The sequence below is a fragment of the Panthera onca genome, chromosome A3 (genome assembly GCF_046562875.1).
Source record: "Panthera onca isolate mPanOnc1 chromosome A3, mPanOnc1 haplotype 2, whole genome shotgun sequence".
In the NCBI taxonomy this organism is placed as follows: domain Eukaryota; kingdom Metazoa; phylum Chordata; class Mammalia; order Carnivora; family Felidae; genus Panthera; species Panthera onca.
Window position 1 is genome coordinate 138864491 of NC_138341.1, and position 275369 is coordinate 139139859.

Genomic DNA, 275369 nt, shown 5'->3' on the forward strand with positions numbered 1-275369 from the left:
GAGACAGTGGCCCCCTTGGCTGGGACTCTTATGTCCAGGGGCCAGCGGGCCCACATCTGTTCATCCCCTCATTCGTTTGTTCACCGGGCGTTTTCTGACTCGGGGGACAACCCTCCACTGGGGCCCTCTGACCAAAACCGCGTGGGCTCTGGTGGCGCCTCCCAAAGGCTGGGGGCACTGGGGGCCGGGATCCCCCAGCTCGGGTCCTGCTGCCACCAGAGCAAGGAACAGCAGCAGCAGGAGGAGCTTGGGCAGAAGACCCCATAAGCCACGGGGCCGCCTCGAGGCCTGGAGTCGGGGAGACCTGGGTCCACCTGGGGGTGCGGCCAGCACGCTGCCCTCCGTGTGTCCGTTTTCCTCGTCAGCGGGCTGAGCACAGAGGCGGCCTCGTGACGGGGGTGCAGGGTCTGTGCGTGTCGGACTCGGGTCTCCGCGGCCCCTGGGGCCGGCCTAGAAAACGGGGAAGCCAGTGAGCTTCTCCCCAGGGGTCGGCAGGTGGGGGACGCCTGGGGACGGGGACGAGCACTGACCCTGACCTCTGGCACAGCCCACCCCTCGTCGTCTTTCGGCTTCTCCTGCTACACCTTCGTCCCTCACGGGCGGCGTCCCCGAGGTGTCCAGCCTGGGGGCGGGAGGGAGACCGTCTTTCCCGGCTGCAGGGAAACACCACAAGCCCATAGATGCCAGCCTCCCAGGCCCCAGCCTGCCCCGTGTGCTTGAGCGGAAGCTCCTGGAAAGGTGGGGGCGCGGGGAGGGGGACCTGCCCCTTCAACAGCCTGTGCAGAAGCGCCAGAACCTGGGCCACGTGCCCTCCCCCTTCTGTTCCTGCAGTCCTTCCTTCACCTGCTGCCTCCAGCTGACTCGCGCCTCCCTTCTGATTGGCACAGGGGTGAGGGGTGAGGCTCCAAACGCTCCCTTGCCTCTCCTCGTGAGTGTCCCGCCCTCCCGGCAGGGATGGCTCGGGACACCCCTTGACTCCCAGATGTGAGAGACTCACTGGTAAGCTCCAATAGGTGCACTGACATTTTACAAGAATATCCAAAGGAATAAAACTCTAATGGTGGAATTTCAGGCCAGTCAAGGAGACAAAACTTTGGGGTCAGTGGGAAGGCAGTCTGGAACCCTAACCACACTTCAGTGCCACTGCCCTGGGAGGCCAGCGCTCTGGACAAGCCCCTCCTGCAAGTTCCTGAGCCTGGATCCCTATTCCAGCACATGCATAGGGAGGAATCCTCCCTCCCGGTTCTAGAGGCATCTCTGGTCGCACCGCCAGGCAACAGGAGGAGGGCTTGGAGAGAATTCCATACATTTTCAAATACCCTTGAAGGAAGGAGGAAAAAAAACCACGGGCCCAGGCCTGCCCCTGGATCCCGATTGCAGGGAAAGCTCCCGGCCCCGCCCTCCCCCTCCTGCTGCCCGTGAGGACGACGATTTGAATCCCGGTTTTTGTCAGAACTCCATGGAAACCACGTCCAGGCTGAACGTCTAAAAGAAATGGCCGTGTGGAGAGACGAGGACAAGGGGAGGCCAGCCCCAACGCGTGCACGCTCATGTGCACACACGTGCAAACACACACGCGAGGGCACCAGCCCCTGGCCCCACTGGGGCTCCTCCTGCAGCTCAGAGAGGTCACGGTCTCAGCCCAGCTCAGGAGGCACAGACCACTGGCCGCCTGGGCCTCCGGGCCCCTACCTTCCCCGCACCCTTGGGGATGAAGAGATATGGGGGGGGGGGCCTTGTCCTGCTCTCTGCAGCCCCCCAGGGCATGGCCAGCCACGCCCAGGGCCAGAGCCTCCGCTCAGCCCCTGCCCACCCTGGTGGGGCCCCTTGGGGAGCTGCGGTGGGACAGGGCCCGGGCCTCACTCTCCCTGCTGGCTCAGGGTTGGGGGGGGTGGAGTCTGGGGCTCATCCCCCGGCAGGGTTCTTGCCCTCTTGTTCCCGGTGGGTGTTGAACCAGAGACCCCGGGGCTGTCGCTTGTGATGGAATGACAAATTCCAACTCCAGCTACTGGATTTGAGAGCCATTCGGCCAGCCAGCCCTCTGCCGTAATTCGCTCATCTTTGCCCACGGACGCTGGGACTTATCACCCAGAAAATCTATGGGCACCCGGGGGCTCAGTCGGTTAAGCATCGACTTCGGCTCAGGTCATGATCTCACGGTTCATGGGTTTGAGCCCCGCATCGGGCTCTGTGCTGACAGCTCGGAGCCTGGAGCCTGCATCAGATTCTCTGTTTCCGTCTCTCTCTCTGCCCCTCCCCTGCTCATGCTCTGTCTCTCTCAAAAATGAACATTAAAGAAAATCTAACGAATGAATAAGCAAACGTCCGCCTTCCTCACCAGGTGTGGGGGCAGGGCCCCTGTGGAGAGGAGACAAGGGCCAGGGGCAGAAACTTCACAGACCCACAAGGTGGACCCCCAGAACGACAGACACATCCTCAGATCTGTGCCACCCCCACCCCCACACGGCTCAGCAAACCCCTGCTGAGCAGAAGGGGGAGCAGACGGAACACACACACACACACACACACACACACACACGGCAAGCCTGGAACCAGGTGAACGCACCCAGGACGTTCTGCGAGCCTTCCTGTGACGACACGATCCTGCAGCGTTTGATGGGGGGGTACGCACCGGGGAGGCAGGTGTGGGTGCTCCTCGGAACGAGCGCTCAGGGCGGGGCATGAGGGCACAAGTCCCCCACCCCCGGTGTCCCCTCGGGGAGCCCAGGGGCCCCTGCAAGCTGGCTGGAGACCTGCCCCTTCCAAGCGCCCCCCGCCCCCTGCCTCCCAGGCAGCGATTCCCTTTCTTGGACCCTACACGCTCCCCAGGAGGGGCCTTGGGAGACCTCGCTGCTCCCCTCTGAGCGTTCGAGCCTCGTCTACACGGGATGTGCCGGCTCTAAAATGCAAACCGCGGGCCGAATCCTGAACCGCTGGAGTCGCCAGAGACCTGGCGCCCCAAGGGCAGCAGTGGGCATCGCGGGAGCCCCCGGCCGGCGCCCCGGCCCGCGCCTGCCTTCCAGCTGGGCAGGCGACTCCCGTCACTTCGCTGCTTGGGTGACAAAGAGCTTCTTGCCAGGCGCCGCCCCACACGCCCACCTGTCTGCCTCTTTACTGTCCGAGGAGCGTGGGCTCAGGCTCTTGTCGGGACAAGACTCGACACGAGCGAGCGGAACGGGGGAGAGAGGCCCGAGGTGTGGAAGGCGCTCCTGGATCGGGCCCCAGCCTCCCCGCCTGCCTGGCTGGCCGTGTGCGCGTTGGTAGAAAGTGGTCCACTCTCCGAGGGAAAATTTGAAAAGAGCATACGGTACCGAGTGAAGTCCCCACTTAGTCCCCCCGGGGGGTGGCCGCCGCTGGCAGGGGGGGAGCGCGCTGCCCCGCGCTGTGGCAGGGCCGGCGGTGGCGGGACACGGACACCAGCCCCCGGACGCGTGCACGCGCTCTCTCTCTCATGCACGCGCACGCGCACACGCACACGCACGGCGCAGCCACGCCGGCCCGAACCGTGCTCGGCCCTTCGTGAGCACACTTGCACACGAAGTTAAAATAAATCTTTGACATTCAGATGTTCCCGAAGGTAAAACGAGGGGCTGTCTTGTGCAGAAGTGAGGTCCCTGTCCCCAGAGCGCCCAAGCAGAGGACTTGCTGTGTCTCCACAGGCCTCCGCTGACCCTGTGGGAGCTCAGGCGTCAGAAGGGCCCTGCAGGTGTCCTGGGGGGTGGGACGGGGGGCTCGGCCTACATACCCACCCTTCCTCGTGCAGCCACCTCTGAGGCAGTGCAGGTGAGGCCAGTGACCATCAGGGAAGGGACAGGCACAATGAGGAGGGGACAGTGAGGAGGGGGCAGCAGAAGGGGGCCGGGACAGCAGAGAAGGGACACGGAAACCCCTGCTATGCTCAGTCAGTTGTGGGACCTCGCAGTGGTCACTAAGCAGGAAGGGGACAGTTCCTTTTACTGATGAGGGTGTGGGTCTGAGAGGGAGACCTTGTGGGACCCCTCAGGGCCAGCAGCAAAACAGAGGACGCTCTGGTCCCCCAACACCAGCCCAAGGACTGGGCTTCCTTCCCCTAGGGACCCTCCCCTGCCCCCACTCCAGCCGCACTCAGCCAGGGGTCTCTTTACTGTCCTTTCTCCTTCCCACGGTCCTTCTCCTCGATGGCCAACAAGCACGCAGCTTATGGCCTCTCCGGCCCCAAGTCATCTGAGGAGCCTGATGGAGACATGAAAACCCCATTTCAAATCATCTGTGTCACTTTGGGTGACTCAGCGGCACCCAAGAAAACATCAAATTCCCACCCAAACCCCAGCCTCCCGGGGTCCTCCAAGGACTCCTGCCCAGCCTGGGCCACCCATGGGGGATAGAACCTCCGGCTCAGCAAGGAAGCAGAGTCCCCTCCCCCAGGCAGGCTGGTGGCTCTAATCCAGGGAGGCTGTGTGGAGGGGGCAGTGGAGGGGGCAGCCTGGGCCGTGCTCCCCCGGCGTCCACGTGAAGATTCCCATGGACGGATTTACCAGAGCCCCCCTTGGCTGCCAGCCCAGGCTGTGTGGGGACACTGCGTTGAGCAGCGTGGGCCGTGGGGCTCCCATGGGGTGGGGGGCAGATGGGAGCCCGGAAAACAGAAAGGAGGTGGTTGGGGTGAGCAGTCAGGAGCAGACAGAGAGGGTGGCTGGGAGGGGCACACTCCCCCGGTGGGGACAGTGACCGGCTATCGCGAGGAGGACGGCCGAGGGCAGCAGGGGGGACGGGTGGGCAGGGCGGCACTGTGCGGCTGTGAGGCTCGTGTTGAGCTTCCTGGCGACGTGTGGTGGGCTCATTACAGCCCCCCAGGAGCGACCCCCCCCCCCCACCGCGGGAGCTGGCCCAGCCCTGCAGATGGGGCCCTGGCTTCTGATGGTGTGTTGGCCCCGCTGGCCCTGTCTGTCCACATCAGTCACTTCTCTTGGGCCCAAATTACTCTAATCATGTTCCCCCTCGGCAGGCAGTCTCCTCTGAGCATCCCTGTCATTCGTTTACATTAGAAAGTGACACTTCAGCGGGGCACGGGGAGGGAGAGGCTCTGACCGGCACGGCCACACCCGGCCTCCCCAGCAGAGCAGAGCCCCGCTCCCGCTCCCGGCTATGGCCCTGCCGTCCCCTGAGGTGGACCCACCCTGGTCTGACCCCGGCCCCCTGAGGGCAGGCCCCTCGGGCCCCGGGCACCGCGGGCTCCCCCACACCCGCCGCGGTCCCCCTGCGGCCTCCACCTGCCCCCTTAGCCCAGTCTGGGCTTCTTCGTTTCCACCACCCAGCACACTTAATGAGCGCCTACTGTATGTACCAAGCCAGGCAAGGAGCAGAAAGTCAGGGGTCTGTGGTGGGAGGCCTTGGCAGCCCAGAACACCAGGCTGTGCCTGTTTGCCGTTCCCGTGTCAGGGCTCCAGGAGGGAGCCGGCAAGTCTTGTGTGGACCGGCCCCCTCTGAGGCTCCCCACGGCCCCAGGACACTTGCCCCTCCTCAGTGTCCAGTTTACAGAGGGGGAGGGGCCGAGAGGGAGCCCTAGGCAGTCTGTCGCCCCGTCCCCTGCTGCCGTGGGATCCAGCCTGGGTGGGGGTGGGCGGGAAATGAACTTTAAGGGCCTCTTTCCGCCCTGGGTCTTGACCCCTTGCCCCCTACCCCACCCCCAACCTGGCCTCACCCAATCGGAGCACTAAGAAGCTTGAGATTCTTGCATGATGAGGCGGTGTCTGTGATCAGGAGGTCTCTGTCCCTCACAACGGTGACCATGAAGGTCCCTGAATCCTGGGGGGGGGGGGGGGGGGTCCTAGCTGGGCCTAGGATGCCCTGTCCCTGCTGCTCCCCATCTCCCATCCCCTCCTCCTCAGAGGGCGCTCTCTGGCCCCCCCCCACCGCCGCACTGCCCCATAAGCATGTGCTAGCTTTTGGCCCCCCCATCCGGCCACCAACCGTGGGCACAGTGACAACAGCAGCATTTCTCCCGCGGGACCTCTGTGCGTACCAACCGCCTGCAATTTTGTCCTTGCCGCAGCCCCCAAGAAGGAGCCGTTAGCACAGCGGCATCACGGGGCCACTGAGGCTCCCGGGTGCCGGGCGGTCTGCACGGGACCCTGTGCCACCGGCACCCGCCGCCCGCCGGCCCCCGTGCTCAGCCCCAGCTCCTCCCCCCAGGTCCTCCGTGCTGCAGGCTCCACAGGTAGAAACTGAGAAATCACCACCCCCCCCCCCCAGTGCTAACAGGAGAGACTCCCTCCGTTTCCTTCCAGCGTCGACTCTAGAAAACTGGGAGTTGCAAATTCTCTCTCAAAGGAGGTGTGCATTCCTTTGAGAGGTATATAAATCTTTTTAAAAGCTAAATAAACCTCCCTCCAGCTTACAACCCAGGACTGTCTTTCTCAAGGACCTGGGAGCCGTCTCTCTGAAATTAATCCCCAGGGAAGGGAGCACCCCTTGCCCCAGCCCCCGAGAGGCAGGAGCCCGGCGTCCGCGGGCGCCTCACCCCCAAACTCCGTCCTGTCGTGAGGGTGCGGGAGTTTATTTTTCCTCCGATAAAGCCGGCGAGCTAACACAGGTGGTCACCGCAGTTAGAGGTGGAGGGGGACGGGCCGTACGTGACGGCAGGTGCTGTCAGGCCCTACCTGAGAAGTGTCTACGCGAGCTGAAGAACGTGGTGATGGGGGTGTTTCCTCGGCTCCGGAAAAGGGTGCATTTTCTTCGGTCTTTGGCAGCCCTTGGCGGATGGCCCGTGACGCAAGCTGCACGCTCATTTGATAATAAAACTGTTCTCTTTCTCTTCCACCTTCGTGGAGAGGTGTGCCCGGCTAGCAGATCGTGTTTCTGGTTGTATTTCGCCAACACGCCGTGAGTGACACCGGCTCCGCGTGCCTGGCGCCCCGTCCCTCCCCACGGTCCCTGGCCCGTTTCCGGTTGAAGCTACTGAGTGGTTGATTCTCGACTTCCTCCCACACCCGCGATGCGGCATCTTCTCAGCGAAGAGCCCACGTGCCACTGCGGGGGGGGGGGGTGATATGTGCTGCACCCCAAGATGCGGACGCCCCCAAAATTAACGGGGAGCCAGGCACAGCCCCCCTGCCCCAGGCACGCCCCGGCACACCTCCCAGGCGGCAGGAGAGGCGAGCCGGCACGTAATAAAGCCACACCGTGCGGAACCGGAGGGACGGTGTCGATGGCCTCACGGCTGGCCGCCCCGAACACCAGGCTGAATTCCCGTTCTTCAAAGGCAAGTGGCTGTAGGTGACTTTAAGTGACTTTCCGTTAATGACATGCCAGGGAGCCCAGCGTAGCTTCCCAATCGGCGGGTCTGCGTGTGAGCCCTAACCCATACTGACGGCACCAGAGATGCCCTTGCTGCCCCTCAGGGTCTCCCCCAAAGGGCCCCGGGGCGGGGGCGCCTCAGCTCTGTGGGCGGGATAAGCCAGGAGCACGGGAACTCGGGCCAGCGGGTCCCCCTTCTGTCCGCACTCGGTCCTCCTCCGCATCCACCCGCAGCAGCGGGCCCTCTGTCATCACACCGCAGACGTGCTCATTCTGGGGAGGGCTGCTTGGTGCCTGTGGGAGGCGGCACGTCCACTCCCCTACCTCCAGAACCTGTGAGCGCGTGTCCGCGGCCTGTGGCAGGGCGCGGGACTTTGCCGATGTGTTTAAGGCCGTAAACGTCAAGGTGGGGAGACTATCCTGGATTTCCAGGGAGGCCCCAAATAGTCACACGACCTTTTAAAAGCACAGCGCTTTCTGCTTTCTGCTCTCTTGGGCATTTCCAGAGGCAGGCTGGGAAGTCATAGAGACTCGTGTGTGGGAAAGACCCAGCCGCTTTTGCTGGCTTCCAAGATGGAAACAGAGGCCCCCAGCCAGCGATGCTGGGGGCAACCCCCGACCACGGCTGGCCAGGAAAGGACACTCGGCCCTACGGCCGCAAGGACCTGGACCCTGAGCACAGCCTGGACGAGCAGGCAGCGCCTGCTTCCCGGAACCTCCGGGGACAAGCCCAGCTGGGGACACCGCAGCTTCAGCACGTGGGAGCCCGAGCGGAGGACCCGGCCGGGCCCCCAGAACACGGGGTGCGAGTGGGTGCTAGCGGACGATGTGCTGAGGCAGGAAAGCGTGGAGTGCCTGCTGTGCGGCTTTGCGGTACGTCCTCAGTGCCCCGGCCATACAGATGCAAGTTCTTGTCAGTCTTTCGCTTTGTCCCAGCACGTCTGTCGGTGTGCACGTGTGGTAGAGGGTAGCCCTGCTCAGGGACCCTGAGTCAAGCACCCCCTGCCCCGGCCGGGCACAGAGGCTGTGTCTGCACGCGGTCCTCTCCCACGGTGCTGCAGGACCTGGCTCGGCCAGGAATGCCCGGGGCCCTCCCGGCAGGCGCACTCCAGTCCCGGGAGTTCTGCAGCCGTCACCGGCCTGGTCCCGAGCAACTACATCCTGGACCTGAGCTGCGGGCCGTGGGTCACATGGGGCAGGGGTCTTGGATCCCTGTCGCCAAGGCATGGACAGGTCTGAGCTCCCAAACCAAAAGGCCTTGCTCTCCATGGCATTCTGAGCACTGCTCTTAGGAAGAAGGCCATAGGGCAAGATGGGCCAGCATAGCGTGGTCACTGGTGAGTGGACAGAGAAGGCACGGGGCACATATGGGAGGACATGCACTCTAGCCTGGCTGAGACCCCAGCGGGGGCCCCTGCCTTGCCATCCCCTTCCTTCTGCTGCTTCATACTGTGGCTGCTGGCTCACCAGTGCCCACCTGTTCTGGTGGCCGCCCCCGTGGAACCTTCGGCTTCCCTGGAAGGGACCACTGTGACCCCAGGGTCCGGCTCTGACACAGGCTCGGGCCTGGGGTCACCGGAAGGATTGTGTATAGATGAGTTGAACGTCCTGCGTCTTTCTTAATCAAGTCCAGGAGGAAGGGTTTGCTTTGCGGAAAAACACTCCAGGTGATTTCTCATCAACACGGAGGGAGACTCCTCTGGTGAATACGCCAGGTCTCCGAGTCTTGGAACTGAGAGGTTATGTCAAAAACGTTAAGGAAACCATTCAGTCCAATGTCCTGGTGTGGCCTGTGCCCACCACGCCGTGAGGTTGGATTCCTTCCCTCCTTTGCTCAGGGTTTCCTGGACGCAGCATATGAAGACTGCTGGGCTGTCTGATTTAGACAAGGGTATGGCCCCAGACTCCACAGAGGAACAATCCCCAACTCTGCAAGCAGGCGGAAGAAAGAGAAGGCTTCGGGAGACGTCAAGCGTCGATTTCTATGGGAAACAGAATTCTCAGCGGCTGAGAGGGTGGTTGGGAAACAACGGCACACAGAAAAATATTAACGTCACTCACCATGCTGCTGCACTGAGACAGGCGAGCTGGGTCGTCCTGGACAGTACAGTCCCGACCAGGAGAAATAGCTGGCAGAGGTGCAGAACGGTGACACTGAAGAAGGACCCCACGGGAGTCCTGTATGGCCTCAGGGCAATGGGGCCTCCTACTGTTGCTAACACACCTGCCTCAACAAGAAAAGTCTCGTTACGCTTTTCTTCATTACCAATGTATTATGTTCTCTGATCACCTGTCTCTCTTCTCTCTGGTGTGAGTTGTGTTCACTCCTCAGGGCCTGGTACATAGAGAGCAGGCACCCCGTAAATGTTCATGGGATGGATGATGGATGGGTGGATGGTGGGTCAATGGATGGATGGGTGAATGGATGGATGGGGGGATGGATGAATCGATGGGTGGCTGGGTGGGTGGGTGGATGTGTGAATGGATGGGTGAGTTGATGGGCAGGTGGGTGGGTGGATGGATGATGGATGGTGGATGGATGGATGGATGGACGAATGGAGGGATGGATGGATGAATGGAGGGATGGATGGTGGATGGACAGATGGATGGATGGATGGATGAACGGTGGATGGATGGATGGATGGATGGTGGATGGATGGATGGATGGTGGATGGACAGATGGATGGACAGATGGATGGATGGATGGATGAACGGTGGATGGATGGATGGATGGTGGATGGACAGATGGATGGATGGATGGGTGGATGGATGGATGGATGGTGGATGGACAGATGGATGGACAGATGGATGGTGGATGGATGGTGGATGGATAGATGGATGGTGGATGGACAGATGGATGGTGAATGGATGGATGGATGGATGAATGGAGGGATGGATAGATGGATGGTGGATGGACAGATGGATGGTGAATGGATGGATGGATGGACGAATGGAGGGATGGATGGATGAATGGAGGGATGGATGGATGGATGGTGGATGGATGGATGGACAGATGGATGGATGGATGGATGAACGGTGGATGGATGGATGGTGGATGGATGGATGGATGGACAGATGGATGGATGGATGGATGAACGGTGGATGGATGGATGGATGGTGGATGGACAGATGGATGGATGGATGGGTGGATGGATGGATGGATGGATGGTGGATGGACAGATGGATGGACAGATGGATGGTGGATGGATGGTGGATGGACAGATGGATGGTGAATGGATGGATGGATGGACGAATGGAGGGATGGATGGATGAATGGAGGGATGGATGGATGGATGGTGGATGGATGGATGGACAGATGGATGGATGGATGGATGAACGGTGGATGGATGGATGGTGGATGGATGGATGGATGGATGGGTGGATGGATGGATGGTGGATGGATGGATGGATGGACAGATGGATGGTGAATGGATGGATGGATGGATGAATGGAGGGATGGATGGATGAATGGAGGGATGGATGGATGAATGGAGGGATGGATAGATGGATGGTGGATGGACAGATGGATGGTGAATGGATGGATGGATGGACGAATGGAGGGATGGATGGATGAATGGAGGGATGGATGGATGGATGGTGGATGGATGGATGGACAGATGGATGGATGGATGGATGAACGGTGGATGGATGGATGGTGGATGGATGGATGGATGGATGGGTGGATGGACAGATGGATGGTGAATGGATGGATGGATGGATGAATGGAGGGATGGATGGATGAATGGAGGGATGGATGGATGGATGGTGGATGGATGGATGGACAGATGGATGGACGGTGGATGGATGGATGGATGGATGAACGGTGGATGGATGGACAGATGGATGGATGGATGGACAGGTGGATGGACGGTGGATGGATGGATGGTGGATGGATGGATGGATGGATGGATGGATGGGTGGATGGATGGATGGGTGGATGGATGGATGGATGGATGGTGGATGGATGGATGGACAGGTGGATGGACGGTGGATGGGTGGATGGCGGATGGATGGCGAAGGAGACGTGCAGCACACTTCAGAAAGAAAACGATGCTCTTCTCATTGATCATCCTGTCCCTCTATCTGCAGAGAGGCAACCCGAGGAAACTTCCTGCCTGTAGAACCACAAAAGCAGCTGATAGCAAGCTCAGTGCCTGCCAAACTGCCAAGGAAATTTCCATTTGGAAATGAGGCTGCTGCTCAGTTTGGCGGCTGCATCGTGGAAATGGATTGAACAGCTGTGCCACGGAGCACACTGACAGGATGCGGTACCTGAGTGCACACACCACAACCAGACTTCCTGCCGGCAGCCTCAAGTGAGGGTGGGACCGTGATATGGCCACAGAACGCGAGGGTGGAAAGTCAGCCACGGGCCAAGCCCCAGACTCCACGCGGCCCGCCATGACAGGGAGCCCCGAACGGGCCCAGCCCAGAGGCTGGAGGTCCAAGCCCTTCCCAGCACCCCATCTGCCTGCCGCTTCTACATGGTTCCTCCCCCACTCAGAGGCTTCGCACGGGAGGGACCTCCCTCCCACGGGCCACCCGAGTGTGGAGAGAGTACGCACCTCAGGACCATGACGGGCAGGGAACGGGCACGAGCTCAGAGGACAAGCACATACCCCTCAGCACTTGCGGAAGGAGGGGGTCGCGGGGAAGGGGAGAGGTGGGGGGGGGGGGGAGGTTGGCAGCAGCCCCGGCACCCCAACCGGGACCAGGCGAGGAAGCAAGCAGCCCGCGCCCAGCTCTGGGCAGCACTGTCCTCGCTTCCTCTGGGGAAGCTCCTGAACTAGAAAATGAGGGACGCCGCCCCCCCCAGCTGAAGCCCAGGGGTGACCATGTGTCTGGCGATGACTTCATGGGGCCGCGTGATGTGTCAAGGTCATGTGCTTATAATCTCTCCCTGACACCGAGGAGGGAAAGGGCCCCGTGTCCCACACCGGGAATTCCGGGATCGGGAGACCCTGCGAGTAACCAAGCGAAGCCCGTGAGGGCAGCGGCCGGGAGTGGGCTACCCCGAATCCTCCCCTCTGGCCCAGACAGAGGCCCAGAGGCCCAGCACGCTGCAGGGGGGTTATCGGCAATCAAGTTCTGGCCCAGGGACGTCCGCCACGCTCAGACCGCGGAGGCTCCATGGGAGAGGCCGGCGCCGAGCCCCAGAGGAAGCACTTTCCAGACTTCCTGTTCACCTGCCCGGCCCCGTAGAGCAAAGCCAGGCCGCTTTACCAAAGCCAGAGGCATCAGCAACGCCGGCGAGGCTCCCCAGGCTGAATTACCGGGAAAGGGACCCTGCTCAGGTACCTGGCCGTGGACACGCAGTGCCTTCCCGCAGCTCCGCAGAGAGCAGATTGGCGCGGGGCTCGCGGGGCCTGTGCACCGCAGCTCGCGGCCCCAGGACAGCCGCGGGGCTCTGGGAATCAGCTCGCCGGGCAGCGGCGGGCCGGGCCCCGACTGGCATTTCTGGGCTTGGGGTCGAACAGCCTGCTGTTCTGCTCCGGCTCGCAGCCCTCCACCCTGCCTGGAGCTCTGCTGGCTGAGGACAGCTCTTGGCTCTGGCCACCGGCTCCTCAGAGCCACAAGAGGCTCTGGGCTCGGAGCCCCGCTTGCCTCGCTCGCTGCACGGCTGGATTTGTCTCGGGAAGGGCCAGCGTGAGCATGAGCCCCACTGGCCCCGGGGACCCAGCCAGACCCACCGGCCTCAGCGATTAGCTAACCAGGGGCACTTGGCCCGGGCCCATGTGGGCGCCTTCCAACCCGGGACCCGGTGCACAGACTTCAGGACAGGGAGCCCAGGTGGGAGGGCTCTCAGAGACGCCTGCTTCACGTGGGGACTATAGGGCCCTCCTGGGCTCCCCGGAGTGGTCCTGTTTCCCCTGCCCTTCAAGCCCACGTGAGGGTGGTGGGGAGACTCCTTCTCACGTGACCCGGAGTCATGTGGGTGCAGCGGGGCCCTCGGCCTCTCTCCCAACACCTCAGTTTTCCTTGAGGAAAGAGCTTCTTCCCACCAAGACCCAAGCAGCTGGGTGCTCATTCGCCCCCTTCTGAGCCCAGACCAGAGGGACAGAGTCAGAGAACGGGGACCTCACCTGTCCCAGGGTACCCCCGCTTGCCATCAGCATTGTGGGCGCCAGGGCCCTCCAGTCATTCTCCACCCCCTAAGCCAGCCAGGGTCCCCTCTGCTGCTTGCCCCCCAGACCCTGCCCGTACGGAAACCAAGGGAGAACGATTGGAAAGGGGGGCACATCCTTCCAGCCAGCGACAGGACAGGAGCCTGGTGCACACACGGGGCATTTTCAGAGCAGTGACAGCCATCGAAGAGGACTCTGGTCAGAACCTGTCCTGCCGGGGCCGTCCTTCGTCATCGCCTCCCCTGCCTCTCCCGGCCCGTCTTGGGCAAGAGCGGCCCCACGGATGCCAGTGGGGGCTGAGTGCCCAGAGCTGGACAAGAGTGACGGCCAGGTCTCCTGACGCGGCGGAAAGCGTGTCACCGTTGGGGGACAGCTCTCTGCAAATACTCCCTCCTGGGACAGACCGCAGTAGCGGCCAGGACTGAGGTGGCCCCAGGGGAGGACCTTCTGCCACTGCCAGAAGCTGTAGGGGGTCCTCAGCTGCCCCTGTCACGGGGCGACGGGGTCTTTCCCCTCCTGCTGGCTCTCTGTGAGTGCCTTCCTTCCGACCAGGGCGGAGCTTTTCTCTACACCAGTCCCCAGGAAGCCAGAGCCACGCCCTGCCCCCAAAGGCCCCCAAGCCCCATCTCTGGGTCTATGTGGTCCCGGCAGAGACACCACGTCGCTCGGAGAAGAGCACGGAGGCGCGCGCACACCCTGACCACCACCTCCGTCTACCGGCTCTGCGGACCTCAAGTGAGATGAGGCTGACTTCATTTTCAGAAGAAGGTTTGGGAATTCGTTTAATCGGAAATGCTTGCTCTGGAGCAGCGAGAGAGGCCGGGACCCGGGAATTAATCCTATATGAAATTACGCAAGTGCTGCCGGGAAAAAGCCACCGCTGTGGTGGGTTCCCTGACGCACCTGTCTTCCTCTGCAGTCTTTATGTATATCTTTACGTTTTTACTTTTAAATAATTTGTGGTAGGACTTACACAGGAGCCCCGCGTACCATCAGGCTTATCTCTCGCTCACCTTACTTGCTTTCCAATCCCTCCCTCCACGAATACTTTCTCTGGATCCCTGGAGATAATCCCCTTTCTGTATTTTCAGGGAGTTTTTTGTTTTGTTTTTTCTTTTAATGTTTATTTATTTTTGAGAGAGAGAGAGGGAGAAAGCATGAGCAAGGGAGGGGCAGAGAGAGAGGGAGACACAGAACCCGAAGCAGCTCCAGGGTCCAAGCCGTCAGCACAGGGCCCGAAGCGGGGCTCGAACCCACGGGCCGTGAGATCATGACCTGAGCCGAAGTCAGATGCTTCACCGACTGAGCTACCCAGGTGCCCCTGTATTTTCCTCCTCTTCTTTTTTTTTTTTTTTTAATAAAAGTAAAAGCGTCGGGAAGGGTTAGAGGGGGAGAAGGCACAGGGTAATGGTCTCCTGGCCGTGCACCGGGCTGCATCCTGAACCTCGTGTTCCATTCATGCCGGTGCCCTCGCAGCACCTGGTCCCCACACTGGATGAGGCCGTGGCCTGGCCGGGGGCTCTGGGCCCAGCACCGCTTTCCTCGTGACCTTTGCTGGTCCGAGCCCTTTGCCGGTCCGAGCCCGCCATCATTCTGGCCCTGAGTTGTCCTGGGGCCACTCCACTGTTTCTCCCGGAAGTTCGTGCCTTTTCTCCTTATCTCCGGGGCCTGAGACATCACCCGCAGGTGCACCCTCCCGCTTCAGTGCTGCTAGGTACACGGAGAGCCCAGGGGCTCACTTCCTGGTCCCCTCTCTGGTTCGTCCCCCCCAGGCTTCCAGCTGACAAGCCCCGCGTCTAACCTCCCCATGGGGGACAGAAACACACCGAGGCCAGAATGCGGCAGAGCCTGGCTCAGGGGAAGTGTGGGCCGTGGGGGGTTTCTTTCAGGATGACTTTTCCCATGAGCGCCCGGGGGGCTCAGTCGGTGAAGCATCCGACTGTTGATTTCGGCTCAGGTCGTGATCTCACGAATCATGAGCTTGATCCCCACGTCGGGCTCTGTGCTGGCAGCGTGGAGCCTGCTTGGGATTCTCTCTCTCTCTCTCTCTCTCTCTCTCTCTGCCCTTCCCCCACTCGTGCTCTCTCTCTGTCTCTCACACACACACACACACACACACGCGCGCGCGATAAGTAAATAAACTTTTTTTAAAAAAGAATTGTTCCCTTTTACAAAGAGAACATTCTCCACATTGACCCGATGAATCATTTCCTTCTGTTGTTGCCCAAGGAAGCCATGCTGGCCACTGGGAGCTGAACTGATGGGGAAAGATTCTATGTTTTAAAAATAAACTCAGCCCCTCATTGGTCCCCTTGAAACTGGCTCGAGGGCTGCCACGACCAGCAGCCCAGGCGCAGCCTTCGTGGCACTCGGCGACTGCCACGGCACGGTCCTCCGTCTTGAAAAGTACGGGGGTTGGGGCTGCAGGGGGCAGGGGCCGTGCTGGGTCGGCCCAGAGCCTTCTCGGGGGTGGGAGTCTGCTACCAGCCTCGGGAGCCAAGGGTCTGCTCCTTGTCCCCTTGGGGCTGGGCCACGTCTAGCCAAGAAGCTGAGAATAAACCCAGAACGTCCTGCCTGCGGTAGGGCCCCCTTCCCTGCGCCCCTGCCCACACTCCCCACTGCCCTCAGTGGTGACGCCTGTCCTGGGCGGGGGGAGGTTCCTGCAAACTGGTCCTCAGGCTCCCTCGGGGCCGTGGGAAGAGGAGGAGGGGCAGACTGGTCAGTCCCCAAAGGGGGAGAAAGAAATGAGTGTCCTCCCCCGGGACCCCCGCTCTCGGGGAAGGCGAGGACACAGGGTCAAAGCCAGCTTCCCAGCTGCTATAGCAGATCACTTACCCGGCGCTCCTGTGCCTCAGTTTCCGCGCCCACAAGGGGGATGATGATAGCCAGGGTACTTCCTGACTGCTTGGTCCCTGCAGTCACAGGTGAAGCCATCGGTTGTCACAGCCATGCTCAGGGCCTGGCTCTGATGCCCAAGGGCTGGGAAGGCCTCTTGTCCCCTGACAGGCAGTAAACTTGAGGCTCCTCTCCCCCAGGAAATCAGAACAAGAAAACACAATAGAGAGCAGCTCAGCCTGACCCCACCCCTCGTCAAGGCCACTTGAGAACTTGGAGAGAGGCTGCTGGGCGGAACCCCTCTGTGGTCCTCACGTGAACACCCTGGAGGGCTGCCCCCCACCCCTGGCTGACTCGGCAGAGCTAGCTGGGTGTCATGGACGTGTGCGTGGGCCCACCCTGCGGATTCTGCCGTTCTGACGAGCCCCCGTGTGACAGGAGCTGCTGGGAGGGGCCACGCCCTGACAAGGCCAGGCCGCCAGAGCTGACCCCTCCTCTTTGTGGCCCAGCGCCGAGCGCAGGGACATGAAGTGCACACACACACAAGGGGCCTATCCCTCAAGGCAGAGGTGGTGAAATCGATTGTCGTGTGCTCTTACCTGGGGGCCCTCTGCACCCACAAAATCAGCGCCTGGGAAGCCAGGGCCTGGGGTCTGCCCTTGGCCATCACAGCCCAAATGGCTCACTCTGCCTACAAATCCTAATGAGCTCCCAGCGGTGACAGGACCTCCCTGTCTCGAATTCACAAGGCTCACTCCAGGGAGAGACGGACAGAACACTATGGCCCCAGCAGTCCCCATATTTCAAGACCAATCAAGCTGCTGACCAGGGGCGCCTGGGTGGCTCAGTCGGTTAAACATCCGACTTCGGCTCAGGTCATGATCTCGTGGTTTGTGGGTTCGAGCCCCGTATCGGGCTCTGTGCTGACAGCTCAGAGCCTGGAGCCTACTTCGGATTCTGTGTCTCCCTCTCTCTCTGTCCCTCCCCTGAACACACTCTCTCCTCCTTAAAAATAAACAAACACTAAAAAAAAAAAAAAATCTGCAGACCAGAAAGTAATTCAGGCAAAAGGAGCGCGATCATCAGATACAATACAGAACATCCAGTTAAATTTGTGCTTTAAATAAACAAAAAGTAACTTTGAATGTAGGTACATCCCACACAATATTTGACACATACCTTCACTGCAAAATTACTCATTATTTATCTGAAATTCAAATGTAACTGAGCATCATCCTTTATTTTTTTATTTTAGGGAGAAAGCACGTGCGAGTAGGGGGGAGGGGCAGAGAGAATCTTCTTTTTTTAAGTTTATTTATTTATTTTGAGAGACAGGGAGGGAGAGTGGGAGAGGGGCAGAGAGAGGGGGGAGAGAGAATCCTAAGCAGGCTCCTGACTGTCAGCGCAGCCCCGATGTGGGGCTCGATCACAAACCATGAGATCATGACCTGAGCCGAAACCAAGAGGCAGACACTCAACCGACTGAGCCACCCAGGTGCCCCTAGTTTTATATGTCAAATCTGGCAACCCGACAGAGAAGGCAACACCCCCCTGACCAATCAGGAGTGACTGGCAGCTGAGCCTGGCACCCCACGGCTCCCCTCCTCCCCTGGACCAGGCTTAGCCCTGCAGGTGACATGATGGGGGCGGTAATGGTACCAGGACAGGATCTGTGAGGATCCACGGAGCTGACCACAGAGCCATGCGCCGTGGGCAGGATAAACATCCTTGGGGTCATCACGGCGATGATGCCCATCAGAAGAATTAGACTTTCTTTTCAAAAGGCCATGACTGGCCCTCTGGGCCAGCTGCCAAGGGAAGACAAGTGCTTCCGTGTGGTTCCTGCCTGCAGGGTTCTGAGACAGGAGCCCTGGTCTGAGTCCAAACAATGGGTGGGAGACGCCCTCTAGAGGTGTGATGTGTGGGCTGCAAGCCACAGCTGACCCTGAAGGAGAAGTCTCAGCCGCCCTGGCTGGCAGCCACTGGGTCCCTTGGGCACCTCACACCTCGGAGGTCCCTCAGCCCAGGAACAGGGATGATGTTGCTGTCCTTGATGTCCAGAGGTCAGGACGAGGCGCGAGGAGGCCCATGGTAGAGCAGGTACATATGAGCGAGTGGGGGCTGCGCTTCCTTCATGAGCGTATCCCTCCACTGTCTCGGGTGTGAGCTCCAGTGTGAGAGCACCAGAGGGGGGCCAGTGCCAGCCATGCTGGGGTGGAATTCTATTTCTGTCCCAGAGACTCAGTCGGAGGGGAGGACAGTGCGCCCAAGGGAAGGTGGACACACAAGGGGATGTTTGACCAAAGCCTTCCAAACACTCCTTCCTCTGAACCCAGCTCTCACAACTAAGAGCCAGGTGTCCCCTTAGGAGTGAAAGATAGGTACCCTTTTATAAGTGATGGTCACTGCTTTCCAGAGAGGACATCGGTTCCCGGGCAAGAAACTCCACTTGGGCAGAACCCAGACCTGGTCTTGGGAATAACTCACAGTAGCCAAACTCATACAAGACTGATGTATAAACCAGATGGCTCATGTATAAACCAGATGGCTCATGGAGAAATCCCTTTCCAGGGCCTAGATGTTTCCCATCTGGGGGTCCAAGCCCCCCCCCCCCATTGCTGGGACTAAGAGGCTTGGGAGGCCAAATGCATCTTTTTAAGATGTGGACATCACAAGTGGCAGTGGGCAGTAGGGGGGGATCATTTAGCCCTAGTGATCAAGAAAGTGAGTTGGTCAGTTGGTCATTGGGTCCACAAACGGTCACTGTCCACCTGCTCTGTGCCAGGTCAGCCCTGGTCCCCTGGGTCTGACTGATAATCTGGCAGGGAAGACCGACGCTGTCACCAATGGTTTGCAATGACAAGTAGGCAGGGAGCACGGCAGAACACCTGCTGAGGGGTATGAACATGAAGGAACAAGTGGGATCCTCTCGTCTGGGGGTCAGGGTGAGACACCTCGCCACGGTCCCTGGTCAAGGACTGAGTGAGGAGGAACTGACCTCCAGAAGCCACCACCCATGACCCACCCTAGCCTGCCAGGCCAGGCCCGCTCTGTTTCCAGCCCAGGGCCACACATGCCTCTCCTTCCGTCCCTTTGCCTGTCCCCCATGTCCAAGGTTGCCACCCCAGGGGCCTCTCCCGACCCCCGGACAAGAGGGCCACAGCTCCCATGTGCCACTGAGGGGACCGGTATCATCAGCAGCCCCCTTCACAGGCAGGACTCAGGCCCCAGGCAACTGAGCCTGGACTCCTCCGGGCTGTCCCCGTGGGTGTGGCTGACCGGAGCCTGCGCCGGCCAAGGGGCAGCGCTCAGCAGTGTGACACCAGCAGTTAACTGTGAAGCCTGGGCGTGCGTCCGCGTCAGGCTCAGGTCTGGGGCACCAGAGCAGACAGCGGGAAGGGCCCCCAGTCTTCATCAGGACCCCTGAGGAATGCGCCGTTGTTGCTTCCATTGCACGGAGGGGGAAACTGAGGCCTAGAGACGCTTGGCGCCTTGCCCGGAAGGGGTCCCGGCAGCGGGACCGAGAGCCCACAACCCGGCGGGAGGGGAGGAGCGCAGGCCGCAGCGGGTCCGGCGCCTTGACAGCGCGGTGGGCGGGGCCTGGGGAGGGGCGGGGCGCGGTCCGCGGGACGGGGCGGAGTCGGCGGCCCTGATTGGGTGATGTCGGCTGCCCCGCCTTGGCCCTGCCCCCTCCGTGGCCGGCGGTGGGGGGGGGGGGGGTGGCCCCCACCGAAGCCCGCGGTCAAGGCCAGGTCTGGCCGGGGCAGCGGCGGTCGCAGGGAGCCCCCGCCGGCAGGCGCTGTCAGTGGCCCGTTCTTCTTCCTAAGCTCCTCAGACGGGGACGTGCTGCTGGCAGCCCCGCCTCGAAGAGCGCACAGCTCAGAGGAGCCTCACCCGGAGCCGCGCCGCAGGCGCCGCAACCTCTCCCCCGCGCTTCCGCAGCCCGCCCGCGCCGACCGCGCTGCGCCGCGGGGCCGGGCCGCCAGGGGGAGCCGCGGGGCCCAACCCTCCGCTGCGCCTGCGCCGGCGCCGCGCGCGAACCCGAGCGCGAGCCCGCCGCGCGCGCGCGCCCGCCCGCCCCGCAAGTGCGCCTGCGCCGAGGCCGTGGCCGCGCCCGCTCCCGCCGGGGGCTCGTCGCTGGGCGGCCGGGCCATGGGGGAGGCTGAGGTGGGCGGCGGCGGCGCGCCGGGCGACAAGGGGCCGGGGGAGGCGGCCACCAGCCCGGCCGAGGAGACGGTGGTGTGGAGCCCCGAGGTGGAGGTGTGCCTCTTCCACGCCATGCTGGGCCACAAGCCCGTCGGTGAGCGGAGCGCCGCCGAGGCCGCGGACCCGCGTGGGGGCGGGGCGGGCCGGGCAACCGCCGGGGCGCGGGGCGGGGCCTCCCACGTCCGCCCACCCACCTGCGCCTCCTCCGACCCCTGCGCCCACCCACCCCACCTCCGCTGACGCTACCCCCTCCTGCACCCCTGCCTCCCCTGCGCCCCTCCGCCTTCCCGTACCCTCCCTATGGCCCTTCCTGCACCCCTCTGCCCTCCCTCTGGCCCCTTCTGCCCGTCCTGGACCCTCCCTCTGGCCCCTGCTGCGCCCCTGCACCCTGCCCCTGGCCCCTGATGCTCCCCCTGCACCCTGCCTCTGGCCCCTGCTGCGCCCCTGCACCCTCCCTCTGGCCCCTGCTGCCCCCCTGCACCTTCCCTCTGGCCCCTGATGCTCCCCCTACACCCTCCCCCTGGCCCCTGCTGTGCTCCTCCTGCACCCACTCTCCCTCCTCCACCCTGCCCCCCAGTACCCTCCCTTTGCACCTCCTACACCCGCCCTCCTGCCCCCATCTTTACTTCTCCCCTGCTGACCCCTGCTTCCAGCTCCCTCACTGCCTCCCGCCTCCCCCCTCCTCACAGGTGACTCCCTCTTCCCACAGGTGTCAATCGGCACTTCCACATGATCTGTATCCGGGACAAGTTCAGCCAGAACATTGGTCGGCAGGTCCCATCCAAGGTCATCTGGGACCACCTGAGCACCATGTATGACATGCAGGCACTGGTGAGCTGGATCCCACCCTCCCTGCTCCTCAGGCCAGGGCCCCCCAGCCCCAGACCGAGCTGCTCCTCAGGGAGCCCTGTGGCCTGTGGCCCTCCCCGGGGGGGGGGGGGGCACCAGTAACCAAACGAGGCACCTCAAGCAGCTCACAAACGCAGTGGGGGTAGCTGGTTGCCCTCGAGGAGCCTTCCTTATGTGGGGTGCTTAGCAAAAGTCTCCCCGGGGAGACAAGTGCGGAGCTGAGGCCCGTGGAGGAGGTGTGAGGCCCCGGCAGTCACACGGGAGGCCCCACGGCGCGCCAGGCAGGAAGGTGACTGGATCTAAGTCACATTCAGGTGAATATGGTGGCCTCTGTGGGCACCAGGCAGGCCGGGGCCCTGTCGCCACAGAACCCCCGGCCAGTTTCATCGAAAGGCAGGCAGGTCAACTGGGAAGCCAGGATGGCCAGAGGAGACAGTGGACATTCCCCGCAGAGGAACAGCAGGCGTCACGGCTCTGTGGCAGCAGGAGATGGGGGGTCGAGGAGCTCAGAGGAGGTGTGGACCCCTGGGGCTGGGGGGCAGCGGGAGCTCCAGGCAAGCAAAGGGGTAGGCACTTGTGCCGGGGCAGGGGTGAGTCTCTGCCCCCCCTGGCTGACTTAGGGCCACGCCAGCCCACCCAGCTGAGGCCTTGCCCGAACGTGGTGCCAACTTTGCTTCCTGTGGGTTTGGGCAGGTGGTTCGCTGCTCCTTGTCTTACTCTTGGAAGGAGATAGCGGTGACAGCCGTGCTCTGGGGACTGAATGCCCGGCCTGTAGAAAGCACCCTGGAAAGTGAAGTCCCTGTTGCTGGGACCAGCTCATCACGGACAAGCTGTCATCCTGAAGGGGCCTCACCCCACACCTGTCACCTTGTGGGGTCACCTGGTCCCCAGACTTCCATGCCGTGACTCTAGGCCAGTGGGGACCCCAAGCAAGACACAGACATTAGGGTGGCAGGGTCCCTGGCCTAGTGCAGCCAGGGACACAGACACAGCTGGCACCAGGCCCTCGCTGCACTTGGGAGCTGCAGGGCGCCTCTCAGAGGCTGTAGTCCAGGGCAAGCAGCCGGTCCCCCCTCTCTGCCGGAACTTCAGTCTGGCCTATTACTTGTGCGGGACCAGGCAAGACCTCGAGGCTGTCGCTCCGGACCCCAGTGCCCCTCTGGAGCTGATGCCAGAGTCACCCGGGACCCTGGCAGTGTGCATCTGTGGCCCCCACCACGGAGATACCAGCAGCCCCAAGGGCCACAGGGTTTCCAAAGCTCCAAGAGACGCAAGCACGTCTGCGGGCTGAGCACCGAGCTTTACCACGGCCTGCGAGCTGCGGAGAGGAGGCCCTTCCCGCTGAGCCCCTCCCTGTCTAGACCCCTTCCGCCAGCTCACCTTCCTTTCCTCTGGTGGTCCCGTGCCTCCAGGGTCTCGTCCCTTCTGGCACATGGGGCCTGTGTGACGTGTAGGGCAAGCGGGACTCTGATAAGCGGTGTCCCTGGCACCACTGTGTAGTCCTCACCTGGTGTCCGAGGCAGTAGCTTTCCTGTCCGGCACCTCCGTGTCTGCGGGCTCCACTGTCACTGCATCTCGTGGGGAGGGAGCGGGACAGGTCAGCAGGACAGCCGAAGCCTGCTTTGGCCCTGGGGGCAGGGACGGCATGCTGGGAAGTGGGGCTGCCCCAGCCTCAGGTCAGGTGACGACTCCTGGTGGCTGGACTCCTGGTGGCTAGAGCCATAGCCTTGCCTTCTGCGGCCTGTTGGAGAAGCCCAGCTCCCGGTAGACTGCCGGCAGAAAGAAGGAAGTGTCCTCACCCCGCTGGTGCCCTCCCCCTCGGCTCTCGGGGACCGGCCGTGTGCTTGCTCCTCAGGTGCTCCTAAGTTGGTTCTTACACGTTTTTGGTGACTTACTAAAATCACATTTTTTTCTTTGTTTCTTTAAAAAATCGCCCTACTTGCCGTCAGCACGAATCTGAGATTCTTCCATTCCCAAATCCAGAGAGGAACTTCGTCCTTCCGGAAGAAATCATTCACGAAGTCCGAGAAGGTGAGACTCAGGCGGGTCAGGTTCGGGAATTAAGGAGGACGTGGGCCGAGGGCGGTGGCGTCGGGTGAAGGGCACGAGCCTCGGGGAGGAGTGAGGGCTGCCGGCGGGGTGCTTCTTGGCCCAGGTGGACTGGGAGGTCTGGGGAGTCTTGGGGACTGGCGGGAACTTGTTCAAGAACAATGGGCTCTCTTTAAAAGCGGCCTGGCGGCAGCTGAGAAGCACACACACAGCCGTCCCCGGCCTGAGCCGTCCGCAGCGCTGGGCAGGGCCGCGTCTCCCACCGTTTTGGTAAACGTCAGCTGTCGCCCCACAGGAAAAGTGGTCATTGAAGAAGAGATGAAGGAGGAAATGAAGGAAGATGTGGACCCCCACAACGGGGCGGACGATGGTGAGTGGGCAGCGCCCCCCGACCCCGCCCTGGGCCCCAGGAGCAAGCCAGGCGGCTCCGCACCCCCAGCCCGCGCGTTGAGTCCGCCCGGGGCCGGAGCTGCGCTGTCTGGTTCCACCCGCCTGGGCGCGAGCTGCTGGGCAAACCTGGCCTGGTGCACGGCCCACACTGCGAGCGAGCCCCGCGGCGGCCCGGGGCACTGGCACCCGGGCCGCTGGACGTAAAGTGCGTGGTGCAGGGGGTGCGGGTGCAGGGGACACGCTCCACGCGGCAGGGACGGCGGGTCCTCAGGAGGACCCAGCCGCCCGCGGGCCACACGGCAGCCCAGCTCGGAGCGTCGTGTGTGTAGATGCAGCTTTTTATGACCGAGCGGGAAGAGGAAGTAAAATTCTGGATATTCTGTTTTCAGCCAAATGATTTTGTCTCCCAGTTTTTTCGTCTTCAGGAAGCTTGGGCAAAGCAACGGAAAAGGCCAGCAAAGACAAGAACCCCTCGGACTTGGGCTCCAAGGAGGGGGTGGACAAGCGGAAGCGCAGCCGCGTCACCGACAAAGTCCTGACGGCAAACAGCAACCCCTCCAGCCCCAGCGCCGCCAAGCGGCGCCGAACGTAGACGCCGCTCGGCCCGGGCACAGGGCAGGGGGACAGCGGCCACCGGGCGGGACGCGCCGCCCCCCCAGCCCGCCGCCCCTGTGGCTCCCACAGGGCCCGACCGCGACCGCCTCCCGCGGGGGCGTGTCCTCCCGCTCCCCGTCCTCCCGTGACGCCGGGTCAGCTCCAGCCGTGCTAGTTCGCCGGCCGGGCTGCGGTCCAGGCCCCGCGGAGCAGGGCGAGGGGCACCGACAAGGAGACCTGGACCAGCGAGCAGGAAGTCCGTTCTTGCTGTGTCCTTGGGGAGCGCTGGTCTTGCCGGGCAGCTCAGTGCTGCCCGTTTGTCCGTCTGTCCATCTGTTGGCCGTTCTTCCTAACCGGCTGCCCCGTCGGGAGAGAGACTCAGGCCAGCCCGTGGCGGACCGTCGCCCCACCTGAGAAACTGAGAACTGGACGTTTTGCCTCATTCGCTTGTACTGTAACGATGTATATAATTTGGCGGTATTTCACTATTTAATTTTTAAGAAGCCTATTTTACTAGTGTTTTATATGAAAACAACACTGCAGAAGTGAAACCTGTGTTGTATTTTTCCCGAGATGTTTTGTGCTAAGGTCATGACTGCTGAGACACTTTTCGCTCAGTTTTTATATGCCAGAAACAGAGGATTTGTAGCGGCTATTTTTGTATCCTCCGGTAACTTGCAAACAGACCAAATGAGTGAGTGGAGGGAAGGGGCGCGGGGGCCCAGGGTTGCCTGAAATACTTTCGTTTGAGTGCGGAATATTAAAGCACAAAAGCAGCAGCCTGGAGTCTCGTGATTTTGATACCAAAGTAAGTTCCCTTTTCTTACGGTAGGAAGTGTTTATTTTTCCAAGGATTATAAGCACAGCCTACACTCAGTGGGCTTCGTAGCATTCCCTCGATACAATGTATTGACGACCAACAGGAAATCGGGCCAGAGTGGAAATGTGGTCGAGTGTGACAAGTCCTTCAGATACGAAATGCCCGGACGGCAGACAAGGCAGAGCCGGTGGCTGGCTGAGCCCGGACGTCCGGGAGCTCATCCTCTGGCAACGCGAGTCTCGGGGCCCAGTCTGTTCTCCGCACAGGAGCGTCCGGGCAGAGCAGGAAGGGTGCGCCCTCAGTCCCGGCTGACCTCTGCGCCCCGGGTCCTTCATCTGGACAAGTCACCAGGAAGCTGAATCCCCCCACCGTCTCGGAGCAGGAGGCCGGGCCTCGGCCCACCAGGCAAGGGCAGGAACCCGGTGCCCCACGCCCCATGCAGGCTGGCCTGCTCTACCCGGCCCGCCGTCTCTCGCGGGGCCTGGAGCACATCGCCGGCAGCCCTCCTTCAAGGCCCACTCTGCGCCGGCTTCTGTCGCTGGGACCCTGCTGCCCGAGAGGAGCCTGGTCCCTGGGGAGTCAGAACCGTCAGGGCCACGGGGCAAACGTTGTCTATGAAGACGGGGGTCTTTCCCTTACAGACGTAGACCCTGGTCTGGAGCAGGATCTTCAGGGACCTCAGAACATGCTGGAAAAGCCTAGTCAATAAGTCAAACCTGTTTCCTAATGACTGAACATTCGCTGCCCTTCCAGGAGATGTGGGGGGAGGGGCGCACAAGGCCAGCCCAGCAAGGTAGATGGCCCCCCACCCCAGGTGCCGGTTTGGGGCCACTCCCCACGCCCTTAGGCCTGCGGAGGCCGGAGTCCTCAGCCGGGGTGAGGCTCACACAGGGGGTCCGGTTCATGTGCTGCGTGTGGCCTGTGCAGGTCAAGTTCACATCCCCGCACTACCCTCTCCTGGCCTAGGGGTCCACTCTGTGACATGGGGAACAGCTGTGCCCCCACCACGTAGGTAGACGGAGTGTGACAGAGGAGAGGCGCTGGGGAGGAGCCAGTGTGAGCGGCTGCAGGACCCTGGGAGACACAGGCGCCACTGACCCGGGACCAGAAACCTCCGGGAGGTGCTTCGCGCTGAGGACGCCGGGTCGTCGACAACGGGACGGCGCAGCCTCCCTGGGCGGGGACAGGTGGGTGCGGCCTCAGCCCTCCCTGCTCTGGCCCAGCCCAGGGCCCCCAGGGCTGATGCAGGAGAGTGTGCTCCCAAGTGCGTACCGATAGGGCAGCAACGGGACGCAGCGGGGCTCCCTCGGGGCGGGGCGGGAGGGCGTGGGGCTTTGGCCAAACAACGAGGCTGCAACTGGTTTTGCCTGAGGAAAACGTTAAGGCAGGTCTAACCTGAACCTGCCCCCGCCCAGCTCCTGCAAGACTCCTCCACCGGGGGCAGGGCCACCCTGGGGCGCGCCACCTACTGCCGGTGCTCGGAGGAGGAACCGAGCGAGCGCGCCGCCGTCGCTCCTCTGGGCCCCGCCCCGGCCCCCCTGGCCCGCCCCCCAGTCCTGCCCCCCACCCCTGCTCAGCCCCGCCCCAGCCTGGGCGGCCAGCTGTCCAGAGCCCTGAGCCCACAGCGGGCGTCCCCAGGCTGCAGAGGGGAGGACACAGCACAAGACTTCTTCTGCAGCAGAAATCTGGGCTCCCGGGTTAACGCGCCCTGCGGGGCCCCAGGCAAACTGCACAAAAGCAGCCAGAGGTGCGGTTCAGGGTGACTCTTCCTGGTCGAGCGGAAGTCGGGCAGCGTCTGGGAGGGTCCGTCTCCCGGCCCTGGTGGGAGGCAGTGGCGGGGAGGCTTGCCGCTCGGCCCGTGGAAAGGCACAGCCTCCCCACCGCAGTGCCCCTCAGAGCAGCCAAACCCCTGCATTCCGCCCCCGGAATGCAGACACCTGCGTCAGGGCCTCCCGGTGTCATCTGCCCGATGTCCTGGCCGGGCCTCGCGGGGCCACCTGCAAGTCAGGCAAGCGGGAGGTGAGGCCCAGGGGGTGGGGGAGGCCATCCGCCCCCGCGGCCCCCGCCAGAGGCGCGGCGGCTGCCCGCTGCCCAGGAAACCTAGCCTGCCCACGGGTGGCAGACCTTTTACAGAAATGCCCAGATGTCCGTTCCGGAGGGGGCGGGGGGCACCTCCGTCCTCTTAGAGAGTGAGGTCGTGTGTACACAGGCTCCAGCCAGGTGAGACTGTACCCGGAGAATGGATGAGGACGGCCCGCATCAAGAAGGGCCCTCAGCTGTGCCCACAGCCAAGGTCGGAAGGTTGTGCTCCCTCTCAGCTGTCACAGGCAGCCCTGAGGCCCAGGGGCCGCTGGCAGAGCTGGGAGAGGTCAGCGACCCCAGGGGGCTGGGTTTGGCCTTCACCTTCTACCCCGTTGACCCCGGGAGTTACCCTCCTGGCTAGATCTGTCAGAAGGCCAGACTTTGGTTTTAGCTAAAATGCTGTGAAACACCGAAGGTGCACGGTCGTCACAGAGTCCAAATACTACCTGGGCGGGCCACTCCCAAGTTGCATGTTGAGGGGCGGGTCTCCAACTTTGCTGGAACTCCCGCGGCCACCAGCAGATGTGAGGGCACAGATTAAGGGAATCTGTGGGAGGTCACTGGGGAATTTGCAACTGCAGGTGATTTTCAGCTGTCTGACACACGCCAATGTGTGCGAAGAGGGCGGCCACCGCCGGCTGCCCCCAGCGCCCAGAGAGGCCCCCGAAGGGATGTTTAACCAGGGCCACCTGTGTTGAGCAGCCTCAGGATGACCCCAGTCACCCAGTCATTCATGCGTCCCCTCCCTCTAGGCAGCACCTTACCTTACCGCTGATAGGTTGTGGCAAAGGGGCAGAGGCCAGGCCCACGGTGACGGTGCAGACGACTCCCGGCACACTGTAAAGAGACCCTCCTGCTGGCCTTTGTGAACCGTCTGTGAAGGGACACGCGGATCCGTGTCCTACTGCCCGAGAATGACTTCTGCCCACAGTCTGGGGGACCGTGGAAGCAGACTGCTCTCCAAAGGAGCCTCTCATGAGACCACAGCCCCAGCCTACACCTGGAGGGCATCCCGCGTGGGAGCATCCTGGGGGGGCCTCCCTTCTGGGGAGGACAGCTCCCAGGGGTTATGCTCCTGGGGTCAGCCCTGTGGAGGGACATCCTCCTGTGGGCATCCTCCAGGGGGTGGGTAGACTTCCTCCAGGAGAACGTCCTCTGGGAAGAGGGATATTCTGGAGGAGGGGGTTTCCAGCAGGTAGGCGTCTTCCTCTGGGGGGAGGTTGTCCTCAGGGGCATTCTGGGGTGATTCTCTGGGATGAGCATCCTCCAGGGACATACCTGTAGAGCCGGTATACTCCAGAGGGCATCCTGGGGGAGGTGTCTTCTCCCAAAGGGAAGGGATATCGTGTAGGAGGGTCCTGGGGGGACACCCTGGGGGCAATCCCAGCGAGGAAGGGGGCGGGCGTCCTCCGGAGTGACGTTCTCGGGGAGGGGCTGTCCTCGGAGCGTGGGGGGCCTTCTCGGGGCGGACGGCGTCGGCGGCCCCGCCCCCGGCCCCGCCCCGATCCCGCCCCGGCCCCGCCCCCGGCCCTCCCCCGCGCTTCCTCCTTCGCTCACTTTCGTTTCCGCCGGAGCGCGGGTCCCGCCGCCGCCCGAGCATGGACGACCCGGACTGCGACTCGACCTGGGAGGAGGACGAGGACGAGGACGGCGAGGGCGCGAGCGCTGGGGGCGACGAGGACGGCGAGGCCGGCGCCCCAGGGGACGCGGACGCGGAGGACGAGGACGAGGACGAAGAGGACGCGCCGGCGGCGCGGCCCGGCGCGCTCCAGGTGCAGCCTCGACGCGCGCCGGGGACCCAGCGCCCAGCCCCGGGTGGCGCCCGCCCGGCCGCCGCGAGGTGGGGGTGAGGCCCCGCTCCGGGAAGGCCGCCCCCCCTCCCGGTCCCCGGACACCCGGCTTGGGGCCTGGCTCTCCCTCTCCAGCTGTTGCCCTCTCCCCGACCCAGGCCCCCTGGTGCCCCCCTCAGGATCGCTGGACACCCTGAGGCCCGCCCCGTCCCGCGCCTCCCAGCTCCGGCCCAGCCCGTGGGGGGACCTTGCAGGGAGATCCAGGGCCACCCTCAGATCCGTGCGGTGTGATGATACTTCCTCAAGCGGATGCCCTGGGCACATTCTGGACTCGCCTCTGTCACTTCCCGCCTCCGGGCCCTTGGCTCTGTCCTCTGAATAGATCCCAGCTCTCCGTGCTGGCCGCCTGCTTCTGCCTGCCTTTCTGCCTCTGGGTGCCCCCTGCTTCTGCCCCGCCCTGCTCCCTCCCACCCCCGGCCCGCCTCACCCCCACCGCTCCTCGCTGGGTGCAGCGCCCACCCGCTGGGACCTCCCACCCTCTCGAGAGTGGCCTTGGAGGCCACATTTATGTGACCTGCCTGAGCCAGAGCTGCTCGCCCCAGCTACTGGCAGTTATGGCTGCTGATTTGTCATTATCAGCTGTTACTTTTGTTACTACTGATTACCTAGGTGACCAGCAGTTACTTTTGTCTTCACTGGTGATACTCCTTGTTACGATCCGTTACTTTTGTTGCCACGGATTTATTTTCTTCTCATTACCACTGGTTACTTTTGTTACTAGGGTCACTCAATACCAGGGGCCGGTACTCCCTGAGCCTCACATTCTGTCCCAGTGCAGGGTGGTCCCAGCTGGGGTTCTAGGTGTTATCGGGACTTAGGTGACAGCTGTCACTTTTGGAGGATGATGTATTGGCATCGTGTCTGTGGGGCCTTGAATTCCATCCCGTGTGATCTCTGGGTTGCATTCTCCCCCAGACAGATGAGAGCTCTGGTTTGGGGTTTAGCTGGCTGTGTGGTGAAGTCTTGGTCAGGGAGAGGGACCCAGACGGGCTCCTGGGCCTGCCAGGGAGGCCAGAAGGCGGAGCACATCTATGGTGTTTGGGGCAGGCATGAGTTTCTGGAGGCAGCAGGCTGGGCAGTGGCCAGGGGTCACCGGGCAGGGATCTGGCTCTTCTGTGGCAGATGCCCGCCGGCTGGGGCACGTATTGAGAGAGGATGCTGTCCTTGCTGTAGCTCTGTGAGCCCCACTCCTACAGCAGTGCGCTGGCCCCTCAGCCACTGAGAGGCGCCACAGTCGTTGACTTCTACACGGGGCCCAGCTGTCTGGTATTTGTCCTGGGCTGTGTCTTCTGTGCACCCGTGGGGCTGACCTGGGGATGGTGAGTGGGGCCAGCTCCTGCTGAGTTTCGGTGTCTCCTCGGGCCCTTGGCTGGTAGGCAAGAACATCACCAGCAGGCCCTGGTCTATAAATTGGGCAGAGAGGCACCCCCAGGCCCCTGCTGGAGCTCAGAACCATTTGGAGCATCTTGGGGAGTGGGGAGGGGGTCAGAGCCAAGGGACACAGTGACAGGCCTGGCCTCCTGACTCCCCTTGCAGTGCTCCTTCCAGGATCCTGGACCCAGGTGTTTCCCTGGGACGAGCGGTCGGTCTCCTGTGGAGTCATGCCCAGGAGCCATACCTGCCTGGGCCCTCTCTCCTGCCCCGGCTTCTGTCGGACCTCAGGCCAGGCTCAACCTCGCTCACGCCTCCCACCCTATAAGAGGGTGGGTGAAGCCACCTTTACCCAGCATCCTAGCCGTGAAGTTACCTTCTATCCCTCCCAGGACCCGGGGAGCTTGGCCTGCAGAGATAGGGGCTGCAGGTGTTGGGGGGCAGCGAGGAGCCCCTGTGTCTCCCTGCGCAGGCTCTCGCATAGGGCCGGAGGCCCGGAGACACGGGGTCTGGTCTACGGCGTTGGGCGGGGGCCAGGCTGGTTCCCTGGGCCTTGGTCATTCATCTCTTCGTCAGGCAAGTGTTTGGGGCCCCTCCTGGGGCTGTAGGCCGGGAGGCCACGGCCCTTCGAGACACAAGCCTTGTGACAACTTAGAGCACCGTACACAGAGAAAGCACCGGTGAAGGCAGGGGGACCAGGGGCAAGTCCTGGGGCTGCGGTCCAAATGGACTTAGCCAGCAAGTACCGGAGGAGGCAGTGAGGCCAGGGCCTGGGGACGGTGCTGCACCCCAAGAACGTGCCGGTCAGCCTGGGATCCTGGGAGCGGGGGCGGGCCGCGGGGGCTGAGCAGGGGGCAGGACTTGTTCCTCCCATTCTGGTCCCTTCCGGTTTTGTTGCTAGCTGACCCTGTGCGTGCTGCCCTTCCTGGGACAGGGGCTGGCTTGGGGTGGGCCTCCCCTAGGGGTCTCACTCATCTCCTCTCTCCCCAGGCCAGGACGACGGGGTCCCGAAACTGGCGAGCGGCGCGCGACACACGCAGGTACCGGCACCACTACCCGGTACGTAGCCACCTCGGCGCCCGCACACCTCGGCAGCCCGGCCGGGACGGAGTCTCCCGCCCTCCGCCGGGAGAAGGCCATCGGGACAAGACGTCCCGTCACGCCCCTCCTCAGACGAGGTCCCAGGGCCCACCTGGGACTGCGGCTCCTTCCCCCCGGGGGAGGGGGGTGATGAGGACCGCCTCTGTCCCGGAGCCTTTAGAGCAGGGGAGCAGCGCCAGCTAGTGGCGCAGCCACACGTGGCCCCGTGTGTCGGTCCGCGGGTCGGGGCCCATGTCGGTGGCGTTCCGTGGCCCTCGCCCCTGCCCTCTGCACTGTGAGTGTCAGCCAACCCCTAGGCTACTTTAGGGGTACAGATGGAGGGGACCTGCCGCCCGGCCCGCGCTGGTGAGGAGGGAAGGTGGCGGTCAGAGGGAGCTGCTGTCCTCCCAGTGCGGAGGCTGGTCCTCGCCTGCGGGGCGAGGGGCCCCGGCCGGGGACTCGGGTCTTCGCCAGCCTTCAGGATGTCGAGGCTCACGGGCCCAGGAGCGGACGCCCGCTCCCCGAACGTTCTAGTGTGAGGGGCCCTCGGAGGCAGCCTATTTCTGGAGATGTCTCCACCGCAACTTTCTCTGGCTCTTCAGGATTTGATAGAACGGGATGGCAACGGTGACATGCCAAACCTGAGTTTCTACAGAAACGAGATCCGGTTCCTGCCCAACGGTGCGCGTCTGCTGGGCCGCCTGCGCCCTGTCCCGGGGGGCGTCTGTGGCCCCACTGGGACCCTGTTGGGGACGGCTTCCTGTTGGGCCCACGGTTTTCGGCTTGCCCCGCAGCGCCCCCTGCAGGCTGCTGCGGGGACGCCCTGGGAAGGGCCGTGTCGCTCACTACTGCTGCCTTGGTGGGAAAGCCGCACGTGTAAACTGGCGAGTAAGAGTGATTGTTCCATTTCCAAGTGGTTGGAAACAACTCAAGGTGGAAAATGTTCTGTGCTGTGAAAGTGACACGAAATTCAACTGTGAGTGTCCATAAGGGAGAGTCCGTGGGAAGCCACCCACGCGCATTCGTTCAGGCGTGGCCGCCTTCCCACTACAACGCAGCACAATTGCAGCAGAGGACACGTGGCCTCAGAGAGTCACTGGCCCTTGGAAACAGTGGCCGCCCTACAGGAGGCCAGGCCATGGGGGGTGGGGCTCCGCTGGAGGTTCTGTCTGAGGTCGGGTTCCAGCTAACCAGCTGTGGTTTGGAGGGGGCGGTGAGGCCCCCTTTCTGCAAAGGCAGGTGGGGGTCTGGGACCCCATGTCCTCCTGGGCCCTCCGGCCCAACGAGCCCAGCGTGGCCCTTCTCACTCGGGTCCGTGCTCAGGCAGCAACGGAGAGCCCGTGTCGGACTGCAAAGAAACCGAGGGCTTCGGTTGGGGGGGGTTACGGTCACATGACACAGACACAAGCTTCAGAGCCCCGAGGTCCTCAACAGAGGAGGGGAGGGAAAGTGGGGGGACTTCTAGCAGCTTCTCACTGACTTATCCCCGTGGGGCCCCCAGGCTGTTTCATTGAAGACATTCTTCAGAACTGGAGGGAGGACTACGATGTCCTGGAAGAGAATCACTCCTACATCCAGTGGTGAGTGGGCGGGGCTTACCGAGCAGGCACTGTCGGCGGGGCGGGGCTTACTGAGCAGGTGCCCTCGGCGGGGCGGGGCTTACTGAGCAGGTGCCCTCGGCAGGGCGGGGCTTACTGAGCAGGCACCGTCGGTGGGGCGGGGCTTACTGAGCAGGCGCCCTCGGTGGGGCGGGGTTTACTGGGCAGGCACTGTCGGCGGGGCAGGGCAGCAGTGGTGCGCAGCCTCTGAGGCTGTAGGTGGGCGTGGGGCGCAGGAAGAGCCTCAGACAGGCCGGCTTGCTGGGACGGGACGGCCCCGGTGCCAACAGGCCTCGTGGGCCCGCAGAGTCCCTTGGACACTGACAGTGACAGGCCTCGAACAGTGGCCTGAGGTGATCCTTGCCGGCATGGCTACCTTGGAGAGCCTTGACACTGCCCCACAAACACAGTGTGCGTTTGAAAATGGCACGTCGGGGGCCTTTTCCTGGGCACAGCGCATCGTGGGGGATAGTTGTGCAGCACTGACGGCTAGACGCAAGGAGAACCTAAGAATTAGGAGGACTGCCTGGAACGCCCTGGGCAGCACTGGCAGACCGGCTCGCTGCCGAGCACGCGCACGACTCTTCTAGTCGTGTGTGCACCCATCGGGTGCCCTGGCCCGTAACAGGTTCCCTGCAGCCTTCCCCCCCCTCACGCCTCGGCTTTGCCTTGTGAGAGCGCACACACATGTTCATCCAGCCAGGCCCTCCTAGAGTTGAGCCGTGAGCCCAGAGAGGCTGGTGAGCCTCCCGGGACCGCGGGTGTGCGCCGTGGCTGGGAGCCCGTGCCTGCCGCCGACGGACCTGTAACCGTGCCTCCCACAGGCTGTTTCCTCTGCGTGAACCTGGAGTGAACTGGCATGCCAAGCCCCTCACGCTCCGGGAGGTTGAGGTGAGTTCTGATCGCTGGGAAGCCTTCCCGGGGAGCCCCTCCCCTCCGCGCTGGCCCTTGCCTCTGCCCCCTGGTGCTCTCACAGGCTTCTAGAGAAATTTGCCTCCAATCGGGGAGCCCAGAGCCAGGGCTGTGAGCAGAATCATGGTGACTGGAGTTTCATCACACCTGGTTGGGGCTGGAGCAGACGCTCCTGGAGGGACAAGAGGGTCTGGGGAGGGGGGGGGACAGGACGTGTTTCCTGCCACGTGCTCAGCCCTGGGGTGTGGGGTGGGGGCGCATGATTCCCAGGAGCTAGATTCCCCTGGGGGTGAAGCCGGGGCCTCAGGCCCCAGTGAGACTCTGAGGCAGCTTAGAGAGGTTCATCATTCACTCCTATCCGGGCTCCTGCGCCCTGGCGTTTTACCCTGAAAGTCTGAGTCCAGCCCTTTAGAAGAATCAGGGCCCGAGGGGGCGTTGGCCGGCCGGATGTATGGGTGACGACCCCTGGGCTCCCCACCGGCCTCGGGGGTGTGTTCCAGGCATTTAAAAGCTGCAAGGAGGTCAGGGAGCGGTTTGTGCAGGCCTACGAGCTCATGCTGGGGTTCTACGGGATCCAGCTAGAAGACAGGAGCTCGGGTCAGGTGCGCCGAGCACAGAACTACCAGAAGCGCTTCCAGAACCTCAACTGGTGAGGACCGCCCCTCCCCCACCACGGCCGAGGAGGATGGGCAGCTAGGTTTCAGACAGGTGTGGGGGGAGCGCTTCGGCGGAGGAGGGACTCCAGGGCCACTCGGGCAAGTGACTAAAGGCTCTCTGAACACCCTCCGTGTTTGCAGGGTGGGGGTGGTGCCACTGATAGGGGCGTGAGAGCCGGTCAGTTTCACTCTTAGCCGCGCTGGGTCCGCCTGGGTGTGGGCCAGGATGCCCATAGCACCCTCACCTTGGCAGGCACGGCCCTCCTCCTCCCTGGTGAGAGGCACCGGATGGGGAGGAGGTAAACGGGGTGGGTCTGCTGTCTGCTGATGACACCAGTGCCCCTGCACGTGGGTAACAGGTCCCGTGCTGGGGGGGGGGGGGGTCCCCCCTCCGGCTCTTCTCCAGCCATGCGGGGGGGTGGGGGGAGACCTTCGGGGCCCAGGGGGCAGCCCCCTTCTAAAAGATGCATCAGGATCCCCACCTGCAGGGTCCAGCACACCGGCCATTTTCTCCAGGACTGGGGTGGGGCACAGGGAGGGGGAGGGCGCCAGGGGGATGAGAGGGTGGGACGGAGCCTGGCGGAGGGAGGAGGAGGGGAGGGGGGGAGGGGGGAGGGAAGTGAGGAGGAGGGGAGGAGGAGGAGGGAGGGCCCTGGCGGGGCGCCCCGCCCCCCCCCCCCCCCCCGCGCCAGCGCCCCTCCGCTTCCCGGCCCCAGGCACAGCCACAACAACCTCCGCATCACGCGCATCCTCAAGTCCCTGGGCGAGCTGGGCCTGGAGCGCTACCAGGCGCCGCTGGCGCGCTTCTTCCTGGAGGAGACGCTGGTGCGCCAGGAGCTGCCGGCCGTGCGCCAGAGCGCCCTGGACTACTTCGTGTTCACCGTGCGCTGCCCGCGCCAGCGCCGCAAGCTGCTGCGCTTCGCCTGGGAGCACTTCCGGCCGCGCCGCAAGTTCGTGTGGGGGCCGCACGACAAGCTGCGGAGGCTGCGGCCACCCCTGCCCGCGGGGGAGGGGGAGGGGAGCCCCGGGGCCCCGGACCCCCTCCCCGGGGCCGGCGCCGCGGGGGGCCAGACCGGCGCGCCGGGGCGGGCCGGGGGCCAGGAAGGGGAGGCGGGGGGCCGCGGGGAGGGGGGCCCGGAGCCCCCGAGCCCCAAGGAGAACAAGAAGAGGAAGCTGGACGCCAGCCGGCGGGAGCAGGCCCCGGGGGAACGGGGCGGCCAGAGCGCCTCGGACGTGGAGAAGATCGCCCTGAACCTGGAGGGCTGCGCCCTCAGCCAGGGCGGCCTGAGCGGGGGGACCCAGGAATCGGGCAGCCGGGCCCCGGGGGAGGCCGAGCAGTCCTGCCCCCAGCCTCCCCCGGGGGCCAAGGTGGTGGAGGAGGTGAGGAAGAGAAGGAAGGTGGACCAGGGCCCCGGGAGCGGCGACTCGGTGGGTGCCGGTGGTGGGGCCGAGCCCCCAGCCCCCGCCCGGCGCTGCGCCCTGCCAGGGTGCCCCGAGCCCAGAGAGAAGGATAACGGGGTGGAGGAGGCCGGTGGCCTGGCAGAGCTAGAGCAGGGTGCCCCTGGGAGCTCAGCCCCCGCGGGACCCTCGGTAGATAGGGAAGCAGAGGCGGGGCCTGAGGCCAAACCCAGAAAGCCTTAAGGGAACGGGCCGCCTGGGCATCCTGCCCTCCGTCCTGCCACTGCCACGGGTCTGGGGAGCCACGTGGTCAGCTGTTGTCAGCACGGAGCAGTACTGGTCTGTCCCTCCTGGTCACCGCAGCCGTGGAAGGAGCAGATCCCCCCTCTGGGAAGGCCAGGGACTTGGGGATCCTTACCTCCAGCTCACTTCCTGCCTCCCTCCTCCAAGCCACCACCCCCCCCCCCCAATCTTTGTAAATTGGCCCTCAAGGGTCTGAGGGGTGGGAATGGGGGCTCATTTTCTTAGTCTGGTGCCGAAACCTTTTCTGAATAAACTCATTTGACTTTGAGTGTTTGGACATGGGCAGCAGTCCCGTGAGTGGGCAGGGGAGGAGCACTGCTCTTCGGGAGTCCGGGGGTGGTGTCCCCTGGGCGCCCCCCAACACAGGAGCACCCTGACCATGCAGCTTCCCGGGGCCTCTGGAGCCGGGCGCTCTGTCCCTTGGCTGCCCTTTGTCACTAGTTTAAGTCTGGGGACCCACGTGCAGCCCCCTTGGGTGGGTTGAGCGGGAGGAGCAGGGGCGTGGCGTGGCCCGGGTCCGGACAGGACCTGTGCCCACGCTGATATGGGGCACAGTGTCGTGCCTTGGGGAGCAAGGTCGGCGGCGTTCTCTGGCTCCGTGCCCTCTGTCCCTACCCTGGTAGCCCTTTGCATCAAGACACAGCCTCCCCGGGGCCTCCGGACCCTCTGCCCTGGCGTGGGCACAGCACACCTCCCGCTCCTCGAGTCGCGGCTGGCTCAGGCCAGGATCCCCCTTCCTGACACGCTGGCTCCTCTGCGCCGACACCAGTGGGGTGAGGAGACTGCCGAGGGCCACGCGCTTGCCTTTGAACAAGCGAAGTGACAAAGGTCACAGTTCTCCTGGGGACGGGAGAAGGGAGCACGGTTCACCCCGAGAGTTACCAGCTGCGACTTGGGCTCCATTCTCACAAAAAGCGCTGACGGTCCGCTCCCGTCCTGGGGAGGGGGCTGCACAAACTGGAAGTCATTGGGAGGGAGGGCCCCTGAGTTGATGTTCCCCAGAGCTGGAGTTGGGGAGGCGTACGTCCTGGGCTGCTGGCTCCCCTCCCCGCCCCCCCCCCCACCCCTGATCTGCTGGGAGGGGTAGGACCCCAGGTGCCTGAACTCCGGTTTGGTCGGTGATGCCGTTTCCACCACAGAGGGGAGAAACTAAGGCACCAAGATGAGTGTGAGCCCATAGCGGTCAGAGTCCTCAGTGTAGACCAGTACGGAGCAAGGTTCGGCGGGGCAGCTGGAACCCCAGAGAGGAAGGAAAATCCCATTGGAGCAACTCTGGGGGGACGGGTCCGCGCTTGGCTCTGACCCACCAAGCATCACGGAGAGTGATGGTCCGAAACACGGGTAATGCTTTGGTTCTGCCTGGTGGTACCAGATGTGAGGCACCCCCTGCCCGGCCTCCTCCAGCCCTAGCCCACTGCGGCTGTTCAAGCTTCAAGGCAGGAACAGTGGGCGGGGGGGGGGGGGGGGGTGTCGCTGAGTGGAGCTAAGGATGGGTTGGGGGTGAAGGGTGGAGCAGGGTTTCATTCCCTTGCCCCGGGTGAAGGCCAGCTGGGCTGCCTCTGAGTCTGGTCCAGCAGGGGCCGGGGTGGGGGGTGGGGGGGACTGGCCCCAAGCCCCACCCTGCTGTCTGAGGGGGTCCTAGGATGACCCAGAATCTGCTGGGGGGGGGGGGCAAGAACTCTTGTGAGCGTCTCTCGGCCCTTCTGGATGGAATTCACACACACCCTCGCACCTGAGGGGCGGCCGGTCCACCCCAGCGGTGAGCAGTCATCTTGCCTCGCTGCTCTATCCTTTTCGCTTCCCACCTGCTGCTCCCGGGTAAACCGACAGCCCCCTGCAAGCCCTGAGCTCCCACCCACAGAAATGAAGCTCCTACAGGCTGGGCCGGAGGTTGTGAGTTTTCCACATTGTCCACGGTCAGTTACAGACGGAATTCTGCATGCCACTCTTTCCCCACCGCTCGCATTGACTAGGAAAGAAAGGAAGGGAGGGAGGAAGAAGGAGAGGGATGGCACAAGAACAGACACTCAGATCAATGGAACAGAACAGAGAACCCAGAAACGGACCCACAAACGTATGGCCAACTGATCTTTGGCAAAGCAGGAAAGAATATCCCACGGAATAAAGACAGTCTCTTCAGCAAGTGGTGCTGGGAAAACTGGACAGCGACATGCAGAAGAACGAACCTGGACCACTTTCTTACGGCAGACACAAAAATAAACTCAAAATGGATGAAGGACCGAAACGTAAGACAGGCAGCCATCAGAATCCTCGAGGACAAAGCAGGAAAAAGCCTCTTTGATCTTGGCCGCAGCAACTTCTTACTCAACACGTCTCCGGAGTGAAGGGAAACAAAAGCAAAAATGAACTACTGGGACCTCATTAAAATAAAAAGCTTCTGCACAGCGAAGGAAACAATCAGCAAAGCTAAAAGGCAACCGACAGAATGGGAGAAGATATTTGCAAGCGACATATCAGATAAAGGGCTGGTATCCAAAATCCATAAAGAACTCCTCAAACTCAACACCCAGAAAACAAATAATCCATTGGAGAAATGGGCCAAGACATGAATAGACGCTTCTCCAAAGAAGACATCCAGGTGGCCAACAGACACACGAAAAGATGCTCAACATATTCATCACCAGGGAAATACAAATCAAAACCGCCATGAGATACCCCCTCACCCGTCAGAATGACTAACGTTAACAACTCAGGCAACAACAGATGTTGGTGAGGATGCAGACAGAGAGAGGATCTCTTTTGCATTGTTGGTGGCAATGCAAGCTCGTGCAGCCACTCTGGAAAACAGGATGGAGGGTCCTCAAAAAACGAAAAATAGAACTACCCTACGACCCAGCAATTGCACCAGTAGGCATTTATCCAAGGGATACAGGTGTGCCGTTTCGAAGGGACACATGCACCCCCATGTTTATAGCAGCACGATCGACAATAGCCAAAGTATGGAAAGAGCCCAAATGTCCATCAATGGATGAATGGATAAAGAAGAGGTGGTATATATATATATACAACGGAGTATTACTCGGCAATCAAAAAGAATGAAATCTTGCCATTTGCAACTACGTGGGTGGAACTGGAGGGTATTATGCTAAGCAAAATCAGAGAAAGACAAAAATCATATGACTTCACTCACATGAGGACTTTAAGAGAAAAAACAGATGAACATAAGGGAGGGAAACAAAAATAATATAGAAACAGGGATGGGGACAGAACAGAAGAGACTCACAAATATGGAGAACAAACTGAGGGTTACTGGGGGGGGGGGTGTGGGAGGGGGGATGGGCTAAATGGGCAAGGGGCACTAAGGAATCGACTCCTGAAATCATTGTTGCACTAGATGCTAACTAATTTGGATGTAAATTAAAAAATAAAATAAAATAAAATAAAAAGGAAAGGGAACAGGAGGAGAAGGGAGGGGAGAGGAGGGAAAAGGAGGGAAGGGAAAAAGAAAAGAGAAAGAGAAGCCGAGCTCATACAGCACACCCTAATCCTAAAGCAACATTTCCTAGGGGATTCTAAACATTCAGACACCTGGGGGGGGTGGGGGGGGGGTGTGAGATCCTGCAAATTCAATGGGCCTGTAGGTGACCTGGAGTTCTGAGAGTCCCCTAGGGTGGCCATGGAGGCCCCTGGCCCCAGGTGCTGCCCCCTACCTTGCTGTTCCTGTGCCTTCCCAGGGGGAAGCAGAGTTTGCCTAAATCTGGCGAGCCCTGAGCTGCCCAAATCTTGTGAAAAACGGGAACAGCCAACACCAGCCTCAGGGTCCCGTCCACCACTCGTGCTCAGGCCCGGGCTCATGGTGGGGCTTCCTTCTCGGCCGAGGCCGCCACTTTGCCCTCTCTTGGGGTGCGGAGCGCTGGGTAAGAGTCTGCCCTTTGCCAGTGATGGGCAACATGGATGGGCCACTCAGGATTGCTCAAGTTTGGGGTGAGGCCCCTGGGCATGGGCGGTGCCCCCGGCCGAGCAGGCATGGCCCTAGACTTCTGCCCATGGCAGGACACGGCGCGGGAGCCAGAGGCGTGGCTTGGTCTGGCCCCCGGCACAGGGACGCTCGCCCTCGCTGGGGGTCTTGCTGGGCCTTGGGCAGCCTCGGTCGCACTCAGGATCCCGAGGAGGTCGCCCTGCGCTGGGGCTGGGGCTGGGGCTGGGGCTGCCCCTTCTCGGAAGGAGCCCTTCAATGCGGGACTGTTCCCTCTCTACGCCCTGCTCCGGGCTCAAGTGGTGAAAAGAACTTCTTTCTTTTTTGCTAAAAGGTGTATGTGTGTAACTCATCGGTCTCGGGGATAATTTTAACTCCGAGGCTGGCCAAAAAATGCCACTGGGTCTCTTTTCTTCCCCCTGGCCGGCTCGGCGGGAGGCGTGGGGCGGCGCGGAAGCCCCAGGTGGGCCCTGCTGAATGGGGGGCTTGTGCTCAGCCGGCGGGGCGGGAACTGGCGTCCAGCCCGCCGCCCGCCCCGCCCGCCGTCCGCCCCGAGCCCAGGCCGCCGGCGCTGCCGCTGCTCAGAGCGCGAGTGCAGCCATGGCCGGAGCCCCCACCCTGGCCCTGCTCCTGCTCGGGCAGCTCCTGGCCGCGACCGTGACCGAGGCGCAGGTGAGCACGGGCCGGAGAGCGGCGGCCAGGGTGGGAGTCCGGGGGCTCCGAGACGGGGCGTCGAGCAGCACAGCCGGGGGACCGACCTGCCCCCTCCCCGGCCACCCTGGGCCAGTGAGTGAGCCCGGAACCCGGGACGCTTGGGGACCGCCTGCGCAGCCTCGAGGCCCATCGCCCACCTCGCCGTGGAGCACGGAGACTGGTCGCCCCACGGAGCCCTCGTGGATGGTGCGACCCTTCGTGGATGAGCCCAGGAGTCGCCCTGTCCTCGCCTGGCCTGGTCGGCTGCTGCTGCCACCAGACGGGCACAATGTCGCCTTTGTTCCCCGAGGCTCCCTGCGGTGCAGCCCCTCCTGGAGGATCCAGGCAGCAGACGCTGCCAGCCCCGGGCTTTGGGGGATCTCTGAGGCAGGCCTGGGGGGGGGGGGGCCGGGGCCAGGCCCCCGGTGCCGTTCCCGACCCAGGAACAGGGGACGCTCTGTTGGGCTGACCCGCGGGAGAGGGTGGGAGGGGTCAACTGCATGATGACACTTCTCCGTTTCAGAAAGTGGGACCCCAAGGCCCCCCGGGCCCCCAAGGGCCACCTGGGAAACCGGGCAAGGACGGCATTGATGTGAGTTTGCGGGCGGGGAGGGCTCCGTGGGGTTCTAGTCTGGCTGCAGCCTCCCTGAGCCTCTAGACCTGATGGAGACAAAACTAAGTCCCACTCGTCGGGGCTGGGGCGAAGCGGGGTGTGGGGTGTGAAAAGGGACAAAGACGGTCCTTGTTCCTGTTCAGGGTTCAGCCCGCAGGGATCCCATCCCCAGAGCAGGTGGGGGGTGCACGGTAGTCTTTGGCCTGGGAATGTGGGCACTGATGTGCGTGTCTCCAGGTCCCCAGGGGCCCTTGCTCCTGTGTCCTGAGGCCCTGGGGGTGGAGGTGCAGGGCTGTCCCCTGAGGGTCTTGGGCTGGAGCCAGCTTTGGGGGGCTCTGGAGCTGGCTCTGCCCCAGAGATGCTGTGTCCAGGGGTGCCCCAGGTCAAGTGTGGCCCAATCCAAGCAGCTGAAATCCCGCGGCCAGCCTCCCCCAGGACCGTCTTGGGTGAACCCCCCCCCCCCCGATCCAGCCACCTCCATGTAAAGCAGAGACCTGCCCCAGGACCTCCTCACCCGCGAGAGCCCCCCTTGACCAGTCCTCAGTCTCTCTCTGGGCCCCCAAGGCCCTAGATGGCCCTGAGTCTCATATCCACACCAACCCTGGTTGATCTCGACCCGCAGGGTGCTCGGCGACAGCCCCGCAGGGTGGGGGCAGGGCGGGTCATGGTGGCCACATTGGGCCCTGGACCCAGGGCCCCCACACCCCTCCCGCTGGGGCTGGGCGCCTGGCCCCCCAGGAGCCCCAGGCTGACGGGAGTCATGCCGTTCCTTCTGGGGAGGGTTCCACTTAAAAGCCTGGAAGCCTCACGCCAAGGGTCTCAGGCCTAGTGGTCACGGGGGTGGCGTTCCCCCTGGGCCTCTGCAAGTCTGAGGGGCTGTGGCCCACCTTCCGAGGCTTCTCAGGCTGGTGGAGGGGTGGGGGTATGTCCCTGTGCCTGGCCCCAGAGAGGAGGGGGCCCCTTAGATGTGGATGAGGTCGCCTGTGGGAGGGGGGTCCCGTGTCGCCTCTTGGGTCTCTGCTCCCCTGGGCCGGGATCTTCAGGGGACCCTTGGTCACATGTGGGTGTCTTCCCCTCTACAGGGAGAAGTTGGGCCTCCGGGTCTGCCAGGGTCCCCGGTGAGTGTCCAGCTACGGCGAGGGGAGGGGTGGACCTAGAACCGAGGGGTCAGGACGTCCCCTTCCCACCACACTGGGCCCTGGGTTGCCCGCCAGGCAGGAGGCCTCAGAGGCGGGAAGGGGGCGGGAGGGGAGCGTGTGGGATTCAGCGTGTCCCTGGGTGGCGGCTGGCTTTGAGACGGTCTTTGGGCCGGTGCCAGCCAGGCCAGGTGGCTACAGCCGGCGAGGGGGCCCTGGGCTTTCACAGAGCTGTTCAGGCCCAGGAATTGAGGGTTCTAGGGCACACCGGGGGTCCCACAGAGGGACGCACAGGCCCTTAGCCCGGGCGGCTGACGAAGCATCCAGGTGAACTTCCTACAGAGGTGACTAAGCGGGGGGAGGCGGCTGGAGAGGGCGGCCAGCTGGGGCCAGTGAGGGTGGGCGCCGGGCCCAGCTGGGTGGGGGTCCGCAGGAAAGCCGGCAGCTGGGCCTCCGGTGGAGAAGAGCCAATCTCTAATTGCTGGGCGGTGCCACAGCTGGAAAACACAAGCCTTATTGGTGAAGGCCAAGGCTCTGGGCTGGACCTGCCCTCACGCCTCTGCCCTCCCCCTCCTCCCTCCAGGGACCAAAAGGGGCCCCAGGGAAGCCAGGGAAACCAGGGGAGGCTGGACTCCCAGGACTGCCCGGCGTGGACGTGAGTGTGCCCGCCCCTTCCTCCCCCTCCCCCCTTCCCCTCCCGAGAGCCCCCTCTCGTGAGCCCCCTCCCTTCTCCTCCCCTGAGCCGGGACTGGAGGGGTTGTATCCCAGGAGTCAAGTTTAATTGCAGCTCTCCCGCTGGGGCTGGGCCTGCGCTGGGCCTGCTCGGTCCCAAGAGTCTCCGGATGTCCCCCAGCGGGGGTCCCTTGGCCTGCATCCCAGACCCCTCAGCCCAGGCAGAGGACGCAGCCAGCTCCCGGCAGGGGTGAAAATGCTCCTAGCTCTCGTTTCTCTGGCTACCTGGGCCCCTCTGAGCCCCAGGCTGGCTGCGTTTGTCCTCGGGGCTCGAGGCCTTGGCCCCAGGACGCTGGGGGCCGCGGCAGGGCTCTGAGAAGGGATTTCTCCCACCTGCTGGGCTTATCAGCTCCTCACCTCCCCCAGAGGCCCTGGGAGAGGAAGGGGCCGCATGCAAGGTTCTTCCCAGTGTCCGGACCCATTTTAGTTAGGAGAGTGCCCTCTGGGGGGAGGCGGGCCGTCCTCCCAGCGTGACCCCTCCAGCCCCCCCTCCCCTGCCTCTCTCCCCAGGGTCTGACAGGACAGGACGGACCACCGGGCCCCAAGGGCGCACCTGGAGAACGGGTCAGTGCCTGCCCCGAGTTGAATGGGTTCCGCTTGGGAGTGAGGTCCCCACCCCACCCCCAGTGCTGAGCACTGTCCACAAGGCTGGTGGCCCTGAGGGCAGCTGGGACGTCCTACCGCGTGTGCGGTGAGGTGGAGGCCACAGAAGGGCAGATGGGCTCAGGGGGACGACACACGGGCCCCTGCTTGCAGCCGTCCTAGCGTTCAGACCCGGCAGGGGCGACCGGCCTTACGCGCCAGGGCGGCTGTCTCCGGGTTTCTGTAGGGAGTCTCTTGTCGGGGGCCCCCCGGGCCAGGCCTGCGTCTTCGGGGTACAGGGGAGCTGCAGAAAGGGCAGGGGCCAAAGCTCTCGTGACCTTTGGGGGAGGGGGCTACCTGGAAGGCTTCTTGGAGAGATGGGCACAGGGCCCTTCTGTGTGGCTCGGGTCAGCCCTAGCACCGGGCCTTCCTGGGGGCGTGTCCTGCCTGCTCTTGGCTGCTTCCTGCGTCGTTTCCAACAGTCTGGATGGATTTTCCTCAGCGGGATTATTGGCAAAGACCTGTCCGGGCCGCTGGGCCTCAGAGGTCCCCCCGGGGCCTCGATCTTCTGTAAAACGGAGAGCTCCCACTTCAGAGGGGGGGGCGGGTGGGACAGGTTGGCTCACAGAGTCCTGGGCGCCTGGGCTCAGCTCACTCCTGACCCTCTTTCCTTCTGCAGGGAAGTCTGGGCCCCCCGGGGCCCCCCGGGCTGGGGGTGAGTGTCATTTCCCCCTCTCAGTGGGACTTTGAGGAGCGAGAGGGTCTGACCGGGGCGGGGTGCCCTCGGGAGCCCTGAGAGGCAGCGTCCAGCCCTCTTGCCTGCTGTCCCTCCGGGGCCGAGCCAGCCTGGGCCGGGGTCCTGGGACACCATCTGGGCTGTGTCCTCTCTCCCCCAGGGAGGGCCCCCTGCCCCAGGAGTCTGGGAGTCCCCCTCGTACAGCCCGCCTGTCTCGGGGGTGGGGGACGGGGGTAGGGGAGTGGGCTGTCCCCAGCGCCTTCTGACCCCGTGCTTGTCACTGCAGGGCAAAGGCCTCCCCGGACCCCCGGTGAGTACTGACCACCCTCGCGGCCCCACCCAAGCACGCCCACCACACTCCGGGCCAGGCGGGCTGCCAGGTCCCAAACCGGGGCTGGGGCCAGCCGCCCCCCACCAGACTTCCTGTCCCTCCAGAGGGGGCAGACGAGCCCTGTGTGGGTCTGTGGGTGCAGACCCCTGTTTCTCACGTCCTCACCCCCCCCAGGGAGAGGCAGGAGTGAGCGGCATCCCTGGTGGAGCTGGCCTCCGGGGCCCCCCGGTGAGTGGCTGGCCCTGACCCTCCCCCCCTGCTCAGAGCAAGGGCCCTGCCCACCGGGACACCCCCAATTCAACCCCCAGGGCTTCCTCCCACCTCTGCTCCTTCCCTTCCCTTCCCTCCCTCTTCCCCTCACCTCTTCCACCCTCCTCCTCCCCCATTTCCTTTCTCATGGCCCTTGATGGAAACCCCAAGTGACATTCAGGGACAAGGACAGGCTAGGCCTTGAGATGCTCTGTGGGCACATGCACAGGCCAGGCTGGGGGAGGCGGGCAGGTGGCAACGTCCCCGTGAGGGCACAGGGAGGGAGACCGCTGGTCACCCTCACCGAATGTCATAACCCACCCCCCAGGGACCCTCTGGACTACCGGGCCTCCCTGGCCCCCCGGGACCTCCTGGACCCCCTGTAAGTACCAGGCAGGGGACCCCAGGGCTTCGCTGGGGTAGTGCCAGGCAGCGATGACGTGGCTCTCCTGTCCCCGGGGCCCCCAGCCTCACCCACGTGGACTCCTATCCCCTTTTCAGACACGGGCGGAGTCCGGGGCCAAAGTGGCAGCCGGGTCGGCTGACCTGGGGACAGGCAGGGCTCAGGCCCAGTGGCTCAGGACAGGTGGTTTCTGTCCTTGTTAATGCCCAGCACTGGCCACATGAGGGATGAAGGGACTGAGTCCGGAGTGGTGGGTGACAGGGAGGGCGGGGGACGGCAGCATCCAAGTCAGCTGTCTTTGTGTCCCAGGGTCACCCAGGGGTCCTCCCTGAAGGCGCCACTGACCTGCAGGTAGGCACTTACAGCCATTTGTGAAGGTTGCCCGTCTTGGGGGGAGGGGGCACGAGCCCAGCCCACTGCCTCGGGGACCCCGTGGCTCGTTCCCTACCCCCCGGGTCCGCGTGGGTGGCACCAGCTCTGGGCGCGGCCTCGCCACGCCAACTCTGCCCACTGGCTATGAGCTGCTCCCTCTCGCGCTCCTGCCCCCGGGTCCCCTCACCCCCACCCCCACCCCCACCCCCACCCCCACCCCCTGCTCACAGGAGCGTGAATGTGAATCGAAGTGAAACAGAATCCAATTGTAGCCTGGCGCAGCCGGGCGCTGACCGCTCAGCCACACTCGGCGGGTGTCGGCTACAACGGGTGGCACAGAGGGTTTCCCCAGCAGAGAAGGCTCTGGACTAGCGTCTGGGACTCACTCTTACCTGTGAGCTTTGTCGCTCCCGTGAAAACAAAGACCGCGTCTGGGGCGGCCCCAGGTCCTTCTCCGCTGTGTGCGCGGAGGGGTCGGCGTCCGGTGCTCCTGAAGGATGTGACCTGCCCGCTGCCGGCGCCCTTGGCTCCACCCCTGTGTCCGGAGTGTTTGACCAGGGCATGTCCCAGAGGGAGGGTTTAGGGACCTTCCAGAACCTTCCAGAATCGGGAGGATGGCTGGGCCCCTGGCGATGGGCCAGGCAGGGGCAGAGATGAGCTGCGGAATGATCTAGGAAACCCAGCGCCATCCCTTGGCGTTACGGTGCCCTGGGCGCGGAGTGCCCCATCCGTGTCTGCAGGACGCCTGTCCGTTCCTAGAGAGCATTTGTGCACTGACAGGAGCCCCGGCCCGAGGTTTGCTGCGGGAACACGGGATGAGGGCCCCTTTGTGAAGCCGCTGCGCTGAGTACGGAGAAAGGGGAGCTTGGCTCCCAGCGCGAGCCCGCGAGGGGCCAGGCAGCCGCCATCCTGCTCCGGGCAGGGCCTTTCTGCACCCCCCACCCCACCCCGGGCAGCCACACTGAGCGAGGGCCCGTCCGGGCTCCCCGGGAGGCCCTGGTGTGGCCTGAGGTCCCTTCACTAGTCTGGAATGGCCCATCTCAGGGCCCCTGGGTGTTGACCTGAGAGGCAGGTCCCGCTCTGACCACTCTGCTTTCCAACAGTGCCCGGCCATCTGCCCCCCAGGCCCTCCCGGGCCCCCAGGAATGCCAGGGTTCAAGGTGAGCGGCGGCCACAGGGTGACTCAGACCCGAGCCTCAAGGTCCGGAGGGGACTCGGGGGGAGGCGGGCTTCCAGAAAGCCCGCCCTGGTTGTTCCAGGAAGAAGGGAGAGCTGGCCTCCGACCCAGCCTGGGGGCCTTGCTCTGTCCCCACCCCCCTGTTCAGCACTGTTAACGGGCTGGGCACCGGTGTGGCCCCCGGGACCGGGCGGCATGGCGACAGCTGCAGCCAGGGAAGCTGGCGTCAGGCCACCAACTCCCTTCCCTGGCCCGGCCTTGCCCCCTCTTGACCGGACCTCAGTTTCCCCACCTGATCTGGCGGCCACGCGGGCCTCTGTTCAGGGCTGCTGGGGGTGGGCTGTGACTCCTCGCCCCCACTGGCTTTCAGGGGCCCACCGGCTACAAAGGGGAGCAAGGAGAGGTCGGCAAGGATGGCGAGAAGGTGAATATGGGCCGCGGCAGGGCCGTCGGCCCGGGCGGAGGGGGGAGGGAGGGAGGGGCGCCTGGTGGGGGGGGCCAGGGCCCCGCTGGCGGTGGGTCAGGGAGGGGGTGCCGGCCCCCTCTGGGGCGTGCTATGCACGCCTCCTCTGTGGGGCCCGGCCAGTCGGAGCCAAGTGCTTTGGGGCAGGGTCCCTGGACGAACCCCCCACCTGCCTGGTCTCACGTGGAAGTTCCCTGAGCTCAGGCGGCCCCGCTGGTGGCCGGAGAGGTCTCCTGGAGGCCCCTGCCACCCCCCCACCCCCCGTGGCCCCTGGCCGCGGAAGATTTTGGTTTGCCCTTACCCACAGGCACCAGGTGAGGCTGGGTACATGTCCGGCACGGTGAGGTCGCCGCTCGGGCAGTAGACGTGCCCACGCCAGCCAGGCAGAGGCGTCTGGGAAAGGCTGGGGGCCTTGCAGGAGCAGAAGCCACGGGGACCTTGCCCTCCAGAGGAAGGCCAGAAGCCCCCAACCTCAGAGGCTCAGCTGTGAACAGGGCCACGGCCCCCGCTGCACGGGCTCATCTGGGGGGACCAGTGGGCTTGGACAGGTGCTGGGAGGGCTCAGGCCTGACCCAGCTCACGGCACCTCATCTCCATTGCAGGGTGATCCTGGGCCCCCCGGGCCGGCTGGCATCCCAGGCACTGTAGGGCTGCAGGTGAGCGGGGGAAGGGGCCAGACGTGGGTGGGGATGTGGGGCCAGAGCCCCTCGACTGCTTAGGACTGCAGGGGACGGTCCACCGACACTCGTAAGAGGGACCGGGCCAGGGTCCTGCCTCTGCCAGGCTGCAGATCCTAGGAATTGTGGTCCTGCCCCCTCCAGGGCCTGGCCCGAGGTCAGGTGCTTCTAGGGAAGACCCTAGGGCCCTCCGTGGCTCCCGGGGGGCGTGCGGTCCTGGGGGTGCTGCTGGCCCAGGCCCTGCCTTTCCAGCTTTCCTCTTACAGGGGCCTCGGGGACTTCGAGGTCTGCCGGGGCCGGCCGGGCCCCCCGGGGATCGGGTAAGTCAGCCCCGCATCAGGTGGAGAGGGGCCCTAGGCGAGCGGAGTGGAGGCCTTGGAAAAGGGGGGTGGGGGACGGTTTGGGACCCCTGGGCAGCTGACTGGGGAGGGGGTGTCTGTTGGGGGTGCTGGAGGCAGGGTCTCTCTGGCTGGAGCCACGTCCTCCAAGGGATGCTGGCCAGGCTCCAGATGAGAGGCCCCAGATGGCCCCCCGCCTCCTTACAGGGTCCCATCGGATTCCGAGGGCCGCTGGGGATCCCAGGAGCCCCTGGGAAAGTGGTATGTGTGTGTCTGGGGGTGGAGGGTGACCCCCCGCAGGCCTGGGCTCTCTGTACCCTTCCTCTTCCTCACTCAGACGCCTCCCTCAGTCCCCTGGGCTGCGCCAGGCTGGCCCTTCCGGGAGCAGAATCCTTTTGTGGGCACGCACCCCTGGGCACACCTGGGCAGGTGCCAGTGGGCACACCTGGGGGCAGGAGTGGGTACACCTGGGGGGGTTGAGTTCACCGCGAGGGCCTGTTCTCGCTGGGACTTTGGTGTTCTTCCCTCTGGACGTGTGTGAGGTGTGGTCAACGTCCCTCTGGCCCCTGTGACCCTCCATCCAGCCCTCCCACCTTCTGCAGTTGACTTTTTGTTTCCATACCTCCACCCCCCGTCATTTTAGGGTGACAGAGGCGAGAGGGGCCCAGACGGGTTCCGTGGCCCCAAGGGTGACCTTGTAAGTAAAGTGACCTTGATTTTCTGGGTCCTTCCTCCAGACACGCCGACCCCTGGGGAGGGAGGGTGGGGTGGCCCCTGGCCAGCAGCTGGGTCACCGGCAGTTCTGGTGGCTCTGACGAGCTCGTGCCGTGCCGGGAGCAGCGGGGCGGAGGCTGTAGGACCAGACTCCTGGGGGCGCATTCCGGCCGCTACACTCATCCCGCCAGAGGCCCTGGGCCCTGCGCCGTTGCCCAACTGTGAAATGGAATAACAGAGAAAATGACTCTCAGGTTGAGCGAGCAACCGTGAGTAAAGCTGAGAGATGATCGAGCAACGAGGGGACAGCCCCAAGCTGGCGTCTGCCTGCGGACGCCTTCAACCTCGTCGTCCCCCCGACTGAGTCCCGTGGCCAGAGGCCCGGGAGGTGGCCGCGTGATGCTGAGACAGGTCCCGAGTCCACAAGCCCTTCCGCCCGTGGTTGGGCATCCCCCAGCCCTGAGCACAGCCCCTGGTGCCCGGGAGTCATGGGCACGGGGCGCGTGCAGGGCTCCTGGCCTGAGCCTGCCTGGGGACCAGGGACACAGTCTGGGGGGGGAGCATTCCTCTTCCTCAAGGTCCCAAATGCAGTGGCTTATGTGTCTTTTAGGGCAGACCTGGTCCCAAAGGAGCCCCTGGAGTGGCCGGGCCGGGCGGAGAGCCGGTGAGTGCCCGCGGCTGCCGCGGTGTCAGACAACGGCCGGTGTCCCTGGTGTCCCTGCACAGAGCAGGCCCCTGCTGCCCCTGCTGGCCTCCCGTCTTCTGCAAGTGTCTCCCCCCCCGGGAGAACCCTTCTTCAGCCGCCTGGGGCTGTCCGCGGCCGGCGTGTGGCCCTCACTTGGCCGAACGCTGCTGTCGCCGTCCGGAGCCTCCTACCAGTGGCTGAGCAGGGCACCGGGCCACGTGTTCCGGACAGCCCCGACCGTGCGGAGGAGGCAGAGCGTCTGCCGCAGGGGACAGAAGGGTGGGCTGGGTAGACCGGTGGGCACAGGTGTGGGGCATTCTGAGGGTCCTGGGGCACCCGCACCGCCCGGTCCCCTGCTCAGCCCCTCCCAGCCCCCACCCACGCGGACGAGGACAGGCCCCTGGGGGCCTCCTCTGAAAGCTTGCCCTCCTGCTGGTTTCCCAACACTGGGCCGTGCTCTCTGTTCCCACATCAGTCCAGAGCGTGGGATCGGGAAGGCCCACATCCCAGCCCCCAAGCCTCTGTCTTCTCATCTGCAAAACGGGCCGCAACAGAACTTGGCTGTGGGCGTGGTGAAAACCCCGGGCAGACGTGGAGGGCGGCGTCTTCCGCCCCCCCCCCCCCCCCCCCGCAGGGACTGACACACCGGCCTGGGGAGGGAGGGTGGGGTGACGGGACACGCGCCGCGCCCCAGGCCTCATGCCACCCCCCATCCCCAGGGTATGCCGGGCAAGGACGGGCGGGACGGCGTGCCCGGACTCGATGGCGAGAAGGTTGGTATCTGGCCTACAGGGGAGAAGGGGTCTGCGGGGGTTGGGCCTCCCGGGCCTCAGCACCCTGTCCCCTGACCTCCCGCAGGGAGAGGCCGGTCGCAACGGTGCCCCAGGAGAGAAGGGTCCCAACGGGCTGCCGGTGAGCGTGTGGGCTTCCCTCGGTGGTGCCGGGGCTACGCCGGTGGGGGCTCGGGGACGGGGGTCTTCTCCTGCGTGTCCCCGAGTGGGAGTTTGTGCAGGGGGAGCCCCGCTTTGGGGGTGCTCTGCCACGGGCTCACAGCCCGGACCTCTGACGTGCGCAGGGCCTCCCCGGACGAGCAGGGTCCAAGGGCGAGAAGGGAGAACTGGTACGTGGCTTCTCCGTCTTGCTGGGGGTGGGGGTGGGGGTGGTGTCCGGGCCCCGGAGGGAGGGACGAGCGCACACTCGGGGGGCTCCCTCTCGTGCAGGGCCGAGCCGGGGAGCTGGGTGAGGCCGGACCCTCGGGAGAGCCTGGCATCCCGGTAAGTGTCCCCCCTCCCCCTCCCCCCCCCCCCCCCCCCCGCCCTAAGTCCACGGACCCTGCTGACCCCTGTCCCCCTCCCCCTGACCTCGTGCAGGGAGACGTTGGCGTGCCTGGGGAGCGCGGTGAGGCTGGCCACAGGGGCTCGGCGGTGAGTGAGGCGGGTGTAGCCTGGCAAGGCGGGGGAAGGGCAGGGAGGCACCTCCATGTCGCCGTGCGGGCTGGGGAGGCATCTGGGACACGTCGGTGAGCTGAGCCCGCGAAAGCCGAAAGACACCGAGGGCCAGGCCCAGCCGTCCCATCCTTGCCGAGGGAGGAAGTCACGGCGCCCGTCGCAGGCTCCGTGAGGTGCAGTGGGGGCTTCCCACCCCTCACGTCCGAGTAGGTGTATAGATGGGATCGTGGGGACACTGGCCACAGGGCCCCAGGCAGCCGTGGGTGTGGGTGCCTGGCTCCCAGGGCTGACGGGCACGTGGGGTCTGAGGGCATGCCTCACCCCCACAACCCCCAGCCGCCCCCCATCTCTGTCCCCGGCGAGTGGCCAGCTCCCGTGTCTGCCCGGCGTCCCTGGGGGCAGGCGAGCTGGACCCACACCTTCCTTTTGTCTTTTAGGGGGCTCTGGGCCCGCAAGGCCCTCCTGGAGCCCCTGGCGTCCGAGGCTTCCAGGTGGGTGAGACCTGGGGCGGGGTTTACGCCCAGAGGGGCCAGCTGAGCAGGGGAGGGGTCCCCGCTGGGCTCCTTTGTGGGTGCTGACGAGCTGGGTCCTTGTCTGCAGGGCCGGAAGGGCGACACAGGAGACCCCGGCCTGCCGGGCCCCCAGGGCCTCCGAGGTGTCACGGGTGACCGGGTAAGTGGCTGTCCCAGCAGGGGGTGCCCTACCCCGCCCCGCCCTTGCTCACAGTCCCTGGGACCCACGGGGGAGGACCACATGCTGCCGGTGGCCCGGCCGGTGCTCCTGGCTCCGTGGGGGCCCGTCGGGTTTCAGCTGAGGGTCGGACAAAGGGTTACGTTGCTTTAAGACAAGCGTGAAAACCACAACTGCTGTTAACCGTCACTGCTTCTAACTTTCCTAGCGGTCTTGTGACGGTGGGTTCAGTGTGGGTCCCTGTGGTCCCGGGACGGTCGGGCCAGAGCGCCCAGGCGCCCGGCGGGGCAGGACCAGGCCCCACTTGGACGCGTGCCCCAGGCCCTGCCAAGGCCGCGCTTGCCTCTGCCATCACCCCTGCAGACGGGAAGGCCCAGGAGCTGCCGTCCAGACCTCGCTTCATTCCGGGGAGGCGGGCAGGGCGGGGGCCACAGAAACCACTGGCCGAGAAAGCGGCCCTTCGTTAGCCTCCAGGGAGGCGGGAAACCCCAGGGGCCGGGGCCTCTGCGGGGAGGGGGGGGGGCCGGGGGGCTGTGCTCACAGAGGGTCCTCGCCTTCCCCCCCCACCTTGCCCACCCCGGCCTCCTCCATCCCCTCCCAGGGCAGCTCTGGCTCCTGCTTCTGTTTGAGCAGACGGACAATTGTTGTTTTAATGTTCTCTGTTCTCGGGGCGACCCCAGCCTGCACCTCCCCAGACACGTCCGGTCCCACTCGGGACGCCACCCGAGGGTTACAGGTGCCAGCTGCCCGCACGGTCACTGGTGGTACAAGCAACACCCAACCCAAAGAGGCCCATTAAACACCCACGGCACCCCGCGTGCTGCGATGCTCTGGCGTCCCTGAGACACTTGGGGGACGCGCCCGGGCCCCTGGGCTCCACCCCCCCGGGGGCCCTGGGCTTCCTCTAAGGCCGAGCCTTCTCTCTGCCAGGGCCCCGGAGGAGCCGCAGGCCCGAAGGGAGACCAGGTGAGTGGGTGCCCGCTGGTCCCGTCGATGCAGGCTGGAGCTCCTCTCTCCCTCCCGCTGTCTTCATGACCGGCTTCTCCTTGCTCCCTCTGAGTGGAGGTGACCGCTCTGGACACCCAGCCCAACTCCCCGGCTCGGCTCCTGGGGCCCCCGGGGGAGGGGGTGTTCCTGCGGACCTTCTGGGAATGTGAGCTCGTCAAGGGCGGCATCTGGGCTCCAGGCCTGTTTGTAGGTCAAAAATTTGTCCTCTCTGGAAAGGCTAGGGAGCTGGGCCTGTGACCTCCAGGTGGCCCCAGGTCCTTTTTATATTGGTTGAGGATTCTGCTTGGCAAGAAAGCCTCGTGTCAGGTCAATAAGGGACGTCAGCCTGCGTCCCCCTGGCCCGGGGTCTCGCGAACCAGCTCCCGAGGCTTGAGAACGTGGTTTAACGTTGGGGCGTGTCGTTCCCAGGGCATTGCAGGTTCTGACGGCCTTCCTGGGGACAAAGGAGAGCTGGTGAGTGTGACCTAGTCGGCCTCACTTGTGTTAACAGCTGAGTGTGAACGAGCCGCGTCCGGGGGAGGCCAGTCTCTGCTGGTCCTGGGAGTGGGGGAAGCCGCGTGGAGGCCAGGGGCTGGGCCCATGTGTCCCTGTGGGTCCTGTGGGCTCCTGTCCACGTGATGCTGCCTGCAGTCACGTCACCGGTGACTTTCGGCGGGAACTGGGGCACGGTTCAGATAAAACTCCAGAAAACTCTGCCTCCACAGAGCTAAAAATCAAGTTATGTTTAGAGTAAAATCCTTGACTGAGCTCATGGACAAGTGGACCTTTTCCTGGAGGCTGGGGCACGACGGTCGTGGGGTTTCGGGGGGAGGGTCTTTGCCCCGTGGCCAGGGTTTCAGTTCGGTGACTAAGGCTGTCGAGGTGTCTGGGGGAGATGGCAACGACCCGGCCCCGGGGACCCTCGTCTCTGGCACAGCCCACAGCCCTGTGACCGTAGCCAGGACGTGGTCAGGGCTCTGTGTGTGTGTGTGTATATGTGTGTGTGCGTGCGCACTCGAGGTTTATTTTGGGGGATTCCCGGATGACCTTGACCCAGCAGGACCCTGGAAACCCGTCCCTGATAATCTGATGGGGGTGGCAGTTCCTGCCGGCTGCGGAGCCCAGAGGCGTCTGCTCTCGCCGACGGCGGCATGGCAGAATGGGTCCTGGGCCATCTGCTGTCTGGTTGGGACCACGTGCCTGTTCACAGGCAGCCAGGAAGCTTCCTGAGGAGGACACAGCTGGGGAAAGGGAACCTTAGGGACAGACTGTCAGCTTAGCGTCATTTATTATAATGATAATAACGGCCAGGAGCAAAGTCAACACATGTGAGAAAAAGTACAAAGCAGCTACTGAAAACACCCTTTAGGAAAACTAAGTCACAAAAACATCAGTGGTCATAACACAACCCCAGCGAGATAAAAACGTACTTACGAGATATCCTGAAGCGGTCAAGTTGTAGTTTCCCGGCTGTTCGAGGCCATCCCTGACCAGTAACACGCTGGCCTGGTTCTCTGGAAGCAAATGCCCGCCTGCCTAGCAGCACACGCAACGGCTCCTCTCTCGCAGGGTCCCGGTGGTCCCGTCGGTCCCAAAGGAGAGGTAAGTGGCTGGCAGCCGTCCCGACAGCAAAGCCCAGAGGAGACACAGGCCTGCAGGTCGCGAAGCTGGCTCTGCCCAGAAGCGGGGCAAGAGGGAGGAGCGTGCGTGGCGGGGCTTCTGGGCACTGGTCCCGTTCTCCCCTAGTCCGGCAGTCGAGGGGAGCTGGGCCCGAAGGGCATCCCGGGCCCCAACGGCACCAGCGGCGTGGATGGTGTCCCAGGCCCGCCCGGCCCCGTGGGTTTCCAGGGCGTCCAAGGCGTGCCTGGCATCACTGGGAAGCCCGGAGTCCCGGTACGTGCTTCTTTCCCTGTGTTGAGGTCGGCGTCCGGGGGCGGGGGTCACCTTCCCGAGAGTGATGGCGGGGTGCCCCTGGAGGTGCCGGCCTGCCCCCCTGTCCGCTGACCAGCTTACGGGGTGCGTTTCAGGGGCGAGAGGCCAGCGAGCAGCACATCCGGGAGCTGTGTGGGGCGATGCTCAGCGGTGAGTGCCCTCCCACCCCCTTCCCTGCCCAGCTGCCTGGGGTCCTTGGGGGTCCGCTCTGTCCATCTGCACCAGGTGGGGGCTCCCTCCCCCGGGATTTCATACCGGGCCAGGCGCTCTAAACGTCTGCTCAAAGAATCAGTCACGAGGGACGGGGACTGGGCCCTTTCAGCCCTTCCGAACTAAGTGGCATCTTTTGGCCACTTTGATTCACAGGGCTTTTAAGGAGCTCGCGCAAAGGGAGCGCCTCCTTCTGGGCCTTGACTCACTGCTCGGTACTCTGGCAGCACTAGAGTTTCGTGCCCTGACACCAAGCTCGGGCCACTTTCAATCTGTGAAACTTCCTTCTGGAAGGCGGGCAGCCCTGACGTGTTAGCCGCGGCATAGAACACTTCCGCTAATCCGCTTTGAATAAACGTGTGCCCCTTTGTTTTTCAAAAGAACAAATTGCCCAGTTAGCAGCTCACCTGAGGAAGCCTTTAGCGCCGGGATCCGCGGGCCGGCCTGGTCCAGCCGGACCCCCAGGTCCCCCGGGGCCCCCCGGCTCCATCGGCCACCCCGGTGCGCGAGGGCCCCCTGGATATCGTGGTCCCACCGGAGAGCTGGGAGACCCTGGGCCCAGAGGTGAGTGGCCCCCGCACTCCTTCTCTCTCCCACGAGCACTGCCACGTTTTTGTAATGTGATGTTTTTCTCAAATACCGTCAGAACATCTGGGGGGAAGGACAGACAAACGTGAGAAGCACACAGAAGCCCCTTTATACACCATAGGATGTGCCTTCGTAAAAACCGACACACGTGAACGTTTCTGTGGCAAAAGGCAAAAGCTGTACGGAGCTCCCTTTTAAAGGTCGACGATGCACTAGATGTAATTTAGGAACCAGCTCAAGTCACAGACGCGCCCCCCACGGGCCCCGGGGCCGGCCTGTGCTGGCGGCGGGGTGCTCGGTGCCCGTGATGGGAGCCTCACGTGTGTGAGTGGGCGGGCACTAACCTTTTCCAAAACGGCCTCGAACACTCACCCCATTTCCAACCTCTAAGCTGCGCCACCGTGGCCGGCTGGCCCCGCCAGCGAGCCTCACGGCCCAAACGAGGGAGATCACGCTCACGATTCCAGTCCATTCCAACTTACTGATCCAATAATTTTGTTTCTGAAAAGTAGCCTAAGAAAAATACTTCCAAGGGAAACTTAAATCTGTAAATCCCTTTCTTCATCTGTGAAGCGTAAAGTATTCCAAAGTTAGCAGCGCCATTTCCCATATCCTCACGCCCGAACCACCTGAGCCCCGGAGACGGACGCACACACCTCCTCCCCCCCTCCCAGACGCCGTGCCGTCCATCCGCACCGATGGAACCCCTGAGGTTCCCTGCGGGCGGCCCGGAGTCCTGCCCCGCCCCGTGCCGGTGCCCTTGGTCCCCAAACCGAGATGCATTCAAGCGTCAACCACCTTGACTGGTTGTGATGCTTGGGCTGTTTTCCTGAGCGTGTCGCTTTGGGGAAAAGCCCGCAAAGTGGGCGTCAGAAGGTGGGTCGCGCACCTGGGGCTCACGTCCGCTGCTTTCCCACAGGGACCCAGGGAGACCGAGGAGACAAAGGCTCGGCGGGCGCGGGTCTGGACGGGCCTGACGGAGACCAGGGGCTCCAAGGTACGTGTGCCGGCCGCTGTCGGCTTTGCTTCCAACTCTGCGCGGGGCGTGCTTGGGCGACGAACGGCCTTCTAAAGGAACGAGTTCTCTCTTGGCAAACTCTCTTAGAAGGTCAGGAACTGTTTGGATCACTTTGTAGAACAGCTTACTCGAGAACCCATTCAGGACAATCTAGTGCAGGCCACCCGCCATCTATTTCAGCTGAATTCTAACACAATCCCTTCACTGGCCCGTGTGTATCCTGGACGTTTGAATTGACATCAATATACACGTTTTGTGGAGAGACGGGGGCTTCCCAGGCGGCTTTCCGGGCCTGGTCTCACCTGCACCCACGCCCTAGGGGCCGGGGGCCCGAGGCCCGCCGGCCCCCACACCTGGGGCTGCCCGCGAGGCAGCGGCCACCCTGCCTCCACCTGCTCGGGGGCCCGGTCACCTCCGTCCTTGCTCACCAGACAACTCCGCACACCCCCCTGGCTCACCACAGACCGAGCTCAGCTCCAGTCCGAGCCGCCACCCCCGGGACAGATCCCGGACCTCCACGCACCTCTCGCGGCACCTCACCTCCTTCCCGCACCCCCTCCCCTCCCCTGGGCCCTTCCAGAGTGGGGAATAAGCTCTAAGACCAAAGTGGGGGGGCAGGTGGAATGGCTGTCCATTCCCACCGTCCACACTCACCTTCCTGCTCCGACTCATCTCCAGGACCGCAGGGCGTACCCGGCGTGAGCAAGGACGGCCGAGACGGGGCCCAAGGCGAGCCCGGGCCTCCGGGAGATCCCGGCCTCCCTGGTGCTGTTGGTGCTCAGGGGACCCCCGGCATCTGTGACACCTCTGCCTGCCAAGGAGCCGTGATGGCAGGGGGCGGGGAAAAATCCGGTTCTAGAAGCTCCTGAAACGCAACTGAAGGAAGTGAGGGAGAAGATGAGGCCGTGCTGCAAGCAGGGAGCTCCGGAAGGTCCCAGAAGAGACCTCGGGCCGCGCTGTGACGTCCCCCGAGGCCCTCCCGGCCTGGCCCTCGTGTCCTCGACAGCAGCGACTGGACACTGGGTCCCTGAGAGCGTCCTCCAATGCCCTGTCCTCGTGTTCTGTCTCCCATGTATTTACAGCTGAAACGTCGTACCTCAGCCCAGCCCTACGTGACGTGGCATCTGGGGGTACAGGCCGCACACGCAGTTCTGTACGATTCCACAGATAGAAAATATTCAGCTTGTTTACACAGCATTTGTGGAAGGACAAAGACATGGTCCCAGCGAGACGATCTATGAAATCTAACGACCACAGTGTAACAAATAAAGAAGTTCACGTACGGCATCTCGACTACACATGGTCTAGTCTGATTTTCCCGCTTTTCTTGTGTACAAACTTTTACCGTCTCCAATTAACAGTATTTATTGAAGGTGACTTTGTACTGCACGAAAGTCTACTGCTATTACCTGTTGTGATAAATAAAGCCACTCATTTGAAAAACTCAGTTCCAAACACTAGAGTTTATTACACAGAAAGTAGGGACTCTCAATATGGAAATCAGGGTGTGAAGTAACCCACTGTGACGATATTTCATTTACGGACAAAAATGGCTTCAAAGGGAGTCTGGAAAATGTCCAGCAGGAAGGCTGGAAATGGACCACATCTCACAACATGGTCCTGTGTGAATGGAGTCGGTACAAGGGGAGGGAGAAACAAAAGAGTGAAATTTCCAAACTACTTCTAATTAAGAAAAATTTAACTTGTTCCAGTTGCTAAGCGGGCACATTTAAAATGCAGATAAAATAAGTAAAAAGCAATATACCTTTTAAGACTAAGGAAATTACAAAGGATGGTAATTTTCAAAGTTATCATGTTAAGAAACATGATGGAATCAGGCAGGTAATTGAGAAGTTTCTTGTCAATTGGCAACGTCTTCATCCCCAAATGGTCTAAGAGGACACGAATGACTAGTAAGTATTTTGTTCTAGACAAACATCTTTACACAACGTGCTTTAACGTCCCCACTGGAGGCCCATCAACTTGACCTGCGTCCCCCTAGAGTCAAACCGCCGGGGCTCCTGGGTTGCACAGACGCTTGGGGGCCCCGGGCGGCAGCCGCCACTGCCGGGAACTCGCGGTCGGTGCCGGTCACTTGACGTCCATGGCTGGGCTGCTCTGTAGGCTCTCCTGTGCGGGACGCGTCACCAAGGAGTCCGGTCTGGTCAACTTGAGCCTTCTGCCAGTTTTACCGCAAAACACACTCTCAAATTCCTGAAGTTGAGAAATGACCGTTAATGCACTGAATTTACAGACACGGAAACTATCTCCACAACACAAAGGTTGTGTGTTGGGGGGAGCATTTGGCCGGCTCAGTCGGTGCAATGTGCACGGCTCTTGATCTCGGGGTCGTGAGTTCGAGCCCCGTGGTGGGGCGGAGAGAGTACTTACAATGAAAAAAACCTTTAAAAAATTAAACAAAGAAGGTTGAAATTATGAGCTAAATTACTTCAAGATATGTAGGCGTCATCTACAAATTCATGTCCCATCTCGTAAGGGGGTGTACAAGATAAAAAGGATTCAAACATTCTTCTCCGTTACATTTACATGTATTTTAACTTTCCAATAGAGTCTCATGATGCCTGAATATAATATAAAGCCTTCTTTATTTAAAAGCAGCAGCCATACTTACAGATTTTCTGTCGTAGCATAATATACCACTTTACCCCTTTAGTGTCAGTGTTCCATCAGCCGCATTAAGGACATCAGTGTTTCAGAGCCATCACTACCATCCATCTCCAGAACTTTCCATCACCCCACACAGACACCGTACCCATGACCTACCCCACACACACCAGCAAGTGTTCCGGGGCAGGCCTGGGGTCAGGGGTTACCTCCGCACCCGTAAGACTAAAATCTGGCTCCCGTGGTACCGTCGGCACGGCCCTTGCTCACGCTGTCCTGCCTCCAGGAACTTTTCAAGGCCTCAGCTCTCGTGGCTGGGCAGGCTGGCTGTCCCGAGCACAGGGTCAACCCCAAGCTCACAAAAGAAGGCAAGTGCAGACAGCCAGATCTTTGTCAGCCTCTGGGAAACGGGATCGTGGGTCTGCACAACGCAGAAGGCAGACGTCCTATGGACAAAGTGTTCCGTCTCTTCAAGAAATAAAGAGCAAGGAGCAAATGTCCATCGAGGGATGAATGGCTAAAGATGTGGTATACATACAATGGAGCATTACACGGCAATCACAAAGAAGGAAATCTTGCCATCTGCAACTACGTGGATGGAACCAGAGAGTATTATGCTAAGCGAAATTAGTCAGAGAAAGACAAAAATCATAGGACTTCACTCATATGAGGACTTTAAGAGACAAAGCAGATGAACATAAGGGAAGGGAAACAAAAATAATATAAAAACAGGGAGGGGGACAAAATGTTAAGAGACTCTTAAATATGGAGAACAAACAGGGTTACTGGAGGGGGTGTGGGAGGGGGGATGGGCTAAATGGGGAAGGGGCACTAAGGAACCTACTCCTGAAATCCTGGTTGCGCTACAAGCTAACTAACTTGAATGTAAATTGAAAAATTAAATTAAAATGTTAGGTCTGCAACTGCTTTAAAATAAAATAGTCCCGCAAGGGAGGCAGGACAGGAGTACAGACGAGGCGATCTTGGCCCTGAAGCAGAGTCACAGGAACACAGGAGCTCGGTATTCTGTTCTCTCCATGTTTGTGCACGGACACATTTCCACGAGTTTTTTAAGCATAGCATTCTTATGCCGCTGAGTCTAGGCTTAAAGGTTTTGTGACAGTAAAAAATACATAACGTGACATTTTGTTTTAACCGCTGTATGCGGTTTTATCCGGCGCACGAACTGCCTTCACAGTGTCGCGTGATCACCACCACTTTTCATCTTTCCACACGGACGCTCTGTCCCCCGTCAAACATGACTCTCGTCCTCCCGCAGCCCCTGCCCACCATCCCGCTTTCCGTCCCTACGAATGGAACAGCTCCAGGGGCCACACAGAAGTGGACCCAGGGGGCGTGTGTCCTCCTGTGACTGGTTCACGTCACTCAGAGCGGCGACGAGCCGCGCCCGTGCTGCGGCAACCCTCTCTGCCTACGGCTCTCTCTGGCTACGGCTGAGCAAGCGCCCTCCGCACGCACGCTGCCAGGCAGCGGGCCCGCCTCCAACATCCTGGCCTCTGAGACCAGAGCTGCTGTGAACGCTGACATACAGGCGTCCATCCGGGTCCCTGCTTTTAAGTCTCTCGGGTGCATAACCCCCAAGAGGGATTGCCGGATCGCGCGGTAATTCTAGGGCTGCCTTCTTGAGACGCCGTCAGACAACTGTCTACGGCAGCCACACCATCTGACATTCCCGCCAGCAGCCCCGAGTTCCAACTCTGCACCTCCTGCGAGCACCTATTTTGTCTGTAACAGCCACACGTGACGGCGAGAAGTGGTACTTGCACGTGGTTTTGACCCGCGTTTCCCTGATGGTCAGAGATGGCGAGCATCTTCTCATGCGCTTGCTGGCCATTTGTTCACCTTCTTTGGAAAAAGGTGCTCGAATCCTTTGTTTTTGTATTGTGTTGCTTTTGTTGCTGGGCTGTAGTGGGTTTATATTTAGTTCACGTCCTGAAAGGGAAGAAGTACTCTGCTGAACGAGTTTAACTTCGGAACCATCTGGAATGGCCGGGGCACGCCACCTGTCCACCTTCAAAGTGGCATCTGACCAAGGCCACCTGTCATTTCTAACGACTATCCCACTCAGCCGCTACATCTGCACATATCTCTAATTTTCTTCCCGAACTTTAACAGGTTTTAGGGTCTCCATGCAATTTAAGATGAACCGTATTTTGACACTTTCCTATATCCTGACACCCAAAGCCCAAATAGAAAATATCTGCCTGTACTGAAAAGGCAGAATTTCCCTTGGGAATAATTAAAGCCACAAAGAAGGAAACAATCATTTCCGATGTAAGAAAGCACTCCAGAGATTTCCTGACCAGTGTCCACGCTGCGAGACTGGTGCCGGGCCTCCGCCTTTGTGCTGGGCATCTGTGCGGGCGGCGGGTAAGCTGGTGTGGCCTGGATGCCCACGGGGTCCCAGCTCTCAATCACGAGGCACCGGGGTGGCTGCGATCGCCAGGCCTCCTTGTAGGCCAGAAGTTAGTGGGCGACTGCCACTCTCCCCTCTCAGTCGGCATCTACTTCAACAAAACCTAAGTGAAACGGCAGGAGTTTCAAGGGAGTCTTACAGCTCATCAAGACACCTTGATGATATCTGGCCAGAGTGTGCAAATACAAGAGAAGCCAAACACAAGAAGTGCATTTCTCAGGGCGCCCGGCTGGCTCAGTAAGGAACAGCCAGTGACTCCTGACCTTGGGGTTGTGAGTTCGAGCCCCATGTTGGGTGTAGAGATTACAGAAACAAAAATAACCTTACAAAAACAAAGCGTATTTCTTAACAGGAAGGAGGGCGATGGTTCCCAGCACCCGTCAGGAAGCTGCACCAGGAAGTCGGGAAGGGAAAGTACCGGCCGCCTGTCTGGGGCAGGGATAGGCGTGCCACACAGCAGAGCAGGAGGGGAAAGTCTGAATCGCCACGAATAGTCTCAACCTAACAAACACAGAATTCACCGAATGGAGTATACACATTCTTTCCAAATAAATACAAAACTTTAAAAAACTGACAACAGAAGAGGTCACGATGGAAGTCTCAACAAACTTTCAAAAATGGTTTCTTTGTACAGACCATCTTCATTGATGACAACGTAATATGAAAACGTGAAAAACAGGGGCGCCTGGGTGGCTCAGTTGGTTGAGCATTTGACTCTTGGTTTCGGCTGAGGTCACGATCTCACATTTTGTGGGTTCAAGCCCTGAGTCAGGCTCTGTGCTGGAAGCATGGAGTCTGCTTGGGATTCTCTGTCTCCTTCTCTCTCTGCCCCCCGCCCCCACTCTGCCTCTCTCAAAATAAAGAAAACTTATAAAAAATTAAAAAAAATAAAATAAAGGGGCGCCTGGGTGGCTCAGTCGGTTGAGCGGCCGACTTCGGCTCAGGTCACGATCTCGCGGTCCGTGAGTTCGAGCCCCGCGTCGGGCTCTGTGCTGACAGCTCGGAGCCTGGAGCCTGTTTCGGATTCTGTGTCTCCCTCTCTCTGACCCTCCCCCGTTCATGCTCTGTCTCTCTCTGTCTCAAAAATAAACGTTAAAAAAAAAAAAAATTAAAAAAAAATAAAAAAAATAAAAAAAATAAAAAAATAAAATAAAATAAAATAAAATGAAATACAAAGTAGCCAGAGACCTCTGCTTTAAAAACAGAAAAAGTAAAAAGCCAAATGCTTTTACCTCAGTGTGACAGAAAAAAATAAAACCTTAAAAAAACGACAGAATAGGTAATGCTTTGAAATAACGGACATAAAAGCAAATTATGATAGAAGAAAACATGATCAGGTGCCTGGGTGGCTCAGTCGGTTGTGTCTGACTTTGGCTCAGGTCATGATCTCGCGGTTTGTGAGTTAGGGTCCCGAACTGGGTGAGCCCCGCTTCTCTCTTGCTCACTTGCGCCCCCTTTCTCAAAAAAGAAAAAACGAGAAAACACTGCCACTGACTCTGCCCGCCCCCCAAATGCTGACAGAGCAGCAAGGCTCACGGAGACTCGGGCACAGGCACCCAGGTTCAGAGTGACAAAGGAGCAGAGGGGGGACAGAGCTGCAACGGGGCCACCAGGGCCCACCCACCAGGCCAGGTGATTGTCCTCGCCTTCAGAGCCAAAGAGGGGGTATGTTCTTGTCTGGAAGGTTGAAGGAGGGGTCTGTGTGCTGGGGGGGGGGGACACCAGTCAATAGGGGACCGGGGGATGCTGCGCACCAACTGGGGAGACCGTCAGCCTGTCAGCCGTCACCCCCAGGGCCACGGACTAACTCAGGGTGCCCGTCACTGGTGAAACAGGAACCAACCAGTCAGAGGCTGGCGGATGTGGGGGCAGGAATTCCCGCAGCACCAAGTGCTGGTGCTGCCGGGAGAGTGGGCAGTGGGGGGGGGGGGGGGGGGGTGTTGTGAGGGGGCGGGAGGTGCAGAGGGAGGGGCCGCCCGCGGCTGGGCTGAGATTCCCGGTCCTCTCTCTCGACGGCTCCTCATAACCAGCGGGGAAGCTGCAGAGGACATTATCGGGAGAACAGGCAAATCCAGGCAAATCCAGAGGTTACCCCTGAGCCGGACAACAGTTTTGGACGGAAGTGACATTTCCTGAGTCTGAGCACCGTATCCCGGTTCCGTAAGACGAGGCTTTTGTTCTTCAAAAATACACAAGTCCTGAGGTATCTACGAGTCGTTATTAAACGGTTCAGGAAAGTATATAACGAGAGATCAAGCACGACAGAGCGAATGGGCTATGACGTTAGCAACTGGTGACTCTGAGTGAGGCTGGTGGGCACCCGCCGAGTTCGGTACAAATCTTGGAACTTTTCTCAAAGTTTGAAATTCTATCAAAATTCCCCATATAAAGTGAATCATCTAAATTCAGAGTTCTACAGACACCCGACCTCATCTCCCCCAAACCTCAACGTCATCGTAAGCAAACGTGAGGTGGGGCAGAGTGGGTGCAACTTAAGGAGACTTAAAAGCGTAATTAAACGCAATACATAATCCATGGGTGGGTGCGGGTTTGGAGGAAAAAAGGAAAACCGCTACGAAAGTCATTTGAAACATTCCGGGGAAACGCCAATATGGACTATTTGATGCCAGCATGGCGATCAGCCTCGTGAGGCACAGTAACGGCACGGGGGGTGCGCGGGAGAATTTTCCAGGAGACGCGTCCAGAAATACCTAGAGGTGAAGAGATGCGACGCCTGGAAGCGTCTCTGAAACCGCGCGGCCAACACGCGAGTGCGTGACGTAAACACGGTAAACGCTGACCCCGGGTGACGGGTGCGGAGGTGTTCGTTGTACTGTGTGTATGTTCGTTAGAAAAACAACACAAACTGGCCTGAAACCAACACAACGCCGTATGGTAACTACGCCGGAAGTGAAATAAATTAACGAAGAAACAAGAAAGGGCGCCGAGGGAACCAGGTGTCTGCTGACGGAGCCCCAGACTCATCTCCCCGTCGCCCTCTGGACACGGCTTGGTGCCTCCTGGGCGCCGAAAGCCTCGCACGTCTGCGCCAGATGCCGGAGGCCGCCCCGGCCGCCCCCCCCCCCCCCCCGCCCCCACCGGCCCACGGCGGGCCCCGCGCGAAACATCGATCAGATGGCGCCCGTGGGGACGGGCACAGGAGGCCCCCCCCCCCCCCGAGACGGAGCCGGGCGCCTTGGAGGGGGCTCGGGCGCCACAGCCGGCCGGCGAGACCAGCCTCGGCGCGGGAGGCCTCGGTGCCCCCGCCCCCCTGCCCCGGCAACACCGCCCCGGCCACTGCCTGCCGGAGCCAGAAACCGCCCCAAACCCTGACTCCCCCTCCTCTCCGGCACACTGCCGCCCCAAACGACCCGCCCCGATCTCCCCCTAAAACCTAAGAGAGCGGGCCTTCCCTGTGTTCCCCGCAGCTTGCGTGTCCTGCGTGGCGGTTCCTCGTTCCCCCGAGACTCACTTTGCCAGTGAAACCACCGGCTGTTTTGCTTTTAAGGCTGACATGCCACTGCTGCCTACGACCCTCCAGACCCCCCGCCACCCCTGCTGCAGGCAGGGCCCACAGAGCAGCTCTCCTCTTGACAGGACCGACACGCCCCTGCATCGTCCGCTCGGCCAGCAGGCTCTTGGTCTCATTCGAAGGGTGACCCCCCGGCACCCTGAACAAGCCTGGGTGCAGTGACCTGCGGAACGAAACGTGTACTAAAACAACTCAGGAAGGGGCGCCTGGGTGGCTCAGTCGGTTAAGCGTCTGACTTCAGCTCAGGTCACGATCTCGCGGTCCGCGAGTTCGAGCCCGTGTCGGGCTCTGGGCTGATGGCTCAGAGCCTGGAGCTTGCTTCCGATTCTGTGTCTCCCTCTCTCTCTGCCCCTCCCCCGTTCATGCTGTGTCTCTCTCTGTCTCAAAAATAGATAAACGTTAAAAAATTAAAAAAATAATAATAAAAAATAAATAAATAAAACAACTCAGGAAAATCACTTAAGACTCTCGTGTATTTTACCTGTCAGAACAGAAATAGGTGAATAAGAGAGACCGGTTACCGAGGAAACAGCCATAGACCCTGCTTGGCGAGCTGTGTGCTAACCCAACAAAGTGCTCCCCGACGTCCCTGCAGCCCCTTTCCTGACCGGCCCTAGAATCTGACCCAGAAGCAAGCCACACATTCAACGTAACTAAGTTCAGAAACACCAGGAAGCATAATGTATATGAAATGTGAAATATAACACCTGTAAGTTTCAACCTATTTAATCTTTGGGTATATACAAAGACAGTTAACGAATTTTTATCGTTGTTGTAAGCACCTTCAATACGTTTGAATAAATTACATGAGTAATTCATTACTAATAGGTACCCAGAGGCAAACATTAAAATCATTTTCAAACATGTAAAAGCTTGGGGCGCATGGGTGGCACAGCAGGCTAAATGTCTGACTCTTGATTTTGGCTCAGGCCACGACCTCGTGCTTCATGAGATCGAGCCCCACATCAGGCTCTGCAGTGAGTGTGGAGCCTGCTTGGGATTCTCCCTTCCTCAGTCTCTCCCTCTCCCTCTCCCTCTATCCCTCCCTCCCTCCCTCCCTCCCCCCCCCCCCGGCTTGTAAATGTGCGTGGGCTCTCTAAATAAACGAATATCAATTTTTAAACACACATATATACACATATGTATATATGAACGTACGTAAGCTTTTTCCAAAAACGACACACAAGTGGCCAACAGACACGTGAGGCCCGACATCATTCCTCATCAGATCAAAACGACACTGAGATACCACCACCTCACACCTGTCCGAGCGGCTCAGACTCACAACTCAGGAAACAACAGGTGCCGGTGAAGATGCGGAGAAAGAGGAACCGTTTTGCACTGCAAACCGGTGGAATGCAAACCGGTGTAGCCGCTCTGGAAAGCAGTGCGGAGGTTCCTCAAGAAGTTAAAAACAGAAGTACCCTACGACCCAGCCGTCACACTTCCCTGTATCTGCCCAAAGGCTACAAGAATGCTGATTCGAAGAGGCAAATTCACCCCGATGTTTACAGCAACACTATCGACAATAGCCAAACTATGGAAAGAGCCCAAACGTCCGTTGACTGACAAATGGATAAAGATGTGGTGGATATACACACACACACACACACACACACACACACACACACACACACACAGTGGAACAGTACTCAGCCATCAAAGAGAGTAAGAGCTTGCCATTGGCAACGACGTGGATAGAACTAAAGTATGATAGTGAAACATGTCATTCAGAGAAAAACACATACTGTATGATATCACTCATCTGTGGAATTGAAGAAACAAAACAAATGGGCAAAGGAATAAAGAGACTAACCAAGAACCAGACCCTCAACTACAGAGATCACATCACACCAACGGTCGCCAGAGGGGAGAGGGGTCGGAGGACGGGGGAAATAAGTGAGGGGATGAAGGAGCGCACCTGTCGTGACGAGCACCGGGGGACGTGTGGGAGTGCCGAATCCCTACGTTGTACACCTGAAACTGGTATCACGCTGTGTGTTCACTAACTGGAATTAAATAATAACAAAAATACATAAAAGCTTCATTTTATCAAAGTTAACAGTCGATCTCCAACACGTAATGTCAAAGAGTAAGTGCATCATAAACAACCGTAAGTGATCCAGTTAGAAGAGACGGGACGTAAACGCTGCTCTACAACGCGGCCAACGTACAACGGAAGGACGGAGCCTTGCCGTGCGGAGACACGAGGGAAACGGAAAACCGCCTGCGGTTCCGGGCCCTTCCGGGATCTAGACACGAGAGGCTCTTTCTAAAAGGCTTCCACGTTTCTGCGCCAACCTCAGCTCAGCACCTAACGGGTGCTGAGCCCACAGCGGCAACCACACGACGGCTTCGACAAGGAGCGGGGCCGGGGCGCTGGGCTTGCCTCGTTGAGGCCTCGCCACCACTCCCCCTGGCCACCAGCATTCTGAGGCCAGTACCTGCAGCCGCGGTCCCCCCCGAGGCAGAGCACTGAAGCCAAAGCTGCGAACGCCTCCGTTCTTCCATCTGAACCACCAGGGAAGGGGCGGCCGGACTCCCATTCACACCATGCGTTCGGTCCTACCTGGAGCCACGCTCGCTCGCTACGATTGCCCCTGGGACTGGACAGACAGGGTCAAGGCAGCGCTGGCTGCAACAAGGAGCCAGATGCTTGGGCTCCGAAGCCCCCAAGTCGTCCCCGGTCACGCGGCCCACCGAAGAGTCTCGCTTCTCCGCCTTCTGAGCGCACGTGAATTCCAGACTATTTAACACGTATCTGTCTCCCCCTTAACTATTCTTGCTTCATCCCATCATAAAGTTTTCAGAGGGTAACGAAAGACCACATCTCCCAGGTCTCTGACACCCCTTCAAGCCCCACAATCCACTGCACAGAGCAGGCGCTCGATCTATGACCTGACAACCAATACTCAGTCACTTACACCGTGCGTCAGTGAACGGACCCCGGCCGTGATTCTTATTTCGATACACGAAGAGCTACATCATTAATGAGCGGAGTTCTGTTCTCAGTGAACTCAGTACCTGACACTGGATTCCAGCAAGAACAGTCTGGGATATCTCAGGGAAAGAAGGATAAGGAAGATCTCTGGTAAGTTTATAAAATTCGAAAAATCTACCTGCTCCGAATACTGACCTTCTTAAGAGAATCTCCGTGTCTCTCCTGAATGTACTTCAGGAACGCTGTGGTCCACTGGAGCGTGGTTGCCTTATCTGTCTCGGCATTGCAGAAGGGGACTAGAAGATTCAACTCATCGCAACAAATGCGGATTCTGCGCCTACGGTCAAAATCCAAAGTGATCACCCAGAGAAGCAGAAGCAATACCAAGCAGTAAAGCAAATGTCTGAATGTGTTGCTTGTGGCCCGGCCACCGAGTGCGTGCTCAGGACCACGCTCCGCCACGACCGTGCGGCCCTCCTCCACAAGGCCGACCTGCTGCAGGGGTTTCCACGGACTTCTCATGGGTCAGGAGCAAGGGCCAGTTTCCAGTCTCCAGACCAAGCATGGACCCAAGCCCCGGAAACGCGAAGCAAAATTTTGTGGGGGGTTTTCTGGGTGGACAGCTCTCCTTGGGCCAAGGAGCTCACCCACAGCTCAGGGTTGCAGCTATGATCGGCAAGGGACCCCGGGTCAAAAGGATCACACACGACCAGTCTGATAATGCCCCAAAACCCAGTCATTTGAGAGATCATTCATTTTTTGGAGATCGTTTACATCCCAAGTGGTCTCATGATTTACACCATTTTTAGCTCTTCCCGATTACCAGCTTATACAACCCTCGTTGCCCATCTTCCCAAGCATACACTCAGAATCTGTCGTAGCGATCTCATGAGGTCAATGTGACAGCTGGCATTTACGAGATGCTAACTTCTACACAGAGGCAGACACGTGTGACGTACACACGTGTTTCATCCTGTCTCCAATCCGTGTGGTAGCCAGCTCTGCTTTGTAGATAAGAAACTCAGATGAGAGGTGATCCCTCTGCAGGCTGTTAAACTACGAAAGGCAGAGTAAAAATCTAAGCTCTCGCTGTCAGCATATGGTAGAAGGGTTTTCACATAGTAGGTGTTAAATAAACGTTTATGTGATAAATATCAGAATAGGAAAAATGTCCTTTCTGGTTCGAAAGTCCTTGCTGACACAGCGCTTCAAGTAGAGTGTGTGAGTGTGTGTGTGTGCCAGTGGGTGTGAGCGCACCTGTGTATGAAGGAGATCTAGCTGGGCAGCTAGCTCTAATATATCCTTTTAAAAGGAAAGAAGTCGCCTTGGGTCAACATTCGCCCTTCATAGTTGAACGTCTGCCTTGCTGCATGCTATAAAAAGGAAACTGGTACAAAGTTCTCAATGAATGACTATGTTAATTATGTTAGGGAAACATCAGGTAAAAATCCAGCTGTAATAGAGAAAAACTAGCCACCTTTTGATTCTACATAAAATTGCAGATTCAGGGCGCCTGGGTGGCTCAGTCACTTAAGCATCTGACTTCAGCTCAGGTCATGATCTCATGGTTCGTGGGTTTGAGCCCCGCATCGGGCTCTGTGCTGACAGCTCGGAGCCTGGAATCTGCTTCGGATTCTGTGTCTCCCTCTTTCTGCCCGTCCCCTGCTCATGCCCTGTCAATCTCTCTCTCTCTCTCTCTCAAAAATAAATATTCAAAAAAATATTGCAGATTCTAAATAAAACCTGCAGATAGAACGACAGTTGTAACCCCTTTCTTTCCCAACATTCTTAAAAGAACCAGGCAAAGCGAAGTGCCCCATTGTGCACCCTGGCCATCTCCCAGCAGCCTACTCACAAGGCGGGCCCCTGACGGCATCTGGACACTCAGATTCCAGGGGTTCCCAGCACCGTTAGTTAGGAGGGGCTCCCTGCACCCACAACATGTGCGTAAACATGGCTTATGCTGTGCATCGGCTCTTCTCCTGGGGTCCTGGGATTGGCTGCTTGGCAGGTAGGAATGCCTCCATGACATGCCCGCCAAGAAAATCTCGGGGCCCTGAGTCCCTCAGGAGCTTTCCCAGCTGGCCACAGCTGGTGCTGGGGTTGCTGAGTGCATCTGGGAGTCCCCTGGGAGGGGACACCTGGGAGCCTACAACTAGCTCACTGGACGCCCATCCCCCACCCAGCACCTTTGGTAATTTTGCAGGTTCCTTTCTCTGTAATAAATCAAAGCCCTAAGTCCTAAAGAATCATCAAACCTGGGAGGTGGTCCTGGGGACCCCGATCCCCCCAGCAAAACAAAGTCAATATTCACTCTGGCCAACCTCTCTCCACTTTGAACACATTGTGAACCGACTAAACTGCTGTCTCATCAATAACTTGCCTATTACCGCTAATAACTGGAATAAAGTTGCGTGCTGATGAACAACCACACGAGTTACCTTCTATCTCTTTCCATGCGGTTATGCCTCTCCCTGCGCTGCGACCTTCCTCCCTGGGGCCCGCTCTGGCTCTGCTCCCCGAGGTTTGCCTGCGAGGACTCCGCGGGTGGCCAAGCGCCCTGTGCGGCGGTGGAAGCTTCACCCACGTTCTGAATCTCTCCAAGGGCTCTTCGTTCTACGTTTGTGTCCAGCTGACGAATTCTACTCCGGTTCCTCTTATTTATTGCTTGCTTACATAGCGCTTCTTCTTTGCAAAAGAAGAAAAAAGTGTATTTTAATTTTTTATTTTACTTAACTTCTTCCCATTAGTGCTGAATACCTTTGGTGCCATTTTCAACTCCAGACATACGCATTCACGAGCAAGGGACACACAGAACTCAACAGGAAAAGCTGCACCTACTCCAGGAACTTGTACACAAAGCTCCAAGGTTCAAACCACAAACCTGAACATGAATCTGTAACCAAACGAGAACACTCCGAGTATTATGTAATCAATACAACCTTGCCAAAGGTCCCCTGTTAATCAGCAGATGTTAACTACCACCTACGAACGGAGAAACCAAGAAGTTATTGAACTTCTCTGACGTTCAGAATGAAAAAAGATTTTTTTTCTCCAGAAGATTTTCTTTTATGCAATTATTCTAACGTGACAAGCGGATACTCTAACCGCAGTGCCCAGAAGACAAAACGTAGGTGGCCTACGGTTAAACATGCCCTCACCTCACACGTGATTCTGCCCACACGAGGAGTGACCACCTCCTAGCTTTGACTTCTGCTGGAGGAACGCGGCAAATTTCGTCACACGCAGAGCGGGAGGCCCCCAGCTAACACGTGCGGGGTGTGCGTTCTCAGGATGCCAAACAAAAGCCAAATAAATCTGTGGCACAGGAGTCACCACCACATCTTTCAGAGCGGGGGACCCGGTGGGGAGCTCAGTGCTGGGAACGCTTTGTTCCTGAAGCTGAGAACTTAGCACACGGTCTGACTAGCAACCTTTAACTCTGCAAACGGTAACACGCGCTTCTGCACGGAGACGCCGAACCACGAGAACTGCCCGCTGCCTCGGCGGCTCCGTCGCTCCTGCCCTCGCCGGCTCTGGAAAACCTTGGGGTTATCTCGTCCAGTGAGTCAAAAAATAGTTGGCTCCCAGGGAGAAAGGGACTGCGAGCTCACTCTCAAGATGAGCAAGGTTTGCCTTCAGCAGTTTATTTCTAAACCCTTCTGAATCACCTTATGGCCTCTTGTCCCCAACTCAATCCTCTGCCCATCTGCAGATTGTCTCCTAAAGCTTTTAGCAGGTTTCAGACTCCTGGCTCACTCGTGAAATATAAAATAAGAAAAAAACAAAAACAACGCTATTAAGTGCTTTCGGCAACTTGCAGGAAACGGTAAGTTTAGGGAAGCCCGTCATTCTTCCGTTCACGGAGATCGCTAGCAAGAGGAGCCTCCAAACTCAATGTTTCCACACTAAGTACAAATATGTTTGGAATTCGAAAGAAAGTTCAAAGTGAAGAAAAGTCCCCCACGTGGAAATTCACTTCCAAGACCATGTCATGTTTACAAACCTCCCCCCCACCAGAATGACATCAGGGCAGCGCCCGCTCCCCTTTGTGGCTTACCTCCTACTTTAATCCAAACCTGCTCAGGCAAAGCTTTGTTTCTACCGCCCAAAGTCTGTTTAGTGGATTCAACTTCCTGCTGGTAACAGAAAGAAAATGCTCTAGGCAATCCAATATCCTGATGCTTGGCAGCTTCGAGTATAGAACATGGGTTACTAGAGCTCTGGAAAAACGAAGCCACAGGAACTTTATCAGCATGAGACCCAGTCGGTCCCCTCGATTCCACACAAAGCACATGCACTTCCACAGAAATCACGCCAAAGACATCATGCGCTACACAGAGGATTTTAAGACATTCCCCGACCACATAAACACTCTCGACGTTAAGGATTATTAAGCTCGGCGAAAGAGAAATCCCTCAGATCGAATGAACTCAACTCAGATCCATTCGCTACAAAAGAGCAAAGCGGGACCAACTGTCCCCTTACCTGCACCTGCGACGGGTTCGAGCCGGCGTTGGCCGAGCAGGCGTTGGCCGTGAACACGGGGTACGTGAACTGCAGGGCCGTGGCCGCGGTGGCAGTTTTATTTTTCACTAACGTCGTGCATTTGTTTTGTTGCTGATGAAGAGGGACGTTCATTAATTCGGAAGGATGTCGGATAAGAGTGACCAAACTGCCGAGACAAAAAAAAAACATGTGACGAGTGTGTTGCGGGAAATGTCCCGAAGCGGTACAATCACCTTTTCTAGAACACGCAAGTCTGTTAGGGTGAACGAATGCCCCTCATCACGGAAACCTCTGGCGAACAATCACCGACTGGTGCCGCGGCGCACAAGCTCAAGCTTCTTCCTCACGGAGGAACGGGAGGCTGTGTGTCACTGACAATCTCTCTTGCTCTGTTGTTTTGGCCATTCTCCAAACTCTGATGACTGAGGGCGAAATGGGGACCACCACTGGCTAGGGACGGACAGAAAGCCGAGGAGCCGCCGCAGCACACGGGCCGCTCCTCTCCAGGAGTCGCCCCTGGGGCAGGACTGGCGGGCTGGCGGCCTGGCTGCAGGAGAAGCTACGCTCTGTGGTCAAAGCCTCAGGACAAGACGCTTTCCTTCCACAAGGCTGCGTCCGTGCGCGCAGTGAAGACACCGCTAACCTGAGTCAACATGGGGGAAACACACCTCTCCTGACACGCAGGCGGGTAATTCGGTGCTCAGAAGCATTGGCACACCGATCTCAACTGGAACTTAGCCCTTCCGCGTGCAGACAGCGCTGACCACAGAAGCCCACGCTCTGGGGTGTGTACTCAGTACTCCCAAGTGCTTGCTCACCGGCACCTGCACAGGGCACAGAACCTTGCAAGTCGGCCCCCTGTTAAGATGCCAGCCGGGAGGAGGCTGGGGGCTTTCTAGCGGCTGACTTGACCTGCGCCCAGACCCAGCTGGGCCCAATCCCTATTAAAACGCAAGCTGCGGTGGCGCTGGCTTTGCACCAGATCACCTGGTCTCTACCCAGACCCGGCCACGCAGATACCAGTCACAGCCAGGCCGGCGGCCTCCTCACCAGGGGTCCGCATGTGCACCCAGACTGAGACTTCGGCCTCTGCACGGGACCTTCCGGTCCGCACCCCGACGGAGGCTGGCGGCCTCCTGTGCGCGCAGACCCGGCGCGGCCCGCCCCCCCCCCCCCCCCCCCGGGCCCGGCCGCCCCGGGGTGGACACCCACTTGTTGAGCGCCACGCCGGGCTCGGGGGGCTCGGCGCCGCGCGGGGCGGAAGGCGGCTCAGCGGGGATGCTGTTGAAGCGGTCCTCCAGGCGGACGCGCACGGCCGACTTGGCCCGCGCCTCGGGCGCGCCCTCCGCGTTCTCCTTGCCGCCGCCGCCGCCGTCGGGCGCCTTGGGCCGCGGCGCGCCCGGGCCGGGGCCGTCGGCGCCCGGCGTCTTCTCGGCGGCGGCGGGGGCGCCCGCCTCGCTGAGCAGCATCATGCGCAGCTCCTGGAAGTCGACGTGGCCCAGGCAGGGCGCGGCGCCCGCGAAGCCGCCGTCGGCCAGCGCGGGCGGGCACAACACCGGGTACACGGACGCCGCGCCCCCGGCCGCCGCCGCCGCCGCCGCGCCCCCCGCCGCCGCGAAGCCGCCCGCCGCCGTCGCCGCGCCCGGCGCCGTGGCCGCCAGAAAGGCCGAGCTGAGGCGCGCGTCGAGCTCGCCGTCGGCCGCCGCCGCCTCCATGTGCGAGTAGAGGATGTGCTGCAGCTGCGTGTACTCCACCTCCGTCATCTCCACCAGGCTCAGGTCGGTGGTCGTGAAGCTCAGCCCCGCCTCGCCCGGCGCCGCGTCCGCGCCCTCGGGGCCCGCCGGCCCGCCCGCCTGCGGCGGCTCCCGCGGCCCGGGGCCCGACATGCCGGCGCCAACGGCGGGGCGCGCGGCGGGGCCGGCGGGCACCGGGCCGGCGCGGCGTCGCCGGGCGACGTTGGGGGGGGCGGGAAACCGCTGGGCCTACGGCGCGCCTGCGCCGCGCCGCCCCGCCCCGCAACGGAACCCCCACCCCCTGGGCCGAGGCCCCGCCCCCTGGGCCCCACCCTCGCCAACCGCCTGGCCGGCTGCCCGCCGCGCCGCGCCGCGCCGCGCCCCGCCCCCGACGGCGGAGAGGGCGGTGGCGGTGCCACGGGAGTTGCGCGCGCAGGTGTGCGGGTGGGTGGGGAGCGGCTGTGGTGGGCTGCGTGCGCAGGTCGGGGGCGGGGCGATGCGGGGGATGCGCGCGCAGGGCGAGGGCGGGGCCGGGGCCGGGGCCGTGCGGGCGCGTGCGCTCTAGCCGTTCACGGGTACTACACACCTACCCCGGGTACCTGTGCGAGGTACCTGTGCGGGGAGGAGGAGGTCTGCAGCCTGGTGACGTGTCGGTCATACCGCCGCATTCCGGAGCACACCGCAGTCGTGCTCCCCGAGTGCGCAGCGCCCCTCTGCCGCGTCGTTTCTGTGAACACATGCGAGATCGTACCGTGCACGTGGTTTTAAGGCTTTTCTCCCGCTTAAAACGTCCTCGGGAGGGAAGTGGTGGGTTCCTCAATAAACGATATCAGGACAGCGGATTAATCCTTTGGAAAAAAAAAAGCAAACCAAGCTAGAGCACTTATTTCCACACCAGACACAGATTAGCTAGAGGTGATTGAAATATGGAAGTTTAAAAAGCGAAATTACAAAGCCGCTAAATACACAGAGGGACGCGGGTAAAACCTTTGAGAAGATCCCAAGCGCGGCACCAACACAGACCACAACGTGCACAGAGTCACCAGGACCTTGTTAAAAAGCAGATTCTAATTCAGGCCTGGGTGGGACCCGGAAGCCACTTTCTCAGGAGCCCCATCTGATGCGCGTGCTGCTGCTGAAAAGACCTCGCTGAACAGCAAAATCACAGAGTGCTGTGTCACTGAGAAAGTAAAATCAAGATTATATCCGATTTGGTTTTTCACCTACTGGAAGTAAAGACCATTGGCACCTACCACGTGTGTTTGTTTCTCATTTGGGTGGGTTCCTGCAGACAGTTTTCGAGGCCTCTTTTGTTTAGAGGTGGAATGCGAGAATGATGTCGCTTCACTGGAACTGGCATTGTAAGTAAAACGTGAAGAGAATACCAAACGTGCTTTTCTAAAGTCTAAGTGCAGCTCCCAGGGGTGCCGCCCACCCCTCGGGAGGCAGCCCCCCAGAGCTGTGAACCCCACCGAGAATCCTGGCGCAGCCGGCGTGCATGCGGGGAGTGAGGTCTCCAGCCGTGGCTCCTGTGAGCAAATAGCAGCCTCTGCCCCAAACGGGCAAGAAAATCGAATTTGAGAGGGGCCGGGAGAAGGGACTAGGCCGAATCAGCGCGGCACACGCGGTCGTTATCTGGGGGAAGACCCATGGTGGGTCACAGAGTCAGCTTAGCGGCTGTGGACCCACCATTGAAAACTGAACCTCGCTTCACGAGGGTAAGTGCCGCATGTGAAACCATCATAGAAACATACGTTCTGTGAAACCAGCATGACTTGATATCAAAACCAGATAAAGATGTTACAGGAATATAACATCACAGAGCAATGTCTGATGAACAAGCGTGCAAAAATCCTTAATAGAATCTTAGCAAATTGAATGCAACAAGATCTTTAAAAAAGAGTGATACATCACAACCAAGTGGGGATTACTCCAGTGACACAAGTTTCGTTCACATTCGAAAATCAACCAACATAATGTACCGTGTTAATGGCCAAAAAGGGGCGCCTGGGTGGCTCGGTCGGTGAAGCATCTGACTCTTGGTTTCGGCTCGGGTCGTGATCTCACGGTTCATGGATTCGAGCCCCCCTTCACTGTGCTGACAGCACGGAGGCTGCTTGGGATTCTCTGTCTCTGCCCCAACCCCGCTTGCATGAGTGCTCTCTCTCTCTCTCTCTCTCTCTCTCTCTCAAAATAAACACACTTTAAAAAGACCACAAAGAAAAAAAAAATATGATAAACTCAAAATTGCAACAAGAAAAAAGAACGTGTTTGACAAATCTAACATCCATTTCTGAGAAAAACTGCAAAGCGCGAATGGAAGGGAACTTCCTCGACCTGATAAAGGGCATCTGGGAAGTAACCACAGCGAGCATCATACTTAACAGCACAAGACTGAAGGTTTTCCCCAGGTTAGGAAAAGGGCAAAGATCTCCACCATCACCACGTCTGTCTGACATCACACTGGAGTCTCTATGCGATACGACAAGCAGGAGAAAAGAATTCACAAGGAGACAAAAGTGCAGCGTCTTTCTTTGCAGACAGTATGATCTGTGTAGAAAATCCTATGGAACCTGGAAAAAAGCTAACAAGTGACTTCGGCAAGGTCACAGAAAAGAACAGCACACACATATCGCTGTCTTCCCATACACCGGCAGTGGACACGTATATGCTGCAGTTAAAATACGATACGTTTACCACCACTCAAAATACGCCGAGGTCTGAACTTAACAAAACGTGCATCTGACACGTATGTCGGGTGTCATACTGAACATCTTCCCTAAAAATCCTCGGTGCTCCGCCTGTCCCTCCCCTCCCCGCCCCTCAAGAAGCCACTGACTTCTCCATTTCCATGATTTTGCTTTTCCCAGAATGTCATACGGTTGGAATCACACAGTGTGTAGCCTTTTCTGACTGGCTTCTTTCTCTTGGTAATATGCGATTAAGTTTCCTGCATGTGTCCCCAGTGCCTTGGGAGCTCATTTCTTTTTAGCCCTGAATAATATTCTGCTGTCTGGGTGGTCCACACCCACCGAGGGCATCTTGGCTGCTTCGAGTTTGGGCGATTGCGAATAAAGCTGCCGTAAACATCCGTGTGCGGGTTCTTGTGTGGACGGAAGTTTTCTACTTCTTTGGGTAACTGCCAAGGACATGGTTGTGGATCGTGCGGTAAGAGTATGTTTACTTTTGTGAGAAATCACCACGCTGCCTTCCAGAGCGGCCTCGCCATTCCGCGTTCCCGCCGGCCAGGGTGAGCGCTCCTGCCGCCCACGCCCTCGCCAGCGTCTGGGGTCAGAGTTCTGGGTTTGGGCCCTTCTGAGAGAAGTACTTGGCGGCCTTTGGAAGACTCCGTCACGGCGCCAGCCGGGTGGTGGGAGAAGCTTGCAGGGCTGGGGCGCTGCCTCTCAGGACGCACGCTCGGGGTCAGCAACAACTTATGATGCTCTCTCTCCACCGCCGGGATTCGTGGGTCTGGGAACCAAGGGCTGGAAACGGGGTGGCGCCTCTCGCCGTTACCTCTGCCGATCCACTAGCTGGATCTTTGCTGCCCGTTCCTGCCACTTCTGGTTCTAGAAGAGTCAGTTCAAAGGGAAGAGAGCTTCCTCTAGAGGACGCAGTGATGGTCTCGCGGGGCTGGCGGCGGGGACGGCCACCTGGCCGCTTCGGCCCCTCCATGCCAGTGAACGAACGGGCAAAGGAGGGAGACTGCCCTGGCCGGGGGTGACCCGGCCTCCTAGCAAGGGCAGTGAGGCTGCTACTTGTCGGTGAGGGTCAGCAGAACACGCCTGAGATGCTGGAGCGTTCCTGGGGCCACCTCTCGGTAACCCCCAAGTCCTGTGATTGAATCAGTGAAGCCACCACGAGGCAATTCAGGCGGGATCGCCGATAGTTCGGGCCCGAAGGAAGGACGCTCTGGGGCACCCACCAGGCAGGGAGTCTAGACCGGCTGAGGAGCTCCAGGACCAAGGGAGCGTGGACTGGATGGCGAGGAAGCCAAGAGACCCTGGTTACGGCCGCATGGCCCACTGCAGAGGTGACCACCCCAGGAGTGTCCCTTCCTGCTTCGGAGATAAATAACATCCATGTGTGTGCTTATTAACCGCATACTCTTTTTTCTTCTGCCCTCTTGACCCTCTTGTCTAACATCGGGTGTGTTGAGAGCGGCTGACCTCATCCCGAGCTCCAGGTGGGAGTGTGGGCCGGTGGAGAACACCGAACTTGAACTTCGCCAGGGCAAGGAGGGACTGTCTCCTCCTGGGAGTGGGCGTATTTCCGGGATAGCTGCACCCAGTTAGGTGGGAGCACCACTCTGCCATTGTGTTTGTTTAGAGTGTATGGTTTATTTGTTTTTATTAAAAAAATTTTTTTTGAATGATTATTTACTTTTGAGAGAGAGAGAGGGAAAGACGGAGTAGGAGTGGGGGAGGGGCAGAGAGAGAGGGAGACCCAGAATCCGAAGCAGGCTCCAGGCTCCGAGCTGTCAGCACAGCGCCCGACGCGGGGCTCGAACTCACGAACCGCGAGATCATGACCTGAACCAAAGTCGGATGCGTAACCGACTGAGCCACCCAGGCACCCTTGGAACTTAAGGTTTAAAAGGCGGCTTTCAGCAGGCTTGGGGGCCAGTCTGGGGGCTGTGCTGGGGGCCGGGCTGGCGGAGCAGGAGGCCCTCTCCTGCATATCCCCAGTTCGGGGGGTCACCAGAGGCACTTGTACGTGAGATCCAGACACCGGAAGAGAAGCCCCCGCCGGCTGCTTTGTAGCACCGAGGGGTCTTGTGCGTGGCGGCTCACGTGGCTGGCGTGGGCTGTGGCTGGGCTACGTGAGCCACGAAAACACACCAGCACACGTGTCTCTCTCACTCCTCCCACCTTGGAGGCGAGGGCATCCTGCCAGAGAAGCCGGAACGACAGACGACCCCTTGCCCCGGCCTGACCTTGCTTCCCCTTGCCTCTGCCTGTCTCGCTGACTTGGAGCTCTGGCCTGCGGGGCGCGGACCACAGGCTGCCCACAGCGTCACCCTGCGGCCACGGCAGGCAGGGTAGGTGCCATGAGGAGCCTCCCTGATGCCTGTCTGTCTGTCCATCCTGTACCTCTGTCTTCAGGGTCCTCTGTGCCCGGGATGACCCACGGAAGAAGAGATCATGAAGAAGCGAGTTGCGCCCACGGCACTCGCAGTCAGGAAGCTGTTTGCCGAGCGTCACGTTGTCGCTGTGGTTTGTGAGCTTTGTTCGCTCCTCAAGGTGGACGAGGACTGAGGGAATCTGATAAACCTTTGTTACAGGTGTGAGTTTCATTAGCCACTTAGGAGGCTTTTATGAAGTATCTTTGTAATTGATATCTAAGTATTTGGAAATTTACTTTTTTAAGTTTCTTTGTTTTGACGTACACACACAGAGGGAGTACGTGGACAGGGGCGGGGCAGAGAGGGAATCCCAAGCAGGCTCCACGCTGTCAGCCTAGAGCCCCACGCAAGGCTGGATCTCACGAACCTCGAGATGGTGACCCGGGCTGAAATCAAGAGTCGGACGCTCAACCAAGTGGGGCGTTCTGCTGACGGAGCCATCCAGGCGCCCCTGGAAATTTAATTATTATTAAATACTGATTATAAGGACGTTAAATATTTAATTTCGAGTTTAAATATTTATTTAAGAAACATCGTTCCCTAGATTTGTAAGACAAAGAAATGGGACGGGGAACAAAATGTGAGTTTCCCTCTGCTTGCCAAAAGATTTCTCAGCTATCAAAGTATTGATTAATCAGACGCACGCGCGCGCACGCACGCAGAAGGAAAGACAAACCAGGGGAAAGTTCTAGGCAACTGCTTCGAACTTGCGAGAAATGAGAGTGAGCACGGGCTGGCAGAAGCCAGAGCTTCGTGCTGCCCTGGTCGGGGGCAAGGTGACAGGCATCAGGAGCGGTAGCGGGGACAGACGGTCTCCAGTGACAGCCTGCAAAATCCCAACACGGCGAAAGCAGCCAGGGGTAGACCAAGTCCCTTCCGGGGAAATTCGGGGGAGGAGTTCCAGGAAAAGGGGCAGGACAAGGAGGCAGGATCCGCAGGGCAGGACAGACAAGGGGTCATCCAGCCTCGTGGCAGAGACAGAACGAAGGAAGTGGCAGAGGAAAGACCCCAGGCCCAGGTCAGAGGGCGCCCCCCTCCCGTTCTGTTTTTTTAAAGAAGAAGAGATGTTCATTTATTGCTGTATAATTACAGATACGTGGGGGGTCTTTTCTGAAATCAAAGGCGAGTCACTGCAGGAAGTAAGGCTTTGCCGTATTCGGGGCGAACAAAGCCGGACTGCTGCAGAATCACCTCCAGAGTTGAGCTCCTTTCTTTTTGTCCCTGATGTGTGCGCACATGCATGGGTGTGAGTGTGCGTGAGTGTGCATGTGCACACGTGTGCGCTCACATGGGTGTGCGGGACTGGGTGCACGTGCGTGTGTGTGTGTGTGTGTGTGTGTACAAGTGCAGCTGCGGCGGGTAGGACTCACCTCTGGTTGCTGCCAACGCGACGCCCGGCCTCCACTCTTCGTCTGGGTGACACGGCGTCACTTCCAGTAACCGTCACTCGCTTGGGCATCTTCTGTGAGTTTTGGCACTTGGAAACAGCCACGCAGCCAACACCCCACCCCCGTGACTCCCTGGCGCCGCTCCCCAGCGGCGTGCTCCCCTCACCCCAGCCCCATCTATCCCCCGAGATTTGTCTTATCGCTGTCATGTGATGGGCTGGTGGCCTTCGGTCTGGCTTCTCCCCCTCGCTCGACACAGCAGAGGCCCCCCCACCGCGGCCCGTGCCCGCTCGTGCTCACTTTCACGGCTGGGCTGCGGCTGAGCCCCGGCTGGGACATGCGTGGACAGAGGGGACTTCGGGTGGCCTCCTGGTTTGGGCAGTTAGGAGTAAATCACTGTCGATGTTTGCTTACAGATTTTCATGTGTGCAGAAGTCTTCCTCCGTGTAGGGCAGTTTCCCACCCTTTGAAAAACGGCGGCTCCCCAAGAAGCCCCTCCAGACTTTTCTCTGCCCCTCGGAGGGCCACAGACCGTTGCAGTAGCTAAGACCTGTACCCCCAGAACCAGCCTTGGCCCCCACGGGGGTGACACTGCCCTGCGGATAACGCATGCTTTGGGGGCATGTGTCCAGCAGGGTGCCTGCTGGGTGGTGTGGAAGGTGACGGAGAAGTCACTGATAGGAACCGGGCACTGCCTGCCTGGCTGTGGCTCCGGCTGCCCTTCCTAGCCGCGGTGCTGACCCCTCCCCTGGTTTTCTGGCAGGCCGGGACTCGTTCCTGTGCAGCTAGGGGTGGCCGTGTGACACAGCGTGGCGACAAGATATAAGCAAAAGTTTCAACCAGGAGGGCAGATGGGGCAGGGCTGCCCTGCTACGGCTCTGTCTCTCATGCTGGCTTCCTCCCAGGACAGTGAGATGATGATGTCACGCCTGCAGGGGCAGCCTTCTTGCAACCATCAGGACAAAGTCACAAGCTGAGGACGGGGCTGTCAGTGACACGGAGGCCGCTCTACCCACTGGGACTGGCTGCCTCTAGGTGCGTGCGAAGCACGCAGACGCACGCTAGGTGGTCTCTGTTCATTGGGCTTTTCCTAAATGCGTGTCCTTGGTGATGCACCCCGAACATCAGCAACACGTGCACATAAGAAAGGGGCTGGAAGTACCGCTAGGAAGGCTTGTGTCTGGATGTTTCTGGATGACCACATTCACGGGGAGGGGACGGCAGATCTTCATTTTCTTCACATGCTCCTTTCATTTCCTACATGCTCCGCGGTTGATGCTTAGGACCTCACGGATCTACAGGGAGCATTCATTCTCTTGAAAGGAGAAGATACAAACCTTGTCAACAATGGGAAAAATACAAAATGACTTAAAAAAATTTTTTTAACATTTATTCATTTTTTGAGAGACAGAGCATGAGCAGGGGAGGGGCAGAGAGAGAGGGAGACACAGAATCCGAAGCGGGCTCCAGGCTCCGAGCTGTCGGCACAGAGCCCGACGTGGGGCTAGAACCCACGGGCCGTGAGATCATGACCCGAGCCAAAGTCGGATGCTCAACCGACTGAGCCACCAGGTGCCTCCAAAATGTCTTTTGATCGATATTTGATGCCTTTGGGAATTTCCCAGGACAAAGCAAATTAAAAAAAAAAAAAAGATACAAGAATGTATAGAATCCCAATTTTGTAAACAAAAGAAAACAGAGGGGAAAAAGATTCAGGGAAGGAGGGCCGCATCCTCAAGCCAGACTCCTCACTATTCGGGTTTCTGGAGACCCACGTGCGGCTCAGGCGTCCCGTTGGCTAAATGGGGTCACAGGCTGGAGGGGTGACGGGGGTGGCAGGCGGCAGGGTGAGGACAGAGCATCCTGGTGCCGTGGAGCATGGGAGACACAGGCTCTGGGGTGAACACAACTGAAGGCAAACATCTGAGCAGTGAGCCTTCGAAGGACTGAGAACTTGAAAACGGGGCCCAGTTTCCCGACGTTCCGGGGACACCCCTCTGACAGCACTGTGCAGGCCTGGGCGCCGTGCCCAGCCTCTTCGGTGTCCCCGGTCAGCTCTGGGTACGGCGGCCCTGCACCCGGCCAGGTCTGGCCCCTCGCGGTTCCCCACAAACAGGCCGCCCGCCTCCGTGCGCCTATGTGGGCCATCTCGGCTCAGCGCACCCTTCTGAGGCAACAGCGGCCCGGGGGCCCGGGTGCTGCCCCCTGCGGAACCCTCCTTGGTTGCTCTGTGTCCAGGGGCCCTCCCTGGTTTGCCCTGTGCTGGGCTGGGACACCTGCCAGCCACCGGTGACAGGACACCCAACGGGACGGGAGCGTCCTCAGGAAGGATGTTCTCTCTGCCTCTGCTCACAGCGGGGCTGGGGACGCGCCTGCTGAGAAAGTGAGCTCCTGGGACACGGGGTCATCGGACTGAGGTCAATTAGGGGGGCAGCTGGGCGCTGAAGTTCCAGGGCAACGCCCACACCGTGTCCTTTGCCGCGGCAGTGGCCGCGTGTAGGTTTGGGAGCCGTTCCCCTCGCCCTGAAGGCACCGCGTCAGCCTGCCGGCTCGGCCACGGCCACCCACTCCCCCCGCGGCACCGGAGCCTGGGCCACGGGCTCCGCCACACCTCCAGGCCACGGCGGCCACGGCACCAGGCACCGCTCGAGCAGGCAGAGCGGTAGGGTGGGTCACCCGACTCAAAGTCGGGGGGGGGGGGGGGCGGTCGTCGGCACGGGGCAGGGGTGGGCGTGTGCGAGCTCGCGGAGGGGCCCCCCAGCCCCAGACTCCCGACAGGGGAAGTGACACAGGCGCGGCAGAAAACCTTCTGTAGATGTTTATTCTACTTCAAGTAACAAAACCTATGCAGTTCCGTGTTTTAATGTACAGTGATATAATACTTTGTAATATAAAATACAATTTACAGAAATTTCTATCAAGTAAACCTAAAGAAACACACTTGATTTTTACATTTGTGTATTTGAATTAGAAAAATTTGTTTTACGTGTAAAAAACCCTTCGCATCGTATGAGACGTTGGAACTTCCAGCACTCGGCTGCGCTGTCACCTGACGTTTGCTCTGGAATCCCAGTCCCTCCAAATCACTAAGTCCTCCGTGTTCTTACCATTTGTACGTTTGTGCTAGAAAGTGAAAAATCTGTAGTGATGTGCGATGGAACAGACTCCAAAGAATGAATGAAATTCTCTCGTTTTACACTTGCAAAAGGAAGTTTATGAAAATATAAAAAATTATCAAAGTGTATTTGTACAGTCGAATAAATTAGCAAGGTTTCCTCCCTCTCACGCTCCGGAAGTACCTGCAAATACGCCACAGAAGGCAGGCCGCCGTTTCAGCCAACAGCTTCCTGAGTTGGAGCTCTCTAACTACGGTCACTGGTTTCCGTCCCAGACTTCACACGGGTACTGTTCCGCTTTCAGTGACAAAGTCTAAAACGCATCACCGGACAGTGCAACAGTCTGGACCTGGTGCCCTTTCCCTGGGACACAGGAAGGACTGCTCAGAGGGTCGGGTTTCACAAACAAAATGTTCCTGATCATTCAAGTCCAAGTAACCCCCCTCCCCCCACCCCCTTTTTAAAGTACACTTAATTGGCTTATCTTCTCACTTTCTTTAGGCTGGTAAAGCTTACACCTTTTTCAATAGATTGCTATTTAAAATGCAACAATTTCTACTTGGACAGATGTTGCTTTCAATCACGTTTTTGAAAAAAAATGTATAAGGCGATATATAAAAACTGAGCAAAACTACGAAATGTTTTGTTTCCTGGTTGAAATTTGCAATTCAAATTTCTTTAGGACAAAAGGAAAATGCATTTGTGGGCTTTTGTGCATCTGACACCCCAGGGAGCGAGCAGAAAGCAGGCCACCGGCCCCCCGAGCACTACACCTGTGACACCTGTGACAACAGCTTCTGGAAACAGAAATACAGGTGAGAGGTCAGCGAAGGTATGGCTCTAGGGTCCACTGAAATTCCCTTAAAAGTTACTAGACTCAAGTTATTGGAAAAGATAACTTTATAATTTGAAAAAGCAATATGCTTCTGTAGACGCTTTCCCATTTCAGTGATTTTAAATGGAAATATTCAGTTCTTAGTTTTTTTTTTTTTTAAAAAGCAACAGAATTGTAAAGATGTGAAATTCTGTAAGAAACCACTATACACAAAATTACAGCAATCGTTGAAGTCCAGAACGTTCTATTCTGCATCGCAGTTCGTAGCTCTCTGCACACCCAGGCGCTCACTGGGCGCTGGCCCCGCGGGAGCGTTGCGCGGCCCGGCGCTAGGTCTGGGTGGCGGGGGTGGCGGCCCGAGGCGCCTCGGCTTTGGGGTCCCGGGCGCCCTCCTTGCTTTTGCTGCGGTCCTTGCGCTCCCGGCCGTGCTCGCGGGTGCGGTCCCGGCCGCGCTCCCTGCTGCGAGACCTCTCCCGCTCCCGCCGGCGCTCCCGGTCCCGGTTCCGGCTGCGCTCCCGGCTCCGGCCCCATTCGGCCGCCCGCTCCGGCTCCCGCCCTCGGTCCCTGTCGGCGCCGCGCTCCCGACTCCGGTCCCACTCGCGGCCCGGGTCCTTGTCGCGGTGACGGCCCCGCTCGTGGCCCCGGTCCCAGTCCCGCTCCCGGCTCCAGCGCCGCCCCCGCTCCCGCCGACGCTCCTCCGGGGCCCTGCCCGGCCGGCTCTCCGGCGGCGCGGCCTCGGGCTCCTCCAGCGGCTTCTCTTTGGGCCCGGCTTCGAACCGCTCCCTCTGCCGCCCTTCAAAGGCCTGGCTTCTGTACTCGTGGCCCTTGCCCTCGCGGAAGTCGGCCTCGGGGCCCTGCGCGGGCGCCTCGTCCCAGCGCTCCGGCCGGTGCGGCGGCGGGTGGCTGGGCAGCTCCAGCAGCGGCCTGGGGGCCGGCTTCAGCCCCGGGGCCGGCGGGCCCTGGAAGTGGAAGCGGGGCGGTGCGGGCTCGCTCTTCTCGGGGAAGGGCGCCGAGCCTCTCGGCCCGCCGAACGGCAGGGGCGCTGGCGCCCGGGGGCCGGCGAATCTCGGGGGCGAGCTCACCCTCTGCTCCTCGAACTGCTGAGGCTGGATCCCCCTGGGCCCCGGCATGAAGTTCGGTGCCTGGGCTCTGGGTCCTTCGAACTGACCGGGATGTGGCCCCCTCGGGCCCACGAAGTGGCCGGGCGGGGGCCCTCTCTGACCTCCAAACTGAGAGGGAGGGGGACCTCCTCGGGGGCCCTTAAACTGTGACAGAAGAGGCCTCCTCTGGCCTCCGAACTGGAAAGGCGCCGTGCCTCTGCCCGCCATGAAGGGGGCTTGTTCTGGTCCCTCGAACTGAGAGGGGGGGCCGGCCATCTCGTCGTACGGGCCGTCCTGGAACTCCCTCTTCTCCCCGTGGGGGTCCTTCCGGTCTTCGAATTGGGGTGCCGCTCCCCTGGGTCCCCCAAGGTGGGAGGGGGAGGGGCCCCTGCTGTCCCCGTAGGGAGGGGGCCCGTGTGGCCCTGACAACAAGGAAGGAATGGGCCCCTTCTGAGCCCCGAACCTGGCTGGCGGAGGCCCCCGCGGCCCATCGCTATTGGAAACCATACTCTCCTCTGAGAAAGGAGGAACGGACCCCCTCGGTCCTGGGAAACTGGGGCCATGAAGCCCAGACGTTCCGAAAGCACGTGGTGCCGGCTCCCGCTGGCCCTGGGGCACGGGCGGAGGGCCCCCCACCCTCTGTCCAGGTGCCGGGAGAGTGGCGGCCCCCTCGCCGGGTCTGCACTGCGGCTCCCTGTCCCCTTCAGGCTCCACGGTCGGGTGGTCACTTTTCTCGGCAAACGGAGCGTTCCTCGGATCCTCGTACTGGGACGAGCCGAGCGCTTTGTCCTGAGGGGCACCAGAGAAAGGGTCCCTCCCGCCGGCAGAGGGGAAGCTCTGGGCGTCGCCATGCAAAGGGAAGCCGGGCTGAAAGGCGGCTGCGCCGGGGGGCGTGGGCAGCAGCACCTTGCGGGCAGGTCTGGAGCCCGCCGAGGGGGCGCCGCCGTCCACGGGCGGCGGGACCGGGCTCGCGGGGGGGTGTTCGCGCTTGGGGCCGTCCGGCTTGGCCTGCGGGGCCGACTCTGCACCCTCCTCCCGGGCCGCGGGCGGCCTGGAGCCGGCCTCACCCTCGCCGTGCTCTGCGGCCAGCCGCCGGGCCTGCCGGGGGTCCCGGTTCTGCCGCGGGTCGCAGCCGGGGCCCGCCCCCGCCCCCGCAGGGGCGCCGGGGAGTGCGGACGGGCGGCACGCGACCTGCTGCTCCGGCGGGAACAGCTCGGCCTGGGGCAGGGACTTCGGGGGCGGCGACAGCAGCGCGTCGGCCACGGAGAAGTGCGCCATGGAGGCCCCCACGGCGGCCCTCTGCTGCCGGAGCGCGGCTTCCTGCTCCTCCACCTGCCTCCTCTGCTCCTCAATCTGCTTGTTGAGCTCTTCTATCATCTGCTGCTGCTCGACCAGGGAGGGGGCCGCTCCGGCGGCCGTGGGCTCGCCGGGCCTCTCGGCGGAGCCGCCCTTCCCGTCCGCACACATCCTGTTGGGCAGGTCGTCGATGGCCACCTTGGCCTCTTCCAAGATGGTCTCGTCCTCCGGGTCATAGGCCACCTCCTCCCGCTCGGCCGTCTCTGGGGCCTTGTCCCCATCGGGGCGCCTCCCGCGCTCGAGCTGAGCGTCACAGGCTCTGTCGGGCCCGTACTCCTCTTCGGGGTCATACGGTCTGTCATCTTCCTCGTCCTCCAGAGCTCTGTCTCTTGAGAACTGACCGAACTGCTGGACGATCGGGTCCAGTAAAGGCGCCGCAGGCAGCCCGCTGTCGGCCGTGGCTTTGGGGTCTTGGTGGGAGGCCGGTGTGGACCCCACGGGCTCTCTGGCAGGGGGGTCAAAGGACTTCTTCTTCCCAAAGAGCGTCTGCAGGATGTGTTCCAGGGGTGAGGCTGTCTTCGAGGTGGAGGGGTTGGTGGAGGGAGAGGCCACGGTGACGGCCGCGGTGGCGGGTGAGGACGCCGTGGTAGTGCTCGTGGCTCCTGGTTTGAGCGACGACAGGATTTTCAACACGGACGACGACGCCGGGGCACTGGGTGGCTCGGGCAGAGGGGGCGGCGGGGGAGGAGTCCCTGGGGGTGTGGTGCTGCCGGCCACGTCCCCGGAGCAGACCTGGAGCTTGGGGGGTTTCTTCTCAGACTGCGGGGCTGCAGGCACTTTGGGATAGACAGAAACCTCCGTTTCTTCTTGGGTCTGAAGTCGGGTCCGCTTCTCCTCTACCTTATCTAATTCTCCAGCACTTGAAGGGCGTTTTATTCTCTGACAGATCACCAACCCGAGGATGATGTTGGGGCGCGGTGACTCAAGACCTGAAAAACAAAACATTTGTGCAGAGTTCAGAATTTAACGTCGGCCTTTATTCTGCAGACGTAAACCCTGTCAAGGGCAGTGATGGGGCACGTTTCAATAGGAAGGAGGAAGAAACTCACTGGCAAAACACAATCGAGTGTTTGAACAGCTTATTGCAAACAAAAGACCCCAGGGCACACCGTCGCCTCCGCCGTCCAGCCCCCACGTCACAGCCACAGAACCCAGGGCCCAGTTCATGAGTCAAGTCATCCCAATGAGCAGAGCCTACGTTACAGATCTAAAGATCAGACGTAATTAAAAGCAATGGCATGACGGAGGAGGCCGGCGAGGCCAGTGTGCAAACGTCAGCATCTGCTGACCTATAAGAAACGAAGCATGTACGCACCAGAATTTTTTTTTTTTTTAAACAAAATCTTAGCTTTGTTCTTTTACTTGCCTCTCACTACGCATCAGAAAGGTAACGGCCCTTCCTGGAACTCATGCACTGCGCTACGTAATTCAAGCTACACGTACGAATACCGAAGGTTCCATCAGGGAGCGGTTCCACGGCTTGTTTGCAACGATCCCCTCAGCACGTGCCATTAGGGAAGGTCACCCAGCTGCTGGCGTCACAGTTACAGTTAATGGGAAAGACCAAGCTGACTGAAAGGGCTATGATAAGCACCCTTGTAGGTTTAGAAGGGAATTCTGTTAACATCAACAAGGGCCAAGTCCTGCTCAGTCTCTGTGAACACGGGACAGGGTGCTTAAAGACAAGGGCGGGGTGTTCCGTGAAGAGCAGGCTGCATGGAAAAGTTCCTGGGCACAGGATGGTTCTTAAAAATACCCATTTCTTAAATAAAAAAGGCTTACTCCGTCCTAAACTGTGCGTTTTATCGAGGGTGTTAATAGTTCGGTAACCACACTCACAATAAATCCAGAATACCAAAAGAGGGACGACAACAACAAAACCCCGCCACCCCAAGTCACAAAACAGTAATTTTAGGGAGAAATGACATACAAAGAACAAAAACTTATGTCACTAGCATATTTAAAATCAAATTGTATAAACTCAACTGATAACATCATCGTAGAACGTGGATGTTTATGCACGCGGTACGTACACGTTCTCTACTTACTAAAAATCAGTAGTTTCCCTATTCCTTTTGGTTTTAAAGATGATCACAAGTCACTTGAAATAGTTCTCTGTGGGTGCCATTATACAATTCTCAAACTCTGTTAACCTCCCTAAATTCCAACAGAGATGGGTTGATAGGTCGAGCACTTGAGGGTTGGTGGATGGCCCATCCAGCCCCTGAGGAGGAGTATCAGGGGCGCCGGAGAGCTGGGGAACCCCAGCATCTGCGCAGACAGCATACTGAGACCCTCCTTCCCTCCCAGGTTGGGCCTCCTGCCTCATAGCTGATGTGCGAGAGCACAGATGTCCATTGAAGACATCCGCTCCTAACACACCAGGACCTCGCCATCACCTCAAGAGACATGGCTTCCAGAACGTCCTCTCCCTGCCCCCCCCCCCCCAGCCCCCCAGCAAAAGCTGTGTATCCAGGAAAGGAAGAGCCAGGCAAAGGAGGGAACAGACTGGAAAATCAGGCAGCCCACACTTTGCTACATGGCAAACGTTTCTGCTCAGCAGACCTGAGGGTTAATCTATCAAGTTCATTTCCTAATTAACACGAGTTGAGGATAACTTACAAGGGCACTCCTCTCACCATAGCAGTTTACTGGACATCTGACTGCTTACTCAGACCCAGCCTGGGGTTTGGTCAATTGCTCACATGGCTATCTGGCCCTTCTGGACCGCGGGTCGGCTGCCAGCGGCCCCAGAGCCTGCAGACCTGCTCTGCGAGCCTGGCTCTCCCTGAAGAACCTGACTCGAGAATCACGGTGAAGGAATGCGCTCAGCCACGTGGGTGGGTGGGTGCGAGCCAGGGCCGGGGAGCCTTGGTGAGGGGGAAGTCCCCGGGACCTGTACTCCACGCAGGGAAAGCCCAGCTGGGGCTTGTGGCTCGGGGTCAGGCCCCAGAGGTCGGTAAGCTGTGCATGGCAGGGAAGTCATGGTGTTAAATCCGGGGAGGCTTGGGTCTCAGTCCTGGTGAAGCGTGCCTTCACAAGGGAAACTTACAACGGGTGAATGTGCAGACTAGAGGGCGATCACTACACCCCTAACCTCGGCAGCCCTCTGCAGATTCCAACCTCTGCTGTCCTATTCATCGCGGGGGAAGACGGTTAAATCACTCAGCATTTACATTTGTTTTGAGAACAGCAAGCTCGCCAGGCACTGGCATCTAATTAAGTAGCTTTCAACTCTCGACCGGACTGCATCTGCACCTATCTGTAAACAGTCTAACGAGGATCGGTGTTAAGTTTTGAATTTCACCGAGACTTTATGCCTACGTCTGTTCTGAAGCAGTCGGATCTCATCACCCGACGCGTGTGTTCGTGTCACGGCTGCATTAGTATCTGAAGTGTAAACGGCAGTAACTGACGTTTGTGGAACAAACAGTAAAATTTGCTAACCTAGTGGCCTCGGAATCGACCTTTAGATCTTTACTGACGTGAGGGTGCGCCCCAGGTTCACCCAGGCTCCTGCTGCCACCAGGGGGGTGGCGGGCGAGGCGACAGGGGGCAAGATCAAACGGGTGCCCCCATCTGGGAGGCAGTAGGGGGCCAGCTCTCCTCCAGAACGCCCGTCGCCCAGCCAGGGCCCTCTGCAGGCCTGCCCGCTGCCGAGTGCTCCTCGGGAGAGGAGAGGGTGCGGTGGTGGTGACCACACTGGCTGCAGCCCAGGGCACAGGGCTGCTTCTCCGGTTTTGCCAAATTCCTCCCTTCGTCCATTATTAGAAGCAGAGATGCCTACTTACCCCACCGCCCTCTGGAGGGTTGTTGTTAGGTTTGTAATTCGCAAAGCAGATGGAAACAGGCAACTAGGTGGGTGGGCGGGTGGGGTGTGCCGTCCCACCTCCAGAGGGGTGTCGATTGGGCTCAGCAGGGGTGTCGGCACCCACGCCCTCTAAAGTGCCAGGGCAACGGGTCTCCGGGGTGTGTTGCACGGAAAACAAGCCTGGTTGGCTTTACGCAGGCATCCCTGAGTGCTCTTGGTGGGTGTCTCCAGCCTCAGCCTCTGTGGCTAGACTCAGACCACCCGTACAGAAACAGTGGACCAACCCAGGGACAGGGGCATCTGCAAGGTCGTGTGCCAGCAGATTTCTGACATGAGACCAAAACCAGGGCTTGTATCCAGGTGTGTCAGCAGCAGGGATGCCAGGGAAGGTGAAGGTGTGGGAAGCACACCCCTGTCCCCCCCCCCACCCCACCCGGACACATCACGGGACAAAACTTAGTTTTAATAAGCCATCTGAAAGCTGACTCCTTAACCCCGGAACTACGAAAGTAGTGCTTTTACTCCTAAATCTGGTACCCTACACTATTCATTTTTTTTAAATGAAGACTCTCTTATGGTCTGAATCCATCAAGACAGAATTTTCACTCCTGCTAAGCAGAAACTACGTGGGAGTTAACAGGCCACGGTTCTTAAGTAGGACTGGTCCAGAAAGAGACTTGGCAAATACAGGGCAATAGTATGTACCACCCCCAGCCCACTGCCACCACCACCACACACACGCGCGTGCGTACACACACACACACACACACGCACGCAAGCCTCCGTCCAATTCTGACTCCCTGAGACCCGTACGCAGCCACGGGGCTTAGCACACGTTTCAGGTAAGAGGAGAGTGCTGTCCGTCTTCGTCCAGGCGCTCAGAGCAGCACGGCCCTGCACACCCTCAGCCGGGCTGCGCTCCCACGGCTGGGTGGCGTCGGCTCGTCCTCCGTCACGGCGGACCTGCGACAAGAGCTACAAACGGTTCAAATTCAAACAAACAGTGACCAGTTTCTATAAAATATTTTTATTGATTTCGAAGGAGAAAGAGCGATACACGGTACTCAGTATCATACTTGACTTTGAGGACAGCGTGAGCACGGCCACGGATTCACGCCACACACACAGGAAAACCGAGGAATGCTTACCTGACAATATCCAACCCAGAGTTTGCAGCTAACTTAGAAAGCAGTTCAAAATGAATACAGAAGCCGGCACCACGGCTTTACTCCAGGCAGACAGCCCTCGCCACTCAGCACCCGGGCAGGCGGTGTCCCCGCCGTCTACGGTGTGCGCCTCTTAGAAGCCCAAGGTCACCCAACAGGCGTCCCAGGCGAGAACCTGTGCCCTGGTTTCACTCGGGAGTGACGGGGCGCCCTGGCCTGGGTCCAGTCCTGTCGGGGTCACGGGGCACACATAAGACGAATGTCCAGCGTGCCCGGTCTTCCTTCCGTGTACAAGGCCTTGAGACGCGGAGAGCATCTGAGACCCACGTCCCCAGGGGAGAAGAGCCCCGTCAGCTCAGCTCGAGGCCACTTACATTAACGTCCCAAGTGGGAGACAGTCTGCTGGCTGAGGGAGACTCAGGCTTCCCAGGTGTCTTCCGAGATTACACTGTTAGGTGGTTAGAATGACACCGTGTGACAGAACGTGACAACCTGGCATTTCTGGGGGACAAGTCACACAAATACGCACGGACGGAAACGTCCTCAGGAGCCGAGCGCGCTCTGGCTGTGCTCTGAAATGCCGCGTGGACATTCGGTGTGTGGGCCGAGGACGGACCGCGTGTGGACACGCTCTCCGTGGGTCCGGTCAGGAGCGTGGAGCTGCGAAAACACGCAGCACTGGCCAAGGGACAGGCTCACATAGAGTCCCTGGGTCAGGACGTGGTTTAAGCACCCTCTGGTGCGAACAGCCAGAGTCTGGGGAGAATCCCACGTCACCGAAACCTACTGGGCTCCCGAGTGTGGGAGGCAAGGGCACCTGTGATTTTCTACGGGAATAAAAGGACTTTCCACAAAGGGAGCTCCGGGAAGAGCGCCGGTCGCTCCTGTGGCACCCTCCCTACCTCCACCCTAAGCTCCTCTTCACACCCTCCCCCTGCTCACACAGCAGGCCCCTCACCCAGACTGGTGGCTCCCCCGAGCCACGGCCCTGCGTCCCGCCGAGGCCTGCGCTTTGTGCCCTGCTCCCTGGCGGGAGCATTTACTGGGTGTGTGACCTCAGGCCAGAGACAGCCGTGGGCAGGGCCGCGGCGGGAGTCAAGGGCGCCCCCGCCAGGCTGGGGGCAGTGCTGGCCGGACGGCAGGCTGTTCCGCTGAGGGACATCACTGCCGCCACACCCCCCCCCCCCCCCCCCCCCCCCCCGACCAGCCTGTGCCGCGGAGGCCACTTCTGTGACCCAGGAGAAACGTTCCCGCGCCCAGCCCTGCAGATGCATGCACACGGGACACACACACCAGGACCCACACCCAGGCTTCCAAGCACACGCACACACACACGCACACACCACGAAGCCGGGACACACGAGCATCCGCACCCAGAGAGCGCCAAGTCATGCCACGAACACACGAGGCAGGTCAGGTAGATGACCCGGCCTGGGGCCAAGGCTGTTTCGCTGGGGAAGCGGATCACATACGCACAGATATCAATGGTAGGCAATGGCATCAGGAGAATAAAAAACATATGCTGAATTAGGTTAGGTTGAGAAGCCCTTAAAACACAGCTCTTTCAGGGGGCTCTTCGGGTGGTGCTGTAGTTTTGGGAGGGTGGGTGGCCGATCCCCGAGCGTGTCGGGGTGCTCAGCGTGTCGGGCGAGAGGCCCCACCCCGCCCGCCCCGCTCGTGCCCGTGCCGCCCCAGAATGTCCCGTGGGGCCTCGGCCTCTCCACCAGCTGGGTTGCACCCACTGCGACTCCAATGGAGGGTCTCCTCTCCCATCCGCTGCAAGGAACCCGTGCCCGCCTAGCCACGGAGCCCGGCTCCTCACACCCCTGCCCAGGCGGAGCCCCCACACAGGCCCCGTCCTGCTCATCCCACAGCAGAGTCTCAGGGAGGCTCATGCTCTGCGGACCCTGCAGCGGGGACAGCTTACTCTTGTTCAGAGGGAGGCTGGGCATCCCCCCCCCCCCCCCCCGCCCCCAGCTCTGCGGACACCTGTGTCGGTGTCAGCGGGATCCCTACGCTTCCGCCACATTCTCCACACGAGCTCCTATGCTGGCGACTGACCGGAGGTTCTCCACGGGGCCCGAGAGACCAGTTTCTTCGTCTTCGCCTCCAGGAGCGCAGGACGGCGATCCAGGGAGCAGGCCAGCGCACTTCACACAGCCGCTCGCCGAGAACCTCCACCAAGGTTCTTGCCGCCACCCGTCGGGTGGCGTCTCTTCCCCCCACGGAGTGTGGGAGGGGACACCCTAAAGCACTCGGTTTTCACGTATTCGGCAGTGAGGTAACTCAATGCAGCGTGCCAGCAGACACGTGGCCCCGCGGTCGCAGACACCCACCGCTACCGTCTGGGGCCTGCTTCTGACACGTAGGGACCTGGGCCGTGCGTGTGGCGTGGGAGGCACGCTCTGGCCGAAGCAGCCCTGCGGGGCCCCGCTACGGTTCAGGCGGGGCGGGTCCGGCGCGTGGCTGTAGCGGGAGCGCCTGCCAGGACCGGTGATGGGGCCAAGGGTACGGAGGTGCCAGTCCGGGCGGCGCCAGCAATGGCCCGGCGCTCGGCCGCTGCCTCCGGAACAAAGCACCTCAAAAAGAGCCCACCGTGCGTCAGATACGGCGCCCTGCGAGCGTTCTCAATCCTTTGGGGACTTCATGGCCAAGGAGACACTTCAATGTGGGCGTCTTCTGTCAAGTGTGCGGCTAGTCACGTGCCCCCCCAGACCGGGTGCCCCTTGGAATCGCCCTCAACCCCTTGACGAGTCTGAACCGTTGGGTGTTTTGCTTAAGACTAATTTGCAAGTAATCCTCCAAAAGCGGAACTTTGTAAGGAACGGACAGACAGAGCTGCTCGCCTGCGTCTCCCGGGAGGCAGGAGAGGAACCCGCCTGGCGCGTGCGCAGCTCTGAGCTGTCGGTAAAGCGCAAGCACCCGCGAGCCCACGTCAGCGGTTACCTTCCTCTGTGGCTCTTCTGCGCTTCCATGGACCCGAGGCCACGACAGGGGTTTTCCCCTCTGCGTGCCACTTGCTGAGACAGTTCGTGCCAACGGTGAGGGTATTTCTGGTGCACCCCGCCATCCCCGGGACCCCAGAGGCCGAGTCCTATAGCTCAGCACGGCTTCACCTGCATTCAGCGCTCTTGCTGCTACAAAGCCTGTGAGCAGCTCGGGAGGACGTGGCGTTGGCGGGAAAGGGACGTGTGGGATCAGGTGTCACCACTCCGAAAACCGGCGCTTACCTGGTCCCTCGAAGGGCAAGAGTTTGGATGGAATAGGGTCCTTGGCGCTCAGCGGGATCAGGTAGAGGTCCTTGACGTGCCTGCTGTTATTAGCTACGACACCGAAGCGGCCGCGGCTGCTAAAATAGGAGTAGAGAGAGATATAGGCCACCTCCTCCTCCTCGGTCGCGGGGTGGAAGCGGATGAGACACAGCTCCTGCGGCACAAACAGGACGAGAGCACGTTGGCCTGCGGTTACCGGAGAAGGCGCCGCACTCAGCCTGCACCTGAACCTCACCAGCAGTCTCACAGGAGGGGGACGAGAGCTCCCCGGACTTGGTTCCCACGGCCCTGCCGGCCCACACGTTGGGACAAGTGCTAGGGACGACACGGTGTCCAGTGTCAGGCTGCTGGACTCCAACCCTGGTCTCGGCAGGAACCTCAAGATCACGCCTATTCGTAGCCCCACGTCCTTGAAACAGCCCCTCTCGTGGTGTTCTCGCACCGACACATCATCTGCTGTGAGGACAGTGGTCCCGATCACCCGGCCGTGTGATCTACACGAGAGCCAGGAAGGCTCAAGGAGCCCAGAAGGTCTGAGCCCCGTGTGGAGCCTGAGGACGAAGGCAGCCCTTTCCCCTGTACGCGGCCCAGCAGCAGCCGCGTCTCAGGGGCTCACGGCACCCAGGCCCCCCCAGAGCCCAGGCCTCGAGCCCCAGCAGGGTCACCATAAAGCACCCGCTGGCTTCCTCGGTCACAGAAACAATGAGGAGACACGGCGCCTCTATTTCTAACACCGACCAGCACGCATTATTAAAATTACTTGTAATAAAACTGCCATCACCGTATCACCCAAACACACTCTGTTATCCAGCTACAAACATAATTTTAAACATTTACCTGGCAACGATTAATAACTTATAGGCTGACATTTCAAGTACTGACCCATCAAGATAAAAAGTGAAAGAGAAAGTTGCATTTGAACACACACCTTCCTCCACAGGTGCAGAGATTAGACTAAAGCAGGTACCTTAGACACAGAGGATTTGAGCTTGCCGACATAATCCCAGACCGTCCTGGGCGCGATCCTTCCGCCAATGTGAATCGTGTCTGGCAGGTCCTAGACAAAACATACTTGGAGTAAATGACCGGTAAACCCACGGCACTCGGGGACACTGATGCAGTAATTTCGAGGCATCCAACTACCTGAGACTCAGGGGAACAACTATTCCAAAGAAAACGGTCATAACAGTATTAGACGGTGCTTGGTTATCATCCAGGATTATGAGTCACCAGACACAAACGTGCTACGATGGCCTCCAGCCAAACAGGATTACGTTTTGCAAAACTCTTAGGTCATCTTTCGGGAACATACGCGTACGGCAATGAGATACGATCCAGAACGACTTGCTAGGCTACTTGCGGAGGTCGCACACCCTAGCGCTGTTTACGCTAAGTCTGTAAAAGCAGAGCTGTTGTGCGTGTTACTGCACACCAACACTCACACGCTGGGAGCACACGCCCTGGGGAAACGCCCTCACTGCACAAAGGGGGGAAGACGATGGCGGCTTCGTCGTCGATGTCAGGATGCCCGACTGCTCATCTCAGTGCCTACCACCGTCCAGACTGCTTAACCTGCTGACTCGTGACAGCGGGCTCTCCCGTGCCTCCCGTGCTTATGCGTCCGGACACGCTGCTGGAAGGCCGCCGCACTGGTCTACGCGGGGTCAGGGCGTCTACACAAGACGCGTGCACGTACGCCCGTGCGCACACGCTCGCTCTCTCGCTCTCCCTCTCCCAGTTCTAACCTCGCTGAGATAGTCACAGCACCCTGAGACGGGATACGCCTTAGTGACAAATTTTGCTACACTCTGCATGTTAATGAATCCTTTCCAAATGGTGCTGAGTCGAGACAAAAAGAGGGTCGTATCTCCTTCCGGAGGGGACCTTGACTCGGAGAGGCTGTAAAACAAAATCAGAGAAGAGAGATAAATCTTTCTTTCTGCACAAAACGTTTCCAAGTACGGACATCTTCGGCAATTATTAACAGCAAGAGCAAACTCCTGCGCGTTTTGGTAGTTTTTTTCAAATCGAGTACTTTAACTGTGACGCGTTCTGGTCAAGAAAAAGTAAAATGAAGAGGCGACAAACCCGAATGACCACAAGATCACGTTTCGGGTTTTAAGAGCCGCAGGTTTAGAACAGCGAGCAGGCAGCCTATAAGCAGGCCTCCTATTGCCCATGCAAAGCACCCAAGCACGGCCATATTCTAGGCACAGAGGACTGAGCTGAGTGCTGGGATCCCTCCCCTCTGCTCCTTCTGTTAACCCACAGGGAATGCCACTCATGGCTTGTCCAGACTCCACGCGTAGAGCGCACCTGACGCGTGGTGACGGTGGCACCGGCAGGAGGTATCTGGGCTCGGGGGACGAGGACGGCTTCGCCAGTATGGACTTGGGCACTGTCACCGAGGTCACGGCAGGCTTCAGGACCTCCTGTCGGGATTCCGCTGGGTGGGCGCCGTCAGGGCGGGCTGCTGCAGGGGCCGTGACTGTGCACGACCCGCCTGGCGCGGTCCTGGGGTCTCGGCCAGACACCGTGACCGTGGTGAGCACTGGGCCCCCGCAGGTGGCCGGGCAGGAGGGGCCTTCCAGGGCAGAAGGCTCCGGGTGGCTGTCTCCCGGCGGCACAGGGAAATACTTTCTCTCCAAGTGTGCGTGCGAAGCAGCACTGTCCAGGTCTGGCTCGGAGGCGCTTTCGGGCAGAGCTTCTGGAACCACGTCATCAGCCGAGCTAAGAACTGGCTCAGAAGGAGTGGTGTCATACTTGGATCTCGACTCTTCCTTCTTAGAAGCGGACAGCTTTTGCCTTTTTGGAGCCGGTTCATCCTCCGATGACGGAACCTGACCTGAAGAACACGGGGAAGGCCTTCGTGAGGAATCCCACACACCGGAGGGCACGGCCTGCCCACGAGTAGATGATTTCTTATGAAAAAGAAAAAGCCGTGAAGGTAGAGGCAGACACTACAACTTCGGAAAACCGCCCCAGTCTTCTAACTTGTTTCACGTGGGTCGGGTACGACTGCCATTAGGAGGACAGCAACTTTAGACAACAGCCAGCGAAGTCTCAGCTCCGAGGTTTCACGCCCCAGGTCACGCTCACCTGTACAAATTTTACAGTTCAGGTCGAACAGATGCGCCCGGTGCTGACTCGTGGTGTCTTTCAACATACTGCTGAAGATGTCAAGGAGGGGCGCGGCGCTCTGCTCGGGGACGGCTCGCACCGACTCCTGCTGCTCCTGCGGGGCGACGAGCGGACGCCTGAGCCCTTCCTGCCCATCCCGCGGCACCGGCACGGGACGGCGCGTGCGACGAAGGGCCGCCGGCACCGTGCCGGGCGATTCAGACACCGAAGCCCCTGGGGACGGAGGACTTTTACCCGACCTTCACAAACCCCGGGAGCCCCAAACGCTTACGTCTGAATCGGACACGGGTGGTGAGTCCTCCATGTTGGGCACAGCGTCCCGTTTAACGGCGGTCTGTTTACTGTCACCGTGCTGCTTATTTCTGGACTCCGTCGCCTGACACGAGAGGGACACAGAGCCTGAAGCCCTGCTCCGGAGGGCTCGCTCGTGCCTCGCCCAGCAGCCGCCCCCGGAGACCCAGGCCACCGGCGCCGAGCCCCCTCACCGGCTGGCACTCACAGGCTTTGTGGGCCGCTCCCTCCACGTGGACAGCTCTTTGGACACAAGTTCTTCTGGCTTCATCCTCACAAGTTTCGCCAAAGAGATCTCCTCACGCAGAACACGATGGAAGAGGCCCTGTAAACAAACACCCTTTGTTCACTCGTTTAAAAACACTTTGGCGTCCGCTTCTGAGACAGCAGGGAGAACACGAGAAAAACCCGGCAGCGCGAGAACTTTCGCCAGAGGCCCGGCGGCGACAGGACGAAGGATTGAGCGCAGCAGGGGACCTGACCTCACCCGGCTCCCCAGCGGCCCACGAGGGTAAATGCCACGCTGTCCCCGACGGGCAGTGCCAGGTAGCGGCCCCCGGGGCCATGCCGCACCGACTCTGCTAAAAAGACCTCACGGAAAACAAAACCAACTCGAAAAGGTGCGGGGCGGCTCGGTCGGTTGAGTGTCCGTCCGACTCTTGATTTCGGTTCAGGTCGTGATCTCATGGTTCATGAGATCGAGCCCCGCGATGGGCTCCGCGCTCACGGCACCAAGCCCTACTGGGGATTCTCTCTCCCCCCGCCCCTCTGTCCCCTGTCCACTCATGCTCTCTCTCAAAGTAAATACATAAACTTTAAAAAGAAAGCTAAAAAAAAGGTACCAGATTAGGAGTAAAGGTGGGAATCACCACCCCCCCTACGGTGTTACTACAGTGTGATGGGAGGTGACAGTATGGGAGTCTGTTCCTGAACATCTGGAGAGAAGGCCAGAAGACAGTGAGCCTCGGAGGGCAGGAGGTGGGGGAAACCACACCAGGCGAGTGGCCAATGCTTTCTGAGGGACTCCCGTTTCAACCTCACTGCGAGACACTGCCCCCCACGGCTGCCATCAGGACTCTGCCCCACTCCCCGAGTGAGAACAGCACCTGCCCACGGGGGGAGCGCTGCAGGGCGTGCTTAGGACCCATTATTGCTCAAGGACGCCCAGATCAGTGGGCTGACTCAACTGATGGAACAGTAACAAGGCAGAGAAAGTTGTCTGAAGCTCAAAGATAGATACCCAGGTCCCTAAGGTAAAGAATCTCAATATTACTCCGGAGCCAATGGAACAATAGAAACTTTACAGCCACGTGTAGAGAACAATCTGGTGAAACGAGGACGGACTTCAGAGAACCAGCGAGAACCCCTGACTCCGACCCCAGGTTAGGCAGGGGAGGGAAGGACAAACGGGAATTCTCTATACCGACAAGGCGTGTCCTTCCGACTTTGACGGAAAGGACAGCTCTTCAGCGTGCTGTGTCCAGCTTTTCGCTATGAAGTGTGGCTAAAAGAACCTAGAAAGCCAGAACGTTCCCACTCGGGTCATCTGCACACACCTGATTTTTGGGATCCTTGAGGTTGAACATGATGCTGCGGTATTTACTCTTGTAGCGATTGTCTGTGACTTGGAACAAGTTAAACAGCTCTTTCTCAATATGGAGGGCAATTTTTCCTACTTCGTTTTCCGTCATGATTAGGTCATCACTGTCGTTGACTCTAGGAACAGGAAGAGAAGAGCGGCGTAAACCCCACCTGTGCCTGGTCTCGAAGCGTGGAAATGTGAAAACGACCGGGCCGAACCCACTTCGACAGCAAGAAATCAAGCAGGACAGCCCACCTTTTCCACAAAATCTCCTTCAAGGAGCGTCTTATGTTCTGCCGTATCTGTGAATTTGGCTGCGACAGGGCAGGGCTCGAGGTCCCCAGGCGTCCTGGGGCTGGAGGAGCCAAGGGGCCGGAGGTGGCCACCGGCTTCCTGAGGGCCCCTGCCAACGCGGCAGAGCCCGGTGACTTTTTGGAAGCGGACGTGGCAGCCCCAGGCGCCAGCCTGGCCTGCTTGGCGGTGGGGGCGCCACCCGGCGGGGCAGCCGAGAGCCACGGCCTCTTGGGTATGGTGCCCTTGAAGCCCGACGGCGACTTCTTGCTGGCCACTTTGGCTGCTGCTGCGTTTGCGAAGGGAGGGGACTTCTTCTGCAGGAGGTTTCTGGGTGAAGGTTGTTTGCCGCCTGCCGAGGAGCCCGGAGGGGCCATCTTCTTCGGCCCAACAGCCACCACTGCAGTCTTCTCCTCCACACGCCTGTCCTCCTTCATGGCTGCAAGTGAGACATGAACACGCTCAGTGAGGCAGGGAGGTCACCTGCTGTGCGGTCACCCGACTCAAAAAGCACGCTCGCCCCGGAACCAGCAAAGTTTACCGCGCGTTACTCCGGGACGGCAACTTAAAATCAGGAAGTTCACGAGTGTTAGTTAGGGGTTGCCAGCAATATTTGTAAGTGGCCACGCCGTATTTCAGAAAATGTTTTGCTACCTTATGTTAAACCTTTCACTTCAAGCAACAAACCTGAGTTTCCAAAGTCTTAATTTAAATCACTAACTAAACTTGAAAATTGAATGGCAAATTTTGCAGGATCAGAAAAAGATTCAGAAGAACACTTTCACAGACAAGTGTAATGTTTTTGTGAACCTGAGTGTAGAAATCAGATAGATGCGTTCTGTCAACGCATGTTCGCCGGCCCTCGGGCTACGGTAGGGCGAGCTGCACTGCTGGCGGCCGCACCGCACACGAGTGTCCCCCCCCCCCCCAATCTGGACAGCAGTCAAGGGCAAAGGAGGGCATCAGTGCAAGAGGGAAAGCTGAGGGGATCCATGGCACAGGGAAGGTCAGCCGCTCCACGTGCAAAGAGTGAGAGGCGGTGTGACAGATGTCCCCACGGTCTTCTGCTTGTACCCCATTATGGGACAGGACGCTAAATTAGCGCTTTTGATCCAAACAAGGGCTGTGGTCAAAAGCTAAAATAATGTGAAAACTTCTTCACTTGCACAAAAATCTTTACGTGATGCTGGCACATGTTGGTGGGGGACAGCAAGGACGGAAAGGACCGACGGTATTGATTGTGATCAGACCGTCAGGGTGAAGGTGTGAGGGAAGCAAGGGAGGCGGTTCTGGGCCAGTGCCGCAGCCCTCCAGGGACACAGCTGCTTGGGGAGCAGCGCAAGCAGGAAGGTCATGGACGGCCCCTGGTGGGTGCAGTGTAGAGTGACAGACAGGGGTCTGGAGGAGCCAAATGGCCAGGATACCGCGTGGGGATGCTGTCGAGGGTGGCGGTTAAGTCACTCAAGGGACCACCGGAGAAACTGCCTCTAAAATGGGGGAGTGGGGGTGGCTTCGACATATGCTCCAGCGATCTTCGGTCACCCGTCCGCCACCGCTGCTTCTCTTAACTGTTCTAAGGCACGAGGGAGAAAGTCTCTGGTGAGAGAAGAGGGGACCCGACCTGCAGACGAGGCCCTCGGGCAGCCGCAGGTCCCGGCCATGTGGGCGGAGGGCCAGTGCGCTGCTCTCACGGGCCTCCTCCCTGCAAGCAGCCGACAGGGCCGGTGCAGCAGTGGGAACTGGAGGGCCTGGGACCTCAAATTCTCCGCTTTATAAAGAGAACTTCCGGATCCTACCGAGTCTGTACCCACAGTGCTGCACGGGTCCAAATCTCAGGCCAGCCAGCCTCACAGGTACTTGGCCACCAGGTTTGTCAGCTCGGACTCTGCAGCCGGTATTTTCACCTCGCAGAGCCTCCCGCCCACCCGCCCAAGGTGGCCTGTGCGCCACCCCCACCCCACCTGTCATCACCTGTGCCCACCATCACCAACGGCCACCCCCGTAAATGTCTCATGCCCTCGGGATCTGGACTTTTCAAGAGAGCACGCGGAAACGATGACTTCTTGCCAAGTAAGAAGCGAGCACATAATGGGGACGAGATAACATTTCTCCAGTCCCATCACATCATGTTCACAGACCTCAGGGGTCCCGGACCTCAACACTCAGATTTTCAGCAACTCAGATTTGGCCACAAGGTCCACCTTGCTGGTGGTGGTGGTGGGGGCTGCTAGTTTGGGGTGAAATCAGCTGGACGGCCCCTTTTCTTGCAGGAAGCAGGGGGCAAGAGAAGGGCGGCCCAGCAAGGACAGGGACAGAAGCAAGGCCCCCAGCACACGGACCTTGAGCAGAGGCAGGCAGCTGGCCGCCAGCAGCCGTCATGACAACTGAGGCCCAGAACTGGTTCTGTCACTGCCTTTCATGAAGACAAACTCTGCCAAGACCACTTGAGGAGCACACTTAGAAAGCTGGCCTAGGGCACTTCCAGACACCCTGGGAAGGCTGGTCGCGTACAGGACACCTGTGTGATGGCACCAGAAGCAAATCTCGTCACTTGACATTTGAGTGGCTGCATTCCACTTAAGGTGAAAAACTGGAACTCTCAAAACGCGTACTTCAGGGGAGCCTGGGTGGCTCGGTGGTTAAGCGTCCGACTTCGGCTCAGGTCATGACCTCACGGTTCGTGAGTTCAGGCCCCACGTCGGGCTGTGTGCTCCAGGCTGAGAGCCCGGAGCCTGCTTCGGATTCTGTGTCTCCCTCTCTCTCTGCTCCTCCCCCGTTCTCACTCGCTCTCAAAAATAAACATAAAAAAAATTTTTTTTAAATAAAAAAATAAAACGCTTACTCCAAAGTGTCCCGGTCAGAACCTAAAATCAATACTTCCACTTGTCTGACCTGTTTTCTCATTCAGCAAAAAGCCAAGTCAACATCATTTTTAGGACATTCCCAATACGTAGGATTAAAGTGACCTATTACCCAAGAACGCTTCGGTGGTAAATGAACACAATCTACTTAAAAAGCAGAGGGTGGCTTTCCTTGTTCACCATGCTGCTATTTTACAGAACCGCTTGCTACCTCTTTAATCAGCTCCTGTCATCCCTCATCTGGGCTTGAGGGAGTATATAAAAAGGTATGACAATTAGGTAAAAAAGCAGATTATTAGTACAACGTTCTGAAACTGATGGGGACTCCACCAGCGCATCGGACACGCCCATCTTCCACTCTGACAGGCTGAAAACGTCCATGCTTCTATCCGGCAAGCGCGGCAGACCCCGCTGCATTTGGTCCCCCTGCCAGCTGGGCCCGCGTTGGCCGCTGCCGGAGTGACTGGCCCTGCACGGCACCAGAATGCTGTCGCAGTGAGAGAATCTCTATTTTTGAGCAGAGCTAAAATCAAGTTTGCAGACTCTTTATCCAGATTCACTAAATGGAGGATGCCGTGTATAAGTTTCCAGAAAAGCAAGGAATAACTGTATACAGCCAACCAAAAAAACGTTATTCTAGACAGCCACCCAAGGGCAGCTTCAGGGGACCGTCGGTTGGCCCCAAGCACTGAAGGATGCTCTGGTCCGCCAAGGCGAGGTGCCTGCACTCCCCACCGGAGGCTGCCCGGCCTACTGGAGGGAGACCGCCTGCCGGGAGCATGCTGAGCCTGTGCCACTCTGGCAGCGAAGGCTCCCTCAATGCCCACACCCTGGGGCCCGCTCGCGGGGAACGCCGGGCCAGGCAGGACTTAGGGGGCTCGCCGGGACTCTAGCAGCCAGAGGAAGGGCCGCTCCCAAGGGGTCAGGCCATCGGCCCAGATGGAGTGGTTTCTGCCAGATCGGGCCGCTTGTTGGTGACAGAGATGAGCGCTTTCGGGCAAAGCCTAGCAAGAGGGCACGGCGGGCCAGGCCAGTGTGCACGCCCGGATCGGAGCCTGTCACGGTGCCAGGCGGTAGTGGTGCCGCGGCATCGCTGGCCACTGGGTGGCACTGGCGGGCCTCAGCGGAGTCGGGAGCCCCGGGTTGCAGCAGAGGAAGTGGCAGCCGCTCAGGTGAAGCTCCCGCCCCGCACAGCCCGGCGGCCCCAGACACGTCTAGGGACTGCCCTTCACGGGAACCGGTGACAAACCCTCAGTGCGACTGCAAATTGCTCTAAAGCTTTTGTGCTTTTGGTCCTGCCCGAACTAGTACCAGTTTACCCTAAAAACTCCCCAAGATGAAACTCGGGCACACCCGCCTCGGGTGACCGGCTATAAAAGCCAAAGAAAGAAAACAGTGCTTCAGGGCGTTAGGCGCCAGCGGCGGGCTCCACGGTGCAGGTAGGTCCCCCAAGGCCCCAAGTGAGAGACCACGTGCCCCTCGCAGACCCGCCCACTGGCTCAGGATCCCAGCCCCTGCTCCCACCCCGCCGGCCCCAACTGTGCCCCTCAGTTGAGAGCCAGGCCACCCTGCCCCGTGGGCTCCAGCACAGGAAGGGAAGGCACAGGGCGGGGAGGGCCGGGCGGCCCCGTGTTTCCCACCTCTGACGGCCAGGACTTATCCTGGAGTGAAAAGTGAAGTGAACCATAGCAAGACAAAACCAGTTTGCTCTTGTGCCTTTGCTTAAACACTTGAAAGTGCATTTTTCTTCGAGAAGCACAATAAAGTACCAACTTGCTTTTCTATCAGAAAGCATGTATCACCTCCCGACGAACACTCAAGCAAGCGTAAGCTGCACCCGATGCTGCTCGGACTAGACACCATCTTCAGGAGGTCATTATGAAGACCCCCAGACTGTCACGGTCAGGGCTTCACAAGGCTTTTCTTACTGATGTCCCATATTCGAGTGACTTCCGCCTTAACAGAGAGGCGCGCAGAACTCTGCGAGAAACTTGCAGAATACGCCTGGAAGGAAGTCACTCTCCCTCGTTTTAAGTTTCACGTCCAGTACTTTGAAAATCAACCCCGAAGCTCGTTCATATTGGATGGGTAATCCAGAAAAGAACCAGTGACTGTCCTCCAACACGAACCACTTGGAAGAGACGGGACCGAGGTCTCGTGGGGAGATGGGCGCCTCGCCCTTCCTGACGACATAGCTGCCATCGGGGGAGTGGCCCACGGCCAATGCAGGACTGGACACAGGGCCCGAGGCTCCCGTGGGACTCAGAGCTCTGAACTGGCTACCGGGCATGACCGCAGCTCCCACCAGGGGTGATCGTAACCAGGATCATCTGTACCCAAATGGTTTACTAGTTCACCCAACACACTAGGGGCCTGAGCCACATTAGGAGAGCCCGCTGACCTTTCTCTGTCCATCCCTCGTCCCAAAGGGCCCCATTGAGCAGAAACCACCAGGCTGCTGGCCCCGTGCAGACCAGAGTCAGGGCCCTGCCGCAGTTACCTCTGTGTGCTCCCGGCTGAGCTTCTCCAGGCTCTCGCCACTAGTAGAGGGCCCAGCCTTCTCTCAGCAAAGCTTCTTCGGTTTACTGAAGCAAAGAATACAGCTATGTGCACAGGGACGCATCGCACACACATAGTCAAGAACGTCCTAGCTTCATGCAGACAGCCCTGAAATCCCTGTGCTGCACTGGTGGGGACTACAGCAGCGCCGTCGAAGGGACCCGTGGACTCCGGGACACCGATGCCCGCAGACGGACTCTCCTGCAGCCTGTCTTTACGTAACGGAGCAGGTTCGCAGCTCCCCAAAGTCACTGGCCTGAGTGAGGCCTACCCTGCTGGAAACTTCCGGCACCCCCCACCTGCCAGGGACTGTAGCACAACTACTAAGGGGGCGGCACTGGGAGCTACAGAAGGTTTCCTCTCGAGTGTTAAGTTGACGGACATGTGAAACCTTTCCCTGACCTCTTTGTCTTGTTAGTTTTAAGCTTGTAAAAAGTAAAACCGTTTAAAATGCCAGAAGACTATCATCTGAGAACTCAGAAAACTCCAGCTACGTGGGTAACGTTAAAGACTCGTCAAGCCAAATCTTTATCAGTACAGGTTTTGGTTTTTCCTCTAATTGGTTCAGATGTACCAGGTCTGATTTGTCTCCAACCACATTTTATTGCCAAGGACCATTCTGGAACAGACTGATAAAAATGGCTCCCGCAACTGGCAGAACCCAAGGATTTCCATTTCTACAAAGTATTCCTGGGTCCTAGTGCCCCCCCATATTTGTTCTAGGAAATTTAGGGCTCCTAAGCACGCCTCCGGAGCCCACACCCCTAGTTATCCTCGTGAAAATGCACGTTCTCCTTGATCCATTTCGTAAGCAGGTGGACAGTCTGTGAGGTGTGCCCGGCACTTAGTGAGGAAATGCTTCTATCTGTGTGAGCGGTTTTAAGATATCTGAACTTGGGTGGAGAGGTTGCTAGGGTGTCCATTCTACTTCTCAACTAGATGAAACCGCAGAAATCCCATTTTCCAGTCAAAATCTGTTCAGAACCCCAGTGTTTGAAGTCCCCTAATGAGCCCACATAGGGGATCCAAGGTACCAGGAATGGTGCATATGGGTATCAGAATTCCACTTCACTTCTGAACTGTGATAAATCAGGGGCATCTTAGAAAAAAGTTTTCAGCCCTCTTCATGCCTTAACGGGAGATTGACCCAACAGTGAAAAAGAACAGAAAAAAATAAGGTTATCAAAACAAAAGAATACCATGACTTGAGTTTAGAAATAAAGTGGCAACTGCTTCTAGAAGTTAAAGAAACTGTACAGAAATCCTCAAAAACAAAAAAACGAGTCAGAGGAACAGTGGTATTATGTGAATTGCATCACCCCTGCTGATGTTTCTGTGAGAAGCAGGAAGAGCTTCTGAGTCCTTCCCTGTTTGATGGGAGGTCTCCCTGCACCCATGTTCACAGCTGCCCCACACCCACAACCCAGGGTCAGCACCAGCGGCCTGGGAAGGAGAGGGAAGCCCAGGGCACCTCCGGGGTCAGAGTGTCGTTCCCTCAACAGTAGGCAAGACAGGTTGGGTGGCAATTTGCCCACAGACTTGACACGTACCCAGGTCAACGTGGGAATGCCTCCTAACCACTGTCCCAACGCCAGCTGGACCCTAACCCAGGAGAGCAGTCTGCGGCCAGCCAGAAAGGAAGGGGGTGGTCCCCGTGGGGACGCACGGTTCTGCTGTGTGTGCGCACGCTGCCTGCGACCCCAACTGTGAGGCGATAGTTTGGGGGGAGAGAGGCAGAGACACAACTACTACTCACCGAGACCGAAGTCGGGTATTTTACTAATGGCCGGAAGATGACGTTTCTGGCGCAACAAAAAGGGATGACAAGCAACTAGCTCAAAAATGTGTCCCTTACGCATTCCATAAACGGTGGCTATCCATCAGCTTTAATTTTGAGATGTGAATGTGCTGAGAGAGGCCAACAGTCGCTCATCTGTCCCCTGTCAGCTGAAGCAGCTCAGGCCTCAGCGGGGGCGGGGGGCTGATGTGCAGAGGAAGCAGGCAGAGGGGAGAGGGGCAGAGAAGTAGAGGTGAGAGAGGCAGAGCGGCAGGTGGAGGTGAGAGGGGCAGAGCAGGGGGCCTCCTCCTGGACTCCCTACCCCGTGTGCCCACCGTCCTCGCCCAGCGCTCCTCCACCCCCACCCCCACGGGCACGGGGAGCCTCATGGCAGCTTTTCCAGGTCTGGTCGACAGAGATGGAACTGTACTGCGGCCGGCCAGGGCTTCCGGGGTGACTCCCGGTTTCCTTTGTCCTGTCCCGTGCCTGAGACCGACTCTGAGCACTGTGGCACGGCGTTCCGAAGTGAACTGCTCTCTGCACCGCCCCCCCCCCCCTCCCGCCGCCAGTATTCATCCATGATGCTCAGTGATGCTCATTTGCGGGGACGTGCGTGAGGTCTGTAAAAGTGCTATTCTGCTGAAAGTCTGAGGCAGGTCGCGAGCAACGAAGTTCGCAGCTCACCCACCTAAGGTGTATCAGAGACTCATTTTAACACAGTGATCGGTTAATCCTGTAATTGAATAGCTCACTCCTAACTCCCCCTCCCCACCCGCCTAGTACTGCCTTGTAATTCCGTAGGTCTCAGGTCACTTACGTCCTCCGAGTGAGTAGTTACACATTCCCGACCACACGGGCTCTAGCAATGACCTACAGGAGCACCCAGCTCCGGCGCTCAGGAGAAGGCAGCTCGCAGTCTACACTCTTGGAATTTAAGACCACTCCGTATTTTGGAATTTTTGTAAGAAGCACAAAATATAAAAGAACATAAATTAAAACGGAACAAAAAGAATCTTAATAATGGAGTACGCTGCGCCCTATGGATCAATTTAAGTTTCCAGAATTTTGGAGCGCCTGACTGAGAAATGAGCGAACAGAAAGGACCCCACTGCACGCTCTGGCCCAGGGCTCCTGTCCCGAGGCTGAGGGCCCCACCCGACAGTGCACGCCCCGGAGAGGAGTCGGGCACCAGGGAGCGCGGCACTCCCCCTCCACCGGGGGCGCTGCTCCAAGGGTCAGGCCGCACGCTCACTTACCTTAGAGCACATGCAGCAGCGGTAAACAGCCTTCAAAGCTGGAGTGTGTGTGTGTGTGTGTCTGTGTGTGTGTGTGTTTGTGTAGTATTTGAATCGGACACGAAAAAAATTCCTGCTGGATCCAAACTGACTGAACTCCTGAATATCCTACTTTAGTTGAGCATCTGGTGCAGCACTGCCCGCAGAGGCCTCCCCGCGCCGCAAGGAGAGAAGGCGGAGGCCCCCGGACTGGTGGGGTCTGAGTGCCGGAAGCGCAGCCCCTCAGTGCGACCTCGCCGGAGACCACGGGTACTTACCAGAGCCCGACGATAAAAACGAAAGAGATTAAAGACCTAGATCGCCAGGTGAAACTAAATTTAGCAATGAGGTTTGTACAGCTTTTTGAGGTTTGTACTGACAGGAAGCGCCAACACACTGAGGAGGTGCACGGGGCCGGAGGCATCCTGGACTCAGAAATCTGCTCCGATCTTTGAAGGTGCACCATTAAACGTGGCTAAAGCTCCTAGTTCTGGACAGGCCCAAGTGCTGGCTGTCCAGAAAGACAGGGAAGGGTCCAGACGCTACCCCTAGGTGATACATACATTTATACAACAGTGGTGGCCAGGGGGCAGCAGTCTGTTCTGGCTTTACTGCATTGTAATTGTGGTCGCTTGCCCAGGACGGCGTGCCCTCACAGGTCGCTTCCTTCACGAACACCTCGCTCCTCGAAGGGGCCACTGTCGCCTTCTTCGCTATGTTTTCTTTCTTGTCTGGAGCTGGTCTCTTATGCACAGAAGAGATTCGCACGCCTGCCTGGATAACCAGCAAAACCCCAATCATTACGGAGGTCGGAGAAGAGCCTTCGCTCGCCGCGCTTCACGACGAAAGGCATGATACGCTCTACGGTTGGGGTCGTTTGAAGCCCCTCACCACCCTGAGCGAGGTGCAGGCCCCTGGGGAGCGATGGACACGAAGGAGGACCTGGGTGACAATGTGTTGGGTAAGCCCTGTGGACGCCAGGACGTGGAGGAAAGTGGCGTCCCGCCTCCTGGGCTGGGCGCTCGGCGTTGTTGCCACGGCCCTGTGCACAGCAGCAAGTGCTGCTCTGGGGAGCCTGGGATTCAAAATCACCAGCTTTACAATTTCAGCCATCTAAAGGCTGAGCAGCATTTAAAAACAACTCCCCCAAACGGCACCACCGACACCCTGCTTGTCACAAACGTAACGGGACTGAAACAGCCAAGCCAAGCCGAGCTCAAACTCTGGTCAAGGGCTTCCTGGCAAAACAAGTGCCCGTGACCTTAAAGCATCCCGGGCTCTTCCCAGATCACATGCAGCACAGAACAATTCCACGTGGCAGGTCTTCAAGTGCGGCCCAGTCTGGCCGCAGGGGACCCACGCCACCCTCGCTGTGTGTGAGTGCAAGGTGCACACGCTCTGCCGGGGCCCAGCTCTTCTCCCGTGCGAGTGTGACGCCCTCGCCGAGAGGGCGGACAGAAGACGTGCGCATTTGTGAATCTGACAGGAGCGCTGCGGAGGGGCGCGGGCCCAGCCAGGCCACAAAGGCCGCCGAAGGTGCCCGCCTGCCACCCGCTTCTCACGTCAACGACTCACGGGGCTGCTCTCGGTCAACTTACCTGGACGCTACATTTCGGGAGAATGAGCTTCTCTGGCTTCATCTTGGTCTTGTCTTTAGGTTTTGGTTTTTGTTCTTTACCCGCACTTAGAGATTTCATAGTAGCCGCGGCGTGTTTCAGAATACAGTCACTGCTGCAGTAAACCGAGTCAGGCTGCGCCACGTTCGAGCACCCGGGGCCGATACAGTTTGAGGCACCAGGAGCCTCTACCACCTGCAGGAGGAAACGCAGGGCTTCAGCGTGCTCACCCGTTTTAGCGGTGACAGCGCTTTGGGAACCACTTACTAGTAGCGACGTCACGATTCTTAACGGAGGCGCTAACTATGTTTCTGGTAAGAATGAAAACACGTCTCCGTTTATCCAAAGCACCCGGACCGTCTGTCCCTTGGCTAGGCGCTTACAGTAATTACCCCTCATGCCACCCGTGGCAGGCAGGACTCGAAGGGGACCCCGGGACTCTGCCCTGGTGCACGGCCTCTGTGGACCTCTGAACACAATGGGATTTCACACCCATAATTAGGTTCCATTACAAGGCAGACAGGAAGAGATTTCGCTGATGTACTTGAGATCCCAAATGAGACTCTTCTGAATAACTGAAAGGGCCTGGCTTAGTCAAGTGAAAACCCTAAAAGAGGGACCGGGCCTTGCAGCAGAGAGAAGACCCCACTGCAGGTCTTCAAAAAGCAAGTGGTCCTGCGCGGGAGCCTCCACGGCCAGGTTCTGAGGGGGAGGCTGCCAGATGGAATGCACAACACCCAACTCAATTTGAACCTCCGAGAAACAACGAATGACTTTGGGTACCACTGTGCCATAGACCCCGCACAGGGCACATTTAGACACAAAACCGTGGGGAGTCTTTCAGAGGTGGGTCTCTCCCCAGCCGAGCCTCCCATGAGACCCCAGCCTGCAGCGGCACCTGGGGTGCAGTCTCTTACGACCCTGTGCACAGGCCGCTGACCCACAGAAACTGAGCTGAAAAATCATGCTGTGCAAGGCCACTAAGACTGTGGTCACTCGCTAGGCAAGCAAGAGGGACCTCACCTACCACGAGATCTTACCCCGTGCACTTCTGTTAACATTTGCCAACGTGTGGGGTTTTTTTTTTTTGGTGGTCGAGACTAAAATACACATGAACCTATCCCTCAAGTGTACTTGAGCAAAATCTTACTTCTCCAATTAATGTATTCTGAGATTGTTTTTCTTCCACAAAATCCAAGTTTAACCAAGAATAAAATTAAGCCTGTATAACCTCAAACAGATCAACAATAAAGACGTGAAATTAAGGTGACTTTTCCCGTTAATTTCCAATTCCATGAATTTTTTTTTAACTTTTTTTGACGTTTATTCATTTTTGAGAGTTGGGGGAGAGACAGAGAGAGAGAGGGAGGGAGACACAGGATCCGGAGCAGTCTCCAGGCTGTCAGCACAGAGCCTGATGCAGGGCTTGAACCCACAAACTGTGAGATCATGACCTGAGTTGAAGTCGGACGCTCAACCGACTGAGCCACCCAGGCGCCCCTCCATGAATTTTCCTTAATGACCGAACATGATATGAACAGTGAGCATCACACCCCCACTCAGTACGTCCTGGCACTCCTTGCTGGCCACCCTTAATTGGTCCAGACCTCACGGCACTTTTACTTCGAGGCTCCCACAGCCCTCACGGCTTCTGCATGCCCGGTGCCCACTGAAGGACAGGCCTCCAATTCAAGGCCATCCAGGACTCAGGAAGGGCTGTGGGAACGTGCTCGTGAGGGTCTGTGACACTGCTCAACAGCACAAGCTGAACATACATGAGAGAGAGGACAGAGGGCCATGGTCCTAGAGACCTAAGAGCCAGCTAGAAGGAGAAGCACGTAGCAGAGCTAGGAAAAGAGAGACTGAGCTGGTGGGAGCACCGGAAGCACCTGAGACTGTTATAGGCGGTCGGGCCAGAGGGATCTCCCGCCTTCCCGCCCGGGGACCTTGGATCACCAGCACTGCCCTTGGCGCTCGCAAGACCACCAGCCAGGAGCTCAAAATAATTTCGTTAACGTGTATGTGAAGATCAAGACTCCAGAAAGAATATTTAAGAAAAACGGACTCTAAGTTATTTTTATTTAAAGAGAGAGTGCGAGTGGGGGAGAGGGACAGAAGAAGAGACAGAAAGAATCTCAAGCAGGCTCCACCCCACGACCCTAGGATCATGACCTGAGCCAAAATCAAGAGTTGGACGCTCAACAGACTGAGCCACCCAGGCACCCCCCAAAAATCAAACTCTATAAATAAGTGTTTAAGGAAAACGTTAACTTGATAATAACCATATAGGAGATAGACAGGACTTAAATAAAAGGTCCCCTGTGGCGTCCTGCAGGGGCACGAGTGCGGGAGGCCCACGAGGCAAAGTGCAGAGGACTGCCTTCCAGCAGAGCCCAGCCCATGGCAGACACAGCGCCCTGCTCCGAGAGAAAGAATCTCGAGTCCCGACACTGTTCCCTCTGTGGACGGGAACCTGCGATCTATGGGGTCCGCCCCTTCCGCGGGCCTCGCACACCAGTACTTACGGGCTGGAATATCTTGAGCTTTTTCTTGCTGCTGGGGTTTGCAGCTTTCTCAATTCTGCCCTTTATTCCTTGGTCCTCACTGGACTTCTGCTCCACCGTCCCCATGCTGGTGCAGTCGGCACCGTCTGAGTCTGCGGGCCCGCACCCGGCCTCCTGCTGCTCTGTGCCCTCGGGCTCCGCGTCGTCCCGCACCTGCAGGATGGTGCAGTGCGGGCAGATGTAATCCTCGCCGTTGCGCTCCAGGAGCCTTCCCCGAGCCTCGGAGATGCCCACACAGTCGCCGTGAAACCACTCTTCACATCGGTCACAGCAGATCATAAACCTAAAATTATACAATAATGGTATCAGGACTGGAAAACACGACAAACGCTCAATTTTTGGTACGTTAAAAAATGAATTGGCTTTAAAACCCTATTATGAAAAAAACCAAAATACGGGAAAGAGGGAAGAAAATAATGACTATTCGATGCCCTTCTCTTGAATTTACCACCATTCAAATTTGGGTCTTTTTGTTTCGGGGGGGGGGGGGGTGGGGGGGGCAGCATTCTGGGAGTGAGCTGCCCGGCTCCTGGCATTCCAGCCTACAGACCACGCTCGTCTCCCGCCCCCCACCCAGCCACAGCCTGCCCCTGTGCCCCCTTCCAGAATGGTGTAGAGCAGCGCTGTGCAAGGGGCCTCTAGGAGGATGGGGGCATCCCAGTCTATGCTGCCTCACGAGGACAGGGGGCGGCCCCGGGCCTACCTGTTGTTGTGCGGCTGACGACATATGCAGTACAGAGCGTTGGGCTCGTAGGCCTCACACTCGGGCCGCTGCCGGCCCGTGTCCCTGGGGTCTCTGCCTTCCATCCCCTGAGCCGCCTTCCCTTCCGGCTCCTGCTCTCCGCCGTCTTTCTCGGCCTCCGACACGGCGCCCTGCTCGGCCTCGGGCTCCTGCTCGCGGGGCAGCGAGCTCTCTGTGGCACCGGCCGCCTCCGTGCCGCCGGTCTGCGCGGGACCCTGCTCTCGGCGCTTCCTCCGCAGGCGGCTCTGGAGGCTCCTGGGGGATCTGTCGGCCGCCGCCTGCTCCCGCTGTCTCCGCAGGCGGTTCTGCAGTTCCTTCAAAGTCAGCCCGTCGCTGTCGCTGTCAGAGGTGTCGTCCTCACCCTCACCCCCTTTGGCCTTTGTGGGGGCGGCCGGCTGCTCCTTGTCCCCCGCGGAGCCTGCCGTGGGCCCGCCCTTCCCCTCCGACGTGCTCTCCACGCTCCCTTCCGATGCCGTCTCCACGTCCGTGACGGGACAAGACACTGGCTCGCCGGAGTCCTCCAGGGAGACGGGCGCATTCTTCCTTCCTCGCCGTCGGACCGTCGTGAGAAACTCTTCCACGCGCTCGGTCCGCTTCGGCTGCCTCCCGCTGCGCCGCAAGGAAAGGCCCTGCTGGGGCTGCTGCTCCAGAGCGTCCGCCTCGGCGTCCCCGGCACCCTCTCGCTTGGCGATGGTGGTTCTTCGAAAGCCCCACGTTTTCCTGAATTCTTTGCTGGTGGGTTTGATGGCCTTGGGTGCTTCTTCATTGCTCGGGCCACCTTTTTCATCCATACCTAACGGGGAAACGACCAAACCACAAGCGACGTTAACGAGGCGACATTTCTGGGCCAATGACCGACGATCCCGGAGCTGAAAGTGCACGCGACCTTTAATCCACACAACGGAGGGGGCACGGGGGCAACGACAGCCTTCTACCTACACGGAGTGAAGGTGTCCGTTGAAACCAGTTACCTTTTTAGAAAAAATTTTAAGTTTAGTTATTTTTTAAAGTTTATTTTTGAGAGAGAGGGAGAGAGAGAGCGCACGCAGGGGATGGGCACAGAGAGAGGAGAAAGAGAAACCCAAGCAGGCTTTGTTTTCCCTGTCAGCACAGAGCCCGATGCCGGGCTTGAACCCACAAACTGAAATTGTGACCTGAGCTGAAATCAGGAGTCAGATCTTCAATTGACTGAGCCACCCAGGTGCCCCTAAATTTATTTGACTGAGAGAGCGTGCATGAGTGCATGTGAGCAGGGGAAGGGGGAGAGAGGGAGGGAGGGGGAGAGAGGGAGGGAGGGGGAGAGAGGGAGGGAGGGGGAGAGAGGGAGGGAGGGGGAGAGAGGGAGGGAGGGGGAGAGGAGGAGAGAGAGAGGGAGGGAGGGAGGGGGAGAGGGAGCAAGAGAAGAGGGAGAGGGAGAGGGGGAGGGGGAGGGGGAGGGGGAGGGGGAGGGGGAGGGAAGGAGGGAAGGAGGGAAGGAGGGAAGGAGGGAAGGAGGGAAGGAGGGAGGGAGGGGAGAGGAGAGAGGGAGAGGAAGAGGGAGAAAATGAATCCTAAGCAGGCTCCACTGTCAGCACAGAGCCCAAAGTGGGGCTCAATCCCCTGAACGATGAAATCATGACCTGCGCTGAGATCAAGAGTCGGTCACTTAACAGACTGTGCCACCAGGCGCTACAAAATGAGTCATCTTGACCGAAGATTCCTAACAGGCGGTAACAGGAGATTTGAGGGGACTCATTAGAGAAGATTTAACAGCCACACGTTCAATGTTTAGTGGAGAACCGCAGCCAGCAAATCCAGCCGGTCCCCTCGCCCCTCAGCTGCCCAGTACAGGGCTCCGCAGGACGGGCGGTGGGGGCAGCACAGGTGGCACGGGGCGTGAACAGAGGAGGGCCGGCTTTCCGGGGACCCCCCCCACCCCAGCACAGCTACAGAACGACGTGCCGGCTCGAGGACCAGCTGCTTCCACCCTGGGTTTCAGAGCCCTGAGCTGCTATGTAAGACGTCCGGCTGCCCCGCTAGAGGGAAGGGCATGGAGCAGGTGTGGTGCTCGTGCCCGCACCCCAACCCTGAGGTGAGCTGAGTGCCACCCTGCCCTGCCCTGTGGATACCTCATGGAGGTGAGGGTCGCACAGGTAAGAAGTAACAGATAATTTGAACACTTGAGAAAATAAAGCCCAGGGCAACAGCTTTACGCCTATTTATTCTCTGCTCTTAACTTCCTAGTAGATTACTAAAAGGTCATGCTCGTGAAAATTCTACTCTTGCTTCAAATGATAAAATCTGGGGGAAAAAACCAGCATATACCTTGAGAATTTTTTTCCAAGCTTCCCAGGCTTCAATCACATTTAAATGCTACTGCAGACTCAGATTCTATGCCATGTTCCAGTGTAGGGGAAGGACTGCTATGGAATGACAACCTTCAAAATACAAAATATACAAAATTCAAAACCACACGTGACCTGATTCTTCACTCCCCACAAGGTGCTGTCCCTTCCCGCTTTTCTGTCCAGAACTTGGCCAGCACACTCTAGCCAGTCGGAAGCTTGTGGGAGTGACTGTGACATCAGCACACGTCCCCTCAAGGACCACAGCACTTTTCTGGTCACCTGAGATTTTGTGCAGGAAAAGCTCTCCTCAACAAAACGCAACTCTCACACAACATCAAGTGTATGCTCCGATAAAACGCCAATGTAAAGATAAAGGAGTGCGGGCATCCGGTTCTCAGCGTGTGGCCGAATGTCTCTCTGAACACCTTAGGGCTAAAGTTTACTATTTCGAACAAGCAAATATGAATGTTACATGCTATCAGTTCCTTCGCATAAGATGCCATCCGACTTGAAACCTATTAAGCGAAAAGGAGCTGCTGACATTTAATGCTATTTATACTTTACCTGCCGGAACACTGAAAGCTTGGACACTTTCTCTGGAGGTCCAAACACCTGGCAGATGGAATCGCCTGGTCCAAGTAAACCACTAGGCCTCAAACACTGCTGTTGTCAGTCAAGGTTCACAAGTAACAATGAAGATTATCTCGAGACTATTCGCATGGAGTAAGCTCCTAAAAGAAAATAAAAAAATAATTCATAGGTGTTAAGTAATTGGAACTAAAACCACGTTAAAAAAACAAAACATCAACTTTCCAAGTCATCTGATTTGTCTATATGTTACCACGTGACCCACAAAGCCATCCAGGGAGTCAAAAAAAGAAAAAGAAGAAAAGAAAAAACACAATCCTGTTCCTCAAGGACTTTTAACGAAGGGAAGACACGGTGACCACGCTCTGGATGGTGACCAGGCCAGCCCTGGAGCAGGAGCGGGTCCTGGCTGGCGCAGCGGGGAGGCCGGGAGCGAGCTGCAGGGAGAGTGCAGAGAGGCTGCAAAATGGGCTGCTTTCCAATCACGACCTCACTTCTGAGACGGACCCAGCTCCGTAAAACCACACAGAGAGAGAACCAGGGAACGTGAGAAGGCTGCACCGAACCGCGTGCGAACACAAGTACTTAAAAAATCTTAATGCTGTAGCCACGCCATCCTTTTAAAGGCCCAAAAAAACTCTGAAGACCGTTATTTACAGTTACTTCCCGTGGTCCACGTGCGGTGCGCGTGCACAGCGCACCCAGCCCTCCCCCGGATTGTCCCGCACCCAGCGAGACGCACACTGAACAGGCCCCTGTTCCCGGGCCAATCCTAGCTGATCTTTTCACACACCTCACACTCCACCCCGAGGGTGCCCCCTGCCAGCTGAACCCTCACCTCCAGCAGCCCTCCGGTAAACTGTGGTTTCCTTAGTGACCCCAGAACAAAGACCAACATTCTGACGCTCCTCCTTTTAAAGAGCCAGTGACCCCTCCACTCCGAGGAGGAGCGGAATCCAACCTCCTGGCCACCGAATCTCTCAAGTGTGGTAAATGCATCTCAAATTGAGGCTTCAACACTTCAGACGCTTTGCCTCTCAGAACAAACTATTATCTTGACTTTATATTTATCTTTGCAATATTACTTTTGTGATAATTTCCTCAGCCCAGAAATTCTACTATAAAATCGCACCCGGTGAAAGGCGGAGAAACCGTGTTGAACTTGGACATGGGTGTAACGGAGAGAGTCCGCCGCCCAGGAACCCGCAGCCCCGCCGGCTGCCATGGCTGTCCCCACCAAGAGGGGTGGGGGGGGGGAAGGCGGGCGCCCCTGCCACCCGGAGACCGACATGGCGACATGGCGGGAAGTCACCGTTCTCCATCTCAGCGTGGTGCCCTCCTTGGCTGCCTGGCGTAAGTCCTCCCCGCTCAAGGCTTCCCGGCGGCTCTCCGAGCCCCTTCATGCTCTTCAAAGCTGAGGGCCCCAAAGAGCTTCTGTTTCCAACAGGCAAATGGAGAAAGTTTCCGGTTACTGTAACTGGCAGCTCCCCCCCCCCCCCAGCCCGGGGGCGGACCCTGCAAGAGGGCGGAGCGCAGGCACCTGCTGGGGTGGGGGAAGTGCACCTGTCTGCACGGACCTGCTTCCCTACAACACAGAAGCCAGGGTGGCCTTGACGCCAGTCCCCAGCTCCTCAAACGGCTTTACTTACCGGGGAACACAGGGCTCGTGCCAGCAGACAGAGGCTTTTCAAGACTGTCATTTGCACTTGAAACCTCAAATTTTATCACCAGTGGCGAATAGTGGCAGTTGCTTTCCCCGAGACTCCCATCTTTCACCTGAGAAAACGCCCCCTGAATGCGGAGCCGGTCGGTTCTCTCAGGGGCCAGGGCCCTTCTGGAGGCGGCCGGGGGCCCTCTGGGGGACTCGCCATTTCACCGCAGGGGACGTTCGAAGCCCTGGACACCGCAGTGGTGAGGTCCCATCAGGTCCCCAGGCCTCGCCGCCGGCCCCGGGGACGCGGGCACCACGCCGGGAGGAGCCCTGCACGCCCTGCATGTGTGCAAAGCAACAGTCTTGCACTTGGGTATCAGAAGGGCCCAGGCATTTCCTCCCACAAAACTGCTCTAAACCCGCTAAATTCCCCTTCAGAATCTCCAACAACTTTTCAAAATGTTAGGCTGACAGTTGTGACTTTTTTTTTTAGTGTTTATTTTTGAGAGACAGAGAGAGACAAAGAGGGCGAGCGAGCGCATGAGCAGGCGAGGGGCAGAGAAAGAGAATCCCAAGTAGGCTCTGAGCTGTCAGCACAGACCCTGACGCCCGGCTCGAACCCAAGAACTGTGAGATCATGATCTGAGCCGCAGTTGGATGCTTAACTGACTGAGCCACCCAGGCGCCCCTAAAAATTTTCTTATTTTTTAAAATGCTTATTTCTGAGACAAGGTGCACACGCGAGAGCAGGGGAATGGGGGAGGAGGAGGGGCAGAGAGAAAGGGAGACCGAGGATCCGAAGCGTGCTCTGCGAGAATCGAACTGTGAGATCATGATCTGAGCTGCAGTTGGACGTTAACAGACTGGGCCACCCAGGTGGCCCCTCCTTTTTTAAAAAACCCAACACAACAAACATCCACCCAAAACAGCCGTGGGTGTCAGTGCTGCAGGACATTCAACCTGGTAAACGCGAGGGCTCCGCGTCTAGGACGCGCGCTCACAGAAGGGACTATGATGCGCCCGTGGACAGACGGGTCTCCGGTTCTACCAACCTACGAGACTGCCTGACCGAAGACGCTATGCCGAGAACCACAGTGCAGTTCCTGTCTTCACAGCATGACGACTGTGAGGAAACAGCCTGCGCTGCGTCTCAAAAAGATCACACGAAGCGTGTGCCTGCCACGCCACCACGCACCTGGTGGCAAACCTCCAACCCTTGAAACAATATTCAAAACAAGTGATGTCAATTTTGAAAAAAACCTGCCAGCCAGAAATTACAGCCAATGTTGCAACACAGCCTCACTGTTTTGACTCATTAACCGAAAATTTAAAATTCTGCCAGGCCGGGCTCAAGCTCACGTTCATGCTTTGTATGAAGGGGCTTCCCTCCTCACAACCACCCCTTTGTGGCTCACGATAAAGGGCTGAGAAGGTGCTAGGTTCCTCCAACTACTAAAAAGGAGAGATCCCAACTAAAGACTCTTTCCTGACACGACGGCCCCCGGCGAGCACCCAGGTCTGAGCACCGTCCTGGCCACCAGCAGCGGGCTCTGCCAGCGCTCCCTCCGCTCGCCAACCCTGGGGTCTGCGGCAGCAAACGCCACTCCTGCCTTCTGACCCCGGCCCACAAAGGAAACTAAGCAAACCAGTTTTTGTTTATCTGAACATCTACACAGAACCTGACTCGACGGCGTTAACTGCATTTAAGTCTTTTACAGCCTATTCGAAGTTCTGCTGCTACCAAAACCCATGGTCGTTATTAAAACTATCTTGATGGGGGGGGGGCGGGGTGCCTGGGTGGCTCAGGTGGTGGAGCAGCTCAGGTCACGGTCTCGTGGTTCGTAAGTTCGAGCCCGGCATCCGGCTCTCTGCTGTCAGTGTGGAGCCCGTTTTGGATCCTCTGTCTCCACCCGCCCCCCCCCCCCCCCCCCACGCATCTCCCCCGCTCATGCTTTCTCAAAGACAAACATTAAAAAACATTAAAAATAAAAAAATTATCCTGATGAAACGAAGGTGTCCGCAACACAGCCCGGATGTGTATATAAAGAGACATCTAGAAATGACCCTGCTTAAAATTTCTTAGTGCTGCTTTTACACACGTGTGGAGACAAAAAGCAAAAGCCGCTGCTTGAAAGCACCTTGGGGACTGAGGCCCGGCCAGGCTCTGCCATCCAGCCGGGCTTCCAGGTCATTGTGGGCATGCAACGGGCACAGGTTTCCCTCTACCCAGTTTCTGTTGCGGAACACAGGCTTGTGACCTTGGTGGACAACTCCACGTGGGTGTCAGCAGCCAGAGCAGCCACGTTACATCTGCCAAGGTTAAGGAGAACGAGACGAGGCTTTCACTCTTCTCTGCCTAATGCCACGGGCCACTACCTTCAATGGGCTTCGGCCATGGTCTGCGTTGTACACACCCTGAAAATTCATTTTGAAACCCAGTGCTAGGGTGATGGCACTCCTAGCAGATGGGAGGTGCTTAGGTCATAAGGTCAGAACCCTCATGAATAGGATCAGTGCCCTTAAAAAGAGCCCCCTCCCCCCCCCCAGCTCTCTTGCCCCCTGCAGCCCTGAAGACCCCTTACCAGCACCTGACCATGCCAGCTAACACCCTGATCTTGGGCCTCCAGATCTGTGAGAAGCAGAGGTGTTTTGTATAAGCCCCCTGGTCTACGGTCTTTTGTTAAAGCAGCCCAAGCAGACTGAGCCAGCCCCCCTCTGGTCTCTCTGAACAAAAACATGCTTTCGAACACCGCAAGGGACCATTGGAATCGTACATCCTGGGGGACTGGTGCTCTTAACACAAGGCCACCGCCTGGCTCTTAGTGACCCTCTGAACAATACAGGTTCTTGCACTCATTAGAAAATCTGTCATGGGGGCGCCTGGGTGGCTCAATCAGTTAAGCGTCCAACTTCCGCTCAGGTCACGATCTCACGGTTCATGAGTTCCAGCCCCATGTCGGGCTTGCTGCTGTCAGCGCAGAGCCTGCCTCAGATCCTTTGTCCCCACCTCTCTCTGTCCTTCACCTGCTCGCGTTCTCTCTCTCAAAAACAAACATTAAAAAAATAAAAGTAAAAAGTGTCATACGGGACAAGCTTGGCTGCTGCTAAATCCCCAATGACGACACTGGGACGGGTTCCCAGACAGGAGAGTCCCCTCTCCTTCCTTCCCCAACAGAGAGAGGGAGAGATGTGCGTGTGTGTGCACAGAGAGGACAGGCACCGTAAGTCACTTCCCTGGGCAGTATGATGTTCAAGTGCCAGCCACCCCTGCTAGGTGCTTTGGGAGCTGTGTCCCCTGAAGAGTCTCTAGGTCTTGTAGCTATTAGTTAAGAACCCTGACCCTCCAGGGAGGACCCCGACCCTACTGGTCACCCCATTGATTTTGTATCCACAGTGGTCTGTCTAGGCCCCGTCTGCACCTGTGGCTGGCTGGCACTCCCTTCCAGCACCAGTGAGTGGGGGCACCGCTGCAGGACCCCACGGCATTGTCGTTTCCTGGGGTCATGCCACAGGAGACCTGCATCATTCCACAGCCAACACAGGCCACCCTCACCCCCATTTTCACTGCAGCAGGAATTAAGGATCTAGCGAAAGGCCGTCTTACAGTCAATGTGAAGTGCCGCTTCCACGCAGACGCGGCAGTCAGGCCACGTGACCTAAGGCCCGAAGAAGTCTCAGCGCCCCTCCCACCCAGCAGGCACCCAGGCCACGCTCTGGGCCTCTCACTTCATTTCAGGTGGTCTACTTGGGAGAGAGATGTGCACTGGGAGGACAAACCAGCTTTATCCCACGTTCTTCCCGAAAAGCAAGCACACGGCTGAGCCAATAAAAATTCAAAGACGTTGTCTAACTTCCTAAAAGTAACCCATTTTCCCAGATGTGAGCATTTAAAGACAACTATTTTGTAAAATTCTTATTTCTTAACAACACAGCATCTCTAATCATTATTTAAAGCGAAGTTCTCAAGAAATGTGGTCCTCAGGCCCTTCAGGGGGTCCCTGAGGTCAACTCATCTCTGCAACCACAAAGGCTATCACATGCCTCTCCCGCTGGCCACTCGGGAGCGGGCGGTAAAGCTTTCTGGAAGCTAAATCACAGCGATGTACTAGAGCCCGCATGCAGAAGCAGACGTAAGGATCCAGCTGTTGTCAGTTAAGCCAGAAGTTAAAGAAACAAATGGCCTCTGTCATTGTTTCTTAGAAAAAAAAATAGTTTTCATACGACGTTATTCACGTTGACACGCGTGAGGCTGTATGTTCAAAAATGAACTTAGATGTCTTTTAAGCGCCAAGTACAGTAAATACCAATAGACACACATAAATAAAGACTCTGTGATGCCCTCAGTAAATTTAGGCGTATAAACGTGTCTTGAGCTGAGGCGTAAAGAGCAGGCTTTAAGGTAACTTGACGGGACTGCTCCTGACGGGCCAGAAGCAGTCGGTGCCGTGTCCTTCCCAGTCAGCAAGGCTAGGCGAGCAGCAGCGGCGCTCAGTATCCGCCTCATCTACACCTTCCGTCCCACTCGCGAGTGATCGCTAGGAAGGCGCTTCTTTCCAGGTATGAAATGGTTGTGTGCACACAGGCTGCCACCCGACCTCAAAGAGAATAGAGTTTGGAGAAGACACGAAGGACTTCCCTCCCGAGCACCTGCCTGGTGAGTGGTGCTGTTGGGACCGCAGGCCACAAACTGGCCAAGAGGCGACGGCTAACGGTGGAGACCTAAGGTCAAGAAGCCACCACGTTTCAGCTGGAGTCTTCTTTTCTCTCTCTGAGATGAGCCAAAGCCAGCGTCCAGTTTTGTACTGGGGGCAAGTGGGAGAGGTCCCTGCTTAAACAAAGAAATTACAGGACCACGGGATCTTCCCTGTCAAATTTTAAAGCCTCACGTAGCGCCAAGCCTGACAGTTAAGCCGGTACACAACGCACGCGACTTCAGACTGTTGCTGCTCTATGTGTGAGTAGTGCAGGAACGGGATGTCTTACAACTAAAAAACATGCTGTGAAGAGGCAGACTGTGGGATCACAGTCTAACATCCACAGCTAGTGTCCACCTAGCCCCGCTGTCTCCATGGGGCGCTAGGGCATCTTGTGGGGGGGGGGGGCCCTCTGTATGCAGGCTCAGCATTTCCAGTCCTGACCGAGGCAGTCGGCACTCCCCTCCTCCACGTAGAAGTGGGGCAGTTCTTCTCCCAAGCAGGCTGGGCTCGGGAGGCTCAAGGCGCAGCTCTGCAGCGCATTACAAGAACACGGGCTTCAGCCCCAGGGGCAAACCTAACAGGTACCGACGTGCTGAGAATGTGCACTTCCCTTTGGGCTGTGCTTGCCCGTCTGGGAACTGTGGACGACCGTGACCTCCCAATTTCCTAAAAGGATACGTGAAACTACACCATGTAAGTGACAGCGCCCGCACACAGGAAGCAAGCAGCAAGCGGTAGGGGCCATCTATTAAGAGGATGACGTCCGTATTGGTGAGCGTTTGCGAAAGCAGGCCCCTAGGAGAATCTACTTGATAAATATTCACCAAGATGCCCTCCTGTACTCGGCACCGGGACAGAGCAGGCAACATTCCTGCTCCCGTGGTCCAGGGGGACATGCCTCACTTGGACCCAGCTGAGACAGCTGGCAAAGGGCAGGTGCGTGTATAAGGGCCCTCCCAGCCACACTTTTTTTTTTTTTTTTTTTTTAAACAAAGGGACACAAATCCATCTCCACCATCAGGACACTGATTTTGGGAGGGAGAGAAAAATCAAGAAACGTCCACATAATGGAATTCTTTCAGACTGCAATTAAAGGACAACAAACCACATGGCCACTGCCATGGAGAGTGGGTCCCACACGAGTGAAGAGCACGGTGGCCACGTCCCATAAACACATCCTGCCACACCCACCCACCCACCCATGTCCAGAAACTGGGCAACAGCTGTAATGCAGGTTCTGAAGGGCTTCTGGTGTTCTTGCCTTTTTTTTTTTTAATTATTATCTTAATTTTCTAGGCATTTGTAACTCAACACACAGCAAATCTGTCTTTGTATTTGGGAGGGGGAATCTCATTTACTTTCTCATAAAGGTGTGGTAAATGCCATTTAAATGTCTGTATCAGCGTATGTGAAACAAAACCATAGCACCTGACTCTGCCACCTGAAGAAAGAAATATTACACTAGGTAATCACCACCTACTGATTAAGCATATTTTAGTCACAGCTACAAGAATCCTTATTAAATACATACAATCACCTACTCAATCTCAAGTAACAACTTACCCTCAAAATTAGTACTCAAAAAATAAAACGAGGTCTAAACAAGAGAAACTATTCTCCAGAACCGTGAGCACCACACCAAGTGAGGTCAATTTGGCCCTTCTTTCCCAATTAGTGTGTTTTTATAAACTGTTAACCACAGAGCCTTTGTAATGGAATCAGCACAAATTGTTTGACACTAACTACACAGATGATAACATGAGGCACCCATTCTAAGGGACCACACCACAAAAATAAGAAAATACACAAAAGAGAAACTCCATTTCGGAGAAACCTTCTTAACGGACTTCCTGAGTCCACCAGGCATGTGAGAATCAGGCCTCTCTGAGACGCAGCGCCACACTGCAGGGACCCAAGGACAACAGTGAGCTGGCTTAACCCGCAAATACATTCAATCTTTGCTCCGCAAGAGCCGAATGGAAATCCCCTGGTGTCATCAGACAGGTGTACGAAGATGAAGCGTATTGTGCTGACAGAAACGTAAAACAATCAGAACTCTGAACACCTCACAAACACGTAGCAAAACAAAAAAGAAACCAGTCCCTGAGCTGCTTGAGTACGGACTCCTGGAGAGTCAGACGCCCTGTGGCAGTAGAAGGACTTACAGTGTACCTGAAAACTCCCGCCGCCAAAAGCAAGCAGAAAGTGGGAATGGAAGTCCCCACTCCACGCCCCCCACGCAAAGCCCAGCAGAGGCACTGAGTGAGCGGCCCACCTCCAGGCCCCCCCCGCGACACCTCTCCTCAATGAGCCACTGTGATGCTCACACAGGCACACGAGCCGTGAGCATCACTGTTGGACAGGACAGACAGCGGTAACCACGGGCAGCAGCAGCCAGGAAAGGGGAGCCACCTGTCACCACACAACTTTTTATTTGTGCCCTTCCCTCTGATCAGTATAGAACTGTGCCCGAAATAACCTGAATTTAACCCCATACTAACAAGGGACAGTTCCTGCTGGAAAATCAGAAATGAAGATACGCACTATTCCTGAAGTCATGGCTCAAGCCCCCAAGAACACCGGCAAGGAGGAGAACAAGAGGCCTCGCACGTGCATTTGGCGGAAGTTTCACAGCAGGCCTCGGGCTGGGTCTCCCCAGGTGACGCTTCTGAGATGCCTGTGCTGTGTTTCTAACGGGAACCCAGGGAACCGGTCCCAGGGACGTGTGCGTGTGCACACACACCCACACAGGTGCCACTAAGGGCTGGCCAGCGAAAGGGCTGGCCAGCGAAGGGGCTGGCGTGTCCTCACGAGCCCCGCTGCACTGGTCTCCGAGGCCGGGGAGGCCTTTCTGTGAGCCGCTACAGCCAGGCTGCGCGGCACCCAGGAGGCAGCAGATACTTGCTGAGCAAACGGAGGCATCGCTCTACGGGTCGCTGACGCCACTTCCTTAAAATGCCTGGCTAAAGCACACCCTTCTTGGGAGCACCCTCCAGCCGGGGCCTGTGTGGCTCCGGGGGAACCACGGAACGCGTGCCTGGGGTGGGCCCCTGAGAAACAGGCTCCGAGGTCTGGGCTTGGAGGTCGTTCCTTCCTTGCACCTCAGTGCCCTGCAGGTTAGAAGGGGCACGGAACGCTCAGATCTCATTCACCGCAAATGACACAGGTACCATTCTCTACGGCCAAGGGACGAACGAAGCTCAGCTCGCGCTGCTGGGACCTACGGCGCCGATTCTAGGCTCACTGATGGAGGCGCTGGATTCAAAGTGGAAAACGGGCCCTGGGCCCCACTGTGTCACAAGCACCGCGCAGGAGGCAAAAGCGGCCTTTAAGATCTTCCGCGAACGCACCTCACTGTCGTGTCGGGGAAGCAGAGTGCCCGCTCACAGTGGACCCCGCTCGGGGCTGTTTACCTGCCACAACTCATTTTAACAACTGCTTGTGTGCCCGTTCCCGCCTCCAGGGGACAGAAGCACGGGGAAGGGACCCGTCCAGCCTCAGAGCGGGCTTCTAAGTGGGCTGTCTGTCCGGGGGCGGAGCAGCAGGGCGGGAAGCAGGAGAAAACAAATGGGGCCCCGAGTGCCAAAGGTGGGAAGAGACGGAAAGAGCACGACTGCAGGGGCACGCCTCCCCTGGAAGGTGAAAGCTGGCCAGGAGAGTAAAACGGGACACAAACGTGGCCAGTATACACCAAGACGACAAAGTAACTACTAAAGTAACGGGAAACTAAAAATCAGTATTTTATGATGGGACAAATACTCTTTTTCAGCGAAACCGACTTTCCGAAAGCCTCCTCTGCTTCCTGGAGCACCAAAGACCACGCACCTGTCCCATCACCCCTCCTGAGAGCAGGTGGAGACACCAAACTCCTCCGGTTAAACGGAAGTGAACACCGGGAACCGTGCCCCACACTCCGAGAAAGGATCCCGGAACGAAACTTCACGTCCGTGAAGGACGTCCGGACGAGCTAACCGGGGTAGAGAGCAGAACTCCCTGCAGCCAGCGGCACTTTGGGCAAACAAGTCACTCGTACGCAGACGCCCGCTGGACTTGGAACTTCCAGAGAAGAGCGGCGCCCCCTGCCCTCGGACTAGCGGGCCTCCCGCCCTGCTGACTTGGGTCAACGGACAGTACTGCGCTGCCGTCCCCTCCGGTCCCTTCAAATCGGGACCAGGCCCCCGAGCAAACACCCTCCTCCGGCGGACCCAGCCCCAGGCAGGCGCCCACGCGCGGCGGGGGCCTCGGAGTGGCCTCGGGAGGTGACCCCGCTCCGTGGGCCCCCTCCCCCCCCCCCGCGACCCCCTCTCCGTGGGCCCCCTGCCCCCCGCCGCTCTCCCCCAGCCGCCCTCCCCCTCCACTGTCCCCCGTCTCCGCTCCCTCTCCCGCACCTCGCCTCCCCTCTCCCCCCTCAGCCGCCCCCTCCTCCCCTCCCTCCCGCCATCCCCGCGGCGGCCGCCATCTTCTCTCCTCGGCGGGAGCGCAGCGAGGGCCGGCGCGGCCGCCGCGGCTGTCGGAGGGCCGGGCTCCCGCCCCGCCGCCGCCCCCGAGTGCGGCCCCGCGGCGGCCGGCCCGTCTGCCCGGCGGCCGGGATGCCACTCACCGCGGGTCGCAGGCCTCTGGGGTCCCGCAGCCATTTCCTCGGAGCTCGGCGGAGTGGGCGGGAGGGCGGGGTCGGCGCCGGGAACCGAGGCGCGGGGCTAGAGGGGCCGGCCGCGTCCGGAGCAGCGCCCCCGCGCGGAGGGAGGAGGCCCCGCCCCGCGTGCGCGCCTGCGCCTTGCGCCTTGCGCCTTGCGCCGCGGCTCCCCGAGTCCGAGGGCCGCAGGCGCCGGCCGCATTCGGCGGGGCCCCCGGGCCGCGGAGCCCCAGGCTGGCTTTGCGGCGAGGAGGCGGGGACGAGGATAAAGGAGCAGCCGCGCCCTCAAGTTTGTACAGCAAGCCGGCCCCCGCCGCCACCGGCACGCTCAGCTCGGGCACATCTGCCCGCAGGGGCGGCAAGGAGCGGTGAGGCGTCCGGGTCCAGAAAGGCAAAGGGGTCTGGCAGGTGCGCAGCCCTCCATCCGGATCTTCTTCACTCCGAGCCGAGCAGGGACACCCCAGCACCGGCCAGTCCCCGGATGCTCCACAAACATACCGCAGAGGGGAAGCGCCGGCACCCTCGGGGCGCTATGGACACCGAACACTGGCCCCGGGGGTAGAACTGCGTGGCTGAGAGCCTCTGCCCCCATTACGTACGTGTCTCTACAGCCCCCCTGCTCCCACGTTCTTTAGAAGCAGGAACCCCTTGGCTTTGGTTTCAGCTCGGGTCAAAAGGCGGAAAGGTGCCCTGTGTGCAGTCGAGCCGCACACAGCGAACCCCACAGGCGCATCCCTGACGCTTCCATGCGTGAGAACCACGGGTTGGGGTCAGATGCGCTTTTCAATCAACATCTATTTCTAAAGATGACAAGACCTGCTAGTTTCGGAGCCGGACTCTGGATTTTCTCCCAAGGAATACAACGCAGTGTTTTCTGCTGGTGGGATTCCATTAGGACCACCTTCATGGAATCCTGCAGGGATGGGCTCTCCACTCTTCCATCGTGACCGTCTTCAAGTTTGCCCCCAGATAGGTGGAGTGGGGAGTTTAGAGAGCAGACGGTTGGGAGGCGAAACCAGCTGGCACAAGCAGTGTGATCTTGGGCAGGGTGTCTGTAAATGGGGAAGACCACAGGAGGCCTCCCCAGCCAGGAGTTGGAATGGGGGAACCCCGCTCAGCCTCTTTAGTGGAGGAGCCTTAAATGAAACAAACCCAGCAGCAATGTCTCTCTGCAAAGGGAGATCGTAATAACTCCCAGGTGCCACGCGGGTGGGTGCTTGCAGGGACGGAAGGCACAGGATGAGGGTTTAGGACAGTATGTCAATCACGGCAGAGAACTGGGTACAAGACAGGGCACTGGTCTAGATGTGTTCTCCTCAGTTCTTCTACCCTTGTCCAGAGATCCTCAGCCAGAGAACAAGTAGACATATTCTATCTCCTCTGCTATAGTAAAGCCCTGGCTTTGTGATCCCAATGAGAGGGAATACAACGTTTTCTATTCGTGCAGAACGATGCTCATTACTCCTAGCTTTCACAATGGTTCCTGTTACTCTGAGATGTCGCCCTGCGGATTCAGTGGAAAATAAAGTTGACTTCAGAAGAAATCCGTATTTTAATCTGTGAGGCATGAGAGCTGTATTTCCTTTCTGGTTGCTTTCATCTCTTAAGTTTCTAAATGAATCCACGCAATAAAAAAAGCCAGACAAAGTAGTGCCTGTCACAGATTTTGACAGAAAAGCAGTTGTGACTCCGTGGGCTTCATAGGCTAATCATAACACAAAGTATGTAGCAGAGAAAGTGGGGAGGAACAAGCCCAAGACCTTTACTGAGTCTGAGCCCGCTGGTGAGTGTGAGGAGGAAGGTCACCCCGACAAGCAAGTCCTAGGGCAGGGTGCCAGTCTCCTGCCATCACCCCTGGCCTGTGGGGCCTCAGGAGAGTTGCAGCTACAATGTACAGGCTGAAATTTATGAGATTTGTTTCCAAAATGAACAAGTACTTGGAAAGCCAAAGCGACTGTTTGAACTCAGGTCTGACAGGGGCTTTCTGGATTTGTCCAGAGCAGAAACATTGTTGGAATTAACTCATCCTCTTGCACGGCCCACAAAACTCAAACAGTGAAGGTGAGAAAGAGCACTGGAAGGAAATACCAACGCGAGTAACAGAGGCCAAGCCATCCGTGATTTCAAAAGGATTCCCAGAGCTTTATTCCGAACTTCAACAAAATCAATACACATAAATTACCTGCTCGATACCAGAACTATTTTTGAGTTGCAATTGGAACCAACTGCTTCTAAAATTTAGAAATCCAAGGAGAAATAACATCTCCCAAATCTGTCTACAGAAGGTGGGAGGCCAAGGGTGTTGCCTTTCATGGTTGTGCAGAGAAATGAAACATCTCGGGAGTCTGTCAGACAGAAGTCCCTCTCGTTCCAACAGAAAGCAAAGCCTTAAAGAATAAATGTAAGAGAATTTTAAAGTCAAGAAAGCAAAAACCAAAAATTTCCAAGTGCGTTCTAAGAAAGGAAAAGCATGGATATCCATTGGAAAAAATCTCTGGGCTTAGACAAAAAGAAAAAAAAATCCTCAGAGCATATACAGATATAACTACGCACATACACAGGCTGTATGCGTTTATGTGTGTCCGTGTGAGTGCATTATCTACTTTTAATTTAAAAAAAGGTGGAATCCCAAGCCAACACAGGTCTATCAAATTCTTCACCAGCCAAGTCTTAGCGTACAAGTTCGTATGAAATGCTGTATGAATTCCCTAGGAAATCCCGGTGGATTAAGTGACTGTCACTCAGGCGTGCTGCCTGTGTCTGCTGGTCTGCAGCTGCAGGGCGTGGGCCCCCACCCCACCTGTGCTGCCCGCGCTCTCTAGGATCTCAGCAGGGGCTAAAGGATCAGGAAATAACTACTCTTGCTTTCACCCACCCGAAGAAACTCAGAAGCAATGCTTTCCGACTTAATGGTACAGAGTCTGGGAAGGGAGATACACCTGGGCCAGGAGGGAGGGCGGGGCCATACCAAACGCGCCGAGAGGCACGCTTCCACCGGTCTTAGAACTTTCGGCTGAGATGCGCGCGCGCGCGCGCGGCACCCGAGTACGTGCGGCACCACTAAACGATGATAAAATCCTTCCTTACTCTTCCAGATCTTCGGGAAGAAACTTAAAGCACCGGGAAAAGCTGGAGCTCGGGAGCTGACCTCTCGGGGCTGCCTGCGTGGTTGTTGTGGGGACTCAGCAGCGACAACCGCGCACTATCCTGATGAGCCGGGTTTGTCTTTGCCAAATCTCCTTCAAAGCAGGGCCTTGGTTTTATGCTTTTGGGTTTTGAGAATAAGACAAAAACACCTGTAAAACACGGCTGCTGTCCTGGTTATTGAACAGTCTAGGATTTGAGTAGAGGAAGCACTGTGTATTTTATTCCCCCAAATACTTTTCCTTTCTGAAAACTCTTTCGTGCTCTTTAAGACTAATAAACTTTTCACGCGTCTCTGTAAAGAGCTGCTAATCTAATAAAATGAAACTCTCCACCCACGCTTGGGGGAACCATGGAAGCTCGGGCGGCTCCCCCTTCCACAGACCCACCTCCTTCCTGTCAACCTGGTCACTGCCCCAGGCGGTGGCCAAAGTGGTGCACCTCCCTACTGCTCTCCCCCAGACTCCTTGCGGCATGTGTCTTCAGGGTGGCCCCGGCTGGCCCCTAACCGTGCGCTCTACAGGGGATCTCACGCACACCTGGCTGCGCTGACCTTTACCTCTGCCTGTAGCGGGTCCATCCACCCACTAGTTCTGTCATCTCCACTTGATGCCTCAAATGCACACCAAAGCCTAAGGCATGCAAAACGAGCTCATGACTTGGGAGTCTCTCCTCCAACCAGGCCCTTCCCTGGTGTCCCGACTCAGTGATGGTCCCACCCTATAAACCCAAAAGCACAAGACAGAAGCCTGGATTCTCCCTGACACGCGCTCCCCCCCCTTCAGCTACCAAGTCCTGTGGCTTTAGAGTTTAACGTGCTCCTTGCTCTCCACATCTGCCGCTTCTGAGGTGTTAAACCACAACTGTCTTCCCTTCACCCTGCTCACCTCCCACCTCACCGCCACCTACCGCTGTCCATTCCCGCCATGTTACTGAGCTCGCTGCCCTGTCACCCACAACTGTCAAGTGAACAGTTTTTGGTGAATGTCACGCTGGACGGCCCTGCTGCACTCAATACTGCCCATCCATCTTCTAAAGCTCCCCACCCCCCCGCTTCCGGAGAGCCTACTGACCCCCTGGTCCCTGTCATGCCTCTCTGCTGACCTAACGGACAACTTCAATGGATAATAGCCATATGTTGCTGTCCTTTAGGATCCTGGACTTCTTTGCTCCCCTTCCCTACAGTCTTTCTCTAAATAGGTCTGTCTCCTCTCACACGGGGTCACCACAAAACCTCTGCTTTCAGCCTCATCGTCACTCCCTCGAGCTTAGCCATGTCCCCCAGGCACCTCACACCCGACAAGGCCGACACGGAGCTCGCCATCTCCCCGCCCCCCCCTCCTTCTAGCCCACGAGTTGTCAGGATGGCTCTTCCTCACCTGGTGCCCCCACCGTTAACCTCATCAACCAGGCTACAGAAGTGCCTTTCTCCGTCTTCCTGTCCTGTCAATCCATGAACTCGATCACGGAGGGCTGCGGACATTCCCTGCCCCATGACACTCCCTCCGTCCACTTCTGCCGAGGCTGCTTGTACTTAAAGTGGTCATTCGTCATTCACTCCTTCAACATTCTCAACAAATAGCTACGGAGCCCCCACTCCTGCATGTTTCAGCTCTTGAAAAGTTCACACGTGTGCTGAACTGGGACACATCATCAAGCATCAGCGACAGAAAATGGTGTGCTAAATGCGACAAACGCATGGTTTAGGATGTGAGACGTGAGCCTAAAGGAGACAGGCTACATTCGGCTTTGTTCCGGGAAGGCCGTCCCCTTCTGAGGAGTCAGCCTGGAGAAGTGTTGTCCACGTGGCCCAGCTTGCGAACCCAGCGCTAAGAGAAGCAGCCGGTGGAGAACCTCCAACAGGAGGACGGCTGCAGTAGAGACAGGAGGAGCGGGGGCCACGAGGCTTTTGGCCCTGCTCACTTTGCACAGGCACCTGGGGGTCTCTGAAAGGTGTGAAGAGAACGGGCACAAGGAGAGACCACCCTGCCTGCTGCGTGCGCTTCATTAAAAACTGGTGGGACCCCTGGGAGGGGCAATCCCAGCAGCAGAGAGGCTGGGGACAATAAAAAGCAGCCAGCGTCTAGACAGAAATAAGGAGGTGACATTTGCAGGACTCGGTAACGGGTTGGCCGCTGGGGGCACGGGCCATTAACCTGTGGCCCCCGGAAGGCGCAGCTGAAGCCTCTGTGGCCTGGAATATCCTATCTCCCTAGGGCACTAGCATTCAAGTGTTTGCTTGTGTGCCTCTGGAAAGAATTCTAAAAATCCGCACCCCTTCGCACACCGTGAAGTTGACACCTAGAATCGTACGCAGACTTAAGTAGCTGCAAAAGACGTCCTCACGAACGTGTACTCTCTGTGCGATTTGAACGGATTCGTGTCAAAACTTTGTACCTGCAGACTCAGCACACTCGATTGGAAACTACCCGTAACCAGTCATCCCTGTGAAACCTATGGGACTTCCTCTCGGCGAGAAGTCCGACAGCACCCCCGCGCTCTTCAGCTCACTTTTGAGCAACTGCACGAAACCATCCAACCCTGAGCTCTAATTCAGGAAGACGTCGGATTTCATGGGACGGAGCAAGGGGCTGCCCCCTCCATTTCCTTCCCGAAGCCGCAGAGATCTCTTAACCTTGCTTTCCCACAGCGGGAAAAGGAGACCCTGCTCGGACGCGGCTCGCGAGCAGGCACAGAACGAGCACACGCGCGCCTCCGCGTGTCCCCGCCGCCGCCGTCGCTGTCGCTGCACGCGCGCCCGCAGCCCTGGCCCCACCTCGCGCGGCCAGTGGACCGCCGGGCGGGCCCGGTTCCTTTGCCCCCGCAGGCGGCAAGCGAAAGCGCGCTCGGTAACCCCCGGGGCCCTCCTCAACCGACGGAACGAAGCGCTCCCGCCGGGTCGCGCTCGGGCGGCTCCTCCCGGGCCCGTGCGAAGGCAGGCGCCGAGTGCGGAGGGACCCCCGCCTCGGGGCGGCGCGGAGCACTGGCGCCTGCCCCCCGCCCCCTGCCCTCCGAGCTCACACAAATGACGGAAAGGGAGCTGGGACCTTCGCCTCCGACTCAGTCTAGATGTCGCCATCCCTGCGCGAAGTTCCCCCGCAACGACACCTCGACGGCGGCCATCTTGCCCAGAGTCGGCCGACGCCTTTTGACTCTCGCGCCAACCCGTAGAGCGAGCGCGCCGCGAGAAGAGTTCTGCGCAAGGACGGAAGCTGGAGTCTCGCGCTTCCGGGCAGCCGCCGCGCTCCGCCCCCTCGCGGGAGCGCTTGATTGGTTACAGGCTGGCGAGCCTGCGCTCTCGCGATCTCGCGGGAGGTGCCTGAAGGGGCGGCCGTCCGTGCGTCTGCCCTCCCGTTCCCCGCCCCCGCCTCCGCCGCGGCTCCCGCCTCCGCCACCCATCCCCGGCGCCTCGCCGCCCTCCCGGCTCGGCCGCCCCCCGCCCCCCCGAGCGGCCGTGGAGACCGCGCTGCGCGGGAGGCGGGATCCGCACGGTAAGATGGCCGCGGCGGACCCAGGCGGCCGGGCCGAGCTTCCCCGCGGGAGCGCGGCGGGCCGGGGTGGGGCTGGGCGGGGGCGGGGTGGAGGCCAAGCAGGGGGCCGGGGTAGGGCTCGGCGGGAGAGGCCAGAGGGGGCCGGGGCGGGGGTCGGGAGCGGGCTGGGGGCCCTACGGGGTCGAAGGTCTGAGCAGGTGGCAGAACCGGGGCCTTGTGGATTTGCACTGTCAACTGCCCCTTTTCTCCTGGCCAGAGCAGAGTCCTGACCCCACAGCGCTCGGGCGCTGTAATTCGGTGTTTATTCTTAAAGGGAGCGCCTTTCGAGCGAAGGCAACAAGGTTCAGAAGTGGTCGCCAACTACAGCAGTGGCAATTACCTGAAGCACCGCACTCGTGTCCCTGTGAAGAGAACGATTTTTATGACCACCGCTTCAGAGCAGAAGCTGAGCTGGTGAGGACGCGAACTGCTTGCTTGGGAAGCAAGTGTTCCTCGGTTTCAGAGTTGGGAGGTTTGCGTGTTGAGTATTTCTCTGGAGTTGTTGCTGTTCCCAGATTGCTGTCCGTGCTGGGAGCGGTACTGGTGTGATTTTGGGTACTACGGGGATGGAGAGAGAGGGGCCTCGTTTGTCCCAGGTTACCTGGAGTTGTTGTCTGGGAACAGCAGAGTGGCCTGAGGGAATTACGCACCTGCCCGGAGCTACAGGACTTGGGCATTTGTAGGAGGAATGGCATCTCTTGGTTTGTCTCCCGGGCCGGCTTCCTCCTCTGGTGCTGAGTGTGGGCACCCTCCTAGCACCCAAGGACTTGGTCTTGTGCCCGTGCTCTCTCCCTGGGCGATCTTTGCCCAACTCGTGGCTTTCGATAGGTACCCTTGTTGGGTGGCTGTCTCCCTAATTAATGTTTCCAGCGCTGGGCTGGGGACCTATAATCCAGGTGCCTGCTTGACTTCTCCATCTGCGTGTCTGATAGTCAGCCCAGACTTGCTCTACTCCTCAAACCTGTCCTGTTTCTTTTTGTTTGTGGCCCGGTCCTCCAAGGTCTCAAGCTTGAAAGCTTCGGTCCGGCCTCGAGCGCTCTGGTCCTTTATCCCTCTGCATTCAGGCCGGCAGCACGGCCGTTGACTTGCGCCCACAGAATCTTCACCTGCTGTGTCTCTGACTCTCCTGCCGCTGCTCTCGTTTGATGGCTTCTCGCTGGCTTTCCTGCTCAGTTTTTGCTGCCCCACTTTCTCTGTTCTTTAATTTAAAAACATTTTTTTATTTTACTTTTTTATTTTAGAGATTGGGAGTGTATGAGCAGGGGAGAGGGGCAGAGGAAGAGACAGAATCTGGGGCTCGATCCCATGATACTGGGATCATGACCTGAGCCAAAATCAGGAGTTGGACGCTCACCCGACTGAGCCACCCAGGTGCCTTTGTTTTTTGATCTTTTAATTTAATGGAGCGATTTAGCATGTCCTTGTCTGGCGTAAAGTGGTACCCATGATGTATAGATTACTTACGAGGACGGTGGTGGGCTCGCCATCTTAAGAGCCCAACTGGTGCCCCCAGGGCTGGCACCTCTCTGCCCTCCTTCTCATGGTCACTGCCTCCTGAGTTTCACGTCTTTACTCAAAACAAGAAAACACTTTGCCGAATTTGTATTTGTTGCTAAAGCACGTATCACGCGATTTGTGTTGTTTTTGTTCTTTGTAAAACTGTCTGCCACGCTTGGGTCTTGCTTTATTCGTCCAACTGGTTTCTGAGAGTCCTCCCTGTGGCTGTGTTCGTGTTTTAATTGTTCTAGTAAATTCTGTTAACGCGATCATAAGCCTTTCTCAGCAATCCTAAAATCCAGATAGCTCTGACAATCAGAAATTTTTTGTTTTTAACCTATTTGATGGCAAAATCTGCTCCGGTGAGAGCTTTTCCATCTCCATTCCACCCAGTGTGACTGCCCAGACGTTTCCCCGAAGAAGTCATATTTAATTGTGGGGTGTCACCCCAGACTGCAGTGTGCGTGTCATGTGACATATGCTAAGTCGTGCCGTGTAGTTCTGGGTACAGTCGGCAAGATTTTAACTTTTGGAACGGGTCTGCCCAAGGGTTTTGGGCCTGGGATTGTGGTTCCCTGCTGCTTTTGAATGAACATCCAGGTGGGTGGCTTCCTGATTTTTGCCATCTTGAAAAGCGTGTCTGTGAGCAGGCTTGTCCGTGTCGGGTGTGCGGTGGTGAGTGTGGAGGACCTCAGTCTAGTGATAGAATCCCCGGGCCGTGAGGAGCGCGTGTGGTCCGCCCCGCAGGGAATGCTGGGTCTGTTTGCGTTTCCAGTCTGCTCTCACAGCAGCCATCAAAGAGCTGGAGGGAGCTCCATGTCTTTGTGGATACTTGGTATGGTCAGACTTCTTAATTTTGGTAGGTCTGGTGAATGTCTCATCGTGGGCTTCTCTCTCGGGCACGTGTGTCATCGCGTTGAATATTTAGCTTATGTCCCTCGCGGTTGCCCTTCGTGCTTAGAAGAGGGTTGATCTAAACTCCTCCTTTATCCGGCGAGGCCTTACTTGGTACGACCCACCCCACGACTTGACCTGTCCATTCTGAGACTCTGGGCTCTTCCTCGCACCAATCCTATCTTCTAAATATGCTGGCCTTCTTTCTGATCCCTATATCTGCATTTGGTGCCCGGTGCTTTGAATTTGCTGTTTTCCAGATAAAGTATCTTTCCACCATCTCCTTATTCCTTCGCGCTGCGTCGCCCTGCTTCACTCTGAAACGATTACGATTCTTAACGGAATTCTTAACATCTTTTTTTTTTTAATTGAAGTACAGTAGAGACCCAGCGTTTCTGGGTGCAACATGGGTATCTGATGACCCTGTAGGTCTCTCTGTGCTCACAAGTCTGGCTGTCATCTGTTACTACACAGCCCTATGAGGGACCATTGAACGTGTTCTCTGTAATTCATTCCCGTGATCTTCGCTAATTTTTAAAATACTGTTTTCCTGTAGAAAATAAGTCAGAATGAGTTATGCAGAAAAACCCGATGAAATCACGAAAGACGAGTGGATGGAAAAACTCAATAACTTGCACGTCCAGCGAGCAGACATGAACCGCCTCATCATGAACTACCTGGTCACAGGTAACGGGCTGGCCATAAGGGTGCTACCTCTTGAACGTAAATCTCCCTTTTTGTATGTGTAGGTAGAATTTTACATTGGACTTCCTTGGTAGAATTGTGTTTGGGTGTAATAAAAACACACTGCTAATTTTCCTAAATTTGTAAATTGCCGTATCAAAGGTGACCTGTTCCAGAGGTGAGGTTGTTATGCCAGGTATCTGAGCTCTAAAGCAAAAACCTGTTTCTTGACCTTTAATATTTTTGCAGCTTATCAAGTGACTAAAGAACGTTCTGGAGTACGTTTAAACCCCAAGTAATTGATCTCTTTTGGCAAGTCTGAGAAATGATACTGGGCTGTTTCTAGAAGGTGTGCCTAACTCAGAGGAAAAAGGGGGAAGGGCAGAAGCAGATGGAAAGCAGCAAAAGGGGTCTGTGACTATAGTCCTCCTTGATACTGGGAAAGAAGAGGGTAATTTTGTACATGATTGGAAAACACCAATGTTTCAAAAAGGTCTGAGTCTCCTTCCATTGTTCACAGTGCCTCGTCCCCCAAATCAGTCTTGACCGAGACTTCTCTGGGAAGATGTTGAGGAAGTGTCTGCCTGTAGTGGGGGTGGGTGGCCGCACATGCTGCTTAGACGCTGGTGAGAACTGTCCACTCACAAGGAGGCAGGAGGGTCAGGCCTCTGCAGGCTGTGAAGGCGCAGCCGGCGTGCGCAGACGTGCCTGAACCACGCCGGCAGCCTCTGCCTGGGGTCGCAGCCTTCCCGGGGGAGCCCGTAGTGCACTGGGCTTCCCGGCGTGCACTCTTGCCCCTGGCTGGGGGGTGAACGGCGTCTCGGGTGGGATGGGAAGGAGTGGCGTACATGGTTTTCACTTTCTGTGTGGGGCACGGCTAGTAAATCAGAGATGTAAATGCCAAGTCCCTAAGACGGTGCGGGTCACGTTGAAGGTTATTGGTTTGAGGTGGATGGCCTTTCTAGGGATAAAAATGCTTTGCGTTAGTGTCTTGCCAGCTTCCTGAGCACTGAAGATGGTTTTCGTTTTCAGAGGGCTTTAAGGAAGCAGCAGAGAAGTTTCGAATGGAATCCGGGATTGAACCTAGCGTGGATCTGGAAACACTTGACGAGCGGATCAAAATCCGTGAGATGATCCTGAAAGGCCAGATCCAGGAGGCTATCGCACTGATCAACAGCCTCCATCCGGAGCTCCTGGACACAAACCGGTATCTTTACTTCCACCTGCAAGTGAGTTTCAGTTGAGAGGCGTCTGGTTGGTGGACACTCGATGAGGTTACGTGTGCTCGTTTCAGAAGTCATGCGACTAATTTGCATTAACAGAACGTTGTTTTAGTTTTCGTGGGGAAGGGGCTTAGGTTAGCCGTTGTCTCGTGTATTCCAGAAGCCGTTTCTTGTTCAGGAGCGTTAATGTCATAATTCAGGGCTGCTAGAAGTTGTCACGTAAGACGTCCTTTGGCTAGAGACTAGAGCGCGTCACCGGGTGTGCCTGTCTGGGCGCGGTGTGTAAGCCTGTCTGCCTTTGCCGGCCCAGCAACAGCACCTCATAGAGCTGATCCGCCAGCGTGAGACGGAGGCGGCGCTGGAGTTCGCGCAGACCCAGCTGGCAGAGCAGGGCGAGGAGAGCAGGGAGTGCCTGACGGAGATGGAACGCACTCTGGCCCTGCTGGCCTTTGATAACCCCGAGGAGTCTCCATTCGGAGACCTGCTTCACATGATGCAGAGGCAGAAGGTAAGACCGACGGGTCCTCCTTCCCTCGGTGGGTGTTCGGGGCGGGACTCTAACAGGCACAGCTGTAGAACGAACGGAAGCCGTGTCTGGGCACGTGACACCCAGTCACGACGGCACTGATTCTCCCGTCCGGTGTCCCCTTTCCCTGTGTGAGCCGGGAACTGAGCACCGTGACGTCACACACGGCATTCGGACTCTCTGTCTCCGCTTTTCTCGTTCGTCTTAACCTCCTTCTTGTTTGTTTGGAGACTCTTAGAAGTAGGTGTCCGAAACACGTTTTACTTAAAATCCCCTATTTGCTTGTGAAGCTGTTTGTCTCCTTGCTGCTGCTTCTGTGTTCCAGCCCCCACGACGGTGCATTACTGCCCCAGACGCGGCCCTTTACTCCCGTGGCCCTCTCCTGCCGGAGGGGAGCGCCGCTCTCCAGGCCGCCGCCACGCGGGTCCTCCTGTGGCTTGTCCCATGGACCTTGTGTCACCCCACCCTGCTCTTTCCTCCGCCCCGGTCCCCTCAAGCCTGGCTCACAGCATGTCACTGCTATCCGGGCCGGGTATGAGCCCCACCGACCAGGCCGCGAGCTCCTCCTGGACAAGGAGCGTGTGTTTAACATCTCCTGGAGGGCCTCACGGTCATGGGCTTCGTATTCATTTGAATAAGTAACCGTCTTCTCCTGTAAGAAGGTTTTAAGAAGCGTAAATGCACATTGTAACTGGTCCTGCTGGCGGGCACTCTGCACGTGTGGTTGTTTTTATCCGACGTATTTATTTTCTAGGTGTGGAGTGAAGTTAACCAAGCTGTCCTAGATTATGAAAATCGTGAGTCCACACCCAAGCTGGCAAAATTACTGAAACTACTCCTTTGGGCTCAGAATGAGCTGGACCAGAAGAAAGTAAAATATCCCAAAATGACAGACCTCAGCAAAGGTGTGATCGAGGAGCCCAAGTAGTCTGTGCCGGTGGCCCCTGCGCCCCCACCCCCCGACCCCCACCCCGGACCGGACTCAGAGCAGCTGTCTGTGACTGACAGGTTACCACAGTAGAGAACTCTTTCTTCTCCCTTTTCCTGGATTTTTTTTTTTTTTTCTTTCGACCTGGCATCTTTTTTAAAGGGAAAAATGGCCCTTCTGAGCGCTGGAAAACTTGCAGTGAGAGACGCGGTGTCTTTGGAAGTGTGGCGCAGACCGCGGTGGGCGCGCTGACAGCGGGGACGGGCCGCATCGGCCACCGAGCACTCTGTAGTTCGGGAACGTTGTTGAACGGAGGCCTCCCTCGCAAACCTCTGACAAGCACTGATCATTATTTTGCTTTCTGTTAGCTCGTAGGCGGAAAATACGTTTTCTCAGATCTGCTAAGACTCGTCAGGCCTTTGTGGAGAAGGTTTCTCTTACCCCTTGGTTTTTTGTTTTTTCATAGGAAAGACTATATAAATTTGTAAATCCTAATTCAAAGACTTCTTTTGTGTGAGGGTATTGAGTTTGGTTTGTTTCTCTCTGGTCTGGGTGGTATGGCTCCTGGGGAGATGCGTGTGTGTGTGTGTGTGTGTGTGTGTGTGTGTGTGTGTGTGAGTGAGGGCTGGGGCTGTGTGTTTTTTAATTTTTTAAATCTATATTTTGGTGCTGGTTGTGGTGAGAGACTCTTTCTTAGCGGATCGATGGACCTTCTCTTGTAGGCAGTTTTGTTGAAAATAAAGGTTTCTCTTTGATTTCGAGAATGACCACAACGGCCTCCAAAAAGTGTTAATCCTCTCAAATCTTTTGCTTTCGGAGCTCACGTCTCGGTGCCGGGACAGTGACTGATGGCAGTGGCCTCATCTAGTGCTTGCGGCCTGAGGGCCCATGTGCCCCTGGGGAGTGGACCCCGAGGAGTGGGGTCTTGACAGCGAGTACCCCCCCCGCCCCCCCAGGAGTGCACACTTGCCTTGGCGGCGGGGCTTGCCCCGCAGCAGGCCAGTGTGCGTGTGAGTCCCCACGTGTCCTGCCGCCGGTGCAGTCGCTGGGACGCGGGTGCTCTGGTGACCGGGGACACGGACTCGTGTGTGTGGACTCACTGCAGGTGCGGCTCGGCCCTGGTCCTGTAGGGCGGTCGTTAACAGAGCTGCCGGCCGACCCCGCGGGCGCAGGCTCGAGGAGGTGGTGGGGACCGTGCCCCGGGGGCGCAGGGCTTCCTAGCCACGGGTGGCTCTGCACGTCCCCCCGGTGCGGGGACTCCGTCCTCCCTGTGCGGATCCGGGGCGGGGTTCGGTGCCCGGTGCTTCGTAGAGGCAGATGCCAACAGCAGCTGAACTGCGGGGAGCCGGCTTCCTTGACCAGCGAGGCTGGGCGGGCTCGTGGGTGCTCCCGTGGGTCAGGTGGTCTGCCTCTGACCGCTGGGGCCACGTCCCCCACACGCCTGCAGACCTGAGCGCGATCCTCACGTGCCGTGCGGTCAGCCGGTCCCCCGCTTAATCTCTGCTCCCTGCTTCCACTCGGAGCCTGGGGTGGGTGGTGGGGTTTTGACCGCTTTGGGTGGTCACCGATGCAGAGGCAAGACTGTGCATTGTGGATTCTTCCGGCCTCTGCCCCCCTCGCCCTCCTGCTGCCCTCTTGGTGTCGTGAGGATGAAGGGGGGGGTCTCTCCTCGACGCCCGAGACCGTCTCAGCAGTCCTCTCCAGATGTGACCTTTCTTTAGGGCTGTTTCCTCCGAGGCTTGAGGCCGATAAGTTAGGGCCAAAGGTTTTCATCTTCAGGTAGTTCACCATTACCTGCCGCAGGAGCTGGAGAGACGAGCAGGCGGCGTATGCGCTTGGCGGGTACCAGAGTCCAGCACATTTCCAGTTGGCTTTCCTCGTTAGCGCACGTGAGATCGTTTGCGTGCATGACTAATACATAATCAACCCGACACGTTCTTCAGAGTCCAGGGTGTGAGCCGTGAACCATCGGCCCGAACGCGCGGGCGGCGGCCCGTTCGCCGATCGAGGCAGCGGGTGACATGCGAACCGGGCTTTGGCGAGACTCGCTCTCAGACTCGCTGCTGTTCTCTTCCCTCTGAGGCCCGGTTACGCTCGTCCCATCTGTCGGCGGACCTGGAGGCTCCGGCGGGCCCGGCTTTGCAGACGCCTCCCGTGGGCCGCCGTGTGGCGGTCTGTGTCTTCGGCAAGCACGCTAAATCAAGCCATTTCGAGACCACAGACATTAAGTATAACGTGATTTTTCTTCGTCTCGTTTGGATCTCGCTGTTGTGTTTATGAAAATGTAACGTTTTATGTAGTTTATTCTCTTTATGTTTTGTGGAAAGTGCCTTGAAATAAATAAAATTTGAGAATATTCTGGTTACTCTGCATTCCCGATAGGAAGTCGTGTGAAAAATAACCCTGGTTTGGAATCTTTACGAAGCGTAGGGATTAGCGCAAATCCAATGACAACTAATATATTTTGCCATTTGAATGGAGGCTTCCAGGTTCTAGAACAGGCAAACGTTCATCGGGCCTGGTTTGACACGAAAGTCTCCCTCACACGTGACCAAAGACCCCACGTGTGAGGCCTCGGGGGACAAGGAGGTGGTCCCCCCCCCACGCAGTCAAGATGCATCCAGAAGCCGTGTGGGGAAACGTGTTGAGGACGGTTTCTGTTAAGGTGGCGCGGTGTCTGTATTTCTCTGTGTACGATGCTGGTTTTGGGGAGTGGGGGGACCAGGGCTTTCAGAAAGAACCGTACACGTTGTACGTTAAGGACAACGGTGTCCTCCGGAGGACAGAGCGGGACCTGCTTGGGAGTTACCCTGGTCCTGGTCTGCCGTGTCCCTGCGGGCCTGTGGGCCTCCACAGCGTCCTTTGAAAAATGCAGAATAGGTTGCTTTTGCTGCCTGCTGTTAATTTCACAGTAAAATTTGCCTTGTTTTCCTCAAGAGCGATTTCCTGAAAGGTCTTTTTAGTTTTTGCCCGGGAAGATCTACGAAGGAGAAGGACTCAGAGACGATGCCGACACGTCTGGTGGGAAGTCCATCCGCTAGCCCTGGTGGAGGGACCGGGTCCGCGTCCTTCTGCCCCCTTCTGTCCATTCCCACCAGCACTGTCTGCTTTCACAGGTGTGCGTCCGTGTGTGCTGTGCGTGGACGCGGGAGTCTTGTCTCTCGTCTAGAGACGCAGCACTCGAGTTTCACGTTTGTGAGAAAATAGATTGGCGCTGCCGTCTGCGTGGTTTTAAGCTGAAAAGTTTCTTTTTTTTCTTTTTCTTTCTTTTTTTTTTTTTTTTACTCACGCATGCTTCCTGATGGTCCAAGTCCAGGGACCGCTGTGGTGAGCCTGAGGCCCTTCTCCCCGTCGCACATGCCACGTCCTGCAGAGGCACACATCCTGTGCTGTCAGGACCGTGAGCGCCTCGCGTGGAAGGCGCTTGCGGAACATTGACAGACTTGGAGTGACCGCTTTCCAGTGCCTTCTAGTGCGTGCAGAAGGAGGGTGCCTTGATGCCGGAGCGGTGGCGTTACTGAGCGTAGCCTCACAGGTTTGTTACATCGGAGAGGGGAAAGGAACCCTCCGCCGTCGCCATTCCCCGTGTGACGATGGCGCCTGAACCCTTCTTCCCGCCAACGCCTGCCACCCTGCAGGAGGTGGTGCGGTGGTTTGTGGCGGCGTGACCGTGCGGAGCGGTGAGCGCTTGGGTTTGCACGCAAGACCACCCGGGGTGTTTGGCGAGGGCCACGGTCCCCGGCCCGGGGGGCCTGCCCGTGTGGGATGTCGCGCCTTAATTCCGAGATGCCTTCGAGGCGCTCTTCCTGTCCTCGCGAGTTGCTTACGTAGACGTAGAGCACGGGTTTGCAGGGGCCTTCGGCCTCCGTGCCTGTGCGGACCGTCGGCAGTGGTGGGGCGTCCCCAGCTGCTCTGCCTTCGCAGGCTGCAGGGCCGCAGCTGCGGCGGCTTCGGGCCCTCGGCGGGGGGCAGGAGGGGCAGTCCGGGCCGACCGGGCATCCCGTCCCTCCGTCTGCAGGGCGGAGGTGTTTCTCGTCGCAGGGAGCCTGCGGTGGGACCAGGACTCATCTGCAGAGTTGGGAAGCCCCCCCCCCGCCCCCCGCCCCCCACCCCCGGAAGGCGGGGTCGCTGGGTCCATTCTGACCGTGACGCGGAAGGTCTGTGGGACTCCTACTCGGCTCCAACCAAAAGTGGCGGCTGGAGGAGTGAGGACCGGGAGGAGTGGACTTCTCTGCACGCGCCTTCCCAGCACCTTCCGACTGGCTGTGTTTTCGAGCAGGTCACACCGCGACCTCGTGCCCGGCCGTGGGTATGGCACCGGCAGGAATGGTGCCGTGCGGTGCGAGTCTCCGCCTCACGTCGGGAGCCTGGGGACCGGGAGGCAGCGATCCTGCTGCCGCCCGCCGCGCCGGACCGCCGGACTCGCGTGCGGAGCCCTGCCTGGCTGTGCCGTCTGGCACTCGGCGGCGCACACGGCGCCACACGCTCGAGGGGGAAGCGAGCCTGGTGGTCGCCGTGGCCTCCTGGGCCGGGGGCTGCAGGGCCCGGTGGGCGGCCAGTGGAGGCACAGAGACCCGGGGCGAGGCGGGCCCTGCGCAGCTCCAGACCCACGGGCCCGGCGAGTCCTCGGTCTCGAGCGTCTAGCTGTGTTTTTAGCGTGAATCACGTGCGGAACAGCAGCGCGTGTGTTGAAGACGCGGATGGTGAGCCCACCAGCACGTTGAAGAATGAGCCGCTCCGGAACTTGGAAGGATCCGGCTGTAGAACCTACACTGCATTAAATTCATTTATTATCCGAAATTCATTTTCGTGGTTTCCGGTCACGTTGTGCACACTTGTTTGTCCTTGGGTCCTTCTACCATTTAGGGTGGTAATTGGGTGCAAAAGACAGACTCCTCCCTTCAATAGCTGGTGTGAAGCTGGGGGGAGGGGAAAGAGGTGATGGGGGGGCACCACACCGGGGAGACCCCCCCCCCCCCGGGTCCTTGAGGTCTGTCGGTTACAGAAGCTGAAGCTGCACCGGGTGTGGTGCTGGGCCTGCGCCCCCTCGGGCTGCGCGGTACTGAAGACTCCGGAGGCGGAGGGGGGAGGGAATTGGCTTCCAAAAAAGCCCCGTGGCTGGAGGATGGGGCCGGCGGGGCCCTGCCCTGTGGGGATGTTTTAGGCTCTGTTCTAAGTGCAGTGAGAAGCCTTGGGAGGCTGTGCCATGGCGGGGCGGGACCCAGCTCGCTGGGCTGCCCTGTGCGGGACGGAGGAGGCGGCAGCTAGGAGAAGCCAGTGTGGCCGGAAGCCCGGTTGTGGCCGTCGGGTCCCGGCGTCCGCGGCTCCGTGCTGGCCGTGTCCTCGACGAGGCCACGTAAGGCCCACCCCCCGCACACCGAGAGGGCCCCGGGGACTCAGCTTGGGGGCTGGCAGACCCTCCGTGCTTGGCACGCCCTTGGGGCTCTGGCCTGTTCCGCACGGCCTGCCACGTGGACACGGCCCGCTCAGCTGCCCGGCGTTGGCTGGCTCGGGTGGCAGGGCAGGAGCCCACCTCCGAAGACCCACCTTACAAACTGGGGGCGCTTGAGTCTTCCTGCTCTCGCATTCTGCGAAGACTGTCCCCAGTTGTCACTGGATGAGTCCACAGCCCTGTGACGTGGGGACCACCACCATCCCCCGATTCACGGGCTCCTGTCCAACACCAGAGCCCTGACGCCAGGATCCCCCGGGCCCCGCCCTCCACAGCCCGGTCCACCCAGCGGGCCACCCGCCACGGGGAGCCCCGCACCCTCCCCACTCCCGCCGCCGCCGCCGCCGCCGCCGCCGGACTTCACGGGAGCCGGAGGAGCCGCAGGAGCCGCGGGGAGGTGGACCCTGACAGCTGCCGGTGGAGCGCAGGGCGGGGACCGAGTGTGTGCCCCGCCCCACCCGCCCTCCCTCTGCGGTGGCCGTCCGGGGGCGACACGTCCTAAGAGCAGAGCGCCAGACGGAAGCACGGCCGGGACTGACACGTGGCCTTGGGCGGCGCTGCCCCGTGTGGGTTGGAGAGGCGGGCGCCCGACCTGAACGCGCTGCGCCCGCGGACGGCTGCCCCCGATGCAGCCGCTGCCACCGGAGGAGGCCCACAGGGACGGGGCTGAGGACGCCCAGTGGTCCAGGTGGGGCCAAGGTGTGGGGGGCGGGGCGGCGGCTTGGGGACGGGGCGAGGCCACCTTCTCTCCACCTATGGGCTGTGCACTTCCCTGACGGTCCGCATACCAGTACCCAGCCCGAGACCCCATCCCTTTTTGAGTCCCAGGGCCAGTGAGAGCCCCTGTGAGCCCTCTCCAGGCCCTCCAGGGTCCCGGGGGGGGGGGGTGCGCAGGCAGGAGGTATCCCAGGAGTCCTGCCTGGGGGAAGGGGGCATCGTCCTGGCTGGTGAAGGGGGAGCTCACGGGCACAGCTGTGGGTCCTAGAAGTGACCCTGCCAGGTAGGACCACACCCATTTACAGGCCCGAGTCCCTACCGGTGACCACACACCTGAGAGCAGGTTCAGCTGACATGGCAGGTGGCTGAGTCCTGCCCACACCTGCCAGCTGTGTGCTGTGGACAGGTCTCCATGGTGGGGGGGGCGGGAGGCTCCTGAGGGGGCAGGGCCCACATTCTGGGAAACATTCTGTTTCCACATCCATTGCCCAGGACGGAAGGCCCCAGGACAGGGGCTCTCCTCACGACTGTGACACGCTGAACAACCAGGCCACCTGTGCCGCAGCCCTCCCTCTGGTTCTGTGGACCCCGGGCCCACGTCAGGCCCTGGGATCCCCAGGCCAGTTCAGGCAGTCTCCGAGTGCCCAGGGAGCCTGGTCTCAGGACCTGCTGCTGCCGCCCAGCACAGGGTCACAGGAAGGCGCTAAGAGGTAGTGTCCCCGAGGCTGGGGCAAGATGAAGGCAAAGCCAGCGGGGGAGACGGGAGAGAAGCTGGTCGTTTCGCAGGACCGGGTGTGCAGAGCGGCGTGGGAAGGGCCGCAGTGAGCGTGGGAGTCCCAGAGCCCAAACCGCAGCCTTGGCCTGGGCCCTGCTCCAGGCATCTGCTAGAGCTGGGGGGCTGCGTGCTGGTGCCTGCCAGGGTCCAGGAGCGCTCTCGTCCTCCCCCCCCACCCCCCACCCCCCCCCGCTGCCCTGGATACCGAGGGGCTGATCCAGGTACTGATCCGGGTGGCATGGGGTCACGTTGAAGCGGCTCTAGCTGGCTCGGCCTCAACTGCCTCCCTGTGTGCTCGCTCTGGAAGGGGCACCTGCCCCACTTCCCCAGGCCGTTGGCAGGGGAGGCAGCCTGAAGTTCTGGAGGGGTCTGGGGGTCCTGAGTGGAACTGGATTCAGCCGGGACGAGGCTGTCCCCGCCCCTGAGTGGACCCATCGCAGTGAGTGTGGCTGTTTCTGGCTGCCCACCCTGTGCGCCCTCTGCCTCGACAGCCACGTGTCTGCCCTTGTGGGCCCTGGGAGCAGGGGTGGGGGCAGCCAGTGGCCTTGGACCTGTGGCCTGCAATGCCGGCACATTTCCCTTTTCTGAATCGAGGGGCCACGTGACCACATGTTTGCTCAGCCGTGGATGCTTATGCACAAGGGCCACTGGCAGGAAGCAGAAGTTTCTAGAAGGTTCATAGGAAGCATTCCGATGAGCTGGGGGCACAGGCCTGAGGCTCAGGGCAGGTCACAGTGGGCAGGATGAAGCTCTCCGATCCACTCTTGCGGTAGCCTTCCGTGTTCCCAAACAGGCCAGGCCATCCGCAGGATCAAGGAGTCCGTGTCTGGGCCGCCGAGTCCAGCCAGACTTCCTTGTTCTGTGTCCCCGGCCACTGGAGAGGAAGTACCTCTGCCTGCCCAGCTGGCATTGCCTCCAGCTTGGGGACTGGGCCGTGGGGGCCTCCCAGGGAGGAAGCAGACAGCACCTTGCCCCACACAAGCTCAGGGCAGACTGCTGGCCTGGATGCTGACGGGCCTTTCTTGGCTTCCCGTGGTCACAAGGAGGCCCAGGGGCAGCACCATATTCTAGGAGCCTGCCAGCCTCCCAGAGTGGGTCAGCCTCAGCTGGCCTTCCCACCCAGAGGGCAAACACAGCCAGGCTCTCAGGGTCACCAGTGAGATGGGCCAGGTGGGCTTGCTGGGGGCACAGTCCAGTCTGGACGCGGGTGGCCCTCCACTGCTCTGACCATAGAAAGGAATGAAGCTCCTCTCGAAGGCACCTTTGGACTGTGGCTGTCTGTGGGGGCGTTGGAAGCTCTACTCCACGCCCGCCTTCTCCTGGTGCCCCTGGGCAGTGCATACACATGCTTGCAGGGGGCGCGGGGGCGTGGGAGCACCGTGGGCTCCCCCAGAACGGGGCACCCGGAGGCCCTGGCGATGCTGCAGCCGGCTGGGCTCAGGCCAGCTGGACGGACTCCGGTGGGCGGTTTGGGCTGTGTTGCTCTGGACCTCCCACTAAGGCCAGTGGGAGTGTTTGCTCAGGAGAGCGATGTGCCCAACAGGCCCGCTGCCCCTGGGCTGGAAAGCTGGGTGGGAGGGAGGACCGTGTGAGGTGCTCGCGGGGCGACTGTGGTCAAGTCCCAGGGATGAGTGTCGGGGAGATGTTGGGGGCATCATCTTCAGGTCCGGAACCCCAGAGGGGCGGGTGCCTGAGCCCACGGTGGTCCGCCCTGCCAGGGGCCCCGGGTCCTGTGTCGGGTGGGCAGTGAGCTGGTGCCACCTGCGGGCTTATCAGCCTCGCAGATGCCTGGCCCTGCCTCCGCCCCACGGTCTTGAGTTCTGGAAAGAAAACTAGTGTTTGGGGCCCCCGGGCCCAGAGGGACAGCCACTGAGCTTCCCCTATGGCCCCATCCCTCTCAAGCCTTGGGACCTCGGGTCCGTGCTGCTGTCCCCGTTGTCCAGGCTTCTGAATCATTCCAGTAACATTTTAAGAACCTGGAGGTGGGTGGGGCGCCTGGGTGGCGCAGTCGGTTAAGCGTCCGACTTCAGCCAGGTCACGATCTCGCGGTCCGTGAGTTCGAGCCCCGCGTCAGGCTCTGGGCTGATGGCTCGGAGCCTGGAGCCTGCTTCGGATTCTGTATCTCCCTCTCTCTCTGCCCCTCCCCCGTTCATGCTCTGTCTCTCTCTGTCCCAAAAATAAATAAAAAAAAAAAAAAAAAAAAAAAGAACCTGGAGGTGGGGATGGGGGCCATGTGACGGGGGTCACTGGGCAGTTTCCAAGTGGAGCACCATCCCCCAGCTTCAGCCAAAGCAGGGTCTAGTGTCTGGCTTCTGGAATTGCACAGCTGGGGATATTTTTAGCATAGGACCCGATTTCCCACTGGTTCTGGTATATAAAAGCAGAGGGCCACAGAAGGGCGCCCTGGAGCCCTGCGTGCCACACCCCTCTGAGGTCCAGAGGCCCAGCCTGAAGTGCCTGGTCCAGAGCATGCCCGGGAAACCAGTCCAGGGAAGGGATGGGGTTCCCCACGTCGTGCTAGGGCCCGGACGGGGACTTCTTTGATGCCCACACCACACGCCCCATCAGGAGCTGGAAGGCACTTTGGAACTGGAATCCCCAAGCCCCAGATGGGGCCCTGGCCTACAGATAGGGGTCTGTTGGGGCCGGAAGGCCGGCTGCTGGAACTCAGACTCATTCACCCCCAAACTCCCGAGTGATGGTGTCGAACCTCGAATCAGCTGTCTCTGCTGGTAGGACTGCAGAACCCCACAGCCTCAAGCAGTGGCTCCTTGGCTGTGGAGGGGCTGCAGCCAGGAGCGGCCCCAGGGCGCCCACGGTGGGGCCACTCAGCAGGTCGGGGCCGTGGGGAGGGTCGCCTCCTCCCTGACCGTGGAAGAGCACACTGTGGTTTGTGGATAGGGAGTGGACCCACGTGGAGACATCAGCCGGAGGAGGTGGACACAGTTGCCTGGCCTCCCTTCCTCCTGGTCACAGTGGCTTCTTGTTGGGACATTGGGAACTTGCTGGTCACTCTGCTATCCACTCACCCATGAAGAGGCAGCTGTCATGGGGACCAGCCTGTCTTCACTAAGGAAACGGAGGCTCGAAGAGGCCAGGCCTCTCGTTCCGTGTCCACAGACCCACCCACACCTGGGCGCCTGGAGGCCAGCCCCCGGGGCAGGTCCTGTGGTCAGCGGTCCATCCTGCGGGGAGGCCCGCAGCCCTGACTTCTCCCGGCAGGTGGGCCCCGCTCCAGGTCGGGGAGTTTGTGGTAATGGGTGCGTCGTATCACACCCACTGATGGGGCTCCTGGTGTGTGCGCCCCGCTCGGGATGGGTCCCCGTGCAGGCGGGGCCCCTGAGCTCCCCGCGGGGCTGCTGCAAGGCCCCCGCACTCTCTGACCACCCGCCCCCAGCTTGCACACCCCGCCCTCCGCACGGGACATCACAAGTCACCAGCGGTACCCCCTCTCCACCCATCTCCCACCCCCACGGCTGGTGCCCACAGCTCCCTCTCTCTCATTGTTTCAAAGTAAACTTTGTCTCTGAGGCCAGTTCTTGATTTACAGAGTCACGTGAAGGGAGTGACTCTACCGCCCACCCCTCCCTCCACATCTTCTGTCAGCGTCCTGCCTTTGTCCTGCCTGGGAGTCCCTCTCAGCAGGGAACCACGGACAAAAGCCCGGAGTTTGCTCAGATTTCTGTCGTTGGTTTTCACACCCCAGGACCCCATCCGGGACCCCACATGCACGGGGGCATCATCTCCCGGCTCTGGCAGTTTCTCAGTTCGCTTGGTCTCAGGGGCAGTCAGGGAGCACTGGCCAGAAGTTTCAAGGACCGGCCCCCTGTGGACACCTGTCTGGCGACTTCCTAGGCAGCCGGGCCTGCCTCTCCTCCGCCCGGGTTCCTCCAAGGGCCGACCACCCCCACGGCACTGTCCCCTTGCCGGCCGCCCAGCACCGCCTGCCCCGACCTCCTCTGCTGGGCACACACAGCTTTTCCTGCGGAGCCTTCGGGGACCCACTGCCCTGCTCCTATCCCGTAGTGGCCCACCCCTGCCACGAGACCCTCCCTTTTGGCCTCAGCCGGGGTCTCCTGGGCAGGTTACTGAGCTGTCTGCTCTTGCCCAGCTGCTTCCCTGGGGACCCTGGCCTGTGGGGAGCGGGGAGTGAGGGCGTGGACCTGGCTGCCGGTCCCGGCTAGCACACCCCTCCAGCTGTGCTCTGTCCCACGTGCCCCTCTGCTGGCCGTCCGGCTGCTCCCAGCCTCTGCTGTCGTGACTCGTTCCTAGGGTCTGCCTGTGCTTCGGGTGCCGACACGCAGGGGGGTTAGGGTGTCGGAGGGGCGGCCACGCTGCCCTCCTGGGTGACACCGTCCCTCCTGTCCCACAGGCCCGAGTGCCAGGCATGGACGGGGACGCTGCTGCTGGGCACGGGCCTGCTGTACTGCGCCCGGGTCAGCGTGCCCGTGTGCGCCGTCTCCATGAGCCAGGACTTCGGCTGGAACAAGAAGGAAGCCGGCGTCGTGCTCAGCAGCTTCTTCTGGGGCTACTGCCTGACTCAGGTGGTGGGCGGCCACCTGGGGGACCGGTAACCACCCCTGCTCCCCACGCGGGGCCGGGGCTGCCCCGGGGGGAGGCGGCTCCCGCAGGATGAATGTGGGGCCGGGCCTGGCCTGGAGAGAGGCATCGGCCGGGAGGACAGAGGTCCGTGGAGGAGGCGGTCCGGGGGCAGGTGCGCGGCTCCCCTTGGGGCGCTTGTCCTGGGGGGCGGGGGTGGGGGGTGCTTGTTGGGACGGAGGGACAGGCTGGGCCTGTGCCCTCACCCCCCGCCCCTTCTGTGGAGGAGGACGAGGAAGCGGCGCCCGGCCCGGAGGCGGCAGCTCAGAGCCGGGCTGGAGCAGGCACCGGCTTGGGCTCCTCCGGGCAGGACCCGCCCACCCTGCCCGCCACCCGCCACTGTGCTCTCGTCCTCCTCCAGGATCGGGGGTGAGAAGGTCATCCTGCTGTCCGCCTCCGCCTGGGGCTTCATCACTGCCGCCACCCCGCTGCTCGCCCGCCTCAGCAGTGCTCACCTGGTCCTCATGACCTTCTCGCGCATCCTCACGGGCTTGCTGCAAGGTAGGGCTGTCTCGGCAGCTCCCCTCTGCGGCCCCAGCCGTGCCAGCGCCAGGCAAGCGCGCACGCGTCGTGTACGCGTGTAGGTACACGCGCGTGGGCACGTGGGTGTGTGGACGTGTCCGTGCAGGTGGGTGTACGTGTGGGTACATACGTGTACTCAGGCGTGCTCCCGCGCGTGTGCTTAGGTCAGAGGAAGTCTCGTGCGCCTGCTGATAAGGCCCCGGGAGCCCCCAGCGCGGCGGGCGGGCAGCTGTCCTCGTGGGCAGGGAGGCACGAGGACTGACCGCCCCCAGCAGGCGGCCGGCGCTCGGCTGCGCTTCCCTGTGGCGGGCGGGTCTGTCGTGCCGCGCGAGGCCTTGGCGCCGAAGCTCTGTCTGTTTCCCAGAAACATTTCACGGTCTGGCGCAATCCGATGTCAGATGCCCCCCTCCGCCAAAAGGCCCACCCCGGGGGCGTGGGTGGCAGGCAGCTTGCCACACGGTGGCCGTCAGCGCCCCTGGCCGCTGGCGCAGCGGGGACTTGCTGAGTTTCTGCGTGTTGCTGGGCAGAGGCTGCCCCTGGCCGGAGCCTCCGGGACCCGGGTCTGCACTCGGCCTCTCCCTGTTTCCTGGCCGGCCCCACCGGTCCGCCTCTCGGGCAGTCCGGCTCCTGAGCCCCCGTGGGTTCACCCCGGTGCCCCACGTGCGGCCGGTCCCGTGGCTGGGGCTTCTGGGCGTCCAGCCAGGGGGCCCTCAGCTCAGGCTGTTCCCCCATCTTCCTGGGAGGTGGGGGGCCGGTCCGTGCCGTCACGAGAGCTCAAGGGGCAGCGATCAGCCTGGGTGACTGGCAGTTGGTGTGGGCAGGGGTGGGGCCCCGACGGGAAGGCCGGGCCCTGCCTCAGCCCCTGGCCTCTTAGCTCTTCCTGGGAGGAAAGCACAGCGGCGGGAGCCGCCATCCCTGTTTTAAAAATTAGGTTTTGCAATGATTATAGATTCGCAGGAAGTTGCGAAGAGGCCCCGGGGTCCCTCGGGCCTCCCTGCGGCGACATCTCGTGTGGCTGTGGGACGGCGACACATCCAGGCACCGTGGCTCCGTGGGGCCGCTCGCTCGGGCCTCACGGGCTGTAGGTGCACTGCGTGTGTGAACGCGTGCGAGCGTGCGTGTGAGAGCGAGAGAGCGTGTGGGTGTGCGTGCGTGCACGAGCGTGTCATGTGTGAGCATGCGTGTGCGAGTGTGCGTGAGCATTGTGAGCGTGTCCGTGTGAGCACGAGAGTGAGTGTGAATGTGCACGTGCGAGCAGAGCGTGCCAGTGTGTGAGCGTGTGTGCGAGTGTGAGTGGGCCTGTGCGAGCAAGCGTGCACGTGTGTGTGTGTGTGCGCGCGTGAGCATGCACGAATCAGCATGTGGCGTGCGTGTGTGAGTGCGTGTGCGAGTGTGAGTGTGCACCAGGACTCGAGCTGGTGTGTCAGGAGTGCCAGCTCAGACTCCGTCGTTCCCACAGCCCGTTCTGTGCCAGGACCCTGAGCACACCTGTCCCCCAGCTGAGAGTCCAGCTGACAAGTCCTCGGAGCCCAGTCCTGCTGGTCCCCGGGGGAGCCTCCCAGAGCAGCTCTCGGTCCTGGCTGGCCCCGCCCTGGCCCCAGGTGACCGCGTGGGGACGCAGCTCTCTGCTCGTTTCAGGGGTCTACTTCCCGGCGCTGACCAGCCTGCTGTCACAGAAGGTACGAGAGAGCGAACGCGCCTTCACCTACAGTGCCGTGGGGGCCGGCTCCCAATTTGGGTAAGTCCTGGCCCTGAGAGCCCAGGGGACAGAGGGTGTGCCCAGGGGGGCCTGGGCGGGGACAGGCCACGTGGGCGCCTTTGCGGCTCAGGGAGATGCAGGTCGGCTGCTTCTGTGCTGCGGGGGACCCCCCCCCCCCCACCCTTGTGCATGTTCTGTCCCCAGGGCAGGTGGTGTGGTTGAGGCTCTGGCAATGGGACACGGCGTTCCCTTTCATCTGTGCTGAGGGAGCCAGAGGGGGTGCCTTCCCGATGTGGGAGGCGACCTGTGCTCCCCTGGGGGGCATGTGACATGGTCCAGACATGAAGACCCTGTCCTTGTACTCCTGAATGGAGGCCTGGCTCGGGGAGAAGGGACATGTTGCTGTCCTGATGGGGCTTCACTACCCGGGGCTCAGGTCCCTCACTTCCCCGCTGCTAAGAAGCAGGCAAGAAATCAGAGCGTGGAGGGGTGCCTGAGGACGGGCCAGGAGCCCGGATAAAAGCCCAGAGCGCCCAGTGGGACGGGGGTTCTGGATACACCATGTGGGACGTACTCCCACAAGGAACGGTGTGCGTTGTTTCTGAAATCCCGCTTCACCCAGGCGTCCTGGGCCTGTGTCTTAGGCTGAGAGGCACGGAACACACTCTGCCCACTGCACAGATGAGGAAAGGGAGGCTCCGGGGGGGGGAAGGCGCCCCCCTACCCCCCCCCCCCCCAGACCTGCAGGAGGCGAGGATCCACAGGGCTTCTGGGCTTTGTGCTTGCTTTTCCCTCTTTTGCGTTTAGACATCTTGGAGGCCAACTTGGAGGCCCGGAAGCAAGAAATTAAAGCAACAGAGGGCCCCCGTGCCGTGTCACAGCCACACGGCTGTGCCCACGTCCCCTGGGTGCCGAGGCAGCCGGAAGTCTCCCTGAACTCTCTGAACGCTTCACAAAATACGCTCAGACTGGGGCGGCTGCTTTCCTGGCGACGAGCTTATGCCGGGTGGGGGTGCTCAGAGGCATTGCCTTGCCCCAGCAAAGCCCAGGGTCACGGCCACCTGTCTTTCAGGACGCTGGTGACGGGGGCCGTGGGCTCCCTGCTCCTGGACCGGTACGGCTGGCCTAGCGTCTTCTACCTCTCCGGCGGGCTCACCCTGCTGTGGGTGTGTTATGTGCACAGGTACCTGCTGAGTGAAAAAGGTAACTGCGGCCGGGCGGACGATGGCCGGCAAACGCAGCTGCCCAGGGAGGGCGAGGGCCTGGCGCCCGGCCCCTCTAGCGGCCGCTAAACATCCACCCAACTCACCTGCGGAGTAGCGCCCGCTCAGCGGGTCCCTGGGCTGCAGCTTGGCCCCATCCGGAAAAGCATCCTCTAGACTAGAGCCTGAGGAAAATGCCAGTTCTCGGGCCGGCTCTGCCCGGGTTCAGGACTGAGAGCCGTGCCCCAGGAAGAAGCGGGCACACGGAGACAGGTGCCCACCGGGCACAGGCACCTGGCAGGGGCCATCGGTCTAGAGACGGCAGGAAGCGGGGCTTGGGGGATCCGAGGGCGGGGGAAGGACCGAAGAAGTCTGTTCAGACTCCCTCAAATGCCGACAGCCCAAGGTGCTGGCAGGGAGGACGGTGTGGCCGTCCCCGGGGCAGCCAGGCGGGCCGCAGGGCTGTGGGGGCGCTGGCCCCTGGAGCTGCCCCCCCGGGAGCCGTCTGTTACGAGCAGACGCCGTCCCCCGATTCTGAGGAGCTTCCACATGGAAACCGCTTGCCCCTCAGATCTCATCCTGGCCTTGGGTGTTCTGGTGCGAGGCCTGCGGGTGTCCAGGCGCACCAAAGTTCCCTGGAGACAGCTTTTCCGGAAGCCCTCTGTCTGGTGAGCCGGCGCCTCGGGGCCGCAGCTTGGGGTGGGGCGGCACGGGGCCGAGACCAGCCGATCTCGGGTGTTCCCGAAGCCTACACGGGCCGGGGTCACCCCGGCTTCTGAGCTCCGCGGGGGCTGGCGGGGGCGCCCCTCCGTGCGGGGCTGGGGCGCGTGGACCCTGAGCCCGGCCCGCGCCCCCCAGGGCAGCCATCTCCGCTCAGCTGTCGTCCGCGTGCGCTCTCTTCATCCTCCTCTCCTGGCTGCCGACCTTCTTCAAGGAGACGTTCCCTAGCTCCAAGGTGGGTGGACCACCCTGGTGCCCGCGGGGTGACGGAGACACGGTGTTGTTTGCGGCCCCACTCGGGCTCGTGGCCCCGAGCTGACCTCGCCCGTGCTCAGGGCCCGCGGCCCCTCTGGTCTGGTGCAGCCACCCAGGACAGGGCCCCTTCCCACCACCGTGCAGCACCCGCTCCCGGGATGCACCCTGTGCGGCCGCCCGGCAGAGCCCTGCCCTAGGCTCAGCCGACGGTCTGTGCGTGGTCATGACCGAGGACGGGCCAAGTGGGGATCGCGACACGGGCAGGGTCAGCTTGGCCCACTCCACCCTGGCCACCCTCCCCGTCTGGTGACCAGAACCTCCTGCACCTCCACACGGTGGGCCTGTGTCCCCCCTGCTCGGCCCTGTCACGGTGTGGGGGGCCAGTGAGGGAGACTCGGCCTGAAGGGGGGCGGCCCTAGTGGACGTGGAGCTCGGCCAGGGTGGGGGAGGTCAAGGTCAGGGGGGCCCTCCAGCCCGGGAGCCCAGCCTGTGGGCAGGGGGAGACTTACCGGGCATCAGGGCACACGGGCGGCCACCGGCCTGTGCAACCTCTCGCGGGTGGCCAGGCGCATGCCCTCCGAGGCCTCCCTCTTCCCTGCAGGGCTGGGTCTTCAACGTGGTGCCCTGGCTGGTGGCCATCCCCGCCGGTCTGTTCAGCGGGTTCCTCTCCGACCATCTCATCAATCAGGGTGAGCCCTGGGGGAGGGGCCGCCGGGAGCCCACCCAGCTTTGCCACACTGTGGGGGGTGGGGGCCCCCTCCTGGGGGTGCTACGGGGATGGGAGGGGTCTTGCCACCCCCAGGACCTCGCTTCGAGAGTGGGGCCCCGACCACCTCAGCCTCAGTTTCCCGGAGGGGGTGGGGCACAGGGAGAGGACCCGATTCCTGCGGGCACCGTGGAGCTCCTCCTTGGTCTTCAGAGGGGTCAGAGGTCATAGGTCGGGGGGGCTGTGTGTGCGAGCCCGGGACCCCAGCGAACACGCCCGAGGACGAGGATCTCACAGACGCGCACACCGCACGCGCATGCGCACGCACACGCATTCTTAGACGTTAGTCCTTTCCTAGTGAGAGAGTGCTGCACACTCACTGTGGAAAAAGTGGAGACTTTGCAGAAACAGGGAGACAGCACGTGTGTAAACCGTCCCGGGGCCTTCCTTCTGCGTGTCTGCTTGGCCTTGTCCTGGAGAGCCCTCTAGGTGCACACCCAGGGCCGGGCACACACACTCACACACACTTGCACACGTGCACACATACCCAGGATGCAGGATGCCCAGGCAGGGCACACGCGTCCACAGGAACTCACACGGGTGTGCACACGCACCCAGGATGCCCAGCACAGGGCACACGTGCCCACACACATTCACACAGCTGCTCACACACACCCAGCACACAGGATGCCCAGTGCAGGCACGTGTGCCCACCCACATGTGCACATGTCTCACGCACGACCCGGGACATCCCCTCCTTGAGCCCAGGGCCCAGCCCTCCCCTCCATGCTCCCTCCCTGCTGCCGTGCCGGCTGGGACCCCATGCGGGTGCCAATGGGAACCTCTCTCCTCTTCTCAGGTTACAGAACCATCACTGTTCGGAAGTTCATGCAGGTAGGGAGGTGAAATGCTCCTCTGGACACCCCTGGTTTGCTCCCGGGACCTGCGGGTTGTGACCCCCCGTCTCCTGACCCAGAAAGCATTCGGAGGTGCCCTGGGTCAGTGCTGAGGGCTGGTTTGGCCGACCTGAGGCCCTTCTCCCAGCTGTGCCCCCCCAGGCCCCCGCACACGTCTCTGGGCCTGGGTCGCCCCCATTCCCCTCTGGTCGGACAAGTGGGGGTCTCATACCCGCTGGGCAGGCCTGGGAGGGGCTTTCCCAGTGACCTTGCTCGGTGCGCCCCGGGTGGCCCCGGGAGGAGCCCTGTCGGCAGGCACCAATCCTGTCTCCCGCAGGTGATGGGCCTTGGCCTGTCCAGCGTTTTTGCCCTGTGTTTGGGGCACACCTCGAGCTTCTGCAAATCTGTGGTGTTTGCATCAGCTTCCATCGGCCTGCAGACCTTCAACCACAGGTGAGGGCCGGGCGCCCCACTCACCAGCCGGCACCCTGGCACGGTGGGTGTGCCCTGGCATGGCTGAGCGCCCTGCTGTCGGGGGCGGGCCTTGGCTGGGCTGGGTTCCGAGTGCCCGCGTGGCAGTTTCTAGACCCCGGGTGCTCAGAGGACCAGCCCCGGACTCCATGGGGTGGCAGCCGCCCTGTGGTCACTTGCTCGCCCACCTCCCTTTCTCTTTCCCACAGTGGCATTTCCGTCAACATCCAGGACCTGGCTCCATCCTGTGCCGGCTTTCTGTTCGGTGAGAGCCACTGGCCCCTGTTTGAATAGGAGGGGCTGTTCCCCACCCAGACATTGCTCACCCGAGCCCCGTCCTCTCTCCGGGCCCCCAGGGGCTGCCCCCGGGTGAGGGCCTCCTGTGACCCATCCTCGTTGTCGCTCTGTCTCGCTCGCAGGTGTGGCCAACACAGCTGGGGCCTTGGCAGGTAAGAGGCGGGCTGGGTGTCTCCCGGCTGTCCCACCCCTGAGTCTTCCCGCCCCGCCGGCCCCTTAGCCCTGCAGGGTGGGGCACGGCGCCCTCCAGGGTCCCCCGGTGTCAGACCAGCGGGGAGGGGGACAGTGAGATCCCGGAGCTGGTCTGGGGCGAACGTTCACTTTTCTGACGGTGAGCACCCCAGCCCTCACTTGACCAACAGATGTGAGTCAAATCCTCAAGGCCCGGGTTTCCAGGGGCTGAGTGGCTGGATGAGAACGCTGGGGCTCACTCCCCATGGAGGACCTGTGAGAGGCAATATGCCGGACAGCCCGTGAGGTCTCTGGCCCTCTGGGACCCTCTGAGGCCGGCCCTCCCTTGGCCTGGTAGCTTGGACACCTGAGTTCAGCTTCTGTCCCTCAGGCCGCCCCCGACCTCCCCTCCTGGTACCCTAGCCCCAGTCCCTGCCCCGGCCCTCCCCTCAGGACTGCCCTGTCTGCCTCTGGTGCAGGTGTCGTGGGCGTGTGCTTGGGAGGCTACCTCATCGAGACCACGGGCTCCTGGACGTCCATGTTCAGCCTGGTGGCTGCCGTCAGCAGCCTGGGGCTGTGCATCTTTCTGCTGTTTGGAGAGGCCCAGCGCGTGGACCTGAGCCCTACCCACGAGGACCTCTAGCTGCCTCGGCCTGACGGTTCCCCGAGGACCCAGTGCTGCCCGCCTCGGGGCGTCGGGCTGTGTTGAAGAGCCTCCCACTCCTGATCCCGGGTGTGTGAGCAGAGGGGGACGGGCCCCAGCGGAGCCCGGGCAGCCCTGGTGGGCCTCAGTCTCTCCACCAGCCAGTGAGGTGATCGCGCCCTCCCCCGGGGTTCGTGGGCTGGCAGGGGTGAGTGGGATTGGTGTTTTGAGTAGCAGCTGAACTATCACAGTCTGTCCCACGTAGGTCTGCGTGCCCACGTGGTCACTGGGTGGGAGGGCTGCCTGTCTGTCATCACAGGGGCAGGGGCACCACCCAGCTGGACTCTTCCCTCAGACCTGCTCTGCTTAGCTTCTTGGCCCTGGGGCCAGATCATTCTTCCTGGGGGGTGCTGTCCTGTGCACTGCGGGCTGTTTAGCAGTTGGCCCCCGCCTACTAGGTGACCCCCACCCCCTGCCAGTGATGACAACCAGCACTGGCTTCTGGCCTCACCACATGTCCTCAGGAGACTGTACCTTGGGCCAGAACCGCGGCTCTGATGGAGGCTGTTGGGGGTTGTGGGCTAGACGCCCTTGCCCATCTTTGGGCCCCCCCCGGCACCCCCCTGTGGGTCCCTCTCTGCCAGGGATGCTTCTGGGGACCAGGGAGCCCTCCCATCTTGTCCTTCTCTCTCTCATAACAAGAAACTGGTCATCTCGTGAGTTTGTAATAGATTTTGCAAGATGTCTATGTAGAAGAACTAAGAATGTGGAGAGATCACACCAGACTTATTTAAATGATAAGCTATTAAACTGGAAAAGGAAGGCTGCGATTTTATTAACCTTCCTTTATTTATTTATTTTTTCTGAAGTTTTTATTTATTCATCTTGAGAGAGAGTGAGTTGGCGAGCACGTGGGGAGGGGCAGAGAGAGAAAGAGTGCTTGAGTGAACGGGGGAAGGGCGGGGGGGGGAGGGGAGAATTGCAAGCAGGTTCTGTGTTGTCAACACAGAGCCTGATGTGGGGCTTGATCCCACGAACCGTGAGAACATGACCTGAGCCGAAGTCAAGAGTTGGACGCCCAACCGACTGAGCCCCCCCCCCGCCCAGGCCCCCAATCTTCCTTTTTTAAAAAGAATAAACACGTATTGAAGACTTGTTGAGCTCACCCGGGAGGAAGCCCCCGGAGTGTTGCAGGTGACGGTCAGGGGCGGCCCCCTGAGCAGACACATGCAGGAAGGAAGGTGGAGGTGAACGTGCAGGGGCAGCGAGGGAGGAGGTGCCCCTCCACCCGGGGAACCCGCCCGCGGTGGCACGGAGCCTCTGGCCTTGCTGCGGCCTGCCTGTCGCGACTCCCGCGGAACCGGGCCCAGACAGCCCAGGTGCGCTCGAGGAGGAGGAGGGTAGCTCTGCGTGAGTACACGTTGCTCCCTGCCGCCCCCACTTGTGATCAGAAAGAACCCGAAGACGGACCTCTGATTACAAAATGAGTCTGGCCTCCATAGGTCAGGCCTGTTTGTGGAGGTGGAGACGCGCTGGGGGGCGTCGTGGACACGCGGAGATGCGGAGAGGCGCTGGGGGGGCCGCGTGGAAATGTTCTAGGGATGTTAATTTACCACAAAGGCCTTCACGTGCGCTCCGCTGGAGGTTTTCCCCAAGTGACCCCTGGCGGAGGAGGAGCCCAGCCCCGGAGGGCCCCCTGTGGCCGATGTCCTGCAGCACAGAACACGGTGACGTTCCTGGGACACGGGAGCTGAGGTCGGCCCTCATGACTGCTGCCAGCGGGCGGCGCAGGATGTTGGCGCGTTCACGCTGCCGCGTGGCCGTCCCCACCCACCGTTTCCAGAACGGGAAGCCTGTCTTCATCAAACAACACCTACCCCCGCCCCCAGGGGCCTCCTGTCCCTATAGGTGTGAGGGCCCCAGGTCCCTCACATAAGGGGAGTCACGCAGTATTTGTCCTTCAGGGACTGGCTTGTTCCACTCGGCGTGGTGTCCTCGAGGCCCACCCATGTTGTAGCAGGTGTCGGCTCGTCCTTCCCTTTTACGGTTGGTAACAGTCCCGTGTGTGCACGGGCCACACCTGTTCGCCCACTCGTCTGTAGTGAACTCCTGGCTTGTTTCAACCTTTGGCTGTCGGGATAAGGCCTTTAACACCTTTGCAACCCACAGCAAACCGTGAGGTCTCTGAGAGTGTAAGCAAGGAGGTGGCCCTTCCCGTGGTTGCTCAGTCCTTGAGGGTCTCGGACCCTGAGCCTCTGAAGGAACATGGGACACAGGAGGCGATGGTGGGTCTGCTCAGAAGGAGAACCAAGATACACATGTGTGAACTGAGGCCCCAGGCCCCCAGGACGCCGTATCAGGTCCCACTCGGTCCCCTCCGCAGAGTCAGAGGAGGGAGGCAGGCACGTGGGATTTGGGGACACAGGCCTGGTGCCCAGCAGAGGGGCCCGACCCCCTCTGGCAACGGCCGTTCCTGATCTGGGATGCCGTCTCTGGGCTGGATGCTCCAAGGCCAGTATTGGAGCTCGGTCAGGGCTGCAGAGTCGGGGGGAAACGGTTGTTGGCAGGGAGGGTGCTGCTGGCAGAGGGTGTTCCAGCCCGGTGGGGGCCCAGCCCTGTGTTATCTGCCGCTCGCAGGCTCAGACGCGTCCCCTGTCAACAGCCCTGTCAGGTCCCGGTGGCTGATGGGGACCAAGGTCAGGCAGCGACGGGGGGAAAAGCAGCAGAGCCGGGAGGCGTAGGGCTCGGGCCGGCCTCCTGCACCGCACACCCAACCGTGCTCGCAGCTCGCTGCCCCCGGGCGTGTGGGAGTCGGTGTGTGCCCCTGCGGCCCTGCCTGGAGGCACCTGCAGAGGCCAGGGCTGCTGTCACCTGCAGCTGGCCGACAGAGGGCGCCGTCTGACAGAGCTGCGTCCGTCCGTCCAGCAGCCTCTAGGTGCCGTGGGAAGGGCCTCCGGCGGGCTGCTCAGTGCCCTGTCCGTGGGTGCCCTGCCGCTGGGCTCCGTTGGAGGGAACGGGCTGGAAGGATGTTCCAGGTGCAGGGGACCCTGCGGCGAGGGCGGGCGAGGGCAGGCGGAGGCTGGACAGCGCGGCAGGAGCCCGACGCGGAGTGGGAGGGGGAAGGGCTGGGGCCGGGCTTGGGGCGCCGGCCCGGTGACTCGACACTGGGGGCGGGGGGCTGGGTCCTCCAGGCGGGGCTGTCCTCCACCTACCTGAGCAAGGAGGCAGCAGGGGCGCTGGGGGTTCAGACTCCGGATGTCCCTCGGGTGGGGGCACAGGCTTCCCTGAGTCCTGTCCTCGGACCCGGACCCCACACAGGCTTCCGGGTGCCCTCCCTTCAGCTCCCACCCACACGTGGTCACCACAAATGACTTTCCCCATCGTTTCTTTTTATAAGGTCACTTTTTTTAATGTTTATTATTTTTTATTTTTAAGAGAGACAGAGCACAAGCGGGGGAGGGGCAGACAGAGAGGGAGACAGAATCTGAAGCAGGCTCCGGGCCCTGAGCTGTCAACACAGAGCCCGACGCGGGACTCAAACCCACCAACCGTGAGACCTGAGCCGAAGTCGGTGCTCAACCGACTGAGCCACCCAGGCGCCCCTCTCCTCATTTCTTTAAAGCAGGATCTTTAATGGCCACTTAAAATTCCTAATGAACATGTTAACAGCCCCCCACCTCTCTGGGCCACTCTCCTTGGCCCTCCGTTTCTGGCTGCGTCTTTTCAGCTGCAGGACCGTGGTGCCCTGGGAGTCCCCACTTGCCCCCTCGGGGACTTCCGGACACCCACCCCCCTGGGTGAGTCGGACCTCACAACCAGGGGGACAGGCAGGGGCCACCGGCCATGCTCCGTCCTGTCTGCAGCGGGCCGTCCGGTCCCCCTCTTCGGGCGCCCGAGGAAGGAGATGAGCCACAATTGGCCCGCGCTTTGACTGGGATTTATTTTATTATGTTTAATTGAAAAGCTTTGAGGTCGTGGCATGAATATTCAGCACGGTGGCTGCTGGCACGGGAGCTGGTGTCTGATTCTAGGACGCGCCCCAGCACGGGGCCTGTCAGAGGGGGAGTGAGGTGGGGAAGCTATTAATTGAAATAGCTTCATTAATTAGTAATTAACAGCAGGGAAATGACTGTGTCACACGTCCTATTTCAGTGGATGCCCTTCATGTGTTATGGGGCCTTTAATTAAAGGACGTGCATTTTAATTAAAGGCAAGCTTGGCCCTTTGGCCTTTGGAATACAAAAGACACTCCCAACTTTGAAAGAAGCTGGCGGGAAGGCTGGTGCCGGTTGGGGGGGGGGGGAGATGTGTTCTCCGTCGCCGACCCCTTTGCCTTCCAGCCCCTTGTGGGACAGTGGACCCTGGCTGGTCCTCCTTGGAGTCTAGCTGACGCCCTTCCTGAGCCCGAGGCAGTGGCCATGTGGGGTTACAGGCCAGCGGGGGGGAGCGGGGCTGGCCAGCACTGCCATGCCCAAGCAGCCCCGTGTCCCCGAGTCCTGCGAGCAGGGGCTGGAAGCTGGGAGAAGGTGCCTCGGGGTGGGTGCTGTCCCCGCAACTTCCACCCGCCCTGGGCCCCACCCACACCAGGCACTCATCCCTGCCTGTCCTCAGTGGGCAGCGGGGAGGCCAGGGACTCACCAGAGCTGCGCCTGGCAGTGGGGGGAAGGAGCTCGGCCTGCGCCTCACACCCTGTGAGCCGGCGTCCAGCGGGCAGGGCCTGAGCCCGCCAGCCACCGTGCTGTTGCAGAGACCTCGGGGCCCCTCCTGCCACCCTCCTCCTACCAACAAAGATGTAGACAGCCAGCTTGAGACCCACACCCCGTTCCTGCTCCCTCTGTCTCTGTCTCCATCTCTCTGTCTCTGTCTCTGTCCCCCCAGAGGGTCCTGTGCTCCTCTCAGCCTGACCACCTACTAAAATGACCCTTGCCAAGGTCAGTGAGGCAGCTTAGTGGCGGGGACTGACCCCGGGGCTCCTGCTTCAGTCTCTGAGACTCCAGGCCCCGTGTCCCTCCAGCCCTCACACCTGGTGCCTGTGGTCGGTCAGACGCACCTGTTCTCTGCCCTGCCTATATTTTCCACCTCCAGACCTTGGTCTGGCCTCTGTCACTGCCTAGATCACCCCCACCCCATCATCCAACACACATGTACGCATGCGTGCACACACGTGTACGTGCAGGCACACACACGGTGCTGGTGTGGCAGGGGCCCCCCACTAGACAGGGGCTCTGAGGGCGGGGCTCATGAACAGTGCTCCTTCGCGCCCCCCAGCCTGGGGCCTGGCCTCGGTGGTCCTTGGTGGAGCCCACTGTGCCCTCTGCTCTGCCTGGCAGAGATACCCAGCATCAACAGGCCCTGGGACACGTGTGGTGGGAATCCTGGGGTCTGCTGCCTTGTCATTGATCAGGCAGCTTTGTGCCCGCCTCGGGGGGAAGCGGGCACAGGGGAGGGAGGCCCTTCCTCCCCGAGAAGCCGAGCTGCTATTTTAAAAGTAGCCCCCAAATTCCTTCCCTTGAGCACCTTGGATCTAGGTGGGCTCTAAGACCGGAAGGTGATTTCTGGATTAGGTCAGGGAAAGCTCTCCTGGGACACTGTGTCTGGGGCCCCCACCATGCTGTGAGGGAGACACGGGGAGGCCCTGGTGTGCACGAAGAGACAGAGGCTCTCTGGCTAACTGCACGAGGAGCCCCCGACAGAATGGCCCAGATGAGCCCCCTCCAATGCTCGACCTACAGCGGCTGCTAGAGAGAATACGATGATTGACGTAAAGTAGCCTGGCTTTCGGGTGACGGGTTAGGGCTCCCTGAGGAGAGAGTGGAGGGGTGTGCCTGTCCAATGTGGGTGCTGGAGGGTCTGGGGGCGTCTGAGCTGGGTCTGGCTTGTGGGAAGAACGGGGCTCGTTCTCTTGGGAAGACCGCAGGGGGGCCCTGAGTTTCAGGGCGTCCCCAGCCGCCCTTCGGCTGTCCAGTCTTGGCTCACGATTGTTGTTCAGGGAGAATTTGACCGATGCCCACTTCCTCCTGCTCACAAAAGCAATGCCTGCCTTTGCTCAGGTGGGCAGAGGACCCAGGAGCTGCTTTAGGAAGGAGCCGGGAAAGCATCTGTGCCAAGGACAGACCAACGGAGATGCCAGGGACATGTGACACGAAGTACACCCTGTCCAATTAAATTATTTAACGCGTTAGCATTAATTGCCATCCTGCAAACCCGTAAGTGGTTCAAGTTTTCGCTCTTCCTCTGGCTCAGAGAGCCTTCAGCCGGTGCCCAGGCTGGGAATGTATTTTCCTATTTCCTCCTGTTCCTCGGTGAAGAAGACGCCTGGGGGACGGGCTCCCTGTGTACGAGCCAGCGGTTTCCCCGACACCTGCTGCACCCAGCAGGGACGTTTCGTATTCTGTCGACCCCCCTCCTGTCTTCTATCTCTGTGCCTGCCTGGATGCTCGTTTGTATTCCCAGAATTAGGCGCCTCCACAGGGACCAGCCCAGCGCCCTCGGGGTAGGTGTGACGGTGGCGTTTTAGTGTCCCGAGGCTGCCAGAACAAAGTGCTGCATGTTAGGGGCTCCAACCACAGAGGCTGCCCCCCACCCCAGGCCTCTCTCCTGGGCACCCGTGAAGATGCCGTCCTCCAGATCTCTCCTTACAAGGACACGGACCGGAGTGGGGCACACCCCACTGACCTCATTTGACCTGATCACCTCTGTGAAAACCCCCCCTTCCAAATACAGTCACCCCGACACCCCGGGGGTTAGAGCTTCAACATTGGGTTTGGGGGACACAATTCAGCCATACAGTGTGGCTTCTCTGTTGCCACCTGCCCTGAACCCAGGGCCGTAGAGGGCAGGTGAGGCTGCCCTGGAGGCCGTAGAAAATGCTGTGGGCGACCAGACCCCACTTAGGATGGGGGTGGGGGCTGCTGGCAGCTGACAGCCGAGCCCCTTTCCCAGGCTGCGCCTCCCCCAGGGTTGGCCCGCCGCCCCACCCCACCCCCACCCCCTAGCCTCAGCTGGACCGACCGCAGTGAGGGCCGTCATAGCTCCAGAACCTCCCGCGGGGCCATGGAGACCTCGGCTGTGGCTGCGGCTTTCCCCCTGCTCCGTCCCTCCCCACAAGGTGGTGCCGAGACCTCCCCCCCGCCCCCTCCCGTGACCTCCTGCGGCAAATCTCCACCCGGCCCCCAGGGCAGCCTCTCCTGGCTGGGGGGAGACCCATGTCCTCCGTGTCTGAGACTCTCCCTTTGCTGAAACAGAAACACCAGTGCAGGCCCGGGAGACCACGGTGCAGACAGAACACAGCACCCCAGCGACCGGTGTCCAGGGCAATGAACGGCTCAGTCCTGTTCGCCACAAACAAGCCGCGGGCCCGTAAGCCCTGGCGCACAGCACGGCCCGTGGAAAGACGCACGGCATCATCATTTGCTGACGTGCGGATCCACCTCGGCGAGCCCGGCACCCAGCCAGGAGGCGGCTGGAATCAGCACACAGGCCGCAAGAAGCGTTGGCGTGAACGCGGTGGGGAAGCGGAGCCCCACTCACGCCGGCCGGGGGGGTACAGGGTGCAGCCCCCGGGCAGAGCCGCCTGGCAGATCCTCAGATGCCGAACTGTGAGGTTTCCATAGCAACCCAGCAGCTCCAGCGCTCCGCGTGCGCCCAAGAGGGATGGCGGGGTGTCGTGCAGAACCCACACGCGGACGCTGGCGGCAGCCAGAGCTGGAGACAACGACGGGTCCGCCAAACGCGGTCCAGCCCCCGGCGGGGTGTCACTCGGGCTCAGCAAGGAGCAAAGCGTGGACGCGGCCGCGTGGACGAGCCTTGAAACCACGGCGTGGGGTGAGAGGCCGGACCCGGGAGGACACGAGTCGTAGGAAAGTCCGCAGCGGCAGAAGCAGATCGGTGTTGCCAGGGATCGGGGTGGGCAGAGCGTGACTGCCGCCGGTGGCGGGCCTCCGTTTGGGGTGAAGGAATGTTCTGGAACGAGAGGCGGTGGGGCCGCACAGCACCGAATGTGCTAACTGCCGCTGACCGTGTCTGGTTTAACGGGGCTCCTGGCGGCTCAGTCGGTTGAGCGTCTGATGCTCGGTTTCGCCCCAGGTCAGGATCTCACAGTTCTTGAGTTCGAGTCCCGTGTTGGGCTCTGTGCTGACAGCTCAGAGCCTGCTTGGGATTCTCCCTCTCCCTCCCTCTCTGCCCCTGCTCCGCATACGGGTGCTTGTGCACGCTCACTCCCTCTCTCTCAAAATAACATTAAGAAAAAGCGTCTGGTTTAACGTCCTGCAAATTTCGCCTCAGCTGCAAATGTCGGGCGCACAGGGCTATTCGGAGACCGGGTCAGGTGCCCGGTACCGGCCGCCCTCCTTGTGTCCGGAGGGACGGAGGCCATGGCGGGTCACGGAGCCTGTCTGGCATCCTCGAACAGTAGGGGAAGAGGCCGTCAGGTTGGCACCCCATCCCCAGGGAGGTAGAGGGGCGGCGAACCCGCCTGGAGCCTCCCAGCTCGTGGGCAGTGCCCGGGGGGGCGCACGCACCATCGGCCCCCTGGGCCCACACTTGCTCTCCTTTCCGGTTTGGAGACGCTGCCCTGATGGACTTGGCAGAGACACGCTCTTTGCTGAGAACGCAGAGGACGAATGAGTGGGAATAAATGCCCCCGAGAGAGGACCGCTGATACTTGGTGACAGGGCTTCAGGCCGCTGTCCGTGTGCACGTGCCTCGGTCGGGTGCTGGCCCCTCTGTGCCCTCCGTGAGGAGACTTGGTCCCCAACGGGGACGTGTGGCCCCCCGTTCGGGGCGCTGACGGTGTTTTCCGGGGTCGCTCACCTCCGTCCGTGGCCCCTGATGCCCACCAAGGAGCGGCTCCAGCCTGTCCAACCCCGGGTCCTCCTTCCTCTGTCCCTGCAGGACAGCGGCCCTGTCTCACAGGCTGGGATTAGAGCGTTGTTCGACGGTACACGGTCCGAAAGCTTCCTGAAGGTCATTTGGAATTTGGGGCTAGGGAGTCCCCGCCCCAGGCTCCCCCAGTATAGGGACAGGGACAGCAAGACCCAACCCTCCATGCTGCTCACCACCCCTGGTCTTCCCAAACTGCCATTCCTCAGGAGTCCCTGAGTCCCTGGGGCTGAGCTGGGGTGAGGAGGTTGGGGACGAGCTGCAGTGTCCCCCACGGACCCTCTGCATCATCATCTCATGCCATTTTCTCCCCAGGATGATGGCTTTTTGGGGAAGGAGGGCTGTGCCACCATTCAGATTTCTCTGCCCCGTCCCCAGGACTTTGCCCCAAATGGGTGACCGAGCACACACGGATCCGCAGGCACCACCCGCGAGGACACCAGATCCACAGACCCCATGCAGCTTCCATCATGTGATGTGCTCCCTGGAGAACGTTCTCCGGAGCTTCCTCGCTGAACCCGCTGAAGTCCTTGCTCATCATTCCACGTGGCCACACACACCGTGTCCAACATTTCCACGGCTCTTCTGCTGAAACGATTTCACCAGGGTTAACTCATCTACATGAAAGATGCCCCAGGCTGGGCTACCCGGTCCGTTGTAGCACAGGTCACGTTGTCAAAACTGGCCAATTACAGCGTCTGCTCTCTCTTGGGGTCTCTATGTCCAGCTGTCCAGCTACCCTGGGAGCTCCGAAGCCCTGACATGGCCAGGCGGAACTTTTCCTTCCTTCCATCAACCTTTAGCTGACGTGCAGCCCTGGACTGAGCCCCCCAGCAGCATGCAGGCCCCGGGCAAAGATGGGCCTAGAACCTGAGCAAGAACAACGTTCTTGGGGCCAAAGTCCCCAGGGCCGGCTGGTCACTCTCATCAGCTGCCTGTGCCTGTGCCTAACCCTGGCCTCGTTCTTCCCCTCCATCCAGTGACAATCAGGGACGTGACTCCGGCCATCTCAGTCCTTCCCTCCGTGTGGTGAGGGTCATGGATGTGACCTGGGTCGCCCCGTCTCCCTTCCCCTCTGTCCAGTGGGGTGGAGATGATGGTGGGCTTCGCTTGTACCAGGGCTCCCTGCCCCTGCCATCTCCCAAAGCAAACCTCTCCCCGCCTTCAGTATTTGACCCACATTGTGTAACGAATGTGACAAGGGCTGTGGGCCAATTTCTGTCCCCGGGACCATCTGTTGTTTGCGAGCAGCGGGCAGTTGTCTCCACCTTCCGAGGCGGACAGCCCCTCGGACTGGCCTGGCCCTGCTCTGGCTGCCTGACTAGCAGCCCCCCAGCCCCACCTGCCACTCTGACCCGATCCTGGGCTTGGGCCCATGAGTTCCCATCAGGAGTCGTCTCCAGAATTGGCCCTAATTGTTGGCTACTTGGCAGCTCTTGGGGACACTGAGGAGATGTGAGGGTCCTGCACTTGCCTCCTCGTGGCTGGAAAGAGCCCACCTCATTTGTGGTCCCTGCCTGGGGAGGATCCTGTTCGGGGAGGACCCTGCCTGGGGAGGACCCTGCTTGGGGAGGACCATGTTTGGAGAGGACACCGACTGGGGAGGACCCTGCTTGGGGAGGACTGAGGGCAAGCGGGGACAGTCAGGGTGGAGGCCTTTGGGATGACCCAATCTGCAGACTCTGGTGAGGGTGCAGCCCTGTCCAGCCAGCCATCCCACAGGGTGGGCAGGCACCTCCACCCCGCCACACCCAGGACCTCATCGGGGGTCCCAACAGACACTTCTTCTCCTTCAAGCCTCGCTCTGTCACTGAAGCTGCTCTGGGGCAGTCCCCCCGTCCCCTTTACAAACTTGCGTCTTTGTCCTGGGAAGAAAGAGTCCTGTGTGCTTGCTAGCAAGAATCAAAGGGGTTTGAAGAATAACTGTTTTCCTAAGTTTTAGCTGACATTCAATTTTAATGACTTTTTAAACAAAGTAACTATTAAACGTGGGCTGTTTTATGGTCTCCTGATGTCTGACAGGTGTTTTTGCCCATGTGGGAAGCAGATGCTAACAGCATTCTCCCTAATAGCTCATAAATACAAGCCCTTGGCATTTCCCTTTGTATGTGGCTCCGCCAATGGCCAATTTGTTCTTCAGAAGTGGCCACGTTGGCCTGTCAATCAGCTCTTGCCGTAGGCGATTTTTGGTGATTAGAAGCCCCTTAGAGAGCGAGAACTCCAAATTAGTTTTAAATAAAAAATAAGAATATTCATGCTGCTGAACATCTAAAGGCAAGAGGTGCACCAGAACCTGCGCGAGCCGGCTGGGGTCCTGGCGGTGCTGGCGGAGGGGGCTGCGCGGCCCAGACCCGTGGGGACGGAGCCACGGAGCTGGGAGGGACAGAGGGGGTGGGGGTGGGGGTGCAGGTGACCCAGGGTCAGCCCGAGACGCTCAGCCACATGAGGGTGGGCTTGGCGGGCACATTTCATGTCTGCCGGCACCTTTGCGGGGACACGGAAGCTCATCCAGAGGAGGGCGGGGAGAGAAGCCGGTCTCCTTGAGAGACAAACAGATGTCCTCTTTGAAGAAGCTGACGGAGGACACAGCGTCTCGAGTGGGCCGTCATGCCCCCCTCCACTGCATCCCAAGCTGGCCGCAGGGCCGCCTCCGCTGCATCCTGGGTCCAGCCGGTCGGGTCCAGTCCCTGCTGCCACCTTCCTCCGCAGGTGAGTCCTGTCTTGCTGCTGTCCCCTCCAGGAGTTGGGGTGGTAACCTCGTGAACCCCTTCCAGGGTCCCTGCTGGGCTCCCCCAGGACCTGGCTCTGTCCGAGGTGCTGACTCCAGGCGTCAATGATGGGGTCCTGCCCAGCTCAGGAAAAAGGCCTGGATGGCTCATGGGGTGGGAACATGGGCTGACTTGGGCTGGGAAGTCCGAGCGGCTTCCCCGGGGTGGCATCCTGCCAGGGTCTGGTGGGTGTGATGGGGAAGAGATGGGGGGCGGGAGAACACTCAGGGCTCTGAGAACCGTGTCCAAAGGCCAGGCGGGTGTAGAGGGCTGTAGGTCAACACCCTGCTGGGCCATTCTGGGGAACTGGTCCAAGCTTGGGCATGCTGACTGTGTGGAAGCCTCTGGAATCTTTCTCACTCCTCTGCTCCCCAGACAGTGTGGGCACTAGGACTGTGGATGGATCCAGGAGTGTAGAGGTGCCTTGGCCAACCCGCTGTGGGGTGGAGTGGGTCCGTCTCTGTCCTCAGACAGTGGGAGCAGGCAGGAGGCAGGGGAGTGGGCGGGGGGCAGCAAGCCGAGGGGGCCTGGCACAGCAGGAGGGCGGGCCGAGAGAGGGGGCGTGGAACTGGTGAGGGTGGGGTGGGCACATCTGGGGCCACTGGGGGCCCCTGGACATAGAGACCCTGCTCGATGACCACCAGCCTGTCTGGGGACAGGATCGTGACCCACAGCGGCCCTGACCATCTCCCCAGAACGTGCCCTACAATACCCCCTACCTCAGCCTCTCTGTACCTCTTCCCAGGAATGTCCTCTGACAGCCAGGCAGACCCTCCAGGCTGGGGAGGGCTCAGTTTCCCCTAGCCATCCAGGATCTGTCCCTCCACACTGTGTCCTTCGTGCTGTCTCCTGTTGGCCTGGCCCTGGCTGTGGACCTTCAGTGCTATTGACAGACGTGGATGGCACCACGGTCATCCCCTGTGCACAGGCATTTGGGGATGGGGTCCTCAGACTGCGTGCAGCCCCAGGGGCTAGGCCCCCTCTGCTGGCGAGTGATGGAGGCTGGTCTGAGGCAGGAGCACCCCAGTCAGTCTGGTGGCTCCTGCAACCGTGCACTCGTGTGCTGCTGGTGGCCTCTTACGGTGGCCCAGGAGAGGGTGAGGCACGGAGAGTGGTCCTCACCAGGACTGAGGACTTGGCCCAACACTGGGGACCTCGGCTTCCCAGGGCCCAGGCTGTAGGACCACAGGCTTTGGGCCAGTTTCTTGAGACTTCTCAGGAGTCTTTATCCCTTGGGGAGCTCACTGGAGCTGGCAGGCTGCTGCCTCCCTCTGCTGGAGAGGAGCTCCAGACTCAGGCTTGAGGCCTTGCCCGGAGGGGGCATGGGGTTCACGGTGACCCACCCTCTCTGAGCCTCAGCGTCCTTACCTGGGAAGTGTGGGGCCCAGGGCAGGCATGAGAGAACAGCTTCACCAGGCCGGGCACGTGGGAGGGGCTCAGGGAAGGGCCCACGGGGCAGGCAAACTGCCCTCTGATGTACCTCCTTTCTACACGGGTGACCCGCTGTTCCTGGGGCAGGAGCAGGAACTGCCCTCTCGACCTCTTTGTTCCCTACCTAGGTCATCCTTCTCTCATCCCTGGGAGCCACACTGCTGCCTCAATGGCCTCCCTGCTGTTTCCCTGCCTGGACCCCCTCCCCATTCTCCTGAGCTCAGCCCAACGTCACCTCCTCCAGGAAGCCTTCCTTCATCTCAGACTAAGTTATCTGGTTGCTGTCCATGTCTGTTCTTGCTCACTAATGTGGCCTCAGCAGACAGCCGTGCTGAGCACAAGGGGACCCTTAATCACTGGTGACTGCTGGTGATCAGGGTTAAGGCCATTACAGCCAGTACCAGCCTCACCTCATCTCGGTAAATTCCCTTTTACGAATTTACCATGTTAACCACTTTTAATTTTGTACAATCATCTCATCACTACGGTTCCAGACTTTTCGTCACCCCAGAAGGACACCGCACCCCCCGCCCCTGCCAACCACCCATCCGTTTCCCGTCCCCCTTGTTTGCCTGCTGTGGGCAATTCGTGCCAGTGGAATCTCACACCGCGTGGCCTTCTGTGAGTGGCCGCTTTCGCCCCGTGTCACGTTCTCCAGGCCCACGTGCGCCGTGCGAGTCAGAACCACGTGCCTCGTGTGGCTGAGTGGCGCACATCGTCTAGATGGGCCACGTGTGGTCCATCCGTTCACGGGCTGGTGGGCACTTGGGTCGACTCCAGCCTCGGCTGGGCTCTGGTACCGAACAGACTGCTGCCGTGGACGTGCACGTACAGGATCGATTACAGCCCCGTTGTCAATCACGACTGTCTGCTGACTTCACAGATCCCTACTGTTTAGAGGCGGGAACACGGCGAGGCGTCCACCAGGCCCCGAATGGGGTGAACTCCCACTGCTCCACCAGGGAAGAGCCACTCCCACGGGGTCCCCTGTGGTGCTTTGCTGGGGTGGCTGGTGCCCGCATGTGCCACGGTGGCCCAAGTCTCTGGTGACCCCCCCCCCAACCCCTCCACACTGTTAAATATTTTAGCAAATAAAAAAATTGTAAGCGTGCGGCCAGATGTCCAAGTTGACAAAGTGCTTAAGGCATTTGACTGATAAAAAGCCCAAGCCCTTGGTAAATGGGACTGAAAACAAGCCCCGAGGCAAGTGTGTGATATTAAAAACATCCCGGGCTCCTTTGTGCAGGGCTCGGGCGCACAGAGGTTTGGAGGCCAGTGTCCATCTGTCGCCGCCGCGCGTCCTGGCCCTCAACAAAGCCGGATAGGTCTCGGAGCAGCGGCCGCTCTGCAGCGGGCCCGGGCCCACGTGGGACGCTTGTCACAAAGGCAGTGCCATCAATATTCATGGATGGGCCTGCTGGCGGCCCTGAGAGGGCCTGAGCTGGGCCCAGCGGCCGGTGGTTTACAGAGAGGACAGCAGCAGCTGGGGGCAGGCGCTGCCCTGCGGCCTCGGCTCTTGGCTTCAGTTGACAAAGAGCGACTGCTTCCTGGCAAACTCTGCCGCCCGCCTGGGTCTGTGGAAGCATCCAAGGGACAGACAGGGGCCCTCAGAGGTCATAGTCCTCTCCTGGGCAGTGGCCTCACGTGAGGGCAGACTCCCCAGGCTGAGAGGAAGAGAGAGGGGAGGCCCCGGGGGGGGGATGGGAGTGGACGGAGTGGGAATGGGAGGCTCAGGAGTGGGACTGGAGGCCGTGGGGGGGGGGGGGGAGGGAGGCTGGGATGGGGGATGGGAGGCCCAGGGAGGATAAACAAGTCGAGAACAAACAGAACAAGTGTCCGAATTAGCGGAAAGCCTGAACTCATGTTTTAAAAATGCAGGCTCTTGATTTCCGACATTACTCTCCTGGGTTTCCATGTGTAGGTCTGGAAGGACGGAGGTGGTGACCTTGGGACAGTTGGCTTTGCTGACACAGGTACCCGTCTGTGTGCGATCACAGCGATGGCGGGAACTCGCGTCCACTGCGTCCACATCCGTACCCCCCAGTCGGCTCCCAGTCCCTGTAGACCTACGGCTCGGGAGTCAGGAGTGCCTCCCCCTTACAGAGACGGGGCCCACGCTGCCAGCGGGATGGGCTCTGGTCTAGGGCCTGGCCTGGGGGGTCCTTGTTCTGGCTTCCTCGTGCTGTCTTTGGGTGCTCCTGCGCCCATGTCTGAGAAACGCGGCTGCCCACAGTTCCTCCCTGGCAATGGCAAGGGGTCAGCGGGCACAGTTAGCCCCGGGCACTGGGGACCAGGTGAAGGTCCAAATGAATCCTGGGAGCTGATCCCCATGGGAGAGAAAATGTACCAGTCTCTTGAGAGCAGGCTGATCTCTCCGGAAGCATTGCACAGGTTGGTTTCTGGGGACACAGTTCCTCGTGTGCTGCCCAGGGTCTCCAAACGGCTCATTTGTAAGAAGTCTGTCTGCTGAGCCCAAGGGAGGCAGGCGTGCACCTCCCCCCACCCCCAGCCTAGAGAGAGACTCCCATCCCCACCCAGACTGTGACACTGAGGCTCGGTGATCAGCGGGTTGTTCAGGCCTCTGGCTCTGCCCTGTCCGGGTCGCTTGTGCAGTCCTCCCCCGCTTCCAGCCTGGCCACGGCGTGGGGAGAGATGGTTCTGAGGGCATGTTCCAAATCCCGGGATCCGAGCGCTGCACCCCCACCCCATTTCCCAAGTGGAGCACGGGTGTGAGGCTCCAGCAGCCCCTTCAGAATGTTCTAGCACAACCTGTGCCTCACTTCAGAACAATGGAAACTTAATGAAAATGCCACAGAGGAAATTTTATCACTGAGGGTTTTATGTAAGACCCAGAAGGGCCACTCCTGTGATACAGTCATTACTGCAGTTAAACCTATTCCGTTAATTAGCACGGGCATTTATTACTACCAATAAAATATAAGGGGACCGATAGAGCCAGTGTGTCTGGATGTCCCCCCCCCCCCCGGCCCGCAGTCACTGGGGCAGGGCGTTGGGGGACAGAGGGGTTCGCAGAGACGGCTGGGGGTCCCATGTGGTCCAAGGTGAGGCGTCCTGCTGAAGTCTGGGAAGTGTGTCTGTGTCTGCTTGACCAGGCGTGATCTGGGCAGTGCAGATGGGCCCAAGGGACAGGTGTGGCCCAGAGGACACAGGTCCCTGTCTGCAAGGACATCAGCAAACACCCTGGACAGAGGACAGCACCGTGCTCTCGAAAAAGATTGATGGGGCGCCTCAGTGGTCAGTCGGTTAAGCATCCCACTCTTGGTTTCAGCCCAGGTCATGATCTCACGGTTGTTGAGTTCGAGCCCCGCATCGGGCTCTGTGCTGGCGGTGCGGAGCCTGCTTGGGATCCTCTCTCTCCCTCTCCCTCTGCCCCTCCCCCTGCTTGCACCAGCACATGTGCTCTCTCTCTCTCTCAAAATAAATTAACAAAACATTAAAAAAAGAAAAAAAGAAAAACTTCTCTAAAACAAGAAAAGAAACAGACTGATAAAGGGGCTTCCTTGCCGGTGGCCCCTTCGGACATCCACAGGCACCACAGAGCTTAACTCAGACAAGACGGCCCCGGGCTTGCTGGGAGGACAGTTTTATTTGGAGGAAGGGGCGTCTTTGAGTGGTTTTCTTCCAGTCCCTGGGAGGGAACCATCGTAGCGTGTGGTTCATACCTGGGGCAACCACTGCCACACCCTCCTTTTGTTCCTCTGGAAGAATAAAGTCACACAGAAGACTTGAGGCCCCAGAGGGAAAGTGGAAATCAGCCGGGAGACCCAGGTGGGTGGACTGGGTCGTTTTGTATCCACGAAGGTTAGACCGCTTCCCTTCTGTCTGCCGTACTTTCCCTTTGGCGGCCGCGGTTGGGTTGGAACCGAGCTCTCCCACAGTTCTGGGCCGCGGCTGGGTCGGAACCGAGCTCTTCCATAGTTCTGGGCCGCGGCTGAGTCAGCAGGGGCTGTACTGCCTCCTGAGGCTGCAGGGGACAATCCCCTTGCCTCCTCCCACCCTGGGGTAGGTGTCCGTCGGGCTTCCCGCCCCCTCTCTGCTGCCTCCCCCTGCAGCTCCCCCCACTCCCTCTGCCTTTGCTGATTTGGATGCAGGTGAGTGCCTTTGGGGTGCAGCCGGCTGATCTAGGAGAGGACAGGTGCCTCTTCTCAAGATCCTTAACTGACTCACACAGTTTGCTCTGCAAGGTGATATTCACAAGGTCCAGGCATCAGGACGTGGACGTAACTTGGAGCCACACTCAACCCACGGCGGTTAGTCTCCGGGTTTCATAGACAATATCCGTAGTGTGTGAAGACGGCTGGGATAGAACTGCCACCGGGGCCCGTCCCCTCTCCCCTCCCCACCGGGCCCTCGGCCTCTTCCCCAGAAGCCCCACCGCGGGCAGCGTCTCGTCTCCCTCCACGAAGATCTGATCCCTGCATACATTTTTCCTCCTTTAACACGGGAATCGTAGCCTGTTGTAAACAGCACTTCCTGCCACTCTTGTACCTGGTAAATCTCGGGAACTGTTGGTACCGTGAACGTGACGGTCTCTAGTTCCTGTCTGCGGCCCCACAACGTCCCATCCCTGGGTGTCCAGGTTGCATTTAATATGCGTAATGTGCAGAGAAGCAGGTCAAGGTTTCAGATTAGCGCCCATCACGGAACGAGGCCAGCAGCCGTCCATCTGGAACGGGCACTGGCTCGTCCAGTCCGCAGCTCAGCCCACAGGCCTTGCCCACCGACGTCTGCTGGTCTCCATTTAATGAGTGACTTTGGATTAAAATGGGAGCCAACAACAGGGCGCCGATCTATATTAAATCTCCACAAAATGAAAATTGCAAAGATTTACTTAGGGTCGTTACACGAGGAAATTTAATCACGGCCTCATCCGTAACGGTCCCTTGCCGCTGGACAGATAATTGAGCTGCCACACGGGGGATTATGAATACCTCCCGTTTATGAAGATAGCTCCCCGCTGACGTCTGTGGCCGGGGCACGCGGAGGTCCGGCCAGTGGCTGGGCGCCGGCCGCGGCCACTCGGGTCACACGCGCACGCCCGTCCGTGCATGACGTCAGGGACTTAACCCTGACGGCTTTCAACTCACTCGCCTGTTAAAGACGTCTCCGTGTTGCTGTATCTAAGAAGTGCAGCGGGAGGAGTTTGGGACAAGTCTGAGGGGCAGCAAGCCTCTCACGGCCCATTTTGCAGTTTATGTCCCCAGCACGACTCACGCTCATTTGCCACAAGCCTTTCTTGTTTCAGACGAGGTTCTCACGGGTTCGGCACAACGGCTCTAGGTTCCGCGTGTCCTGAGTGCGGGCCACCCAGCGGCTCCTTGCCCCAAACTCTCAACCCCTCTCACCTGTCACGGGGGCCAGCAGCAGCAGCCAGGTGGGCCACATGAGTTTTAACCCAGAAGACACGTGTCTGGAAAGGCGAAGCGACGCGGGGGACGGGCGGGCTGACTGCGAGAGCGCTGGGCGTTGACGGCCCTGGACGCCGCCTTGCCACGGAGCTGGCCCGGAATCCCAGGCAGGAACGGTCTTGGGAGGTCTCGGCACGCGCCAATTGGGTCTTCCCGCGAAGACTGCTCATTTCCCCCCGAAAGTCTGTCTCGCGTCACAGAGGCTCACGTGGGGGCTACTTCTGCAAAAACCAAGGTGGGGCAGGCAAGGCGCTGAGATTTATGGAAACGTCTCTCACGGCTCGCCAGAAGCCTCTTGGGCTGATGATCACCATCCCGCTTTACAGACAGTAAGACTGAGGCCCGGAGGGGGACCTCGGTGAACCTCAGATGCACCATGCCGAGTGAAAGATGTTTTGGAAAAGGCTAGGCTACCTTGTGTGCTGGCGGTCGTGGGGCTAGGCCAGCGCGAGAAGGTGATGGCGGGATTCTCTGTCTCGATCCTGGGGGTGGTGTCTACATGGCACATGTCTCCCATATTTGTGGCACCGTGTGTTTAAGCCGGCACATTTTACTAGATGTAAATCATATCTTAATAAGCCCGACCTGAGAAAAATCAACTTATAGATGATAACAGAGTTCTGGAAATAGACGTTATAGTGGTTGCACGACACTGGGAATGTATCTGAGGCTGCTGAACTATGCAGTCCAAAATGGTTAAAACGTCGGTTTAGGTAACCAAAAGCCACAATGCAAAGAAAGATGACACAGTCACGCTGTGAAAGAATGAACAGCCCCCTCACAGGCCACCCCCGCCCCCCTCCGCCTGCGGGGGACCAGGGACCTCTAGACGGCGCCGGCACAGGGCAGCGCCCTGCTGACCCGTCTGGCCGGAGGAACGGCCGTGGGGAGGCCCCGCGAGGGCCCAGAGAGCGCGAAGCCCCGAGAGCAGATCCGCACCTGGGCTCGGGACGGCTTCGGGCTCCGGCTTCGCCCTCCCTCGCCCGCCTGGCCCGCCGCTGTGTCCGGAGCGGCTCAGGGCGCGGGGCGCACACCTGTCGGTGCCTGCAGGGGCCTCTGACCTTGTTTGCCCGTTTGTGGCTATTTTGGAAACATCCTTGGTTCACTTAGGTGGTGGGCGGAGAGGAGAAGGGGAGTAGCCGAGAGCTGAGCGCCCCCTAAACAGCATACTTAGCGGCTGTGCAGCTGTAATGAGGCTGCTTAATGAAGCCAGTATCCTTGAAAGTCCGTCCATGTCCCTCATCTGTCAGCACGGCCACTTCCCGACACGGTATTAATTAACCACCACGTCCCCTGCAGTGCCGGAGGGGGAGGCCCGTCGTGATAACGAACAGGTTTAGGGGAGGCATGGCTCCTCAAAATTACTTTTTAAACCAACCCTATTAAGCAAAAAATTAGAGCAAAATCATCCCGACGACGTGCTCATTAGATGCCGATTCCTGTCTGCTCCCTGTTCCTACAGCTTCGCTGAGCCGCCGCTGGCTGCCCTCCCTCTCTGGCCAGCTCCTGCGCCTTCTGGAGACGTCTCTCCCTCAGGGCCCGCCCCCCCATCACCTCCCCTAAAATCCGGATGGGCTATGTGTTGAGTGGAGACGCTCTGGTGCTGGCCCGGCCAGCTGGGTGCAGGCATCTTGGGAGAAGCAGGCCTACAGAAAGTGGCCGTAGCTCGGGGAACGGCCCTCCCCCGTCTCGGCCGCCCCCTCCCCTGCAGAGTCACTCCTGTGAGCGCTTTCAGCCGTCCCTGCTCCCTGAAGCTCTTGCTGCGAGATTGTCCCTCAGACCAAACAGAAACCACTGTCCCTTGGGTCCTGCCTGTTGTCTGCGTAGAGTGGCCTCGCTCCCCCGCTTCGGAGCAGCCACGGGGGCAGCAGTGGGGCCCCCACCCTCAGCAGACACTGTGTGCTCCAGGCCACGGTCTCCATGGCATATGGCGGGGGGTTCAGGACGTCCCGCAGGAGGCGTGCGAGCGGAGAGGAGGGCCCTCTGCCCGGTTTTATTCATGCTGTTTCTGCGCTCTTCTGTTTGAGGACCTAACCCCTGGGTGACCAGTACAGCCACTTGCCCAGGACTTTGCAGTTTGAAAATGGAAGGCCTGTGTCTTGGGAAAACCCCATCCGGATAAGCAGGCAAGGGGGTCACCCTGCTAGCCTCGGTCAAGCACACTGGAGGCCAGGCTGTCTAGAGAGTGGGAGGGGGTTTCGAGGGCCATTTCGGGGGAGGTGGGGCGTCGGGAGGAGCGAGCCGTGAGGGGGCTCCCAGTGGGACAGGTGTTTTCTATTCTGACTGCAGCCGAGGACCCAGGGATCCGCGTGGGGAGCGAAACTGTATGTGGTGCGACCGACTCGCACACACGAGTTCAGGACACTCGTGAGCACAGACAATAATGGCGGCCCCGGCCTGTTCCCACCCATTGTCCCACTGGGCTCCAGGCTGATGGCGGCCTGTCAGCTGCCTTCTGGATCAGCCTTTACTTCCCGGACCTGCTGGGCTCCCCCTAGGCCAGATGCCGCACCGCGAGGTATGGTCAGGAGTATTTTGCATGTGGAGTATTTTAAGGAGTATGTGTGCTGCTCAGGGGAGCAGGGCCAGAGGGAGGGAGAGAGGTCGAAGAGCTTCTTTTTTCCCTGAAGAAGCTATGGGAGAGAGTGAGCGAGAGACGGACGGACGGAATGAGCTAGGGTGGGCACACTGGGAAGGGGCTCCGGGGACACGTCCCACTCCCTGGACACAGGCGTTTCTGGAAACAGCCCTTGGACATTCTGGGGCGAAGCGCTCACCCCGTCTGGTACCCCAATGTCACGGAGGTGGAGAAGGAGTGGACGGGAGGCTCTGGAGGGGCCTGGTCATTCTGAATGTCGCTGCCAAACCCACGGCCTGTAAGAGGGAACCCAGTGTAGGTGGATGGCAGTTCTCTGTAGTTAAGGGGCTTTGGATTCTTCTGGAAACCCAGATTCCTGAACACAAAACACACACCTTCCCACTTGTGTGTGCTGTTTGAAATGCAGGTGCGGCCTGCGCAGATCTCCGGATCCTCTGGGAGTGAGGAAGGCCGCTGGCAGCCAGGCTCGTCCAGCCTAACGGGGCGGGTTAGTGATATGCTCAGAAGATGAATGGATCTGTCCACCGAAATCATCTTGTTCGGGCGTTTTCTCCATCAGCGGTCTGGTTGCCACGGGCCTGTTGGCATCAGCTGACTCACAGATGTGGGGTTTCTGGGTCCCAGTGACCAACGATCGTGGGCGTAGCCCTCCTCGGTGACGAGCTGCTCCCTTGCCGGTTTGCTTTCAGCAGACGGCATCCGGGCTGCTTTACCCGAAACCCTCCGAGGGCCTTGGCAGAGGATGCCCGGCTTCTATCTGCACCGTGATGACCTGGCGGGCCGGGTCCCTCGAGTCCCGCCTGGCCGGCTCTGGAACCTTCTGGGCAGAGGCGGGCTTCTGCCCCGGGTGTTCGCTGAGGCAGTAAAAGAAGGCATGAGACTTAGAGATGGTTCCCTGGGATTTTGTGACTTCCGTGCCTCTGTGGTCAAAGCAGGGAGGTGCAGGGAGGGCCGAGGACACACGGCTCCAGGCTCAGAGCCAGCCGGCTGCAGAGTGAAATGCGTCCTGTCAGATGCCTTGTGGCCATGAGCGAGTGTTGCGGGTCCCATTTGTGCCTTGGGTTTGTGGCCAATTCCCAGACTGGCTGTGGCCTCATTAGCACAACGAGCGCTGTCCCCACGGAGCCGGTAGGTTGGCTCCTGTCAGGCCGAATCAGGGCCCCCAGGAGCGCAACTGGCCGTGGGCTCATCACTTTAGACAAAATGGGGCTTGGAGGCGAAACCAGGCTGGCTGGGAAGACCCTCCGTGTCTAACGCACAGGCGAGCCGCTCCCCAGAAACCCTCCAGCTAGGATCCTGCTCCTGTCCCAGGTGGCACCACCGACCAACCCCCCTGCCCCCCCCCTCCCCGCGTCAGGCTGGCACCCTGTGGGGCGGGCACCCCAGGAGGGGCCTGAGTGTCCGGGGCTCAGGGACCACCGGCCGGGGGATCCCACAGCCACCCGCAGAACAGGAGCGTGGAGACGTCGGTTTACTCAGAGACCCCCCTCCGCGTGTGCCTCTCACGAGCGCTGCCCCTCCGCCCCGACTTTGAAAATGATCCGGCTTCCTACTCAGAGAGCCTCGCTTACAAACAGCGTTCATTCCTTCACATCACTGCATACGCCTCGGGCACTTCAGACTGGGGAGAACCTGCATAAATCGCTGTGTAAAACGGGGGTAACACTGACATCCAAGGTAATGTCGCTAACTCTTGGAGCCTTTCTGGATTTATGGTAACGTGGGTTTTGCCCCTTTGGGGTTAAATCTGCAAATGTGTATTAATTTTCCAGTTTTATGGAACTGACTTTTGTCGGGGTACGGAACATAACGTGCAGGGTTATGATCCAGAGAGGTAATTAATTGTTGGAGAAATGATTTAATACATTGTAAATCCCTCTATTTCCATCCCTTATGATGGGATGCCAAGAGCGATTAAAGACTCGGGCCGTATCACAGGCACATCCACATGATAAATTGCGGTAATCACTCTCTGCTGGGTTGGCCGGGGCTCCACAGCCTATGCTGGGGAGCTGCAGTCAGACTTCGCAGACGCCCGCGGGTGCGGCTGGATAACAGTCCGTGCGTCTCACACATTCTTTTAGGAGAACAGCACTTGTCCTGTAGGAGGAGGCGCCCGTCGTTGAATGGTGCTGCCAACCTGCAAGGGAAAGAGACACGCAAATTTGGCGAAGCGCGTGTCTGCACGGACGCACATTTGCTTGCTCGTAGGGTAGAACAAAGTTCCCCGACGAATCTAGCGACATCTGCATGGGTGAAGAGAAAATCCCACCTTTGGGATGAAATCAACAAAATGAAACGGTCGGAAGCCGCCGCGCCTCATGCAGGAGGGCTGCGGATGACCTCGGGCGGGCGGGATGGCCCGTGCGCCCCGTGCCCCAGGCCCCCGGGGGCAGAGCTAGGGTAGGGTGGGGTTCTGCTCCCGCAGTTCCCATGCCATTACCTATTACTGAAAACCAGGGATGCGGTTTCAGGTAAGCGAATTTCCTAACTGGAGGAAAACAAAGATCCCTGGGTGTCAAGTATCCCGGGCCCTCCGGGAACAGAACGTACTGGGACCACGGAGGCTCACCGAGTAGGTAGAAACATTCTCATCAAAATACCCAAACGAGAGGGAGAGATATATCGGCCGTCGGTTGTTTTAAAGAAAGGAAGGAAGAGGAGACTGTGTCTGTCCTGGGATGCTCAATCATCAGCTTAACCATAAGGGCCCCCCACTTTGGTTTTCCGACCCACGCGCCCTCTTTTTCCACTTGGCAAGCTGGGGGTGCCACGGGGCAAGCAGGCGTGTTAGCACCCGCATCGGCCACGGATGTGCCGGTCAGTGAATGCAGACAGGGTGCAGGACCTCAGCCAGGCAACTCGCCTCTCCCGACCCCAGCAAGGGACCCCTGCGGAGCCCCTGGGCTCGGGGAAGCCTGCCCCAGGGCGCCACGAGCGGGCTCCGCGGGCTCACAACTGAGTTTGAATGAACCTGGGTGGCCAGCCAGAGCCCCCGCCCACGTTTCGAGTGGCCCAAGCAGCGGCCAGCGTGGCAGAGCCCTCCAGCTGTGTGGTTAGTAGAGGAAGAAGGCAGTGTTGGCTTCAGGATGCCCCCCTCCCCTGGAGTGTCACCATGCTGGCTCCCCAGGCTTGGAGGTGGGTGCGCGATGCTGGGAACCGGTGACGCCGTAGATGTGCTGCCCCGTTTCGTGGTAGAAAGCTGACAACGTCTTTCCTTGCCACCTGCCCCTAGACTTGGTGAGCCAGACTGAGGAGTCACACGGCGTCTCCTCTTTGTTGAGCTCTGGAATTTACTCCTCGAACCAGGGGGCACTTCCTGTTTATTATGAAGGTGAAGGAAACAAAGGCCCCTCATATGCTTTGCATCCGTACAATTGAGCCACGTGTGGCCACTGAGTACTCGAAACGAGGCTGGTCTGAATTCAGACACACTGGATTTTGGAGACTTAGTACAAAAAAGAAGGAGCGTGAAATACCCCCCTAATAATTTAAAAACACTGATTTCACATTGAAATGATACTGTTTTGCATACACTGGGGCACGTAAAAGTCATTAGAGTTCATTTCATCTATTCGCTCTTTTTAGGTAGCCACTAGAAAAGCTACAGTTTCCCGCATGGCCGGTTCTGAGCAGGGCAGCTGGGGTTTAAAGGGACAATCCCTCGCCCCACATCACAGCATGTACGTCTCCCCTCACCCTGAGGCGGATCTAAGCCTGAGCCTCTGGGAAAAAGGCTGCTTCCTATTTCAGTCCTCCCCAGGGCTGAGGAAGTGACCGCGCTGGTGCTCAGGTCACGAAACCTCTGGGAGGTCACCCACAGTGACACCCCGTGGGGACGCAGCCCTTGGGAGAAGACAGCCAGAGCCCCCGCCCACGTTTCCAGAGGGTGGTGGGCTGGCCAACGGGCAGAGACCCTGGGGCCCTGTATGTGGGGCACATGGGCCGTGCTGGGAGTTCTTCCAGTGTCCAGGCTGTCTTAGAGCGGGGAGGTCTGGGGCGCTCAGTCAACTGAGCGTCGGACTTCGGCTCAGGTCGTGATCTCACGGTTCATGGGTTCGAGCCCCGCGTCGGGCTCTGTGCTGACAGCTCGGAGCCTGGAGCCTGGTTCCGATTCTGTGTCTCCCGCTCTCTCTGCCCCTCCCCTGCTCTCTCTCTCTCTCTCTCTCTCAAAAATAAATAAACATTAAAAAAAAAAAAAAAGAAAGGGGGTATGAAATGACATGCATCTGATACACCAGGTTGCTTCATCAGCGTTGCTGAGAATCCAGCCTAATTTTGCTCTGAAAAATGACTCCACTCCACCCCAGTGAGAGGCAGGCTGACGTTTTCCAGAAGAGTAGATACACAGCTTTTGCATCTAAAAGAACCCATTTAATTTAATTTTTTTGGAAACCAAGTAATTGGAAGAACTCATGACTGAAATGGTCCTTTTAAAAAATTGTTTTTCATCCAAGATGGGGCAGAGAGGTTTTTTTTTTCCCTCACCTTCTCCTCAGTATTTCATATATTCGCTGAGTGACGGCTTACAGATGGCTGTCTGCATCTCAGGGACTTTTTAGACTCTGTGATTTAGAAGCATGTGGCCCAGGTTGACACAATTATCTGAAAGTTGAAATTGAGTTCAGTCACAAATGAACATATTTAATTTGATATTAAAATGTAATCATATTTAAAACAAAATCTTGAAATCAAATACTTTATTCTGAATAGAAATCTCCTAAACATGTCTGGTTTTAACCAGAATCAGCAACTCTGTTTCAGATTAGGGTAAGGGATTTATAGAGTCCATTTACCATCGACTTGAAATGACCCTGCGGGTAAGTGGCTGGCACTGCTCCTGTCCTGCCCTCCTTCCCTAAAAGGGATTTGAAACATAGTTTCTAAGACTCCCCTTTTTGAATGTGCAAAACTGACAAAGTTGTGGGTTGGGGAGAAGAAAAGACAGTGAAGAAATAAATATGGAAATTAGCAAAAACCAGTATTAAGCGTATGTCTTTATGAATAAGGCTTAATCGCACACTTCATTTTGCAAATACAAAAGGGCCTTTTGAAATGTATTAATTAAAGTTAAATGCTTTAGACAGGCGGCTTTGTAGGGCCCCCGTCCTCACCTCATTAGCATAGCATTAAGGACAGCCAAGGAAATTGGGTTAATAAAGCTGGGTGTTGCAGCCGAGCGGCTGGGGTGAACTGGGAGCCGACAGCCGGACTGCAGGGTGGCTGGCGGGCTGCGGGTGCGGGGACCCCTGTAGTGGCAGAATTCCGCCCCGTGCCCCTGACATCCCAGACGCAGACCCCCCACACCTTTCCACAGGTCAGGTAGCCCCTGGCACCAGCTTACTCACCCATGCCCCTGCCTCCTCCCCTGGAAACGCGTGGGGGTTGGTGCGGAGGGGGCTTTGCGGGTCACCGGAGCTAGACCAGGCCCTTCCCTGACACCCCAGGCCAAGCGCGGTCGTGGGCACTGAGGACCGTCCTCCACGCGGCTGCCTGTAAGCGGAGGGTGCCCCGCGGTCTCCATCCAACTCCACGCACCCCGGCGGGGACGAGCTGGCGTCAGCGGCGGTGGCCGGGGAGCCCAGGGGGCTGTTTGGGGGCACAAATCCCGCAGACTTGGAGACAGCCGGTGTCCGGCTCACCTCTAGAGGTGCGCGCCTCTAGGCAGGCGGGGAACTAAACGTAACACACTGGGACTCGAGGGGGCCCCGAAGCTGCCGGCCCGGGGTCTTCTTAGGGCAGCTCCTTCCAAACGCCAGTTGGGGCTGGGTCGGGGCGCGACGGGGTCGCGGAGCCTCAGAGACCCGAGGTACCCGGCGCAGGCGCCACGCGGCCTCGGGAACACGCCCACCAGGAGCGGGCCCCGCAGTCCGCAGTCCGGGGGGAGCAGACGACTTGGGCGGAGGACGCGCCCCGGCGGGGCTAAGCTCTGTCCCCGCGCTCGGTGAGAACCGGGCTGGCGCCCAGCAGGCCCGCTCCACCGGGGTCACGCCGCCGGTCCCCGCTCCAGCTGTAGTCCTGGTTTTCTTTTCAGGGTGCGTGGCGATGCCCGGACAAGCAGGGCAGGTCCTCTGTCCCGTCCCGGGCTTGGAGCCGGAAGTCAGGAGATTGCCCGGGGCGCGCACCGAGGGCTCGGGGGCTCGGATTCCGGTGTTCCGCTCTCCACCGCGCCCAGACGTGCTCTGAGCTCGCGGCCCTACACGGTTCCGCGCGCACAGGCTGGAAGCGACTTCGGGCGCCTTCTCCCGATGGGTGGGGCCGGTGGGGTCAGGGTGACACGGTCGCGGGGTGGGGGGGGGCAAGGTAAAATGTGAGACGCGTGCGGGAGTGGGCGCGGCTCGGGGCCCTCACGGCTTCTCGTTACAGTGTTTGCAAAGCGCCGAGGGCGTCCCGGAGAAGGCGGTGCACTTGTCCGGGCAGGCCAGCGGGGCGCCCGCAGAGAAGGGGTACACAGCGGCCTGGCCGAAGGGCGTCAGGGGCGCAGCGGCCACGGGGCCCGCCAGGCCCTGGCCCTGGTTGAGGTAGGCCACGAGGCGCCGCATCTCGTCCAGGGCCTGCGCCTGCATGAGGATGTAGTTCTTGGCGAGCAGCAGCGTGGCGATCTTGGAGAGCTTGCGCACCGACGGGCTGTGCGCGTAGGGGATGACGGCGCGCAGCCCGTCCAGCGCGTCGTTCAGGTCGTGCATCCGCCGCCGCTCGCGCGCGTTGATGCTCAGCCGCAGCGAGCGCTGCTCCCGAGGCCGCCGCCGCCCGTCCCCCGCGCCCCCGGGCCCCCGCCGCCGCCGCCGCCGCCGCTGCTCGAAGGCGTCGTCGTCGTCGCTCTGCTCGCCGCTGCTCTCGGCCGCCGCCGGGGCGTGGGGCGCGGGCGCCGCGGGGAGGTCGCCGCCCGGGCCCGGCGCGCCGTAGCCGCGGGCCGCCTCGGGCCCCCGCGCCGCCCCGTAGGCCAGGCCGGCCGTGGCCGCCGCGTAGCCGTGGCTCAGCGCCAGGTACGCGTCCCCCGACAGCGACTTGAGCTCGGCCATGGCCCCGCGGCCGGTGAAGCTCCGGGCTCGCGCGTCGGTCCGGCTGTCGGCGGCGGTCGGTGGGTCGGTCCCGGAGCCTCTCCGGCCGCCCGGGCCCCGCCTCCTGGGCGCCTCCTCTCTCCGTCCTCCTCGTCCTTCCTCCTCGCTCCCTCCTGCCCTCCTCCTCCCCCACCCCTCGCCGCCGCGTGCAGGGCCAGGCGGGGCGGGCTGGAGCTCCCACGCGCTCCGCTCCCGTTTTAAGGTGCGGAGGCGGCTGCTGGGACTTCGCGGCCATCCAATCAGAGGGGACTTGGTGACCGCCTGGCTCCACCGGCGGCGCCTACCGTCGGCCGGGGCGGGGACCGCTGGATGCAGGGAGCTGGAGGTCTGCGTGGAGATGGGCTGGCGGCGGCTTTACCTGCATCTCCGCGTCTCCGGCCGATTCCTGCCTCCCCGGGGGCTGCCGCCGCACGACGCCCGCGTCTGACGCGGGCACCTGCCTCAGCCCGTCTTGTCCCTGGTTCTTCTGGCAGGAGCCGGCTCCGGCGTCGCGCAGGGGTCGGAGCGGGGAGGGCGCAGCACAGCCCCGGACACCTGGCCCCCCCCCCCCCCCCCCCCCCCCCCGGCCGGAGCAGGTGCGGAGCCCTGGCCTGGGGCCTCCTCCGGGGTCTTGGGCGTGCAGCCCGGGTAGGTGCCCCACGGAGCCCACGTACAGCCGCGTTACCGAGTTTGCGCACCGCTCACTCGGGCTGCCCGCCCTGTGGCGCCATCGGGAAGTCCCTGGGCCTGTGGTCCCCGCGCACTTTCCCCGGATGAGTGCCTCCCTTTCCACACTCCCCCAAGTCATAGTGGCTTAAAGCAGGGATCGGACTTTGAGGACAAAACTTGCTTAGGATAAACGTCTTGTTTCAATTTTCTGGTAATTCAGGTGTGAGGGTTTCTCACACTTGTCCAGGGGCAGAGAGGTCTTCTCATTTGTCCTTGTCAGGGTGTGACCTCCGTGGTGGATTTGGGGAGGGTGGCCAGTGAGACACTGGGGGCGGAGGTGGGAGGAGTCGTAATTCTGGCCCGTGTCTCACCCAACACTCCCCGCCCCGGGGACACTAAGGTGGCGTCCCCAGGTGGGCGCCAGACCCGATCTTTGCCTGGGGGCCCGGGGTGGGGGGGTGCTGCGATGTATGAGGTCCTATTCTGCAATTCTCCCAGAGCCTGCAGGGGGGTGGGGGCTGTGCTGGTCACTGGGCTCAGCTTCCTCCGTGTGAGGGGCGGGCCGAGCTGGGAGCCCCTACCAGGAAAAGTTCTGGAGGCCGAGGGGAGGCTTTGGGGACTAGTGTCAGAGCTCTCGGAAGGTCTGAGACGATGGGAGTAACCATGGAGTTTCTAACACAGGTTGGAAAAGCCCAGAACGGCTCAGACGGGGCAGGGGAAGGAGCTGAGGGCGCCATGGTTCCTTCCTCAAACCCTGGGTCCTTGTTTGCAGAGTATGCTGAAGGAATGATATCCGCACATGGCCTGCGCACCACCAGCTAACTCCTCCGCGTTCTTGGACGGAAAACCACCCAGGCGTTGAGTGCACACTGGCTTCTGTGGCTTTCCCTGGAGTCTCCGGGCTGCTGCTGCCTCTCGGATCCGGCCCCGGTGGATGAAGGTCCTGCCGGCCTCAGCACCCAGCTTTTTGGTTCTTCCAGTGAGGGGTGGAGGCCAGGACCCCAGACTTTCTCCGGGTGGGAAGCTGCCCGGAGGCCCGGGAGCTGGTGGGAAGGCTTGCTTCTGGCTCAGCCCAGAGACAAGTGTCACCCTGGCCTCCAGCACGAGACCTTGGCAAAGAGGCTTAGTGTCTTTGCTCTCCAGGTTCCTTCAAAGAGAGAGTAACAGAAATGGTGTGTGTGGTGTTGAGTCCTCAGGGAGGTGAGTAGGTGCTGTGGAGTGAATGGCTAAGAGCCATTTGCTGTCTGGAATGTTCTGGAAATCCAGCAATGACTGGGATCCTGGCTCTCAAGGGCTTCTATGCTCTGTGCTGGTGTTTGAGGGCAGGAACCTAGGGGTAGGCCATCGTGGAAAACCTCAGGGCGTCCTTGCTCCGGGCCCCGCATGGAAATGAGTGGAGAGGAGCTACACACAGGCTGAGGCACCTGCCTGTGCTGGGGCCTTGTGGTTGCCCTCGCTGTGCGTTCAGGAGGGCAGGTCTCCCCCACAGCATCTCCGGGCCCAGAGCGAAGGTGGGCCCTGTCTTTGGCAAGGACGAGAAGGGTCAGGGTGAGGCCTTTCTGAGAGGGGCCTGGGCCGAGGTCAGTCACAGGCCAGCTCTGGGGACAGCCTTGTGTGGACAGGAAGCCATGGTGTTCAGGCCGTGGTCTGAAGGGTGAGTGGCTGTTAATTAGACCAGGGGGCTGGGGGCGGGGGCATCCGGGCTGTCCGAAGGAGTGTGGCATGTTGGAGGACAGCAGCAGCCATTGTGCTCAGGGAAGTGTTCTCTACAGGCCACTGTGCTCTGGGGGCTGGGGACACTTCCTCCTGGAGGTCCCTCCAGGCCTGGCAGAGCTGCAGGGGAGAGGGGGTACAGGGGATACAGAGAGGTGGGCCAAGTCCATAGGGGCCCTGAGGAAAAGTGCATCAGACGATGTCCTGCCTCTGGGGCTCAGGACCGACTGGAGGTGATGGGGTTGAGGGGACGGTATGCTATGGACCCAGTGGGGGCATTTGAATCACCGAGGGCTGTGTCAGCAGAACGCCATGGTGACCGACATAGTCACTGTGCAGGTACAGTGAGGTTGGCTTTCCAGTCATGGCCTGGATCTCTCTCTCTCTCTCGATATACAGACACATAGAGATAGAGGTAGAGACAGACAGGCAATGGAATATTATTCAGCCACCAAGAAGAATGGAATCTTGCCATTTGCCACGACGTGGATGGATCTGGAAATACGCTTGAGCAAATTAAGTCAAAAACAAAGACCCTATGATTTTACTCACATGCGGAATCTAAGAAACAAACAAGAGAAGGGAAAAGAAAGAGCGAGAGACAAGCCCAGAAACAGACTCCTCAGTGCCGAGAACACCCACGGCCACCAGAAGGGGGGACGGGGGCGGGGCTTAAGGGGAGCACTTGGGATTGTGATGAGCACTGCGTGATTAAAATAAAAACTTAAAAAAATGGAAATAAAAGATTTAACCTTAAAAAAAAAAAAAAAAGGCCTGGAGCAGAGTCCCAGCCACGTCTGCAGGTCGGCGTCACCGGGGAGGTTAGGTTAAAGCCGGCGTCCGCGTCGCAGCCGGGGACGGGGACCCTGGTCTGCGGTGGGCATAGAAGTTGGGATGTCTAAACTTCAGGCCACCGCCATTTTCTAAATGGCCCCGTAACTAAGCACCTTCAACGGCTCGGAAAAGGACTGGAGGCAGGGATGGGCCCACATCTGGAGCCCAGGACCCTAAAACAGCCTTCGTCGGGGGCCCACCCCCCACAGACGGAAAAGCAGCTTCAAATCCGGCAAAGCGCCAGGAGAGGCACCGTTTTTTGGTCAGACGCCGCCACCTGCTGGCCGCTCAGGAGATTGCGCCCCACCCGCTGGGCTCAGGGGCTCCTCGGAGTTCAGGGCCAGGTGGACGCCTGCTCTCCCGCCCTCTGGGCACCTGCTCACCGGCCGCAGGAGGCTGCTTCCCAGGTTCCTGTTGTCTGTCATGCTGGTCACTGGGTTCACGGTCCGGGGTTTGGTGGTTCGAGGCTGGCCCTGGTGTATACAGCCTGATGAAGCAGATCTGTGCCGTGGCCCCGGTCTCCCCAGCTCTGGGCCCTTCACCCTTGCAGGCAGGGGCAGCATGGGGTGAGGTAGGGCTGCACGGACTCCACCGCTTACGGGTACCTCCGCAGCCTCCTTGGGCCCGTCTCCGCATCAGTAAAGTGGGACTGTGTTTGTAACTGAAGGCTGTTCTGAACAGTGGTTCCTCCGCCCTCCGGGTAGCCACTCTGGGTCACGCAGACACGGTCCCTGCATGCGGCCGGCCCTTCTGCCGCAGCCAGGCGGGGACAGTCGGATGCCACAGCCCCCAGTGGATGGCGCCGGCTGCCCCTGCATCTGTACTTGTTGGGTCTTGGGGAAGGGGGGCCGGTGGGGCAGGTGGGGGCCCACGTGGAACACAGTCACCTGGGGGGCCAGGCAGGCAGGCTGGGGCAGGGGAGCAGCAGGGAACACAGCGCTGGGGTCCCCAGAGCTCGCTGCTGCGTGGCCTCGGGCAAGCCACACTTCCTCATCTGCAAATGGAGGGGCGTCGAGACAGGACAAGGAGAGGCCGTGGACACACCGCGTGGACGTGGACCTTCTGGGGGATTCCCAGCCTCAGGGGCGGAAGAATCCACCTGTCAGTGTTGGGCATGAGCCCTGCGTGGTAGGGTTCCCGTCTCCTAGCACAGAGCATCCTTCTCATTCCTATACCACCCGTGACGTTTCAACCGTTTCTTGTCAAACACCACTAACGAACAGGAGGCCACGGTGGCCGGTGTGGGGACGTGGGGCGTTCACTCACCGACGTTCTCTGAAAGGTGCCTAACAAGCATTTATTTCACGCCTCTGAATGCTTTTATTGATTTTCTTGCACATCTCTGCACCCGGTTTCTGGTTGTGCTTCGTTTCTGTGATATCGCTCTAGTGCGGGAGGCCAAACGAGGTTGCAACTCTTTGCGGTTTTGCGTGGATGATTCCCCGGGGACAAGGTCCCTAGGGGCAGCCAGGACCACCTCCGGCTCGCCCAGCAGGGAGGAGGTCGGGTGGTTCCTCTGGGATTTCAGGCGGGACTCTGCCCCCTGCCCCTGTTGTCTTTCTGGGTCTCTGGTGATGGAGGACAGTGCTGCTTAGCTCATTTTAGGGTGACACATGTCTCTGTGTACCCCTTACCAAGTGCCTCTAGGCAGTGCTTAGTGCACACCCTCAAAGCCCCCAGAGTCTGTGCCACAGTGCCCAGGGTGGTGGTCGGCATCTGACCCACCTCTGCCCCGTGTCACCACACTCTTCTTGGGGCAGGTGGATGGACTGGTCCTGGTTTGCTTACAAGAAGCTGTTTTTTTTTTTTTTTTTAATGTTCATTTATTTAGAGAGCTAGCACGAGAGGGGAAGGGACAGAGAGGGAGGGAGAGAGAGAGAATTCCAAGCGGGCTCTGCACTGCCAGTGCTCGATCCCATGGGGATCCCATCGGGCTCGGTCCCATGAACTGTGAGGTCATGACCTGGGCTGAAATCAAGAGTGGGACCCTCAACCGACTGAGCCGCCCAGGCGCCCCGCAGAAGCTGTTTTTGGTCTAGGTGTTGTTAGAAGCTTCGCAGAACTACAACCTTTCATATTTTTACGGCACTGGGCGATTTTCAAAGGATTCCCCCCTCTCCCCTACGAGCAGGCACTGAGCCAGGCCCGTCCAGGCTGATGAGAGAGGCTTCACTGAGATGTAATTCACATAGGACACAGATCACCCGTTGAAAGTGCACATTTCAGAGGTTCTCAGTATGTCCACGGTGTTATGCGTCCCTCACCACCTCACAATCTATTTTAAGACACTTTTATCACACCAAAACAGACACCCCGTATTCGCCCACCCGCTCTCCATTCCTCCCCTCCCCCAGCCCCTGGCAACCACCCGTCTCCTTTCTGTCTGTGTCTGTGCCTCTTCTGGACATTTCGTGTGACTGCAATCATGCCTCGTGGGCTTCTCTCACTGAACATGCTACTTTCAGGCTGCCACGCCGTACGAGAGGAGGTTTTAATGCGATGTGGCCTCGTGATGAGGCACATATAAGACAGTTTCCGGCCGCCTCTGAATGTTGCTCACGACTCCCAAATCCTGTCCCACCAGCTGGACCTTCGGATCCCCCGCAGAGGGGGCACCTGCTGGGTATTCGGGAAGGATGCCGTGGAGACAGGTGCAGCATGCATCAGCATGAATTTATCTCCTCAAACGGTCTCCTTGGTTCGTGGCCCAGCCACTGACCTAGAGCGATACACAGAGAACAAGTCGGTGTACCGGCTCGGGCAGGGTTTCCGTGCAGGCTCACCCTCGCCGCTCTGCTCCCTCTTCTCCATCACCAGGTTCCTGGCTGGTCCGATCTCTCTCCACCCACAACGCCCAGCAGCTGTCACTCACCTGCGGCAGAGTCCCTGCCACTTGGGGGTGCTCTAGGCCGTTCCCACCTGCGCAACCCCATGCTGAGCCCCACCCCACGGTGCCCCCAGCACTGGTGCCAGTGATGTGTGACGTGGGGTGTTCCTGGTTCCAGCGCCTTGGCTTTAGACGTCTGCCCGCTTGGAATGCCCCTGCCCATCCCATCGGGCTGAATGTACCTCCTCCTCCAGGAAGCCTTCCTGACACCCTCCCCCCAGCCCCCAGCTGGACAAGGTGTCCATCTTTCGTGCTTCATTAGGAGCAGTGAGCTTCGCCAAGAGACTCTGGACATTCAATCAAGGCTCAGCATTTCCCTCTGAGAACACAGTCTGCACCCCTGACGTTTAGATATGGAGCCTTTACATTTCTTTGAAGTGGGGCGCCCGGGTGGCTCAGTCAGTTAAGCGTCCGACTTCAGCTCAGATCATGATCTCACGGTCCGTGGGTTTGAGCCCCGCGTCGGGCTCTGTGCTGACAGCTCGGAGCCTGGAGCCCTGCTTCGGATTCTGTGCCTCCCTCTCCTCCGCCCCTCCCCTGCTCATGCTCTGTCTTTCAAAAATAAATAAACGTTAACAAAATAGTTAAATTTCTTTGAAGCGATACCAGATTTCTTCATAGGAAAGCAGCTTTAAAGTTCGTAAATGCTACTTAGATATATGAATACGTTTTTGGTTTTCCTTTCTTGTCGATTTCTAATTTTATTCCATTATAGTCATTGAACATAGCTCATGCATATGATGGGAGTTTTATTGGACACAGTTGAAATCATATGTATGTATGTATATATATATAGTCTATATTTACCTCAATTCAGTCGAGTGTATGTATCGTGTTGTTCAAACCCTCCATATTCTCATCTTCCATCTATCGACAGCTGCTGAGATGTGAGGGTCTCTCACTGTGTAACTAGACTGTACCACGGGGAGCGGACAACCATCCATAAAGCCTTTCTGCTGGGCACATCAAGACTGCTCTGAAAAATTTGTCCCCTAAAGATGTTAACAAGATCCCTTAGTTTCCTTTTTGAAGCTTGCTTTAGGCTCAGCATATGGTCAATTAAAAAAAAAAATTAGTACACTTTCTTTAAAGACCAGTTTTAAAGTTCATATGAAAACTGATGAGAAAGTATAGTGTCCACTTAACCCTTCCCCTCCCCCACTCCTCTGTTACTGACTTTGCAGGACGAGCTGCAGGTGTCACGGCTGATGAACCAATGCTGATACATATGACAAACCGGAGTCCGTAGCTTACATGAGCCTCCGGGTGCTGCGGGCGCCGATGCTTTGGGCAGATGTGTAGTGACGGGTATGCGTCGCACAGAACAGTTAAAATGCCTTAGAAATCCTTGCCATTGCGCCCCCCGTTTGTCCCTCCCTCCTTCTCCCTAAATTGCTGTGACATCTCATAGGGTTGATTTTTGTAATTTTTTTTTTGTGAAAGCATGTTGTTGGGTGTAATGTTTTATGTAAGTTAATTTGGCCAAATTCGCTGTATCGTTAAAAATGTCTACATGGTTACAGACATCTCTATTTCTTCTGTTAGTTGTTGGCAATTATGAATGAAGTTGCTATAAACATCCATGTGCTTATAAGGTACCACAGAAATACAAAGGGTCCTGAGACCGCTGTGAACAATTGTATGCCAACAAGTTGGACAGCCCGAAGAAATGGGCAAATTCCTGGAAACATACAACCCAGCACGCCTGAGTCATGAAGGGACAGAACGTCTGAGCAGACTAATCAGTAGCAAGGAGATTGAGTCCATAATTAAGAACCTCCCAATGAAGAGAAGCCCGGGGCCAGATGGCTTCCCAGGTAGATTCTATCAGACATTTAAAGAAGAATTAACCCCGATCCCTCTCAAAATCTTCCAAAAAATTGAACACGAGGGAGCAGTTCCAAAACCATGTTTTGAGTCCAGCATTACCCTGATTTCAAAACCAAGTAAGACACTACAGGAAAAGAAAATCATAGGCCAATATCGCTGATAGAAAAAGAAGCAAGAGGCATTCAGATCGGAAAGGAAGAAATAAACTTGCCTCTGTGTGAAAATGACATGGTTTTATATAGAGATCTTCCTGGACTTAGGACGGGTCACATCCTGACAAACACATCGTAAGTTGAAACTGTCACAAGTAGGAAATGCATTTCATACGCTTCACCTACCAGACATCACACCTTAGCCTCGCTGACCTTAAACGTGCTCAGAACACTGACATGAGCCTACAGTTGGGCAGTGTCCTCTGACACAAAACCTGTTTTATGATAAAGTGTTGAATATCTGATTTATTGAATGCCGTATGGAAAGGGGAAATAGGATGTTGACTGGATGCAGAATTGTTGTGAGTGGATCTGCTGTTGACCTTCCTGAGCGTGTGGCTGCTGGGAGCCATCCCCACCCAGCCTCACAAGGCAGGATCCGACCGCATGATTTTAGCTGGGGGAGAGAGCAAATGTCAAAGTACGATTTCTACTGAATGTGTATTGCTTTCCCACCTTTGTAAAGTCAAATAATCACAAGTAGGGGACTGTCTGTATAGAAACCCCTCAAGACTCCACTAAACAACTGTCATAACTAATAAAAGAATTCAGGAAAGTTGCAGGATACACAATTAATACACAAAAATCAGTTGAGTTTCTATATGCTAACCACAAACCATCAGAAAGAGGAATTAAGAAAATAATCCCATTTACAATTGCATCAAAAAGAGTAAAATACCCAGGAATAAATTTAACCATGGAGGTGACAGACCTGTTCCCTGAAAACTGTGACATTGTTGACAGATGTTGAAGACTACCCAAATAAATGGAGAGACATTCTGTGCCCATGGGTTGACTTAATATTGTTAAAATGTCTATACTGTCTAAGGCCATCTATAGATTCAATGCAATCCTTATCAAGATTCCAATGGCATTTTTTTTTTTTTTTTACGAAATAGAAAAAAAAAATTCCTAAAATCTGTATGGAACCACAAAATACCCTGAGTAGCCAAGGCAGTATTGAGAAAGAGGACCAAAGCTGAAGGCATCATGCTTCCTTCTTTAAAACCATGGTACAAAGCTGTAGTAATCAAAACAGTGTGGCTTTTGCATAAAAACAGACACACGGACCAGTGGAACAGAACAGAGATCCCAGAAATAAACTTACACATATATGGCCAATTAATTTATGACAAAAGAGCCAAGAATATTCAATGAGGAAAAGACATTCTCTTCAACAGATGGTGTTGAGAAATCTAGGCAACCTCATGCAAAAGAATGAAACTGGTCCCCTATCTTAAACCATCCACAAAAATCAACTCAAAATAGATTAAAGACTTGAACATAAGACCTGAAGCCTTAAAACTCCTAAAAGAAAACACAGATAGTAACCTCCCTGACATTGGTCTTGGTGATGATTTTTTTTGGATTTGACACAAAAACAAAGGCAAAAACAAACTACTGTGACTACATCAAACCAAAAAGCTTCTGTTCAGCAAAGGAAACTATCAACAAAATGAAAAGATATCCTACAGAATGGGAGAAAATATTTGCAAATCATATATGTGATAAGGGGGGTCATATCCAAACTATGTAAAGAACTCATACAACTCAGTAGCAAAAAACACAAACTGATTTAAAAAGTGGGCAGAGACTTGACCTCAGACTGGAGGAAATGGAAGTTGGACTGTGCTCCCCTCCGCTGCTGGCAGACCATTCGCTCTGGGGCCTGAGGATGGTGAGGGGTCCGGTGTCCCATCCCTGGGTTTGATCAGTCACGCTCATGCTGACTGGAGTTGGCAGGGAAGGCAGCAGGGGAGGGCTGTGAGCACCCAGTGACAGGGCTGGCATGGGAGTCCTGGAGGCAGAACTGGAGGCAGAGCTGGAGAGGCTGGAAACAAGATCAGAGGCTGGTGGATCCCAGGCTTCCCTTGGCAGAGGTGGCTCTGTAATGCCGATGTGGGACAGTGTGGAAATGCCACCTAGGGCCCCTGGGCACCTTCCTGTCTTCACCAGGGGGGCACTAGGAGGAGGTGTGCTGAGATTTCCCCCAATTTCTTGCCTTTTCCTCAAGGAGGCGTGTGCTCTGGACCACCTGTGAGGGTGTGTGTGGAGGGGGGAGTCCGGGCCAGCTCCTCTGGTCCTGGGGCAGGCACTGCTCTTGGAAGCACATGGCCGTGCAGACAGACCTCGTTCCTTCCTTCTGCTGCTTAAGTGGGTGCTTGGAGACACCCCTTTCTTTGCCCACTGCTGCCACTCCCCACCCGGTCCAGGCCGTTGGCCTCAGCATTCACTGAGTTGAGGCGTCCACAGCTACCCGCCCCCCTCCCGGACGTGGGTCTTCAGCAGTGCAGCAGACGGGGTTGCGTCTGTTCTTTGGTGGTGGTGGGGTGCTTCTGCCTCTGCTCCCTCGCTGCCTCTGGCCCCTGGACACATTGTCCTCAGGAGAGAGGTTCCAGAGAGGATGTGCCTAGCACCTACCCGCAAGGAGGCCCCGGGGTATCGGTGGCCCTACTTGGACCTCCTGACCCTGCCCAGCCCACGGCATGTGGAGCAGACGGCTGTCCTGCTGAGCCCGCTCCAATTCCCAACACGCGGGATCACGAGTGATAAAAGGTGGCCGTCACGCAGGAGTAGTACCTGAGACAGCCTCCCTGCATCCCGCTGCTGCACGGGCTCCCCACGTTTCTTCTTCCCCAGGTGACAAGGGGGATCCTGGTGAAGCATGTCAGGTGTGTCCCTGCCGAGGTCCCCTCATTCACAGTAAGACTGTGGCCCGCCTGGCCCTTTGCAGGGGCCCCTGGCTGCCGTTCAGAGCTCGGGAGAACAGCGGCCCACTCCCACCTTGGCCCAGGTGGTCCCTCAGCCCCCGACATCTGCAGGCAGAACTTTCCCTGCGAGGCCCATGCCACTCCCCTCTGTCCCCTGCACCCCTCTCGGGGGGCCTGCCTGAGTCCTGCTCCAACTTCTGTCCTCTGTGTCCCCTGCCCACTCCTCCCCCATTAACCCCATTAGGTCCTGGCTCACCTGCTGCCCCCTCGCCTGTGTTCTCTGCGGGCACTCGGAGATCAGGCAGTGACTGCCCAGCACTTGCTCAGGTCACCTGAGGTCACCGTGCCCCGAGCCCCTGCCCCGCACTCTGCAGGTGCGGACATCAGTGGGGCTCGGCGTGGGTGTGGCTCAGCGCCCCGCAGCACCTCCTCCTGACGGGGTGAGGGGGTGGCCCATTAGGGTCAGTTCTCCTTCTGGCCTCCAGGGGGCAGCAAGCCCCTGGGTCCAGCCGCTTCCAAGGCAGGTCTGGGGGCTGCGGAGTCATGGAGTCCAAGCGTGTCCTAGGTGGCTCTTGGGCCCGACCTCTGGCCCTGGGCCCTCTGGGGTAATCAGGACACAGCCCCGGTCCCCTCACCCTGCCCCCCGCAGCCCTGCATCAGGTGGAGTCCAGCGGGGATGGGGGGAGCTGCAGGCACCAGCAGCCGTTCTGGGCCCGGGAGGGGGCCCCGCAGACAGGGAAGGGCTGCAGGGAGGCGCAGGGGCGTCTGTGCGGTGGGTGAGGGGTTCCAGCCTGGCGCCCGAGGATGGTGGGTTCTGGCTGCAGGGAGGATCTGGGCCCAGGAGACTGAGCATGGCCCCAGAGGGAGGAGGAGCAGGCCTCGGCGGACGGCTGCTGGGGACCTGAGGCCAGGCTCCTGGCAGCTGATGCGGGACCCACAACTCTCTCCTCACCTGGGCAAGGCCCGGCCATGGCACCTGCCTCCCAGGTTCTGTGCACTTTAGGCAAGTGTGTGGACGGGGCCCATGTGTGCAGACGGCGTCCACGTGTGCAGACGGGGCCCATGTGTGCAGACGGGGTCTGCGTGTGTGGGGACAGGACCTGTGTGCACCATGCGATTCACACACTTCAGTGGGTCACCTTATTGGGACGATGGCAGTGTGGACCCCGGTGCCCTGCCCAGCCGTCCAGGAAGGCCTCCCTCACTCTTCCCCATCTGTAAAATGGGGTAGCAAGGCTGAGGGTTGCCGGCAGGCACGATGGCTTGTTGGCCTCCCACTCAGGTGTCCCCTCTCCCTGCTCCCTCAGCCCACGGCACCTTGGACCTCATTCTGAGCCCCGTCACTATGGCACTGGGTCAGATGGTTGTGGCCATTTCACACCCTGGCTGCACACGGCGGCCATGGGAGCGCCCACCCCCAGGGCAGCAGGCAGGAGCCCGTCCCCCACTGGTGCCCTCACGGCCAATAAGACACAACCCCGGGTCACCGGCCGATCTGGGCGACGGGCCTTGTCCCGGCCCCGTGTTCGCCAACACCTGCCGCTGTGTTTGCGTGAAGCCACCTGTGTGGACGCCCACCGGAGGCCCGTGGCCCCATCTGGACCGTGGCTGGTCGGCCAGGGTGTGAGTGACATCTGCCTGGCTGTGTCCCATGAGCCTCATTGCCCCTGGCCTGTGGAGTTGGGCTGGTGTCCCTTTGTCATCGCCGATGAGTGGATGTCCTCCCTGGTACGCGCATGGATCCGTTAGCCTTTCTGTCCGGACGGGGTGTCCTTGCCTCCGCTGAAGGCTCTCTCCTTGTCTTCGAGGAGACACGCGTTTTCCGGACACACGTCTTCACAAAACGTCTCCTTTCCTCTTTTCCTGTATCGCCGGGGACTGGGTTTGAAAAGTGCTTCAATCTTTATCGCTACTGTTGGCTCCGAGTTCCATGTCAGCGGTGGCTGTCTGGGGTCAGCGTGGGTCCTGCTAACCCAGCGCCCGCCCTGCACGCCCGGCAGCCGTGGGCTCGCGCCCCTGCCTCGTGCCGCTGTCGCACGGCCCACGCTGTGTGGGCGGAGCCCAAGGCACATCATTAATAAGTCGGCTCTCAACGCTCGATTACCTTCCGAAAATCAAAAATAAAACAGTGTGTTACCTTTACCCACGTGCTCTCCGTGTCTGGCCCACCTTGTCCGTCTGCGTAGACCGGCCCGGTGTCATTCGCTGTGCCTGAAGATCTTTGATGACTTCTTCCTGAGAGCCTGCGGGTGACAAATCCTCTGACTTTTTTTGTTTGTTTAAAAACGTTTCATCTGTGAAGATATTTTTGTGCCACGTCGGGTTTTAGCTGGACAGATTTTCTTTCTCTGTGGATACTTTGAAGCTGTCCCCTCGCCGTGTTTGGCCCGTACAGTGTCACCCAGCGGCCCGCCGTAGCTCCGATCCCCGTCCCGCTGTGTGTGATTCGTCTGTTTTCCTGGACTGCTGGAGGTTTTCCTTTATTGCCGGTTTTCGGCAGCTGTGTTGGGATTGCCGCACCAGGCTTTTCGTTGGGGTTCATTCCGCTGGAAGTTGTTGGTCTCTTTCAGTCTCTGGATTTTCAGCAGGTTTGGAAAAGTTGACCGTTACTTTTTAGGGCATATTTCCTGTCCCTCCACCCCCTTACTGGTGGCCTGCGTGCCACTGATACTCTTGTTTCAGTCTATTTTGTCCCCTCTGGGCTTCCTTGCGGGTAGTTTTTATTGCCGTGTCCTCACGTTCACTTTTTTCCTTTTGTGACGTGAGATTTGCTGTTCATCTTGTCCCTTGTGTTTGTCACTTGAGAGGCTGCGTTTTTCACGTGTGGGATGAGAAGACGTGGGGGTCACGTTCCCACCACCCGATGCTCCGAGGACACGAGGCCCGAGTCCCCGCCGCAGAGCCGTCCCTCTGTCGTTCTGGGCCTGCTCCTGCCGACCCATTTTCCTCCCGCTGCGGGTGACGCTTCCCCCTTCTTCCTGTCCCTGGCAACCTTGCTGGGACGCTGGCCTTGGGGACCCTGTGCCGTTGGGTGCGGATTTTGTCCTAGTGCTTCGGGGAGGTCTCTGTGTTGTGCAGCTAGGTCAGCAGGGGCCAGGCCTACCCTTTCCGGGCGGGCTTTTCTGTTGACGGGCGCCCTGGAGCACTGTGTGCGGCTCACGTACCCTCAGAGAGTCCCTCTGGGGCCCTGCCCGGTGCCCCTTGCTGGGACGCACGTTGCCCGGCCCCGCGTGAGTCCTGCCACTGCCCTCATCTTGGGGCGTCGCGCCCTGCGCGTGCAGACCCTCATCTGCGCCAAGCTCGGCGCCCTCTGCAGATCCCTGGGGCTCCCTCCGGATGGCGCTCGGGGCCTCGGCCCTGGGCTGCCCGCTGCCTTGGCCTCCCTGATTCTGGCCTCTATCTCCTCTGCTCAGAGAGGCCTCTGGGCCCGTGGGCCTTCCTGAGCCACAGCCTGGGCACTGTCCCCCGCCGGCGAGCTGGTAGCCAAGGGCTCTGAGACGGACTTCTGTCCCTCAAAGGGCACAGTCCTGCAGGGTTGGAGGTCCTCACAGGTCCTTCTGCCACGTATGCTCCCGCTGGCCCGCCACGGGGAGCTCGGCCTCTGAGTCTGTCGCTGTTGCTGAACAAGGGAGGTGCCAGCTCCGACAGCTTTGCCAGGAACTCGGTGGCCTCATTCGCCTCCCCCAGAGGGTCGGCTTGCCCCGGGTCACATGGCGCTGGGACAGAGTCAGGGACGCGCTGCATATGTCCGGATGCAGACGGGATAAAGTCCAGCCCCAGGCTTGGGACCTGGGACCTGGGGTCCAGAGTCCTGGGCGGGGGGAGCTGCACTTTCTCACCTGGGGGCCCCGAGGGCACCTGGCTCTCCCCCCCCCCCCCCCCCCGCACCCCTGTGCAGAGTCCCTCTCCGGGTGGGCGTGGCTGCAGCTCTCTAGCTCTCTGTCAGAGCCTCCGGCAGCTGTGGGCAGGAGGAGGGGGCCCCACTGCACACGAGGCCTGTGGAGATATGAGGACTTGGGGGCCCTCTGAAGGCCCGTGGAGGAGAGGGGCCGGTCAAACCTCAGCTGCCCCGTCTGTACCCTGCAGGTGGCCCAGAAGACTGGCCTGGACCTGCCCTGAGCCCACGAGACTGCCCTGGCCGTGGAGTCCTGGGTGGCCCGCGTGTCCAAGAAGGCGTGAACACCTCCAGTGGGCGGGGACCCGTGAGACACGCTGAGAGCAGATTGAACGTGTCTGTTACTGATTCTTATTCCCGTGGCTCCCACGTTATTGCACAAATGATTTTGTACTTGGTTGAGATTAAACATCAACACGTGGAAATTAAAAACAGAGGTGTTCTGGCAAACAACTGCTTATGGCACAATTGGAAAGCAAGTGAACGATGTGCCAGGGGATCGGGAGGGGCGGTCCTGGGGGGCGTGCGGGACCCTGTATGGCCCAGCCTGCTGGCTCGGTGAGCGTGTTCGCTGGTTATGACGGTGAGATTGATTGATGGCGGCGGGGTGTGTGGGGGGGGGGGTCTCCACTCCTCCCAGACCCACCGGCACGAGGAACAGCCTCTGGCCTTGCCCACAGCCCCTCCTCCATTTCTGTGGGGTGGGGAGGGGCTCCGAGCTGCAGAGGGAGAGCAGGCTGGGGTCTGGGCCCCAGAGACCCGTGTGCAGGGCAGACCCGGGGGTGGCCTCCTGGTGTCGCTCCACACCCGTCTGGCGTCTCTTTCAGCTCTGACCTTCCTCAGAGCTGGGACCCGACCACTTGCAAGGGAAGGAATCTCGACTAATCCAAACTGGTTTAAGAAGAAAAGGGACCTCTGGGTTTTCAGTTGTGTGAACCAAGGACGGCTTCAGGCACCGCTGGATCCAGATGTCCGAGGCTGGCTTGAGGGCTCTCCCTCAGCTCTCAGCTCTGCCCTGCTCTCAGGAGGGCAGCCCCCGAGTAGCACAGGCTGCCGGCAGCTGCAGCCGAACCTCTGCCCAGTTTGGCCGCCCCGGGGGAAACCACTTCGTTTCCCTTCCGGCAGCTGCTCTCTCTCGGCCGGGAAACTGCATCCCGAGTGTCATTCCCTACTCTTGGTCCTTGCGGTTTGGTTGGCTGACCCCACCCCCACCCAAGAGACGGGCCTCTTGGGAGACCCCATCTAGAAGGATCATCCGTCTGTGGGTGCCCTGCAGGCCTGCCCACCCCATCTGCCAAGTGGCCTGGGGAGGGCTGTGGAGGGTCACCTAGCTGTGCTGGTCCCAGGAGGACTTCCTGGAGGAGGTTGCACTGGGTCGCGTCCTATTCGAGCAGAGGGCTGTGGGCTTGCTGGGAGTGGAGCCACCAGCCTCCCTTCCCCGTGCTTCTCCTCCTTCCCCTTCCCTGGGTCCATCCTACCCTCAGGGACAGTGTCATCCAGACAAACGTTCTTACTGACAACCCAGGTCGGCTTCGTCCAGAGGGAAGGGGCAGCCACGACAGAGAAAATTCGGGCTGTGTGTGCCCGAACCTTCCAGCTCAGAACAGCTGGGCGCCCTGTCCTGGGAGCCGCCCAGGAGGAGATCAATGGCTGCTGACCCTGGACCCCGATGGTCCAGCCCCCTGACCACCCACCCGGCTTCCAGGCCCCAAGGAGGCCAGAGCCGCTCCCCGTGGTGGCGCCACCTGGTGGGGATGGGTGGTCACAGCCGCCTCAGCCCGAGGCTCCAAGTCAGGCCGAGTGGGCGGCTTTCCAAAGCGGGTGGGAGACGAGCGTTATTTCCCACTTTCCGCATAAGGTGAGGCTCCAGAGCGACTCGGAAATGAGACGGCACAGCGTAGCTGGAAACGCCTCCAGGCCCTCGCGCACAAGCACTCGTGCGACCTCTCCGTTGTGGCAGAAGCAGCTCAGGGTCCGTCGCTGTGGGGTTGCTGACCCCCAGGAAAGGCCCCCCGGGCCGGCCACGGCTCTCGGGTGCCCCTGCTGCTGGGGCACGGCCAGCGCTGGCCGTGGCGTCACCGTGGTGTCATCGGCCGGCAGAGCCCCTCTGGGTGTCCCGTGGGAAGCAACCCCCGTCAGACACTGGCGCAGACGCGCCCTGACGAGGAGGTGCCGCACGGCTGGTCAGGGCTGTTGGCCCCGCGCTCCGGCCGGGACTCCACGCTGATGCGTTCGTTCGGCTGGACGCTGTGACCACAAAGCCCCAGTGGCTGCGATGTCCTCCTTCGCGGCCCCCTGCCCCTTGCTCCTCTCCGGGGCGCCCCGTGAGCCGAGATCCTCTGGGCCCACGGCCCTCGTGGCGTGTTCGTGGCCTGGGCCCGCCCTCCTGCCGCCGTTTGGTTCACTCGATGAACACGCTGTGCACACTTCATGGGGCGGGGCGGCCAGGGGCTGGACGGCTGACTCCTGCCTGTCGCCGCTCGCTACAGCCTGGAACTGTGGCTTGGACGGTGGCCACGTCACCCTGTCACGCGGGGCAGGGGCCCCTGGGCCTCCGGATGAGGGGTCTCCCCGGAGGGGGTGCGAGTCACCTGCGGTGAGTGGAGGTTGTGAGCATATATGATCCTCGACTCCGTTTTCCTTCCAGAGGCCCCTCACGTTCCAGCGGTTTCTGCGCGGCCAGAGAGGAGCCACTGTGGTTCTCGCGCAGGGTTGTGGAGGGGAGGGGAGGGGCTAGGGGTCGTTTGGCTCACATTCTCATGTGGGACACTGAGGACTGAGCACAGTACAGAGTGGCCTTGGAGAAATTTTTATTTTTATTATTTATTTGTTTAAAAAAGTGTTTGACATGTATTTATTGTTGAGAGACAGAGAGACAGAGCGTGAGCAGGGGAGGGGCAGAGAGAGACGGAGACACAGAATCCGAAGCAGGCTCCGGGCTCCGAGCTGTCAGCACGGAGCCCGACGCGGGGCTCGAACCCACGAACTGTGAGATCATGACCTGAGCTGAAGTCAGTGCTCAACCGACTGAGCCTCCTAGGCACCCCTCGAAATTTTTATTTTTTAAGATGAATTCAAACTGGAGTAACCATTTGAAATATTCTGGCCACGAAAGCGGTCAGCGGGGAACCCGTGGAGTCCCTGGGTGCCCCAGCCCCTTGTGTTCGGCACACCTCACCCCCCCAGGCACCGAGATGCTCAGCAGACCCCTCAGCTCCTGGGACCCGGAGAAGCGGCCTCACCTGTGCCGGCCGAAGGCCATGCCACGCCGTCCGCGGACGCCACACAATTTCACCCCTCAGAACAGGACAGGGCACCTGCTTATGACGTGAAGGTACACAGACAGGAGGCCACCTGTGCATAAAGGCCGGCTCTTCCTCCTGAGCACTCCTCACGGGGACTCGGGCCTCCCCCTGCGGCTGCCAGTTCTCTGCCCTTGTCCCAGGGCGCTCACAACAGAGCTCGAGGGCTCTGGAAAGAATGTTCCGGAGCCCCAGGGGCCTCGAGAGTGCTGGGCAGGACTGAGGGGCCGGGGAGCAGGAAGAACCGGGCCATGGCATCGGCCCCCCCCGTGGGGCCAGGAAGGGAGACCCGCGGGCCGAGGGTATGTGTGCGTGTGCGGCTTCGAGGGAGACCTCTGGCAGGCTGCCATGCTCTCGGCCCAGCCAGGGCACCAGCCGCTGAGGCCCGGCGGGTTAGGGGCCGCTGGGGCCTGTGGGGCTGCAGCGTGAAGAAGCGTCAGGATCCAGGCGCCAGGTGGGGCCCAACGTGAGCTGTCAGCGCGTTTACCGTGCTCACGTGCGTGTCGCCAGCCCTCCCAGCGGGGCCAACGTGTGAGTGGCCCAGGGCTCGAACAGGGGGGATGGGTCCTCTCCCGGTCCCGGAGGCCGGAAGTCCTCGAGGAAGGTGTGCGCAGGGCCAGCTCTGTGTCTGCCGGTGGCCGCGGACGGGTCTCTGCCTCCGTATGGCAGCGCGCGGCCTTCTCCGTGCGCGCTGTGTGTCCCAGGGTCCCCTTCCTACAGGACAGAGTCCAGTGAGACCTCATTTACCTGATTCCCTCTGCAGCTGTCCTACTTCCAAATGCGCTCACGTTCCGAGGTCGTGGGGGTTCGGATCTCAACAGGTGAACTTTGGGGACACAGTTCTGCTCATAAGGGGGAACCCAACCCTGCATGTGTGGTCCATTCATTCATCCATGCACGCCACTTGCCGGTCTTCATTCATTCATTCACTCATGCCTCATGCACAGCCCCCGTCATTCATTCATTCCTGCTGCATGTGTGGTCCATTCATTCATCCATGCACGCCACTTGCCGGTCTTCATTCATTCATTCATTCATTCATGCCTCATGCACAGCCCCCGTCATTCATTCATTCCTGCTGCATGTGTGGTCCATTCATTCATCCATGCACGCCACTTGCCGGTCTTCATTCATTCATTCACTCATGCCTCATGCACAGCCCCCGTCATTCATTCATTCCTGCTGCATGTGTGGTCCATTCATTCATCCATGCACGCCACTTGCCGGTCTTCATTCATTCATTCACTCATGCCTCATGCACAGCCCCCGTCATTCATTCATTCCTGCTGCATGTGTGGTCCATTCATTCATCCATGCACGCCACTTGCCGGTCTTCATTCATTCATTCACTCATGCCTCATGCACAGCCCCCGTCATTCATTCATTCCTGCTGCATGTGTGGTCCATTCATTCATCCATGCACGCCACTTGCCGGTCTTCATTCATTCATTCATTCACTCATGCCTCATGCACAGCCCCCGTCATTCATTCATTCCTGCTGCATGTGTGGTCCATTCATTCATCCATGCACGCCACTTGCCGGTCTTCATTCATTCATTCATTCACTCATGCCTCATGCACAGCCCCCGTCATTCATTCATTCCTGCTGCATGTGTGGTCCATTCATTCATCCATGCACGCCACTTGCCGGTCTTCATTCATTCATTCACTCATGCCTCATGCACAGCCCCCGTCATTCATTCATTCCTGCTGCATGTGTGGTCCATTCATTCATCCATGCACGCCACTTGCCGGTCTTCATTCATTCATTCATTCACTCATGCCTCATGCACAGCCCCCGTCATTCATTCATTCCTGCTGCATGTGTGGTCCATTCATTCATCCATGCACGCCACTTGCCGGTCTTCATTCATTCATTCATTCACTCATGCCTCATGCACAGCCCCCGTCATTCATTCATTCCTGCTGCATGTGTGGTCCATTCATTCATCCATGCACGCCACTTGCCGGTCTTCATTCATTCATTCACTCATGCCTCATGCACAGCCCCCGTCATTCATTCATTCTGCACACACCATCCCCCTTGTCCGTCCTGCACTGGCCCCTTGCTGGTTGTGGGGACTCTCATAGCTGAGAACAGTGGGTGGCAGGGCCTGGTGGGCAGGGCCCAGGAAACCTGGGGTCCTGCCCCTGCAGAGTAGCTGACCCTGACCTGCCCGGTCCCCAGAGCTGCCTCTCTGGGCAGTTGTGCCTTGCTGGAGGCTGGCGGGGTCTGGAAGCCACTGGGCTTCACTTCTAGGCCCACCAGAAGGTGGGGAGAGAGGCCAGCCTTTATCTCCTCCCTACAGAGGCAGGAGCAGCTCAGAACTTTCTGGGCCCAGTAGAAAATGAAAATACAGGGCCCTTTGTTCAAAGATTATGAAGAATTTCCTGACCGTGACTGCAGAGCATTAAACCATCCAAACTTGGAGCACCCGGTGACTGAGTGTGGATCGATGGCCCGGGCCTCCTGCCCGTGAGGCCAATGGGGGGCGGGGGGCTCTTGCTGGAACTGGATGGTACAGGGAAGGACCCAGAGGCCTGGGGTTTGAGACCTGGTCCAAAAGCACACTCGGGGGAGCCTGACTGGAGCTTGGTCAAGGAGGGGTCTTGTCAGACCCCCCTCTTCAGCACCCACGCAGCGTGACCACGCAATGGCTCCATCCCGAGTGGAGCACGGGGAACCGTGAGCCCACCTGAGCCCACCTGGAGGCACCATGCCCATCGGGGAGCTCCTCACCCTCGCCCCCGGCTGCCCTGCGCATCTCGTTGTTTTGTTAAACGGTGTTATTGAACTATACTCCACGCACTGTGCAATTCAACCATTTTAAAGTGTGTAATTCGCTGGCATTTAGCACATTGTGTGGCCACCACTATGTTCCAGACCTGCCATCACCCCAAAAGGAGGCCTGTCCTCATTAGCAGCCCCTCCCCAGCCCCTGGCACCCACCTACCCACTTCCCATCTCTGGACCTGCCTGCTTTGGGCATTTCAGGTAAGAGGAGTGGTGAAAACATGGGACCTTCTGAGCAGACACAACCCTTTCACCTAAGATCACACACCTGAGGTCAGGCCCAGGACGGCTCTCCGAGTAGCCTGTTAATGTGGTAATTGAACCGCCAGTCCCGGAGAAGGTGGGGACACGTCACGCATCGGGTGCCCCCTTGAGGCAGACGGTCATTTCTTTGGGGGAAGGTCGTGTTCCTGGTTTCGGGGCGTGCCGCTGTGTGTGTGTGGGTGCTCACCCCCTCCCGCTCGCGAGACACTAACAAAGAGCCGGGAGAGGGGCCGGGTTCAGTCCTGGTCTGGCCGTGGAGATAGATGGAGTTAATCCGACACTGTTGAATCGGGTCACTGTTGAATCGGGTTGAGAGGGCACTGGCGGCCTGGGGGACGCGGCACGCACACCCTCTCTGGGGGGCTCTGCCTGCCAGATTGCCCTAATGTGGCATGAAATTAAAGTGGGATCTTACTCGGCAGCAGAAATCTCCATTTCCTTCTCCTTCCCGTCTCCTTGTGATGAAGTCCCGTGTGGGGAGTGCTTTGGGCAGAGTCTAGCCTCCTCCCCCTGCCCCTCCTTCCTTCCGTCCCAGGGCTCTGGAAAGCCCACAGCTCCATCCACCTGCCTGGCCCGGAGCATGGGGGTGTCGGGATGGGGCACCCCCACACTTCCTGCCCTGGGGCGCCCCCTTCTCCAAGGGCCTCGGCCACCCACCAGGCGCGGGTGTCCTGGGCTGCGGGAGTGTAGGTGGAGTCCCTGTGGCTGGGCCGGGCCCTGGCAGATGTGACTTGTGATGGTGGGGGAGAGATGCTACTTGTCCGGCTCTCCCCGAACTGGTGCTTCTCCACCTGCTGTGCTCGGCTCCAGGGGAGGGGGCGGGTCAGGGAGTGGCTCCTGGATTTTAAAGAAGCTTGATTCTCAGAATGAGTGGGGAGGTGGGTTCGGCAGAAGAAGCTGCCCCCACTCACGCCGTCACGCTGGTCGTCTCTCGTGATGGTCCCATTCATTTCGGGTGTGGGCTCCCACCTTCCCACCCCGGCCTCCGCCTCTGCCTGTGCTGGTCCGAGCCCACAGACGCACCTGTTCGCACCGCCACCCGGCCCGGCCGCGCATCCCAGCGGCTGCACCTGGCTGGACAACGGGCTGTGGATGGGCCCCCCGGACACCGTCCCCCGTGAGCGCGTCGTGCGCAGGGCTACCCAGGGCTGGGAGGTGGGGCTCTGTTGGGGGCCCACGGGCCTCCCACAGCAGCTCCCTGTTGTCTGGGGTCCTGCCAAAGCTGCCAGCTTGCATCGTCTCGGCTCCCTTGTTCGAGGTTATCGACTAACAATTTTCTCTTTGGTCCCACAGGGAGCTGGTGCGAGGCTGTTTGAGCGCAGAGGCTCAATGAGGAAAAATAAATATTTCATGGTCTGGACCGGTGAGGGGAGAAAATAAATAGCTACATCCTCAATTAAGTGCGGGCTTCCCACCTAAGAGAGTGTCCTGCCTTCCGATGTCTTGTTTTCTTCATCTTTTTAAGTGAAATAGCAAGCTGCCAAGTATCCAGCAGGCTGGGAGCAGGCTGGGTGGACACAGAACCACACGGGAAGCTGGGCACCTGCCATGGGCCTGGGTGGGGGGGGGGGCGCTGGGGGCTGCGTGGCAGGTGCCGGACTGGAGCCGTCGTCCCTCATCTGCCAGCAAGCCCCGGGGCCAGGAGGACCCAGGGACACGCATGGTCCACGGGCAGCATTCACTGCAGGCCTGGCCGCCCCGGAGCCGTGAGGCACCTGGTAACATCTAACCGTCAGGTTCAGGGGCTGGACCCAGAGCCAGCGCCCCTGGCAGGCGAGCGCCGGCCTCCCGAGTGCCAATGCAGGCTCTTCTCACCCTGGCGGAGCTCGCGCGGTGTAACTGCTTGCTGACCGAGTCACGTGGTCCTGTTTGAGCCCTTCTGGAAGGTTCAGGCACGGCCAGCACTCTCTGTGAAGTTACTAAGGCCAGCCGGCATCCACCACCCTGTCCTACCTGTTTCCCAAAGATCAGGAGGCTCTCCTTTGAGCAGTGGTGTGCTGGCAATGTGCCCTGTGCTGGGCAGAAGCTGGGCACCCAGGGGCTGGGGCAGGTGGGGCCTGACCGCTCAGGGAGGCTGGGGGTCCCACAGGAGGTGACCCTCGATCTGGACATGAGGGGTCAGCGAGAAGTGACAGGCCTTGAGAGAAGGAGGGCTCACCCACTCCCGTGCTGGGAGCTGAGCCTGGGCCCCTCCAGCTCTGTGCTCAGCTGGGCAGGTGACAGGCCCAGGTGGCGGTGAGGGCAAGGATCACTGAGGGCCCAGGTTTGCTTCTGGGGCAGTTGGTCCAGGAGGAGAAGCCCAGGGTAGCCAGAACCACCTTCATGCACTTGACCACAAGGAGGAAACCCTAGATCTGCGTCCTCCAGGGCCTGCCCCGGTGGGGTGTGCAGGGTCCTCTGTCTCTTTTAAGGAGGGGGCCGACCCACCATCTCCTGGGGAAGGAAGGGCTGGTCCTGTGACAGCCAAGGAGGCTGAGGGCAGAAAGCAGGACGTGACGGCCCCTCCCGGCCCCTCTGCTGGCTGCTGGGGCCACCTGCAAGGAGCAGGCAGGGGGCACGCTGGTGCAGAGGAGGGTCCTGGTGTGGTTGTGGTGGGGGCTTTGGGGCTCACGCTGTGACCTGGGGTGGCTCCCGTGCCTGAGCAGCATTGTCCTTGTCACCCAGCACAGTGCTGCTGTGGGGGGTGAAAACACAACGTCCCATTTCCCTTGAAGCTGTCTGTTGGTGCGTCTCTGGAACATTCAGTGTCCACAGGGCGGGGCTTTGCTGATGAGCTTTTTTCCTCCACCCTCCGTGGAAGAGCCTGGAGTCACCCTGTGGGATATGGACTTGGGAGAAGACGGGCAGGGAGAGGGCTCCGCGGGCCTGGCAGGGGCTTGGGGAGCAGAGACCTCAGTGTCTTTCTGGGGACATTTGAATTTGTAAGGCGACCCAGTGAGGCAGCAGCTACCTCACAGAAAGGAGCACTGATGCTGGGACTCTGATGCTGTGTCCGTGTGCGTGCACCTGTGTGTACTTGTGAGTGTGTGCACCTGCGTCTGTACACATGTGTGCACCTATATGGTGTGTGTGCACACGCATGTGTGTGTGTGTGTGTGTGTGTGTCCTCTTGTCCTGGGGGCCTCACCTTTCTGCACTGCTGGCCTCTGGGTTTGGGTGTGCCCAGGCTCCAGATCCTGTCTCCTTCCCCAGTCGGGGAGTGACATCCATTTTTGGGGGGGAGCAAGGCCAGTCTCACGAGCTATAACCCGGGCAGGCACAGGGGCCACCCTCAGGGGGGGCATGTGCTTGGTTTAATGCCACACTGTAGCAATCTTGAAATTCTTAATAATTTTGTCTTTGAACTTGTACTTTGTAAGTAACGTTTGAGGGGCTGACACAGCAAGTGTGTGAGCAGAGGAGAAACCTCACGTGTCTGTCATTTCTGCATTGTTTCCTCCAACCACACGGAGGCTCAGGGAGCCCCTGAACACAGAATTCCAGGGACGCATGCGCGGGTCCAGCGAGATCAGAGTGAGTGCGTCCCGACAGGGAGACCAGCAGACGCCCACGTCCCTTTCAGCGAGAACTTGCGACAGACGCAGAGGGGAGGCCATGGTGCGACCCTTGCTGCTTGTTCCCACCACTTCCTGCGTCAGCCCCCATGCGCCTGAGGGTGATCACGGAACGGGGTGAGGGGGCAGGAAACCCGGGCTCCTCTCCTGCCTCCTCCTGCACCGCCAGTAGGAGAAGGGGCCTCGGGGGGACCGTCCACGCACCGGGAAGTGAGACAAAAGCAGGGTGTGTGTGGCATTTTCTCCCAAGAACAGAGCCACGTGCAGGTGGTGCTGGGAGGTGCGCTTGTGTGGTTTTGATGTTTCTGTGTAGAAGTTAAGCTCTTACATTTGCTTCTATAGCTGCTATTGTGTAAGATGGGGACAGACAGTAAAATTCATGCTAGTAATTTGGAATTTAACTTTTCTTTACTTAGAACGACATTAAATAGCAGACGAGAGACACCCTGACAAGTTGAGAGGGAGGAGCAGCTTTGCTCTGAGGGCCTCTCAGGGCGGCACCCCTGCCTCATGCGCTGGCCCACGTTTTCGTTTTGCACCGTGCACGTAACACCACGTTGCAGCTCGCCTCCTGGTCCCCGGGGCTTCGTTTCCAGCCCCTCCTGAGGCTGCTGCCCACCCGCCCCTGAGACCGTCCTGGTGTCCAGGTGACCTGCTGTCGGTGCTGACAATGTCACGGGGTGTGGCAGGGCTCACCCTGGGGACAGCACTGACCCCCCACCCACATCACGCAGCCTCATCACCTCCCTGCCAAGCCAGCGGGGTGGAGAGGGGCAGCACAGTCAGACATCATGGACTCTGGAAAGCTCTTCCTTTTTTAAGTTTATTTATTTTGAAAATGAGAGAGAGTGGGGAGGGACAGACAGAGAGTCCCAAGCAGGCTCTGTGCTGTCAGCACAGAGCCCAACGGAGTGCTGGGTCCCTCCAACTGTGAGATCACGACCTGAGCCAAAATCAAGAGTTGGACGCTTAACTGGCTGAGCCACTCAGGCACCCCAGTCTCTGAAATGTTCTTTGGTGTCTTGAAAGCTGGGCCATCTTGCTGAGAATGAGGAATTCTGTTCAGGTGTATCCTCCTTCCCTCCTCTCCAAGGAACTACCTCCCAATTGGCTGCTGGCTATGCTGGGCTGGGGGGCGGGGAGGCCATGGTCTGGCTAGCAACATCAGAGGCAGGAGACTGGGGTCAGGTCGTGTCTGAGCGGTGACCTTGGGCTGGGAAAGCGGGCAGTGGTCTCAGACCTCAGGCGATAGACAGGCTGAGGCTCTCAGACTTAGGCACATTGGGGGGAGGCTTCAGGCTCATGGGAAAGACACAGATGGGGTTACCCCTGGCCCCCACCCTGACACTTGGGACCCGGCACTGGGGAGGCTGCATCTGTGTGGACTTAACTGGGGGCCTTGACTGCTGGTCCCTGGAGGCTGGCAGGGGGCCGAGGACCCCGTGAAATGGTCCTGTCTTCAGCGATCTCAGCTGCCCAGTCTCAGGCTGCAAAGAATGGCTACTTAATCAGATGCACAATCAGAAAATGTCACATTATTATTTATGACGTGTTTAATAATCACCGCACAATCATTGCAGGCAGTGGGCTGGAAAGTGCAAATGTAGTTTGTAAGTTGTACATTTGAATTTGGTCATTGGCAGGAAGAAAGGCAAAATGCTTCCATCCCCACCCGTGTGTCCCCCAGTGGGAGCAGGGAGTCTGGCCGGGAGACGGAGGTCCTGCAGCTGGGTCGCTCGGCACATGCCTGGTCCCACATGTGGGCCCAGGTTGTAGACGGTTTTCCGTTCAGACCCGGAAGGCAGCAGTATGCCGTCAGGACAGATGACGTGCCCGTGTGTGAATGCGGCAAAGTCAGGTAAACTAGATGGACGTAAATCAACCTCAGAAGAGAAATCCAAACAAGGAATGTGTGGGTGAGGTTTGGGGTAAAGTACTAGATTTTGTGTGATTCTGTCCGGCATTATTTTGAGAGTAATTTCCACACTTAGAAATGAGATGAGAGCAAAGAAACGAAGCACAAAGAAGCTGGAAAAAGACCGCCGGCCTCCAGCCCCAGAGTAAGCGCCTTCTGGGGCACATAGACACCTGTGTTCTCCAGTGGGACACGTGTGGGGTCCCTGGTCACCATGAGCAGGACACTCCACACGCACACGGCTGCTCCCTGGACCCAGACCCACTGAGGCGGCAGCCCGTCCTGGGCGGGGGGAAGGGAGCCTCCTCTACAAAAGCAGCCGGGATTCACGCCTGTGGAGCTGAGGACGTTTCCCTGCCCCAGGCCGTGGCTCCCTGTGGACAAGTGGAAGGTGTGATCCAGACCCCAGGGCAGGGACTGCCTACCCCTCCGGCCCCTCCTCCTCATCTGGACCTGGGAGGGGCCAGGTGGCTTCCTCCCACTGTCCACCACACTGCCCCCTGTTCATGACTGGAAGGGATTCCAAATGATAGCACCTCCCCCAGAACACACCTTCACAGCCTTCTGTGGTCAAAGGAGAGTGGGAGGGCCAGACACCCAGAGGAGGACGAGGACTCAGAGGGACGGGTCAAGATGGAAGCTGTGGGGCACCCCTTTCTCACCCTCTGGGCCCTAGCCCACAGCAGCCTCTCTTGAGCCGACAGACGAGCCCAGGCCTGTCCCCGAGCAGGGGCTCCTGCTGGGCCCCATGGTCTCCTGGAAGGAGGTATGCTCATCATTGCAGACAGTGCCCATTGGCCCCCAGCCCTCAGGGTGGGATTGGCTTCCTGTGGCCTCTGCCCCCTCCCCATCCCCTGTTTGGCTTTGCAGCCCTTCTGAATCTGACACTGTGGCCAGTAAACCTTGAGTCACGGGCTCTGCTCTCCTAATACTGGACCCTGATGGACACAGATATCTCCACCCATGTGGCCCCTGCCCTCACCTGCCCGCCTCCTGTTTAAGGGAACTTGTGGCTTCCTTTTGGGATGGATTAAGAGGCTTGGGTACCTCTTGGTCATGTGAATATTCCTGAAGAGGGTCTCCTCCTTTCCTGGGCTTCTCAGTTCCCCCCCTCTCTTCCTTTGTGGATTTTCCTGGTGGGTTTTCATTTCTAAAAGCTCATGAACAGGAGAGAGAAAGGACCACATATATTGTGCAGGAAGAGGAAGGGAGGGAGGAGGGCAGGCTGCCAAAGTTTGGGGGATTACTGAGAAATGGGAAGAGGCCATGGTAGTGGCTCCTGCCAAGCTCCACATGGCTAATCAGGTGACCTCTGTTGTCCTCAAGCTCTTGGTGGCTTCTGGAGCTGGCCCAGTGGGGGTGCCAGCAAGGGGCTCACTCAGCCTAGGGTCTAGGGTAACTTCCTCATTGCACTCTGATGGTACTGGGGTGGGGTGGGGGAGACATTTCTTTGTATTTAGTGAATAATGGTGCTGCCTCCCCCCTCCAAAGGCAGAAGGTGGGCAGAGGGTGGGCCATGGCTGGGACCTGAGGCAGGTCCCCACTCATGAGCTGGGGACCTGGACCAGCCAGCCTGATGTGCTTGATGGCCAACCCAGTGCTGACTCCGTGGTTGTGGGGGCCTCCCACTTGCGGTGGGTCAAGTCCAGGGACCCTCTGGCACCAGAAATAAGGACGATTTCTCCGAATTCAGGGTCAGCTGCCATCCCCCCGGGGTGTGGGGGCGGGCGTTACAGGTCACTAGTGCCCAGAAGGAATAGAGGTTGCGCGAGGAACGCACCTTGCTCAGCTCTCAGTGCTGTCCACGGTGCTGGCTGTATGCTGTCCGTGGTGCTGACGGTTGCTTTGTAGGGTGCACCTGCTGCCACCTTACAGAGGAGGTACTGGCTCTGGTCGCCCCCATGCGGGGTGGGACACGTCTCTGGTAAAGATGCACACATCCAAGCAAGGAGCCCCCGAGTGAAAGCGAATCTTAGCTGCAGAGTCTCTCCCCCAAGCCTAGCAGGTCAGCGCCAACATCTTGCAGGCACTGAGTCTATATGTTCACACGTCTCGAAATGAAAAGTATCATGCTCAAAGCTGCTCTGCCTTTTCTTGCTGACATCCAACCTGGACAGGGAATTCACCTGGAGAGAAATGAGGCCACAGATGGTGCACACACTCTATAAATATTGCTTTTCTTGAACACTGAGGTCCTAAATGTTTCTATGTGCCACATTAACCTAGAAACTGAGCACCTCCTCAAATAGCCACAAACCCCATAACCATTGTCATGCACATCTGTGACTTGGTGCTCAGAGCTGTTGCATTTTGGAGGGACAAGAAGATGAGGAGAGGGGTGAGATTCAGATCTGAGGGGAAGGTTTCTCACATGTAAGCTGCTCTTTGATTCTGTTGAGCTCTGAGCCATTGTGGGGACCAATGCACTTACTTTGCTGTGTGGAAAATGCCAGTAACCCCGCTGCTCCCCAACAGGAGAGTCCAGCTCTGCGCTTTCCTGCAAAACATGTAGAGACTGCCAGGCCCCATCCTCACACAAGAGCCCAGGCCAATGGGTTATTCCAGGGACACTAAACCCAGAGGGGAGGGCAGCAGATGAGAGCCAGGAATGCTGGGGACACCCCAGCAGGCTCTTTGGTGTGGCACAGTCTTTCTCTTTGGCATTTTCCATGCAGGCAATACTGACTGGGCATGTCAGGGAGAGGGAAGCTGTTAGCTACCTTGTCATCTTAAAGCTAATTATTTAATTACCCTAATTTAAAGTTTTACCCAATTTAGCATCAAAACATAAAAATCTGTGATTGCAGTGTCAGAAAGTAATAATATAATTAACTTATTTAGGGGTAACATATTAACTCAGTTGATTGCAAGGGGGTCCTGGAGAGAAACCGTGCTTGCGCTGTGCAGGCACGTGAGGGGTGCCAGGAGCCTGACGGCGGGCCGTGCCGTGCCGGCACCTTCCTCTCCAGGAGCCGAGTTAGGGCAACATTTCTCTAAACTGTGAGTTCTTGTCAGATTCCAATTTCATTTGTAAAAGTTAGTTCTCAAACCCCATTTCGTCTCCACCCTCTGCTGAGTGAGTAGCTGTCTCTCTTCCCTTCTCCCTCCTTCCCCGTGTGCCTCCAGGGGCCCTCCTGCCAGGGAGCTGTGTGGGCAGGAGCCACGTGGGAACACCCGTGGAGCACTGTCATCAGGGAGGCTCCCGAGCCTGGGTGTCCAGAGTTCTGTCGGGGCTGGTGGTGCCAGGAGCATAGACTATCCAGCACAGCCCAAGGCCACAGGTAACAAACACGCCCTCATCAGGACATTCCACAGAGGACACCTCCCGGGAGCTGGCACAGGGCCAGCCTTGGCTCTGGTTGTCACCTGGATACCGTCTAGAGCTGGCAGGTCTGGAGGCCTCCTCAGCCAGTGTCCTGACCCCATGGCTGCAGGAAGCTCACCCTGGCCTCTGGAGCAGCAGCTCTTCCCTGCTGACCCAGGGGCGTTTGTCCCCAGAGAAGCTTGTTGGGACTGGGCACCTGAGCTGGGCTCTGAGCAAGGCTGATGTGTGGCGGCTCATCTGGGAGGAGGCCATGGAGAAAGAGGCAAGAAAAAGTGGAAATTATGGTCAGTGAGGTCTTGCTGGGGCAGGGGGCCTGGTTTTGCTGGGACAAGAAACACAGAACAGCCTCCGGAATCGTCTGCCCCCGGGGTGCTTCTCCGTGGGCTCCTCGGCCTTGGCTGAGAGGCACTCCCCACCAGAAAGGGCAGCGTCCAGAAGATGGAGGAAGGGGACACGGGTGGCTGGCACTTGGGGTGGGGAAGCCAGTGTGGAGGGATAGGAAGCCTGCGGGCCAGGCTTCCTCTGGCAGCTACACTCAGGGGACAGACGTGGGCACCGGCTTCCCTGACTCCTGTCCCTAATAGGTTAGTGTGTAGAAATCACAGCAGTGCCCGCATGCACAGGGGAACCCAGGGTCTGGCTCTTCCATGGCAGTTGTGAAACCACAGCTTTTCCTGAATGGTCACTGGTGGGACTGGAGTCCTCTGGGCTTTGGGATGCCTTTGCACATGGTGGGCCTGACCTTTGTGGGGGGGCTCCCTACCTGCGCTGGCTGGGAAGTGGGCTGACAGCCTGTGTTGTTCTCTGCACAGCCCTTCTGGCCTGGTGGCCTTTTGAAAGCCCAGGGGATCAGAGCATGGGGCCCACATGGGCACCGGGGGTGGAAACCTCACCCCACATTCTTGCCCGAGCACCAGGTCTCCATGGAGGGTCTGCTCTGTGCCAGACACAGAAATGCCAGCTGGAGGGTAGGGGTCCTTAGGGACACGCCAGGCACCTGGGCTGGAAGGAACGGGTCAGGGGTCAGGGTGCATTGGGGGCCTGTTGTGAGCCTCATCCTCTCCAGGGCGTCCATCCAGGGCAGGGCAGAGCAGAGACTCTCTGCACCTGTACCCATGCTTCTCCCCTACCAGAAATGCCCTTGCCGGTAATGCAAATCCCCAGTGACCTTGAGCCCCCTACTGCCTCCTGCAGACAGTGCTGGGGGCTCACACAGATACCTGTTCCAGCTCCCCAAGTACTGCGGCAGCGCTCATTCTGGGCCCGGGTTCCCTTTCTCTTCTTCGGGGCTCACCAGTGCTGGCAGGGCATCCGCCAGCACGGGCTCTCTCCCTGGGCCTGGACCCTGAGAGCCGGGGAGCAGGAAGGTCCGTGAGGGCATCTCCCTGCAGGAGAGGTGGTGGCCCCTGTCCCCAGTAGGCCTTCCACTCGCGGCTGCACGGGGCAGGCTCTGGCCCCATCTGCTCTCGCGCCCGTGCTCCCTTCACATGCCACCGATATTTTAAGTGCCTTTTGCGACCAGGGCCTAATTAATTTAGAGGTTCTGAAAACAGCCAGTGTTTCTGATGGGCCTCATCTTCCACGCAGCTGCAGGTTGGCCTAAGAAACAAGCATGATGGGAAGGCCAGGTGTGACCGGGAGCCACAGCAGCCAAGAGATACTCGTGTCCCTCGAGCATTGGGGAAATTAGGACATTTGGTGCCAGATTGCCTGCCTGATTAGATTTCCATCAACTCCGAGGGACCTGCTGAGGCGGCAGCCAAGCTGATGCAGCCTCAGCCGAGCTCTGAGCCCCGGCACTTTGCAAAGAGACAGGACTGCGAGCCGCTGTCCCTGCGGATGCGCTCCGGGGTGCCGAGGCCCCGCCCATCTGTCTGTCCACCTGCGAGCTTTCCCCTCCCTGCCCCAGCTTGCCTGGGCTCCTTCTCCTGCATCCACCCAAGGGCAGAGGGGAGGCAGACGAGCCTTCAGGATGCGGGCAGGGTGACTCCGAGGGATACTTGCTCTCACAACTCGAGATAATAATATGCTACTTGAAAAGCTGCTCAGCTGAGGAAATTGGGTGTTATGTCTTCCAAATAAAGGCTTTAATTGCCCCAAATGGGTGACTGTGCAGAGGAGTCTGGCAGGGGAAGGCGGATCCCTGCAGGTGGTGATGGCCCCATTCGCACCGGACGCGGTGCCCTGACTGGAGCCCGCACAGCCTCAGCCCTTCTGGCTGCCCTCACCCTTGCACGCAGGCTCACAGGACAGTTCTGCTGTGCTCACAGGCGTCAGTGTCCCCAAATGGGGCCTGGCACACAGCAGGCCCACGGTAGGAAGACAGACCCGGGACAGGGGCCTCGGCAAGGGGGGTTGGGGGCTGTGCCAGGGTGGTCCTTCCTGCCTCAGGGGGGCTGGGCTTTGCACCGCCATCTCAGACGGCCATTGCTACCCGAAGCATGGGGAGGCTCTCCATGAGCATCCAGGCCAGTGCCCTATCAGCCTGAGTGATGCCGGCAGCAGGCAGCACCCCGACATGGCGGTCCACGCTCCCCCCTCCAGGGCTTTCCCCACCCCCGGCAAGCATAGACTCATCACCCAGAAATGGCAGACTTTAAGGGTGCTTTGCTGGCCCCCCCCCCCCAAATGCAACCCCCTGCTTCTCCAGCCACGGAGTGAAGCCACACCTCCCACCCCTCCTGCCTCTGGGCCAGGTCAGGGGCATCTGGGCGTGGCGCCGCCTGTCCCCTTCACCTGCCCCATTCACTCAGAGGGTCACTTCTGGGACTGGCACCCCCTTGGACTTGACTGTCCTTGTTTTCCCTGTGTGGCTGCGGTCCTGCCCTCGTCTGCCTGCTCTGTGGCCTCCACACTCCAGTGGCCACCATACCCCCGGGCGTGATGTCAAGTCCTGCAAAGCTGTATGAAAAATGCTCTTTTAGGAATTGGTTGTGTTTGGGATTCTTTAGAGAAACCAGCCGTTGAGAGGAATTCTGCAGTGGGTCCCTCTGAAACTGGGGCCTCTCCCGGCCTTCTGAAAAGAGCAAAGGAGCCAGTCTTCCTGGGGGGTGTGGCTGCCACTGGTGTCATGCAGACTTCAGGTGGCCAGAGCCTCAGGCGACAATTTCCATATTACGAGAGTCTATTTCGAGTGTGTATTTAGAGAAATTCAACCAGCTTATCAAACCCATGGTATCACAGATCTGCTCAAAGGCTAAAAGAAGTGTTTAAATCAGTTCATTCATTTAGCTAAAAAACTCCCTGTCTTGGGCTGGGTTCCCCCAGAAGTAGACCCTGCAGCGGGGGGGTGGGGGGGTGGGGGGGAGGCGTTAGGGCCCCTCTGGCCCAGAACTTCATGCTGGGAGGCCTGAAACAACAGAGGTTTATCCTGTCAGCCCTGGAGACAGAAATCCAGGTGTCACGGCATCGGTTCCTCCCGGGGCTCCAAGGGAGGGTCCGTTCCAGGCGAGTGTGCAGCCTAGGCTTGTAGACACACACCCCGACCTCCGTCTCTGTCCCCGCCTGGCCCGTTTTCTGTGCCTGTGTCTGTTTTCCTTTGTCTTGAAGGACAGGCAGCCGTGGGCCTAGAGCCCGCCCGAATCCGGGATGATCTCCTGAGAGCCTTACGTTAATCGCACCTGCAAAGACTCATGTTCCAAATAAGGTCCCCTTCTAGTGCTCAGGTGGGCATACTTTGTGGGCAGGCAGTACACAGCCCCCAGAGCAGGGACATGGGGAGGCTGGTGATCAGCGTCGGCGTTGTTAACGGGTTCCTGCCACAGGCAAGTGGTGTGGGAGGTGCCCAGCGAGCCGACTGGTGGGGTGATTGGGAGTGGGGGGCTGTGGGCCGGGCAGGTGGGCATGTGCGGTGGCTGGGGTTGTGGGTGGGCTGGCCGCACTCACTCTCACAGCCCGTGTTGAAGCTGTATATGACCCTCACCCGAGATGTGGGGTTGAAGTAGGGGTCTGGGGGGCTCTGACCCGTGTTGCAGGGCCCATTTGGTTGGTCTCCTGAAAGGGGCCACGCCCCGAGGTCCAGACTGCTCTCAGAGGCGAGAGCCAGGGTCTGCAACGGCAGCCAGCATGAGGTTCCAGATCCCAGCCCCCGGGATGTGCCCAGTGACCCTGCGATCAGGTTTCCTTGTGGGAAACACGCCTGCCCTTTCTTTCCAGGGGACAGAACCCCCTGCCAGGACTCTGAATCTCTCTGGGCTTTTACCCAGGACCTCCTCGGGCCCAGGCACCCTCCCTCTGCCCCACAGCTTCTGCAGGGCCTGGAGACTCCATTCTGATTCTGCTCGCAGGTGCTCCTGTGGGCGGGCACGGGCTCCGGGGCGCCCCCTCCGCCAGCTTGGCTCCGCTGGGCCGTGGCCTTGGGCAGCTCACCAGGTGGGTCACCGCAGTGGCCCCTCCCTCCGGGCGCCGCCCCCAAGCGGGCCCTGCTCTGGTCTGGCAGCCTTCCCCACGTACCGCATCCCTGCGACGTGGAGGGGATCTATTTTGTTTGTAAAAAGCTGATTATCATAGATAAATGTATCTAATTAGTCTCATTTGCTGACACACAAGCCTTTAATTGCGAGTTGAATAATTAGACATATCTGCATATGCAAATGAATACAGTTATACCCTATGTCAGTCTTTAACATGATTCCTCCAGAGACAAATAATTCTATTTCAGGACAGCGTATGATATATTAATTTACATAGACAAATACCTTTATTTAGAACCAGTGACTCTCTTGTTTGTTTACATAAAGTAGTAACTGGAGAGCCGGGAGCCGTCTCCCATTGAGGAAACTTCTGGGCCGCTCTTGCACACGAGGGGTCCCCACGAGCCTCTCACTTGGTGGCACCCTGAGGTCAGGGCTTCCTCAGTCCCCCTGGGCTCCAGGCTCAGCTGTCCACTGCTCGCTGGGCAATAGGGGGGCTCTGACAGCCCGTGCTGCCATCGAAGGCTGCGGCTGGCCCAGGGCATGCCGGGTGGCATCCGTCCCCGGGGCTGTGAGCTGCGGCCGATAGGGCCGCCAGGGCCGGGGTCTTGGCTTCAGACGGCGCTGCGGCCAGCTCCCGTCCAAGCTGGATCAGCCTCTACCCTCCAGACAGGTGTGTGCACAGCAGCCCCGGGAAAAGGCCTGTGTGCCCAGTGGGGCCTGAAGCCTTGGGGTCCCTGCTCGTGTCGTGCCCACCTCACCTCTGCTTTTGGCTGAGATCACGGATGCCTCCATAAGCCAGGCAGGGGAATCCCAGTGACCTCCCCCAGGTGGCCGCCCCAGGCTTCCTCTGGCTTTTCTGGAGGGTATGTGGCCTGTGGAAGTGTCAGGGGCACTGGCTGCAAGGAAGAAGGACCGTGTTTCCTGCTGACTATACCCCAAGCAGAGCCGGGTTCATGGTGCCCAGGGTGCGGGAGCCCCGGGGTGGGGCCGCCCAGGACAACGGGGCTTAGCCCCCTCCCCGGGCCTGGGTGGTCACATGGGTTTGGCCGGGAGAGGCAGAGGGTGAGGAATTTGGCTCCGTGGAAGGAGGACACACATTCCCTGCTTTCCAGAAGGACTTCACAGCAGCCCCCCACCCCCACCGTCCGGTCGCCATGGCAACTGGCTCGCTGATGCTGACTGGAGCTGACACAGGGGGGGTTCTCCCATGTCCCCTCCTTCTGCCCGCCAGGGCCAGGAGTGTGGTGGTCCGCCATGGCCAGCAGAGGGCAGTGGCAGGCTGGTCGCTGGGTGGGGCGGGGGTAGGGGGACCTCGCTGTAAGCAGGCCCTTCACTTCTGGGTCTTGGGGTCTCCATATCTCCTCAAGGGCCAGAGGCCGGCACCCTGCAGAGAGTGGCATGGGGGTGACAGCTACATGTTCTGTGCACCTTTAAGACCCATGTGGCCCTCTGCCCCTCTGGGGCATTTGTCTTTGGCTGAGCTGCAGGGCCAGAGTCTCTGGGCCGTCCCAGCCACGGGCAGAGGTGATGTCTCGTCCCTCAGCTGCTGCTGGGACCCAGTCAGGCATGGCCCCACCGGGACCCCAGCTCACTCACGTGCTCACTAGCTCACCTGTTCGTCCCCACCCCTCCTGCCTTCATTCATCACGTGCTCACAGGGGAAAGAAAATACGGAGTCTTGTGTCTGGCCTGTGGGTCTCAGCTGGACTCAGCCCACAGAGGGTTGGGGGTGATTCATCTGACACCCTGAGTGCGAGTAAGACAAGATATTCCTGCGACCTTCGTCCTGGCTCCAGGAACTCGCAGAAGAAAGCGGACGACGCGGGAAGGAGGGAGGAGGAAATGTCAGCTATTGTCACCGAACCTGGGCTCTGAGGCAGGTGCACAGGGCTGACATCTCAGCTCTGGCTGCAGGAGGGTGGAGAGGAAGTTCTCATAAAGCTTTACTCAGATTTATAAACCTAACTGAGCTGCAGGTTGGGGGAGAGAGGGCTCAGAAGACACCCAAAACCCTGCTTCAGAAAAAGGGGGCTCTGCCAGGGGAGAGAAGCATCTGCACCCCAAAGAGGTGGTCACTGCCTGACCACTACCTGCCCTGTGCGCGCTAGTGTGTTTTCACACGTACGGATGCACACATACGCATGCTCTGTCTTGTGCTCGGTCTGTGCACGTGCAGGTGCCTGTGATTTCTGTGTGCGTGTGCACATGCCCGCGAGTGTGCACACGTGAGTGCACGTGTGTGTGTTGTCAGGTGTGTGCTCTGCATGACAGGTTGCACGCATGGGAGTGTGTGCACATGGTGTGTGCACCCGTGTTCTGTGGGTACATTTGTGTGCACGCAGGCAGGTGCGTGCCTGCGTGGGTGTGCTCGGACTCTGTGGGGCCTGGCAGGCCCTCCTCGGTGTTTATGGCCATGTCCTCATCGTGGATCCCTCCCCTGAGCCCACAGCAGCTGCCCTGTGGTCAGTGAGGCTCATGGCTCCTCCCCTGGTTGATTGATGGCAGATGCCTCCCTGCCACCCCCCCTCAGGGCCACCAACAACTGCCATTTGTCCCTAGTGCAGTGTCCCTGTGGACTTGACCTGTTCCCGCGACAGAGCTCATGGGACTGGAGGTGTGGAGGCCACACCTGCTGCCCGCCCCTCGTTCCTCTTCTCTCCAACACGAAGCCTTCCCATCGCGGAGGCCACAGAGGCCGGTGAGGGTCGGCAGGAGGGAGGCCAGCTGCCGGCACCGGTGGGCTGGCCACCAGGGAAGGACGGGAAGGTGGCCGATGACCCTGACCTCGGTCGGGCGTTGGGAGGCGCTGGCCCCTCCCAGCATGCGGGCGGGCGGGCGTGGGCACCCGAGGGCAGACACACGAACCCAGAGCCTCACCGACCTGCTCTCTCTTCCCTCTCCGGTCCTCAAGCTAAGCACTGTTGATGTCGGTGCGTCCCACCCTGACCGGGACGGGCTGACAGACTGCTGTGCGTGGGGCCGGAGGAGCCTCCAAATGTCCCTGACCTGGGGTGGCTGTGGCAGCCAGACCAGCCGAGGCCGAGGGCTGTGGACATCCTCACCACAGCTGCCTTCGGCCACTGTGCCTTGCTCCTCGCCGGCCTCCCTGGGCTCACGTGGCAGAGTTTTGGCTCAGACTCAGTTGGTCATTTGGACCTCCCACGCCTGCCACCACGGTGCCTGCAGCATCCTGGGAAGGGTGGGGGCACAGAGACCCCAGGTGCCGGCCACTCTCGCCGGCTTCAGTTAGCCCACAGTTTTGGCTGGCCCTGAGCGGCATGGGCCCGGGTCCCATGAGGGACACGCAGCCCTTTGCTTCCGAGCAGCGCATGTGGTCTGGACAGAGGTGGGGCTGGCGCCCACCTGGGGGTCAGCATGCGGAGGGAGAGGCCGACGCCCCAGTGCCGAGGGGCTGAGTGGGTCGGATGTCTGGGGCCACACATGCTGTTCTCCTGGCTGAAACTCCCTCACTGCCCGCTGCCCCTGTTTTGGTCTCGTTGACAGCAATTACGAGAACTGGTTTAAGATACTTACTTTGATGTGGTTTCCTCCACCGTGGCACGTGGGGCATTTCCCCAGCAGGATCAGTCCAGAAACAGCTTCTGTAAAAGCTGACCCACAGCCTTCCTACCCGCTCCACATACTTGTGGTGTCTGCCCTGACCGAGCGGGACCATATCTTCATCAGTCACGGGGGAGACCCAGAAACTTGTGAAAATTAAACCTGGCGTTTAGAAAGAACGTCTTAAAGGTGTGCAACGTAGCTAATTCAGTGGAAAAGTAACCTGCAGGCAGGAATATGAGTCCATACCAGCTTCCGGGGGGGCAAAGATTTGCACGAGTGGGGATGATGCCCTTGGGCTCTGGGCCCGGCAGGACCCTGGGGCCGGTGGAAGGAGGCGAGCAGCTTTGAAGCCTGATGCACGTTTTGGTCTGTCTTGCTCATGGATGAGGCCTCTTCCCGCCATCTGTAAGCATGTCGCCCGCAGTCTGCAATGCCTCTGGGTCACCTCTGCAGGAATGACTGCCTGCATTTGCAGTGCTGGTCAGGGCCCGGGGCCAACTCCCCACATGCACGTGGCTCAGCCTCTGGGAGGTGACACGGCCTGGCCTGGACTCCGCCCGGCCCCGTGAGCACCCCGGGTGTCTCCAGGGAGCCATCTGATTATCTCCAACATCCAGGATCAGCCGAGGCTGGCACTGGCTTGGAGAAGGCAAGTCTTTATAGCTTCTGCCAAGGCGTTAATTCTTCTCCAAACTGTCAGAACTGAAACAATTTTAGAAGGTATTGTTTACTGTGAGTTCTGTTTTCTGTGGTTGGTAAAAGTCCCGAACAGTCATCAGAGGACGCCAACATAACACGGCCGGCAGGGGGACCGGCAGGGGGACCGGAGAGAAGTGGGGTGTCGGACCGAACCGCGTGCCGTGCGCTCTCCTGGCAGGGCTTCTGTGACCTGTCGGCGTAGCCTCCGCACTTTGGGCTTTCTTGGGGCCTGACAGCAGTGACACTTGCAAACCCGCCGGGCTCCCAGGAGGCAGGCCCGGGGCCGCTGTCCTAGCCCCCAAGGCAGCGCCCCGAGGGCTTTCCCTTGCGGCACAGCTGCTCCTCAGGGAGGATGCCCGTTCTCCTCCGTCCTCTCACCGCAGGACATGCGCGGCCGCCTCCCTGCTCCTGGCCAGGGTTCCGTCTGCAGGTGGATCTGTGCTGTGCGTGCCCAGGGTCAGGGTGGGGGGGGCCCCCCCGACCTTGGGCTCTGTCGCCGGCTGTGGCGTCGGGAGCCTCCCTGCTGATGGGCACGGGCCCCGTCTCCGGGCAGCATTGTCTCCATCCTGGGATGGATGCCTGAGACGGATTTTATTCTTCCCTCGCCTTCCCCTTGTGTTTTGGGGGAGTCGTCGCTCAGCAGGTGAAAGAGGCTCTGCTCTCACAGGCCTCGAGCTGGGCCGGGAAGAGGTGCAGCCCCAGGGGAGAGGGCAGGAGACAAAGTGCCATTTCGCCCTCAAGGACGGACCTCACTCCCAGTGCTGCCTCCTGCTGTCCCCCAAGGTGGCGGCCGGGCAGCTCTGGACACAGCCTGTCTCGGACCTCACGGGCGCTGACGCAGGAGTCTGCACCCGGGACTGGTTTTCTACCACTGGCGGGTGGCGTGGTTCTCCGGGAAAGGGGTGCCAGCCCAGACCCCGTCAGGGCCCCAGAGCCCCATCCCCGAGGCTATAAGCCTCTCCCAGCCTTTCGGTCACAGTTGTGCGCAGCAACAGCCCCCCCGGGGACCACACGTGATGAGCCACGCAGGCCACAGGAAACTGCGGTGTGGGGGGTGCACCAGCTGACTCTCAGAGTGTCGCTCTGCCATCTTAACTAAAACGATGCCCTACTCACCTCAGGGACATCTTGACGGAATCTTCTTACTGAGGTTGGATAACGCCGAACAATGTGGAAGTGGGAACAAGAGGTCGAAGCCTCACACTTGCCGTGCTCTGTGCCCCGTGGGTCCTGTGCCTGATTCTCCTGCCCACTCGGCCCAGGCTGACTCCTTCCTGTTTCGTGGCAGGTGGAAGGTCCCTTTGTCCTACTTCTGGAGCACGAGGGCCCTAGATGTCCACTAGGTGAGGAGGGCCTTGAGCCAAAGGGAGTGGGGCCTCTGGACAAAGCAGGACCATGAAGTAGAGGATTTAGGGTTTCCAGAGTTTGTCCAAGATGTAAACAAATCACTGGCTTCCGCTGCCCCGGAAGGGCCTGCAGAGCTGGGGTCGCAGCAGCGGTTGGGCGGCGGGGCCACTGAGAGGCAGGGGGAGGTGCCTCTCTCGGTGCCTGGAGGGGACAGGCATGCTCCACTTGCCCTGAGCCCCGTCACCCCTGCCAGACAGCCCTGAGCAAGTGACCCCGGCCGTGAAGGCTGTGCTGTGCGGGTCCCCCTCTCTCGGGAGCATGTGTCCAGTGGGGATGCCCACCGGCACCAGCAGGCCCGCTCAGGGTCAGCGCAGCTGCTTCCCGGCTCAGCAAAGCCAGGATCCAACGTGGAGCCGCCACACACACGGGACAGAGAGGCCCGCCCTGCAGAGCCTGGAAGGTGTCACCCTGCACCCACGAGGGTGTGTCAGGGGCCGAGGGGCCATGGGAGGGCTGAGCCCCCTCCCTGTGGAGCTTTAGCAGGGGGAGGGGAGGGGAGGGACACTCAGAGAATGAGCACCGGTGGCCGACAGTGGTGGCAAGAGGAGACACTCAGGGGTGCCGGGTGGACAGCTGCCGCTCTGGGCAGGAGACAGGCAGGGCTCCCGGTGCACGAACAGGGCGCCCAGATGAGACGGAGGTGGGGACATGGCTGCGGGGACAGCGGGGACCCAGCTCCTGACCCCAGGGCTCCACTCTCCAGTGTGAAATGCCGCCCTCTGATATCCACATGTCCATTCACTCACTCAGTCCCTGCACAAACTGGCCTGATATTTTGGGGGGTGGGGCATCACCAGCCCCTCGTGAAGCATTGATCAGCACCCACGGCCAACTGGGCACTGCTTGCTAGGGGCCATGTGAGCCGGGGGGGGGGGGGCGGTTTGTGTGGAGCCAGTGGCCGTGGAACAAACCCAGATGTGCCGGCCAGTTCACTGTCTTTGCTCTGCCTCCCTCTCTCTGTCTGCTGGTACCTTCGCCCATCCCTGCCCTGCACCCAACCCCACCCCACGCAGCAGGGAGGGCGGCTCCAGCACCAACAGCCAGCAGCAGGGGCTGGACAAACCCTAGACAAAGAGACACAAAGAAGAGGCATGGAGACAGCCGAGCCCCCTCTCCCTTCCTGCCCAGTCACGTCCCCTCCGATGCCCAGAAGGCGAGGGCAGTGTGTGGTCTGCAGTGACCAGGACAGGAGTCAAGCACCCCGCTCCCGGAGTCTGGGCCACACTTCCTGCCCCACTGAAACCATCTACTTTCCTGAAGCCCAGCACCCCCAGGTCTCCTGGGGCATGTAGCATGGGAGGAAAGGTGAAAGGGCACCTTCCCACAGAAGTAGCAGGGGCAGGGCGGGGCGGGGCGGGAGTGCACTCACAGAGCAGCTGGAGGGTTAGGATCCTCAGCTCTTTCCAACCCCCAAGGGATCTGGCCACTTTTTCCCTCTTGGGAGGCCACTGAGGGATTTTCCCAGGGAAGAGAGAGTTTTCTAGAGGTCGGGCAGTAAGAACCACACTGTGCAGTGGAGAGAGGTGGGGTCCTGAAGGACAGGCGCTCACAGACGGATTGTCTGCCATGCTGACAGCAGGCTGCGGGATAGAGCGGGGGGAGGCCCCACAGGCAGCCCCGAGTGGATGCAGGTACACACAGGTGTGTGCATCACACCATCCCTTTCTTTCCGGGGAGACGTGGCGTTTGAGCCGATTTCTTTCCAAGGTTAATGAGGGAGGGAAGACACTCCAGGCAGAGGCCCACATTCCTGGGCCAACATTCCTGTGGACCATTCCCTTGAGCTGAACCTCTCCAGCCCAAGCCCCCTCAGTGGGGCTGACACAGGGCCGGAAAGCAGAGAAGCCAGCTGGTTGCCCCCTCTCTGCCCTCCAACCCCTCCTGGACTCATGTACACGGAGCATTGATGGGGTCCTGAGGAGGTAAAAGAGAGGCTTGTCATAAAAGCCTCGGAGGGAGCAGCTGATCTGTTCTTGTTCAGGGGCTCTAGGCTTTTAAAACCTGCTGGTTAGAGGACAGTTGAAACGCCTGGCCCCAAGAGGCTCCCACTCCCCACAGGGAGCTGAGCTGTCATCACTCATCGGGGGCACGTGTCAGAAGCCGCACGGAGGACAGCTAGCTCTAGGAGGCATAAGGCACGTCGCTGCCTGGCTGTTGGCAGAGCTGACTGCAGCCGCCCTGCCTCACCTGCTGCCTGGAGAGCCCGGGCCCTGTGCCTACCAGTCCCTTGGGGATGGCCGAGCTGGCCCGGCACGCTGTCCACGGTGCTGGGACCCGGTCAGGACGCAGCTCTGGGCCTGGAGCGCTCTCCAAGGTGCTGAAGGCACAGCCATCCGGCCTCCGAGACCTTCAGGCAGCCTGACAAATGCCAGTCAACCAGGACTCACTTTAACGCATCATGAGTTATGGTTCTGCTTGTGTGTCTTTGGGAACATAAGTCTTTTTACTGACCTCAGTCAGACCTTGAGCCTTCCCGTTGCACTCCTTCAGTGGACCCTCCCTCATCCCTGCCCTTCCTCTCTCCCTTCCCATGGCGATTCCCCAAAGGGACAGAGGAGGACACTCCTCCTCTGCTTGCTGCCTTGAGAAAGTGATTAGGCAATGTCTGAGTGTCTGCTAATCCTGAGGGTTGGGGTTCAGGCAGGTGTGCGGAGCAGATGTCCCCTGGACACCTCTCAGTGTAATCCCGAGCTCCACACCAAGGGAGGAGGCCTACTGATAATTCCTGACACTGAGTTTATGCTGAAAAATGGAGTCCCAGGAGGCAGGGCCATGTCCCCTGATCCTCACCCCATTTAGTGAAGCTGAATTTTCAGGTGAATAACCATTTGCACCCACTCTGGTGCCAACCAAGGCCGCCTGGGTGTACCGGGAATCTTCGCCAGGAAGCAAAGCTGTGTTCGATTAGAGTGGTTCTGTCACCTGGCATCAGCGCCATATCGGAGGAGTGTGTGCTGGGACCTAGCACTCAGCTGTCATGACATTTGTCCCCAGTCCTCGTCACTGAGCAGGAACAGATGCAGTGTGGGGAGGTGGGGAGTAGGCGCCTGGGTCTGAGCGTGGGCTGGGGATGGAGGCAACCCAAAGAGAGGCCTGCTGCGGGGTGCAGGGAGCTGCCACCCGACGGGGGTGCTGGGTGAAGGGGAAAGAGCCCAGTGCGGCTGGCAGGGGGTGGGCCTGTCTGCCGTGAGGTTCCGGCTCCACCAGTGAGGGCGTGGCCTCGGAGAATTGACAAGACTTTGTTTTTGGACAGTTATTCATGTCTCAGTTTCCCCATCTGTCACACGGCTACATTATCAGGGACCTGTTGTAAATTCCTGTCCCTCGGCCGGAGCTCACAGCCCACCTCAGTGGGTAGCATGCGTCAGGCAGTCCTTGGGGCCAGTGGGGGCGCTGAGCCCGGTGTGCTGGCTCTTCCTGGGAAGCAGCCAGTGGCACCGTCCTGCCTTCCCTGCAGCTCAGTCCATGAATTCCCCCCATGAATCCTGGCCAACATCTCCCCGGGAAGGCTCCCTCAGTCCCTTCCCCTGGCAGAGCTCCAGAGTGTGTGTGTGTGTGGGGGGGGGGGGGGTGGTGGCAGCCACAGCTTCCTTTCTGGGGGAGGGATCAATGTTCTATCAGGAAACAGCTTCTTTCTCATCTTTCCAGGGGAAGGTGGGATGAGTGATGGGTGTGGACGAGGGAGAGGAAGGTGTGTGAAGAGTTCCCGGTAGCGTTTCCAGAAGGGGACATGGCATCTGGGAGTCCCTGGCTTGTCCCTGGGCCAGAATGCCACAGATGGGCCCCCAGAATTTGGGCAAGGCTCTCATGTCAGACCTGTTATAGGCAACAGTGAGGGAAGACAAGACCATCAAGTGTCCTCTGCATCAGCATGCCAGCTCCGGGCGCTGGAGGACGGGACCCAGGGCAGATTCTGGGGCTCCAGAATCTGGAAATGACACCCACTGGCCTGCCGCAAAGACGTGTCCTGAAAGGACAAGGGGATGTCCTGAGCTGAGCAGGTAAACGCCTGAAGCTCGTGTTTTCATGGAACAGTGTTTCTGGCATCTTTGGGTCTCGTACTTCTACACTGAGAGGCTGCACCACGTGTGCAGGCCTGGGCTGGGCCCCATGGCAGATTCCTAGGAGGCTCCAGATTACCCCCCCCCTCGCCCCCCGCCCCCACCCCAGCGGCCTGGGCAGCCCGCTCCCCACCCTGCCCCTGCCCCTCCCCCTGCCCCGCCTACTGCCCCTCCCCCACTCTGCTTCCAGGTCTCTCCCATCTTGGCTGCAGGACCTCAGGGGACACCCCAGCATCCATCCCTGCATCCTTGTCCTGCTCCCAAGCCCGCTCCGCTCCACACCCCTCCCCTCACGTGCTGCCTCGGTCTGACCCTGGGCACTTCCCTGGACCACTGGACAACCGTCTGGGCTCGGAGGCCACCACCAGGGAAAAGGAGCAGAGCCTGAGGAAACAGCGATTCGTCCCTAAGTCTCCGCTGCAGAAAGATCCCAAGAAGGTGCCGGCCCCGCTGCGGGGTGGGGTGCACGCCGGAGTGGACACTGAACCCAGGACCCAGGACCCAGCGCTGGCCTTGGCGGAGGCCCCACTCACCCGGCGAGGCCCCGCCCCTGCCAGCGAACCCCCCGCCCCCGCAGTCGGCCTCTGCTGCAGGACTGGCTCCTGGGCAGATGCAGCGCAGTTGGTGAGGGGGTGGACTGTGCAAACCTCATGGCCGCTGGTCAGCGCAGACCCTCCCCCCCACCCCTGAGGCCTTCCACCCCCGCTGCCAGGTGTGTCTGCCCTCCTGTCCTGGGCCATCATTCAGTCAGTCAGTCCTGGGCTGCATTCACCCCTAGAGCATTTCATGGGGGTGGCAAGGGGCTGAGGGCCCTTGTCCAGGGAGGCCCAGGTTGGAGGCTGGGTCCTGGACCCGTGGAGCGGGGCCCACCACATCCGCTGGCCCTGCTGGGGCTGGCCCTGATCCCAGCGGTACCCTCCGTGGCCCTGGGCCCCGCAGATTGGACAGTGCAGTCTAGGGCGGCTTGGCACTGAATGGTCTTCCGAGGCAGGGAAGGGTTGGCCCTATGGATCCCCTGTGCCCTTCCAGCCCCAGCCCGCAGGAAGGGGCCAGGGAGGCGTGGTCAGCAGTGGACAGAAGCCATGGTGGGATGTGGGGGCTGGACTGGCCTAGAGGAGACAGATCGATCCCAGGACCTGCTGGGGTGCAGGCAGGAGACAGATCCCAGGACCTGCTGAGGTGGGGACTGGGGACAGATAAATCCTCTCACCCTCTGCTTTCTGTGAGGCCTTGAGGCAGAGGGGCCCAGGGACACCACAGTACTGGGCAGCATGGGACGGGCTGCCCCCCTCCCCATTCCAGTAGGTGTCTGTGCAGGGTGGGGGCTCACACAGTAGCTGGAGGGAGCTGCGGTGGGGGGTGGATGGGACCCCATCCATAGTCAGGATGAGGTTGGCTTTAGGGAGATATCAAGGTTCCCTGACACCCTGCCACTCAGACCTGGAGGGACGGAAAAGCCAGGGTTCTGTGCCGCCCTCCTAAACACACCCCTTGTCAGCAGAGAGGGTGTGACCACAGCCCCCCACAGAGGGAGGAAAGGGGAGGTCCTGCCCAGCACAGCTGTGACCCGGGAGGGAGGAGACCCCACCTGGGCTGGGCCCGAGGGTCACAGAGAAGCGTTGTCTGCGGGAAGTGCCTGACCCCAGGATGATGCTTCCTACAAACCATAAAGCAGAGATTCATTAATTCAGATGCTGTGATTTCTCTGATAAACGTCAAAATATGTAAATATCGAGCCCTTTCCTTTGGCCACTAAAACCAAAGGAAAACACATTTATTAGCATAGAAATGAGCTTAATCAAATCAGCCCGAGTACAAATCAGCCACAGGAAATGTAATGAGCTGGGAATTAATTAGCAGCATAATGGTAATAGTGTTGCCTGCTGATTACCTCACGGCCACACGGCTCTCCCGCCACAGGGCTCCCCTGGCAGCTGATCTTTTCCTTTGCAAGGGGCTCCGAGTGGGGGCCACTGTATGGCCCCTTAGCCCCCCAAAGCCAGAGGAGAGGCGGCTGCTGACTGGGGTCAGGCCCATGAGATCTAGGGGAGACGGGCCCATTCTCTCCGGCTGCCCGGGCGTCCCTTCTAGGGGCCACTTCCATTGGGGGCCCCAGGGATGGATCATGGAGCACTGGGGCTTGAGGGGTGTTCGGAAAGCCCCACCCCCACCCCACCCCGGGGCTGGCAGCAAGGCCGGCCACCTAGAAAGTGCTGAGAAGGCCTGGCTCTGAGGTGCCTAGGCAGGGGGCTGGGGCCACCCCCACAGGGGCTCTCCTGCCCCAGGGGGATCTGCCAGGGGAGAGGCCCCACCTGAACCGCAGGCCCAAATGACCCTCCCTGCATTTGAAATCTGAGGGGAAGCCTCGGCACTTGGATTCCTGCAGGGCAGCTCTGAAGTCGGCCCCATCAATCCCACTGGCCCGTTCGTGAGGTCGCGGCTGGTGTCGGAGAGCGCCTTGCTCAAACCAAAACGGAAACAAGGGTGTTCCGTGCCTGTGGCTCCTCGAGAAAGCAGAGTCGGGCAGTTCCAAGTCAGGAACGGAGAGCCTCTAACACGGGCACGTTTTCACTGTCTTTTACATTTTAGGCAAAGAAATTATGGACAAGGAGAAAAAGCAACATGGAGCCTGTGATGGCCCAAAGCCCAACGCTTACCCCATTCATTTTAAGACAGTGTGAAAGCTTGATGTCCCCACAGGCTGATCCACAAAACCAAGGAGCAGTGGTTTGCACCCTTGTTCCTAATGTCCATGCATCCCGTTTGGAGTCCAAGTATTTAGAATATTATTTGGGCCCGTGGATCTCTGGAAGTTGAGCATTTCTGCCAGACCAACTTCTTTGAGGTCACTGTTGTTGACGATAATAATCACCAGAAGAATGAAAATAGCAGCCAGCACTCGCTGAACACCTGCCATGTACCAGGAACTTCCCTGCGCACTTCCCGTGGACGCCTGTGTTATCCGCTGCTGCGGAACAAACCATCCCAAGACACGACGACTTAAAATATGACCATTGAGATCAGGAATCTGTAATTTGGGCAGGGCTTGGAGGGGTCAGCTTGTCTCTGCTCCACGGTGTTAGCCAGGGCACGTGGGCTCCATCTGGAAGGCCAGTTTCCAAGATGGCGCACGCACAGGGCTGGAGGGCAGGCCCGGCTGTGGTTCCTCTCCATGCCGGCCTCTCCTCGGGCAGCCTGAGCTTCCGCACAGCACGGTGGCTGGGTTACAAGGGCGAGTGTCCCAGATACAGGGAGTGCGAGCTGTCAGTTTCTTTTTTTTTTTTTTTTAATTTTTTTTAACGTTTATTTATTTTTGAGACAGAGAGAGACAGAGCATGAACGGGGGAGGGGCAGAGAGAGAGGGAGACACAGAATCGGAAGCAAGCTCCAGGCTCGGAGCCGTCAGCCCAGAGCCCGACGCAGGGCTCGAACTCACGGACCGTGAGATCGTGACCTGAGCTGAAGTCGGATGCTTAACCGACTGAGCCACCCAGGTGCCCCTTGAGCTGTCAGTTTCTTAAGGCCTCGGCCTGGAAACAGGCACAGCATCCACCACCAGATGTTATCGATGGAGCCGTCAGGAGTCCGGATTCAGTAGGAGGAGAAATGCGCCCCAGGTCTTGATGGAGGAGTTTCCCATAATTGGTGGGCCAGGTTTTAAAACCACCAGGCCGGAAATTATTTGCATTCCTCCCACCTGCACGATTCCCTGGGTCCTCCTGGGCACCCCAAAGGCACATGCCATTGAGCCATCAGGCCTGGTCTCAGGGGCCTGGGTCTTGTCATCGATCAAGTCCAGAAGCGGATGGGGTTCTGGCACAACCACACGCTTCTCTTGACCAGGATTTAAGGGACACGTTGTCTGTGCCCACCCAGCCAGTGCTGGAACAGGTGCGGGCTAACTGCTGAGGAAACACCACCCCAAAGGGGTGAAAGTGGAGGCTCCCGTGGGCCCTGAGGTCCGGGCAGGTGCACGGCCCCTTGCTGGGGGCTCCATCTGGTCGGGTTCTTGGCCCTGGCCTGGAGTCGTCACCCTTCCTGTCCATTCTGTCCGCCTTCTGCCCTTTTCAGTCCGAACCAGCAATGCTCCCCCCAGGACCCTCGTCGTAAAACGTTGCAGGCCGTCTACAAAGTTGCCCCCGCAAAGCTCTGTGAGGCAGCCCCCCTGTCTCGGGCCCCCACGAACCTCTGAGGCGACGTCGCCCACACTTCCCTGAAGGCCCCTGCTCAGCGCCCGCCCCGCGGGCCCGCGGTGGGCGGCTCTGTGAGGCTCCCCTCAAGCCTTTGCGAGGCTGTGACAGCCCTCCAGTCTCACCCTGATGGAGAACAGCCCGAGCCGCTCGTCAGTTCGAGCTTCAGGCAGAGCGACGGAGGAACGGCTTCTCTCGGCATCAGCTCTGAACCGACTGCAGCGTCTGCTCAAAACGGTGCCGGTCACCCCGCCTGAGGCCGCAGCACACGGGGGGCACTGTCAGTGCTGCCCGGAAGTCTCCTTGGCCGGACCTCCGCGCCCACCGGGCACCCACCTCCCACCCGCTGCTGACCTCCCGCCATGCCGCCCGCTGGGCCCTTCCCACCCGCTGCCTCCTCCGGGAGCCACTTCCGGTTGCTGTGGCTGCGCGAGAGCCACCCCGGAACTTGGCGACTTAAAGCAACGGCCACTTGTCCAGGTCTCGGGTCTGCGGTCTCGTGGGCCTTGGAGAGGAGGCCCGTGCTCGCCCCACGTGGCCACAGCTGCGCCCCCTCCCCACGGGCCACACCTGCAGGGGTTTCTAGGCGTGGGGGCTTGGCTCTAAGTGCCAGTGGGTCACCGTCCCCTGCAGGCCCCACAGGTCACAAGTGGCCCCTTCTGCTGTGCTCACAGGCCCGCCCATTGAGAGGGGTTGGGGCCCATGGGAAAAACAGTGTATGAGGGGGGCGCCTGGGGGGCTCGGTCGGTTGAGCACCCGACTTCGGCTCAGGTCGTGATCTCGTGGTTCGTGGGTTCGAGCCCTGCGTCGGGCTCTGTGCTGACAGCTCAGAGCCTGGAGCCTGCTTCCGATTCTGTGTCTCCCTCTCTCTCTCTGCCCCTCCCCCACTTGTGCTCTGTCTCTCTCTCTCAAAAATAAATAAACATTAAAAATTAAAAAAAAACACAGCCTATGGGACGGGAGACGCTGCTGGGGGGACACATGCATTTCCTCAGCTCTCACCCCACTGATGAGGCCCGCTCCCCCGTCATTGTCCCAGCGCAGACGGGCATGGCCCAGTCAGTGTGGCGGATGGCCTGTAGGCTCTCTCCTCTGCAGGGACACCTGTCACTGAAGTGACTCCACGGTATAGGACGTACTGGCGGCTCGCCGGGTCAGCAGCTGGCGGTGGAAATTGTCCCTTCCTAAGTGCCGCCCCATGGGGCAGAGCGGAGGGACAGCCGTCCCCCTGAGGGGCCCCAGGTGTTGGGGTGGAGGGATCCCGGCTGGAGTGACCCTGATCTTGCTCACCCAGCCCAGGTGCCTCCCCGAGGAAGAGCCAGCCAGGCCTCCGGGGACACCCCCACCCCCGCCTTCTTCTTCCTCTGCCGGCGCACAGCCAGCCTCTGGTGGATCTGCACAGGTGACCGAGCTCCTGGCTCCTGGAAGACCTGCCTTGTTGGGCTGGGACCCTGGGGGCTGGACATTCCTTCGGGGTGAGGGGCCGCGGCTCTTCACAGTGTGCATCCTTGGGAAGAGCCACTTTTCTGCACGTCCTGTGTCCTGCAGGGATGCAAGAGGCATCTCTGGCACTGTGACCCCGTGGATGCCGAGTGGCTTCCAACCGGTCAGAGCCCAGAGGAGTCTCGGAGGTACTTCAGCAGGGCAGACCTGCTCTCGCCTCAGGGCCTTTGCATGCACTGCTCCTCCTGCCTGTGCGGCTTTCTCCAAGGACACACAGAAAGGGGGATGGGACCCCCACCAGGTCTCAAATCATCCGTGTATTGTCACATGCCAGACTCCCCTGACACCCGCATTCCATGAGCCATCCTCTATAAAATCTAGATTCCCGGTAATTTCCTTTTGCAAAAGAGCCATCATGTGGGGCAACACATGCACGTGTCAGCTCTTAGGAAATGATCCAGCAAAGACGGTGACCCCCCTGCCCCCAACCCGGGATGTTGCAGGGAGAGGAGTGACCGGCTGGGTCCCTCTGCTTCTGGGTCCCCGTGAGCCCATCCAGCGCCTGCACTGCTCTCCCATTCAGCAGGTGCCCACTGTGTGCACTTGGTGGTGGAGATGTGCAGAGGAAGGGTGTTTTATGACTGAAGCACGCTTCATTTTTCCTCTCAAAGGTCCTTTGGGAAGAGGGGGGATTTGTGGGGGGATTCGCGGGGGGATGCCTAGAGCAGGCACTGATGTTGTCCTTCAGTGCTCGTTTCATGCTCGTTTCAAGAACCGAAGCCCTGAGAGATGAGGGACCTGTTAACTGTCACTCACTCAGTGGGACAAAGCCAGGGGCTCTGGCCGCCAGCTTGCGCCCCGACGCAGAGGCTCCTGGGGTCTCCTCTGGGGGCTTAAGCCCTTCCCGGCCCAGCCCTTGCCTCTCCCACCAGCCGAGGGAACTTGGTCATCAGGGAGACGCTTCTGCGTGGACTCAGCCACGGTGCCCACCTCCCCCGCCCAACGCACAGTCACGAAGGGCCGTGTGCGGAGGGGGTCCCCCTTGCTGCCCGGCGTCGAGAGGTGCGAGGGAGAGGCCTGTGCATCTCCAGGTGGAGGAATCACTGAGGACGATGGGAAATGGATGTTGTCAGGTGAATTCTGTTCCTCCCCAGGCCACAGAAATGGGGGAAGCCCGAAGCCTGCAAGGCCTGCTGAGATGCGGACTCTGGCTGCGTTTATGGGTCCTCCAGGGGGTGGGGACGGAGCCCTCTGCTGCCCACACACCCCGATGAGTCGGTCTGTTTCCTGGAGACACTAAGCCACGCCGTAAATGCTTCCCCGGCCAGCGGATCCTTGTGAAGGACAGAAGTGACAGCTTTTCCCTGTCCCTCCGGGTGAAGAAATGTGAGGGGGCCCTGCCCCTTCCCATGAGCCTTTGTCTAACGTCTGCTGTTTCACCAGGGGGCGGAAGAGGAACCTTTCCGATTAAAGGTGTAAAATGTGCGTTTGCCGGGTCCTGAAGCTCGATCTTACTCCACCTGCCTCTGCACCTCCCTGTCCTGCCGACATCCACCGTCCTGTCCCATCCTTGGGGACGTTGGGTTAACCATGGCCACTGCCCCTGCCTGCACCCGCCTGGGGAAGGTCCTTTTTCCAAGAGTTTCATCTTGGGGATGGGGGAAGACACTGCTCTGAGAAACACGCAACCCGATCAGTGGCTTCATTTGGAAGGTCCCCACCACCGTGTGCCGAGAGCCAGGGGCGGGGACAGTCCTTCTGGGTGACACGGGTTGGCCGGGCGGAGCGCAGAGATGCCTCTTCCACATTCAGGGCCCTGCACAACGTCCCTGCCAAATGTTCCCAGTTTACAAGACCGATGAAGATTCTAAGGGTCAGCCCTGCCCTGCAGCCAGCCTGCTGTCAGACACCAAAACGTGTCCTGTCGCCTGCGTGGGCCTTCGGCAGAGACAGGGCCGGGCCACAGGGAGAGGCTGCAGCCCCGGGGACCCCCGGGTTGGTCGCTCAGTGAGGCGGGCACGGCCCCACGAGCAGGCACACTGGCCCCTGACGGGTGTGAACTGTTCTGAGTGGCTCTGGGGGCCCAGGTTCACAGGTGGGTCCTTCTCCCACGGCCCGCACACCGAGGGGCCACTGTGCTGCTGGGGGAGGCCGCTCTGTACCAGGCGGACCCCAGAGTGAAGAATCCTCCCCTCCTGGGCACACAGCACACCAGCTGCGGCCTTTCCTGGAGCTCACGTTGTAACGGGAAAACAAACAGGCACGAGGACATCTAAGTGGCACCAGGCGTTAGAAGAGCAGTGAACCGAGGCCACAGAGGCACTTTCTGAGTTGGAGAGGTGGGAAGGCCAGGAACCAGATGACATAAAGGCAGAGAAAGGATGGATCACACAGAGATCTGGGGGCCAAAGAATGTTCTGAGGAGAAGGAGCAGTAGGTGCAAAAGTCCTGAGGCAGGAGTGTGCTTGTCATGTCCCAGGACTGAGGAGAGGCAGTGGGGCCAGAGCCATGGAACCTTGTAGAATTTGCTCCAAATTGCCAGGAACCCATTGGACACCTCTGAGCACAGCACTGACTTGGCCTGGGTGGGGGATAAGGCTTGAGCAACAAAGAGGCACCGTGATAGAGGGCTATGAGCTGGTGTCAGAGGCACTACTGAACACTGGGGCACTCACTTGGCTTCCCTGGGAGTCCCCTGCACACAACTCCAGGAGCCCCATCCAGCCTGGGGGGTCTGGAGGTCTGACACTAGAGGAGGGGTGTTGAGGACCAAGCCTGGGGCTCTCCAGCATTTGTGGTTTGGGGAAATGGGGAGGAAGGGCTCAGGATCCCAGGAAGCAGGGGGCACAGAGAGGAGGGGGCCGGGGGGCACAGAGAGGAGGGGGCCGGGGGGCGCAGAGGGGAGGGGGCCGGGGGGCGCAGAGGGGAGGGGGCCGGGGGGCGTAGAGGGGAGGGGGCCGGGGGACGCAGAGGGGAGGGGGCCGGGGGGCACAGACGTGAGGGGGCCGGGGGGCACAGACGTGAGGGGGCCGGGGGGCACAGAGGGGACAGGCCAGGGGGTCTGCAGGCAGCTCACAGCCGTGTCCGCTCCCAGGGCCGGGGGGTCAGCCTGGATCTGAAGACTTGTCCACGTGGGGGGACAAAGGTCCCACCCAACCCTCCACCAGGACGACCCCGAAGATCATCCTGGCTCCAGACCTTCCTGGGGTCATGAAGACCTGCCCCTCAGGGCAGTGCCAAGATGCCCCTGGACTGGCACAGACAGTGTCCCTCCTGGCATCTTGGGATGTAACCTTGGAAACAGCGTCTTTGCAGGAGTAATTAGTTAAGGTGAGGTGGCTCCAGGGTAGGGTGGGTCCTTAGTCCTATGACTGGCGTCCTTATGAGGAGACAGACGTTTGGACGGAGGCGCGGAGAGAAGCCGCTGGAAGATGGAGATAGTGTTGGGAGGATGCCTCTACAAGCCCAGGGTCACCAAGTGCGTCTGCCACGTCAGAAGCTACAGACACACCTGGAGCAGCCCCTTCCTGAGCTCCCCCTGCAGGAACCAGCCCTCCAGCTCCGGGACCTCGGGCTTCGGCCTCCAGAGCCCAGAGCGGAAAGTTCTGTTGTTTCGGCCCCAGTCGGTGGCCCTTTGCCACGTGGCCCGGGAGCCTGAGCTCCCCAGCGGCAGCCAGAGCAAGGATGAGGGGCGCGGGTCTGAGGTGGGGGTGCCCGGCGCATCTGTACCCCTGTGGGTGGCCGAGGCTCTCCGGTCTCAGGGCAGAGCCAGTCTGGGATCCTCTGTCCCTCTCTCTGCCCCTCCCCCCCACTCTCTCAAAAATAAATAAAAATATTAAAGAACGAAAGACTCAGGAGGCCAGTGGCTTTCCCGGGGCCACCGTCGCCGAGGGAGCCAGTGCTCCCCCCACAGCCCTGAAAATCCAAGAGATCCTGAGTGTGTGGAATTCCACGGGAGTGAGCCTGTGAAGAGCCCAGGTTGGCTCCCGCGGGTCTGGAGCCCCTTTCCCCGTGGAGATGTTTTCACCTTGTTGGGTCTGGGCAAGGGGCAGATCTCGTGACCAACCCTGCTACGTGGCGCCTTGGGGCCCAACGCCTAAACAAGGCTCGGTCACAGCAGCTGACCCCTGGGATGCAGAGGGAGGGTCGCCCAAGGCCGGTGTTGGGAGAGGCCGGCAGGTTGGGGGACGGACGGCAGATGTCAGCGTCCGCTGGCTGACTTCTGGTGCCTCCGAGGCGGGCGGAAGGTCGGGGGTCTGTGTCTCTCCCTCACCTGGCAAAACATCCTCTGCTTCCAGAACCTGTTCTCAGCTGAACCTGCAAAGACCCTCGCGGCCCTCAGTGAAGGGGACCAGGTCGGTGTCCTGATTCCCACGTAGGTGTGTGGCCCTCCTGCCCCGGGATGTGCACCTCCACGGATGCTGCAAACGCCTGGTGCCAGAAGGGGAGAAGACCCCCTCTCCTGCCCCGCAGGCTCCCAGGCTGGCTGACTTCACCTCTGCAGTGCAGCTCTGGGGCCCGGGCTGGCTGTGCCCGGCCTGCGACTCTGTCATCTGAGGACGCCCATTCCTTCCGAGCCAGGGATTTTATGACTCAAAGGATTAGAAGCTGTTATTCCAACCCACCCTGGAGCGCTCTCCATTCTGATTTCATGGTAAGCTTCACTAATAAACTACTTAAAACATATGCTAATTGTGTTCATCGTCTCCTTTATTACCATATGTAACATTAAGGATGTGGCTTCCCCTGGAATCTCAGGTCCTCCAGACTCTCTTAGCCCTGTGTGTGCACCTGTCTGTGTGTGTGTGCACCTCGCGTGTGCACCTATGTATGTGTGTGCACCTATGTGTGTGTGCACCTGCGTGTGTGTTTGTCCCAGCTGCACAGAACACCTGCCTCTTCAGAGCCAGCACAAAGCCTTGTGGGGTCCCTGTGTCCATCCGGTGGCTCGCTGAGGCAGGGCTAGAAGCCGCCCCCGAGCTCCGCCTCCGCTGACTCGAAGAAGGAGGGAAGTGACCCGATAGGGCCTCTCGATGTGGCTCACGGGGTTTCATCCCGGGGTCTATTCTGAGTCTGCTACAGAGAGATCATTATTTCTCATCTTAGGTTCCAGACCGAAACACATCTGCAGAGCCGTCAGGCTTCGAGAGCAAGAGAGGACCCCTCACTGCCTTCTGTTTACAAGAGCGAGGGCGGGGCGCCCGGGAGAGAAGGCGGATGTGGAGACCAGGTCTTCGGGGTTAGTGGGGCGGGAGCCACACCCTCCATCTGTTATCTTGAAGGGCGGCCTCCATCTGAGCCGTGACAGGTCCCCTCGTGCGGTGGGCAGCCCAGGCCTCGTCTCCCCCAGGGCACCGGTCACCTGGGTTCACCTGCCCTCAGAAGGTGGACAAAGCATAGCGTCCTGAGTTTATTCCAGCCCCACTTTCCCATTTACACCACAGCCATCTGGCCCAGTGCCTCCCAGGAAGCCGCAGGCTGTCCTCCAGGGCCAGCAGAGGGGTGGAGCCACGAAGCTGGGGGGGCGGGCAGCTGGGGGGAGTTGAAGCTCACACAGAGACAGCAAGTGGGGTGACCCTGCCACGTGGAGGGTGGAGAGGGTGGCCGTGGACTAGCTCTCTCAGGTAGAACTCAGCACGACGTCATCTCAGCGATGGGTCGGAAGGAAAGACGTGGCTGATATTGGGGGCACCGGGTGTGGCCGGGAGCGGCCTGAGGCCCTGCAGCCCAGGCAGTCCTTCCGGCGGGGGGGGGGGGGGGGGCGGGGCGGCCACATTGGGGCCAAGGGCCGGCACGTTCCAGTAGATGGACGTCCAGTTATTATCAAGGCCTGTCCACAGGTGCAGGTGCCCAGCCTGTTCCGAAACTTGCCACGCAGTGGGCTTGGGTCTTTCTAGAGAGACGCAGGCTGGCAAAGTGCCATTTTCATTGGTGCCTCCGCCTCCTGGTGGAGGGGCTGGGCCAGCGCCCTGCCTCTCCGCCTCCCCACCCCTGCCACATTCAGGGCACCCCAGCTGCACATGGAGAAAGAGGAAGCAAGACTGGCGGGGGGCCGCTGACTCCTGCGCGGTGGGGTCCCAGGAGGTGCTGTCGCCCAGGGGAGCCCTCCTCCTCGCGCTCCGGGGCGGACGGCCCCGCGTGCAGCGTCCAGGCCTGCTCAGGCCCAGCCGCGAGGCGCTCCTTCTCCAGGTGGGAAAACACGGCATGTTCCCTGTGCCACGTTCCCTGGGGGCCTCAACTCTGGAATCAGAAATGGTTTGCCAAGATGTCTGTGGGCGCACTGGGGGAGGTGACAGCCGCGTGCCTCCGGGGTTGACCCAGCCCGGACATTTCGTGGCCTGGGAAGAAGCAAGCGCAGAAACAACCTTTGAGGTCGGGCTTCCTCCCGCGCCCGAGCCCACGGCGGTGCGTCTGCAGACAGCGTTGCCTTCGCCTGCACCCGCGAACCACAGAGGCCGACAGGCTCCAGAAGCTTCCCCGCCTGAACTCAGCTTCCTCACCTACAGGCTGGAGCCTTCTAGCCCCTCACTCAAGTTCGGCTGAAGACGAGGGCCTGAAGACGAGGGGAGCCTCTGGCCTGAGCCCGGCACACAGCAGGCTGCAGGCAGGGGCCACCGCCGTCCCCGTGACCCAGGAACAAGCCAGGATCCTGGCTGCAGGTGTGAGGCTAGCGGGCGGAGGAGGCAGGACGCCAGCACCCTCTGTGAGTGGGGGGGCGAGGGAGGCCGGCAGGGCCGGATGCCCCCCCAGGCTGGGGCGGGTGAGTGCCAGCGCACCCGGAGAGGAGCGCCTCGGGACAGTGCGTGGGGGCATTAGCCCGTCTGTAAACACCAGCAAACTCTGCCCAAGTAACAGAGGAGAGTCACTGTCATGTAATTGCAGGGTAATCACATGGTTATTTTTGCTTTGCAAATTAAAGTGTTACTATGAGGTTGAACAATTATGCAGGGCAATTAGACCCCGATTCACAGGCTAACTCTGGGTAAATAATCAGGTAATCCATAGGATGCGTCGTTACTGCACAAATAGGGAGTCGTTATTAGCATGTAATTATGCGTTAATGGAAGGTGGGTGGCCTTGCACACGGGTGTGCTTCCCACGGCGTCCTGTCCTGTAACTTCCTTAGCTTCCCCCTGCACAGCCAGACCCTGTGAGCAGCCCTGCCTGGCCCGGTCGGGGACACCAGGAGTCCTCACATGGTGGACCCAGCTGACGGGCCAATTTGCAAGAAAGGTTTTCTCCCCCTAATACCCTGGGATTACGGCAGAGCTGGCCGCCAGCTGGAGGGCACAGCACATCAGGGCATCTGCCGCTGCCACGACCGAGGCGGGATGCCAGACCGCCTCCACCCACCCCGCGTGTACCCAGGCTGTTCATCACCCCTGTGGCGGCGGCTTGGACCCAGCAGGTACCCGCCCGTGAGGTTATCGCTGCGCCCAGGAGCCTAAGAAGGGACGGGCTCACAGCAAGCAGGTGCCCGTGTGTGGATCCCTTGCCCACTCGCTCACTCGCTCACACCCTCAGGCCTTGGGCCCCACGCCCAGCTGGGCGCCCCGTGCACATCCCCGTGTGCGCCCGTCGCCAGAGGCTTTGCAGGCAGTGAAAGCGTGTGTCCCCAGATTCATACGTTGGAGCCTGAATGTGGCGGTGTTAGGAGCCCGTGAGAACAGGCCCCAGAGCCCCTGCCCTCGCTGCCCCCACCATACGAGGGCGCAGCGAAAGCAGCTGCCTGGGAACCAGGTGGCCGGGCCGGCTCCCTGACCTTGACTCCCAGCGGGGAGAAGTCAGGTCTGTGTTTGGGCCGCTCTTCCTGCTGACGTCTGTGGTATTGTTACAGGAGCCCAAGGGGACCGGGCCGGGGATGACATCTGCCCGCAGCCGCTGTTGTGATGCGTGGGACGCACCCGGCCCCCGAGTGCCCCGTTACCCTCTGTCCGGACTCAGGACTCCGGACCGGGGCCTCTCAGCTCCGGCACCAGTGACGTTGGGGCACGTGGTTCTCCTGGGCCGTCCTGTGCACGTAGGATGTTTGGTGACGCCCTGCCTCCGCCCGCCAGGTGCGGGGGCTCCTCCCGCGGTAGACTTCGTCCGAACCACTGAAATTATTGCAGACGCTGCCAAGTGTTACCGACAGATGTTCAGGTGAGAACCACCGAATTCCACTCTCGGGCCACCCCCGGCCCGCCGCCTGCTTGTACGAATCGAGTTTTACTGGCAGCTCGGCGTTCCGTCCTTCGAGAGGTGCCGACAGAGGCTGCGACCGTGGAGCGGCGGGGAGGGGGGGCTGCCGCAGGGACCGTGTGAAGGATGTACGGTCTGGCCGTCCGCTCTACGCTGGGGTGTTACTAGCGGAAGCCAATAACTTTGGGGGATTGGAAAATGGATTGTGAGTGACCCGGGGGCTTGATAAGCTAATTAAGTTATTTCTAATATGCCCTGGCTGCTTTCAATTCATTAACTATATTGCATGCCAAGAGGGGAACTGCTCATCAACCATCTGCGGGCTGACAGGGCACCGCGGACCACCCTGCGAGCCCCCGGCCGCGAGCCCCCAGCCGTGCGCCCGGCTTGGGAGGTGGGGGCCGCTTCTCCCAGGCAGATGCTCGTACCCGTCTCTCCGGCCCATGACCCGCACGTAACAGGTGGTCCGCAGAGGCCCCCGCGGCAGGGGAGCGCGTGTTAGCCCAAAGGCCCGGGGTCGGAAGTCTGCCTTCCGTCTGGGTTTTCACTGGGCTCCCGGCACGGAGCTTGGCGGGCCTTGCCTCTCCTTCTCCGCCAGCCGCGACTCTTTCAGCCCTTCGGTAACCGGCTCTGTTCCCTCTGCCCCGAAGGCCCTGCTCTCCTCTCCGACAGCACCTGGGGGACGGGATTCCTGCCTGCGTCTGTCCCTACGGGTCCCAGCCGGCTCCGGAAACCTGCTCTTCCCTCCGGGACCTGGTATGACCCCGTGGCCGCTCGGGGCCTGTGCTCTCTGGACACACACCAGCCCGGGACCTGATGACACGTGAGGACCGCGTGTGGCTGGCCTGGTGTCACCCCTCGGGCACGCTTGTGCATTTGATGTGAGGACAACGCAAGGGGTGGCTTCTCTGCGGGTCCCCAGGAGAGCGCATGGCGGTCCCGGAAACACCCGTCCCCCAGCACGAGTGCCGGGACCTGAAGCAAGACCCCGGGCTCAGGGGCACGTGGGCCCCCTGTTGGGGCTGACACTGGGGACCCCGCAACCTCGCGCCCCCACGGGAGAGCCCAGGGAGGTAGAGAGACGAGCCGGGCGCTCGGCCCAGTGTTCCGAGCAGAGACTCTCTCGGGAACTTGGCCAGCTCGGTGAAACGCACATTTCAGAGCCGGACCCTGTCATGTAGTCACAATGGAAAGGACAAGAAGAGAAGGTCAATATTGTTCTAAATTAGACTCACCGCTTCTTTCCGTCAGGCACACGTGGGTGGCTCCAGGGTATTGACCATCTAACAGGGAAAAAAAGGTCAGGCTTCTCCACCAAGTGGGTGATAAAAACGGGCAGGGATTTGTGCAAATCAACTTGCAGTTGCAGGTTCTGACTCTCAGGGTCCAGGCGGGAGTACTGGCGTCGGGGGGGAGGCACTTGGGGATTCCTGGGGTCTCCAGAGCTGGTGAGCAGAGCCTCAGTGGGTGGGAGCCAGAGCCGAGCAGGGATGCGTGGGCAGAGCTTGGACAGTGGGGAGCTGGGCACAGGTGTTCTCCCCGTGGGCACAGCTAGGCACCACATGGTCCCAGTGTGGCAGGTGTGGACTCGTGTGTGCTGTTGCTATTTTAAAATCATTTTCCAAGATGACATGCCTGAGGGCACAGCCCAGGACGCACCTTGCATCAGGGTCCAGATGGTCCCCCGGGGTCCTGGCCCTTCCCAGCGCCCCAGGCTCAGGAGGAAGGAGCAGCAGCCTGACCAGGGGGTCAAGACCGGCTGAACCGTGGTCCAGGGCTGTCCCTGCCTCGTCAGGCTAGAGGGCCGGTCGGCCGGACCGAGGAAGCTGGGGAGAAGTCGGCGCCCTCGTCCTGGGCTGGAGGGCTGTGAACGGCGTGGCCACGCTGGGAAGCGTAAGGGCCTCAACAGTTTCCTCCCAGAAATACCTCAGCACCGAGAGGTTCTGCTCCTGGGTTCACACCCCAAAGCACCGAAAGCAGGCGTGTATGGACCGAATTGTGTTCGCCCCAAAATCCCTGCGGCTTAACCCCCAGGACCTGAGAGTGTGACCTCAGAGTGGAGACAGGGCCTTTACAGAGATGATTAAAATGTGCTCACCGGGGTGGCCCAAACAGCACGGCTTGTGTCCCTGCAAGAGATGGGGGCACAGACACACACACGGGGTGACCAGGTGAGGACCTGGGGAGGCGGCGTCCACACGCCCAGGAGGGAGGCCTCAGAGGAAGCTCGGATCCTGGGCTTGCAGGCTCCAGACCGGGAGCCGTGGCCGCCCGTGGCTCGAGCTGCAGGCTGTGGTGTTTGTGTGGCGGCCCGGCGAACGGACACTCGGGTCTCAGAGAGGTGTCTGCAGCCACGCTCACGGCAGCCTTGTTCACGAGAGCCGAGCCCCGGAAACATCCCGGTCCCTCAGCAAACCGGGGTCCACCCGTCCCTGGAATGTCCATCAGTCTCCAAGAGGAAGGAGACTCTAACACCTGCTGCCACGAGGATCGACCTTGAGGACCCGGGAGAAGCGAGCCCGTCACAAAAGGCCCCGGGCTGTGGGGCTCCACTCAGGGGAGACCCCGGAGCATCAGATCGCGCAGATGGAAACACGACGGTGGGCGGGGGGCGGCAGAGGGGGGCCGCTGGCGGATGGGCTGGGGCTTCACCCCACGGACATAGAAACGCCTGGAACTGGAGGTGGTGGCCATGTGGTCCCACGAATGTGCTAAATGCCACCCAACTGTTCACTTCAAAACAGTTCATTTTATGTTACGGGAGTTTCAACTCAGTAAATCACTTTTCAAAGTGGCTGAGGTTTTATTTTTATTACTTTTTAATAATTTTTAAAACTATACTAAAAATTTTAAGACATTTATTTTTGAGAGAGAGAGAAGGAGACACAGAATCCGAAGCAGGTTCCAGGCCCGGAGCTGACGGCACAGAGCCCGATGCAGGGCTTGAACTCACAAACCGTGAGATCATGACCTGCATCGAAACTGGACGCCCAGGCGCCCCAAAGTGGCTGAGGTTTTGAAGGTCAGCACCACCTCTCAGAAGCCTCTTGAGACCCCCTGCTGCCTCTAGTGTCCCTGCAGTTGGGCTCAGGGCCCAGAACATGAGGGGACCGCCAGGCAGAGCGTGTCCCTGTCTCCCCAGGCCCGGTCCCCGTCACAGGGCACTTCCTCCCCAGCCTCACAGCCATTCCTGAGCTGTCCCCACTTTCCTGCCCCTTCTCTGTATTTATGTTGAAATACCTGTCCGAGAGCCGAGAGTCGGCTTCTTCCAGGGAGGGGAGCTGAGCAGTCCCGGGTGCCTCCCAGCAGGTGAGGTGGCTTCCGTGGGGCCCCAGGGCCCAGCTGCTGGAAGGCCCACGTGGCCGCCCCGTGGACCGGCTCTCACATGGAACCCTGTTTGGTTATTTCTTGCTCTGTGCTCCAGGCCTACTTAGCGTCTTTCCTGGGTCCATAGTGGTGTTTGCAGGGGCTTCCAAATGTGTGCCTGTAGTGGGTTGAATGGTGACTCCCCAAAGTCATGGCCCCTGGAACCTGTGAACGGGAACTTGTTTGGTAAAAGGGCCTTTACAGATGTCATTAAGGCCACTCTGGATCTGGGTGGGTCTAGGTCCTGTGACAAGTGTCGTGGTAAGAGAAAGATACAGACCTGAGACAGAGGGAAGGCCGAGTGAAACAGAGACCGAAACAGAGACATACACAGAGAGACAGAGAGATACAGAGACAGAGAGATCCTGAGACAGAGACAGAGACACAGAGCACTGCCGGCTGCCAAGGGCGTCTTCACGGAGAGGCTGGTGGGCAGCTGCCAAGGTGACCTTCTGCTCTGGTTGCCTCCTGAGCTACCCCATCCGGGGCTCTGTGATCATAGCTCCAACGGGGGTCAGAGGCTCAGGCCCACCCCGTCATGAGCCTTCGTCGGGCCTTGTGGCTGCACAGGTGGTTTCTGGAACCCATCGGGCCAGGCCCGGAGCCACAGCACCGACCACACGGCCAGACGCTCCTTAGCTACTCCAGCTCCGGTCTCCCCAACCTCCCATCCGCCCTGCCCTCCACTGCCCAGCGAGCTGGAGGTTGGTGGCACCCCGGGACCCTGCCCCCCACACCCCACCCTGCAGCGCAAGATGTTTGGGGTTGGGGGGAGGTACTTATGGGAAAGCAAACAGGATCTCCCTTGAAAATGTGCCGACGTGCAGACTGGTGAGAGGGACTGAAGGGCAGGGCTGGAGAAAGGCGGGGACCCGCCTCCTATAACCGCCGCTGCCTTGCTGCCCCGCGGCCCTGGCAACTGGCACACATAGAAAGGACGAGAAAAGAAAAAACGAAATTCGATATGCATTTTAAAGGACACGGGAAAATAAAAAGGAGGTCTGTTGTCTCACATTTTGTTAATTCAATCAGGTGTGCGATTTAAAAACAGCTTTGCCACTCACTGAAAAGGAAATTAATTAGAATTTCTTACTGAATCCAGCGCAGGGGAGACAGTTTTGGATCGCGTGGTTCCGTGAGAAGGGCTCCCTACACGACACACTCCAAAGCCACAAGGCCACCCACGTCCCCAGGATGGCTCAGGAAGGTTAGCCGGGGGCTGGCGTGGGAGCCACGGAGGGGGGGCGGGTCAAGGGGTTAGACAGGCCGGGGCGCCTCTGAGGTGGTGAGAAGGGCGCATGCTCGGAAAGCTCTGTGGGTGAGTGGAAGGGGATCCTGGCGCACCCATTCGAGGTCACTGGGAGGTCCTTCCAGTGTGGACACGCCTGGGAGTCCACGCTGCTGCCCCGCACGTGTCCTGGAGGCCGTGGGGAGGAGCCCCTGGCAGCCGAGGCCAGTGTGGGACGGGGGGAGCTGACTGGGGTTCTCGGCGACACGGTCGACAAGAGCCAAACCTGGAAACAGGCCCCAGTCCGGCAGCGGCTGACGGACGGACAAGACGGCCCATCCTCACGGGGGACTACTGCTCAGCTGTGAAAAAGCACGAAGCACTGACTCACGGTGCCCCGTGGGTGCGCGGACCCTGGAAACGTGACGCTCAGAGATGACAGACACAAATGCACACACGGTCTGAGTCCACTGATGGGAGTGTCCACAGTAGGCAAAGCCACACTGTCAGAGAGCCAGGGGCTGGGGTGAGGGGTGGCAGCTAGGGGCCCAGGAATTCCTTTGGGGGAAGGAAAATGTCAAACTGGCCTTCGCGATGGTTGCACAGCTCTGTGAACGGAAGGAAACCACTGAATCATACACTTTAAGTGGACCAGCTCTATGGCATGTGAGCTACAGCTCAATAAAGCCGTTAAAGGGAAAGAAGTCAATGATCTATTAGAAAACAAAAACAAAAACAAACAGAAACTCAACAACTGTGGGACCACCCAGGGGCCGGGCAGGGCCAAGGTTCCTTCTGCCAGGTGGGGAGGGCACGGGCTGGACACAAGAGGGGCTCGAGGCTTATCAGTGGGACTTGCGGGTGGCCCCCAACACAGCGCATTCCCCTCGCTGGCCTGGAGGGGCTTCTGCTCTTACTGCCTGTTGGGCTCAGACAGCACTCATTCCCTCTGGCCAAGGGGACGCCTGACCCGCCTTCTCCTCAAGGAGACTCCTGGCCCCTCCCCTCTCTCTCAAGTAGACTCCTGGCCCTTCCCCTTTCCCTAAAGAGACATTTCCCCCCCCCCCCGCCCCTCCCCTCTCCCCAAGGAGACCACTGGGCCCTCCCTCTCCCCCAGGAAACTCCTGGCCCCTCCCCTCTCTCCCAGGGGACTCCTGGCCCCTCCCCTTTCCCCAAAGAGACCCCCCCCCCGCCCCTCCCCTCTCCCCAAGGAGACTCCTGGCCCCTCCCCTCTGCCCAAGAGGACTGCTGGCCCCTCCCCTCTCTCCCAGGGGACTCCTGGCCCCTCCCCTTTCCCCAAAGAGACCCCCCCCCAGCCCCTCCCCTCTCCCCAAGGAGACTCCTGGCCCCTCCCCTCTCCCCAAGAGGACTGCTGGCCCCTCCCCTCTCTCCCAAGTAGACTCCTGGCCCCTCCCCTCTCCCCAAGGAGACCACTGGGCCCTCCCTCTCCCCCAGGAAACTCCTGGCCCCTCCCCTCTTTCCCAGGGGACTCCTGGCCCCTCCCCTTTCCCCAAAGAGACCCCCCCCCCCGGCCCCTCCCCTCTCCCCAAGGAGACTCCTGGCCCCTTAAGGAGTAGCCTGGTCAGCATCCTTCTCACTAAGCTGACACTTTCCAAGCAGCTTCCTCAGTGTTTGGGGCGGACGCTGCTTCCCTCCCATGAGACTGTGGTCTCGAATCTCATGCTTCTCTCTCCAGCGCAGATGGGCAGAGGAGTAGCCGAGGCTGGACTGACGGTGGATGATGTCTCTGTGCACCTGCGGGACCTACGATGGCCAGAGGCATCGTTGAAGGGACCTGCACGCAGAGGGAAGGGAACAGGACAGCTGCTGAAGTGCCCTCCCTAGGCTGCTGGACTCCAGCCCACCTCGGGCTGCAGTGGGTGTTTGGTGAGGACAAGGACCTCCCTCCACCTCCCCCCTCCCATAGAGAAGGCAGTCAGTGGGAGGGGGTGGGAAGCCAGAAGGTCAGCAGGGGCAAGGGGACCTCCAGGATTGTCTAAGTGAGGAGAAGCTCGCCTTCTTTCCTGACCCCGGGGCCACCCTCAGATGCCCACATCTACTCTAGAGGTTCGCACACACCCCTGCCCAAAGCCACACTCTGAGGCTCGATGGACACAGGGAGGAGGGGAGGAGTGGTCAGCGGGCCCAGCCCCCACTGGGGAGAGGGGCCCTGAGACCTTAGAGGCTGTCCATCGACTGGGCAGGGCACCCACCCTCCTGCCTGCTCCTGGGGTCCCGGACTTAGACTCTGAAAGTGTGTTTGTTCCACACAGCATATACTGCACACGATTAGATTTTAATTTCAATACACTTTGTTAAAAATAGATTGGCCCTCACCAAGAGCAGGGCCGCAGGAAGGGGCTTTAAACGGCTCCTCTTTGGAATATTAATAGCATGGGAGATGTTATTAGAATAATTTTTCATCATGAATAATAAATTAATAGAATAATTTGGTAGTGCCATGTGATACCGGGTAAGAGTGGGTTTTGTTGTAACCGAGTGGGGAAGGGAATTCGTGGTGTGGCAGAAGGCAGAGCACGGGACAGAGTCAACCGGGGAGGGGTGTGCACGGATGAATGATCCCTAACAGGTTGGGTGGTGGGCAGGGCTGGAGACCAAATCCTGGGGGCGTTTTAGGATGAACGGGGGAGACCTGGATTCCAGACCGGCTCTCCCCAGCCCCGTGTTTCCCTAAGAAAAGCTGGAAAGTGTTTTGTGTCCCTGTGGACACCATGCTGGTGTGGGGCTGACCCCGCGGGTGGAGGGACCATCTGCACACGGAGTATCCAGCCGATTCGCGTCAGCCTCCCAGCCGGCGCTGAGGCCTGAGTGACAATAGTGGGACCCCCGGGGAGGTTCTGGTGTGCATACCCCCTCGGGAACTTTCCAGAAAGGTCGGCCTGAAGACAGGGGCCTCTGGTCCCACCCCGGGGTAGCTCTGCCCCGTGGCCTCCTCGGGGGCCATCCTGGATGCTCGCGGGGAGAGCTCGGGCCTGTAGGTCTGTGGGGCAGGCTCTCGGGGGGACAGGGCCCCGCACCCGACGAATGAGCAGGAAGCGGGATGAGGCTCCCACAGAGGGTGCCTCTGGAAGGCTGTGTCGTAACACCTTGTCCACTGTTTCCATGGCGTCCCGCACCCCTGCTGTCCCCAGACTGGACCAAGGAAGGTGTCTCGGGCTGGGCGGCACGTGCACGCACGCCCAGTGTGAGTGTGTGTTAGTTGGTGTGCGCGTGCACACGCGTGCCAGGGTGACAGCACTACTGCTCAGGCCTCAGCCTCTCAGCCAGGACTGCAGGCGGGGGAGAAGGGGGTCCTCAGAGAGCATCTTTGTGTGAACCCGGACTTCCACGCGCATCTGGGAGCCACATCATCGCCCTGCAGAGGGGCGCCTGTGCCGGGCCCGTGGCATCATTCTCTCTCTCCCTTTTCTATAGTGTCTTCCCTGCAACTGACAATTAATGTTCGAAAGAACATGAAATGGAGCAGAAATTACAGCAATTTATCAACTGAAATTATAGGTGTAGACACATGTCAGCAGTGGAAACAGTTTCTATCAAAATTAAAGTATTTAGAGATTTTCCTCAAATTTCAAATTATGCAAATCCCATTTTCCCGGACGCTGCCGCACGGCGGCTTTAATTGCTGGATTACCCAGCAGCACCACACGGCACAGTCTGACTCGGGGTCCCCTCCCCTGGCTGCTCCCGCTCTGACCCAGGGTCCCCTCCCCTGGCTGCTCCCACAGCTGCCCCGCTCACGGTGTCAGCGCTCGGGGCTGGGAACCCCCAGGCCCGTCCCCTGGAGGAGACCCCCCTGGGCACATGAACAGACATGCACAGACAGGCTGAGCAGAGGCAGGGGGTCACCCAGGTCACGCCGATCCCTGACCCGTGTTGACCACCGGGGCACACGGCCACCCCTGGCACCGTGGCCGTGCGCGTCGGGGTGGCTTCGGGCAGAGCCGCCTCTTGCCGTGAGCCAGACCCCCGGGGGCAGGCCTTCCCCGGCTCAACGTGCCTGAGAGGCCGTGGAGCCCATGTTCCAGTGCAGATTCTAACGAGCTCCCAGGTTTGGCAGGAGCTCCAAGGAAGGGGCCTCAGGCCTGGACCTTTCCCTGCCGAGGACCCACGTGAAGCAGGACCGGCCGCCGCCCTCAGAGCGGAGGCCAGGCCTGACCTTGGCCCTGAGGCCTGCTGTCAGGAGGCCCCTGCTGGAGCCAGGCACAACACTCCGGCTTCTGGCCGTCAACTCTGGGAGGCGGACACAGCCCGGAGCTCGGTCCCCACGCCATGGGCACTGTCACTTAATTGCAAAGTAATTGATGTCGAATAGGGTCCACACAGCTTAGGCCCCCTGTGAAATGCCCCAACGAATTCACCATGGTTAATGGCATTCAAAGCCCAGGACGGGGGCCAGGGAGAGCTGCCGCTCCTGAGGAAGGTTAGGCCGGGAGCCAGGGAAGCCGGGGCAGCCAGGTGGGGGCGGGGAGCCGAGTCCTGCCTGGGCACCAGCCCTGGCCTTTCAGCCCCCGGCCCGCGGACCATGCAAGCAAGCCGTGTTCCTGCTGCTGCTCAAGCCGGGGGTCGCTCAGGGCTTGCTTCCCTCCACCTTCCTGGAAGGTGCACTGCAGAAGTGGGACTGATCCACACACGCGAATGTTGAGGGCCAGGGGCCGCAGGGCGCCCAGGGCTGCCCCTCGCTCTCTGGAGCCGCGGGGTTTCGTTCATGCCTCTGAAGACCTCTCCGGCCGCTGAGGGAGAGGGCGGCTGCAGGGAGCCAGGGCTCCGACGTGAGTGTGGCCACTGGACCCTCGTCCAGCGCTCCCTTGCTCTGGGCACGTGGGAGGGCTGCCTGGTGGTGGTGGACCAGCACATTTTCTCACCAGCGAGGAGGGTCCTTTCAGGAGGACGGAAGGCGGGGGTGGGGGTGCAGGGGAGGAGGTGAGGCACCCCGTGAACACCCCATTTCCCAAACGCCACCCCCTGGTACCCCACAGGGACGTGGAAACAGAGCCACAGCAGTCTCCATAACTCCGGAGAACTCGGTTGAGTAAAGCGGTGCGGCTGGGCATCCCGGCCTTGGTCCTGGTCTGAGAGGGAAGCCGCCGTGCTCGCCGTGAATCGTGCTGTGGGTTTTGTGTGCGAGCTCTTTACCGAGATGGGGAAATCTCCCTCCATTCCCGCCGTGCTGAGAGTGTTTATCACGAACGCGTGGGGGTTCAAACACTTTTTCTTCATCAGTTGATACTATCATATGATTTTTTTCCCTTTGGATAGATATATGGTGGATTATATTGATCGATTTTCAAATGTGAAGACAGCTTTGCACGTCTGGAATAAATCACACTTGGCCATGGTGTGTAATTCTTTTTATGTATGGCTGGAGTCAATTTAGTAACATTTTCTTGATGATTTTTGTATCTAAGTTATTGAGGGCTATTGGTTTGTAATTTTCTTTTGCCTTGTTAGGTATTGTCTTTGTCTGGTTTTAGTATCAGAGTGACATTGGCTCATAAAATGTGAAATGTTCCTTCCTCTTCTATTTTTTGAAAGAGATTGTGTTAAATTGGCATTCATTCTCTTTAAGTTTTGGGTAGAATTTTCTCCAGTGAAAATTCTGGGGAATTTATTTAGTTTTTACTATATACATTTTTTTTGAGAGAGAGAGAAAGAGAGAGAGAGAAGCAGGGGATGGTCATAGGGAGAGGGAGAGAGAATCTTAAGTAGGCTCCATGCTCATTGAGGAGCCCGACACAGGGCTCGATCTCATGAACTGTGAGATCATGACCTGAGCTGAAATCAAGAGTTGGATGTTCCACCAACGAGCCACCCAGGCGCCCCATCATTGTTTTTATTTAAGTGGCTTTTAAATTACCGATTGGCCCTTGATGGCTGTGGGACTATTCATGCTCTCTCTTTCTTCTTGGCTGAGTTTGGGTAGGATGCTGGTCTGATCGAGTCCTGTTACATCATCAAATTTATGAACATAGAGTTCTGTACTATCCCCTTATTGTCTGTAGTGACATCCGCGTCTCATTCTTGATATTGGTGCTTTAGGTCCTCTTTCTTTTTGCCTTCATCGGTCTTTTTAGAGATTTGTCAAGTTTATTGATTTTCTTTTTTTGAGGAACCAGCTTTTTGTTGATCTTCTTTTGCTGATCATTAATCTTCTTCATTGTTTTCCTGTTTTCAATGTCATTGGTTTCTGCTCTCGGCTTTATTATTTCCTTTGTTTCCCTTGCTTTGGGCTTCTTTTTCTCCTCTTTTTCTACTTTCTTGAGGTAGGGATTTTAGTTGAGTTGTCTTTTCTTGTTGAACTGTGAGAGCTCTTTATATATTTGGACATGAGTGCTATCAGACATGAGATTTATAAATAATTTCTTCCATTCTGTTGGCCACCTTTTCACTCTGTCAATAATGTTCTTTCTTGCACAAAAGTTTTGTTTTAAAAAAAATTTTTTTTAATGTTTATTTATTTTTGAGACAGAGAGAGACAGAGTATGAGCAGGGAAGGGGCAGAGAGAGAGGGAGACACAGAATGTGAAGCAGGCTCCAAGCTCTGAGCTGTCAGCACAGAGCCCGACACGGGGCTTGAACTCATGGACTGTGAGATAGTGACCTGAGCCAAAGTTGGACGCTTAACTGACTGAGCCACCCAGGCACCCCAAAAGTTTTTAGTTTTGATGAATGCCTACTTAACTTTTTCTTTTGTTGCTCATTCTTTTGATATCTAATCTAAGAATCCATTGTCAAATCCAAGGTTAGGAAAATTTACCCCCGTGTTTTATTCTAGGTTTTAACTCTTACATTTAGGTCTTTGATCCATTTTGAGTTGATTTTGCATGTGACGTGAAGTACATAGTAGTCTAACTTCAGGCTTTTGTGTGTGGACATCCAATTGTCCCAGCATCATTTGTTGAAAAGACGGTTCTTCCCCACTGAGTGGTCTTGGCGCCCTTGCTGAAAATCAGTTGGCTGTAGATGCATGGGCTTATCTCCGGACTCTGAATTCTACATTGCAGGGTCTAGGAGTGTGGTTTTCCATTGGTGTTTGGCCACAGTGGGGCAAGTATTGCAAAAAAAGCGTTTTGTTGTTAGACCATCCTTTTCCTGGTCCTCTGGGGGGGGGGGGGAGCAGGCTTTTCTTGAAGTTTTTTTTTTTTAATGTTTATTTATTTTTGAGAGAGAAAGAATGAGAGACAGAGACAGGGACAGAGACAGGGCATGAGCAGTGAAGGGGTAGAGAAAGACACACAGAATCCGAAGCGGGCTCCAGGCTCTGAGCTGCCAGCACAGAGCCCAGCATGAGGCTCGAACCCACAAACTGTGAGATCATGACCTGAGCTGAAGTTGGATGCCCAACCAACTGAGCCCCCCAGGTTCCCCCTTTCTTGGAGCTTTTTGATCCATGCCTGTTGGTGGTTCTGGGTTAGGGGCTTCTACAATATTCTGTCTACAATGGATGGGAGGTAATAAGGAAACCCAGGGATCTTTCTGCCACGTCTTTCCTTGCTCCCAAGGTCTCTAGGCAGTGCCTTCTTCTTCCCATCTTTCAGAGTCTTCCCACACTTGTTGGTTGTATTGTATCCAGGACGTTTTAGTTGTAGGGGAAGAGCAGGGCAACTCCATCATGACAGAACTGGAGGTCATCAATTTACCAATTTTTTTTTTTTTTTTAATTTTTTTTTATTTTTTAATATATGAAATTTACTGTCAAATTGGTTTCCATACAACACCCAGTGCTCATCCCAAAAAGTGCCCTCCTCAATACCCATCACCCACCCTGCCCTCCCTCCCATCCCCCATCAACCCTCAGTTTGTTCTCAGTTTTTAACAGTCTCTAATGCTTTGGCCAATTTACCAATTTTTAAGTGGCGCTTGGGGTTTTGATTGGGAATGGTATGGATTTATACGCCAATCTGTGGAGCACTGATGCCTTGATGCTGTTGAATTTTATGCACGGCATACGTTGTGTTGAATCTATATACACAAGCCTCTCCATTTAACCAGGTCTTTGTTAGTGGCCTTCACAAAGATCATGCAGGTGTCCTGAAAGCTAATTCTTCATGGCTTTTATTACTGCTGCAAGTGGGATTTCTTTACTGTTTCATGTTCTCTTTGGCCATATTTTTATTGGTCTTGGTACACAAACCTATACGTAGCAATTGCTGATTGCTCAGATCAGTTCTCGTTGCTCATCTGCATACTTCCCAGAGCTTCTGTGCAATTGTATTTCATGCAAATAAAATCCACTTATTTCTTTCTCAGTCCCTAGTTATCATTTTATTCTGTCTCGTTACATTGGCTGGGACTACCAGTGCAACCTGAGAAGAGGTGTGATAGCAGGCGGTTTTGTCTTTGTGTGATTAATGTATGATGTTTGCCATGCATTTTCCCCCGCTGTATTCCTAGGTTGTGGACTGCGTTTTCTCACTTCTACTGAGATGATCACATGGTTCCTCTTTCTGTTGCTATGCGGTTGACAAAAAAGGACTTCTGAGATTAAACCAGCTTTGCATTCTTAGCCATGATGTATTGATTTTTACACACTGACGGATTTAATTTGCTAGCATTTTCTTTTGGTTCTTCTCCCGTTTTAATATCAAGATTATACCAGCCCTATGAACTTATTTGGGAAGGTTCCCTATTTTTCTATGGAATACTATTAAAGATGGTTATTTCCTATTCCTAGACTCTTTGGTAGAACTTGCCTACAAAACTGTGTCTAGAGGTGTAGACAGCAGGAGGTCGTGGGGGAGGAAAAGCTCAGTTACTGATTTAATTTCTCTTTTTTTTTCATTTTTATCAAAGTCTGTTTATATAGAGAGCAAAAATTTAGCCAAATATACACGGGAACTATTAGCAGTAATTAACAATGATTATCTCTGGGAGTGAGAGTATGGAAGTTTTAAAATGTCTATATTCTATTTATTTATTTTAAAATTTACATCCAAGTTAGGTAGCATCTAGTGCAATAATGATTTCAGGAGTAGATTCCAGTGATTCATCCCCTATGTATAATACCCAGTGCTCATCCCAACAAGTGTCTTCCTCAGTGCCCCTTGCCCATTTAGCCCATCCCCCCCACAACCTCTCCAGAAACCCTCAGTTTGTTCTCTTATTTAAGAGTCTCTTATGTTTTGTCCCCCTCCATGTTTTTATATTATTTTTGCTTCCCTTCCCTTGTGTTCATCTGTTCTGTGTCTTAAAGTCCTCATATGAGTGAAGTCATATGATGTTTGTCTTTCTCTGAGTAATTTCGCTCGACAGAATACTCTCTAGTTCCATCCATGTCGTTGCAAATGGCAAGATTTTATTCTTTTTGATTGTTGAGTAATACTCCATCATATATATATATATATATATATATATATATATATATATATATACCACGTCTTTATCCATTCATCTGTCGATGGACATTTGGGCTCTTTCCATACTTTGGCTATTGTCGATAGTGCTGCTATAAACATTGGGGTGCATATGTCCCTTCGAAACAGCACACCTGTATCCCTTGGATAAATACCTAGTAGTGCAATTGCTGGCTCGTTGGGTAGTTTTGTTTTTAATTTTTTGAGGAGCCTCCATACTGTTTTCCAGAGTGGCTGCACCAGTTTGCATTCCCACCAACAATGCAAAAGAGATCCTCTTTCTCTGCATCCTTGCCAACATATGTTGTTTCCTGAGTTGTTAATGTTAGCCATTCTGACAGGTGTGAGGTGGTATCTCATTGTGGCTTTGATTTGTATTTCCATGATGATGCGTGATGCTGAGCATTTTTTCATGTGTCGGTTGGCCATCTGGATATCTGATTCGGAAAAGTGTCTATTCATGTATTTTGCCCATTTCTTAACTGGATTATTTGTTTTTTGGGTGTTGAGTTTGACAAGTTCTTTATAGATTTTAGATACTAACCCTTTATCTGATATGTCATTTGCAAATGTCTTCTCCCATTCCGTCAGTTGCCGTTTAGTTTTGCTGATTGTTTCCTTTGCTGTGCAGAAGCTTTTTATTTTGATGAGGTCCCAATAGTTCACTTTTGCTTTTGTTTCTCTTGCCTCCAGAGACGTGTTGAGTAAGAAGTTGCTGTGGCCAAGATCAAAGAGGTTTTTGCCTGCTTTCTCCTCGAGGATTTTGATGGCTTCCTGTCTTACGTTTGGGTCTTTCATCCATTTTGAGTTTATTTTTGTGTCTGGTGTAAGAAAATGGTCCAGGTTCATTCTTCTGCATGTCGCTGTCCAGTTTTCCCAGCACCACTTGCTGAAGAGACTGTCTTTATTCCGTTGGATATTCTTTCCTGCTTTGCCAAAGATCAGTTGGCCATACGTTTGTGGGTCCATTTCTGGATTCTCTATTCTGTTCCATTGATCTGAGTGTCTGTTTTTGTGCCAGTACCGTACTGTCTTGATGAGTACAGCTTTGTAACACATCTTCAAGTCTGGGATTGTGATGCCTCCAGCTTTGGTTTTCTTTTTCAGGATTGCTTTGGCTGTTTGGGGTCTTTTCTGGTTCCATACTGATTTAATTTCTTGAATGGTAACTGGTTTGTTTGTTTTGTATATTTTAGTCAACTTTGCCGTAGTTCTTTTGTCAACTATTTCATCAACATTGCCATATTTATGGGCATAAAAGTGCTCAGTGTGGTTTATGGTTTAAAATTTTTCTCTTTCTTTCTTTCTTCTTTCTACCTTTTTTTTTTTTTTTTTTACTTTTAGAAAGACAGAGAGAGAGAGAGAGCCCATACAAGCATGGGCATGGCAGGGGCAGAGGGAGAGAGAAAAAAATCTCATGCTGAGCATGGAGCCTGATGTGGGATTCGATCCTATGACCCTGGGATCAGGACCTGAGCTGAAACCAAGAGTCAGACGCTCAACCACCTGAGCCACCTGAGCACTCCTGGTTTTAAAAATGTCTACCGCATGTCCAAACACACAGCACCAAAATTTTTCCATCCCATTTTAAAAATCTCTTTCTTTCCTCCCATTTTTTCTGTCTCATCAGTCTCTTTGCAGGAGCCAGTTCTGGGATTTGCTGGTGCATTTTTGCTTTTCTCTTCCTTCCACCTTCTGTGGGTGTGCTCTCTGGTTCTACTCCTGGCTTCTCGAGCTCAACACTCAACTCATTTGTTTCTGTTCCTTTATGCCTTTTGAGAAATTAACTTAAGGCTCAGAGTGTATCTGGCGGCTAGCTTGGCTGCACCTGTAAGCAAGAGTTGCGGGAGAGTCCGTTTTAAGATGCCAAACGCTTTAATTGTCTGCTATGATTTCTTCCTAAACTCGTGTGATTCAGAAGACCGTTACTGAATTCCTGAGCATCTCTACTGCTAATTTCTGATTTAGTCACTGGTCGACTCCCTTGGGGAAGGACTTTGAAAGGCCAGGTGTAGCCCATGCTTTGGGCACCTGGGCTTGTGCAAGGACATTCCGTGCTCACAGGGATTCAACGAGCATCTTCAAGATGGGCCTGGGGTTGCTCACCGCCCAGGGAGCCAACAACCAGTAGCACTGTTTACATTTTAAAACAATGCTTGTCGTTTTCAAATCTATGTGACAGGTGAGACCAGGCCAGTAAAACCCTTGGGGTCCGCGAGGGCATTGAGTTAAGGCGTCGGTTGCACATAAGCGGTTCCAGAGTGTCTGTTTACTACGCGGCTTATACAGCAACCCCTCACAGAGGGAGAGCACACAGGCAACCCCCCACCGCGCCCCCCCCCCCCCCCCCCCCCCCGATGCTGCCCAAACCAGCACACACTCCGGATTAGAGGGAGCTGTATTGAGGGGATTTCACGGTAGGGACGCCTGGGTGGCTCAGTCGGGTGAGCGTCCGACATCAGCTCAGGTCATGATCTCAAGGATTGTGAGTTCGAGCCCCAGCTCGGAGCCTCAAGCCTGCTTCAGATTCTGTCTCCCTCTCTCTCTGTCCCTCCCCTGCTCACTCTCTGTCTCTGTCTCTCCGTCAAAAATTTTTAAAAAAGGGATTTCGCTGTAAGAAAAGTGACCTTGAGGACCCAGTGGACCGCGTGTGTCTGTAAGTGGGTTCCTGTGGAGGCCACACCAACCGCATCTCGCGGACGTGAGCACATTGGAAAGCAACCAGATCTAGCAGTTTTGAAGTTTATCATCTTGGGACCCAGACGCAGACACCAGGTGAGGGAAGCAGACGCGGGCATTTTTGTGTTAAAGGCAGCCTGGCACCGCGGCGGGCCAGGCAGGGGCCTCCCAAGGCTGCCCTCGCAGCCCCACAGGCAGGGGTGGGGGAGACAGGCTCCCTCCAGCTGGTGTATCCTGGGCTCCGGCCTGCCACAAACTCACTGCCTAACTGGGAGCCTCCCTCGGGCCTTGCTTCTCAGCATCGGGGGGTCACAGTGTCAGGCTACGGGCCGGCGTCGGGACAGGCCTGAGTGGACCCACACATAACACACAACTCGTAATGACACCTCTAATTAGCAGATGAAAAGGCCCGCAGAGGCCTCCGATAGAAAAGCGTTTCACGAATTTCAGAGCAAGGAGCTATAGACGGGTATCGTGGGCCAAGCTTTCAACTCCAAGGAGGCTGAGATTCTAGAAGGAATCGTTTTGAGCTCAGCCACATGTGGGGAGCCAGGTCCGATTTCGGCATCCTTGAGGCTTGTCCTCGATCTCTGGATTTCACGTCACATCCTGGCCCTCTGCCAGTTTGTGCGGAGACCAGCCCTGAGTCACCCGAGTCCGCGGGGTGCCTCCCTGAGGGATACTTGTTTCCCCAGCCCCTCTTCCCTGTGGGTCTCAGGTCCTGTGCCAGCCCTGCTGGTGGGAGCCCAGGTCCAGTGGAGGCGTAGGCTGGAAGGGGACAGGGGCCATGGGGCCGTGCAGACCAGGCTCCGGGAAGCCTGCAGGTCATTTGGAACTCCGCAAGGGACGGGAGAGACAGTAAGGGGTTCCTGAGGCAAGGGGCGTGCAAAGGTGAGTGGGCAGGGCTGGGGCCGGAGGAGATAAGCCAGAGGGCTGTACTGGGGGCTGCAGGAGGGCTGGGTGGGCTTTTGCAGCCAAAGGTGACACCACCAGGGTTCACCAGCACTCCCATGAACACTGCAGGCTGGCTCAGCTGTCCTCAGCGTCCTGGGAGGTGGCCCGATGACCTACTCCCCGCCCATGGAGGGATGGAAGGACCGAGGCTGGAGGTCAGATGAGGTGTCCAAGCCAGACTGCTCAGAGCTCGTGTCCCAGCCCCTGGCTCCAGCTCCTGTCTTGCTCTGTCCTTGTGCCTGGGGGCCTGCTGGTCAGGAAGAAGCCTGGCTTCCTGAGGCAGCCCTTCCCCAGGGAACCAGGCTCAAGAGGGAGCCGAGACACCCCAAGCCAGGTGCCCTCCAACCAGGCGGTCCAGCATCAATCCGGGAGCCACGGAGGCCAGAAACATCCCGTTGAGCTCTTCTCTGCAAAAGGGCCGGGAATTACCAGAGTTTCTGTCAGGCCGGTGATTTGTGGGGGCCTCACAGGCTGTCAGAATAATCACCCCAAATCTCTGCTTCCCTTTATAGGCAAATGGGCTGTGCCATTCTGGCCCCTCGGCCCCACCCCACACTTTCTTTGTGTTGTTTTACCCAAGAGATGCCCTTGACCTCAGTATACCTGCGTCCATCTTCAAAGATCCTTTAGAAAGTACTCACCTGTGAGAGGGTGGGAGGCAAACCATAAGAGACTCTTAAATACAGAGAACAAACTGAGGGTTGGGGGGCGTGCCGGGGAAATGGGTGATGGGCATTTAGGAGGGCACTTGTTGGGATGAGCACTGGGTGTTGTAGGAAAGCCACGAATCATGGGAATCTACCCCTGAAACTGAGAGGCACGCTGTATGCCCTGTATGTTAGCCAGCTTGACAGTAAGTTATATTTAAAAAATAAACAAAGAAAATGAGAATAATAATAGTACGTATACTGCAAAAAAAAGTACCTATCTGTGAGCGTAAACTGCTGTAAAAACTAGTCTTTTTTGATCAAAATTTTTTCTTTTTTAATTGAAAATTTAAAACTTTTCTTAAAAAACAAAGTATTTTTTATTAAAAAAAATATATATAAGTGAGGGGGCACCGGCTGGCTCAGTCGGCAGAGCCACGAGTCTTGATCTCGGGGTTGTGAGTGTGAACCCCACGTTGGGTGTAGAGATTACTTGAAAATAAAACCTTAAAAACATAAATTAAAAATAAAGAAGTAATTGAGAGATAGTTTAATAATGTTTGTGTAATTAATGAAATGGCGATCTCGAGGCGAATTTCCACGTCTCTTTCCAGCGGGATTTCTGTCTTTCTTACCTAGCAGATAAAGCAAGGTGTGGTGATCACCTTTGAGATACCTTCGTTCAGGGTGCTGGGACTTGGCCACCGGAAAAACCACACTTTGGAACCTGCGGTGCCTCCGGCTGAAAGTCTGGCTGACAGGCGGTGGCACTGAAGCGGCACAGAGAGTGTGGCTGGGGACGCGGCTGGGAGCCAAGTGCGGGAGCGTAGACCCCCTGCCCCTCTGCCCCCAGAAGCCAGCAGTGGGGCGCCCGCAGGCGGGCCTGGTCTGGCTCGTTCTCTGCAGCTGGCGGGAAGCCAGGCGCCACACTTAGAACTGGCCCCATGGGCTGCCCCCCCCCCACCCGGGTCCCCAGGGACACGTGGTCGTGAGCACACACACGTGTGAGCCATCTTGGGAATGTGAGGTGCGGGCGGGCAGGAAGGTTGCTGCGGGAGCCTCTCGGGGGCGTGGGCCCCCGCACAGGGTCCCGGGAGCAGGTGTCCGGGACACCCCCTTCCCGGGCGCAGTGAGGCTGCCCCTGGCCTCCGGCAAAGACACGCAGAGGAGGCGGGGGTGGGGGGGGGCGTCCGTGGGAGCGCGGGGAGGTGGTGGTGGGGAGGTGGGCAGAGCCGACCTCATCTGCCCCTTGCCCCCACCGCTGGCATTTCCACCAGCCATGACATCTCCCAGCATCTGTGGTTTCCAGAGACTGTCGTGCGTTATCAACAGAGCCGTGAAGACAGCGGACCGGGCCTCTTTTCTCCTCCGGTAAACACGCAGAGATTCCAGGAGGCCTTACAGGGCGGTGGTCGTCGGCCTGGGTCCTGCCCCCGCAGGCACCCTGGCCTCTTCTTTCTGGCACGTTTGGTCATCTGAGCAGGGGAGGCGTCAGCTTGTGGGTAGGTGAGCCAGCTCTGCACACGCTGACAGACACTGGCCGGGAAGCCAACGGTGTGGCTGGTCCTCGCACGTCCTCAGGGGCCTCCAGGCGAGACTGCCAACACTGGTGCGAGAGCCGAGGGTGGGGCTGCCCTCCGTCAGGCCCGGTAGGGACGGCCTGCCCAGCACCTCGGTGGGGCCCAGTGGATGCAGCCCCCTCCCCTTACACACACTCATGCACACACACATGCACACAAAGGAACACATTCACACATGCCCATCGTGCACATGTACATACGCACACACATGCACACGCACACAGGCACATATATGCACCTGCACACATGCTCACATGCACACTCACAGGCACGCACAGGCACGCACAGGCACATAACGTGCTAAAACCAAGTGCCATCCCACAGAAGTCTCACCAGTGACTCCAGCTCACCTGTCACTTATAGCCCAGTGCCACCTGCTCAGGGAAAACTTCCCGGGGCCCAGACCAGACCGGGGGCCCCTGTTGGTGCCCTCGTCACACATCACATCCCTTCTTCACAGCCTTCACAACAGGTATAACCGACGCCCACTCCTGTGCCCATAGGAGGTCTGTCTGTCCCACTAAACTGTGAGCCTCGTGAGGCTGGGGGCCCAGCCTGAGTTTTTTCTGCTGGCACCCCATGTAGCCCAGAGCCAGGCACAGAGGACAACACACACTGGCTATCAGGCTGTTGGCCATTTCTCTCTCATTTCTGTAGACACAATGAAATGTCAGTGCAGACATATTCCACTGGGAAGAAGTAATTTGAGAAGTTCCTTGGAGCTCATTGCAGCGGAGTCTACGTCCACATGAGCACACCTGCGAGGAGTCAGGTGGTTGTGCAGGTGGGTCCCCCAGAGACCACTGTCAGGGTGGCCGAGGGTCTGGTGGGCAGAGAGGGTGGGGATTTGGAAGACACGTTCAGCACCTTAGACAGCGGCTCCATGGGTCTCGGGTGTCCTCACACCCTAGTGCTGGGTTTGCTGTTTCCCTGGGGTACCCAGGATTGTGGATGGGTGGGGGGAGGTGACATAACTTTTCCAAGGCTAGAGTGTCCCCTGACTCAGCAGGAAACCAGGGCTTTAGCTCTGACCGCCCCCTCCCCCCCCAGCTACTTGGCTGTGTATCTGGGGAGCACTTCATCACTCTCTGTGTCTGTTTCCCAGCCTGGAGGAAGCGGCATCATGTCCCAGCTGAGACCGCGCTGAGGGCCCTGTGTGTTCTCTGCATTCTCGGCTCACCTGCTGGCGTCCTGTTTCTGCCTGTTCTCACAGTCAGGTTCTGTCACGTTCCCTCTTGTGCCTCCAAGCAGGCGTAGTGCGGGCACACAGTGGGGGCAAAGAAATCATTGGACTTGTCGACTGAATAAAAAGGATGGGGTTCTGATTTCCTTCCTGTGGTCCAGCTTGCATGGATGACAGAAGAATTCAATTTAAATGTGCAAAGAGGAAAGTAAACACACCTGTAAATTGTTTGGGGCGTCCCAGAGTCGGGCACTTTGCCAGACGCAGGTATCGTCGTGGGGAAGTGCCAGTTTGTTTCCTGTGCGTTCCTTGCACGGACTGGATACACCAACTGGGTTGGCAGCCTTGCCTTTGGCTGTCACACTAATGATGTGTTTGCCTGCAAGTCCTCGGTGGTACTTGCAGCAGTCTGTGAACGGCTCCCAATGGCTAATTCCCAGTGGGAGATGACGCTGAGGCACAGAAGTGGCATCTAGCCCAGGGTCCGCCCTGTGTTCCTAGGGAACATGTGATAGCGCCCAGCACCCAACCTCCCTGGACGGCCCGCCCACACACCCCCATGGGGAGCAGGGTGGGGAGAGGGGCGCAGGCGGGGTCTAGACCCCTGTGCACTCTAGCCTCTGGATTCGTTTCCCGTAGCTGATGGAACAAAGGGCCACAGAGCGGGAGGCTTCAAACAGCAGAAATCTATTCTCCATTCTGGAGACCGGAAGTCAGAAATCCAGGAGTCGCGGGGCTCCTTCCGGGGGCTCTGACGGAGGGTCCGCTCCAGGAAGCTTTGCAGCTGCTGGTGTGGGTGACGCCCTGTAGACGATCACCCCACCCGCCTCTGACTGTGTTCACGTGGGGTCTGTATGTCCAGGGAGCTCTGCTCATTTCTCGTGAGGACACCGGTCTCCGGGCTTGGGGTCCACCCTAAGTCCAGGATGATCTCACTCAAAAACCCTTCCCTACGTCTGCAAAGACCCTTTTGTCCAAATAAGGTCCATTTGACAGGCTCTAGGGGTCAGGACGTGGACAACACCTGGGGCCACCCTCAGCCTCCTCTACCCTCCAAGCTTACTGGCCCCCACCCGCCTCCTGCCTGGGGCGTCTCCAGACACAGACGGCAGACGCGCTCGTGTGTCCACTGGCCCCAAACACCAGGGAGGCCCTGCCATGTGCCAGGCACCGTGCGTGGGTCTGCTAGACCGACTGCCCAAGTAAGGACGCCACGGGGGTGGGAGGTGTGGTGCACGTGCGATGGGTTGTCTGAGGTAGGGAGAGGGCGTCGTGGTGGGGGGAGGGGTTCTGAGCCTCTCACTCTGGGCCCATGTGCTCAGGAGCTACCAGTAAAAAGTTGCAGGGGCGTGGTCCCTGCGAGCTGACCCCTCTGAGAACCTGCAGTAACCCTGACGGGAGCCTCTGCTTCTCACAGGCCAAGTGGGGGGTGGGACAGACTTGCTCCCTCTCTGTCTCTCCGTCCCGTCTCCTCCCCAGGACCGTGGCCCTGGCCCCCTCCCAGCTGCCCGAAGCCCGGTGGGTGCCACTGCCCCGGACTGGGCCCGGACCTGGGTCTCGGCACAGTGGGCACTTCCGATCTGTCCCCATTCGTCACTCTCACAACAAAGAGAACAGGAAGAATCAGTCTGCAGTCCCTTTCTCGTGACTAACCTCTTTCCACTGCTCTCCTGCTGGGCGGGAAGGAAGTGTAACCTCCTGGTCGTAAGGTGTGTGAGCCCCAGAGGCTCCAGATGACCAGGCCAGGCAGGGGGGCAGTGAGAAGGGGCCAAGAAGGGGGTGCAGTGAGTAGGGGCCGAGAAGGAGGTGCAGTGAGTAGGGGCCGGGAGCGGGTGCAGTGAGCAGGGGCCGGGCAGGGGTGCAGTGAGCAGGAAGACTGTGGGGGCAGCAGGTTGTTGTCTCGACCCTGCATTTTTGGAGGCAGGCTGATGACTGGCCCGGCCGGATGTGGGGAGGCTGCCCTCACCCCTGGGCTCTGGAGAGGGGGCACCTGCCCCTGGAGGGCAGGGCTAAGAGGCCACGTTCACACCGTCCCCTCGCCTGGCCCCAACGGGAGGCTCTCTCTGCTGGTCTAGGCGACATGGGTGGGGTATGGGAGCCACCTGGGGCCACCGTCCTGCACCTTTTTCTCCATGGGGCACCAAGAGGGGGATGGGCGCTCCCCCAGGCCTGTTCAGATTCAGTTAGAAGTTTGTCATCAGGAATTACGGCCCAGCAGCCACTCCCAGAATAAGCTACGCAGGATGGAGCCTGAGGACCCTGCTGCCCCTCCAGCCCCCTGGGGCGCCCTCCCACCAGCGTCTTCACGTGCCTCACGGCAGGGAGGTGAGGGGCCCTCCTATTGTCCCGAGTCATCGGAGACAGCCAGCGTGATCCCGGGGCCCCCCACCTCACACAAGAGGGGCTGGGGTGCCCGGAGAGGTGGGCCAGGAAGCGGCTTCCCACGTGGGTCCTGGGGAGGGCTCATCTTCCGGCCTTCCGGACCCCCTCCCAGACGCAGGCCTCCATAAACAGCTGCTCCTTCGGGTCGAGAGACACTGTCTCTAGGGACCTTTTTTTTTTTTTTTTTTTGAGAGAGAGAGAGAGAGAGAGAGAGAGAGAGAATGCACAAGCAGGGGAGGGGCAGAGAGAGAGAGAGAGAGGGAGGGAGGGAATCCCAAGCAGACTCCGTGCAGAGACTGAAGCCCACACACAGGGAATGTGGGGCGGCACAGGCCCGGGCGTGGGATCAGCAAGTCCGGGTTCTTGTCTTGGGGGCACAGAGAAGCGGCGTGAGATACGCGCAGCTGCCGAATCTCGGGGCTCCGAGAGTGGGGAGGACGGGCCTGCTGCCCGGGGGGACAGGCTTCCTGGGGCAGAGCTGGTCCTGACGGAAAGAGCGCTCCCCATGTGGGCAGCAGCCTGGACCACACGGATGGGTCTGACCTGGGCCCCCGCACACGGCTTCCTTCACAGACGGTGGCGGCGACGTCCCCACGGCGAATGCCAACCTCGTGCTCTCCGGGGTGGAGTTGGTAACGAACGCCCGGCTGTTAGAAAGTCCTCCCGTGTGGGGCACGGCTTTCTCATCCGCCAGCATCGACGGTCCTCCGTCACCTAATAGCCGAACGGCTTATCAGGTTACCTCGCCTGCCAGACAGGCTCAGCGTCTGGAAACAATTAACGTGTCATCCTCCACGGCAACAGGTGTCTGAGGAGCCACTGGTGAGGGTTGCAGGTGTGCACACAGGTACAGACCGCGGTCCCCACAGGAGAGGCACATTCCTGCAGACACGGGGAAGGGCGGGTCGGGGCCCCAGCACCCACCCCGCTGCTGCAGCCGTCCCCGCCTGAGGACTGGGTCGCGGGGGCCCTGCCTGCTCCTCTCAGTTTTCACTCGCGTGGTGGGGCTTGCCGTCAGGCCACAGGATGGCCAGTGCGCACCATGGCCAGGGGCCTGGGACAGGCCACCAGACTCTCCGCGTGAGGCGGGGTGCTCCCTGCTGTGGGGGGTTGGAGGAAATCCCACCGGGACTGGGACTCCCCCCCCCCCCCCCCCCCCCGCACAGGGAGAGCAGGAGGCCCGTGGCTGTGGCGAATCCGTGCCGGGCAGCTGGGCGAGGCCCCCACCCCGGACGTGGGCAGCCTGGTGGAGGGTCACATGCCCACTCAGCCCGGCAGGGGAACATGGTCAGGGAGGGCTTCCTGGAAGAGGGAATGCCTAAGCTGAGTCTCCAACAGCCCGTGGAAAATGAGGAGCCCGGAAGCATCTAAGGATTCCTGGTTGGAGCTCAGGCTCGCTGCTATGGGGGCAGGATGGAAGGGGAACGCTTCGGGAGATGGGCCCCGGGGGGCGGGGGTCACTGTTTCTGCGGGAGGCGTCCGGGGCAGGAGACAGCAGGAGGGGCTCTACTGACCAGGGTGTGGCTGGGTCAGGCCCCCGGCTCCTTGGGGCCTCTGACCCTCACGGCAGAAAGGGACGGACACACCTGCCCTGTGTTCCCCGCCAGCAGTGAGGAGACGGGGGAACACTGTCCCTGCTGAGCGGACCCGTATCCACGTGTCAGCGCTCACAGCCAGGCGCAAGGACTGCAGCCGACTTACCCACGGCGAGGCAGCGACCTGGAGGTCGCAGCGACCTGGAGGTCGCAGCCCCGTGGCGGCAGGTCTGCGTTTGAGTCTGTGCTCACCCCAGCACCACGATCTCTGCCCTGGGGACCTTCGTCGCCTCCGCCCCGGGGACGGCTCGCCCCACACATTACACCTGTCAGGGGGACACCCGGGCCCTAGGCTGCTGGGTCAGAGGGGCCTCTGGGGGCTGAGCTGCTCCCGCCCTGCCCGCCTGTGTACGCACACACGTGCCCCCACGCCAAGCAGCTGCCTGGTCCGAGGCCCCCGGCCCTTTTGCCATCGCGCGGAGTTGTGCCTGGTGGGTGCTGGCCGAGAGCCAGGACCCCGGAGAAGACACACACGGTGTCTTCTGCCCACAGCGTCCCCCACCCCCACCCCACAGGCAACCAGGCCCAGCGTGGGGGCTGCAGAAGGTCCCAGGACAGCTGGGAGCTGTCGGCTGTGTGGGCAGGTCGGCCGTGTGGGCAGGGGGCGACTCATCACGGGGTCCCTCTGCGGGCCCACTCCGCCTCTGCCTGGACCGCCTTCGCCATAAATCTCTCAGAGCAGCACACTCAAAAAGCCACAGAGCCCAACGTGTGACCACAAAGCCGCTCCATTATTAAGTCTGTAATTGCCGAGAATTAATTTGCTAATTGCACGCAACTAATCTGAGTCCTTTTTGTTTTATATCAATTAACAGAGCAATTTAAAAAAAGCAATCTCCTTCATCGCTCCTGCCTGGCAGACTCAGCCGGAGCTAATGAGACGAGGCCACCCTTCTGCAACCTTATTAGTGGCTCCGTTCTCCGGCGGCCGCTCCCGCGAACGCGGTGACTTTTGCAGCGAGGTGTCCTCCATGTGTCATGGCTCCGATGCCACGGTGCCAGGCGAGGCGGCTCCCCGGGGCCCTCGGAGCCTCCCCAGGACACGCAGCACGGGACTGCGGTGGCCGGTGGGTGCCGGGCACCCGGGGGGTCGCCCCTGCCCTGCCGGCGGGCCCGAGGTGGCTTTCCCATGGCCCGTGGATGCAGGGAGCCCTCGGGCACCGTGGAGCCGGGCCTGTGCCTGGAGGCCCCATCGAGACAGAACCGATGCTCCCGGACACAGCAAGGCCCACCGTGCCAGCGCCCCGGTCCCCGGCCACCAGCCTGAAAAGCCAGCTTGTCTACAACCAGCCCCGCCCGGGGGGGGGGGGGGGCAGGGCGGGCCACTGGCCAGCTGTGGAAGAAGGATGGCCACGGGGGAGGGTGTTGGCTCAGGAACTCTGTGTCTGTCCCGCCTCCACCGGGTGGGAGTCCCAGGCCAGCCTGGCTGTGTGGTGACTCAGGGGCCCTTGTCAAGTTCTCACCTGCCGACCCCACCTTCCTCCTCCGTGGAAGGGACCGGACCGCTACACTCCCGCTGCAGGACCAAAGCCAGGGCTCGGCAAACGCACCCGCACCCCAGCTGGCAGCTGTGTGCCATGTAGTGTCCGCCCTTGAGGGGGCTGCCTGGGGAGACCCCCCACCCACCTCGTCCGGTGCGGGAGGCCCCGGGTGACCGTCGTCCTGTCCCTTCCCCGACCCCAGGGCCGACTCTTCAAGCATGGCCTTGGGCGTCTTGGCCCTGAGATCAGAAGGGCCCATCATTCCAGTCCCATGTCCCGCCTTAGCCCGCCCCCCATCCCACGGGTTCCTGTTCCTGTCACTTGCCCTCACCCGTCCTCAGACCGCCCCTGCAGACCCGAGCCTCCCCGGCCCTCTGTCTTTCTTGGGCTCCTCTGCAAACCGCGACCCCCAGGGTTTAGTTTTCACCTCCAAGCCTGCAGCTGGAGGGCCAGCGTCATCCCGACACCCGTGGCCCCGTCCCCGCCCTTCCCCCAGCTGCCCTCGAGGTCACTGGAGTCCTTGCCCCGCTGCCCGGGAGAAGACCAGGCAGGCGCCTCCGTCCTGGCTACCAGGAGGGGCTGCACAGCTCTCGAGGACACGTCCGAGGTAGAACCGAGTGAGACCTTCAGGGCCCCACCGCAGCTGGCTGTCCCCAGGCTCTTCCATCGGGGTGTCTGTTCAGGGGTCTCAGCGGTGCTAAGCACATTTTCGTTCCCTGATGCAACACCCGCCCCGGGAAACTGCCCCCCACCCATCAGTGGGGTCTCCGTCTCCAGTGCTCGAAATGCACCCGCAGACGCCTTGACTCGGTGACGGGCGGGGACTGAGGGCTGCCGAAGGGAGCGTGCGGTTCTTCGGGCCCCCACGGCCGGGATGGGACCAGGCATCCCCCGGTTGGGGCCCTGCGGGTCCACAAGGGTCAGGGGCAGCACTAAACGGACGGGCCCGGGGGCCACACCTCACCCTTGACAACAGGCCATGCGGTCGAGTCCTGAGCGGAGCCACCCGACTCTGAGGTGGCCCGACCTTTGTGTCCGAAGACAAGGGCTGAGCCTGCAGATCAGCGCTGGAGCTGGGGGTGTCGGGATGGAGGGGGGTGGCCACGGGACCCGCTGCCCCTCCACGAGGCCGGAGAGCAGCGGCGTCAGGACGGTCCGCTTCCGTGCCACTGGGGGGGCAGCCGGGCTCGGGCCGGGCCGTGTGGCCTCTGCTCCCCTTCTGGATGCGGCAGAGTCAACGGCTGCTATTGTTTTCTGGTTGGGTGGCCTTCGCCTGTGTTCAGGGCTGTGGTGGCTCTTGTGTCTTTCCAGAAGGCCTCCTTTGGAATGGAGGTTGACACACGTGTACACACACATATACTCACATGCCACGCACGTGTGAGCGCACACACACACACACACACACACACACACACAGATGGCCTATGCCACCCAACCTCCGCTTGGCTGAGGGGCTGCCGGGCCCTGGTGCCACGTGGTTGGCGGCGGCGGGGGGAGGGGGGGTCCTCGTGTTAAGAGAAAAGGCAGTGGTCACGAGTCTGCCATTCCTGGAACCACACGTGAAGACCGATGGGTCTGATGTGGCTCATCTGCACTGAGGGTGCCGGGTCCGGGTCTGGGGGCAGGTGCGGGAGGGTCGTTCCTGGGCCCGTTTGCTGCTAACGAGAGCCGCCCCGTCACCCCATCAACGTGCCTCCCTGCACCGATAGCAGAGATCCGGATTTCTGCCCCCAGAGCCCACATCACAGAGCCAAATCTCGCAGATTCCAGCTCGGGGAGCCCCGCCGTCCACCCGGTCAGGCAGAAGCGCCCCCACCCTTGAAGAGCGCCTTGCCCGCAGGGGCTGAGCTGCTGGGAGCCTTTCGTGGCCCCGTCTCTGGGGCTAATGGCTTTGTCCCTCCTCGTGAGCCGGAAGCTGAGCCTCTTGCCGGGAGCGCCATCCGGCCTGGGCCGCGGAAAACACGCTGTGTGACTATAACCCTCAGTCGGGCACTAACTATATTTGACGGGGGGCCGGCGGGCTCTGTGCACCTCACGGCCTCGGGGGACACACACGGGGTGAGCGTGCGTACGTGTGTCTGTGTGCACACAGGCGCAGGCATCACGGGGCGTGCGTGCGTACGTTCACACGTACAAGGACGCACACGCCTGCGGGCACGTGCGTGTGTTCGCACGTGTGAAGACGCACGCACACAGGCACGTGCATCTGTGTTCCCAGGCCCGCATTTATGAGCACATGTGTGTGCATCACCTGTGTGCCCTGTGTGTGTTCACAGCCATGTTTACAGGCAGCAGGACAGGGAACCCTCGTTTTGACAATGGGACACGAGCTGTTCTGATGTTTATGTGACGGAGGTGGCGCGAGAGGGGTGATTTGGAAGCAGATGAAAGTCTGTCCCAGGTTTACAGCCCGGCCGCCCCCTGAACGACCGGCCGTGCCGAGGGGTTATAGGAACCGACGGAAGCACACGCAGGTGGGCACCGTGCCAGCTGAAAACGTGCACGTCATCCGTCAGCCTGAACAGCCCTCAGCTCCGTGAGCCCCCGGGGGGAGCGGGGGCCTGGGGTCTGCCTTGTTCAGGTCGGCTGGGAGACAGCCCCTCCTGGTGCCCCCCCAGAGCCGCTGAGAGGACGCGCCCCCCCCACCCCACCCCACGTGTGGCTCACGAATGCGTAATGCCTGCAGGGACACCTCATTG

The 275369-nt window shown here is 59.3% G+C and overlaps 9 protein-coding genes and 2 long non-coding RNA genes across 23 annotated transcripts; 7 read left to right on the plus strand and 4 right to left on the minus strand.

Annotated features, from left to right (window-relative positions):
- The first annotated feature begins 20312 nt into the window (after window positions 1–20312).
- Window positions 20313–25099, plus strand: MRGBP (MRG domain binding protein). Its single transcript, XM_060621794.2, has 5 exons — window positions 20313–20532; window positions 21148–21269; window positions 23237–23318; window positions 23632–23706; window positions 24137–25099. Exons 1-5 carry the CDS (start codon window positions 20385–20387, stop codon window positions 24316–24318), a joined length of 609 nt encoding a protein of 202 aa, XP_060477777.1. The 5' UTR covers window positions 20313–20384; the 3' UTR covers window positions 24319–25099.
- LOC144615852 (uncharacterized) lies at window positions 24939–25819 on the minus strand. Its single transcript, XR_013554466.2, has 2 exons — window positions 25598–25819; window positions 24939–25475 (listed from the first exon to the last, which is right to left on the minus strand). It is a non-coding gene; the product is annotated as an uncharacterized LOC144615852 (long non-coding RNA).
- Window positions 25820–28468: 2649 nt separating this feature from the next.
- OGFR (opioid growth factor receptor) lies at window positions 28469–36658 on the plus strand. The gene is made up of 7 exons (XM_078443883.2): window positions 28469–28994; window positions 31434–31502; window positions 32126–32204; window positions 33025–33103; window positions 33946–34012; window positions 34534–34682; window positions 35406–36658. The coding sequence occupies exons 1-7, from the start codon at window positions 28821–28823 to the stop codon at window positions 36328–36330; spliced, it is 1542 nt and encodes a 513-aa protein (XP_078300009.1). The 5' UTR covers window positions 28469–28820; the 3' UTR covers window positions 36331–36658.
- Window positions 36659–40865: 4207 nt separating this feature from the next.
- COL9A3 (collagen type IX alpha 3 chain) lies at window positions 40866–58548 on the plus strand. The gene is made up of 32 exons (XM_060621841.2): window positions 40866–40999; window positions 41544–41612; window positions 42716–42751; window positions 43353–43424; window positions 44012–44065; window positions 44763–44798; window positions 45106–45129; window positions 45325–45378; window positions 45728–45781; window positions 46112–46153; window positions 47278–47334; window positions 47722–47775; window positions 48417–48470; window positions 48758–48811; window positions 49037–49090; window positions 49473–49526; window positions 50154–50207; window positions 50948–51001; window positions 51087–51140; window positions 51304–51348; window positions 51449–51502; window positions 51599–51652; window positions 52114–52167; window positions 52277–52348; window positions 53297–53332; window positions 53783–53827; window positions 54923–54955; window positions 55100–55246; window positions 55381–55435; window positions 55877–56059; window positions 57003–57080; window positions 57780–58548. Exons 1-32 carry the CDS (start codon window positions 40928–40930, stop codon window positions 57968–57970), a joined length of 2049 nt encoding a protein of 682 aa, XP_060477824.1. The 5' UTR covers window positions 40866–40927; the 3' UTR covers window positions 57971–58548.
- Window positions 58546–75126, minus strand: TCFL5 (transcription factor like 5). 5 transcript variants are annotated; one of them, XM_060621872.2, is made up of 6 exons: window positions 74358–75124; window positions 73125–73311; window positions 72697–72772; window positions 71078–71321; window positions 68832–68973; window positions 58546–59315 (listed from the first exon to the last, which is right to left on the minus strand). In XM_060621872.2, the coding sequence occupies exons 1-6, from the start codon at window positions 75029–75031 to the stop codon at window positions 59193–59195; spliced, it is 1446 nt and encodes a 481-aa protein (XP_060477855.1). In that variant the 5' UTR covers window positions 75032–75124; the 3' UTR covers window positions 58546–59192. The 5 variants fall into 5 exon arrangements, with proteins under 5 accessions (XP_060477855.1, XP_060477846.1, XP_060477840.1 ...); XM_060621863.2 differs by having other exon boundaries at window positions 71078–71324; window positions 74358–75123; XM_060621857.3 differs by having other exon boundaries at window positions 72697–72859; window positions 74358–75121.
- Window positions 75127–84193: 9067 nt separating this feature from the next.
- DIDO1 (death inducer-obliterator 1) lies at window positions 84194–134948 on the minus strand. 5 transcript variants are annotated; one of them, XM_078443877.2, is made up of 17 exons: window positions 134833–134948; window positions 117637–117803; window positions 117050–117162; window positions 114707–115538; window positions 113965–114286; window positions 111422–111634; window positions 110387–110597; window positions 101317–101791; window positions 101036–101195; window positions 99688–99804; window positions 99460–99564; window positions 99147–99282; window positions 98364–98892; window positions 97793–97946; window positions 97015–97104; window positions 96006–96201; window positions 84194–88727 (listed from the first exon to the last, which is right to left on the minus strand). In XM_078443877.2, exons 4-17 carry the CDS (start codon window positions 115534–115536, stop codon window positions 85672–85674), a joined length of 6594 nt encoding a protein of 2197 aa, XP_078300003.1. In that variant the 5' UTR covers window positions 115537–115538; window positions 117050–117162; window positions 117637–117803; window positions 134833–134948; the 3' UTR covers window positions 84194–85671. The 5 variants fall into 5 exon arrangements, with proteins under 5 accessions (XP_078300003.1, XP_078300002.1, XP_078300004.1 ...); XM_078443876.1 differs by lacking the exon at window positions 134833–134948 and adding an exon at window positions 128609–128724; XM_078443878.2 differs by lacking the exon at window positions 134833–134948 and adding an exon at window positions 118454–119097.
- Window positions 85198–89536, plus strand: LOC132671301 (uncharacterized). The gene is made up of 2 exons (XR_009607035.3): window positions 85198–85322; window positions 88685–89536. It is a non-coding gene; the product is annotated as an uncharacterized LOC132671301 (long non-coding RNA).
- Window positions 134949–134957: 9 nt separating the features above from the next.
- On the plus strand, window positions 134958–143423 carry GID8 (GID complex subunit 8 homolog). Of its 2 annotated transcripts, XM_081795405.1 has the most exons (7): window positions 134958–135276; window positions 135590–135729; window positions 136557–136686; window positions 138263–138393; window positions 139423–139619; window positions 139924–140121; window positions 140894–143423. In XM_081795405.1, the coding sequence occupies exons 4-7, from the start codon at window positions 138276–138278 to the stop codon at window positions 141065–141067; spliced, it is 687 nt and encodes a 228-aa protein (XP_081651531.1). In that variant the 5' UTR covers window positions 134958–135276; window positions 135590–135729; window positions 136557–136686; window positions 138263–138275; the 3' UTR covers window positions 141068–143423. The 2 variants fall into 2 exon arrangements, with proteins under 2 accessions (XP_081651531.1, XP_060477888.1); XM_060621905.3 differs by lacking the exon at window positions 136557–136686 and having other exon boundaries at window positions 135053–135276.
- A 258-nt stretch (window positions 143424–143681) lies between these two features.
- Window positions 143682–146009, plus strand: LOC144615798 (uncharacterized). The gene is made up of 3 exons (XM_078443798.2): window positions 143682–143886; window positions 144406–144602; window positions 145086–146009. The coding sequence occupies exons 1-3, from the start codon at window positions 143682–143684 to the stop codon at window positions 146007–146009; spliced, it is 1326 nt and encodes a 441-aa protein (XP_078299924.2).
- An 877-nt stretch (window positions 146010–146886) lies between these two features.
- Window positions 146887–161054, plus strand: SLC17A9 (solute carrier family 17 member 9). The gene is made up of 13 exons (XM_078443881.1): window positions 146887–147207; window positions 152384–152581; window positions 152972–153111; window positions 154771–154870; window positions 155904–156034; window positions 156605–156701; window positions 156892–156988; window positions 157610–157697; window positions 158574–158608; window positions 158948–159063; window positions 159291–159346; window positions 159501–159530; window positions 160029–161054. The coding sequence occupies exons 1-13, from the start codon at window positions 147146–147148 to the stop codon at window positions 160190–160192; spliced, it is 1314 nt and encodes a 437-aa protein (XP_078300007.1). The 5' UTR covers window positions 146887–147145; the 3' UTR covers window positions 160193–161054.
- Window positions 161055–182744: 21690 nt separating this feature from the next.
- Window positions 182745–188580, minus strand: BHLHE23 (basic helix-loop-helix family member e23). 4 transcript variants are annotated; one of them, XR_013554464.2, is made up of 2 exons: window positions 186648–188580; window positions 182745–183439 (listed from the first exon to the last, which is right to left on the minus strand). XR_013554464.2 is itself a non-coding variant. In XM_060621951.2 (1 exon), exon 1 carries the CDS (start codon window positions 188319–188321, stop codon window positions 187647–187649), a length of 675 nt encoding a protein of 224 aa, XP_060477934.2. In that variant the 5' UTR covers window positions 188322–188580; the 3' UTR covers window positions 185985–187646. The 4 variants fall into 4 exon arrangements, 1 of the variants encoding a protein (XP_060477934.2); XR_013554462.2 differs by having other exon boundaries at window positions 182745–183545; XR_013554463.1 differs by lacking the exon at window positions 182745–183439 and adding an exon at window positions 184385–185904.
- Between the last annotated feature and the right edge of the window lie 86789 nt (window positions 188581–275369).

Coding starts and splice junctions, on each gene's coding strand:
- TCFL5 (XM_060621849.3), bottom strand. CDS start 75,031: ATGTCGGGCCCCGGGCCGCGGGAGCCGCCGCAGGCGGGCGGGCCGGCG. Junction 73,312..74,357: donor CCCGGCGTGGCGCTCAACAA/GTGGGTGTCCAC, acceptor TTGTCTCGGCAG/TTTGGTCACTCTTATCCGAC. Junction 71,325..72,696: donor GGTTTGGATTAAAGTAGGAG/GTAAGCCACAAA, acceptor TCTTTTGCAAAG/AAGAAGCGCTATGTAAGCAA.
- BHLHE23 (XM_060621951.2), bottom strand. CDS start 188,321: ATGGCCGAGCTCAAGTCGCTGTCGGGGGACGCGTACCTGGCGCTGAGC.
- MRGBP (XM_060621794.2), top strand. CDS start 20,385: ATGGGGGAGGCTGAGGTGGGCGGCGGCGGCGCGCCGGGCGACAAGGGG. Junction 21,270..23,236: donor TGTATGACATGCAGGCACTG/GTGAGCTGGATC, acceptor ACTTGCCGTCAG/CACGAATCTGAGATTCTTCC. Junction 23,319..23,631: donor CATTCACGAAGTCCGAGAAG/GTGAGACTCAGG, acceptor GTCGCCCCACAG/GAAAAGTGGTCATTGAAGAA.
- OGFR (XM_078443883.2), top strand. CDS start 28,821: ATGGACGACCCGGACTGCGACTCGACCTGGGAGGAGGACGAGGACGAG. Junction 31,503..32,125: donor GGTACCGGCACCACTACCCG/GTACGTAGCCAC, acceptor CTGGCTCTTCAG/GATTTGATAGAACGGGATGG. Junction 34,013..34,533: donor TCACGCTCCGGGAGGTTGAG/GTGAGTTCTGAT, acceptor GGTGTGTTCCAG/GCATTTAAAAGCTGCAAGGA.
- DIDO1 (XM_078443877.2), bottom strand. CDS start 115,536: ATGGATGAAAAAGGTGGCCCGAGCAATGAAGAAGCACCCAAGGCCATC. Junction 101,792..110,386: donor GCCACCACTGTTGTATAAAT/GTATGTATCACC, acceptor TCTCACTTGCAG/CCATGAAGGAGGACAGGCGT. Junction 96,202..97,014: donor TCAAATCCTCTGTGTCTAAG/GTACCTGCTTTA, acceptor TTTGTGCCGCAG/GAGCTGTGTCTCATCCGCTT.
- LOC144615798 (XM_078443798.2), top strand. CDS start 143,682: ATGCATCCAGAAGCCGTGTGGGGAAACGTGTTGAGGACGGTTTCTGTT. Junction 143,887..144,405: donor TGGGAGTTACCCTGGTCCTG/GTCTGCCGTGTC, acceptor GGTGAGCCTGAG/GCCCTTCTCCCCGTCGCACA. Junction 144,603..145,085: donor TACTGAGCGTAGCCTCACAG/GTTTGTTACATC, acceptor CTCCGTCTGCAG/GGCGGAGGTGTTTCTCGTCG.
- SLC17A9 (XM_078443881.1), top strand. CDS start 147,146: ATGCAGCCGCTGCCACCGGAGGAGGCCCACAGGGACGGGGCTGAGGAC. Junction 156,989..157,609: donor AGACGTTCCCTAGCTCCAAG/GTGGGTGGACCA, acceptor TCTTCCCTGCAG/GGCTGGGTCTTCAACGTGGT. Junction 158,609..158,947: donor CTGTTCGGAAGTTCATGCAG/GTAGGGAGGTGA, acceptor TGTCTCCCGCAG/GTGATGGGCCTTGGCCTGTC.
- COL9A3 (XM_060621841.2), top strand. CDS start 40,928: ATGGCCGGAGCCCCCACCCTGGCCCTGCTCCTGCTCGGGCAGCTCCTG. Junction 52,349..53,296: donor GAGGTGTCACGGGTGACCGG/GTAAGTGGCTGT, acceptor TCTCTCTGCCAG/GGCCCCGGAGGAGCCGCAGG. Junction 57,081..57,779: donor CGGAGACCAGGGGCTCCAAG/GTACGTGTGCCG, acceptor ACTCATCTCCAG/GACCGCAGGGCGTACCCGGC.
- GID8 (XM_081795405.1), top strand. CDS start 138,276: ATGAGTTATGCAGAAAAACCCGATGAAATCACGAAAGACGAGTGGATG. Junction 139,620..139,923: donor ATCTTTACTTCCACCTGCAA/GTGAGTTTCAGT, acceptor TTGCCGGCCCAG/CAACAGCACCTCATAGAGCT. Junction 140,122..140,893: donor ACATGATGCAGAGGCAGAAG/GTAAGACCGACG, acceptor TTTATTTTCTAG/GTGTGGAGTGAAGTTAACCA.